Source organism: Lepidochelys kempii, chromosome 11, assembly GCF_965140265.1.
Source record: "Lepidochelys kempii isolate rLepKem1 chromosome 11, rLepKem1.hap2, whole genome shotgun sequence".
NCBI classification, from domain to species: domain Eukaryota; kingdom Metazoa; phylum Chordata; order Testudines; family Cheloniidae; genus Lepidochelys; species Lepidochelys kempii.
In genome coordinates this window covers 79,533,054-79,820,405 of record NC_133266.1, presented here as the reverse complement: position 1 = coordinate 79,820,405, position 287,352 = coordinate 79,533,054, and the positions used below count along the sequence as shown (strand labels likewise).

Here is a 287,352-nt window from a genome sequence, read left to right as displayed (position 1 = left end):
GGTTTCTTTTCTTTTCTACTCTTCCTCTCCCCTTGCCCACCTTTCCTGTCAGTGACGGGCGACAGGCCTCATTTTGCATTTAACCCCCCAAGAAGGAATGACTCAGCTCTGGTACGGTTCCCAGCTGTGACCTGCTGAGACCACGGGAGCATTTTCCTGATGAAAGGGACCCGATCCAGTGTTAGGATATAGATATTCAGGCCTGTCTGTAAAGGCCTAGACTCTAAGAATTTAGGTGTATTCTTATCGCTTGGCTAGTTCTAGAGGTATAAAAGAAAGAAATCACTGTCTGCCGGTGTAAGGGCCTTCTCTTACTGTGACAGTTTGTGGCCCTGTGCTTAGGTTCATGCCTTTGGCTAAGCAGCAGAGGCAGCCATAAGCTGGGAAGCGACCGGTCACATCCTCACATTCCAACCTAGTCACATTGAAATAAGGTACTATTGGGCTGTTAGGCACTATCAGGACAGGATTGTATTCCTATCACCTCCAGAGAAAGATAATCTAGGCATGGCCCAATATCTAAACAAATACTTTGCCTCAGTCTTTAATAAGACTAAAGAGGATCTTAGGGATAATGGTAGCATGATAAATGGGAATGAGGATATGGAGGTAGACATCACCATATCTGAGGTAGAAGCGAAACTCAAACAGCTTAATGGGACTAAATCGGGGGGCCCAGATAATCTTCATCCAAGAATATTAAAAGAATTGGCACAAGAAATTGCAAGCCCATTAGCAAGAATTTTTAATGAATCTGTAAACTCAGGGGTTGTACCGTATGATTGGAGAATTGCTAACATAGTTCCTATTTTTAAGAAAGGGAAAAAAAGTGATCCAAGTAATTATAGGCCTGTTAATTTGACATCTGTAGTATGCAAGGTCTTGGAAAAAATTTTGAAGGAGAAGGTAGTTAAGGACATTGAAGTCAATGGTAAATGGGACAAAATACAACATGGTTTTACAAAAGGTAGATCGTGCCAAACCAACCTGATCTCCTTCTTTGAGAGAGTAACAGATTTTTTAGATAAAGGAAACGCAGTGGATCTAATTTACTTAGATTTTAGTAAGGCGTTTGATACTGTGCCACATGGGGAATTATTAGTTAAATTGGATAAGATGGGCATCAATAGGAAAATTGAAAGGTGGATAGGGAATTGGTTAAAGGGGAGACTACAACGGGTCCTACTGAAAGGTGAACTGTCAAGTTGGAGGGAGGTTACCAGTGGAGTTCCTCAAGGATCAGTTTTGGGACCAATCTTATTTAATCTTTTTATTACTGACCTGGGCACAAAAAGTGGGAGTGTGCTAATAAAGTTTGCAGATGATACAAAGCTGGGAGGTATTGCTAATTTAGAGAAGGACCGGGATATCCTACAGGAGGATCTGGATGACCTTGTAAACTGGAGTAATAGGAATAGGATGAAATTTAATAGTGAGAAGTGTAAGGTCATGCATTTAGGGATTAATAACAAGAATTTTAGTTATAAGCTAGGGACGCATCAACTAGAAGTAACGGAGGAGGAAAAGGACCTTGGAGTATTGGTTGATCATAGGATGACTATGAGCTGCCAATGTGATATGGCTGTGAAAAAAGCTAATGTCGTCTTGGGATGCATCAGGAGAGGTATTTCCAGTAGGGATAAGGAGGTTTTAGTACCGTTATATAAGGCACTGGTGAGACCTCACCTGGAATACTGTGTGCAGTTCTGGTCTCCCATGTTTAAGAAGGATGAATTCAAACTGGAACAGGTACAGAGAAGGGCTACTAGGATGATCCGAGGAATGGAAAACTTGTCTTATGAAAGGAGACTCAGGGAGCTTGGCTTGTTTAGCCTAACTAAAAGAAGGTTGAGGGGAGATATGACTGCTCTCTATAAATATATCAGAAGGATAAATACCAGAGAGGGAGAGGAATTATTTAAACTCAGTACCAATGTGGACACAAGAACAAATGGATATAAACTGGCCACTAGGAAATTTAGATTAGAAATTAGACGAAGGTTTCTAACCATCAGAGGAGTGAAGTTTTGGAATAGCCTTCCGAGGGAAGTAGTGGGGGCAAAAGATCTATCTTGCTTTAAGATTAAACTCGATAAGTTTATGGAGGAGATGGTATGATGGGATAACATGGTTTTGGTAATTAAATATTCATGGTAAATAGGCCCAATGGCCTGTGATGGGTTTTTAGATGGGGTAAGATCCAAGTTACCCGGGAAAGAATTTTCTGTAGTATCTGGCTGATGAATCTTGCCCATATGCTCAGGGTTTAGCTGATCGCCATATTTGGGGTCAGGAAGGAATTTTCCTCCAGGGCAGATTGGAAGGCCCTGGAGGTTTTTCGCCTTCCTCTGTAGCATGGGGCACGGGTCACTTGCTGGAGGATTCTCTGCTCCTTGAGGTCTTCAAACTACAATTTGAGGACTTCAATAGCATAGATATAGGTGTGAGGTCTTTTTTAGGAGTGGTGGGTGAAATTCTGTGGCCTGCATTGTGCAGGAGGTCAGACTAGATGATCATAATGGTCCCTTCTGACCTAAATATCTATGAATCTATGAAAGGGAAGTGCCTAGAAAATGTAAAAGGAAACTTAGTTTGATAGCATCCTGTCTGGCAAGAACTCACTTATCAATAGCTGGGATGTGAAATCTTCACTTCTGTATTGTTTTGTCATTATACTTCCCACTTTGCTATTGTTTGTCTGTATAATCTCTCTGGTTCTGTGATTGTTCCTGTCTGCTGTATAATTAATTTTGCTGGGTGTAAACTAATTAAGGTGGTGGGATATAATTGGTTACATAATCATGTTACAATATGTTAGGATTGGTTAGTTAAATTTCAGGAAAATGATTGGTTAAGGTATAGCTAAGCAGAACTCAAGTTTTACTATATAATCTGTAGTCAATGAGGAAGTGAGGGGGTGTGGGTGTGGGTGGGGGTGGGCATGTGGGTGTGGGAGATGGGAACAGGGAATGGGGGTAAGAAAATTGGAATCATGTTTTGCTAAAGGGGGAGATGGGAAAAGGGAATGGGGGTAAGAAAATTGGAATCAAGTTTTGCTAAAGGGGGAAATGGGAACAGGGAATGGGAGTAAGGAAGTGGGAATCATGTTTGGCTAAGGGTAGGAATGGGAACAGGGACACAGGTGTAAGGCTCTGTGGTGTCAGAGTTGGGAAGGAGGATACTTAGGAAGGAAACTGGAATCATGCTTGCTGGAAGTTCACCCCAATAAACATCGAATTGTTTCCACCTTTGGACTTCGGGTATTGTTGCTCTCTGTTCATGTGAGAAGGACCAGGGAAGTAAGTGGGTGAAGGAATGAGCCCCCTAACATCCAGGAGAAAAGAAATGATTTCCTCCAACATCCAGCCTCTCTGTTCCCTTTACAGCCTGGAGTAATGTTAGTACTCCCCACCCCACAGTGCCAGAATCCAAGAGGGGGTGACCTGACATTGTCAGCTCTCCCCACCTCAGCGATGGACCTCTGCCACCCTCTCCAAGAGGATCCGGCACTAAATGGATTCCAGAGTCTGTGGTACCCATCACTGTCCCATGAGACGGCCCTGATGTGGAAGTGTAAGGGGACTATTGGCCCCTTACTCAAACTCAGTGGGGTTTTTGGTTGGCTAGGTCCCAGTCCCAAAAGGAAGGGGAAGGGTGGATGGGAAACCAGGACTCTGATACTGACAGTCCTCAGGGGCCATGGGGAGAGGCCAGTGCTCCAGGTCAGCCTGATTGACAGGGCGGGCAGGATAATGACGGAGTCAGGGGGTCAGAAAGGTCCCCGTCCTCCGCGTGAGCTGGAATTGCCTGGCTCAGGCAGCGTGGGGCCGAGCTAAGGAGAGAGCAGGGGCCCGAGCTGAGCTGGGGAGCAGAGGCGGGCCAGCCAGCAGGGCAGAGAGACAGCCCAGGGAGAGCAGACCCTGGGCTGGGAGCAGGGCTGCAGCCACAGAGCCAGCGGGGCCGGAGAAGCAGCCCCGGGGGCTGGAGGCAGAGCAGCAGCATCCGTGCTGAGGCAGGGTGGAGCCGGAGCTCGAACAGTGGGGCTGGGGCTGGAGCAGTCTGGAGCTGGGTGCGGAGAGCAACGGGGGCCAGCCAAGGGGGGACCCTGGCAAAGGGCCCAGCGCAGAGAGACACCCCCAGCCGAGGGTCCTTGCAGGCCAGACTGGGAGGGGGATCTGAACCCGGGGGGAAGGAGGGACCCACTCCCCAAAGCCCGGAGGGGTGTGGTCACCACCAGAGCAAGTGTCCAACCCGCTGCATCCCTGCAGCACAGCCAGGGCCGGAGAAGGGGCCTGGGACTTACAAGGAACCAACTGTGAACGGCCCTGACGTTCCAGAGACATGATTTGTGACGTTCCCTGCCACAGAGCGGGGTGATGTGTTTTCTTTCATCTTTCCCATTTTTCCTTATTCTTTTTTAAATTAATTGCTGATTAAATAAACTGTATTTGCTTTAAATCGTATGTAATGATCAGTGGGTCAGGGAAGCGCCCAGTGCAGAGAGAGCACCTCGGAGTCGGGACACCCTAGCCCCTGTCCTGGGTGGCCACAGCAAGGTTGGGGGTCGAGCCCCCCAGGAATCCTGGGCCCAGCCTTGTTGAGGACTCTGCCAGACAGAGTGGAAGGGGAGTCCTCCAGGGCAGGGAGGCCTCTGGGGAAAGGAAGTGGGAGCGAGGACTCAGATCCTTCCTCTAGCCCATTTCACCGGAGAAGTGCAGAAGCCAGGAAAGTTCCCCACAATAGCGGGACCGTTCCCCCGCTTCCATAAGGCTTGTAGACTGACTGGTGAGAGTATTCCTCACATGCTCCTTGCTAACCATGTGATTTGTATCCTCACCTGTAAGATCCAGTTCAACTTGGTCTTGCTTCTCCTGCAGCTTCTCCTCCTCTGACTCCACCTGGTTCTTGGCTGCTTTCTTCTTCTTCTTCTCCTTCTTCAGGGAAAAGCACGTCCACCTTCTTGGAGAGGAAACTGTTCTCTCCTCATCGCTATCTGCCATCGAGTTGTCAGACTGGCTACAGACACAGAGTCTCTTCATGCCTGATAGGATCTTCCACGAGCATTTGCTTCTCGTGGGCTTCTCTGGCAAGGCCTGTTCTTGCTGGCTGATGGCAGAGCATGCCTCCATGGCTGCCGGTTGGACGACCACCGTGTGCACATGGCTCTCTCTGTGCTCCCGAGAGGTGAGTCTTTGAAAAAAGGAACGAAGCCTGGAATAGAAAGACGGAGGAAATGGGTTTTTCTGTCCTACTCTAAAGGAAGGGAATTAGTCTGCCCAGGATTCCCAGATCCAAGAGAGTGGTCTTTTGAAGCCATCTGCTCCTCTAATAGCCAGGAGTGGTTCATACAACCAAGAACATAAGCAACAAAAGACTGGCCACACTGGGTCAAACGAAAGGTCCATCTAGCCCTGTATCCTGTCTTCCGACAGTGGCCAGTGCCAGATGCCCCAGAGGGAATGAACAGAGAATCATCAAGTGATCCATTCCTGTTGCTCACTCCTGGCTTCTGGCAAACAGAGGCTAGGGACACCATCCCTTCCCATCTTGGCTAACAGCGATTGATGGACCGATCCTCCATGAATTTATCTAGTTCATTTTTGAATCCTTTTTTGTTTGAAATTTGCTACTTATTAACACAGGCTTCAATGGGGGCACTTCGATTTGAACCAAGGACCACTTAATGTGCAGTCGAACACTCTATCACTGAGCTCTACCCCCATGACTAGACCCAGCCCCAGGTGAAGACATTTGAGACCATGGTGAAAGAGGAATTCTTCTGGGGAAGTTCCAGGTCCCGTGTTATGCAGGAGGTCAGACTTGATGATCAGGCCTGGCCTTAGAGCCTTTGAAACTGTGAATTTATGAACCTAAAGTTGCCTTTAACGGCGAGTATGAAAATTGCTGCTCCTGTCCAAGAGGAAATGCTTTGAGGTTTCCTTGGGGAGAGGCACCAGGATCCCCGTTCCACCTTTGTCACAGTCTTTCTTGGACACAGCACATCACAGCTTCTCCCCTTTTGCTCTATAACAACAAACCTCCACGCACCAGATCCGTAATCCCATCCTAGCCCAGTCACTGGCTCCAGTTCCTAGTCTGACTCTCACCCCATGGAGCTCACGCCTCCTCTGCCAATGGACAGACATGGAAACAGCCAAGGTCAATTTCTGTTTTCTTTGCTCATTGCCGGGGCCTAGTTGCAAAAATGCTTCATTATTAACCCCACTCCTTTGCGCACAGAATGTTGGGACTCTGGGAACAGACAGGGCCAAGCCAAAAACCAAGACACCTCTGTTCCCAGAGAAGCCAGGAAAAGGAACAAAGGATTGTCACCTAGAAGGCTTGAGGGTCTGGGAGGATGGATTAGCAACTGCAAATATGTTGACTTATTCTCAACTATTCCAAAATCTGGACTGTATTAGCCGGGGGAAAATAACCAGTAAACTTTAAGTGAAGAATTTCCCATACTATTTATAACGTCCAATCAGAACAATAGGCCACCCAAACAATGACAAAGAAATCACAGCGAGACCCATGACAAATTTAGGCTGCAGTTTATTTAAACCCCTTTCCTGGAAAGGAATTGCAGGGGGGATTTGACACGTCTATTTTATGTAGCCCAATGGGGGAATAGTAGAATTTGTAGAGAGTTTTGAAGTCTCTCTCCATGAGATTATTTCTGAGAGAACTACCAAGATGGCAGCCAGGGGATGGGAGTGGAGCTGGGTCACTTTCAATAGCTTCAGATTTATTTCTTCAGCATATTTGAGCTCATTTATGTGTCTTTCAATCATGTAAATTCTGAGACCGATCTTGTCTCAATACACATACATTAGACAATCATGACATGAGACAGATGGTTTCTATTCACTACTTGAAGGCAAGGAGTGCATTAGGGGCAACTCCGAGGGAAATACTATTGATGGAGCTATCAGTCTAAATTCTACACCAGTTTTTTATCTTCCCTTTAGGTTATAGCCATGGAAATTCACCCATGCTAGTCTGCTGAAAGATAAAAGCATCGAAATCTGCCTCCAAAGACCGTGACAGGCTGAAGCAGACGGAGAAGGGAGAGATGCCCACATTCAAATCAAAACGGAACGCTGAGACCTGACTGTTGCAACGCTGGCCCCCACCCGTCCCTGCACCGGGGAGGGGGGGCCAAGCTGAGCTGAGAAGAGCCAGAATTGACCAATGAACATTGCCAAAGAGCCCCAGTAACACGCCAGCAGCCCCCCATCCACCACCCCCTCCAGCCCCCTGCATCTCCCGCCCAGCGGCAGCCTCGCCCGTCAGCGCCTCCGCCTCCCTCCCCACTCCTCCCGCCCGCCGCAATCGGCTGTTCTGCGGTGCGCAGGAGGCTCTGGTGGGGAAGGGGCAGGAGCGAGGGCATGGCAGGCTCGGGGGAAGGGGCAGGGGCCTTGGGGGAAGGGGTGGAGAGGTGGCAGGACCTGGGGCAGAGCAGGGGGTTGAGCAGTGAGCACCCCACAGTGTATTGGAAAGTTGGCATCTGTAGCTCCATTCTCGGAGTCAGCGCTGTGCAAGGAGCCGCGTATTAACCTCTGACGAGCCGCATGCGGCCCCGGAGCCCCAGGTCGGCCACCCCTGCCCGAGGGGAAGGAGGCACCAACCTGTCATGTGCGATCGAAGGAGCAGGAAAAGAATCTGGGAATTACCTTCTGTAAAAACTCATCTTTTGTCGAAAACCTGTGGAAAAAGCTGATGCAAGAAGTTGTTGACAGAGGGATAGTCCGCGTCTCTCAGCAGCTCCTTGGGTCACCAGCCGTTGTCAACCAAGGCAGTTGGCAGACTGAAGGCAGGGCAAGAATGCTGAGGCCAAACAGTCTTTGCTGTTGGCATCCGTGACCTCACAATCAACTTAAGCATCAACACACACAGACCCCCCACCCAGAGAGACACGCACACACAGAAGCTGGTAACATTTACAACATGGAGAGATGCACCCAAAATCTTGAGGACTTTTGATTTGGGGGAGGGCATCATCGGCGCTGACTGCATGGGTGCCCCGAGGCTGGAGCACCCATGGGGAAAAATTAGTGGGTGCTTAGCACTCACCAGCAGCCAAGCTCTGCCCTCCCCCAGAGCATCTCCCACTGACCAACTCCTCCCCCACCCTGCCAGGGCCCAATATTCCCATTGCTCTGACTGCTTGCTGTGTGCGCCATGATCTCTGTGAGAGTAAGGGGGAGACGTTTATGGCGGGCTGGGAAGTTGAGGCAAATCGCCTGGCCGCTGGTTACGCGCAGCCAGGCACCAGGGCGGTTCGAAGAGCACAGCGGGGCGCGCTGCGCATCAGACAAGCTTTGAAAACCCAGTTTCATGGCTGGCCAGGCTACGGGGTGACAGTTCTGTTTGTTTCTCCTTGATGAAAACCTGCCCCCTTGGTTCTCTCTACGTCCCTGTAAGCCAACCGCCCTCCCCTCCCCACTTCGATCACCGCTGGCAGAGGCAAGAAAGTCATTGTTTCAAATTCATGCATCTTTATTCATTCGTCACACAAATAGAGGGAGAACTGCCAAGGTAGCCCGGGTGGGGTGCGGGAGGAGGGAAGGACCAGGCCACACTGCACTTCAAAACTTCTTGAATGCCAGCCGTCTGTTGCTTGAGCAAACCTCTGGGGTGGAGTGGCTGGGTGCCCGGAGCCCTGCCCCCCGCGCTCTTGGGCGTCTGGGTGAGGAGGCTATGGGGCTTGGGGGGAGGGCGGTTGGTTACACGGGGGCTGCAGTGGCAGTCTGTGCCTTTCCTGCGCCTCAACCATACGCCGGAGCATCTCAGTTTGATCCGCCAGTCGCCTCAGCATTGCATCCTGCCTCCTCCCATCATGCTGCGGCCACCTTTCCTCTTGAGCCCGCCAGCTCTCCTGTTGCTCCCGGCACCTGTCCTCTCGCGCGTCCCTCCTGTCCTCGCGTTCATTCTGTGCTTTCTGGGCTCTGCCACTGTCTGCCTCCACGCATTGGGCTGGGCTCTTTCAGGCTGGGTGGACGGCACGAGCCCAGAGAACGGTTCATCGCGAGTGTGTTTTTTTCCCCTTCTTATCTGTGCCAGCCCCTGGGATGGAGATGCGAGTGGCAGCCTTGAAACATTTGCAGCTGCCGGAGGGAAAAAAGGGAGAGTAAAACTGAAAGAGACACACTGGCCATTTCAAAGGAGGGGCTGATGTTTTCGGGTTAATGCGCAGCACAAACCCAACTAACCGCCCCCCCAACACACGCCCCCCCCTCCAATTCTCTGGCATGATCGCTTCTCCCCTCCCACCACCGCGTGGCTAACAGGCAGGATGATTTCTTTTCAGCCACAGGCAAACAGCCCAGTAGGAACAGCCACCTCTGAATGTCCCCTTAATAAAATTCCCCGATTTCAACCAGGTGACCGTGAATGATGTCACTCTCCTGAGGATAACACAGAGAGAGAAAGAACGGATGTTGCTTGAATGCCAGCAAACACCGGGACCACACGCTGCCATGCTTTCTTATGCAATGATTCCAGACTACGTGCTACCAGCCTGCCGTGGGAAACTGTCCTACCATGGAGGACGCGATAAGGCTGCCCTCCCCAGAAACCTTTTGGAACGGCTTTGGGAGTACCTCCAGGACAGCTTCATTGAGATGTCCCTGGAGGATTTCCCCTCCATCCCCGGACACGTGAACAGACTTTTCCTATAGCTGTACTGGCCGCAAATGCATCCCAAGTCTTCAGGGCAAATTAATCATTAAACACGCTTGCTTTTAAACCGTGTATTATATTTACAAAGGTACACTCACCAGAGCTGCCTTCTCCGCCTTCAAGGTCCTGGAGCCCGGGTTGGGAGGGTACCGTCTCCAGGGCGATCAACAGTTCCTGGCTGTCAGGGAGAACGGTTTCTCCACTTGCCTGGTGTGTGCTATCTTCAACCTCCCCCTCTTCATCATCTTCCTCGTCCCCCAAATCCTCATCCCTGTGTCGTGAGATGCCCTTGCAGGAGTCCACGTACAGGGGTGGGTAGTTATAGGGGCACCCCGAGAACTGCATGCAGCTCAACATAGAAGCGGCATGTCTGGGGCTCTGACCCCGAGTGGGCGTTTGCCTCTTGGGTTTTTTGGTAGACTTGCCTGAGCTCCTTAAGATTCACATGGCACTGCTGCGGGTCCCTGTGAGAGCCTCTGTCCTTGGAGATTTTTTCAAATATTTTGGCATTCTGTCGTTAAGAACGAAGTTCTGATAGCACGGATTCGTCTCCCCATACAGCAATCAGATCCAGTGCCTCCCATTCGGGCCATGCTGGAGCTCTTTTGCGATTGTGGGACTCCATGGTCACCTCTGCTGATGGGATCTGCACGGTCACCTGTGCGGATCAGCCTGCCACGCTGGCCAAACAGGAAATGAAATTCAAAAGTTCGCGGGGCTTTTGCTGTCTACCTGGCCAATGCATCCGAGCTGAGAGTGCTGTCCACAGCGGTCACAATGGAGCACTGTGGGATAGCTCCCGGAGGCCAATACGGTCGAATTGCCTCCACACTAACCCAAATTCAACCCGGTGATGTTGATTTCAGTGCTAATCCCCTCGTCGGGGAGGAGTACAGAAATCGATTTTCAGAGCCCATTAAGTCGACAAAAATGGCTTCTTTGTGTGGACGGGTGCAGGGTTAAGTCGATCTAACGCTGCTAAATTCGACCTCAGCTCGTAGTGTAGACCAGGGCTAAGGGCTTGTCTCCACTTCAAACACCACTGTAGCACAGCTGTGTGCCTCCATGGAGACACCCCCGTGCCAACGGAACGCCATCGCCGGCTGCGGAGAGCTGGGGGACGGACGAATTCTCTCCTGGACCGAGCACTGTCTCCGGGTCGGGGCGCGGGGGGAGGAGGGACGTCTGTTGGCTCTGCTAGGCTGCGCAGGGGTCTGGATTTCACCCTTGAATGATGTCATTCTATTGACCTCATTTTCTAGTGTAGCCAGGCCTAAGTAAGACACCTCCTCTTCCAGCCTCTCTTTTCCCTTCCGTATTGCTTTTTCTTTCTCCTATCCCTCTCCTTCTGCTTCTGTTCAATCAACATTTGACTCAGCCGGCCAAGACTGCATGTTTTGCAACACTGCCGTAAGCCTGTGAGCAGAGCGACAGCTAAATGCCATGCCCCAAGCAGCCTGAGCTGAAACAAGTTTGCTCAGTCTCAGAGTGGCTGGAAGGCCTTGTGCAAGGCTTGTGTTTCTCTGGCAGTGAAGCTGCAAGAGAAGGTCAACACCAGAGCCAGAAGCTGCATCTTCTATCTTTGCTGTTCCTTTCTTTCCCCATTTGGGTGTGTGTTTGCCTTATCTTGCCACCTAGGAAATGGGATTGGACTTTTACAAGAAAGACCACAACAATGACAGCTCCAGCCCATCTCAGCTAACCTCTTCTATTTCCCCAGAAGGACAGCTCTTACCATCTTAAATACCATCTAAGAGACTGTCACATAAGGAAAATATTGCTCGGGCATGTAGGAATAAAATCAGGAGGGCCAAATCGCACCTGGAGCTGCAGCTAGCGAGAGATGTTAAGAGTAACAAGAAGGGTCTCTTCAGGTATGTTGGCAACAAGAAGAAAACCAAGGAAAGTGTGGGCCCCTTACTGAATGAGGGAGGCAACCTAGTGACAGAGGATGTGGAAAAAGCTAATGTACTCAATGCTTTTTCTGCCTCTGTCTTCACGAACAAGGTCAGCTCCCAGACTGCTGCACTGGGCATCACAGCATGGGGAGTAGATGGCCAGCCCTCTGTGGAGACAGAGGTGGTTAGGGACTATTTAGAAAAGCTGGACGTGCACAAGTCCATGGGGCCGGACGTGTTGGATCCAAGAGTGCTAAAGGAATTGGCGGCTGTGATTGCAGAGCCACTGGCCATTATCTTTGAAAACTCGTGGCCAACGGGGGAAGTCCCGGATGACTGGAAAAAGGCTAATGTAGTGCCAATCTTTAAAAAAGGGAAGAAGGAGGATCCTGGGAACTATAGGCCAGTCAGCCTCACCTCAGTCCCCGGAAAAATCATGGAGCAGGTCCTCAAGGAATCAATCCTGAAGCACTTACATGAGAGGAAAGTGATCAGGAACAGTCAGCATGGATTCACCAAGGGAAGGTCATGCCTGACTAATCTCATCGCCTTCTATGATGAGATTACTGGTTCTGTGGATGAAGGGAAAGCAGTGGATGTATTGTTTCTTGACTTTAGCAAAGCTTTTGACACGGTCTCCCGCAGTATTCTTGTCAGCAAGTTAAAGAAGTATGGGCTGGATGAATGCACTATAAGGTGGGTAGAAAGTTGGCTAGATTGTCGGGCTCAACGGGTAGTGATCAATGGCTCCATGTCTAGTTGGCAGCCGGTGTCAAGTGGAGTGCCCCAGAGGTCGGTCCTGGGGCTGGTTTTGTTCAATATCTTCATAAATGATCTGGAGGATGGTGTGGATTGCACTCTCAGCAAATTTGCGGATGATACTAAACTAGGAGGAGTGGTAGATACCCTGGAGGGTAGGGATAGGATACAGAGGGACGTAGACAAATTGGAGGATTGGGCCAAAAGAAATCTGATGAGGTTCAATAAGGATAAGTGAAGGCTCCTGCACTTAGGATGGAAGAACCTAATGCACCGCTACAGACTAGGGACCGAATGGCTAGGCAGCAGTTCTGCGGAAAAGGACCTAGGGGTGACAGTGGACGAGAAGCTGGATATGAGTCAGCAGTGTGCCCTTGTTGCCAAGAAGGCCAATGGCATTTTGGGATGTATAAGTAGGGGCATAGCGAACAGATCGAGTGACGTGATCGTCCCCCTCTATTCGACATTGGTGAGGCCTCATCTGGAGTACTGTGTCCAGTTTTGGGCCCCACACTACAAGAAGGATGTGGATAAATTGGGGAGAGTCCAGCGAAGGGCAACAAAAATTATTAGGGGTCTGGAACACATGACTTATGAGGAGAGGCTGAGGGAACTGGGATTGTTTAGTCTGCAGAAGAGAAGAATGAGGGGGGATTTGATAGCTGCTTTCAACTACCTGAGAGGTGGTTCCAGAGAGGATGGCTCTAGATTGTTCTCAGTGGTGGAAGAGGAAAGGACAAGGAATAGTGGTCTCAAGTTGCAGTGAGGGAGGTTTAGGTTGGATATTAGGAAAAACTTTTTCACTAGGAGGGTGGTGAAACACTGGAATGCGTTCCCTAGGAAGGTGGTAGAATCTCCTTCCTTAGAAGTTTTTAAGGTCAGGCTTGACAAAGCCCTGGCTGGGATGATTTAATTGGGGAATGGTCCTGCTTTGAGCAGGGGGTTGGACGAGATGACCTCCTGAGGTCCCTTCCAACCCTGATATTCTATGATTCTAACTTTCCTTCTAAAAACTCTCCCAGCTAAAGAGAAAGGGCACAAGGGACGCTGTAAAAAGAAAAGTCTTATTGAATATTTTACATTTCTATTGCTTTAGCTCTTTCTCTTTTTTCCTCTGTATTTTAATAAAACACTAACAAGGATTTTAGAGGGGTGTTTGCCTTGGGACTAAGCAGGCTGAAGTTTCTAAATACCAAACTGCAAGCCTTGTTTTACCTGTTTAATGTTGGACAGTGACAGGGTCATGTTAACACCTTTGTCTCTCTTTGAGCCCCTTGATTCTCTTTAAATTACCACCAAAGTTCCCACCCCCTGTGTGAGTGGCATGGGGGACTGAGTGTCTTTTCTCCTTTCTCCCCTCTAGGATGTCAGAAGCACCATAGACAGGTGCCTGGCTCCTTCCCCTTCACACCTCATTATTCTGGCCACAGGCTGAGACAAAACAACTATCCCAGGGCACAACTGCAAAGTGGGGAAGGTGACTCGTGGGGTCGGAATCTCCTTTGGTTTTATTACAAACCTGGGGTTCCTGCATTTCCTACAAAACTAAAGCGGTTTTCTTAATCACCTCTCTGCTAAGGCTGCGTCTACACTCCCCCTTGTGTCGGTAGAACGTATGTGGCTTGGGGTGTGAATAAGCCACCCCCCGAGTGACACAAGTTACACGGACCTAAGCGCCGGTGTGGACAGTGCTATGGTGCTGGGAGAGCTTCTCCTGCCAACCTGGCTACGGCTGCTCGTTGAGGGTGGAGAGCTCCCTACCGTCGGCTTCCAGCGGCTCCACTCGAGACTGCCACTGTAAACTCCCCAGTGCAGCCACAGCCTTAGGGCAGGGATGATGCCCCGGGACTCCAGGGACACAGTCCGGGCCTGTCACTTCCAGGGCACTGGGGTTCTCTTTTGCCCAGGGCAGGAGTGAGCAAACGTCTGTAGGACGTGATGACCGTTCAGAAACCAGTGAGGAATGAACTGGTTTGAGGGGAGTTGATCTCGGCCCAGTTGCAGGTGGGCAGATGTCCACAGAACAAAGACCAGCAGGAACATTGGAATCTATTGGTCACTGAAGGATGGAGGCCGAATAGTGAATTGCCCACGGGGACTGAACTCCCATCCTGTCCCCAGAGCTGGTCTCAGTCAATCAGGGCTGAAGCACATTGATGGGACACCTCGGGGAAGCTTGCCCAGCCATTGCTGGGGCTGTAGCTATTCTGTGGCTGGCTACACAGAGATTCATTCTCCAGGCCCCTCAATTCAGCATTTTGCAGTGGCAAGAAATTCATAGTAAAATACAAAAATAAAATAAATCATGATTATTTGGGGAAAAAACCTGTTTCTTTCTTGATGTGAAAAAGGAAAGTTCCAGCAGCTGGAGGACACGTCTCCTGACCTGGAAATCAGACCTGGTTATTGGTGCCAACAAACCAGTGATCTGAAGGAGACTGTGAGGAAAATCAAAGGTACCGAGAAGGGAGCTAGGTGGGGAAACTGAGGCACGCGTCTGGGACTTTCGAAAGTGACAGGTTCTGACCAATTAGTTGCAAGAGACGCGAACATAAAAATGAAACAAATCAGAGTGAACCAATAAACCATAATTTCTGACTTAGGGGAAGAGGCTGGGGTGGGGGGGCTGGTGGGGGGGAGAGCAGTTTTCCAAGGCAACAAAAATAGCAAACGGTTGGTAATCTGTAGTCATTTGAATGTGATTCATTTTTCCACTGAGAAGTTTCTCTGAAGGAATGAGAAATCCAGGGTCCAGGTGAAGGGAGCCGTGTCCCATTCTCCCGGCTGACAGTCCAGTCATGGCTTAGTCCTGTTTATAAAGAGAGACAAGAGACAATAAAAACAGGGGAATCGAGCAAGACAGTCAGGACAGGGGAGGATAAAGCAGGGAGGGGCAGAGCTGGGCTCTAACTCCCTGCGTGACCTTGGCCAGGTCAGTGAACCTCTCCCTGTCTCCCTTTACAGTGGGGATAGCAACAATTACAGGCCCCACAGGAGGGGGTTGGTTTGATGTTTAACCACATGGCTAAGCAATGAGAACCCCAAATCCCCTTGTGCTTTGGGAGCCAGGATTCCTGTTTGAATTCTGTGTTTCTGATGACTTCAGGCCTGGGCACTGTGATTATTTACCAGTTTCTCGGGCCTTAGGGGGTCACGTCACTCACAGCTGTGAGGGCCGAGCGGTTAAGGCGTTGGACTCGAAATCCGACCGGGTTTCCCTGCGCAGGTTCAAATCCTGCTCACTGTGTTTTAGCCACACTTGCTCACCAGGGCAATACATCTCCACCGGCCCTGGGACGCTCTCCATACACTCCCCACCCCAGGTAAACCCTGTTCTGCTCCTTTCATGGGGATGCCTGGGATGGTGCCTCACGCTGTATCCCTGCGGTCTCAGCTCCCGAGGCCTCTGCCCCTCACCCAGCGCCTCCCGGCTCAGCCCCACCCCTGGGTGCTGCTCCTCTCCTGAGAGTGGAAGGAGCTGAGCACGGGCAGCCCGTATAAAAGGCCACGGGAGGCTGAGCCTCCCCCAAAAGGCCGTCCATGCGGGGGGGAAACGCTGGGGATGTGGGGCGGGTCTCCCCTCCGGAGGCCCGTGGGCCCGTGGTCATCTTTCGAGCGCTGGAAGCGAAGCTCCAGAGAAGTGGGGGCCCCGCCTGCACCCCGCTCCCCTCTGCCTCTTAGCCCGATGCCCTGCTCTTGCTCTGCCTCTTCCCATCCCCCCTCCGCCTCTTCCCCCAAAACCTGCACCCCACCCCCCCTCGGCCTTTTCCCCCGCGGCCCCGTCTTCTCGTGCCTCTTCCTGTCCTGCTCCACCTCCTTCCCCAAGGACCCCCCTGCCCCCCGCTCACCGAAGACAGAGAAAAGGGACGGGTGCCTGGCCCCATGGCCCCCCGGTAGCCCCCCTTCGGGGAAAGGGGCAGAGAGGAGCAAGCAGGGGGTGAGTGGAGTCCTGGGGGAAGAGGCGGAGAGGAGCGAGGGGCAGGTAGGGGGACCTCGGGGGCCAGAGGAGTGAACAGTGGGGGGGCGGGGCCTCGGGGGAAGAGGATGACCGGGGGCGGGGCCTCTGTGGCAGGGCCATGCTCTAGGCCCCGGTGGCCCCCCAACTTCTCGGGGTCATCTGAAACCCAGGATGAAGGTGACACAGGGCCTGGTTCTTCTTTGGGCTAAGATTCCGTAACACCGCTCCCTTCCTGGCAGTGTGAAGGGGCTGGACAGGGGCATAAAGCCCTCCAGACACGGCCGGAGACAGGGAAAGGGCCGTCAATGCGGAAGAGGATCAGGCCCAGAGTTAGACAAGGGGTGCAGAGAATATTCTGGATTCAGGTCATTGCACTTCGCCCTTGCTCGAAATGCTTCCTGTATTTTCTCCATTTCACTCCCTGACTCTCGGTCTCTGCCCCTTTCCCCGTTTTGTCCTCAGAATTAGCACGTTCAGCCAGTTAATCACAGCAATCCCACCGTAAGACGGCAGCCTGAAATCTCAGCTCTCCCCCGCCCCTCGCACGAGACCTGCTGCCAGCTGAACTGGAGAAAGAATGGGGAACGTCTCTGGCAGAGGGTGTGAAACAGACACCCGGAAAAGGTGAGTTTTCACAGGGATTTCCTCAAAGTAGGAGAAACTTGGGGTGCCAGTTAGTGTCCAGAAAACCCTTCAGGGATCAAACAAACCAAGGCCCAGCCCACCCCGATCTGGGCTCCACGTGGGAGTGAGCAGGGGGCTGCTGAGACACACACAGACTGCTGGGCACGCACGGACTGTGGCTGGGGAGGGGGCTGCCAGACCTCCCTCGGGTGACTAGACAGCAAGTGTGAAAAATCGGGACGGGGGTGGGAGGTAATCGGAGCCTATATAAGAAAAAGACCCAAAAATCGGGACTGTCCCTCTAAAATCAGGACACCTGGCCACTCTAGACCTCCCCCACAGACTGCCACTGAGTGAGTGGGGGGCAGTTGCACAGACCTGCAGTGACCACACGGATTGTGAGGTTTGCTCCCCTCCTGTCTCCAGTGGGGCTGAGGTTTCTCCCTGAGCCTGCTGAGCCCTGTGGCCCTTCCCAGCCATGCCCGTGGGAGCAGAAAACACCGAGAGACCAGGCCGGGGAGGTCATATGGTTTATTGGACCCGCTTCTGTTGAGGAGAGAGACCAGGGCCTGAGGACAAGCTTTGTGGAGCTCAAAGGCTTGTCTCTCCCCAGCAGAAGTTGGAGAATGAAAGAGATCCCCTCCCCGCCTTGTCTCTCTAATCTCCTGGCACCGACCTTGCAAACAGAGAACTCTGAGGCAGTTCAGTGCTTCCGACCGAGCCCCAGGAGCCCGTATGTAACACGGACGTTGCACTCATTCAAACAGTGCCTAGCGCAGCTGGGGGACGGGCTTCAAGCTGTTGCCAGCCACAGCCCCTTCTGTGCCCCAAACCGGGGGCGACTGCGCCTACCGGCCAGACCCCTCTGTTCCAGAACGGAGGTGCCCTTTGGTCTCTCAGCCCGGCGCTCTCACACAACCACAGCAGCTCCAGTCACCAGGTCCCCTCTTGGCGCAGTGGGAGGGGGCAGCAGGACAGAGCAGGCAGGCCTCCGAGGGGGAACTGTACTCCGGGAAGCCGTGACTCTGTCAAGGATTTAGGTGTCATACCGGGCAAGCCGCTCAACATCCGCTCCCGGTGCGATGCTGTGGGGAACAGGGCCAAAGCCATCGGTGATGACGGGGGGATTTTCTTGGTTTTTCAATGGTTTGCATGCCTCAGTTTCCATGGGTGCTGTTTGTTTAACGAGGTGGGAGAGGTAGTTTGTTGTTACAGAGGACCAGCGGTGATCTCTCCTGTCAGTTGGGCCCTCAGGCAAAGGCCTGGAGAACGGATACCCCAGCGACTGGTGAGCGGGAGGCCCAGCTTGGAAGTCACAGCCAGGTCGGGCCAGTAGTAGGACAATGGGCTGAGGAGAGAAGACCCGGTGACTGCTTCCAGCCAGGGGGAAAGAAAAGAGGGAGGAGAGGAGAGGCTGAGATAGAGGAGACCCAGGCAGCCTGTTCACCTGGGACAGAAGACAAAGGACACAGGCTTGTGGGAAGGTGATATCGGACGCTTAGCTGGAAGGAGGGGGCTTCTGGACTGGGGAGAGAAAACAGCCAGAGCCCACACGGGTGCAGGAGAGACCTAGATGGACTGTGCAGAGGGAGATTAGGCCTGAGGCCCTGAGAGTTTCCTGTGCTGTGTTCAGATGCTCAATAAACCCCTCTCTTTTACGCTGGCTGAGAGTCACGGCAGTCTCGAGATCAGGGTTGCTTTCTTCCCTCTGGGAGTAGAGGCCCCAGGGGTCCAGAGTGAGGGGACTCCCTGAGGGGGCCCACGGCAGACAGGCATGCTCAAGGCTCAGAGAAGAGGGGTTCCAGGAGGCGGAAGGGCCTATGGCTTAACCCTCGAGAGAGTGGATCTCCAAGAAGGGCTGTCACACGGAAGGGGGTTCCTCCCAAGGACTGTACGAGGCTGAGAGAGAGCACAAGTCCTGTGAGTCCGTGACGCCATCCATGGATAGATAAAGAGAGGATGGAAAGGGAGCTGATTCAGCAGTGGGGAGACTGACACTGGAATATTGCATCCCGTTCTGGTGTCCACATTTCAAAAATAACGTTAAAAAAAACTGGAGAGGGTGCAAAAAAGAGCCATATTTGAGGGATGGAGAAGACTTATAAGGAGGGATAGAAAGACTCAGTCTGTTTAGTTTTTAAAAAGATGGAGAGGTGAGCTGATGGCAGCCTGCAAGTGCCTTCGCTGAGAGAAAACACCAAGTATTTAAAGGGCTCTTTAGTCTTGCAAAGAAAGGCAGAACAAGAACCAATGGCTGGAAGCAGAAATCAGAAAAATTCTCCTGAGAACAAGGCAGAGATTTGTAAGAGGGAGGGCGACTCATCACTGGAACAAACTGGCAAGAGAAGTGATGGATTCTCCATCTCTTGATGTCTTCCAGTGAAGACTAGATGCCCTTCGGGAAGGTGCTTTAGTGCAAAAGCAGCTCTTGTGACACACAGGAGGGCTGGGAGATGCAGGGCGTCATCTTAGATGCTCCAATGGTCCCTTCTGGCCTTAAGTCGACGAATTTATGAAAAACTGGTGGTTTATTGTATAGCCGGCTCCATCCCCCGACTCACCAGTCATTGAGTGCGGAGATCCGGGGGCAACAACTCCAAGCTCCAAGAGGCTGGGCAGGGGCAGGACATCAGCTGGGAGGGGAGGGGTGGGGGGGCAGTGACATCACAAAGGCCTTTTGCAGGACCTCAGCCCATTGGGCAAAGGTGGTGGGGAGGGGGTGACCTCACAGAGAGACCCCGACATCAGCGGGGCAGGGCCGAGGGGCAGGGCCAGGGCAGTCGCTGAGACCCCCCCGGCTTTGCTGCCGCACGTCTCCTTCTCCCGGTCTCCCCTCGAGGACGGGGAGAGAATTAGGATTCACGTCGTAGCATGAGGAGGAGCCTCTGTGGAGTTTTCTCCTTTCCTACCCCTGGTTGTGCCAGAAAACGAACGTCCCTTGGACAAGGTCGGAGGCTGCGAGAGGTTTGGAACCTGTTGGGTCTGATGCACCTGCTGCAGGCAGGATTCTCGGCACAGAAAACACTGGCTTAAGGGGGCAGAATGTGATTTCCTACCGAGCGCTTTGACGCTTGGAATCACTGGGGACCTTGGGGTTTATCCTTTTTGGTTTCCCTTTTCCTCTTTCCTCCCTCCTTTCTCCTCTTCTCTTGCTTCTTTTTTCCCTGTTTCCCTCTCTCTCCCAAGGAGGAGGGTGGGCAAGGGGGGGTTGCTCTCATCGCGGGAGGTCCTCACAAAGAGGTGGGTCTGGATCTGAGAGCAATCCGCTCTGATGGTGACCTGGCCGTCCTGTGGGACCTCTGGTGAGACCTCTCAGCCGCCCGCCCCTCAGAGTCTCAGGGCTGGTTGGCCGAGCGGGGGGCTATCGACAGCGAGGAGACTCAGGTCCTTTTGGTCTCGTTTCAAATCAGGCAAATAAGTCACAATCAATGCAACGTATGGGATTAATCTTGCTGCTTCAGGGGCGGAAGGAGGCAGGGTCTTGGGGGAAGGGGTGGAGCGGGGGGGGGTCTGGGGAGGAGTGGGGGTTGCCCCGAGCCCGCACCCCCCTCGGGACGGCCTTGGCAGCAGTATTGGTCCCACCCCGCGGCAGGGCCGGGCTGGAACCAGGTACGGCTGGGGCAGGGCAGGGCAGGGGGTGGGGGAAAGCTGGGCGGGCGGGAGCCGGGGGAGGTACCTCTCTCCAAGCCAGACCTCGTAACCTGAGATCCAGAGAGGCAGGGGGGGCTCAGGACACACCCCTCCATCGGCCTTTCCCGTTGGTTGGCGTCGGTGTGGAGATGTCTCGCACACTGGGTTTTGTGGGTCCTACTTTCAGGCACCTCCTTCTTCCTGTAAGCGGGGGAATAGTCCCGCTCTTGTAGGGAACTGTCCTGGCTTCTGCATGACCCCGGTGAAGTGGGCTAGCGAAAGGATCTGAGTCCTCGCTCCCACTCCCTTTACCCAGTGGCCTCCCTGCCCTGGAGGACTCCCCTTCCACTCTCCTGTCTGGCAGAGTCCTCATAACCCTGACAAGGCTGGACCCAGGATTCTTGGGGGGCTCGACCCCCAACCCTGCGGTGGTCAGCTAGGACAGGGGCTAGGGTGTCCCCACTCCGGGGTACTCTCTGCGCTGGGCACTTCTCTGACCCACTGACCATTCCATACAATTTAAAGCAAATACAAGTTATTTAATCAACAATTAATTTAAAAAAGAATAAGGGAAAATGGGAAAGGTGAAAGGAAACACATCACCCCGCTCTGTGGCAGGGAACATCACAAACAGGGTCTCTGGAACGTCAGGGCAGTTCACAGTCTGCTCCTTGTGAGTCCCAGGCCCCTTCTCCGGCCCTGGCCGTGCTGCGGGGATGCTGCGGGTCGGACACTCGCTCTGGTGGTGGCCACACGCTCTCAGGCTCGAAGTGGCAGGACCCTTCTTCCCAGTGTGGCCCCCGCCCTGTTGGGGTTACGATCCAAGCCTGGCCTGCAGAGCCCCTTGGCTGAGGCGTCTCCCTGTGCGGGGCCCGCTGCCCAGGGTCCCCCTCGCTCTCCCCAGCTGCTCACCGCACCCAGCTCCGGACTGCTCCAGCCCCAGCCCCACCACTCGGTCTCTGCACGGCTGCTGCTCTGCCCCCGCTCCCTGGGCTGCTTCTCTGGCCCCTCTGGCTCTGGTTGCTCCCACGACAGGTCTGCTCTCTCTGGGCTGCTTTACTGGTCCCTCTGGATCGGCACAGCTCCGCTCCCCAGCTCAGCTCGGGCCCCTGCTTTCTCCTTAGCTCGGCCCCACTCTGTCCGTCTGACCCAGGCAAATCCAGCTCTCACAGAGGACGGGACCCCCCTGGCCTCCTGACTCCCTGACATTTAGGCTGTAGCTGGTGGGGGGGGGGGGGGGTTTGAGGATCGGCGGCATCTCAGTGTCAGATTTAGGGAGCTAAAGTGAAAGTAGCAGCCAAGCCCAGCTCAGTATTTTTGTGGAGCTAGCCCCTGGTGCCTAACCTGTTTTGAACAGCCCACTAGGCCCCCATCTGTGTGGTCAGGTGCCCGATCCCAGACCTACATTATTTTAAACAGATGCTTTTGAAAAACGTACCAAAAGTCTAACGGGCTCTAAAAATCAGCTGAATGCATTCCGGGCCTACAAGCGCTAAAATACTTTCATCAAAACAGTGTATTGTGCTTTGAACGGTATCACGACATGGCAGGGGCTGACAGTCAGTGCTAAATGTGTGAAGACCCATTTTTAATGATTCTTGCTAAAGCCAGTCAGCAAATGTCGTCTAGGAGTAACTGCTGTAATTATGGGGAAGAAAAATCTGCATTTTTCACACGTAACAGAATGGAATAACTGCATTCAAAAATAAAACGATGGAAAACTTGAAAGGCCACAAGCCCTCTCAGTCCTACTGCTTGTTCAGCCAATCGCTCAGACAAACAGGGGTTTGTTGACATTTGCAGGAGCTAATGTTGCCCACTTCTCGTTGACGTGTCACCTAAAAGGGAGACCAGGCATTCACAGGGCACTGTTGTAGCTGGCATCGCAGGATATTGACAGGCCAGATGTGCTGAAGAATCATACGTCCCTTCGCGTTTCAGGCACCGTTCCAGAGGTCATGCGTCCATGTTGAGGACAGATTGAGATGTCACCAGCGGAAGGTTCATTTCCTTGTTCGGTGGTTGGGATCTTGTCGTTTCCACATTGGCGTGTTGCTCTTTTCAGACTTCTGAAACCACGCGCCACGCCTCATCCCGCTCAAATTTTGGAGTCCAATTTCAGACTCTTAACTCTTGGGTCAAGTCCTGTGGCTATCTCTAGAAATCTCACATTGGTCCTTCTTCGCCTTTTGTCAGATCTGCAGTGAAAGTGTTCTTAAAACGAACACCACGTGTTGGGTCATCCTCCGAGATGGCTAGGAGATGAAATCTGTGGCAGAGTGCAGGTAAAAGAGAGCAGGAGAAGACAATTCTCCCCCAAGGAGCTGAGTCACCGATTTAATTCACACATTACTTTTTTTTAACGAGTATCGTCAGCATGGAAGCATGTCCTCTGGACTGGTGGCAAAAGCATGCAGGGGCATACGAATGTTTAGCATGCCTGGCACATAACTACCATGCAATGCTGGCTACAAAAGTGCCATGCGAACGCCTCTTCTCAACGTCCGGTGGCCTTGTAGGCGCGAAACGTTGACACTGTTTTCCTTTTGGGTGCAGTTCTGGAACAAAACAAAAAATCTACATTTGTAAGTTGCATTTCACGGCGAAGAGCTTGCACTGCTGCACTTTTATGAGGGGAACTGAAAAATGCTCTTTCTTTTATTACTTTGACAGTGTAAATATTTGTAAACCATCATCCTAGAAAGTGAGCCCTGTATTCTGTGTTTTCATGGACATCAGTATATTTGAAAAAACTAGAAAAACACCCCAAAATCTTTACTAAATTTCAATTGGTATTCAATGTTTAACAGTGTGACCAATCATAACTAAAAAAATCACAATTAAAAAATGAATCATGATTAATTGCAGTTTTAATTTTTTTAATTGCGATTAATTTTTTTGAGTTAATTGCATGAGTTAATTGCGGTTCTCCCTGCCCCAGCCCAGAGCCTGCACCCCCACCCTCTTCCCACACCCCCTCTCCTGCACCCAAACTCCCTCCTACACCCCCACCCCTTCCCCCAGCCCAGAGCCTACAACCAAACTCCATTCCAGAGCCTGCAGCCCCTCCCTCCGCAGCCCCTCCCATCCCCAAACTCCCTTCCAGAGCCTGCACCCCTCCACCCATCCTGCACCCCCACCCTGTGCCCCAGCCTGGAGCTTGCACCCAGCACCCAAACTCCATCCCAGAGCCTGCATCCCAGACTCCATCCTAGAGTGGTGAACAGGACAGATTACTAACTCATCACGGTGGGTTTCAGCCCCCTAGGATCACCTGTCAGGATTTTTCCTTCCTTTAAAGAGGGCAGAACCCAAACCCCATTCAGAAGATGCGGGGAATCTTACAGTAAAGTCTTCCCACATAGTCCCCTCTGTAATCCCATCTGTCAGAGCTTGCCTTAGCACACGAAAATAAGGCCACAGAGTGGTAACCACACAAACAAGACTTTATTTACGATGGGGGAAAGGACTAGGATAGGCTAGAGAAGGGGTGGAGTAACAAAACTTTAACTCTGGAAATGCTCCACTCTCACAAACAATTACACCCACGAGGAAATGTTGATGTGCTTTCTACCTTCTCTTGCAGGGAGAGCGATGGACGGCTTCTGCTCTCTTGACATTGGACGTCAGGGACAGACTTCGATGATGGACACAGGACCGGGTGAGTAGACCTAACTAAAAACCCTCCCTATCCCTCTTTGCGTCGTCTCTGCCTGGATGTTAGACCCTATCTACGCGGATTCAATCCGTGCGTGGGAGTGTGCTTCCCAACCCAAATGAATATAGCCAATGGCAAAAGGTCACCAGATTCTTTTGCCAAGTCCAAGATGGCCACCTTATAGATAACACAAAACGTACATGCCTTTCTTCCCTTCTTTTACGAAAATTTGGCAGGGGCAAACACCATTTTACACACCCAGAGAATGCATTTGACCAATCAGGGGACGTTGCGGGGCAGGGTGACCCATCCAGAAGGGGGTTGTGTCTCCCCTCTGAGAACTCCTCCCTCTGTCCTCTACAACTGAAGTGGACGTCAGCTCTGTAGGACCACCCCGAGAGGGGATTTGACCAAATAGGGGAAGTGCCATAGTGGAGTGAGCTGCCCGCAACAGGATCCTGTGGTCCCTAAAAAGTCCTCACACCGCCCTTTACCAATTGGCGAGGGTTTCTCTCCCACCTTAGGCCATCTCAGAAGGTAAACGTGTACCAATCCAGAACAGGTTTAGCCCGAAGGCCTAGGCCACGATTTCTGCAAAAGACATCCTTGGAACGAGACGGGCTCTTCCACGCAGTGTTGTGTTGCGACTTCCAGGAGGATGCTGCCAGCCTCGCAAACATGGAGCTCCAGAGATCGGCGGCTTCTGGCCTAGACCTTCGGGCACTGCCTATTCTGATCGGTACGTTACCCTTCTGGGATGGCCTATGGGGTGTGTGAAACCCTGACCGATTAGTAGAGGACAGTGGGGGGATTTCATGGAGCAGTGATGGGCCCCTCTTGCGGGCAGGTCACCCCACCACAGCACTTACCCGATTTGGTGAAATCCCCTCTCTGGCTGGTCCTAAGGGGCTGAGGCTCACCCCAACTGGGAGGAGTTCTCGGAGGGGTCACGTGACCCACTTCCGGATGGGTCACTCTGCCCCAGAACTTTCCCCCATTGGTCAAATCCATTCCTGAGGCACATGGATGGAGATAAAACACCCCCAGATTGGTAGAGGAGTGGCAGGAGCTCTTAGAGGGGTCACATGCTACTCCTTGCTTCTACTCAGATTTGCATCCTGATCCCGAAAGTCTTATATCATGGTGTGGGTCTTATGGTGACAGATGGGCGATGCCTTAGGGGTAAAGGGGCGAGGTCCCATGGGTGAAACTAAATAACTGTCCTTAGCCTCAGGGTGGTTTGGCCTTATGGCCAGAGCCAAAATGGCTGCCCTCCCACTCAGGGCTGTGTGGCCCAACGCCCAGAGTCCGTGCGGCCGCCCGCTCCGTCGGGGCTGTGTGGCCCAACGACCAGAGTCCGTGCGGCCGCCCTCTCATCTGGGGCTGTGTGGCCCAACGGCCAGAGTCCGTGCGGCCATACTCTCCGTCGGGGCTGTGTGGCCCAACGACCAGAGTCCGTGCGGCCGCCCTCTCCGTCGGGGCTGTGTGGCCCAACGACCAGAGTCCGTGCGGCCGCCCTCTCCGTCGGGGCTGTGTGGCCCAACGACCAGAGTCCGTGCGGCCGCCCTCTCATCTGGGGCTGTGTGGCCCAACGGCCAGAGTCCGTGCGGCCATACTCTCCGTCGGGGCTGTGTGGCCCAACGACCAGAGTCCGTGCGGCCGCCCTCTCCGTCGGGGCTGTGTGGCCCAACGACCAGAGTCCGTGCGGCCGCCCTCTCCGACCAGGGCTGTGTGGCCCAACGGCCAGAGTCCGTGCGGCCGCCCTCTCCGACCAGGGCTGTGTGGCCCAACGGCCAGAGTCCGTGCGGCCGCCCTCTCCGACCAGGGCTGTGTGGCCCAACGGCCAGAGTCCGTGTGGCCGCCCTCTCCGTCGGGGCTGTGTGGCCCAACGACCAGAGTCCGTGCGGCCGCCCTCTCATCTGGGGCTGTGTGGTCCAATGGCCAGAGTCCGTGCGGCTGTCCTCTCCATCCAGGGCTGTGTGGCCCAACGGCCAGAGTCCGTGCGGCCGCCCTCTCCGTCGGGGCTGTGTGGCCCAATGCCCAGAGTCCGTGCGGCCGCCCTCTCCGTCGGGGCTGTGTGGCCCAACGACCAGAGTCCGTGCGGCCGCCCTCTCCATCGGGGCTGTGTGGCCCAACGACCAGAGTCCGTGCGGCCGCCCTCTCATCTGGGGCTGTGTGGTCCAATGGCCAGAGTCCGTGCGGCCATACTCTCCGTCGGGGCTGTGTGGCCCAACGACCAGAGTCCGTGCGGCTGTCCTCTCCGTCGGGGCTGTGTGGCCCAACGACCAGAGTTCGTGCGGCCGCCCTCTCCGTCGGGGCTGTGTGGCCCAACGACCAGAGTCCATGCGGCCATCCTCTCCGTCGGGGCTGTGTGGCCCAACGACCAGAGTCAACAGCTGTGCAGTCTAGTGGCGCAATGGGGACGTGGGCAGCCACCCGAGGATGAATGGCAGCCAGGGCAGGGGGACCCAGACTCTCCTTACTCCCCCTTGCCCTAGCCCAGGGCCTTGTCCGTGGCCAATGTGTTTGCCGTTGAGTCAGTGGGGATCCAACCAGAACATGCTGACGTCACTCAGCATGACAATGGCTCGTTCACCCAGGTTACTTCAGAGGAGAAGTCTCTAGGCCACGGGCTGGGGGTCTCTGGGCTCCCGGCGTGGGAAACTCCCAGACACTCCGATCTCCCTTGCACGTCTGCAGGCACCCGGGGGTGCGGCTGGGTCTCGGCGCCTCGGGGCTTCAGCTGCTTCTGGACTGGAGCCTCCAAGGTGCATCCTCCATTTTTAGCGCTCTGCCTAGCGTGAGCTGAGCTGCTCCCTTTCACACTGGTGCTCCAGTTGTAGCGTGTCCGGCAGGGCTGGGGAGGGGCTTGGCTTCCTCCGCCTAGACTGTGGGGTTACGTGGGGCTGGTACACCCCGGCACACGCTGCTCGGCCTCTTCTGTCTCCTCCTTCCCGTGCAACAGCTGCTTTGCCATCTCACAAGAGATGGGATCAGTGGTGGGCTCAGTTGGCTCCTGTTGGCCTCTAGATGTCTGGAAGAGGGAGAAAGGGCAGGAGCACAAATTAGAAAAACAAAACCTTCAAGCAGGGTGGTTTTCCACAGCACAAAACCACCCCACTTTGCTAATGTTCATTTGCAACTTCCCGGAGAGCTGGCATTTCTTAAAGAGAGCACCCAACCCCCGGCAACCTCCGCGACCCTGGGGGCTGGCAATGGTGAAAGGGAGTCTGGGAGAATTTCTCCTCTCTCCGTCTGGCTCTGATGAGTGAGGGAACCACATGCGAGAAGCTGTGTGAATGTCGGGCTCTGTGCGGTGGGGTGAGATGTCCTACATGGTGCCCAAAGGTGGGGTTGTGCTGACTCTGCAGTGACTTCATTCTAGTGAGAGAGATGTCAGAGATCAGCTCCAGGGTTCTGCCCTGTAACAGAGGGTGGGAATGGGGCAGAAGTGGGGCAATGGTGCACTCAGGAAAGGAGCAGGGCTAAGGGGGGCCCGAGCTGCAGCCCCTAAAGCCCCTGTGTGCTGCGTTCCAGCCGGGCCGGCTCTACCTGGCTGGGGTGGGGGCGAGGCGGCTCCGCGCGCTGCTCTTCCTGTCCCCCCGCAGCCACGTCGCCGCGATGAGCACTGCACCGGGAACCTCTGTCCCGGGGGCTGCTCTTGCCTGTCGGCTCTGCCCTCCCCCCGCACGTTCCCCCGCAGCTCCCATAGGCCGGGAATTGTTAATCCGGCCCTGGCCCTACTCCCCAGCCTGTTCCAATCCTGCTCTTGACTCCTGACTCCAACTCCAACCCTTGGCTCCCCTCGGCTCGACCTCCACCACTCTGAGCACGCGGCCCCAGCGCCTCTGCTCCAACCACTGGGCCCAACCAGCCGTGCTTTGGCTTCTGACCCCAGTGATATGGAGGAGTCGTTCACCGCACTGCTTTCCATGTGTATGGCCCTGCCCTGGTCAGCGCTGGTTTTCATCTGCCATGGTGCTGCCCAGTCACATGGCTTGAGTACATCCCTTTGAACTTCTTCAATGTCTTCTCTAGGCTGATTAATCTGCATAATCTTGTGTCATCTGCCAATATCCACCTCGTTGTTCAGCCCCGGTTCCAAACATAAGAACATGAGAAAGGCCAGACTGGGTCAGAGCAAAGGTCCATCTAGCCCAGTATCCTGTCTTCCGACAGTGGCCACTGCCAGGTGCCCCAGAGGGAGTGAACAGACAGGAATCATCCAGTGCTCTATGCCCTGTCACCCATTCCTAGCTGCTGGCAAACAGAGGCTAGGGACACCAAAATGTTGATAAGCGTCTGCTGTACGTACCATAGCAGGACAAAGAGCTCTTCTGTGTCGGTCCCGGTTCCCTAGTCAAATGCAGAACCCGACACGAGATTTACAAGCTTCTGCAACCATTTATAATGTCTGTTGAGGATGTACCACGTGGTCCTGTCAGATTTCAAAGGCACTTCCTGAAAAGCTGAAACCAAGAGGAAACGGGTTGAAAAGCCTCTGGTGCTGATGTGCCTGGTGCCTAGGAAATCTCCACTCCCGATGGCCATCGCCCCCTGCTATTAGCTCCCCAAGAGTCTAAGGGCACAAGAACAACAACTCCGCTCCTCCCAAAATAGCCCTGCACAGAGAGGAGACCCCATTCTTGTCACTTCCCCCTCCGCTGGCCTACACCCGTACACACACCCCTACACACAGATGGTTGGGGGCACTTGTTCTTTCGATGGAACAGGAAAGTGACAGCCGCAGCGACATTAAACCATCCAACATTTAGGCCGAGATCCACAAAGGGATTTAGGCTCCTAATGTCTACTGAAATCTTTTGTGGCCCTGTGCCTTCATTCCTCAAGAGGTCACAGGGAGAAGTGTTTCCCATGTGCCCTCATGGGATTTCCTATGAGCTGATGACCAATCTCGGAGGGAATCTCCCTGGCCTGCAATCACTCCATTACAGGGAGGGCAGGTGATGAGGGTAATTGTCATCATCATCATCATCCTTAATAACTACGGCTCTTTTCAATACTGTCAGGCCTTCCATTACAGACTTTCAGACCTTTATGAAGACACTTTCCCCACACAGCTTTAAGGTTACGTCTATACTAGGAGCTAGAGATGGAATTCCCCTGCTCCCATACACATATTGTGGTACCTCGATGATGCTCGCATGACCATCCTTCTTCCTTAAACGCTGTCCTTAGACAGAGAGGGACCTGTGTCCACATTCAAACCTGTGTTCGGGCCCTGTCTGCACCCCTGTATTTCCCACAGAGGCACAAACACACAGAGGTATTTCCTTACCTTCATACAGGCGGGAGATGCCATCTTCATTCACTGTTTCAGACAACAAATCACAGTAATGGTGGATAGTATTTCCTAGACATACAATGAATACAATGGATCTCATTACTTTTCAAATCCTTCGCTGAAAACTGCTGAAGATGCAGCCATTTCCCCAAGACAGCCCTTCGGAAAATTAAATACATTCCTTACATCTCTTCACAAAGCACATTAGATAAAGCATCAGATGCCCAGCAGTTACTGAGAAGCTGATTTCTAAAGGAGACTGAATTCACATCAAACCAGCATGATGTGAATTCAATCTCCCCTAGGCGCAGCCAAAGAGCTGTTGTGGGCAGGGGAAGTTGGTGCAGTCGATACAGCTAAGTTGCTCCCTTCATCTTGGAATACATGTTAATTCTCTCTCTCTCACACACACACACACCCCGTTTTAGGATTCTGGTGCTGTCGGAGGGAACAGAGCAGCTGTCTAGAAAAGGGCTTTGAAGGAAACATTTAAAAAAGATGAAGTGAATTTGCTCTGCTTACCAATGAACAAGGCTGCAGAATGTCGTATTGTTGTCTGTGAGCTTTCCAGGTACTCTAGGGCCTGGAACAGGAATTTGGGGATGTGGCTCTTGTTGTTCTGCATCTGGAAAGAAAGAAGGAAGAAATGCACAATATACAAATGACATGTTCTCCCCACAGCGAATAGTCCAAGAAAGGCAAAGCATATAGCCAGGCCATGGCAACCGCCAATACGAACCCATACACCAGAGCAGCACCTCTCTGAAGTCACTGTTGTGTTCTCCAGAACCTCCGCTTTCATTTGAAAAGACAAAAGTTTGGAGGTCTGACAGTTGTGGAGAAAAATGTCAACAATGGGAACGGATTGTAAATCCTGTAGAAATGAACCAGCAGAGAGCCTGGAACAGAGTCTTGCAACCCGACCGAAGTGGATGGGTCCTCAGGCTGTGGGGTTAGAAAGGTCTCTCTCAAGTCCCCATTCACCCCTCTCAAGGCACAAGGAATTCACCTACCACGCACTTCCCGACACTCTTCAAGAGCTGTGAGGAGCCATCCCAGGCCATGCTGCGGAACAGCCTCTTCAAATGAGCCCAGCCGAGAAACACTGCGCAGCGGAAGAGCGTCAGTTTACATCGCTGCAAGAGAAGGGGAGACCAAGAGGGTTCTCACTGAGAGAGGGATAGTGTGGGGGACACTGGACCTTCTCCACCCCTTGTGCTGTGTGCTGTGAGGATGGATGAGGCATGAGGCTCCAGCATGGAGTGAAGCCGGGAGGAGAAGACTCTGCTTGGGCAAGGGGCTCTGGTGATGACTGGAGTGGGGGCCCCAGGGGATTCTGGCTCTTTGCTCTGAAGGAAATAATGACCGTGGCACTTACCAGTGTCACACTCTCCTCCTGGTCTGCAAGATGCAGCAGCAGCGGGAGCAAGCAGTGGATGATTTCCTGCTGCACGAGGGCTTTGTCCGGGTCCTGCACCCTGCTCACCACGTTGCCAAGCAGTGAAATGGCAGCTGAGCGCACACTGCCCCTCTCCTGGCAATGACACACAGGGGGTGGGGACGCCCGGTTAAAGCCAGGCAGTATCAGAGCAGAACGCGACAGAGTCATAATCCGCCCGCTGCTCCGGTTCCCCCGTGTGAACTGACTTGGGTGGGGGGAGCAGGGCGGACACCAGGCCAGCGCCATAGACATCTTGTGCAGGCCTGAGACCCTGGGCAGGACAGCGCAGCCCCAGGGTGTCCCAGAGGCAGTTTCTGTCTGGAGAACCCAGAATCCCAGAACCCGAGAAGATTTGGGGAGAGGCAGGGAAGTCTGCTGGAGACTGGTCTGGGGAAGGGGAGAAGCCGCTGCTGGAGCCTTGCAGGGATTAGCTGCTACAAAACACAGCATTTCTTTTGCTCTTCGGTGCCCCCGAGAGCCGGGCCATTCCTGACCCACCTCTTTCCTGCTGAGAATCTCCACCTCTTTGGGGGCCTGTGTTCTCCAGACAGCTGGTCATCTGCCCAGGGCCAGGCCCCCTCTCCCCCAGGCCAGGCTGCAGCAGGGGCTGGGAGCATGGCGCTGAGGCTGAGCTTTGGCGAGAAGAGCTCTGACAGGGAGGTGGCTCAGCAGGAGATTCCCCACCCATGGCGGGGGCGCTCCTTGGAGGCTCCATGGCAGGCCTGAGGGGCGGGAGCCAAGGAGATGGGGAGAGAGAGACAAGGGCATCAGAGACAGCTGGAGGGGGGGAACGGGCTTCTCCTGGGGTTCCAAGCCTTACGTCATCAATGAAGGGGCGAAGGCTGACTGCAATGTCCTGGGAGATGGAGCCAAGCCCCTCCCTCTTGAGGAGGTAGATGATGTCTTGAGCTTTGTGCATGGCCTCCTTGACACACCCTCCATCCCGGTCACAAAACCTGGCAACGGTTCCTGGCAGCTGGGCCTGTAACCATCTCACCTGCAGGAATGAAGAAGGCAACTCATTACTTTCCGGGGTGACAGCCTGGAGCACATGCTGGACCACTCCCGCCTAGGAGAAACCACGGATGGCAGAGCCCCCCAACGGGGCAGAAAGTCATTCTCCTGTCACTCTGTGCCAGCTGCTCACTGTAACCTTTGTTGTTGCTCACCCCACCTCCCCCATTGCATCCCATCTGCAATCAGGGCTCCGCTCATGGGAGCAGGGAGCATGTCATGCCTTGATTTGCTCAGGAAAGCACCTCCACCATTTGAGGGCTGTGTGTTAAACAACAAGGGTTATGTGGGGATCTGGCTCTCGTTTCCGAGCTATCTGAGAGACATCGGCGTCCTTGGTCCCCTGGGCAATCCACGCCTCTTACCTTTTCTGGCTGGAACACAATACTGCCAAGGCCTCGCAGACTGAGCTTACATATGACGGGATTTGTGTCCTTGGTCCATTCCATGAGCTGCGCCCGGAGCTCTGATTTTGTCAGTACTGTCTCAATGGAAGGACTCTGGAGAAACTGGAAAGAGCCAAATCAACATCAGGTTGAGGAGCAGAGGTCTTCCTGGGGGGTCTGTTCCCTGGACAGTCGTCTTTACCAAAGGGCCACTTACTCCCACCCAAAGTCTCTGGTGCGTAGGGAGCCAGTTGCTGCCGTTTCAGTTGGTTCATTCCCAAAAGTTAGACTCATGCACAGCTCACAAATCAGCCCCCAGGGAAAGGGGCGTCTCCAGGCCTCATTGAGCGCCATACAGAGACCCCTGGGACAGAAGAAAAGCAGAACCTCAGGAAAAGGTGAGGAGAGAAGCATGGTCTTGGGGCACTGGAGAAACCTCTCCTCTTGTCCCATAATCCCATCGAGGCACATCCAGCCAGGAGCAATCTCACCCTGTCTCTCCCTCCCTCTCTTTGCCATGCCCCACAACCATCCTTGTGCAGAGAGGAGCTAGCTGGCGGTAAGGCTGCTGAGCTGCTGACAATGTGCCCCAGAGCTTACTGGCCTGAGCTGCTCTCCAGAAAGCCCCCTTGTGCCTGTCAACTAATGAATCTCACCTCAATACAGAAAGCCATGGCGATCGTTCTCTGCTCCTCCTCCCTCTCTCTCTGGACGATGGTGATTGCCTCTGTGAAAACTGCAGGGAGCTGAGGGTTCTCACACTCGATCATGGCTCTGGAACATGGAACAGAAAGTCCCTTGAAAATCACATAGAGTTCCTCTGGGAGAGAGAGTTCCTCTCCAGTTGCTGGGCTGAGCTGGCAGCCTGGAACAGAGGAATATTTCACACGGCAATCCCATTCCCAAGAGAGACCCAGCGAGGAGGAAACTTTGGGCTCCTACCTTGCAATCAGGCCAACACCCTGTGAATAGTAATATCGGGAGGCTATCGTGTCCCAACCCTGCTGAAACTGGATGATGGCAAATTCCTTCCAGTAGCCGGGCATGGAGAAAAGAGTCTTCACAGCCTCCACTGACGTGCTAAAGAGAAAAAATTACCAGTGTCAGGCAACGAGATCAGCCCCAGGCATGGCAAATCTGCACAAGCCCTGGGACACACAGCATGGTCAGCAGTAGCTAGCCTCCCCGAGGATAGATCCAGAGTGATATCATGATGCTTCCCTGCCCAATGGGCCCTGTCTACACTGCCGTTTCACTGAGTTTCTAACCATTAGTGACAATGTAGCTTCTTAAGATGATTGGTGTCATCATTCCCTATGGCTGAATACTTGACTCTTTACTGTGACAGGTAACAGGACTCAAGCGGGCATGTGGGGTCGGGTCCTTAGTTGGTGTAAGCGAGCAAAGCGATGTCAGTTTATACCACCTGAGGTGTCTTCCGGCGCTCTGGTTTTCCCGTGTAGATGGAAGCCCCTCACTGTGCCCACAGAGCCAGTTGAACTGGTCCCTCTTCCTCCTGCCTGCCTGTGAGGCTGAGATCCTGCAGGGCCTGGCCCCATGTGCTCCCGGTGTGGCTCTGTCTGCGTTCGGGGACGGAGGCCCCCAGATTTGCTCAGCAGACAGTGATGAAAGCACTGACCCTTTGGCGGGTGGCACAGGTGGATGGATGCACAAACTTGACTGCTGCCTGAGTGTGTGGGGAAAGCAGCTGGCCTGTGGACGGCGTCAGATGAGCGAGTGTGACTCACAAGAACACACGGTTCTCAACCCTTTTCCCTCAAGAGAGACCTGCACCCAACTAAGCCTGGGCCAACGACAGCACCCGAACCACCGATGGCCATGAACGGACCCCAGGTGTTTAGCAGAACAAATCTGTTCTTCCTTTTCCTTTCAGTCATTACCTTAAGGGGCTGAGGCAGCTGGATCCCTCCTCGGGGCTGGATGTCTCGCTGGCCATGTAGGTCCCTGGCAAGTGCAGATCCATCACATACTGCACTTGCCTGACGCAGAGGATGAGCAGCTGGGGATACATTTCCAGGATGGCTTCTCGGTATCCCCATAGGAAAAGGACCTCGAAAATGGTCTTCATGGCCTGGAGGGGAGAAAGCATTTCACTCAACTATCCCAATCTGTCCTCTGCCCCCATTGCCATTCGCGACTGTCCTTTTGTCATGTCTCATTTCCTCTCCAGCGTGTTACAAAAGAGGATTGGCTCCTGAGAGGGGAGGAGACATTTGGAAGCTCCTGAACCTTCCCCCATTCCTGGAACAGAAGCAGGATGGAACCCTATGGAAAGATCAGAAGAGTCTGGGTGACGTTATTCCCCGTTATTTCTCTTAATGGTGCAGACCCTGGGCTTTGGCTTTCCAGCCATGACTGGACGGGCTGAAATCATCCTGAGGAGATGCGTTCTCATAGGCCCAGTGTTTCTGGCCCAGTCAAACGTACTGGACATCTCAAGATCCCATGCTGGGAAGGTTTCTAGCCACAGTTTACAAAGCCAGAAACCTGGATACTTCCAAGAGACGCCCGAACTGCACCTGCTCACTAAAGGGCCATCTAAAGCAGAAGACGACTGAGCCAGGGTACCAGCAGAGAAACCACTTAAGATCTGTAACTTTTATCTGGGGGAAACTTTATTTACACCTCTTTGGTTTGATTGGAGGTGGCCAGGACACACGAAGGCCTGGTCTACACGACAGAGTTAGGTCAACACAAGGCCACTCACCCAGCATCACCCTAACTATGGAATTTCCTTCCCATTGGCAGAACTGCAGTTCAGTCGATGCAGTGTCAGCATGGACACCGTGTCGTTTATGTCAACTGACCCTCAGGAGCCTTCCCGCAATGCCCCACCCTGACCGAGGAATCGCGACAAGCGCTTCTGGTGAGGACGTGCGCTGCTGGCACCAGGGCTGGCTCCAGCTTTTTGGCGGCCCCAAGCGGAGAAGGGAAAGAAAAGAAAAACCCGATTGAGCTGCCCCCGAAGTGGCGCTGAAGAGGAAGAGAGGGAATGAAGGACCCGCTGCCGAATTACCGCCAAAGACCCAGACGTGCCGCCCCAACTTTCTATTGGCTGCCCCAGGCCCCGGCTTCCTTTGCTGGCCCACGGAGCCGGCCCTGGCTGACACAAGCAGCAAAGTGCAGCCCCACCCAAGGGATGGGCTTGCTGTGGCGGCTGTGAGCCGAGGGAGGTTAGGTCAGCTGAGCTGTGTAGTGGAGCTGTGGCCTGAAGCTCAGAAGGGGCGAAGCTCACACACAGACACACACACACACAAAGATGCACCATCCTCCCTGCGGTGGTGCGTTCGCAAAGTGACATCTCAAATCTCACTTACAGCCAGGGACACATGGCCGCTCTTCTCCTCCCGGCGTCTCTGCTGGAGCTTGTCCAGCAGCTGCCGCAGCACCTCCCTGGTGAGCTGGGGTTCTTCACCCAAGGCCTTCCACAGCTCAAGGGCACATCTGCAGAGTCCGAAACAGAAGTCAGACCTTCCCTGCCTGGCCACCTCTCGCCCTCCCCAGGGAGAGGCTTGCAATGTAGGCAGGAAAGGCGTCTCTCAGTGGAGACACCGATCAGTGTGGGGAGGCTGAGGCTGGGCAAGTCCCTTCAGAGAACGTTGTATTTATTCCTTTCCCCTCATGGGTTATTGTTCCTGAAGCCAGCACCGCTGCTTCCAAACAGTGACCATGAACTGACCACAGAGTGACCAACACACTGCAGACTGCAAAATTCGGCTCTCTTCCGCTAGGGTCAGTGCGGAGGAACTTGCCTGACCTCATTGGAGTTACTCTGGCTATTTGGGGGTGTAACTGAGACCCAGCGTTTGGCCAAGTGTCTCAAAGCACCTCAATCCTACTGCAGTGTGGTGGATGGGATCAGACACTGAATGAGAACATGCCCTGATAGGAGAGGATTCAGGAGCTTGGAAGGGGAGATTGTACTGCCCAGCGTGACAGAGATGGAAGGAAACTAGCATTGAAATCCCTCTCCTCTCTTCTCTCCATTCTTGCTGATCTAAGTCCTGCTGGTGCCCGCAGGCATCTGCAGAGGAAGACTGCAGACGGATCCAAAAGACTTCCAGTCATTTGACTTCCAAGTTTGGTGAGGAAGCTCGGACATGGTGGTCAAGCCCTGGGGACACTGAGAGCTAGGTTGGACAAATCAAGAGCAAATGGCCTGGAAGCAAGGTCTTCAGGAAGCTTGACTGAAATTCTGTGCCGTGGCTGCCGAGTTTCTACAGCTTGTGAGCACAGCCCCTGGAAAGCACTGTGGCTGTTCCAAGGAATTCAAACCTGAAAGGTTTACAAATCAAACACTCAAAGAAATATGAAAACCAACACTGTATTCCTCTGGTAACTGAATTGGGCAAGAAATTCAATTTCTTTCATGCTGCTCTTCAATTTGCTCTCCCATGTGACACAGATTTGTCTCTGGGCAGTGCAGAACAGCATTGCAGAAGATGCCGAGGAAAGCCGGAGTTGTGACCTCTGGCTAGGGTCCAAGTTGGGTTTCACGGCCCCTAGGGACATGGGGATTGTGTTCTAAACACCTCAGATGGATGACTCTGCAAAGTGACCAGCAATAACCAGCAGGACTCAGAGTTTACAACATATTGAGATGAAAAGAGGCACTCGCCCCTCTCAGAGCTATTACTGCTGGCTGTCTGCAGACTGAGGCAGGCTGCACTGCATTTACGCTCTGGTCATGTGTGGGTGATTTTTTGTCTTTTTTGCAACAATAAGCCCTGGAAATTTCTGTCTTCAGAGATTTACCTCTGCTGCACAGCTCCAGAAGAATGAGTGTATTTTTTCACCAATTCCTCAGCCACGGAATAACTAGGGATCTGACGACAGGTAACAATCCTGCCCTGGTCTGCAGAGGATAGACAGATGGGGCTCATGGGCCATTTCCGTCTCTGCCTTCTCTCATGCACTAAGGAGCAGCCAGACCTCATGAGCGAGGGATGTTGAGTGAGCCCCAAAGTCATTTATTGGCCCTGTACTGGATCTGAGAGGAAGTGGGTGACCCATAGAAATCAGGACAATGCTGGAATTCTCCAGAAAACTGGCACGTCTCCATCCCGGGGAGTGCAGGAGGAGGGGTTGGCTCCTCAGCGGCTGGGTTTGGCCATCTCCTCTTAGTAAGCATGGACAGCTCTCTGCACAGCAGGAAACTTGCAGGAGAACCTCTGTGCTGTGGGATTGTAAAACCTGCCGTAACAAATCTTAAAGCCGGCTCTCTACCCTCGGGCTCAGGCTCTGGCACCTAGAACAGCAGTGTAGACATGGTGACTTGGGCTGGAGCCCAGGCTCTGAAGCTCCCCTCCTCCCTGGGCTTCAGAGATCAAGGTCCAGCCCAAGCCCAGAAGAGTCTGCATTCCTCTTTTGGCCCCACAGTGCCAGCCCTGGGAGCCCAAGTCCATAGGGCCAGGAGGCTTTCAGGCTCCTGCTGCAGAGTTTGCAGCACAGGCTAGACAGACCCTAAAGGGACAAGCCCCCCCCCGAGGGCTCTTCCATGAGGAATTGGTCATGGCTCTTGCCTCTCTCGAACAAGGAGCAGGAGTTACAGCCCTGGGTGGAGGATTCTGGTGACCTGTTCTGCTAGCGGGGTGGGAAACGGGATCAGAGCTTGGGAGAGACAGAGAGAGACGTGCAAAGCCAAATTCTTCCTGATCCTTCAGCTGGAAAACAAGGCCCTGCAGCATGTCTGAGGAAACCATGTCTGCTCCTGGAGCCTAATGTGGAGGCTCGTCAGCAGACTAGGTGAGTGCTGCCTTGCCAGGGCTGGGGGTGTCACACACCTTCAGTGTGGCTGGGCGTCCTCAGGGAAGTGTCAGAGCTCCTTCGGGCAGAGAACACTTCAAAACCTGACGCCGCGGATCCCCGCGGCCAAGCGCTGAATGGCAAGGGGCTGAGCCAACCTTCAAAGCACCATGCCAGTGTGTCCCAGGAACGGTTTCCTAGGAGAGGCGATTCTCCCGTCCCCCTCTCTGCCCAGCATCCCCCTGCCCCACTGCGGGCGTCTCTTACTCTCTCCATCTTGTCTCCGTGGAGAGATACGATGGCCCTCAGCTCTTCCTCTGCGGCTCTAAATCTCTGCAGGGTGGGTGTTGTCAGACCCTGCATGGCCGTCATCAGCAGGGCGTGGAGCGGGTCTGAGGAAGGGTGCTCCCTGAGGGTCTGCAATGAACAGGGACAAAGCCTGTGGGGACTGAGTTTTTCCCTCGGGCAGCTGCCCTGGAACAGTCTGTCCCCGGGGGAGGCTGCCAGCGCCGAGGGAGCCTGGAGACTCCGGCTGAGCCCGTTTCTTAAAAAGCCTCCCCAGGTGCCAAGGTTTCCTCAGCCTTTCGTCCGCTCTCTGGCCCCCTCTCCTGAGAAGAGACGGGAGCCTCTCGGGCAGTGCAGGGAACCCAAGGGCCACCCCATTTCCTCCCTCTCTAGCCCCTCCTCCCAGGACGCCCAGCTTTTGCTGAGAAAGCCTCAATGTCCTGCAAAGCCCATTCCAGTTGCTCCTTGAGTGTCGCCGAGGGGTCACCGGAGAACCTGCCTCATGTCCCATCCCACCCCATAGGGCCCAAAGGGAAACGCCCTCTTCCTTCCCCACCCCGCAGCGTGAGGCGCTGCCAGAAAACAGGCAGGAATCGCCGGCAGGAGAGAAAGTAGCTGAGACTGAAGGAGCGAGTCTGCCTGGCTGAGGAGAACCCCAAACCGTGGGCCTCCGGGGCCAGGCTCCTGTGGGTCAGAACTCACTGGGCACAATGTTACTCCTGGGGGCCCGGTTCCAGGGTCACCTCAACCCAGGGCCTGGGGTGCTGGAGGCCTTTGCCCTGGTGTCTCAGGGCAGCCCCGGGGGATTGCTGCGGCTGGCCTGCGTGGCGCTGGATTAGCACCGTCTGTCCTGGATGCCCGCAGCTGAGGACGCAGCAGAGCACACCGGAGTGGCCGACTCGCCTCCACACTCCAGCCCCCCGGCACCTCAGGAGCTCCCAGAATTGCAGACTTTTGTACGTGCTGCAGGGTGCTCTGTCCCTGACAGCAAGAGTCACAAGGGCGTCAAGGTGCCTTTGTGACTCGGACGGAGCCAGATGTCGGCAGGCGGGATCGAACCTGGGACCTCAATGCAGGAGCCCCTGCCACAGGAGCTAAAACCCATGCGGCTGTTAGCTCAGGCTGGAGAGCAGACTCATCGGTTCTGTCTCGAAGTGGTCCTGGTGCCACGAGATGGGCCAGAACCCCACAGCCAGGAGATATGCGGGTCACCCCGACAAGGGCAGGGATGGGCCTGGTCTGACTTTCAGCCGTGCCTGTGGGCCATGGGAAGTGCCTCAGAATCAGGCACCTGAGCCAGGCACGTCTGCCAATCCCACGAAGCACCCCTGGGCTTCTTGAGGTGCCTAAACCCCCTTGTCAAACTGGGCCTCCTTCGACAACCCAGAGAAACTCGTAAAGACTGGCTGGAGTTGATCACACTTCAAGAGTGTTCCTTTTCAGTCCCCTGAGCAAGGGGCAGGTCGTTCTCCTGTCAGAGATCCCAGCTCCGGGAGATATGAACACACACAGCAAGGGGTGCTTTCCATGAGCACAGCCACACAGCGTCATTACCATCGTCCTAGGGGAGATGCTCGTTAATGAGGAGACGGGAGCGCGCTCTTCTTCCTGCTCTTCTGGGCTCCCTTTTTCCCACTTCTCCTTCGTCTCCGACGGCTCCTTCTTCGTCCCTGCAGCAGAAAGAAACATTCTTAACGTTTTGCTTTTCCATGTCTTCTCCCTGGTTTCCAGAGGGTGGAAGCTGGGCACAGAGCCCTGAAGCGAATTGCCCCGGCTCAGACTGAAGGTTGTTGGCAGAGCTGAGCAGAGAACTCCGATCTCCTGACTCTTAGCCGGGGGCTTTTACCACACGAGGGTTCCTCTTACCTCGGGGCCGGTTTCTTTTCTTTTCTACTCTTCCTCTCCCCTTGCCCACCTTTCCCGTCAGTGACGGGCAACAGGCCTCATTTTGTATTTAACCCCCCAAGAAGCAATGACTCAGCTCTGGTACGGTTCCCAGCTGTGACCTGCTGAGACCTCAGGAGCATTTTCCTGATGAAAGGGACCCGATCCAGGAGAAAAGAAATGATTTCCTATAGCGTCCAGCCTCTCTGTTCCCCTTACAGCCTGGAGTAATATTTGTACTCCCCACCCCACAGGGCCAGACCCCCAGAGGGGGGTGACCTGACATTGTCAGCTCTCCCCACCTCAGCGATGGACCTCTGCCACCCTCTCCAAGAGGATCCGGCACTAAATGGATTCCAGAGTCTGAGGTACCCATCACTGTCCCATGAGACGGCCCTGATGTGGAAGTGTAAGGGGACTGTTGGCCCCTTACTCAAACTCAGTGGGGTTTTTGGTTGGCTAGGTCCCAGTCCCAAAAGGAAGGGGAAGGGTGGATGGGAAACCAGGACTCTGATACTGACAGTCCTCAGGGGCCATGGGGCGAGGCCAACGCTCCAGGTCAGCCTGATGGACAGGGCGGGCAGGCTAATGACGGAGTCAGGGGGTCAGAAAGGTCCCCGTCCTCCGCGTGAGCTGGAATTGCCTGGCTCAGGCAGCGTGGGGCCGAGCTAAGGAGAGAGCAGGGGCCCGAGCTGAGCTGGGGAGCAGAGGCGGGCCAGCCAGCGGGGCAGAGAGACAGCCCAGGGAGAGCAGACCCTGGGCTGGGAGCAGGGCTGCAGCCACAGAGCCAGCGGGGCCGGAGAAGCAGCCCCGGGGGCTGGAGGCAGAGCAGCAGCATCCGTGCTGAGGCAGGGTGGAGCCGGAGCTCGAACAGTGGGGCTGGGGCTGGGGCTGGGGCTGGAGCTGGGTGCGGAGAGCAACGGGGGCCAGCCAAGGGGGGACCCTGGCAAAGGGCCCAGCGCAGAGAGACACCCCCAGCCGAGGGTCCTTGCAGGCCAGACTGGGAGGGGGATCTGAACCCGGGGGGAAGGAGGGACCCACTCCCCAAAGCCCGGAGGGGTGTGGTCACCACCAGAGCAAGTGTCCGACCCGCTGCATCCCTGCGGCACAGCCAGGGCCGGAGAAGGGGCCTGGGACCTACAAGGAACCAACTGTGAACGGCCCTGACGTTCCAGAGACATGGTTTGTGACGTTCCCTGCCACAGAGCGGGGTGATGTGTTTTCCTTTCATCTTTCCCATTTTTCCTTATTCTTTTTTAAATTAATTGCTGATTAAATAAACTGTATTTGCTTTAAATCGTATGTAATGATCAGTGGGTCAGGGAAGCGCCCAGTGCAGAGAGAGCACCCCGGAGTCGGGACTCCCGAGCCCCTGTCCTAGGTGGCCACAGCAAGGTTGGGGGTCGAGCCCCCCAGGAATCCTGGGCCCAGCCTTGTTGGGGTTACGAGGACTCTGCCAGACAGGAGAGTGGAAGGGGAGTCCTCCAGGGCAGGGAGGCCTCTGGGGAAAGGAAGTGGGAGCGAGGACTCAGATCCTTCCTCTAGCCCATTTCACCGGAGAAGTGCAGAAGCCAGGAAAGTTCCCCACAATAGCGGGACCGTTCCCCCGCTTCCATAAGGCTTGTAGACTGACTGGTGAGAGTATTCCTCACATGCTCCTTGCTAACCATGTGATTTGTATCCTCACCTGTGAGATCCAGTTCAACTTGGTCTTGCTTCTCCTGCAGCTTCTCCTCCTCTGACGCCACCTGGTTCTTGGCTGCTTTCTTCTTCTTCTTCTTCTTCTTCTTCTTCTCCTTCTTCAGGGAAAAGCACGTCCACCTTCTTGGAGAGGAAACTGTTCTCTCCTCATCGCTATCTGCCATCGAGTTGTCAGACTGGCTACAGACACAGAGTCTTTTCATGCCTGATAGGATCTTCCACGAGCATTTGCTTCTCGTGGGCTTCTCTGGCAAGGCCTGTTCTTGCTGGCTGATGGCAGAGCATGCCTCCATGGCTGCCGGTTGGACGAACACCGTGTGCACATGGCTCTCTCTATGCTCCCGAGAGGTGAGTCTTTGAAAAAAGGAACAAAGCCTGGAATAGAAAGACGGAGGAAATGGGTTTTTCTGTCCTACTCTAAAGGAAGGGAATTAGTCTGCCCAGGATTCCCAGATCCAAGAGAGTGGTCTTTTGAAGCCATCTGCTCCTCTAATAGTCAGGACTGGTTCATACAACAAAAGAATATAAACAACAAAAGACTGGCCACACTGGCTCAAACGAAAGGTCCATCTAGCCCTGTATCCTGTCTTCCGACAGTGGCCAGTGCCAGGTGCCCCAGAGGGAATGAACAGAGAATCATCAAGTGATCCATTCCTGTTGCTCACTCCTGGCTTCTGGCAAACAGAGGCTAGGGACACCATCCCTTCCCATCTTGGCTAACAGCGATTGATGGACCGATCCTCCATGAATTTATCTAGTTCATTTTTGAATCCTTTGTTTCTTTGAAATTTGCTCCCCCTTATTAACAAAGGCTTCAATGGGGGCACTTTGATTTGAACCAAGGACCACTTAATGTGCAGTCAAACACTCTATCACTGAGCTCTACCCCCATGACTAGACCCAGCCCCAGGTGAAGACACTTGGGACCATGGTGAAAGAGGAATTCTTCTGGGAAAGTTCCAGGGCCCGTGTTATGCAGGAGGTCAGACTAGATGATCAGGCCTGGCCTTAGAGCCGCTGAAACTGAATTTATGAACCTCAAGTTGCCTTTAACGGCTAGGATGAAAATTGCTGCTCCTGTCCAAGAGAAGATGCTTTGAGGTTTCCTTGGGGAGAGGCACCAGGATCCCCGTTCCACCTTTGTCACAGCCTTTCTTGGACACAGCACATCACAGCTTCTCCCCTTTTGTTCTATAACAAGAAACCTCCACGCACCAGATCTGTAATCCCGTCCTAGCCCAGTCACTGGCTCCAGTTCCTAGCCTGACTCTCACCCCATGGAGCTCACGCCTCCTCTGCCAATGGACAGACATGGAAACAGCCAAGGTCAATTTCTGTTTTCTTTGCTCATTGCCTGGGCCTAGTTGCAAAAATGCTTCATTATTAACCCCACTCCTTTGCACACAGAATGTTGGGACTCTGGGAACAGACAGGGCCAAGCCAAAAACCAAGACACCTCTGTTCCCAGAGAAGCCAGGAAAAGGAACAAAGGATTGTCGTCTAGAAGGCTTGAGGGTCTGGAAGGATGGATTAGCAGCCGCAAATAAGTTGACTTATTCTCAACTATTCCAAAATCTGGACTGTATTAGCAGGGGGAAAATAACCAGTAAACTTTAAGTGAAGAATTTCCCATACTATTTATAACGTCCAATGAGAACAATAGGCCACCCAAACAATGACAAAGAAATCACAGCGAGACCCATGACAAATTTAGGCTGCAGTTTATTTAAACCCCTTTTCTGGAAAGGGATTGCAGGGGGGATTTAACACGTCTGTTTTATGTAGCCCAATGGGGGAATAGTAGAATTTGTAGAGAGTTTTGAAGTCTCTCTCCATGAGATTATTTCTGAGAGAACTACCAAGATGGCAGCCAGGGGATGGGAGTGGAGCTGGGTCACTTTCAATAGCTTCAGATTTATTTCTTCAGCATATTTGAGCTCATTTATGTGCCTTTCAATCATGTAAATTCTGAGACCGATCTTGTCTCAATACACATACATTAGACAATCATGACATGAGACAGACGGTTTCTATTCACTACTTGAAGGCAAGGAATGCATTAGGGGCAACTCCGAGGGAAATACTATTGATGGAGCTATCAGTCTAAATTCTACACCAGTTTTTTATCTTCCCTTTAGGTTATAGCCATGGAAATTCACCCATGCTAGTCTGCTGAAAGATAAAAGCATCGAAATCTGCCTCCAAAGACCGTGACCGGCTGAAGCAGACGGAGAAGGGAGAGATGCCCACATTCAAATCAAAACGGAACGCTGAGACCTGACTGTTGCAACGCTGGCCCCCACCCGTCCCTGCACCGGGGGGGGGGGGGCCAAGCTGAGCCTGAGAAGAGCCAGAATTGACCAATGAACATTGCCAAAGAGCCCCAGTAACACGCCAGCAGCCCCCCATCCACCACCCCTTCCAGCCCCCAGCACCTCCCGCCCAGCGGCAGCCTCGCCCGTCAGCGCCTCCCCCTCCCTGCCCACTCCTCCCGCCCGCCGCAATCGGCTGTTCTGCAGTGCGCAGGAGGCTCTGGTGGGGAAGGGGCAGGAGCGAGGGCATGGCAGGCTCGGGGGAAGGGGCAGGGGCCTTGGGGGAAGGGGTGGAGAGGTGGCAGGACCTGGGGCAGAGCAGGGGGTTGAGCAGTGAGCACCCCACAGCGTATTGGAAAGTTGGCATCTGTATCTCCAGCCTCGGAGTCAGCGCTGTGCAAGGAGCCGCGTATTAACCTCTGACGAGCCGCATGCGGCCCCGGAGCCCCAGGTCGGCCACCCCTGCCCGAGGGGAAGGAGGCACCAACCTGTCATGTGCGATCGAAGGAGCAGGAAAAGAATCTGGGAATTACCTTCTGTAAAAACTCATCTTTTGTCGAAAACCTGTGGAAAAAGCTGATGCAAGAAGTTGTTGACAGAGGGATAGTCCGCGTCTCTCAGCAGCTCCTTGGGTCACCAGCCGTTGTCAACCAAGGCAGTTGGCAGACTGAAGGCAGGGCAAGAATGCTGAGGCCAAACAGTCTTTGCTGTTGGCATCCGTGACCTCACAATCAACTTAAGCATCAACACACACAGACCCCCCACCCAGAGAGACACACACACACAGGAGCTGGTAACATTTACAACATGGAGAGATGCACCCAAAATCTCGAGGACTTTTGATTTGGGGGAGGGCATCATCGGCGCTGACTGCATGGGTGCCCCGAGGCTGGAGCACCCATGGGGAAAAATTAGTGGGTGCTTTGCACCCACCGGCAGCCAAGCTCTGCCGTCCCCCAGAGCATCTCCCACTGACCAACTCCTCCCCCACCCTTCCAGGGCCTTCTGCCCACCACAAAACAGCTGTTTGGCTGCATTCAGGATGCTCCCATTTGGTGGGGGAGGAGCAAAGCCATAACTCACCCAGAGATGTGATTGTATTAAATGGTTCAGAGGCTCAGAAACACGTAGAAAATGTTCCAAGGCCCTGAGCTAGTGAAAGTGCCAATCACCCAGAGAGCAGTGGGAGCGGGTCCAAGATGTAGCAAAGAGGGTTTCCTGCAGGGAGAAGGGAAGCAGGGAGATTGCAGCTCTTTGGGACAGAGACTGTCTGTTTGTTCTGTATGTATGCAGCACCTGGCACAATGGGGCCTGATACCTGAGTAGGGCCTGGACACAGTGCTAATAAAGCAAGGGCATTTGTTGAATTACTGAAGTGCCCTGAGTCCCCTGAGTGGAAAGGTGGCAGGTGAAGCGGGGCAAACCCTAGACAGATGGGATCTGCCCAGCCTGGGGCAGCATGTGCGGGAAGGGGGAGGGGAAAGGCCATTGGGAGTGTTTCCACAGAAGGCAAGAAATCAGGGCACCAGCCCTAGCATGGCTGAGTGAGGCTGTTTCCTGGGATAGATCTCCACAGACAGCATTCGTGGGCAGGCTGGGAGGGATGGCCTGGATTCACTTTGGAGTGGATCCAGTGTAAATGAGACTAGACTTGTCCCAGAAGGGCCCAGATACAACAGTGACAGACAGACACTGTGGGTGGAGCCTGTGAATAAATAAATGAGGTGCATTATAAAACAGTAGTAAAATAATCCCCCTGCTCTGTGACCCCAAGTCTGACCTTGTACCTGTCAATGGGGCATCATCACTGAATGGGGGAGCTGTTAATGAGGCCCCACAGGGATTGGCTGTAGCCCCCTCACGTCTCAACTTTTTAGTTAACGATCTGGAAGGAAGTATAAAATCACTGTGGCTAACACAGCTTGGAGGAGTGGTAAATAATGCTAATGATGGGGCCGTTGTATGGAGCAGCCTGGAGAGTTTGGTAAACTGGGATTAGTAAAACAAATGCAGCCAAAAGCAAGGCCCTATAGCTGGGAATGGAGACGGGTGGCCGCACCTAGAGCCTCGGGAACGGTAGCCTGGAAAGCAGTGACTAGGAGAAGGATTTACGTGTCACAGAGGACAAAGAGCTGAACACTGACTCCCATTGCTAATGTGATCCTGGGACGTAGAAACAGGGGAGCAGCGTTGGCTTCTTTGTGTATGTAATTAAATCACCTCTTCATTTCTTTAAGTAGCTCGTTGCTTGTTTGGGGGCTTTTCTGGGGGCGCGGCTTCTGCTTTGGTTTTGGTTTTGTTTAAATTTCCCGCTGGTGAGGGCGATTGGCTCCTGGTTGTGCAATCGACTCAAAAAAAAGATTTCAAGGGCTGCTGGCTACTTCCTCTGCTCAGGAAAGTGCGGCCGGACCATGGCTGCCGGGGACCTGGCCAAGAGCTTCCAGGACAAAGTGACTTGCTCCATCTGCCTGGAGTATTTCACAGACCCGGTGACCATTGAGTGTGGGCAGAACTTCTGCCGGGCCTGCCTCAGCCAGTGCTGGGGGGAGCTGGAGCCAAACTTCTCCTGCCCCCAGTGCAGAGAAAGCGCCCTGCAGAGAGACCTGCGTCCCCACGGGCAGCTGGGGAACCTGGCGGAGCTAGTGAAATGCCTGAGGCTGCAGGCGGGGCCAGAGCCCGAGGGGCAGAGAGTGGGTGACAGGCACCAGGAGGCTCTGAAACTCTCCTGCGAGGAGGATCAGCCCCCCCTTTGCTTGGTGTGTGACCGATCCTGGGCGCACCGCACTCGCACGGTGGTTCCCATGGAGGAGGCTGCCCAGGAGCACAGGGTAGGGAACAGTTATCTGCATGGTTGGAGTTACAGGGGCAGCTTCTCTGCAGCTACAGAGCCCCCCCGTGTGTCTGACCAGCCCTGGGTTAGAGCCAGGGAGCTGCGTAATAATGGGATTGTTGTGCAGTGGGAATTTTTCATAATAGTTTGGATGAATATTGTGTGTGCCTCAGTGTCCCCTATGTGGTGCATGTTTAACACCCACAGACCCCCGTTGTCGTCAGCTGGGATCAAAGAGGGGGACCTGTGGAGCTTAATGGATGAGCCTCTACTGCGTGAGCTAAAAGACCTGTTCTCCTCTCCAAGACTGTAGGAGGTTCACACATCTTTAGTTGGTCTAGGTGCTGCTGAAGGGGGACAGAGTGCCACACCAAGCAGGCATGGGTTACACATGGTTAAGGCTATGAGTTTTTCACAGAGGTTGCAGAAGTCACGGAATCCGTGACTTCCAGAGACCTCTGTGACTTCAGCTCGTAGCTCCAAGCGAGCCCCCACAGCTGCCCAGCCACTGTGAGAGGTGTGGGGACCCCGCAGCTGAACTCCCCGTGGACAGGTCACGGGCTTCTGTGAATTTTTCTTTATTGCCCGTGACCTGCCGTGACTTTTACTAAAAATATCCCTGACAAAATCTTAGCCTTACCCATGGTTAGGTAGGTGAGAGGAGGGCGGAAAGGTGTTACTTGTAGAGACCCAGAGATACAGGCATGAGGGACAGCTGGCTGCCTGGGGCCCCATGCCCATGGAGTGTCCCAGAAGACAATGGCCATTCCAATTGTCTGGACATTTGGCACCAAACAATAAATGACCATGGACGGCCCACCCTCCATGGGAAGCCAGCCAAGTGTGCCCAGCTGGAGGACAAAGGACTAGGCTGGGGTTCTACGTGTGGGCTGCTGGAGGCAGGAGAGGAGCTTGTGGGCTCGGACGACAGAGGGGACAGAGGGCTCTGGGACTGACCCAGATGGACCTTTCCATTCTCTGTCTTCACTAAGCACTGTCTGCGTTGTGTTCCAGACATGTCAAAAAACAGGGAGAGTCAATTATTTTTTATAAAGGTCCAAATTTCTTGGTCAAGGCATAGTCAAGGTCCAGACTTCAGAGAAAATAATAAAAAATAATAACAATCATAATCATAATAAAATAATAAAAAAGATTTCAGGATCTGCTCAAAAGCATCTGGTGGTCCAGATTTGGCCAGCGGTCTGCCTGTTGATTGCCCCTGTAATAATCCCCCCTGCTTTTACAATGCTAGCTGAGAGTCACTCCAGGGTAAGGAAGTGGGGTACATGGCTCCCTTGGGGCCTACAAGTTTCCCTTGGGTGTCCAACTCAGGTGGACTTGCTGATTTGAAGCAGGGGTGCTAAAGGCTCTGAGATTCAGAGTCAGGAGGCGGTGAAGCCAAGTGACTTTCCTCATTGGAAAAAGTGTGACCTTAAGGGGGTTGCCACACTAAAGAGCTCCTCCCAGGGACTGTTCAAGAGCACCAGACCTATGGCAGGGAAACAGCCTGGAGATGATGGTGCTGGGCCGGAGCGGGCCAGGCCCAGCAGCTCTGCCGGGGAGATACCTTGGAGCTGAGGTCACTTTTTCAGAGGGTTGGAGAAGGGGGACCTGCTCCCACAGCCTCACTCTGCTCAGTGATGATGTTATCGCTGGACACAAACCAGTGACCCCAAACCAGCCCCCAGAGCCATTGTTTGTTTGCAGGAGCAAATCCTGACCCGCCTGGAGCATCTGTGGGAGGAGACAGAAGAGCTCCTGGGCCTGAAATCCGACTGGGACAAGGAGAGGGAGAGGCTCCTGGTAGGTGCCCTGCCCTGCCCGGCCGCTTTGCACAGGGGTGTCAGCAACAGCAGCAGGGGGTCTCTGCGCTGCTTGGGGTCTGGGTCATTCAGAAGGTTAAAGGGTTTCCAGGGTCGCTACAGGGAGACAGGTCAGGGCCATTTTAACCAGTGCAGCGCAGACTCTGCTCTCAGGTACCTGGTGTACACCAGGAGTGAGCCCACCGAAGTCAGTGGGGTCAGGTCAGACTCCTCTGGGACCCTGCTGTTAGTTCCCACTGGGGTCAATGGGTTTACACCAGGGTAGCTGGGAGCAGCCTCTGGCTCTGTCTCTCTCGCGCTGGGAGAGGGGGCGGAGGGAGAGGCCAGTAAAACACTGAATAGGCACAGATGTGGCAGGGGTCGGGCGGAGCAGGGGGAGACTTTTGCTGATCCCAGGGTTCGAGTGTCAGACGTCCCAGTGATGCCATTGGGCAGTTTGGGAAGCACCATTTGCCACGGCCTGGTCTGCACTTCACTCTGGTGCTGGGACAGTGGTGGGGACGGGCTGGGGGCTGGTGATTTTGGGTCACGTTTTTATACTAGCAAAAGCTCTCGTGTAGCCACGGTTACTCTGGCAAAGAGATGGAATGAAACGCTCTGGGGAGCCCGGACAAGGCTTTGTACCATTTCCCAAGACACCCGCTCTCCCCATGTCCCTGCCCTGCCCCTGTGTCTCTCTGTGCACCCAGAGCCCAGTGCAGGGAGGGGACGGCCCCTGAGTCACTCGGGCTGACAGGGTAACTCAGTGCAGGGAGCACGGCCCGGGGCGTCTGCAGGGCCAGGGGCCCAGGGCTGCAGAGAGACAGGAGTTTGGGCTGTCGGGGAGGTGGGGGAGGCTGGTGAAAGGCTGTTCCAGCCCTGGGCTCAGCACAGAGGACCCGGCCGTCCCGTCCCTGCGGAACATCTGGTGTGAACGGGGCTCTGCTCCCTCTAGCACAGCCCTTCAGAGTCTCCACCCCACTGGGGGAGCAGCCTGTGGGGCCGGGCTGGGGGAGCAGAGTGACCCGTCTGGGGCAGGGGGCCGGCTGGGCCATGGCCACTGACTCTCTGCTCTGTCTCTCCTTCCCCTCTGGGGTGTCAGAAGTGCTGTGAGCAGATACACCCGGGCTCCGTCTGCCCCCACAGTCAGGGTATGTCTACACTATGGAATTAGGTCGAATTTATAGAAGCGGTGTTTTGGAAATCGGTTTTATATAGTCGAGTGTGTGCGTCCCCACAGAAAATGCTCTAAGGGCATTAAGTGCATTCACTCGGCGGAGCGCTTCCACAGGACCGAGGCAAGCGTCGACTTCCGGAGCGTTGCACTGTGGGTAGCTACCCCACAGTTCCCGCAGTCTCCGCTGCCCATTGGAATTCTGGGTTGAGATCCCAATGCCTGATGGGGCTAAAACATTGTCGCGGGTGGTTCTGGGCACATATCGTCAGGACTCCGTTCCCTCTCTCCCTCCCTCCGTGAAAGGAAGGGCAGACAATGGTTTTGCGCCTTTTTTCCTGAGTTACCTGTGCAGATGCCATACCACGGCAAGCATGGAGCCGCTCAGCTCACCGTCACCCTATGTCTCCTGGGTGCTGGCAGACGCGGTACGGCATTGCTACACAGCAGCAGCAACCCATTGCCTTGTGGCAGCAGACGGTGCAATAGGACTGGTAGCCGTCATCGTCATGTCCGAGGTGCTCCTGGTCGCCTGTGTGAGGTCGATCAGGAGCGCCTGGGCAGACATGGGCACAGGGACTAAATTTGGAGTGACTTGATCAAGTCATTCTCTTTAGTCCTGCAGTCAGTCCTATTGAACCGTCTTATGGTGAGCAGGCAGGTGATACGGACTGCTAGCAGTCCTACTGTACCATCTTCTGCCGGGCAGGCAAGCGATGAGGATGGCTAGCAGTCCTATTGTACCATCTTCTGCCGAGCAGCCATGAGATGTGGATGGCATGCAGTCCTTCTGCACTGTCTGCTGCCAGCCAAAGATGTAAAAGATAGATGGAGTGGATCAAATAGACCAGATTTGTTTTGTACTCATTTGCAAACACACACACACACACCCCGTCTAGGGGACTCATTCCTCTAGGTCACACTGCAGTCACTCACAGAGAAGGTGCAGCAAGGTAAATCTAGCCATGTATCAATCAGAGGCCAGACTAACCTCCTTGTTCCAATAAGAATGATAACTTAGGTGCACCATTTCTTATTGGAACCCTCCGTGAAGTCCTGCCTGAAATACTCCTTGATGTAAAGCCACCCCCTTTGTTGATTTTAGCTCCCTGAAGCCAACCCTGTAAGCCATGTCCTCAGTCGCCCCTCCCTACGTCAGAGCAACGGCAAACAATCGTGCATCTGAGTTGAGAGTGCTGTCCAGAGCAGTCACAATGGAGCACTCTGGGATAGCTCCCGGAGGCCAATACCGTCGAATTGTGTCCACAGTACCCCAAATTCAACCCAGCAAGGCTGATTTAAGCGCTAATCCACTTGTCAGGGGTGGAGTAAGGAAATCAATTTTAAGAGCCCTTTAAGTCGAAATAAAGGGCTTCATCGTGTGGACAGGTGCAGGTTTACATCGATTTAAAGCTGCTAAATTCGACCTAAAGTCCTAGTGTTGACCAGGGCTCAGAGCCCAGGAAGCAGACCCAGCATCCCGACCGTGGGACGGTCTCACCCTCTGGATCCAGCCCCCCTCCATCCCCATAGCCCTGGGGCTGCTGCCGCTGTGTCTGTGTGACCCACCCTGGGAAGGGGAGTGCCCCACAGCTCTGGGCTGGAGAACCCTCCCTGGGACCAGGCTGGCTTGGGGGATCATTAATGGGGCTGAGAGCCTGTCACCCCGAGGGCCCAGCTGGGACCTGGCCCCAGCTCTGTCATGGCCCAAAGCCTGTCCCGTGTGAGGGGGGCCCAAGGGCCTGTGGGGAAAGAGCTGAGTGTCCCAGCCCCGGCCCTCGTAGGGCAGTGTCTCGGTCCCAGAACCCCCACCCCACGGGGAGTGACCAGGCCCCTTGGAGGCTGAGAGGAGAAGCTGAGGAGAAGCTGGGCCTGGAGAATGAGCCCCTCGCTCATCCCTGGGAGAAGCCCCTCCAGGCCCTTGTGGGGAACGTGGGGCTGGGCCAGGTGTGAGGGGAGCTGGCCCTGCCTGGGCTGGGTTTTCTCTCTGGATGGAGAGAGGCCCCCAGTCTCCAGGCCGCCCCCCCCCCCCCCCGGCAGATCGTGCAGGCAGTGAATTCCCTGGGCAGCAGAGGTCACGGCCCCGTTAGCCCTGCCTGTGGCCCAGCTCCCACCCACTCCCCATCTGGCTCTGGGGGGCAGGAACTAAGAGCAAAGGAGGGGGAGGAATAAACACGCTCGTGTCTCTGCAGGGATGAGAAGGCCATGTCTCCGCATCCGGTGCCTGAGTCCCGAGCTGGAAAAGAGAATCCGGGATTTCCCTCGAGAGAACAATCTCCAGGAGGCTGTGACGGGATTCCTGGGTAAGGGGCGCTGCTTGTCGTGAATTCTCCATCACTGACAATTTAACTTGAGATTGGATGTTTTTCTGAAATATATATGCTAAGAATTATTTTGGGGAAGTTCTATAGCATGTGTTATATAGGATGTCAGATGAGATAATCACAGCGCTCCCTTCTAGCCTTTGAATCTGTGAGTCTAGAACAGTCATATTGCAACTCCAGCTATAAACATAAATCATCTTTCTTTCAGGTCTTTCTGGATTTTTCCCATTGCATCCTATGACAATCACAAATGCAGAAAGATTAAGGAAGAGAAGAGCCTTGAAAAGCCATAACAGCTTCTGAGGAAGAAACTCCAGGTGACTGATAACATCTAACTGAACTGAATTACTCAAAAGATTACTGTACAGACAACGATCAGAACAGTGTGCCAACTAAAAAGGACAATATATTTACTACAGGCAAAGAAATGATAGTGGATGTGAATTATTTCATAAGAACATTATAGTATTTTGAGGCTTTAGGAGTCCTCAGACAAGGATTCTGATTGTCCTCATTTGTTAATTACTTCTTATTTTTCACAAATTATTAATCTTTCATGTTTGTCAAACTGCAGTTACTTAGGCCCAGATCCACAAAGGTAAAATTTAGGCTCCTAAATTCCACTGAAATCCAATGGAAGTCAAGAACCAAAATACCTTTGTGGATCTGGGCCTTCCAGATTACAGCATTCATACAAACTGAATACAAACTCCCGTTTTCTAAATAGCTCTATTGTGGAGGTAGAGAGAGCGTTACTGACTGTCGTAAGAGTCTAATGTATAGGAAGTTGTGCTGGATCAACGAACAGGTGAGGATGCACCTGGAGGCTTCCTTCTAAACGTCACCTTACCATTACTTAAGACAAGCCACAGTTGGTTTTTAATTTTACAGGGACACTCAGACCTGGCCACTGTTGCTTCTTTATTTTCACCCAATGAAGCTGCAAATAGTGTAAGCAGCAGAAAATCCTTTTTTCGGTGCAGGAGTGCAGCACAGAATGTGACACGAATTACTTAACCACACTACTGTTCTTCCAGAAGGTATCCCACAGAACATGACCGCTCTAAACATAGCAAATACTTGGATGGTTTTATACCTTTCTCCCTGAACAGTATTTGATCAAACATTATACATGCATCCCGCTAAAACAATAATTTAAAAATCCAGGAATTACTACATGATGTTCACAGATGATCAGCCACCCATAGCAGCCATTCATATTCCAGCGTGTTAAGCACAATAAGAATTGAGCTATGTTCAGAGGCAGACGGCTATCCCTGTTACTTGGAGGAACTCGCACATCATTCATTCTAGAGTCTTCCATCCACATTCTAACTCGCTTAAATGTCTTAGGTAAGGCTTGTACCATCCCCGAAGATCACCAACCTCAGACTCTGGTAGACCAAACAAAGCCACTGAGTTTGAGTCATAGAACCATCACCCCAAAAGCCTTAATGCCAATCAGTGCAAATCTCAGAATTGATGATGGGGAGCACATGAGATCTTTCTCAGCCCACACAGTGCAGCGCATCACCCCTTTTAAAGCACTCGACGTAACAAAGCTGAGACACGCTCACTGGACGATCACAGTATCCTGCTTATTTAAGAAGAGCACAATACAATAGACCACTCTAGTGCTGACAGAAAAGTCGCCTTCCTCAGCTGTTGCTCCAAGATGGCAATCTGCTGCTGTTCCTGCATGTGAGGAAGTTGGTGGGGCTCAAAAGGAGGGCAGCTCACAGCAAGAGAAATGGCTGAGAAGAGCTAGGCAAGTTAGAGGCACTTGAGATTCATTGCAGGCCTGTGTGTTGCTCCCTTGGCAGCACACCCATAAGGGTGCGGGGAGAACCATGGAAACTCAGCCAGCTCTCACTTGCCAGGCAGCTGGGAATTGGTTACATTTTTAATGGAGTCGTAAAATCTGAGCAAATGTATACATGGAACCAAAGAAAAATAAGATCTTTTGGGTGATACCTGAAGTCCTGCCTGAAAAGGTTCAGGCAGACATGGCTGGTTTGGATTTTGCCTATTAGTACATTTAAACCAGGGGTTCTCAGAACACATTTTTTGGTGGCCTCGGACTGTGACCACCGATTCTTGCTGGTGGCCGCACTGACACTTTTCCCTAAAATACTTAACTGTAGGAAAAACAAATAAATATGCACATACGCGTGTCCAAATCCTTGTAATTTATTTATGTAGGGTTTTTTCAGACTCACAAATAATATGAAAAATTATATTTGTATGTTGAATATTGCTTTTTGCAGCACACTCAGTAGCTAGCTGGGCGTTTGTGAAAAGTGATATTAACAAACATACAAATATCACTTTTCACAGCCTCCCCGGTAGCTAGTCAGTGTGCTGTGAAGAGTGATACTTGCATGTTTCTTTGTTTCGCTTTTCTCAGCAAGCCCCAGGTTTGGAGAGGGAGGCAGCAGGGGTCTGGGGCAATGGGGGGGATAGAGGTGGAACCAGGGAAGGCAGTGGGGGCTGGGGGCGATAAATGGGGGTTCGGGGAGGCGTCGGGGAGAACGGTGAGCCCTGCTGCCATATGGCTGGAGCTGGGAGGCAGCACCCCCAGGGTCCAGAGCGAGCGGCTGGAGTCCAGGGTTGGTGGCGGCTGCTGCTGAGCAGCTGGAGGTGTGGATCAACACCCACCACCCTGGGGCTGGGGCTGGGGTTAGGGAGCGGGGTGAGGGCTGGGGGTCGGTGCCAGAGCCCGGAGCCAGCACTTGCTGCTGCACAGACGGGGGTTAGCGCCCAGGGCCAAGGTCACGTGGCCGGAGCCTGGGTCAGAGCCCGGGGCTCAAGCCGTGCAGCTGAAGCCCTGCGGCCAGGTTCTCACCCAGGGCTGAAGCCCAAGCCCCAACGTGCCCTGCCCACCTCACAGGTGAGTCAAGAACTCACCTGGCTCCTGCAGCATGGTGCCCCACCTGTCTCCAGAGGCGGTGCATGGTGGCTCATGCAGGAGCACCAGGGAGGGAAGGGGAGAGGCTGATGCTTTGGCCTCTCCACCACTGCCCAGGAGGCTGTTAGGCCTGCACAAAAAGCCCCTGGTGGCCGCATGCGAGAAATGCTGAGTTAAACTCACTTCCATGCTCTCAAAACCTTTGCCATTGTACCTCCTAACTGCTGGTTGCTCAGGTCAGAGTGTACTTAAGGGTTAAGTGAAGTGCTGCTGTAAGAATAAGCTTCGTGTCCTTTAAAGGAAACCAAGACAGAAAAAAATACTGATGATTTTTAATATTTTTTCTTTATCTACAACAATTAATGAAACGATATAGAAAATTCTATTAAACACACCTTTTGCATTTTACAGATTTGTAGTATGCAAAGTTTGATTTTATGTAATGCCCATCCCCATATATATTCCAGATTAGTATAAACAAGACATGATTTCCCTGGTAACTGGGACCAGTTTTTATTCTGTCTCCTCAAATTTAAAAGTTCATTTGTATGTAGGCTTTGGGAAGAGTTCCTTTCTCATTTCTAAACACACAACACGGTTTTCTTTTCTGGATTTCTCAGCCTCAAATACAAGGAGGTGGGTCTGCAGGGTTGCTTCTGGACCAGTCTGAATGAGGGATGGTTTATTCTCCTGTTTAAAAAACAAAATTATTTCTAGTGTTACAGGAATAAAAGACAGAGAAGTCTGGTTTATAAAGCTGGATCTCTGCATCCCTCTCCCAAAAGGACTGCATGATCAGGCTCAAGGGAGTATTCAGAAATAAATTGTTTATCATCCCTTTAATCGAGTTATACCAAAGCAAGAGTTAGACAGTGGTTGGGCAATCACCATACAGTTAAATGGAGTAAATATTAATTAGAATGTTACTGCCAACAGGGCAGGTGAGTGGCAGGGCTCGGGGTGTGGAGGGGGGATGAGGCGTGAGTCAGCCCTGTGAGGGGGAAGATGGGGGGTTTTGTGGAGTGGTTTGGGCCAGCCCTGCAAGGGGGAGGGGAGAGGGCCAACTCTGTACAGGGGGAGAGGGGCTCGGGGGAGCTCAGTGCCACATGGGGGGGGGAAGGGATGGAAGAGGGGCTCAGAGCACCTCCATGCAGGGGAGAGGAGCAGGAAAGGTAGAGGGTCTTGGGTGCGCGCCATGCCGCACAGTGGTGGAGGAAGGAGAGGGGCTTGCTCCAGTCCCACACAGGGAGCCCCTTGCTCCAGCGCCAGGTGGGGGGCTAGGGCCAGCTCAGCATGGGGCTTGGGCGAGCAGCACTCAGCCAGCTCTGTCTGAGGCGGGGGGATTCCTCACCACCTCCAGGCTTTTCTGGCTGGCCTGAGGTGGGGCCTCCGGGGGAAGAGGAGCCGGAGGGGGAGAGAGAAGGAGCAGGGGCCACAGCTAGATTTCCAGCTGCACCTGTGGGGCCCCCCAGTTGGTCGGGGCCTCTGGGCACGCCCCTGTTGGCCCATACTGGCTGTGTACTGAGCCCTATTACTTTAAAGACAGTATCAGCTACACAGTACTCAATACCAAACATAACCCAGGGTGACAAAGTGCACTTCTCTGTCCCCCCTCGATTGACTGGGCCGCATAGATGTTTATTTGTCTGCTACAGCCTTTTAGCTCAGGCAATAAATAGAGGCTTGTAGTTTTAGATCCAGAGGTCCAAGTTCAATCCCGGCTGCTGACCCTCATGTACACAAACGCTACTGGAACATAGAGTCATATCATTGCATGTCTATGTTCATAATGTTATACAACACAACGAATTAACAGCTTATAATTCACATTGTGCATTGCTGTTTCAGTTAGCATGTTGGTGTGGCTTCAGAGTCCAAGGTCAGAAGAGACCACTGTCATCATTTAGTCTGACCTCCTGCATAACACAGGCCATAGAGTTTACCCAGAAATTCCTGCATCCGGTCCAACAATTTGTCTTTGAACTAAATTGTATAGGTTAGAAAAGCATCAAAGCCTTGTTTTAAAGACAAAGTGTGGTAATTTAACCACTGGAACAGATTATCAAGAACTGTGGTAATTACCTTCCCTGATAGAACTGGTGGCATCTTACTGCAAGTTTCAACTTTGCTGACTTCAACTTCAAGCCAGTGGATCTTCTAACACCTCTGTCTGCTAGATTAAAAAGAGTCCCCTAGTATCAGATATCTGCTCCCTATGTAGATCACTATAGGACCATCATCAACTCACCTCTTAACCTTCTCTGAGGTAAACTAAATGGATTGAGCCAAAGTTTCTCTTTGCGGGGTATGCTGTCAGACCACACATCATTCTTGTAGCTTTAACTCTCTCCAATTTCTCAGCATTCTTTTTGAAGTGGTTGAGTAGCATTATGGTAGTAACCTAATGCTTGAGAATGAATGTTCCTTTAACTTACGTGTTTCGCGCTTTCTAATGTTTGTGTTTTTGTGAAGACATGCACTTGTGCAACCCTAATTCACAGGGGGTTTTTACATAGGATTGTCATTGTTTTAAAAAATAAAAACAGAAGTAAATGTGAGGGCTGAGGCCCGAAGGCTGTATTAGATCTCTTTTACTTAAAACTTTGCATCTTCAGAAGACAAACCTGAGCTGATGTTCCAGCTTCCTCTGACGCTCAAAGTTTTAACATTTGAAGGAAGAGCCATTTTATAAACCACATTTTATTCACAATTAGGAGATAAGGGACAGCCAACAATACAAAAATATTGTCATTTTAAGTTGTAAACGCATTCCAAATCCACACTTAAGATGTAATTATCCCCTCATCACCCAGAAATCTGACTATAGTCGAGAGAAGTTTCTCACAAGGGGCTTGTAGAATGAGGGAGGAGATGTCTAAATAATGGGACTTCTGCTACCACTGCTGCTTTTATTGAATGTCTGTTATTGTGGAAATCCCTACCCTTGTGGCAGGGTTGACAAAGAGAACTTACAGTTAAAGCTGAAATAAAGCTGTCCATCAGATAGTAGTCAGCTCCATCGTGACCCATTAAATGGCTTGGAATGAACGTGGATTTGTTTGTTGGATAAGAAGTTTTCTCTCTTGTGCAAAAGTCAAAAACTTGCACTGGTCCCCCACCATCACAGAATAGTTCTCCCTAGAAGTCCAAAGTAAAGAACAAAACACACCTTACTAAAAACGTCACTCCGAATTTTTGACAGTGTTTCTAGTGTGTCTAAAGCATGTCTACATTGCCCACGGCGTGGCCTCGCTTCAACATGGGCAGTGTAGACGCACCCTAAATGTAATGTCCACAATGAGTTTGTATCACAATAAAAATGTATATAAAAATCTCTAAATAAGATATTAAGACCACTCCTAGAAAAGTTACGTTGTATGTTTTTAATATCTTCGCTATGGACAGCATCTACGTGGTATTAAAAGAATGGCTAGCTTAATCAGCAGGAGGATCAAAAATGCATGACAGAGCTATTGCACTTGTTTATTTGCTGGCCACTGACCTCCAGTTTGACAAAGGCCTCATATGGTCACAGGCCTTTAAAATGGGTCTCAAAAGTCAACATAAAACAGCAGGAAATATTATATGGTAAAATAGTCTTGGAGAGGCAGTTAGCATACATAGCACTGAATTACTAGACCATCGTGGTTTGCGTAACAGAGGTGTCCAATAAACCAGTGCAGCAACAGAGATGAAAAACAGTTGCACTCAGCAAGACGTTTCCCCATAACGACACTTTGTTAGCAGTTACACACATAGTATGCTGAAGGGTTAGTGTTTATAGCAAGATATTAATTCAAAAATCGCTAAGGCCCATAATCCAGGCATCATCTTTGATTTGGCCCTCTTTTGACTCACACACGTTCAAGCCTTGCTGCTTCTCCTCACATAATGCCGACTGTTCTACATTCCTACCTTTCCAAACTACCATCGCTTTTGCTTAGAATCTCTCATACTTTGAATCCAGGCCCTCAGTGTCTCTGTCTCTCTGGCCTTTAATGGGAATGAGGTAGTGTCCCCATAAGTAAGGTCCTCAGAAAATAACAGACTTTTTTTTTTTCTTTTCTTTTTTAAATTCACGGTAGCGTCCCAGGTAAAAGTTTGCATTTCATGGGACAGGCATGGCTGCTATCACCCCTGAACTGCTGTGATTTTTCCAACAGTGCCAAGGCAGAAGCACAGTTAGCGGGTCAGTCCCATCCCAGAGTGTGGTAGGAGGTGGAGGGCTGGTCCTATCGCAGGCAGTGTTGGTGTCTTACCACACGATGCTGGCCAGTCCAACCCAGCCAAACCCAGGTCAGGGATTGGGGCCCAGCTAGCTCCATGCTCAGCTCCAGCAACTGCTGCTGTTTCCTGTCTGTCCAGTGGGGAGAAGGGGGCAGCCCTGACAACACCACGATTCGATGCCCCAGCCTGGCCCGCCCCATTGTGACCCCCGGCAGCCTGGGAGGAGACAACACAACACCAGCTGGCGGGGAGCTGAGGCCAGGATCCCTCCCCTCAGCCTGATCCTCACACTCTGATCGCCCTGCAGGGAAGAGGGCTACCTCAAGCCCCGATCTCTCCATCGGGGTAGGGCCTCCTCACGCAGCTGCTCATATTCCAAGTGGCTGCAGTGCTGGCCGTTGTCGTTGTGTTGGCTACGGTGGGGGATGGATCCTGGTCTCAGCTCCTGTGCTGTCTCCCCCAAGGCTGCCAGGGGCTGCTCTGGGATGGGCCACTCCTAATCGCTGCATTATCAGGGCTGCCTCTCTCTGCCTGCTGGCCAGACAGGAATCAGCAGTGGCAGCCTAAGCTGGATCTCAGTGCGGAGTGAGCTAGGCCCTGATTCCTGCCCCAGACCATCTAGTGCCATGCGGTCAGACGCTCCCCTCACCACGCCCTGGGATAGGACCAGCTCACCATCCTCCTGCCCCCCTCCTGAATGGGACCAGCCTGCTAACCCCCGCAATGAGCAACCTCAGTGGGGACGCGGGAGCAGTGATGCCCACTTCCACCTCCCTGCTGTTGGAAAGGGCTAATTCCATGATTTCCATGCAGTCCATGAACGTGTGATTTACAAAGGGCCTTACCCATAATATCCTTATAATAGGCCTTATCCACAACTCTCATTGATTTCAGTGGGAACAAGATTATGCTCAGTAAATAGAAATGGTGAGGTACTGAACAGTGGGGCAATCTCCCGTTCATTTACCTTGGTCCCATAGATGGTGGTTTTCCTTCTACACAGCTGCTCCGTAAAGGCCATCATGGTAAAAGCAGCTGTTGCTCCTCCTTCAAACTCCATGTTAACAACCTGCAGAGAGTAGAGAAGTTAAGAAACATACGGCCCCTCTAAAAGTGCCGAGGGGAATCTGGCAGGAGCGGGTGAAGGTGTATTTCCTGTCATCTATCAGATAACTAGGAGTTACAAAGTAGACAGCACAAACAGCTGAAAGATGAAATTAACAGAAGTTACATCTCTAGCACAAGAGGCAAGCTGTAAAATCCATGAGTTGTGTGTTGTGAACATTTCTACTAGAGCAGCACAGAGTTCAAGTGTTGTACAGGCTTTATTTGTCACAGAGTTTTACTTGGTTTTATCTTGTGCTGCGCACAGTATGCTTTTCAACAGGCGACTTTTTCCAGCGGGTTCACGCTGTATCGGAGTGGTGCTACTAGACCTATGCTTGTGGAAGCATGTCCAAAAGACTAGAGCTTATACACCAACGTTTTCTCAAGGGCCAATCTTTCCTTACAAAATCTCAAACAGGGAAAACTTTAACCAAATAAAACAGCTTAACTGATTTATTTGAAGACATACTGGTTTCATACTCAGGACTCATCTCTACAATTTTTTAACGTAAGTAAATAAATAAAATTTTACATACACTACTTAGATGAACAAAAAAATATCATACCTGGTTACTGACAACATCATTGTCACATTCATAAACGCATCTTCCGTATGGACCGCTGCGTAGGCCCTCTGTCACAGATTCTATGTCACAAACTCCACTGTTGCACACAACAGACACTGGCCAATTAAAATAACCCTACAAAAATAACAACAATGTTACTTATGCAAGACATACTGTATTCTTATCTCATCTAAAAAGGCAAGAAACTTGCCTCTTCTTATCTTGGACCAAATTCTCATTTATATGTACAGAAATCAGAACCATTTGCTGCAGCTGGGGCGCAAACCTGTTCCTGTCAGTAAACAACGTGAACTCACAGCATGATGCTGTGGCAAGAGAGGTAGCATGATCCACTGAGGTATAAACAGGGGAGCATCGAGTAGGAGCCCAGAGGTGGTATGATCTCTGTGTACACCGGGTCCACTTCTGGTGTCCACACTTTAAAAATTATGTTAACAAATTGGAAAGAGCTCAGAAGAGAGCTACAGGAGTGACTCTAGGTCAATAGGCAACTTGATTAGTCTAATTTCCTACATGAAGAGAAGATTTCTGATAGTTGGGGGGTTTCTAGGCAACAAAGGCATAAAAAGATCCACTCTCTGGGTGCAGAAGCCAAACAAATTAAGATGGGAAATAAAATTTTTTTTTTTTTTAACTAAAAGGGTAATTAGCTATTGGAACAACTTACCTAGGTAGCTGGTGGATTCACCTTGAAATCTTTAAATCAAAATTGGAATTCTTTCTAAAAGATACGCTATAGCTAAGGCTCCGGGTCTGTCTGTCCGTGTCCGACTTCTACAGCGGCCAGTATGGCTGAGCCTAGGGCTCCCTCCCTGCAGCTGGTGCTGTGGGCCCCCCAGGGCTCCCTCCCTGCCCCCTCAAGATTCAATCAGGGTTATTTGTGGTATAAGTCATGGACAGGTCACAGGCCATGATTTTTTGTTTCTTGCCTGTGACCTGGTTCATGACTTCTACTAAAAATACCCGTGATTAAATCGCAGCCTTAGCTATAGCTCAACTGAGGAAGGTGAAATTCCATGGGCTGTGTTATGAGAAAGATCAGTCTAGATGATCATAATGGTCCTTTCCAGCCTTGAAAAGTCTTATGAATACTTGCTATCTTTGGGATTCTCCACTCACCTCCTCAGGTCACCCCTGAATCACAACAAGAAAAGATGAGAAGACCCTGAATGATGCAATGCATACTTTGGAAACTGGTATTTTGTGTGAGGGTTGGAATGATATACTTCAGCCATTCAGCAAGTGCAGTCTAAGCTTGCAAAGTGCTCAAATTGACCTTTCCAGTGCTGTAAACCTAATGAGGAGCCTTGGAACTGTTCTTCAACAAATGTGGGATAGTTTTAATGCCTATGAAATTCAGGGGGCTGCAAGGCCTGCTAACTATGAGTAGAAGTCTGCCAAATGCTGCAAAAGACAGAAGACATGCAACGATGCAACTGCCCACTCATTCAGTGACAAGGAGGCCTTCACAGTTAATACCTTCATCACAATCATCGACAAACTGAAGAGTGCATTAGAACATCGGATTGAGGCTTATGAAAATATTGACAAAACCTTTAGAGTACTGACAAATTTTTTGCCTAACATTTCAAGTTCCAAAGTCAGTGAAGGTATCAAATGTCTGTGTCAGAAGTACCCAAACGATCTTCCAGTAGATTTTACTAAAGAATTTGTTCAATTTGTTGAATTTGCATCACACTCTCAGATATAGAGAGAAAAGATGACAAAAGCAAATCTATTTGGATGTACCAAGTTATCACTGAATCCAGTGACAGAAAGTTTCCCAAATGTTGAAACTGCATTATGGCTGTATTTGTCACTAATGATCACTAACTGTAGTGGAGAATGTTTCTTCTCTCTTCTAACAAGGGTCTAAAAGGTCCTCCAATCCACCATGACTCAAGAGCATCTCAGTGCTTTGTTCCTCTTGAGCATTGAGAATTAAATCATCAGGGTTTTGAATTATGATGACATCATTCATGACTTTGCCAAAGCTAAAGCTAGGAAAAAAATGTGTTTGAAGAACTGAGTGTCATGAGAGCAGAATAACCTTGTTAATTTTACATAAATAAATAATATGTAAATATGTAAGTAGAAAAATGTTTGATGACTTCATAATTTTTTTTGCAATATGTAATTCATACTTAGACCCCTCCCTCCATTAGCCTTAGGCTCCTCATAATCTTAATCCAGCCCTAGGTGGCACCCCGAGAGGGGGGACAACCCATCACACCAATTCCTCACTTTCATACTTGTGTCCTTGTAAAGAGATGTGCCTCTTAGATAAACTCAGCCATCCCCCTACATTACTACAGGAATGTATTGAGATATTCAGCATCTGCAACTCCCACTCAGTTCAATGGAAATTGGGTTTGCACAGCACTTCTGAAAAAAAATTAGGCCATTTCTATTCATATGCTTCTAAATTTACATTTAGCATCTTAAAAGGGTTCTGGTGGATTCTCCATCACTAGAAAATTTTAATCAAGATTGGATGTTTTAATAAAGGATATACTCTAGTTCAACAACAGCTACTGGACTTGAAGCAGAAATTAATTCAGGCAAGTCCTATGCCCCATGTTATGAGTCAGACGAGATGATCACAGTGGTCCATCTGGCCTTAAAATCTATTACTGAAGCTCCCTCCTAACATTTCTTTGATCCCATTTATTTATAAAACCTTTAAAATTCACTTTTATACAAAGTTGGAGTCAGAAAGAAATCATCCCCTTCCCATGGCAAACACTCAGCAAACAGCTTGGATACATTTTGGCCTTCTTGTTTCTTCCAAAACGTCAAGTGTTGGCTATCGGAAGCAAAATATTATCCTTGATGACACAATGGTCTGATGTTATACAGTAATTCTTATGTTCCAAGATCTTAGGAAAACCAAAAGATGAGTTCCTTTTGCTTGGAAACTGAACACATTTTGAGATCAATGTAGTCAATATTTGGAAGATATATTGCTTGAAAACAGTACTATACTCACCTTCTCTGCACGTTGTAGATAAATCTTCTTGGCTGAATATGGACAGGTTTGTTCAACTGAACAGTCTAAGCACCGACTGGCAGCTCCTTTGGGCTAAAGCAAATTTACAGTGGTTCATTATTTATTAATTTTACTCATGTATTTTCATCCACAGAAAGACACTTATTGCAATATTAGGAAGATTTAGCCCCTGGGCCAGCACCAGCCACTGCAGAAGTCACGGAGGACATGGAAAGTCACGGAATCCATGACTTCCGTGACCTTCATGACAGACTTGCAGCCTTATTCATCATCTCCCAAGAAAAAGTGGTTTACAACCATCCAGTTGAGCCTCCAGTCCAAGGTGCTGCAACTAGCCCTCTGTCACCAGGGAGCTAGATAAGTATATGCTAACAGTACTAAATAACATGCTCATGCAGCAAGTACTGTAATTGGTAGTTAAAGTTGGAAAACTATTTTCATTTTACCCCATTTTCACGTGTTCACAATCTTCCAAGAATTCACCTTTGGGGCTGAAACCTTTGATCTCTGCCCAAAAATTATATTTTTTTAAAAGTCTGAGCAAATCTTCTCCCTCGTTTTAAGTTATGGGATAGCAGAAAATATTATGCAAAATATTCATTGTAAAAAATTAAATCTACACATTCCTCAAGATACAGCAGAAGCGGCCAGGGACTAAAACTTTGCAGTTAAAACAGACATAAACACTGTGTTTGGTTTGAGGGCAAAAAGGAAGTTAAAATTATTTCTGAATTAGCTTCATTGGCATTTGGTGCCTAAAGCACTTAGACTCTTGAAAATCCCAGCATAAGGCTACGTAAAACTATTTCCCCATGTTTAGTTTCCCCCCTACTGTTCCTCACACATTCTTGTGAACTGCTGGAAATGGCCCATCTTGATTATCACTACAAAAGGTTTTTGGTTTTTTTGTTCTGTTTTTTCTCTCTCTCTCTCCTGCTGGTAATAGCTCACCTTAACTGATCACTCTCATTATAGTGTGTATGATAACACCCATTGCTTCATGTTCTCTGTGTATATAGATGTAAGCAGAGTCAGGATGAGCTCTACCCTGACATCTGGTGGGGAGTCATGGTGGGCTGTGGAAAAGAACTTTAGGGGCTGATCTCATTTGCATAGGCACACCCACCCTGCCTAGATGGTCACTTTGGCTGCTGTAGGAGCCCCAGTTTCTCTGTTATTGGGGCAAGAATAAACTGTTATTATCCTGATTATGTGAATCAAGGACAGTGGAACTGTACTCGGCCTTTTGTTATGATGGAGGGACTCACCATCAACTAAGCAGCACTTGCTAGGCAAGGGTCATGGGTTCCAAAAACCCAGTGAAGGGAGTGAGGCTGGGGACAGGTATTAATACTTGGTGGTATGGGCTCCCTGGTGAGGGCTTTACATGCTAATTGTACTTCCTCCTCTCTCCACTGTGGAATATCAGAGCTAATTTTGATTCTATTAGGAGTCTGGTTACAGGCTGCTGAGCTCAATTCACTTTGGGCTAATGGTGCACCAGCACTGAGGCTCCCCTACTACAAGCTGAAATCACAAAACAGCTAAACTTACTAAGAGCTGAAATCACTGAGTGTTGTGTTAAGTATAGAATCATAGAATATCAGGGTTGGAAGGGACCTCAGGAGGTCATCTAGTCCAACCCCCTGCTCGAAGCAGGACCAATTCCCAGTTAAATCATCCCAGCCAGGGCTTTGTCAAGCCTGACCTTAAAAACCTCTAAGGAAGGAGATTCTACCACCTCCCTAGGTAAAGCATTCCAGTGTTTCACCACCCTCTTAGTGAAAAAGTTTTTCCTAATATCCAACCTAAACCTCCCCCACTGCAACTTGAGACCATTACTCCTCGTTCTGTCATCTGCTACCATTGAGAACAGTCCAGATCCATCCTCTTTGGAACCCCCTTTCAGGTAGTTGAAAGCAGCTATCAAATCCCCCCTCATTCTTCTCTTCTGCAGGCTAAACAATCCCAGCTCCCTCAGCCTCTCCTCATAACTCATGTGTTCCAGACCCCTAATCATTTTTGTTGCCCTTCGCTGGACTCTCTCCAATTTATCCACAATTTATCAAGTAGTGGGGAGCCTGAAAATATATGGCGGAGCAGTTTGCAGGACGGTGAGCAGAGCAGGGTTTGTGGAGCAGAGCAGTTTGCGGGACGGCTGGCAGAGCAGAGCACTGCAGTTTGCGGGACGGCTGGCAGAGCAGAGCACTTCAGTTTGCGGGACGGCGAGCAGAGCGGCTGGTGGAGCAGAGCAGTTTGTTGGATGCCTGGAGCAGCTCACGGGGCAGCTGGCAGAGCGGAGCCCCATGGAGAGGTGGGGCCATCAGCTTTGGACCACGTAAGGTGCCCCTTAACCACCACCCGCCCCCCCATCTCCACCCAGGTTGGGAGGTAAAACTTTGCAGATAAACTTTCGAACTCTGGGGCTGCCCTGACCAGGGACAGAGACTTTTGGGTCATTGGACTTTTGGGACTTTGGGTGATTTTGGGTTGCTGGGCTCAAGAACCAAAGGGAAAGGACACACCCCAATTTGCTTGGGGGGGTTTTTTTGCTCATAGGTTGTGTTATGAATCCTGTTGGTGGTGTTTCCCCAACATAATGCCACATTGTTTCTCTCTGTCATTAAAAGGCTTTTTGCTACACTCAGACTATGTGCTTGCCAGAGGGGAAGTATTGCCTCTTGGAGGCACCACAGTATATATTTGTCCCAGGTCACTGGGTGGGGGCTCGAGCCGGTTTTGCATTGTGTTATTGGAATGGAACCCCTAGATACTGAACCTGGCCCTTGTTGCTGCCAACTCTGACGGGCAGAAGGGTTACATATATACATATATCTTCCTACTGTATTTTCCACTGCATGCATCGGATGAAGTGGGTTTTAGCCCACGAAAGCTTATGCTCAAATAAATTTGTTAGTTTCTAAGGGGCCACATGTCCTCCTACTATAAATACAGGCATTTTCCCCATCCTGCTCTTGGAAAAGAAAGCAAGTGCCAGTGGCTAAGTTAATGAAATGCTGAGGTTGCACAATTACAAAAAGTCAAGATCTGGAAAATGCGAAGGGCTCCAGCAGCCACAATAATTCAGCCTCATTGCTCATATACTAATATCTATTCCTACTCATCTGGTTAAACGTGTAACTCAACAATGGTGTTTAGATACCCACAACTACAGGTACCTTAGAAATGCCCAATGTTGATATTATCCACACCTGAGATTCACATTACAGTTTAGATAACAATATGTATACTACAAGACACAGAATTTACAAGATGGCTAAATTAATGTTGATGATGGATCCTTAAATTACTTTACTGCTTATTATTTGTATTGTGGTAGTGCCCAAAATCTGCTAAGACACATTTCAAGCCCCAAAGAGCTTATACTTCGCAAACAAACCAAATATATGCAGGACAGGGGAAATGGATACATTACACAAGAAAAGTGATCTCGATGATGGCAGGCACATCTTGTTAGCTTCATAGTGGGTTTAGGGTGGTTTTTTTCGGTTGGTTGATTTTTATGTAAGTGTATTCATATTTTGTAGGCAAAGCTGCAACAGTGGTTTTTACGTTCTGTGTTTCCTTTTTGGTGAATCCAAACAGACAACCAGACAGTTACATTTACATGGCCTTTGCATTTTTATAAACTGATCATGACATGAAACATGATTGTGAGGAATGAACACCTAAGCAGACAAACTCTTTTGTCCTGACTTTTTTTAAAAACAAATTCAGATTATTTAGCTGAATATTTATTCTCTTAAAAGTTAGCTTACAATTAATAGATGCTTTAAATCAACATTAGAAAGTCAATAGTTTTTCCATTAAAAAAAATCCAAGGTCCCAAACTGTGAATCCAAATATTCTATGAACTGTGGGCCCAATCTAGTAAAATTTATGCACATGAGTAATTTTACTCATGTGAGTAGTCCTATTGACACAAATTAAAATCCAAATCTAAAGTAGAGTTAGATACTGAAAGTGGTGTGGAACAATTTTATAGCATGGAAGGTGCTAAAGAGAATGGAAGGCATAATGGGAAAGCCAGGATGAACTAGCTTGGTGCGTCTTTAGACGTAATGCATACTATACTGAGATTAAATATATATTTTTTTAAATGGCATAAGCAGTTTCTGCTTGGGCTATGTCATTTTAGGCTCTCTACACTCCTGAGTTATTTCATTAGGGCTTCAGGAGCTTGGCTACTGTAAGATTAGGCTTCTGTTAACACAAAAGAAGGAATTTCCTGCAATGTTTATGTCATTTTCACTATATTTCAAAATGCACATTTTTAGCAGAAAAAACACTGATAACTACAGGTATGTTTAAGATGGTCACATACTTCCTGGAAATAAAATAAAATGGAGAGTAAATGATAAGTTAGACCCCAAGGTAGCAAAGAAGTATGAACTTAATTTACAGCACGTGCTTAAGTGGTCTGTTGAATCGAGATAGACTTAAGCACATGCTTAAATGCTTTGCTGAAATAAGGCTAGAGACTTTGAGTATTCCTTTATATAGTAGTATTTATACAAACCTTATGCTCATTAGTAAAATGAGAGAGACTGCCAAAAGATGACACCTTTAAGCACCTGAAATAAAACAGATATTTTCATAAATAAACAAACCTGTCAGTATAAAAAAGTGTAGAAATTGTCATTTTCTTAACTGTTCATTTTGGGCCTGATCCAACACACACCGAAGTCAACAGAAAGGCTTTCACTAATTTCAATCTAACCTAGATCAGGCTTTTAGATATTCAAAGTCCTTCAACACCAATTAATTGTTGGTTTTCTGTTACACTAGTGGGGCAACTGTTTTCACTAAGATTTTTTTCTGATGACATGTCTTAGTATTGGAAATAATTTTATTACTCAGTGTGACGGGGCAAGGCCAGATGGCTATGGAAAAGTAGTGGGAGATAGATATATTAGCTCCAGGCTAAACAAATCCCTGGTACCAGGTTAAGTGAAATGGAAGCTGCTCCAGGTCAATTAAGACACCTGGGGCCAATTAAAAACTTTCCAGAAGGCAGGGAGAATGCTATGTTGATAGGGACACCTGAAGTCAATCAGGGGCTGGCTGAAACTAGTTAAAAGCCTCCCAGTCAGTCAGGTGCGGGTGCATGTCAGGAGCTGTGGGAGGAAGTTGAGCTGTTGGAGAGGCTGAGTAGTACACACCATATCAGGCACAAGGAAGGAGGCCCTGAGGGAAGGGTGAAGTGGAGCTTAAGGAAGTGAGGGCTGCTGTGGGGGAAGTAGCCCAGGGAATTGTATATGTCATGTTTCTAAAAGGTCAGCTACCATAGGTGATACTAGTAGGGTCCCTGGGCTGGAACCCGAAGTAGATGGTGGGCCCAGGCTTCCCCCCCTCCCCACCTTTGCCCCTTGATTAATCACTAAGGCTGGGAGACAACAGAGACTGTGCAAGGAAGAATAACTTCTCCTCACCTCCCTCACTGGCTTATGATGAAAATGGCTCAGTAGACTGTGACCCTTGTCTCTAGAGAAAGAAGGGTTACGTGGAAGATCACAGTGAGCCTCTGAGGCTAGCTAAATCCGCCAGGAAACATGGGACCCACGGAGGCAAGGACAGAGCTTTGTCACATCAGGAAATCTCTAACTGAGCAGGGTCCCAGTCAACGGAATGATGTCAGAAGAACTCAGATTTTTTTCTCTTGTCTCCAGTTTGTTATAAGAATTTACAAACAATAACTGGGCTGCCTTCAAGGAACTGGAAAAAAATATGTCTTTAGTTCTATACTAAAAAAATTCTGAGACTAAAATGGGTCTGAGAATACAAAATACAACATCTCTATGTTTATATTTTTAAGTCAAGGATCACAATTTCTTTATGACCTCTAGTCCAGGATAAGTGCTGCATAATATTTACTGGCCCTGAAGGTGTTTGCATTGGTCCCACTGGATGTTCTGAGAGGTGAGGAGCTATCAAACCGTAAAAATCACATCATTCTGATTCTCATCTTCTTTTCCTCCCTCACCCACTTCAACTCTGGCACGATTTTTAGAAACTGATACTTCACAGACTGTTCAAGATTATGGACCAGTGAAGACAAATGACTTCAACAGGAGCTGCACAACAGTAACTGAGACTATCTGAACAGTTAGAAGATGTAATCCAACCTGGCTAATTCTAGTGGTTTTAGAGATAATGTTACAGAAATTAAGTATTTTACAAAAATAAAAGGGGGATAATAAAAATAAGATATTATGGTCTGATATCTCAATCTCTCAGGATAGAAAAATAATGTATGTCATTGAGAAATGGAAATGCTTGGTTTTCCACAAGCTGACCTTCCAAGGAATATTTCTAGCCTTGAAAATTAGTAAAATTATCACACCTTGAAAATGTCTCTGTGGCATTCAACAAAGCACTTAAGCAGGTCCTTAAGTCCCATTTAAGCATATGTTTGTGTTCTTTGCTGAACTGGGGCCCTTATGCACTGGTTCACAAGTAGACACAGCGAGTCCCAGACTCAGGGCCATTGTCATTCCAATTCCTCCATTTTTGAGGATTCCATCCTTTTCTGATAAATACAAGTTTTACATTCAACTTGCAACTAAATTTTCCAGTGAAGCTATAATAGTTTAGTTAGTTAATTTGGCTAGGTTGGTGATTTTGGACAGCCTGGAGATGCAATTTAAAAAAGAAATTAGACCGTGCTTGGAATACTAAGTTTCAGGAGAGAAAGAATGACCTGTGGCTAAGGTACTAGTGTTGGACTCCGGAGGTTTGGGCTGAGCTCCCAGCTCTGTCACAGACTCACTGTGTGGCCCTGGAAAAGTCACAGACTTTGCCTCAGTTCTCAATCTATAAAATGGATATAAAACCCCCTACCTCACAAGGGAGTTGTACGGATAAATTCATTAATATTTGCAGTGCATTCAGATACTACAGTGATGGAGACATGCATGTCCCTAGATAGATACTTTCCGCCACAGTCTGATTACCGCCTTTGGTTTATTCTTCCTGCCAGGACGTAATAACAACTACGAGCATTTTCCTTTAACTAACGTGAACGCCAATATTTAAATCAATGTAATTTAATCGATCATTTTTTGTATCACTGCAGGAGATCTACATTTAGAAGAAGGTTCAGGCTTCTTGTTCTCTAGGAGGGTGACGGTCAATTACACTCAGCGGGGAAAAGAGCTAACTGGGGCTAGGTTTACACGACAAAGTTTTGTCGGCACAGCTATGTCGGCAAACCTCCAATGTACTGACAGCGGAGTTCTTCTGACGACATAAGTAATGTTGTTTGGAGGAGTGGTGCTACTGTGCCGACAGGAGAAACTCCTTCTCTCATCATAAGCTGCATCTACACTGTAACTAGACTGGCAAAACATCTGTAGCATAGACACAGCCTTAGTCTCTCGGAAGGGGAAAGTTACATAAAACGTGTGTAACTATAACACACCATATTTGTGTTTGCACATGTTTATTCTTAGAACAAATATGATAAAAAAGATGCTGTAAACCTTTTATCACCCATCCAAAAATGAATGAGGTCGATGTCATGGCAGGATTTGGCTAACAAAGAAAATGTACTTTCTGCTTCATTCCTCCAATTTCCTCTCACAAACGAGTGGGCAAAATGCCAGAATCCAACCTATGCTTACAAGAAATAAACAGTAATTAATGAAGTGAATAGATACAAGTAATTTATAGTTTAAAATAATTAATAATCCCAAATCTTAAAGGCGGGGGGCTTGACAGCTAAGAAGTTGCTAGATTGACAGGCTCACTGAGGTCTTATAATAAGGATCAGGTACAGCAAGAGAAGCAGCAGTGCAGGCTTACCTCACCCTATGCCCTACAAGTGTTTCTGACTCTTGACCTGAAAGGACAAACTTTAGGGACTCAAGTGTCCATGGCTTTCAATCCCTGGATTCCTTATGAGACTATCAAAGTTACCAATTAGTGCTAACCATGGTTGTCTTCTATATTGTGGACCCCTGTCTACTAGAAACTTGAATGAAGACACCAAATTCATTTCAGCTAGAAAAACATCACCTTGGTGCATACTCCAAAAACATGTTTGAAATTTGTATATTGCATATTCTTAACATACAGAAAACACAGTTAAAGACCACTGATCCTGTAAATGATGCAGATTTCAACCACTTATATATATATATATATATATTATATATATATATATATATATATATAATATATATATATATATATATATATATATATATATATATATATATATATATATATATATATATATCAGATAAAATTAAAAATAATATTATTTTCAATTTTTTCTTAGTGAAAAGGTTGTGGTAAAATGGAACATTTAGCAAAATACATTACATTGTGTCAACAGTATTTCCATCTGAAATGTCGCACACATTTCACGAACTTCTTCAGTATACTTCTGTGACAAAAGTGGGCTGTGTTTATCAAATGAACTCCATTTTGTACTATGCACTGAAGATATATCTAAACTTTCCCAAAGCAAGTAGGTAAGTATAGCCGTCAGTACGTTTCCTGTATAGGGTGGTGTTTATGTGGCCATCGCTTATTAGCACTGTAATGTCTAGGAAGTGGATCTCTTGTGTGGACTGGTCCAGGCTGAGGTTGATGGTGAGATGGAAATTGTTGAAATCATGGTGGAATTCCTCAAGGGCCAGGATGGTGTTTTCTGGAAGATCACCATCCTGGCCACTATGGATGTAGAAGCCATTTACACACAAAGATGGACTACAAGCCATCAGGAACAGTATCTCTGATAATGTCACAGCAAACCTGGTGGCTGAACTTTGTGACTTTGTCCTCATCCATAAGTATTTCACATTTGGGGACAATGTATACCTTCAAATCAGCGGCACTGCTATGGGTACCCGCATGGCCCCACAGTATGCCAACATTTTTATGGTTGACTTAGAACCACACTTCCTCAGCTCTCATCCCCTAACGCCTGTACTCTACTTACCCTAGGTTGATGACATCTTCATCATCTGGACCCATGGATAAGAAGCCCCTGAGGAATTCCACCATGATTTCAACAATTTCCATCCCACCATCAACCTCAGCCTGGACCAGTCCACACAAGAGATCCACTTCCTGGACACTATGGTGCTAATAAGCGATGGTCACAAAACCACCACCCTGTACCGGAAACCTAATGACTGTTATACTTACCTACATGCCTCCAGCTTTCATCCAGACCACATCACAAGATCCATTGTCTACAGCAAAGCTCTACGATACAACCGCGTTTGCTCCAACCCCTCAGACAGAGACAAACACCTACAAGATCTCTACCAAGCATTCTTAAAACTATAATACCCACCTGTGGAAATGAAGAAACAGATTGACAGAGCCAGAAGAGTACCCAGAAGTCACCTACTACCGGACAGGTCTAACAAAGAAAGTAACAGAATGCCACTAGCCATCACCTTCAGCCCCCAACTAAAACCTCTCCAACGCATCATCAAGGATCTACAACCTATCCTGAAGGATGATCCATCACTCTCACAGATCTTGGGAGACAGGCCCGTCCTCGCTTACATACAGCCTCCCATCCTGAAGCAAATACTCACCAGCAACCACACACCACACAACAAAAACATTATCCCAGGAACCTATCCTTGCAACAAAGCCCGTTGCCAACTCTGTCCACCTATCTATTCAAGGGACACCATCATAGGACCTAATCATATCAGCCACACAATCAGAGGCTCGTTCACCTGCACATCTACCAATGTGGTATATGCCATCATGTGCCAACAATGCCCCTCTGCCATGTACATTGGCCAAACCGGACAATCTCTACGCAAAAGAATAAATGGACACAAACCAGACATCAAGAATTATAACATTCAAAAACCAGTCAGAGAACACTTCAACCTCCCTGGTCCCTCAATTTCAGACCTAAAAGTGGCAATTCTCCAACAAAAAAACTTCAAAAAAAGACTCCAACGAGAAACTGCAGAATTGGAATTAATTTGCAAACTGGACAGCATTAAATTAGGCTTGAATAAAGACTGGGAGTGGATGGGTCATTACACAAAGTAAAAACTATTTCCCCATGCTAATTCCCCCACACACACTGTTACTCACACCTTCTTGTCAACTGTTTGAAATGGGCCATCCTGATTATCACTACAAAAGATTTTTTTTCTCCTGCTGATAATAGCCCACCTTAATTAATTGGTCTTGTTGCAATTGGTATGGCAAAACCCATTGTTTCATGTTCTCTGGTATGGCAACACCCACTGTTTCATATATATCTTCCTACTGTATTTTCCACTGCATGCATCTGATGAAGTGGGTTTTAGCCCATGAAAGCTTATGCCCAAATGAATTTGTTAGTCTCTAGGTGCCACAAGTACTCCTTGATTTTTTTGCTGATACAGACTAACACAGCTACCCCTTTGAAACCTTTGCTAAACCTGTGTTCCTTGCTTTCCTTTGTCCCCACAGGGCTTAAACTAGAAGCCCAGAGCATCCATAGCCTTAGTGGAGCTCCGCAGGAACATGAGTAAGCAACTGTGAGGCTCAGGAGGTCTCAGACACAGATTTCAAGGTCTAGGGCAGGAATGTCCTATGTCCCAAGGAAAGGCACAAAGAGGTCTAAGTCTTGGAGAGTGTCCTAAGGACCCAGACCCGGAAATGGTGATGAGATGCTATCCAGACCCAACTGGCTTGGAAGCACATGAGAGCCAGTATACATATTCACTCAGACTGGTGTCCATATAAAGGGGTATTGGGCCAGACGGTAACAACTTATACTTCCTATAAACTCCAAAAACGGAGTTCCAGGAAGCAAAACAAAAATCACAGTCCCTCCCAATCTACTTAAGTATAAACAAATAATTTGCCATCTTCTTTGTGAATGATCCAATCCAGATTTGTTTGCCTAAGTGTCACAGCAGAATTTGCTGAATATCTAAAATCCTTTTCACTAAAAAAAGGAAGCTAATTTCCTGAGTGTTAGTAATGTAAAAAGGTCATAGGAAAATTCTGCTTTTCTAAACACCTGATTTCTGCCAGTTTATTAAAAATGCTTACGCTGGGGACACAATTTATGTGACTTTAATTTTGCTCGAGGTAAAGCGTGCAAAAGTAGATAGTATCATTTAACCACTGTACTTGGAAACTGAAGTATTCCTCCTAAAACAGAATAGTGAACAAAGACAATGTTTGTCTGCTTGGAATTTGTAAGCTACATTAGTTTCTGACATACTAAACCACAAATGAAATGGTAGGGGAAAAACATTATTGACATTTAAATAAAATTTAATTTCAGTGCTTGAATTTTTAAATTTTCACTAACTTTAAACAGTGATGATCTAACAGTAAATTTCTTCTGACTTATATCAACTTTAGAAATAAAAATCCAACATTTTACTGAGAAATTAAAAAAATTCATTGGTAAGGCCCACACAAAATAATGCTCTCAGCACCTTTTTGTAGCTCTGATTAGAAGTTACCACAAACTATTTCCAGATATCGCACATTCCTGCTGATTCAATAGATGCTGTTGGTATACAAACAAGGATATACATGAGAAGGAGCTAGATTCATATGGGGGTAGAGTGTGGGAGAAGAGAATCAAATCTGCCAAATAAGATGGGACAAAATATGAGAGATTCTCCCTCGCCCACACACAAATACTTTTAAAAATGGATTACACAGTCAGCAGAAAGTTCAAAACAAAAAATTTGTTTAGGGATGCTTCTCGTTACAAGGGTCATGGAAGTGAAGTCAGCAGTTCTCCAGTGATTTACCCCCGAGTTTTGGCAACAAGAGGATTAAGCCATTTGTTTTCTAAAGCATTTAAAAAGGAATATTTCTAGTTGTTTTATGTTCACAATAGATGATTAATAAAGAATATAAAAAATACACAAGACTTAAAAATAGTAAAATAAAAAAGTCTGTTGTCTCAAATCCTATTTAACTAATTAAATTTTGTAACTAAGAAGGAAAAGGAACAATAGTATTCAGCACTTAATTAGTTGCTTCTAGCACACTTGAGAATATGCTGAATAGCATATATGCTAACTGTTATGTACGCTAAGTACCATTGTGTTCTGCACGGGCTGAAATTGTGGAAAAGCAGCATCACTTGCCCCATAACCTCAGCCGTGCAGAACACAACATCCACAGCCTCAGGAACAACTCTGATATCATAATCAAAAAGGCTGACAAAGGAGGTGCTGTCGTCATCATGAATAAGTCGGAATATGAACAAGAGGCTGCTCGGCAGCTCTCCAACACCACTTTCTACAAGCCATTACCCTCTGATCCCACTGAGGGTTACCAAAAGAAACAACACCATCTGCTCAAGAAACTCCCTGAAAAAGCACAAGAACAAATCCGCACAGACACACCCCTGGAACCCCGACCAGGGGTATTCTATCTACTACCCAAGATCCATAAACCTGGAAATCCTGAACGCCCCATCATCTCAGGCATTGGCACCCTGACAGCAGGATTGTCTGGCTATGTAGACTCCCTCCTCAGGCCCTACGCTACCAGCACTCCCAGCTATCTTCGAGACACCGCTGACTTCCTGAGGAAACTTCAATCCATCGGTGATCTTCCTGATAACACCATCCTGGCCACTATGGATGTAGAAGCCCTCTACACCAACATTCCACTAATACTGATACTAAATACTAATACTGATACTAAACTGGGAGGAGTGGTAGATACGCTGGAGGGGAGGGATAGGATACAGAAGGACCTAGACCAATTGGAAGATTGGGCCAAAAGGAATCTGATGAGGTTCAATAAGGATAAGTGCAGGGTCCTGCACTTAGGACGGAAGAACCCAATGCACAGCTACAGACTAGGGACCGAATGGCTAGGCAGCAGTTCTGCAGAAAAGGACCTAGGGGTGACAGTGGACGAGAAGCTGGATATGAGTCAGCAGTGTGCCCTTGTTGCCAAGAAGGCCAATGGCATTTTGGGATGTATAAGTAGGGGCATAGCGAGCAGATCGAGGGACGTGATCGTTCCCCTCTATTCGACATTGGTGAGGCCTCATCTGGAGTACTGTGTCCAGTTTTGGGCCCCACACTTCAAGAAGGATGTGGATAAATTGGAGAGAGTCCAGCGAAGGGCAACAAAAATGATTAGGGGACTGGAACACATGAGTTATGAGGAGAGGCTGAGGGAGCTGGGATTGTTTAGCCTGCAGAAGAGAAGAATGAGGGGGGATTTGATAGCTGCTTTCAACTACCTGAAAGGGGGTTCCAAAGAGGATGGCTCTAGACTGTTCTCAATGGTAGCAGATGACAGAACGAGGAGTAATGGTCTCAAGTTGCAGTGGGGGAGGTTTAGATTGGATATTAGGAAAAACTTTTTCACTAAGAGGGTGGTGAAACACTGGAATGCGTTACCTAGGGAGGTGGTAGAATCTCCTTCCTTAGAGGTTTTTAAGGTCAGGCTTGACAAAGCCCTGGCTGGGATGATTTAACTGGGAATTGGTCCTGCTTTGAGCAGGGGGTTGGACTAGATGACCTTCTGGGGTCCCTTCCAACCCTGATATTCTATGATTCTATGATTCCACACAAAGATGGACTACAAGCCATCAGGAACAGTATCTCTGATAATGTCACAGCAAACCTGGTGGCTGAACTTTGTGACTTTGTCCTCATCCATAAGTATTTCACATTTGGGGACAATGTATACCTTCAAATCAGCAGCACTGCTATGGGTACCCGCATGGCCTCACAGTATGCCAACATTTTTGTGGCTGATTTAGAACAATGCTTCCTCAGCTCTTGTCCCCTAAAACCCCTACTCTACTTGCGCTATACTGATGACACCTTTATCATCTGGACCCATGGAAAAGAAGCCCTTGAGGAATTCCACCATGATTACAAAAATTTCCATCCCACCATCAACCTCAGCCTGGACCAGTCCACACAAGAGATCCACTTCCTGGACACTATGGTGCTAATAAGCGATGGTCACAAAACCACCACTCTATACCGGAAACCTAGTGACCGCTATGCCTACCTACATGCCACCAGCTTTCATCCAGACCACAGCACACGATCCATTGTCTACAGCCAAGCTCTACGATACAACCGCATTTGCTCCAACCCCTCTGACAGAGACAAACACCTACAAGATCTCTGTCAAGCTTTCTTACAACTACAATACCCACCTGCTGAAGTGAAGAAACAGATTGACAGAGCCAGAAGAGTACCCAGAAGTTACCTACTACAGGACAGGCCCAACAAAGAAAACAACAGAACGCCACTAGCCGTCACCTTCAGCCCCCAACTAAAACCTCTCCAACGCATCATCAAGGATCTACAACCTATCCTGAAGGACGACCCATTACTCTCACAGATCTTGGGAGACAGGCCAGTCCTTGCTTACAGACAGCTCCCCATCCTGAAGCAAATACTCACCAGCAACCACACACCACACAACAAAAACACTAACCCAGGAACCTATCCTTGCAACAAAGCCCGTTGCCAACTCTGTCCACATATCTATTCAGGGGACACCATCACAGGGCCTAATCACATCAGCCACACTATCAGAGGCTCGTTCACCTGCACATCTACCAATGTGATATATGCCATCATGTGCCAGCAATGCCCCTCTGCCATGTACATTGGCCAAACTGGACAGTCTCTACGCAAAAGAATAAATGGACACAAATCAGACGTCAAGAATTATAACATTCAAAAACCAGTCGGAGAATACTTCAATCTCTCTGGTCACGCGATTACAGACCTAAAAGTGGCAATTCTTCAGCAAAAAAACTTCAAAAACAGACTCCAATGAGAGACTGCTGAATTGGAATTAATTTGCAAACTGGATACAACTAACTTAGGCTTGAATAAAGGCTGGGAGTGGATGTATCGTTACACAAAATAAAACTATTTCCCCATGTTTATTCTCCCCCTCCCCCCGCCCCCTGTTCCTCACACGTTCTTGTCAACTGCTGGAAATGGCCCACCTTGATCATCACTACAAAAGGTTCCCCCTCCCTGCCTGTCTCCCCCCCGCCCCCGCTCTCCTGCTGGTAATAGCTCACCTTACCTGATCACTCTTGTTACAGTGTGTACGGTAACACCCATTGTTTCATGTTCTCTGTGTGTATAAAATCTCCCCACTGTATTTTTCACTACATGCATCCGATGAAGTGAGCTGTAGCTCACGAAAGCTTATGCTGAGATAAATTGGTTAGTCTCTAAGGTGCCACAAGTCCTCCTTTTCTTTTTGCGGATACAGACTAACACGGCTGCTACTCTGAAACCAACCCTTTACTACCAAGGCACTGATTAATAGGAATAACTAAGCTCAGACAATACCATGACACACACACTTACGGGCTCCAGATGCTGTATGTGGCAGATGTCTCCAATTGCTCCAGCATCTAGTAGCTCCTATATAAACAGACAGCGAGGAAACATAACTCAGTTTGCTCTGCCTACTCAGGGACACAAAGCCTCTTTCTGATACCACAAATAGACATGGCAACTCTTGCGAATTTATCGCGAGTCACAATTTCTGAGTCAAATTAAGTCTCACTCACGATCTAGCGATAGAACTCTCGAATGTCAGGATTTTTTTTGAGCTGCAGCACATTCTGAAAATGGGTTTCTGGTCAAACAGGAGTTACCTCCCACAAACAAAGGAATGTGGTTTCTCCAGTAGACAGTTACTTCCAAAGTACTTTGAAAGACATTGAGAATTTCATTTACATATCAGATAAACCAAGCTATCAAGCTGGGGGGAAGGGGGGAAGAGGGAGAGACACCATGGCTACACCCCAGCAGGGAAGAGAAACTTCATCTGAGGTATAAAGAAGGGGGAGAGCCAAACCTCAAATAAGCAATTGAATCAACTGGGAAAAAAAGAACGTACTCACCTTGTGCGGTAAAGATGGTTCTTCGAGATGTGTGTCCCTGCGGGTGTTCTACTGTAGGAGTACATGCGCCCCCCTGCGCTGCTGATCAGAGAACTTCAGTAGCCGTGTCTGTTGGGCTCGCAGAGTCATGGCGAGAACTCCGAAGCAGAGGGGAGGAGGGTGGGTAGTGGAGCACCCGCAGGGACACACATCTCGAAGAATCATTGTTACTGCACAAGGTAACTTCTTTGAGTAGTGTCCCTATGGGTGTTCCACTGTAGGTGACTCCCAAGCAGTACCCCCCTTGGAGGGCTGGGACTTCGGAGTTAGGTTAGTCACAGATGAAAGTACTGTGGAGCCAAAGATGGCATCAGAGGCAGAGTCCCCGATGATTGCATAATGTTCTGCGAAGGTGTAGACTGATGCATCCATCAACCCTTAACCAGGGGGCAGGTCTAGTCAGGGAGACCAGGGGTTTAAAAAGCCTGCTCCTAAGTGACCAGAGGAGATAGCAAAAAGAAGCAGCTAACAGGGGAGTTTTGCGAAGGAGTTCTCCAGGTGAAGGAGGAGCCTTAGGGTGCACTGAGGATACCTCTTGCACTGAGAATACCTCTCCAGGGGAGAAAACTCCAGTTATTAGGAAGAGACAGGTAATAGTAATAGGGAATTTGATCATTAGAAACAGATAGCTGGGTTTGAAATGACTGGGAGAACTGCATGGTGACTTGCCTTCCAAGTGGGAAGGTTGCAGATCTCTCAAGACATGGGGAGGAGCCTGTGGTCCTGGTACATGGAGGTATCAATAACAAAGGGAAGGATAGGAGAAAGGTCCTGGAGGCCAAATTTAGGCTCATGGTATAACTCATTTGCCTCTCTCCAGTGTCACTATTCTGTAGTATCAAATGTATTTATAGCTAAATATCAATTTAAGTCAAACTTAACAGCATCTCTTTTAACTTGTCAAGATCGTTGTGACCCCGGAAGCCTCTCACTGCCAGCCAGCAGAGGATGCAACATATCGTAACTCATACAAGACCTGACACACTCATTGCCCCACCTCACTATAGTCATAATCTGTATCTAAAAGGTGTCTTGTAAGGTATCCTATATAAACTGGTGACATGCTGGTCATTCATATTATTGTGGGGTGTATGAAGAATTATAAATATGTGCCGGAAATACATTCTCAAAATGTGTTTGGCAGGCAGTGTTTAAGTCATCCTGTTCTGGACAAAGAAACATGGTTCCTCTTGCTTGGATGTTTCTCCAATGTAAACTGAACAAGAGAGACAATTAAATTACTTTTACATGCAAGACAGACAAAGCCATTAGGCAAACCAGTGTGGGGGGTGGCCACTTAATTCTCTCAGTGCGGGATGGACGCTGCAGCTCCAGGAAACCTTCCCACATCCTGAAGCAATATCATTGAACTTTGGAAAATATAAACAAGGACAAAGAGCCATCTTGGGTATCCATTACTGAGCAGATGCAAAATGTCAGAGCTCCTGTACATCTCAGAAAAGTGGAACCTTTTAACAAAGAGGGTTGGAAGTCTCTGAAAACTGAACATAAGTGAGAAACTTGATTAGACCAAGACTGTAGCTTGCTGAAGTTAAATTTAATCACTAGAAAGCATATTTTGGTTGTAACTTTTCATCTCTTTCCCTCTTACTAGACCTCACTTAAATCCTATGGTCTTTGCTAACCAACTTATTTTTAGTTTTACTACAAACCAGCTCAATGCTATACATTTCAAACGAGTGTGGGCTTTCAACTAAACTAGCAGGTTGGTGTTTGTTCTGTGTCTTTGGAGGCAGTGAACTTACTATCTTCTGTGAGGGTCCACTGAGAAGGACTGGATACTGCAGGGGAGCCAGTCTGGGAGGAATTCGGGGCTGGAGGGGCTGTTGGGGTCACCCTTCCAGGCTGGTGGAAGCCAGGGTGAGACCATTGTGCTGTGAGCATGATACTAGTATCAGGGCTCTGAGCCAAGGCCACACCACGGAACCAAGGGTGCAAGGCAGGTGGTGCCAGAACTCCTTACTGGCCCGGGTTGAAACCCAAAGCATCACACTGAGATCTTACACAAAAGTGTACCATTATGGATTTTTTTGGGAAATAAAGACTTGGTATCTTTCCACAAAGTGGGAATTAACTGTTCCAACTCCATACCCCCTTTACCCTTCCAGATAATATGATACTTTTGTAATCCTATATTTTAACTGCCATGCATTTCTAGACAACGTGTGCCCATTTGATAATCTTTCATAATACACATTTCCACAGCTCAAATCTGTCATTAAATCTGATTGTCAACTAAAGCTTTACAAATACAGGTTTCATCTAATTACAACCACTGACAAGGCCCCCACATACTCAATTAAGTACAAAATCAAGCATCCACAAGACTCAAATAGTTGGCAAGGAAGGCAGGGACTCCAGAGTCACACAGGCAGCCATCTCAAAGGAACCACTCTTCATGCACTGGTTGAGACCAGGTCTCCATCCGCCGTTCTTTTTCTGGGTTAAGAAATAGTGAGAATAAACACTGTTCCCTATGTGTTATGATGGTAGTGGTCCCATGGCACCCAAATGTAGGAGGTGGTTTACTTCTTCCCGTAGAGGATGTTTATGAGAGGGGTCACTGAAGAGAGACAGGAAGGGAGAGTGGGTAGGGGGGATGGAGATGAATGGTATTGAATAATCTGTGCTGAGTATTTCTAGAACCCATTTGTCCATGGTGATGGCCTTCCATGCTGAGTAGAAAGGGGTCAAATAGTGTCCAAAATAGGGGTCAATAATGGTTTCAGCACTGAGGAATGGGGGAGGTGTCTCAGGCCCTCGAACAAACCCTCAAAATTATTGTTTTGCAGAGGGTTGCTGGGACACTGATGATTGAGCAGGGAGTGGTCGACACCTTGGAGATCTGTCTGCGTTTTTGTGTATCATATTGTCTCTGTTCCCGGGCGTAGGGGGCAGCTCTTGCAAGCTGGGTTGAATAGTATTTCCCCTGTTTTTTCCTCTGCAGATGTGTATATCCTGAGGGAATGAAGAGTTGCCCTAGATGCCTTCAAGGTGTGAAGGGACTCATCGGTCATCATGGCAAACAACTTCAGACCATTAAAAGGGGGATCCTCCACAGTCGATGTACTTTCCTTGAGAAGCCGGATAAGTGAAGCAATGAAGCCTGACGCATGACTATGGTGGTAGCTTTGGAACGTGCCCCCATATCTGCCACATCTAGAGACGTCTGTAAAGCAATTCTGACTAGGCAATGGCCCTCTGCAATCATCACTTTGAATTGTTCTTTTTTGTCCTCTGGTATATATTCAATAAAGTCTGACATTTTGGAGTACAGTGATTCCTTGCTTAACGTTGTAATCATGTTCCTGAAAAATGCTACTGTAAGCAAAAAGATGTTAAGTTAATCCAATTTCCCCATAAGAATTAAAGTAAATAGAGGGGTTAGGTTCCAGGGAAAAAAATTTCACCAGACAAAAGACATTGCATACAGGATAAGTTTTAAATGATTTTAAACAAACGATGTAATACTGTACTCACCAATGATGATTGTGAAGCTTGGCTGAGGCAGGGGCATAGCGGGGTCGGGGCGTGGGGGCTTGCCTGTTCCCTGGCTGGAATGCCAGGAGGGCAAAATGGGGTGAGTCCCTGCGCCCTGACCCCACTCCCTGGTAGGAGCGTTGGGCGGGCGGAGCAGAGCAAGCCCCCGAACCCTGACCCCGCTCCCCGACTGGAACGCCAGGCAGGTGGGTGGACCAGGGAAAGCCAAACAACCTTATAACGGAACACTGCACGACTTTAAACGAGCATGTTCTCTAATAGATCAGCAACCTAATAACAAAACAATGTTAACTGGGACAAATTTAAGTGAGGCGTTACTGTAATTTGTATGGTCATATTTTTCCATCAGTGCAGCATAGTTAGCAGTTGAAATTGGAAAGTGGCCGATGAACAGGCCTTGCGGTCAAAGCAGTCTAACCGTTTCCATACTTTGTCATAGGGAGTGGATCTGCAGTGGTGTGGGGTGAGAGAACAAAAAGTCCATCCCCTTTGAGTGGACATAATATTTTTTTATCTGCTCTTTTGTAAGTGGGCGGGATAGTTGCCAGGGTCTGCCATATATTTCTTGCTGGTTCCATAAGTGCTTCATTTACTGGAAGTGCAATCTTTGATGATGTTTGCAGAATGTCTAGTAATTTATGTTGGGACACTGGAACCTCCTCTAGAGACTCTAAGGAATCGGTAGTTCTTCTGAACAGCTCTTGAAAGTATCTGAAATCATTGGCTGTTATGGGTGATGGAGGCATCATGGCCTCATCGAAGGAAGAAGAGAAAATGTTGGTTGTTGGGGTAGTTTCTTGTACCAGGGTTTCTTCCTGTTATTCAAAAATTTCACTGAGAGTGGTGGAGGAGATCTAGTCCTCTCTATAGAGTTCGGGAGTCTAGGGTATTGTCTCCTGTATGTCCCCCGGGGTCCCCGTAGGGCCATTATGTAGGGAATGGCATAGATGATGGCATCCATGGGTGCCCATATTGTATCTAGGTGTCAGCTCAGTGGTGATATTTGGGCTGTACAGGTGGACCTAATACCATACTAGTTTGAATGGGAGAGGAATGGCATGATGAGTAAGTGCCCTCTTCTTCATCCTCCCTGGAAAATGGAGGGGCCAGAGGTGAGGTGGGTTGGCATGGGTACCATGTGCACCAGAGTAACATCTGTGCTGAGGAGTGGTGAGTCCGGTGTTGACCAGATGAGTCAGTCCTTGTGGTGAAGGAATTAGTGCAGTACCGATGGTTTCGGTACCGAGACGGTCCAGATGCACTGTGCCATTGCAGCTGGAGACATCTGTGCGGACGTCAGAGCACGCTGCGCCATGGGAGCTGAAGGTGGCGCCGTAGCCTGTGGAGAACCTGTCAGTGTCACACGTTTGGACAGCTCTGTCGGTACTGTGGTGGAGGAGGCAGGCATCTCTTTGCCTCCTGACTGAGCCTGCCCGCTTGTGGTCGCTGGCTTTTTTAGTATGCTACTGGAGCATAGGCACCGACTCCACGGGTGCTCTGGGGCTGCAGCACCCACAGGGAAAAATTGGTGGGTGCTCTGCACCCAACGGCAGCTCCCCGCCCCCCCGCCTTAGCTCACCTCTGCCTCCGCCCCGAGCACGCCGCCACGTCCTGCTTCTCCCCCCTCACTCCCAGCGCTTGCACCGCGAAACAGCTGTTTTGCACGGCAAGCCTGGGGGGAGGGGGGAGGAGGCAGGGCCGGGGCAGGGATTTGGGGAGGGGTCCAATAGGGGCAGGGAGGGGCGGAGTTAGGGCGGGGACTTTGGGGCAGGGGTGGAGTAGGGGTGGGGCCGGGGGCGCGAGCACCCACTGGTACCGAAAAAGGTTGGCGCCTGTGTACTGGAGGACCCTGGTGCTTTGTACGTACTCAGCCATGGTACGACTGGTACTGAGGACTGAGAACAAGCCGGAGACCGTTTCTTTTTCAGTGGCTCTTTAAGAGGGGAAGTTGGTCCTTGTTTTCTTGCCATCTTTTTAGAGGAGTGATCTTTCCTCTGTGACACAGGTGAAGTCTGTGTGTCAGAAGTGGTTGTTGGACAACGGCATCCAGAGGGAATCTGCTGACTGGGGTCGGATGCCGAGCGTAGTGACTTCTCCATTAGAATAAGTTTAAGTTTTAAATCTATTGTTTTCCTGGGGCGAGCTTTTAAGTTGTGGCAGCGAGAGCATTCTTGTGGGATGTGTGTCTCAACAAGGCACCAGATGCACTGAGTGTCCATCGGAGATTTGGAATCGCCTCCCACAAAAAAGGCACCTCTTGAAACCCAGTGAACCAGGCATGGCTCCAACCGTAGCGAGTCTGCCATAAGGGTGAAAATGCACTACCCTAGGGGGTAATCAAACTTAAATAACGAGGAAAAAAATTGAGAGAGAAAAAAAAGAAGAAATGGGGATAACGGGGTTAGTGAAATCTAACTAGAGTTCTAAATAGGCCATTCTGATGCTAAAGCTAAGTATCAAGTGTTACGCTTCCGAGAGCTGTGTCAGGCCGAGGGCAAATGAGAAGGAACCGGGGGGGTCTGGTTGCACAGCACTAGATAGGCATCAACAACAGTGCAAATTGGTGAGGGCACATGTGCGACCCAGACAGTCAATGCTGCTGAAATTCTCCAATCAAAGGTGCAGGGACGCTCATTCACCTGAAGTGGAGCACTGACAGGGACACTCCTCGAAGGAGAATCCTAAATTTCAGCTGACATGCATTTCTAGACAATATGTGTGCCAATTTGATAATCCTCCATAATACACATTTCCACAGCTCAAATCTGTCATTAAATCTAGTTGTCAATTAAAATTTTAGCTCTAAAACTTTACGAATACATTTTTCATCTATTTACAACCACTGACAAGGCCCACATATACTCAATTCAGTACAAAATCAAACATCCACAAGACTCTGAAATAGCGGGCAAGGAAAGCAGGGAGTCTGGAGCCACCCAGGTAATCATCTCAAAGTAACCCCTCTTTATGCACTCAAGTCTTAGTCCCCAGAACCAAAGAAGTTACATAGAGGAGTCTCAGTTCCCTCCAGGTAGCAGTGTTGCATTTCCCACTGATACAGCACACTCTAACAGCTCCAAAGTAGCCTTGTAGAAAGATTTCTAAAAGACGTTTAACGCTTGCTGGTCCTGGAATGCCAGCTAATTTATAGCCTAATCCATTTGGGCAATCTCTTAATGGAATTTCATTTACAGCCTTATTTTCTCAGTTAACTGAACACCTAAAGTCCTGGCCTAAACTTTCACAGCTGCTTCTTGTAATTCTAAATGATTATTTTTCATGCGCTGACAACCAATCACAGTAGTACTAGGAGTGTGACACATAGCAGTACAGGAATTTATTGACCCTACTCCCATGACCAATGTCAAGCTCACGAAAGTTAGTACCCGTGTCACATAGCAGGAATGAACATTTACTGACTCCACTGGTTACTGTCCGAGCAATGAGTATACCTTTATCTTCAGCGAGGCTGGGCAGTACCGTAGGACATGGCACACTGCAAGCATGACATTGTTAGCTTTACATACAGACACAATGTCTTTGCAGTCCTCAGGTGTTACCTTATAAACCAGAGAAAACAACCCAGTCAGTTATTTCTATTCTGTCTGCATTATGTACCACAGTTACTGCATGAATCCGCTAACTGTCACAACACTTGCAATTTGAAAAATACGTTTTATTAAATATCTTTGTAGGCACTTATGTGCTAAATTGAAATTTTATCTGCAACTGTATGAAAATGGCACTCACCAATAATTCTCTAGTTATGTATACGTTTGCACTATCAATAGAAACTACATTTAACTAGACCAAAGCACTCTCCTGCAGGGTGAAACTTGTCATCCAAGATTTCAGCACATATTTTGATGTTTGGAAGGACCTACCATACTGGATATCAAAGTATCTGACATTAGAGGAAGGGTGGTTTTAAGGCACTACCCTTGGGACTCCTTGATTTTACGACATTCGACTTACGACGAATGGCACTTATGGCGTTTCTGAATCGACCCCCGATTCGACTGATAACAATTGGTTTTGACTTTACGACACTTGTTCCCGCAATGGAGTGCATTGCAGTTCCAAGTTATGACGTTTTGACTTACGATGCAATTTTTCAGGAACCAACTGTGTCATAAGTCCGAGGACTGCCTGTATTGGGATCAACTCCTAGGCTCTGCCAGACTCTGTTACCATGAGTATGTTGCTTCTCTGTGCCTCAATTTCCATCTATAAAATGAAGATAATATTCCTTCTTTTTCCCACACTGTGTCTATCTTGTCTATACTCTGAGGGGAAAGATGGTCTCTTCCTACATTTATGTATAACACTGAAAGCACACTAATACAAATATAAACAATAATAAAAGATATGTTATTTATATAGCACCCCAAAACTGGTGAAGATTTAATCCATCTGTAAAGCAACTTCAATAGTACAAACTTGGAAGTGCAAAAACATTTATGTAGAAAGACAGGTAGATTGCAGGAACTGGTGTTCCTCCGACTCTCAGAATTAGCTCCCGTGCCCACTGAAGTCAATGGCAAGGCTCCCACCGACATCAGAGGTGCAGGTTCAGGGTACCTTATTGCAGATAGCAGGACAGTATTAAACCAAACATTTCATTTCTTCTTCTTCTAGATTCTGCAATGAAGTCAAAATCCGGTGCCTAACGTTATGGTCTATTGCCAGAGAAATTACATGATATCATAAATTTAACATGACCACCTTACTGCAAGATCCCAAAGCCAGAGATGTGCTGTAAGGAAGCAAACCTTACACTATAGTTACAGACAGGCAGAATATTATTTATTACATTAACACCGACATGTGCTAGGGCTGTACAAACACACACACACTTTAAGGGAGTTTCTACCCTAAGGAGTTTATATTCTAAGTGAAATGAAAATAGGAAGGATCAGGGCAAGGAAGACTATGTACAATTTTTTTTCCATTTTTTGTTTGTTAAATATAAAAGAATATGGATCAGGGCTTTCATAATTAGCAAATGTAGCAGAAAAGATACTAAGACAAATTGATTGAAGATTTTACCCTGATGTTTGAAAATTATCCCCACTGTTTAAACTTTAACATTATGATCTTGCTTAACTTACTGCCATGGGCTTTTCCAACAAAATGTGGTAGCCTTTGTTAGCAAAAGCTATCGCTGGACCCTAGGAAAAGAGAGAAACCAAAGAGACAAGTTACAAGAAACTAAATGTTTCTCCCTATCATTGTTTACTCACAATTAGAAATAAACAACATTTTTCAGACGAACAGTTTATTCAACAAAATATGCAGTTTCGGGCCACCAAAACTACGTGAGAATTTCACACAACTTCACTAGATAGTTTTGGCCCATAACATTTTCTGGGCTAGATTTGCAAGGGACGTTAGATGTCATTCACAAAACCAAAGGAAGCGGAAATGCCTCCCCCACTCCATAGACCCATGGTACAGGACTTACCTAGGGCCCCGTGTACCCTGGCAAGTTTGCGTGCAGTAAAGCAGCTGTGAGCTCTGTAGCTCCCGAGGTGCACAGACGGCCAAGGAACCGAGTGTGCAGAAACTGTGCAGATGCAGCGCTCTAAGATAACCACCCCGAGGAGGGGCGTAGAGCTTTCTGTGCTGGGGCTTACAGCACTCTGGTGCCAGTGTAGTCGCCGGGGTGATGACACTGCTGCGATTGGCCTCCAGGAGGTGTCCCACAATATCTGTTCTTACCTCTCTGCCCATCGGTTTGAACTCGACTGCCCTGCCCTCAGGTGACCCACTGTCAGCCCCACCCCGGACATTCCTGTGCAAATTTGAAAGTCCCCTTCCTGTTTGCTCGGTGGTACGTGCAGTGGTCTCAGCGCATCTTTCCAGGTGGCCACGCCTGCTCCACGCACCAGGCGGTCCCCTGCTTGGAGCAATGTCAAGCTGCTGGACCTCATCGGGATTTGGGGAGAGGAGGCTGTGCAGTCCCAGCTGCGCTCCAGCCGTTGGAATGATGATACCTACAGACAGATTTCTAGATGCTTGACAGAAAAAGGCCATGACCGGGACACACGGCAGTGCGGGGTCAAAGGGAAGGAGCTGCGGAACGCCTACTGCAAGGCATGGGAGGCAAACTGCCACTCCGGTGCTGCACCCACCAGCTGCCGGTTCTACAAAGAGCTGGAAGCGATACTCGGTGGTGAGCCCACCTCCACTGCAAAGTCCCCTGTGGATACTTCATTGGCTTGCGTGCCAGCTGAGAGTGCACTGAGCCGGGAGGAGGCAATCTTAGATGAAGGAGGGAGGGGAACCCAGAGGCAGAGGATGACTTGGAGGCCAGAGATGCATGCAGTCAGGAGCTCTTTTCTACCCTGGAGGAGCCTAGCCAGTCACAGCGGTTGGATCTTGCCGAAGCACAGACAAGAGAGGAGGCCCCTGGTAAGTGGATCTGAGTTTGGGAATTGCTGATGTGAGATGCTGGGGGCAGGAGGGTTGCAGGAAGCAGGCTTGTCTCCCACCGCATGCCTAGTTTGAGCAGCGGAACAGGCTGTTGATACACTCCCTCACTTCACGGAAATCTCCCTCAGAGATCTCCAGGAAACTCTCGTGGAGACACTGGGCAATCCACTGCCGCAGGTTCCTTGACAGAGCTGCTTTGTTTCTTGCCCTATTAACCATAAATTTCCTGCAGCACTGTGCCATTATGGGTGGGGTGAGGGGACACCATTGCTGCACAGAGGCTAGCTGCATAGGGGCCAGGGCGGAAGCCACAGGCCTGGAGAAAACCCTCCCTTGATTCCCTGCTCACCCTCAGCAGCGAGATATCTTCCATAATGACCACCTCCTGTGGAATGTGTGAGGAGAGGAATGATTATCCGGCCCCCCCTACGGTGCTCACTGTCCCCAAGTGCCCAAGAGCCATGTGCCCAGTGTACAACAGGGTCCGGGAACAATGATTTACCCTGCCCCTGCAGCTACTCACCATTTTGGGAGTCTTGTGGCTTGTGTGTGCTTGCCTGGGGTCAGCCAATTAGTATCAGGTGTGAGAGTACTGGCTGTGTTTTAAAGCATTGAAACAGTGTTGTCTATGTTGCAAACAATACTGTTTCTGTAAAATGTTGCATTTAAACTTCACAGAGAGGACCTTGGGAGGCCAGCCTCCCTTATGGGCGGCAGAACGGTTGTGAAGAATTAGGAAGCGTCCAAGAAGAACTAAGGAGGACTTTATGCGTGAGGTTATGATGCACTCCGCCGCTGAGAAAAAGGAATTGAAGGAGTGGCAGGACAGCGAGAAGAGGGAACGAAAGGAGAATGCGGCACACCAGAAAGAACCACCGAGCAGCTCGTAATAGTTCTGGAGCGCCAAGCAGACACACTCCAGGTGATACTAGCTGTTCAAACTGAGCAGCTCTGCGCCCGCCCTCCTCTGCAGCCGCTGTCGCAAAACTCTTTCCCATGCGCCCCCCAGACACACACACACACCCCGCCAACACACTCCTATCAACCTCCTGGCTCCACTGTCTACCCGCAGCATTCCACTCCTCCCTCCTCACAGTCCAGCAGTGTGGATTCCCACTACGTACTGCACTCAACACCCATCCCTCTGCAGTTTGGCCCTGCTGACGTACAGCACCCGCTGCATCGTACTCCAAAGGAGAAGGTTGGGTGTGATCCCTGGGCATACACAAATCTGTAGCCATCCCGGGACCCCTCCTCCTCTTGAGACCTTCCGTTCCCCCATCCCCCTCCCTGCTGATGAACTTTTTCATTTGACTCTCTCCTCTGGTTGCTGTCTTTCAATAAAAGAATTGTTTGTTTGAAACCAATCTTTTTTCTATTAAGTGAAAGCAAAATGAGCACTACAAAGCAACATACAATTATGTTAAGGCCCCTTCTTGCATCATGTGCACCATCCACCTCTTAGCATTACAAGCACCGCAATCCCGAGCATAGCAACAAATATTAGTGGCTTTCAGCTTCAGATTTCTGCCTCAAAGCATCCCTGATCCTTGTGGCCCCGTGTTGCGCCCCTCTAATAGCCGTGGTCTCTGGCTGTTCAAACTCAGCCTCCAGGCGCTGAGCCTCTGCGGTGCAACCCTGAGTGAAGCTTTCATTCTTCCCTTCACAAATACTATGGCGCGTACAGCACACGGCTATAAGCATAGGAATATTGTCATCGGCCATGCCCAGCTTCCCATACAGGCATCACCAGTGGGCTTTTAAATGTCCGAATGCACACTCCACAGTCATTCTGCACTTGCTCAGCCTGTTGTTGAACCTCTCCTTGCTGCTGTCAAGTTGCCCCGTGTAGGGTTTCATGAGCCACAGCATTAAGGGGTAGATGGGGTCTCCCAGGATCACAATGGGCATTTCAACTTCCCCTACGGTGATCTTCTGGTCCGGGAAGAAAGTCCCTGCTTGCAGCTTCTTGAACAGGCTAGTGTTCCAAAAGATGCATACGTCCGGCACCTTTCTGGACCAGCCTGCGTTAATGTCTGTGAAACGCCCACGGTGATCCACAAGTGCCTGGAGAACCACTGAGAAATACCCCTTCCAATTAACGTACTCGGTGGCTAGGTGATCTGGTACCAGAATTGGAATGTGTGTGCTATCTATCACCCCTCCGCAGCTGGGAAGCCCATTTGTGCAAAGCCATCCATAATCTCACACACGTTGCCCAGAGTTACGGTCTTTCGGAGCAGGATGCGATTGATGGCCCTGCACACTTCCATCAACACGACTCCAATGGTCGACTTTCCCACTCCAAACTGGTTAGCAACCGATCGGTAGCAGTCTGGAGTAGCCAGCTTCCACAGCGCAATTGCCACGCACCTCTCCAGCGACAGGACAGCTCTCATTCTCGTGTCCTTGCTCCGTAGGGCTGGGGTGAGCTCATCACACAGTCCCATGAATGTGGCTTTCCTCAAGCAAAAGTTCTGTACCCACTGCTCATCATCCCAGACATGCATCACGATGTGACTCCATCACTCAGTGCTTGTTTCCTGAGCCCAAAAGCAGCGTTCCACTGTGGTCAGCACCTGCGTGAATGCCACAAGCATGTCTCATGTCACAGCTACTACGTGTGGCGAGATCGATGTCACACTCCTCTTGCCTTTGTAGTTTAAGGAATAACTCCACTGCCACTCGTGACATGTTGGTCAGTGTGAACAATATTCTGGTCAACAGCTCGGGATCCATTCCTGCACCCAGAAAGAGGCAGGGCAGGGCGTGCAGTACACAAACCGTTGAAAGATGGCCCCAAATGCGGACGAAAACACAGGGATCGCTGGGATGCGAAGCAATGCATCATGGGGAATTGAGACAAGACCCAGGATGTCCCGCTACCCCTTCTACCTTCCCACAAGTCTTAGTGGCAAAAGAGAAAGAGGTGCCCTGTGGGATAGCTGCCCAGAGTGCACCGCTCCGAATAGTGCCGCAAGTGTGAACACGCTATTGCGCAGGCAGCTGTCAGTGTGAACACACAACAGCAGTTTTCCTTCGGCACTCTCTGAGCAGCACTGTAACTGCCGGTGCTGTAACTTTGCCAGTGTAGACGTGCCGTAGGATGTCTGAGGCCCAGGTTCAAGTCCCCATTCCATCTCATTCAGAGGAGGGATTTGAACTAGGGACTCCCACTTCCAGCAGAATAGTCCAGTGGTTATGGTACTGAGTATTCTGGGATAGCATCAACTCAGTCACTCCTATGGAAGCTGTTACACTTGGTATAAAATACTTAAATAGTCACTGGGGTAGAGACAGAGAATGACACTACAGCCTGCTGGTTAGGAGACTGTCTGGAAGGAGACACCTGCATTCCACTCCCTCCTCCAATAAATTATTAAGCTGTGAGAGACTAAAGTTCAAATCCCTGCTGTAAACCAGGCAGAGTTGAGACATAAGCCCAGGTGTCCCCCACCTCAGGGAAGTGCTCTAACCAAAAGGCTATAGGATATACGGGGGAGGGGGAGGGAAGGGTTGGTTGTCTGAATGGTGTTTTTGTATTTCCTTTGCTCTTCATAAAAAGCTGGCTAAAATCAAAACAAAGTGTTGAATTCAACCCAAATATTTTTCCTTCAGATATTTGTTTCTCTAAGAAAAGTGAAAAAAAAATTCATTTTGGGTTGATCCAAAACAATTTTTATTTTTCAGTATTGACTGTGTTAATGTCATGCCTTTTGCATGCAGCCACTTAAGGTTTGTCTTCTGATTTACATTCTTAATTTGCCTTCCTCTTCCTGCTTCATATAACAACTTCCTGAAGACCTTCTGGGTCTGTAGAACATTCAGACTACCAAGCAGTCTTCCCTTCGTTTGTTTAATTGGATACTGCAGTGTATTGTACTGTTTTATTGCCTTTTCGGCTTGGCATCAGTGGGCTTTGAATGAGATCCTTCAGCTGTAAGCTCTTTGGCACAGTCACTCTTTATATAACCTGTTCTATAAATACATAATCTCAAAAAGTGATTTTCTAGATTTTTTTCTGTTAAAAGGTGATATTCATATCTTCTCTAAGGGGTTATAAATGCTAAGTATGATTATTATTACTAATAGAATATTCCATGTTTTAGTTCACTGACAATACTGCCAAAGTCCTTATGATGTTATAACTTCAATAATACTAGAGTTGATTTTCTAAGGGAAATTTACAGATTGATTTTTTCAGGGGAGGGGGTATTCCTTCTTTGAGCAAGTTAGTGTGGACAGGGGCGAGAAGCTGTAGATGTGATATGTCTTGATTTTAGTCAGGCGTTGGTCATAGTCCCACATGACATTCTCATAAGAAAACTAGGGAAATGTGGTCTACGTGAAATTACTATATGGTGGTTGCACAACTGGTTGAGAGATTGTACTTAAAGAGTAGTTATCATGGTTTGCTGTCAAATTGGGATCGCAGGTCAACTGGGATCCCACAGGGTCAGTTCTGGATCCAATGCTATTCAATAATTTTCATTAATGATTTGGATAATGGAGTTGTGAGCAATGTTCCTTCTAATTTTTTCCATCCGTGTGCGGAATAAATTTTGTTATGTGCACCGAGGTAATGTGCGGCTGTGCACCACCAGTAGAAACAAAAAACCTAGATATAATATATATTTTTAAAAAGTTACCACAGGGATAATTACTCCAGCCAGGACAGGTTAGGTATTTTAGAACTCACTACTCAAAGAATTAAATTAAAGTGTAAGAGAGAAATAAAAATTATGAAATGCGTAGACCAGACAAAAAACTAAAATAACAGCACTTTGAAAGAATAAAATTACAGAGAATATCTGTGCATTGCAGGAAGTACCAAGAAGTAACAACAACAACAACACAAGTATGTGTTGGGGGGTGAGTGTGACAGAGAGAGAGAGAGGGAGAAAGACACATACACACACACAGACCCAGAGTGTTTGCTGGCTGCTGGGGAAGTTTCTGAGAGATACCGTGCGCTGTCTCTTCAAGGCACTCTCACTGAAAGCTCTCCTGCTCCTGAGCCCTGTCCCCCACTCCCCTGCTCTGTGGAGATGGGGTACATAGGCAGGGGGGAGGGGGACAGAGTGTGTGTGTGAGAGACAGAAAGAGAGAGAGAGAGAGATTGTGTGTGCTGGCTGGTGGGGAAGTCTCTGAGAGACCGTGCGCTGTCTCTTTAAGGCTCTTACTGCCCAGAAGGTTCGTTCAGACCTCAGAAGCTCTCCTGCTTAGAGTCCTGAGCCCTGTCCTCTGCTCTGCGGAGATGGGGTATAGGGGCAGGGCACACCCTCACATCAGCATCCCCTCCACTCCCTGGCTCTGCACAGCCAGCAGGAGGGTCCCTGGAGCAACTGGCCAGGGGCTCCAAGGCAGAGGGCAGGAGCAACGTGGCTGCAAAGCAGGGGGGGCAGGGGCACCTGAACACACCCTGCTGGATGTGATAATCAACTGTGCAGCACTTGAATCACTCCTGGGCGGCTGCCCGACCACGCAGCTTAGAGGGATCACAGGTTGCAAGTACACTTATAAAATTTGTGGATGACACCAAGCTGAAAGGGGTTGCAAGCACTGTGGAGGACAGGATTAGAATTCAGAACAACAAACTGGAGAATTGGTCTGAAATCAACAAGATGAAATTCAATAACGACAATTGCAAAGTACTACACATGGGAAAGACAAATCAAATGCACAACTATAAAGCAGGGACTAATTGGTTAGGCAGCAGAATGGCAGAAGAGGATCTGGGGATTATAGCAGGTCACAGACTGCATTTGGGCTAACAATGCAGGGCAGCTGCAAAGAAAGGCTACTAGTCTGGAGCACACTGACAGGAGTTTTCGGAGCCCAGTTCAGAAGCCAGGCTTCAGGCTTGCTCCTTCATCAAGAGCTTGAACATTATTTCCTTGTTTTTACGAGATCTGCTCTTGAACAAGGAGCAGACAATACACTTAGCCTGTATATAGGTGTCTCCCAAACAGACACGAGAGTGTCCACCACTTACTGGGACAGCCTGCCAGCAGAAAAGACAATGTTTAAAGCCTGGAGATCTCCTCGTTAATTAAAATCCAAAACCAACCCTAAAATGGGGAACCGGCAAAGGGGGAACAGCAAACTCCAAACTCAACTCACTGCACTAAGTAAAAGTAAAGCAGACATGCTTGTGGCTCCATCTCAGGCCAAAGGTGGCTGAGAAGGAACAGAGGGCAGTTTTCCCGCACAGCCCTACGTATCCCATATGGGTCATCAGGATGTGGGGGGCACATGTGTGGGTAAAATGGGCACTGCTACCAAAATTCTCCAATCAAAGGCATGGGGGCGGATACTCACAAGAAGACCAGTTGTCCTACCTTCACTGGACATGGAGAACAAGGGACAGGCTTAAACTGCAGTAAGGGAGATTTAGGTTAGGTATTAGGAAAAACTTTCTAGCTATAAGGGTAGTTAAGCACTGGAATAGTTTCTCAAGAGAGATTGTAGAAGAGGGGTGGGCAAACATTTTGGCCCGAGGGCCACATCTGGGTATGGAAATTGTATGGAGGGCCATAAATGTTCACAAAATTGGAGTTGGGGTGCGGGAGGGGGTGAGGGCTCTGGCTGGGCGTGCGGGCTCCTGGGTGGGGCCAGAAATGAGGAGTTCAGGTGCAGGAGGGGGCTCTGGGCTGGGGCGGGGGGATGGAGTGCATGGTAAGGGATCCGGCTGAGGGTGCAGGCTCTGGAGTGGGGCTGGGGATGAGGGGTTTGGGGTGTAGGAGGGTGCTCCAGGCTGGGATCGAGGGGTTCAGAGGGTGGGACGGGGATCAGGGCTGGGGCAGGAGGTTGGGGCGCAGGGGGTTGCTCAGGAATGCAGGCTCGGGGCAGCGCTTACTTCAAGCGGCTCCCAGAAGCGTGGCCAAGTGGCTCTGCTTCGCGCTGCCCCATCTGCAGGCGCTGCCCTGCAGCTCCCATTGGCCGTCGTTCCTGGGAAATGGGAGCTGCGGGGGCGGCCCTTGGGGCAGAGGCAGAGTGTGGAGTGGACACCCTGGCTGCCCCTACGCATAGAAGCTGAAGTGGGGACATGCCACTGCTTCCAGAAGCCACACAGAGTGGCCCCTGACCCTGCTCCCTGGCTGGAGCACCTGAGCGGGACAAGCCCCATACCTCGCTCCCCAGCAGGAGCTCGAGGGCTGTATTAAAACGGCTGGTGGGCCAGATGCGGCCCACGGGCCATAGTTTGCCCACCCCTGTTGTAGAATCGCCATCATTGGAGATTTTTTAAGAACAGGCTGGACAAACAGCTGTCAGGGGCAGTCTATGTTTACTTGATCCTGATGCACCACTGCGGGTGGGCCTTGATTACTTCTCAAGTTCCCTTGCAGCCCTACACTTCTACAATTCTATGTGTAAAATTTTAAAACTCTCATTTAAATTCCTGACCTTTTGATTCTGCTAAAAACCAGATGGTGCCAGTGATATCTTCTCCCCAGTGTGGTGACTTCAGGGAGCCTGTACAACTTATACGTTCTGCTTGATATTATAAAACTGCTGTATCATGTAAGGCCTCTGTGCCTCTGGCCATGCCTACGCTACAGAGCCTATGGCAGCAGAGGAATGCCAGCACAGCCCCCTAGCATAGACACACTCTACAATGACATATTTTATTCTGGCATATGATCACCACTTTCCTGAATGACATTTGCTACATCAACAGAAGCACTCTTCTGTTGACACAGTTGCATCTATATTGTCAGCACAGCTATGTTGGTGAGGGGTGCATTTTTTTTCACACCCCCTGACATAGATATGCCAGCGTAACTTCTAAGTGAGAACAAAATCTGTGTATCCACCATAGCCAACAAGTATTTTCCTCATCTGGGAGGTACAATGGTGGAACTCAGTGACCATCTATTCGGGATGAAGCACCTCGGGACAATGGGCTTGCTCAAGCTGCTCGTGTCTGAAGTGATGGGGGAAGTGGGGTGAGGTGGGGGTGGAGGGGAAGAAATGGTAGAAGAGAGAGAAGTGACCAAGCAAGAGGTTGCAAAAGCATTAACTGGAGGAAGGCTCCAGGAAATGCACAGGAAGTTTTGGGCAAGAAAGGGGAAGGAGAAAACCAGTCAAGGGGAGGTAGTAAACTGAGCAAGACACTCCAGCTTTCAGAATCCAAGCCGTGCAACGGCCCCGGATACCATGACCCCAGCCCAGAGAACATTCCAGTGTGGTGAGGAAACTGAAAAGGTAAATGCATGAAGGGTTTATTATTTCAATATAGATTATTAGCATGAGAAATACATGAAAAAAGAGCAAAAGCATCGGAGAACCCTGCGCAAAGCGTCTATGAGTTTATAAATCACACCCACCCCGCGGCCCCTTCAGGTGGGGATCTGACAGAGGGTGTGTTCAAGCTGCGGGAGGAGGAGTCTGAGGGCTGGTTCTAGGGGCTGGGCCAGGGAACGCGGGACAGAAGATTGGCTGCTTGAGAATGAGGCCGGAGGCCCTAAGACAGCGGCTCTGGCAAAGCTCTGTTAAGGCTCTAGGGGTTTAAGACACCTGGGGATTCAGCAGCTGGCCCCATCACGGCAAGCTGGTGAGCCGGGGGGGCCCAACTGGACATCAGGAAAGGCTGTCATCATTTAATGGGTTAGGTGTTAAGTTCCGGATTTTAATTTTTCTAACTAAGAGGCTATTGGTAGAGAATGACTTAAGTCCTGGCATTGAATGTTCATGCATGTTCATATTTTCCAAGTGCATATCAAACCTGCAGTGAGAAAGAATGGATCAAAGTCGTGAACAAACCAAGGTTGGAAAGACAGAGCTAGGTGAACGATGTACACTTTACAATCTGGGGCTCTCCTTTGTTATTCCAGTTATGATTTTTGTGTAATGCTCAAGAAGTCCATAGTACCTTATGCAGTCTATCGGGTGTTGCTATTATAACAGCATCCGCAAACCTCTCTCTCTCCATGGCTACTTTCCAGTCTGAAGAAAAAGAGATTTAAAATAGTGAATCAACTAATGTCTGTAGCTGAGACAGCCTTTATGTTACAAAAGTGAGCAAGTATAAAAAAAGGAAAAATATTATTTCACATTAAAAAGAATAGAACAAACTATTTGTTACTACAGTGCAAGTTTTATATACACCTCTTGAATTAATTCTAGGCTCAATTCCAAGTAGTCTGTTACACTAAAACTGATTCTGTAATTAAGGCTGAGACAGTATTTTAATGCCCCCTCTGCATTCACTGAAGTCAATTAAAATAGAATGAGCCTAAGATCCTGTTTCAGATACTTAACTTTCTGAAACAATTAACATGACACATTAAGGGACAAAAGGTTACAGCCCAAAGGAAATTTTTAGAAAGCCTGAATAAATGCTCTGAGCTCTTTTTAAAAATGTTTCACCACATTTCTAAAATGTTTCATTGTGACTTTCTAAAAGTCACAAAATAAAGGACAATTATATTAACGTGGAAAAACAATTATTTTATCAATCAAAACAAAGATTAATATATTTAAATATACACAAAGCCGCTACATGCATGGCTTACTTAATTGCACAGTATCATGTCATACAGGATTACTCTGACATTGCTCTTTAAAGCAAGTGTATTAGACTGAAAAGCCAGTGATAGAATTAGTAACTGTAGGTAGTGGAAATATTCTTTTGCCTATCACTTTTGGAAGCAGATATTTCATTTATGGTATTTTTGTAACACAAATCCACCTCACTTCAGTGTTAGTTTTAGAGGGTTGTGATGATCTACAGTGACTTTTTCCATCTTTTGCACAAACTACTCCTTGCAGTTGATCTATGGAGTACTTGCCCCAGAACGAAATCTGTCCGGCAGTATTCCTGTTATTAGATCTTCCCAGGAAGTTCAAAACCTGATACCTATACTACCTAAATTCATAGATGGCAACTCTTAATAGGGATGCAGAAAATAAAAGATGCGTATTAGCTAGTTTCTCCCTTATTTTTGCCAACCGTAGCTTTAATACCTTTATATTTTTGTATGTATTGACCCACTGGGCACCCCCAAAAATAGTATACTTTTGATAAGCAATTCAAAGTGTTCATTGTAGGCCTGTACTTAAATAAAATGGATTTTTAAGACGTGTTTAGATGCTTCTTTTCTACTTAACTTAAAACAACTTCACTTTAGAACTTAAAATTTGGCTTGTATGCAGCTCTTACTGAGAAATACCTATACGTAATTTGCTATATTTGAAGACATTGCTAAACAGAATCAGATGCAGTGAACGTCACATAATGTGGATTCACACAGACTGCATGCACTCTTCCAGATGCACACTGAAATAGGCACAGTTGTGTTATTTCAAAGATCCAACCATCAAAAAAGTTTTTCCCCCTTATACTCCTAACTTCTGTCAGACATACTGAAATGCAGAAAGCCACAATAATCATTACTATGAAGTTTCCACCACTGCAGGTTTGCTTAAATCAAATTCCATCATTTTATCAAGATCTGAAGATTCCCTCACTAAGCAGATCCCAGCCTAAACTCACATACTTTCCTTCAAAACAATAGTTCACTATTTTTATTCAGTACAGTGGAACCCCAATTATCCAATCTTATCCAGATCAGATAACCAAAAATCCAGGTAAACCAGATAATGGCCACCAGGTGCTGACAGCCTGAGCCCCAGCCACTCGGGGGGCTGACAGTGGTTGAGTTAATGAGAGCCAGAAAATGGAGTACTCCTGGGGGAATTCTGTGCCACTGCACACACACAGAATTAATGTCCCCTGCAGATTTTTTTGCTTCCCTGCAGAAAAATTATTTCTGACAGGGAAGTAAATGGATGCCACAAGAGAGGTCATGCGCCCCTCCCTGGCAGCATAGGCACATCTTTCAGGCACCCGGAGCAGCTTGCAGAGACGGAAATCACCACTGGGTGTGTGTGTGTGTACAGGGCTTGGCAGGCATGCATGAAGGAGGAGACATCAATCAATGCCGGGGAGGGTTAGGGGGGCTGGGCGTGTCAGTGAACGAGACTCTGTCCCTCTCGCTCGCTACTGCGGCACACCCGGTACGGGAGGCAGGGCTTTGGGGATATTTCTGAGGCGGTAAGCATGAGGCAGGCACTGTCAGAGCAGAATATAGCAGCCTGCCTGCTTAGTGAATTCCCCCAGGAATATAAAACAGGTGTAAAAGATTTAAAGGTCCTTAACATTGCCAGAGTGGTGTAAAGGAGCTTTTATTGTAAACGACAGTATAGCCTTATAAATGCTTTAGTCAATATAAATGGTATAAATTTTTGAACTGAAAAACGTTCTTATCAAAATGTGCTCCATGAACTGTTTACTATTGACCTTTTTGGCAATGGTGAGTAGCCAATATAAATTTTGATTCTAAAGCCCTCACTTGCACTTCAGTTGCCTATGATATAATTCTGAGCATATGGCTGCATATATTTATTGACTAATAACTAGGAACAAAACTAGCTACATTACTATTAGACAAAGGCAATTTGGAGATTTCCTCCAGTGCTCTCCACTCCTATTCTCCATCCATCGTATTGTAGTTTAAAAAAATTACCAAAATAATTGAAACTCGCGTGATTATATTGCATTATTTTGACAAATAAAATATGCAGAATTTTAAAATGTGTGCAGAATTTTTAATTTTTTGGTGCAGAATTTTCCCAGGAGTAAATGGAGACTCAGTGAAGCAGGGGTCTACTGTATTTAAAAGGGTTTAGATGTCAGTGGTAGACATCACATTATGGGTTTTATTATTGTTCTCACAGCAAAAACATTTAGCTATTACTGTAGAATAAAATGTCACAAAAGGAAGACTTGAGCAGATTACCTAAATATGGCAATAGTGGTTGTTTCTATGATCCACTATAAGTAATTTTGCTCTAACATGTACAGTCACCAAGGGAACATCATCCTTCTGAAGATGAGAAGTTATAGTTTTTTTAAACTATGTCAAGACTGCTCAAAGCCCTGAATGGGCATTTTTTGATTTTTTTTTAAAAATACAAAATAAAATTATATTCCATAAATACAAACCCCAGATGTATGTCCTAAAAGGCTCCCCAATATAAACTAATATTAGTGTTTGGATATATAGAAATATATTTCATTAATTTAGTCTTTCATAATATGGCTTATAGAACAAGACAGTGAGGCAAATATTACCATTAAATACATTTTTCTTGTCAATGCAGTGAATCTTCTGAAGGTCATTTCTAGCAAAAGCATGAGGATCTGCAACTCCAACTACCTAAAAAAAGAAGAACATTGTTATGTTCTGCAAAGGACTGTGGGAGTGTCAATACCAGAAAAATGTTAACAAAAGAATTCAGAGAACAGCAACAAAGTGATTAGGCAGATGAAGACATTGACTAAGGTGAAAATATTCCAGGAACTAAGTACAACCTGGTTTAACAGCTATATGGGAAGAGGATAATCATTTACAAGTAAAATAGGGTTTACACATAAAGGAGGAAGACGAATTATTTAGGACAGCATAATTAAGATTACATACAAAAAGCCAAGTTCGTGGTTATAAAGTTAAACACCCAAAAGTTAGTAAATGCCAGATTTACAGTCACCCATGAAACCTTAATTTGGCTCCCCTATGCATCTATCTTGTGCAATGGTTACTCCTGGGGGAATTCTGTGCCAAAAATTTAAAAATTATGTACATAATATTTGAAAATTCTGCAAAAGTCTGCATATCTTATTTGTGAAAATAACACAATATAATCATGCCAGTTTCAATTATTTTGGTAATTTATTTCTAAATATCTGTCAGCAAGTATGTCTGTAACAATACAGACCCCCCCTCCCCCCCAAAAAAAAGATTTTGGTAATTTTTTTTTTTTTAACAAATAGATTCCTTTCTAGACATATTAATACAGAACTTTGTGTAATTCATTTAAATTACAATACAGAACTGTATTTCCTGCACCTGTCAGAAGCAGTGAAAAGGCTTGGGGGAGTCAGAGGGAGGAGCAGAGGGAGGGGGAAGGAGCCTAGGAGTGAACCTAGCGGGTGTTGGGTGTGATGGGTTTTTGGGGGGATGGAGGCTGGGATTGTTGGGGAGTTGGGAAGTCTCCCCCATGCAGATCCTGGCTGACCTCAAGCCTCTCCCATTCAGTCAGCCACGTCTGCCCTTGTCCCTGCACCCCCATCGGTCTCAGCAGCCCTCCCCGCCCCATCCCCAGGCTCAATGCTGTCAGCCCACTAGCTCCTGAGCCCATTCCCCAGTCTGTTCCCCCCCCCAGCTATTCCAAACCCCAGTCTGTGACCCCCCAGCAGTCCTGTGTTCCCCACTCTGCCCTAACCTGGTTCTGCAGGCAGGGTGCTGTGAACAACTTCTACTCCTGAAGGAATTCTGCACCATTGAGCATAGAATTTTGTATTTTCCTGCATAAAATATATTTTGCCTAAGAAGTGCTGCAGTCCTGCCTTTTGCCCACCAGAAGCTGCTCTGGCACCAGACCAGCCGGCATGAATGCAGCCAACTGTTCGGCTCCACAATGGCTTCTGGTGGGCAAAAGCCAAAACTGCAGCACTTCTGAGGTAAAATGTACTTTATGCAGGAAAATACACAATTATATGAGACAGAGGAATTCTGCATGTCCACTGATGCGCAGAATTCCCTCAGGAGTAAGTGATGGAGACAGGTATCCTACGATAATAGCGTGCTATCATCGTAAAGATCAGAATGCATACACACAAGGGGGACAAATGAAGGTTGCCGAGGCAGCCATAGGCCTGGGATTTTTTTAACATCTGAGCGCATAACTTGGCAACCTAAAGAGTTCCCTCCTTCCCTGTATGTAAATACATAAGGTATTTTTAAAAGGTAAAAACAAATTATGTTATGTACAACTGCATAATCATCAATAGGATTTGAACCCTGAACCTTAGCCAGTCCTGTAGCACAAGCTTTGCCTAGGTTAGCTGGCAGCAAGAGAAGACTGCTAGCTTCAGGGTTATGGGCCATTGGGGACATGTGCTGAACTGGGAGGGGTGTGGTCAGGGGAACCCACCTTAGGCCCACCCTTTCCCCACTTCCAGCCACTACAGCTGCTCCCAGGCATTCCCAGGGAAGTATGTGCGAGGGCTTCTGTTGTGATGGTGTGGGCCAGGCTCGTTAGAGTTCTCATTGACTGGTAAGTATTAAAACATGTTGATTTACAACTAAGTATCACCTTTGCATTAAGTCTGGTATTTCTTTTTGCTAACCAGGAGGATACATCATATCAATTTATTTAAGCAATTATATAATTTAACTTTACATTTATTCAGATTCATAATTTGTACTTTTTTACTATGTCAGAAAACGGTGAATGATGCATTTCTTATTTACTAGGTGATTAGTTGTTTACTTGTATGCAGTGTTGTTGTAGCCATGTTAGTCCCAGGATAGTAGAGAGACAAGGTGGGGTATAACTCTGTAAGTGTCTACACTAAAATGTTACTCCCACTGCAGTACCTCACCCACTATACCAGGGGTGGACAAATTTTTTGGCCCGAGGGCCACATCAGGGCTGCAAAACGGTATGGAGGGCTGGGTAGGGAACGGTGTGCCTCCCCAAACAGCCTGGCCCCTGCCCGCTATCTGACCCCTCCCACTCCCCACTCCCTGACTGCCTCCCTGAGAATCATAGAATATCAGGGTTGGAAGGGACCCCAGAAGGTCATCTAGTCCAACCCCCTGCTCGAAGCAGGACCAATTCCCAGTTAAATCATCCCAGCCAGGGCTTTGTCAAGCCTGACCTTAAAAACCTCTAAGGAAGGAGATTCTACCACCTCCCTAGGTAATGCATTCCAGTGCTTCACCACCCTCTTAGTGAAAAAGTTTTTCCTAATATCCAATCTAAACCTCCCCCACTGCAACTTGAGACCATTACTCCTCGTTCTGTCATCTGCTACCATTGAGAACAGTCTAGAGCCATCCTCTTTGGAACCCCCTTTCAGGTAGTTGAAAGCAGCTATCAAATCCCCCCTCATTCTTCTCTTCTGCAGGCTAAACAATCCCAGCTCCCTCAGCCTCTCCTCATAACTCATGTGTTCTAGACCCCTAATCATTTTTGTTGCCCTTCGCTGGACTCTCTCCAATTTATCCACATCCTTCTTGAAGTGTGGGGCCCAAAACTGGACACAGTACTCCAGATGAGGCCTCACCAATGTCGAATAGAGGGGAACGATCACGTCCCTCGATCTGCTCGCTATGCCCCTACTTATACAGCCCAAAATGCCATTGGCCTTCTTGGCAACAAGGGCACACTGCTGACTCATATCCAGCTTCTCGTCCACTGTCACCCCTAGGTCCTTTTCCGCAGAACTGCTGCCTAGCCATTCGGTCCCTAGTCTGTAGCTGTGCATTGGGTTCTTCCGTCCCAAGTGCAGGACCCTGCACTTCTCCTTATTGAACCTCATCAGATTTCTTTTGGCCCAATCCTCCAATTTGTCTAGGTCCTTCTGTATCCTATCCCTCCCCTCCAGCGTATCTACCACTCCTCCCAGTTTAGTATCATCCGCAAATTTGCTGAGAGTGCAATCCACACCATCCTCCAGATCATTTATGAAGATATTGAACAAAACTGGCCCCAGGACCGACCCTTGGGGCACTCCACTTGATACCCACTGCCAACTAGACATGGAGCCATTGATCACTACCCGTTGAGCCCGACAATCTAGCCAGCTTTCTACCCACCTTATAGTGCATTCATCCAGCCCATACTTCCTTAACTTGCTGACAAGAATACTGTGGGAGACCGTGTCAAAAGCTTTGCTAAAGTCAAGAAACAATACATCCACTGCTTTCCCTTCATCCACAGAACCAGTAATCTCATCATAGAAGGCAATTAGATTAGTAAGGCATGACCTTCCCTTGGTGAATCCATGCTGACGGTTCCTGATCACTTTCCTCTCATGCAAGTGCTTCAGGATTGATTCTTTGAGGACCTGCTCCATGATTTTTCCAGGGACTGAGGTGAGGCTGACTGGCCTGTAGTTCCCAGGATCTTCCTTCTTCCCTTTTTTAAAGATTGGCACTACATTAGCCTTTTTCCAGTCATCCGGGACTTCCCCGGTTCGCCACGAGTTTTCCAAGATAATGGCCAATGGCTCTGCAATCACAGCCGCCAATTCCTTTAGCACTCTCGGATGCAACTCGTCCGGCCCCATGGACTTGTGCACGTCCAGCTTTTCTAAATAGTCCCTAACCACCTCTATCTCCACAGAGGGCTGGCCATCTCTTCCCCATTTTGTGATGCCCAGCGCAGCAGTCTGGGAGCTGACCTTGAGAACCCCCAACCCATCCAACCCCCTCTGCTTCTTGTCCCCTAACCGCCCCTTCCCAGGACCCCCTGCCCCTAACCACCACCCAGGACCCCACCCCTTATCCAACCCCCCTGCTCCCAGTTCCCCGACCCCTATCCACACCCCTGCCCCCTGACAGGCCCTAACCCATCCAACCCCCCCCCACTCCTTGTCCCCTGACTGCCCCCTCCCAGGACCCCAGTCCCTAACTGCCTCCCCAGGACCCCACCCCCTATCCAACCCACCCTGCTCCCTGTTGCCCACCCAGGGACCCCACCCCCTATCCAACCCCCCCGCTCCTTGTCTCCTGACCGCTCCCCCTGAACCTCCGCCCCATCCAACCGCCGCCTGTCCTCTGACTGCCCCCCGGGGCCGCCTGCCCCTTATCCAACCCCCTTCCCCTCCCGCCCCCTTACCAGACCACTCAGAGCAGCAGGACAGGCTTATTGGAAAGCCTGGGAGATGGGGGGGGGGGGGCGCACCGTGCTGCCCGCACAGTGGCATAACTACAGGGGACGGGGGACAGTGGGGGAGGGGCTGGGGGCTAGCCTCCCTGGCCGGGAGCTCAGGGGCTCGGCAGGACGGTACCATGGGTCGGATGTGGTCTGCAGGCCGTAGTTTGCCCACTTCTGAACTACACCAACTTAATAATTCCACCTCCCTGAGAGGCATAGCGCTTAGGTTGACGTAGTCAAGTTGATGCAGTGTCAGTATAGACTCTGCATTACTTAGTAAACTTTACTAGCCTCCAGGAGGTGTCCCACAGTTCCCTACCATGACCGCTCTGGTCACCGTTTTGAACCACACTGTCCTCTGGCCAGATACATACGAGCCTGCCCTTCCTCTTTTAAAGGCCTGTGAATTTTTGACATTCTCTTTCCTGTTTGCTCAGTCTGGAGAGCTCAGGCTGCCCAGCTGATCATGCTGGTTCCACACTGCAGACGTACTCATGCCTGGAGTACACAGGAAGTGGTGGAGCTCCTGGGTCTGTGGGGAGAAGAGGCTATGCAGGCACACCTCTGATCCAGCCGTAGAAATGTTGGTATCGATGAGCAGATTGCTCAGGGCATGGGCAAGAAGGGCTGGTGATGCTCTGTACCTCAAGGGAACACCCAGCACCCCCATGTTCATCCTTGTAAAATGATTGTGTGGTATGCAATGCAAAGTTTGTCATGTCGGGTGCCTTCGGAAGGCTCATGATGCACTGAGCATTGTAGTTATAGTGATGTTATAGTAACTGTTACAGTAATGTTATAGGCTTTAATTTTATGTATATCGTTATGAGGCTGAAAATGTATCTGCATAGCTTAAAATAAGCCCAGGCAAAAACTCTCCAAGAGCAGAGAGGCAGTTCACACCTCATCAGGGCAGGGCTGGGACAAACCCAGCCCAGCCTCACAGGAACAAAGGACCCTGGCCTGGGCAGCAACAAAAGAATCTGTTGGACCAGGGGTGGCCAAGCTGTGGCTCAAGAGCCACATGCGGCTCTTCAGAAGTTAACGTGCGCTCCTCGTATAGGTACCGACTCTGGGGCTGGAGCTACGGGCGCCAACTTTCCAATCTGCCAGGGGGTGCTCTCTGCTCAACCCGTGACTTTGCCACAGGCCCTGCCCCCACTCCACTCCACCCCTTCCCGCCCCTCCCCTGAGCCTGCCCTGCTCTCGCTCTTCCCCCAGAGCCTCCTGCACATCACGAAACAGCTACGTCTACAGACACCACACCAAGCGACTGAAGCGCTGATCAAAGGGGAGAGCCTGCCTGAAGAGCAACCAGCCAGCCTGTCGTGAGAAACATCTACGTTTGCAAGGGCACTGAACGTGTTAAGATCAGCTTAGAATGTGTTCTGTTTTTATTTCAATTGACCAAATCTGACTTGATATGCTTTGACTTATAATCGCTTAAAATCTATCTTTATAGTTAATAAATCTGTTTGCTTATTCTACCTGAAGCAGTGCGTTTGGTTTGAAGCATGTCAGAAACTCCCCTTGGGATAACAAGCCTGGTACCTATCAATTTCTTTCTTAAATTAACAAACTCATATAAGCTTATAGGGTCCAGTGGGCATAACTGGATGCTGCAAGACGAAGGCTCCAAGGGTTGTGTCTGGGACCAAAGATATTGGCTAGTGTCATTTGGTTGCACAATCCAAGGAGTGGCTGACATGCCCGAGGCTGTGCGTGAACAGCCCAGGAGTGGGGGTTCTCACAGCAGAGCAGGGTAAGACTGGCTCCCATGGTCAAGGATTGGAGTGACCTAGCGGATCACTGGTCCAGACAACACAGGGAACATCACAGGGCTACATGAGGGACCCGCAGCAGTGCTGCGTGAAAGTCGAGGAGCTGCAGCAGGCATCTCTGAATGCAAGGGAGGCTAACAGTCACTCTGGTGCAGAGCTGCAAACATGGTGCCGTTACAACGAGCTGCACGCCATCCTCTGCAGCAACCCTCCCCCCACAAGGATCCCGTGGATACTTTGGAGGAGTCAGAATCATATGAAGCAAGTCTAAGGGGAAAAACAATTGAAGACAGTTGGCAATTTTTCAAAGAGACATTAGTAAGGGCACAAGAGCAAACTATGCCATGGCATAGGAAAGACAGGAAGTCTGGCAAGAGACCATCCTGGCTTAACCAGAAGATCTTCAATGATCTAAAAATGAAAGAAGAGTCCTACAAAAAGTGGAAACTAGGTCAAATTACAAAGGAAGAATATAAACAAATAACACAAGTATGTAGGGACAAAATTAGAAAGGCCACAGCACAAAACAAGATCGAACTAGCTAGAGACATAAAGGGTAACAAGAAAACATTCTACAAATACATTAGAAGCAAGAGGAAGACCCAGAACAGGGTAGGTCCATTTCTCAATGAGGGGGGAAATAATAACAGAAAATGTGGAACTGGCAGAGGTGCTTAATGACTTCTTTGTTCTGGTTTTCACCAAGAAGGCTGGTGGTGATTGGACGTCTAATATAGGGAATGCCAGTGAAAATGAGGTAGGATCAGAAGAGGCTAAAATAGGGAAAGAACAAGTTAACAATTACTTGGACAAATTAGGTGTCTTCAAGTCACCAGGGCCTGATGAAATGCATCCTAGAATACTCAAGAAGCTGACTGAGGAGATATCTAAGCCATTAGCGATTATCTTTGAAAAGTCATGGAAGACGGGAGAGATTCCGGAAGACTGGAAAAGGGCAAATCTAGTGCCCAGCTATAAAAAGGGAAATAAGGACAACCCAGGGAATTACAGACCAGTCAGCTTAACTTCTGTACCCAGAAAGATAATGGAGCAAGAAATCAGTTTGCAAACATCTAGAAGATAATAAGGTGATAAGTAACAGTCAGCATGGATTTGTCAAAAACAAATTGTGTCACACCAAACTGATACCTTTCTTTGACAGGGTAACAAGCCTTGTGGATGGGGTGAAGCGATAGATGTGGTATATCTTGACTTTAGTAAAGCTTTTGATACTGTCTTGCATGACCTTCTCATAAACAAACTAGGGAAATGCAACCTAGATGGAGCTACTATACAGTGGGTGTAAACTGGTTGGAAAACCATTCCCAAAGAGTAGTTATCAGTGGTTCAGAGTCATGCTGCAAGGGCATGAGTGGGGTCCCGCAGGGAATCAGTTCTGGGTCCAGTTCTGTTCAATATCTTCATCAATGATTTAGATAATGGTGTACAGAGTACACTTAAAAAGAAAAGGAGTACTTGTGGCACCTTAGAGACTAACCAATTTATTTGAGCATAAGCTTTCGTGAGCTACAGCTCACTTCATCGGATGCATACTGTGGAAACTGCAGAAGACATTATATACACAGAGACCATGAAACAATACCTCCTCCCACCCCACTCTCCTGCTTGGAGAGTCTCTAAGGTGCCACAAGTACTCCTTTTCTTTTTGCGAATACAGACTAACACGGCTGTTACTCTGAAACCTGACAGAGTACACTTATAAACTTTGCAGATGATACCAAGCTGGGAGGGGTTGCAAGTGCTTTGGAGGATAGGATTAAATTTCAAAATGATCTGGACAAACTGGAGAAATGGTCTGAAGTAAATAGGATGAAATTCAATAAGGATAAATGCAAAGTACTCCATTTCAGAGGGAACAATCAGTTGCACACATACAAAATGGGAAATGACTCCCTAGGGAGGAGTACCGCGGAAAGGGATCTGGGGCTCACAGTGGACCACAAGCTAAATATGAGTCAACAATGTGACACTGTTACAAAAAAAGCAAACATCTTTCTGGCATGTAATAGCAGGAGTGTAATTCTTCTGCTCTACTCCATGCTGATTAGGCCTCAACTGGAGTATTGTGTCCACTTCTAGGCACCACATTTCAGGAAGGATGTGGACAAACTGGAGAGAGCCCAGAGAAGTGGAACAAAAATGATTAAAGGTCTAGAAAACATGACCTATGAGGGAAGTTTGAAAAAATTGGGCTTGTTTATTCTGGAAAAGACAAGACTGAGAGGGGACATGGTAACAGTCTTCAAGTATGTAAAAGCTTGTTACAAGGAGGAGGAAGAAAATTTGTTTTTCTTAACCTCTGATGATAGGACAAGAAACAATGGGCTTAAATTGCAGCAAGGGAGGTTAGGTTGGACATTAGGAAACACTTCCTGTCAGGGTGGTTAAGCACTGGAATAAATTGTCTAGGGAGATTGTTGAATCTCCATCATTGGAGATTTTTAAGAGCAGGTGTCAAGGTTCCTTCCCCACTCTGAACTCTAGGGTACAGATGTGGGGACCTGCATGAAAACCTCCTAAGCTTACTTTTACCAGCTTAGGTTAAAACTTCCTCAAGGTACAAACTATTTTACCTTTTGTCCTTGGACTTTCGCTGCCACTACCAAACGTCTAACCAGTTTTATTTTATTAGGAAAGAGCCATTTTGAAACGTCTTTCCCCCCAAAATCCTCACCAAAACCTTGCACCCCCCTTCCTAGGGAAGGTTTGATAAAAATCCTCACCAATTTGCCTAGGTGACCACAGACCCAAACCCTTGGATCTTAAGAACAATGAAAAAAGCATTCAGTTTCTTAAAAAAAGAATTTTAATCGAAGAAAAAGTAAAAAGAATCACCTCTGTAAAATCAGGATGGTAAATACCTTACATGAGGTATGAGGGGAAAGCAGCGGACGTGTTGTTCCTTGACTTTAGCAAAGCTTTTGACATGTCTCCCACAGTATTCTTGCCAGCAACCTAAAGAAGTATGGGCTGGATGAATGGACTATAAGGTGGATAGAAAGTGGGCTAGATTGTCGGGCTCAACGGGTAGTGATCAATGGCTCCATGTCTAGTTGGCAGCTGGTGTCAAGTGGAGTGCCCCAAGGGTCGGTCCTCTGGCCGGTTTTGTTCAACATCTTCATTAATGATCTGGAGGATGGTGTGGATTGCACCCTCAGCAAGTTTGCAGATGACACTAAATTGGGAGGAGAGGTAGATATGCTGGAGGGTAGGGATAGGATATAGAGGGCCCTAGACAAATGAGAGGATTGGGCCAAAAGAAATCTGATGAGGTTCAACAAGGACAAGTGCAGAGTCCTGCACTTAGGATGGAAGAATCCCATGCACCTCTACAGACTAGGGACCGAATGGCTCGGCAGCAGTTCTGCGGAAAAGGACCTAGGGGTTACAGTGGACGAGAAGCTGGACAGAAGTCAACAGTGTGCCCTTGTTGCCAAGACGGCCAATGGCATTTTGGGATGTATAAGTAGGGGCATTGCCAGCAGATCGAGGGACGAGATCGTTCCCCTCTGTTCGGCATTGGTGAGGCCTCATCTGGAGTACTGTGTCCAGTTTTGGGTCCCACACTACAAGAAGGATATGGAAAAATTGGAAAGAGTCCAGCAGAGGGCAACGAAAATGATTAGGGGACTGGAACACATGATTTATGAGGAGAGACTGAGGGAACTGGGGATGTTTAGTCTGCAGAAGAGAAGAATGAGGGGGGATTTGATAGCTGCTTTCAACTACCTGAAAGGGAGTTTAAAGAGGATGGATCTAGACTGTTCTTAGTGGTAGCTGATGACAGAACAAGGAGTAATGGTCTCAAGTTGCAGTGGGGAGGTTTAGGTTGGATATTAGGAAAAACTTTTTCACTAGGAGGGTGGTGAAATACTGGAATGCGTTACCTAGGGAGGTGGTGGAATCTCCTTCCTTAGATATTTTTAAGGTCAGGCTTGACAAAGCCCTGGCTGGGATGATTTAGTTGGGGATTGGTCCTGCTTTGAGCAGGGGGTTGGACTAGATGACCTCCTGAGGTCCCTTCCAACCCTGATATTCTATGATTCTACAGGGTAATTAGATTCAAAACATAGAGAATCCCTCTAGGCAAAACCTTAAGTTACAAAAAGACACAAAAACAGGACTATACATTCCATTCAGCACAGCTTATTTTCTCAGCCCTTTAAAGAAATCAGACTCTAACGCATATCTAGCTAGATTACTTACTAAGTTCTAAGACTCCATTCCTGTTCTGTCCCCAGCAAAAGCATCACACAGACAGACTCAGACCCTTTGTTTCTCCCCCACTCCAGCTTTGAAAGTATCTTGTCTCTTCATTGGTCATTTTGGTCAGGTGCCAGCGAGGTTATCCTAGCTTCTTAACCCTTTACAGGTGAAAGGGCTTTTCCTCTGGCCAGGAGGGATTTTAAAGGTGTTTACCCTTCCCTTTTTATTTATGACAGCAGGTTAGACAAACACCTGTCAGGAATAGTCTAGATAATACTTAGTCCTGCCACGAGTGCAGGGAACTAGATGACCTCTTAAGGTCCTTTCCAGTTCTATGATTCGATGGGCCACCGGAGTGAACCCTGAGAACGAGGTGTTGGAGGAGGAAGTAGTAGGAGGAGAATGGAATACAGGCAACCGGGGGATCCAGTGTCGCAGTGAGCCAGGACCTCTTTTTGACTCCAGAGCATTTGAGCCAGTCCATACAGTCCAGCACAAGTAAGCCTGAGGCAGGGAAAGGAACAGCTGGTAAGTGTGCCATTTGCTTTGATATTGCAGGGACACATCTGTTCATTTACTCTCTTTCAATCGTGTTAAAAGAGGTAGTGAAATAACCAATTGAGGTAGAGTCTTGATCTGCTTCTCACTTCCCTGTATAGCTAGGCACGAGGTGTGATGCTGTATGGGATCTGGGGGACACTTTAGGATATTATTCATACCAATATTATAAAATTGCAATGAGTTATGCCAGATATGCCATGTAAAATATCTGCAAAAATGTTATAATTTGCCAGATATGAGAATCTCATTTATGTGTTTGTATCACCTTTGTATTTTGGGTTACAGATACGTATGTATGTCTGTATTACAAAACTTGTGCTATGCTTCTGGGTGATAGCCTCAGGCAGTTTGGCAGCAGCACTGCCTAGCTTGCTTGATAGCCCATTAAGGACCATCAGTTTATACAACTGACCCATTGAGAGAAGGCAGATACCCTTATGACTCAGCAAGGCATGCAGGGACCTGCTGATGGACAGAACTCTAAGGCTTTCAAGCCACGTGCTAGGCAGCTTGTGTTTAAAACAAAGGAAGCACAGGCCGCATGGCAAAAGACTATAAAAGGCAGCTGCATCTTCTCCATTTTGTCTTTGTTCCTGCTTCTTACCTCTTCTACAAACTGAAGCTCTGAACAAAGAACTGAATGACCCATCCAAGTTGTGGATGTGTTCCAGAGGGACTTTCAAGCCAGCAAACTCACCAATACTGCTAGGAACCTGACACAAAGCCTTCAAAGTGCATGTATGTATGTGACTGTTTTACCATTTAACAACTCTCTTCTTGTTCTTTTTTCTTTATAATAAACCTTTAGTTTTAGACACTAAAGGATTGGTTGGCAGCGTAGTATTTTGAGTAAGCTCCAAACCTATACTGACCTGGTAACGTGTCTGACCCTTTGGGGTCAGAAGAACATTTTGTATATGTGTACAGAGTTTAAAATAACTTCTCGCTGTACTGGACCTAGGTGCTGACTTGGAGCCAGAAAACTGGAATGCAATAAAGGGGTGTCAAGGTTCCTTCCCCCACTCTGAACTCTAGCGTACAGATATGGGGACCTGCATGAAAACCCCCTAAGCTTATTTTTACCAGCTTAGGTTAAAACTTCCCCAAGGTACAAACTATTTTACCTTTTGCCCTTGGACTTTATTGCTGCCACCACCAAGCATTTAACAAATATATAACAGGGAAAGAGCCCGCTGGGAAACGTCTTTCCCCCCCAAAATCCTCCCCAAACCCTACACCCCCTTTCTTGGGGAAGGCTTCATAAAAATCCTCACCAATTTGCATAAGTGAACACAGACCCAAAACCCTTAGATCTTAAGAACAATGAAAAAGCAATCAGGTTCTTAAAAGAAGAATTTTAATAGAAGAAAAAGTAAAAAGAATCACCCCTGTAAAATCAGGATGGTAAATACCTTACAGGATAATTAGATTCAACACACAGAGAATCCCTCTAGGCAAAACCTTAAGTTACAAAAAGACACAAAAACAGGAATATACATTCCATTCAGCACAGCTTATTTTCTCAGCCATTTAAAGAAATCAGAATCTAACACATACCTAGCTAGATTACTTACTAAGGTCTAAGACTCCATTCCTTTTCTGTTCCCGGCAAAAGCATCACACAGAGAGAATCTTTGTTTCTCCCCCCCTCCAGCTTTGAAAATATCTCGTCTCTTCATTGGTCATTTTGGTCAGGTGCCAGCGAGGTTATCCTAACTTCTTAACCCTTTACAGGTGAAAGGGTTTTTCCTCTGGCCAGGAGGGATTTTAAAGGTGTTTACCCTTCCCTTTATATTTATGACAAGGGCGCTGTGTGGTTTCTTTTTTGCTGCTTGATAACCAGTGTGAGGGATCGGAAGCACAGTTTGTGTGACTGGTTGGGAAGTTTAACTTCAGTGTTACCCACCAGTCTTGGGAGTATCTGCTCTCCCTTTTGCAGCCTGCCCTAACCTTAGCATTTCCAGTGAGGGCTACCCCAGGCCACAGAGAGATCCCTGTGGAACAGTTTGTATGTGCACTCGGATGTCCCATGAATCCTCCATAGAGATCTCGAGGAAACTTTCCCAGAGGTAGTCTGCAATCCTCTGCCAAAGGTTCCTGGGGAGAGCAGCCTTATTTGTTCCGCAGTGGTAGGACACTTTCCCAAGCCACTCAGCAATTAATTCAGCAGGGATCATTGCAGCACACAGACTAGCAGCATATGGACTTGGTCTGCAGCCACACGGTGCAGGAGCTGTTCCGTTTCAGCTTCCGTGCCCTTAAGAGTGAGATACCAGCTAAAGTCACCACTGCCTGTGGGAAATGGTGCCAGTATTCAATGCAATTGCCCTTTCCACATATACTCATGCCTGTGATTTCCCCCCTTATTGTGCCATCTTGCCCCCTACCCTCTGGGCCGTACTCACCAGGGCTGGGACTGCCGCTGTGCTCTATGAATCCTAAGCAGAAGAGAATGTAGTGCTTGTAAATCTTGTGGCTCAAGGAGAGTGAATACACTCACAACAGTACTTCTGTGTATTGTAGCTAGGGCTGTCAATTAATCACAGTTAACTCACGCAATTAACTCAAAAAATTAATCGCAATTAACCGCACTTATAGCAACAGGATACCAATTGCAATTTATTATATATTTTTTGATACATTTTCAATACTGATTTCAATTACAACACAGAATACAAAGTGCAGAGTGCTCACTTTATACTATTATTTTTTATTACAAATATTTGCACTGTAAAAATGATAAAAGAATTGTATTTTTCAATTCACCGCAGACAAGTACTGAACTGCAATCTCTTAACCAACCATGGAAGACATTCTTCTAGTACACAAAGAGTTGTCATTGCTGTCTGAGTGTATGTCTATGTTGCAATTAAACACCCATAGCTGGCCCATGTCATCTGACTCACGCTCAGGCTGCAGGGCTTTTTAACTGCGGTGTAGATGTTCAGTCTCAGTCTGGAGTCCGGGCTCTGAGACCCCGCAAGGTGCGGAGGCAAAAGCCATAGTCACAAACTCTTGCTGATCCTCCTGAGGCTTACATTTGCACTGGTTATTCCACTGGAGCAAACCAAGTCATCACAGGACTAACAGGATCCTCCAGCTTATTTTAGTAATACACAAAAGGCCAAGCATCTTATCCATTACCAGAATACAGGTGGCAATTGTCTTATTAGCAACTGACTGTACGTTAAACAGCTTGTGTCGAAGGTTAGGGTCTCTGCATGCCATTGCCCCCTCCCAAACAAGTGATTAGCAAGATCAGTGGGACATTCTAAGTAAGATTAGCAAGCGCCACACCTTGAAAATAGCCACAGTCCTGGCAGGAAGAGCGAACAACTACAAGCATCTTGCTGCACAGGAGAATCCTGTGCCATGGTCACTCCACCGCCACTCACTGCTGTCAGCACTGATCAGAAGTGGACAGCACAGCAAAAACTAAGTGCAGGAAATCTCATTCTCATAGTACCATGACAGAGGGGGGCAGTTTGGCATTTGTATAACAAAGTTTGGTTTACTGACACAGTTAAACTGAAGAGGGTACGATGGCAGAGTAGGCTCCTGATGTGTCTCACAAGGAGCTGGGATTAGAACTCTGCTCCTCAATGTCCTTGATTATCACAACCTCTATTGCTACTTTAAAGGGATATGAGGATAATTACACCACTGCTAGCTGTTGGAAAGGGTGCTCTCAGATCCACCGGCCAAAACCCGCATGTCCTATATCACGGACTAATGCGGTGCTGTGGGCACAGCCCAGACTTTGGCCTTTAAGTCTTAAATTTGCTGTTGACTTAGTCAAGAGCTTCTTTAGACTGTGCTCAATGTAATTTAATAGTTGGAGAATATGATGTCAAGCATTTTTCTAGTAGTGCAACTGAACACCAGCTCTGTGTCCCTTGTTCTTTTTCTCCTTCACTAATTGCTCACTTGCAGTCGGACCTATAACTGCTGCAGGTAAGTACAAATGCCCAAAGGGGACTTGTTTTTTTAGCAAGTGTGATCTAAATCAAACCACCTCTCTCATGTAGGATAGTGAAAGAGGAGGGAAGAGAGTCCAGCTTCAAAAGAGAGTTTTGTCAGATTGCTCGTAAATGCTCCAGCTTAACCTTCTCTAAAAAGAGGCTACGGTTCCCCAGCAGCGCATGCATGCACAGGTGCTCTACCTGCAATTCTGAACTTTAAACTGAAGGAAAAAACAACGAAGTGCTCACACTCAATACAGCACTTTCAGAAGCTAAATACAGTAGTTGAAAACCATCACTTTTCTAGCACAATGCATTGCGAATGCTCTGTTTGAAATTTAAAATTCCTGCTGTTATGAGTCATGAATCAATAAAACAGTAAGATATCAGGAAAAGATCTGTTTTCTCATTAACAACTTTCAAACACTTAAAGTAATTTACCTCATGTTTTATATGGTGATTGCTGCAATTCAAGAACTCTGCTCAAATTAACAACCATAAAACACATGACCCCTTGAAAAATGTTGACAGCATAGGACATCTTTACCTTCATTCGATTGGGAAAATGCACAGCAAAATAAGAGTAGTGTTTTCCCCGGCATCCAGCTCCAATGATCAGAACAGTTACACAAGGAGCCATCTCTGCTCAGTCATCTACCTGGAACCAGAAATAAGACAATGTTTTAGAATCATCTAGGTTAAAAATCCCACCAATATTAGGCGTACTTATTTTTATTATGATTAAGTAAGGCTGATGTCAGTACTATCCGATATAAACCTATAGAGCATGAATTCTCAGAAACGCCCTCCCCACCGCCCCACAGATGCTTCCTTTTCCCTCCCTCTCTCACCGCACATTTTGTTTCCTTCTTCCTCAGGCAAGCTGAAGTTTAAGGTCACAAAGTTATACACTCAAAAGTTAGGAAGTACAAGAATTGAAGTTACGCATGGAACCTACATTCCATTGCTTGGCATGAAAAAATACCTCCCCCCACCCCACTTTCCTGCTGAGATTTGACAATGAGACGTAAGTCCTTAAATTAGCTAGGAATTGCAATGCTGAGCACACCCACTCCGAAATACCACGACATGTCTGAGCCTAAATGCCTCAACCAAGTCACACTGGAAGTCTGTGTGAGAGCAGAGAACAGAACCCCGATCTCCTAAGCCCGAGGCCAACACCTACCCGGGAGGGGGGCGGGGGGGGGCCGGAGACCCGCCCCCCGGGGCCGGCAGCCCCGTGAGGGGGGCGGGGGGGGGGGCCGGAGACCCGCCCCCCGGGCCGGCAGCCCCGTGAGGGGGGGGGGCCCGGAGACCCTCCCCCCGGGGCCGGCAGCCCCGTGAGGGGGGGGAGGCGGGGGGGGGGGGCCCGGAGACCCGCCCCCCGGGCCGGCAGCCCCGTGAGGGGGGGGAGACGGGGGGGGCCCGGAGACCCTCCCCCCGGGGCCGGCAGCCCCGTGAGGGGGGGGAGGCGGGGGGGGGGCCCGGAGACCCGCCCCCCGGGCCGGCAGCCCCGTGAGGGGAGGGGGGGGCGGAGCGGAGACCCGCCCCCCGGGCCGGCAGCCCCGTGAGGGGAGGGGGGGGCGGAGCGGAGACCCGCCCCCCGGGCCGGCAGCCCCGTGAGGGGAGGGGGGGGCGGAGCGGAGACCCGCCCCCCGGGCCGGCAGCCCCGTGAGGGGGGGGAGGCGGGGGGGTCGGAGACCCGCCCCCCGGGCCGGCAGCCCCGTGAGGGGAGGGGGGGGCGGAGCGGAGACCCGCCCCCCGGGCCGGCAGCCCCGTGAGGGGAGGGGGGGGCGGAGCGGAGACCCGCCCCCCGGGCCGGCAGCCCCGTGAGGGGGGGGAGACGGGGGGGGGCCGGAGACCCGCCCCCCGGGCCGGCAGCCCCGTGAGGGGGGGGAGGCGGGGGGGTCGGAGACCCGCCCCCCGGGCCGCAGCCGAGCCGAGCCGGGCCGGGCCGCGCTCTCCGGGCGGGCTCACGGGACTCACCCACCGACGGCAGCGCGCGCAGCCGGAGGCACCGGCCGAGAGGAAGCCCCAGCGCCCGAGAGACCGGGCGGTCGGCAGCTCGCGCAGCGCCGGCAGCCAATCAGGGCGGCCGTCACAGCATGCACGGGAGCCCATTGGCTGCCGATGAGCCAACGTGGCGGGGCGGGGCCGCGCTGCGGTGGCCGGCTCGGGGCATTACGGGCGGCCACGGCCCGGCCGGTGCCTGCTGGGCCGAGGGGGGTGGGGCCGAGGGGGCGGGGCTGTGACGGGGGGCGGGGCCGAGGGGGCGGGGCTGTGACGGGGGAGGGGCAGAACCGAGGGGGCGGGGCGGGGGGCGGGGCTGGGGCGGGGGAGGGGCGGAGCCGAGGGGCGGGGCTGTGACGGGGGAGGGGCAGAACCGAGGGGGCGGGGCTGTGACGGGGGAGGGGCGGGGCTGCGGTGGGGGGCGGAGCCGAGGGGGCGGGGCGAGGGCATTATCCTGCAGGCGCTCAGTGCCGGTCCAGGGGACCCTGACCTGCAGAGTTGTGCAGGAGGCAGGGATGGGTCGTGCTCTGGGCGACTCGGACCCAGGCCTTTGGCCAGACTTTGTTTCTGGGCCTGCTGGGAGAGAGAAGGGGCGCGTCCCCCTCAGAGCTGTGCGCCTCGCCCTCGCACCCTGGGACGGCGCGGCCCGCCACGCTTTCACACGCTGTCAGGATGGGACGCGAGCGGAAGGCTGGCTGGGAAAGACCCAGCGCTCTCACCGGCAGGCTCTTGCTTCAGCTGCAGGAGACTCTCCTCCCGCCCGCCCTCCGCGGGGGTGGAACAGCTGAGACCCTCACTGCTGAGGTCATGAACACGCCGGAGACAGGCCTAGGCCTAGGCCGGGTTTGCCACTGGAAGGCCAAGACTACAGCGCTTTCAGAATTCCTTTGGGGGGCGTTTCCCAGCAGGCGGAGACCGACTGCCACCAGCCAGGGGTGCATTTATACCAGCTAGCAAGAGGGCAAATGAAGACCCCATCATTTTGTGGGGATTCTGCTTTCCAAGGTGCATTGCTTTGCATTTATTAACCCGGAACGTCCTCTGCCATTTTGTTGCCCAGTCACCCAGTTTTGTGAGATCCCTTTGCAGCTCTTTGCACCCTGCTTTGGACTTAACTACCTTGAGCAATTTTGTATAGTCTGTACATTTAGCCCCCTCACTGTTTACCCCCTTTCCCAGATCATTTATGAATATATTGAACAGGACTGGTCCAAGTACAGACTCCTGGTTATCCTGCTCTCTGACATGATCTGATGGTCTGTAGTAGACGCCAACTGGTACCCCATCTTGTGCTTTATCGGTTAGGACATTGATGCATCAGCATTCTAGATCATTTTCTTCTGAGTTATCAGTGACATGGGAAAAGGTTAAGTCATTTTTGACAGTGTGCCACTCGCCCTCCCCTTCTGCCCCCTCAATCCTTCCTAAATAGGTTATACCCATTGATTTTAACATTCCAGTCATGGGAATCATCCCACCGAGTCTCAGTAATACCAAGTTTCAGAGGAACAGCCGTGTTAGTCTGTATTCGCAAAAAGAAAAGGAGTACTTGTGGCACCTTAGAGACTAACCAATTTATTTGAGCATGAGCTTTCGTGAGCTACAGCTCACTTCATCAGATTGTTTCATGATTTCTGTGTGTATATAAAGTCTGCTGCAGTTTCCACGGTAAACATCTGATGAAGTGAGCTGTAGCTCACGAAAGCTCATGCTCAAATAAATTGGTTAGTCTCTAAGGTGCCACAAGTACTCCTTTTCTTTTTCAGTAATACCAAGTAGATCAAATTTATGCTCATAAATGGGCAATTCAAATTCCTGTTTGTTACCCAGGCTCCTAGCATTGGTGTATAAGCAAATAAGTAATTTTTTCTCTTCATGTCCTTCAGTTTCTTGATTTTGGGTTGAGTGCTCAAACCTTCCCCCTCTTTACTCTGCACTCATTACTCATGTCCCTTCAGTTTATCCTCTCCAGCTGTGTACGGTGCTTCTCAGGGCTGAGGCGCTCAGTGTGCTCCAACCAGAGCTGGAGAGAATGGGGGATAGTTTCTAGGCTGGGTGTTCTTGCACCTGTCCTCCTTGCACACAGCCCCTCCTTCCAGAGCCGCATCAGCCTCCTTTAATGACTCTGCACCCAGACTGCACATGCCATTGGGAAACATTCACTGCAGTGATTTCCAACTATCAGCAGGATCTAAGAGGTCTGTCACGCTGGCAAATAAGCATTGCTTGGCCAGTTCCCATAGCCAGAGGTGCTGGCATTGTACCAGTATATGATGAACAAGTACAACCAGTGCATAATGCAAACTTGTTCCAAGTAGATACATTCACAATGATGGTGGCAACACCCAGGAAGGCTTTATACATGGACTCAGTCTCACAAGAGCGGCAGAGTGCGTGGGGAGCCATGTTTGTCTCCCAGAGCATTCCATCCAAAATGACACGGTTTCAAAACTAAGGTTTTCATAACTGCCAGCTAGCCATGACTTGGGTTCTGGGAGTCAAGTCGGGCTCGCTTCTTCCCCTTTGTTGTCATCAGTAAGCAAGGTAATGGAGGACAAATCAGGCGCTGAGATGAAACCCCACTGACTCCAAATTACAGTAATGATCATGGTTTACACAGACAACTGATTTGAGCTTAGTAAGCAACTGTGCATCAGCAGCACACAGCAGAAGAGAATCCAGCTCACTCTTTCTGAACTGCGTTGACTCCGCGGCACTAACAAAAGCTAATAGATGTGATCATGGCTAGTCACTATATTAGAAGAGACGTGACTGCCTACGCAGGGACAGAACTGAGAGTATGAACGTAGCAGTTACAGAGATGCTTTTCACATCAGGAGTCACACTGGAAGAGTCAGCTGACCATTCACACTCCCCTGGACTCAGGTGAGGATTAGGAATCCTGAAAACATCACCAGTTGAGACAAACTTAACTGACAGTATTTGGGAAACAATTCAGGCTAAGCCAGGAGCTCTGTCGTGCCAGAGGAATTCAGCTGACATAGGACCGGGGTGGAAGGGAAGGCTTTCTGACAAGTCCTAGGATATTTTTTATTTAAATATCAATTATCAAAATTGATAGAGCTGGTCCCAGCTTTCCCTTTTACTTCCCAACACAGCAACACAAACATTTGCAGCATATATTTTAAGATACTTATTTGCTTTATCATCTCTCAGCAATTAGGCATAGTCAACGCACGTAAAACTCTAGGGTATCTTTTTCAAAGGTCTAGTCTATACTGCAAAGTTAAGTCGGCTTCGCAACGTTACTCAGGACTGTGAAAAATTCCACACCCAGTGAAACGTAGTAAAGCCAACCTAAGCCTTGGTGTAGACACTGCTAGGTCGTTTTCCGTAGATCTAACTACTGCCTCTCAGAGAGATGGATTCATAACAGTGAAGGAAGAACCCTTTCTGTTGTGTTTACACGACAACGGCACAGCTGCAGCACTGCAATTGTGTCACTGTAGCATTTCTAGTGCAGACATGGCAAGTCTTCAATGCAAAGTAAATGCAGAGTAAGCAGCATTTTTGTGTAGTGATAAATGTTGACAATACAATTTAAGCCACTCAAAATTTATTATATACATGGGAAGGTTACATTGGTACATAGTTGAAAGCATGATCTCAAAAACAGTGCCAAGGTTTCTTGATTCCATTTTACAGTCTTACAACACTAACTGCAAATGCAGAGCAGATCAACCACAGCATTACCAGCGAGCCATTGCTGAGAGCACAAGGCATGTGGACTGGTTAATTTCATTTCAGTCTGTTTCAAAAATAATCCCAAAGGAGCTCCATGGTCTGCAGGAAGAGTTTACCAGCAAGAACAGCCTTCGCGCATACCCTCCCTTTCCTTTTTTTAAAACCCACATTTTCCAGTTTTTATCAGCAGATCCTTAACTTAAAAGATAAACCCAAATTTACTACTGGTATTTTAAGGAGAAATGAAAAGCTTTACTTTAAAAAGAGAGACTGGGAAATATGTGGGGACTTGGGAGCAGGGGGGTGAATGTGTGGGGAGCAGGGAGAATTTTAAATACAAACATTTAAATAGGCAACTCCTTTCCGATGGGTGGGCAAGAAGGAGAAGCTGCTCATTGCTAAACCTGTCGGTAACCATGTTTCAGAATATCTGATCAATCTAAGACTGAAACAATCTGGCTTTCTTACATGAACAAACCCTTCCATTAGAATTCTCTCATTAAACACACTCTCCCATGAGTTCACTGCAGATAATACTTTTATGTTAAAATAAAAATGATGCAACTTTCCAAACAAGAACCTCATGAGAAGCTGAGAAACAGCAGCTGCTAAAGAATTCCTCAATGCCCCTGTGCTACTGAAAAACAAAATCGCATGTGCTCGGTTCTCAGCAGTACACTATTCCACACAAGAGGGAAACCGCTCTTTCAGGACATAGCTGCCATAAACAGTCAACATAACGAAACTTAAGTCACAAAGTACAGAATCCCCTTGCATGGAGCATTATTCAGAGACAACAGTCCAGGAATCTTATGGATTCTTGAGAACAAGAACAATGCTCCAAATGTTTCTTAAACAGGGAGGAGATATTCGTGGGCAGCTAGGAGGCTCAAAAGGCAACTGAACCGTGAATAAAAAACAAGCACACTAGAACAGAACAATTTCCATAAACTACAAACTGCTCAGCCTGTGACTTCTAGCTATATTCTGTGTTTAGATTAGAGTCGCATTGTTCCCTTCTACCTCAGGATCCTCACTGACTTAGGACTAACCAACCTTATGACATTCTTTTAGTGAAACCAAATTGAGCTGCAAGATTCCAGCAGAATGGCTCTTCTTCCTGTACACCCACTGGCAGGATTTTATTGTTCTCGTTTCAGCAAAGACCAAAATCCAATCCCAGGCTAAAGTGTTAACTCTGCCAGCCTGGTGGCCTACAGTTTACTCAGCAGCCTTACTCTATTACAAGAGGGAGCCCACCCAAGAGGCTGGCCAGGCAGGGAGGTTGGCAGTCAAAGAAGGGGGCGGGCTGCTTGGTTTCCCTCACAGCTGTGAAGATGAGCAGATACTGAGCGTCTGGATGGCGGTCAGTCTACCCCTCTCTGCTGGGGCAGTCATGGGACGCAAGCGAGGGGAGTTCATAGAAAGGGAACATTAATGTACAGATTGAGCCTGAAGCACTGCTTGTCATGAGGCAACCAGTTCCCCACCTCTGGCACAGGGCAGCTGGTGTGAAGGAATCATGGCGCTGGAGGACCCCAGACAAAACCCAGACGTGGGCTCACAAGAAATGCAGAGCTGGGCAGACGAGGGGCTGTGAGCAGACACACACCCCCTCTGCTGGGCGAGGGATTGGTGCACAAGATCCATCCCTGTCCAGTGGTATGTTGCCACGATTCCTCCCCGGAGGAGAGGCATAGTTTCTAGCATAGGCCCCTGCTGTGGGAACATTTATTGTCTGACCCCACATCCTGGACAATCATTCATCGTGAGATCTCTTGCTCCACATGCTGGCTTAGTTAAACATGGTTAAACATCCACCATGTCCCGCAGGGCAGAGAGATGAAGCTCACAGGCGATCTCCTCTTCCTTGTTAGCTCTAATCAGCCGTTTTAAGCGTTTCAGTCTGTCCGACAGAGAGGTTCCTGTCTCCTTCACCAGATGCCCATGTTCCACACGACTTCCAGCCTGTCCAGAAGGAAAGATGCATGACTGTCAAAGAATCACTTGTCCGACAGGAACAAGGGAAAGTTAGCCCTGGAGGGATGTGCCTGTTAAATCCCTCTGCTACCTCTGGAGACAGCCTGGCCTCTGAACCAGCAATCTCCTAGCGGTGCAGGCCAAGCACTTCCCTTCCCAGGAGGGTGGGGCATAGCCAGCACTTTCACAACCCATCTCCCACCTTTAACTCGGTGGAGCGGAGTGTTGGCTGGCTGATTCTCTTGCGCCACATCTCAGCTCACAGTTACTATGCACAATAGTAAAGGGGACAGCGACAATGCGATGGGCTGATCAGAAGGACTCATGTTTAAAATCACATATAAACACAAGGCTAACCCTGTGTTTCTGGGAAATATGCTCACAGCAGCCCACTTATCCAGGACAGCTGGAGCCCATCTCCCAGGCAGGCAGAAATTCTCTCTCTCGAGAAATTCACAGACTTGGAATTCTACCATGAAAACCATCTGTTACTCCCATGGCAAGTTCAGGACATCAATCTGTTCAGCGTTTGCTCAGTGCTCTGCAGAGGTAAAGCTCTAATTTCTTGCCAATACATCCATCTCTTTTTACCTGTGCCTGTGGGGACATGGGCGTTCCACTCAGTGGATGGGTAACCTGAGGTGTACAGACCAGGCTCTGAGGGAGGTAGAGGGGAAGAGACACAGAGCATGGGAGCTGCTCAGAGTCTTCTGCTAACCACTGGTGTAGCTGCTCCTCAAACCTAGAAAGAAACAAGGTCATAGGCACAAGTCAAACGGCAGCTCGGCTTTATACACCTTGTGCTTTTCTGCCGAAGCATGCACATTCTCTGGGCTGATGTAACCACAGAGGGAAATCAGGTCTGACCAGCAGCCCGAGCACCCCAGGGACAGTGCACAAGTCAGAAGTCCTGGGAGAACAGCATGGCTCAGGAAAGGGGTAACCGCACCACTTCTCTCTCTACATTGCCAGGGCAGGGATGAGCCCCTCAGTTGCCATGAGCCGAGGCAGTTTCTTCAAGGGAGGTTTAAATCGAACAGATCGCTCCTGAAAATGGCACCTTGCAGAAGGAAAATCAATAGCTTGTTGGATTCCAAACGAAATGACCATTTCCCCGAATTAACCAGTGAGACTCGTCCAGGCCTGAGTGCAGTGAGCGAGTTCATTCTTAGCAATCCATACGGTGTTTGATTTGGGATTCTCCGCACGTCTCCATTCGAAGGTTTGCAGTCTAAGTTACAGAGACCCATTCAATGCAGTCCTGTTGATGAAGTTCAGAGAGAAGTCGCTGACCCCTTAGTTTACAGACAGTGATGGAAATACAGATGGAGAAAAATGAGAGAACTTCCCCTTAAAATGATCCAGGAGGCAGGGATGAAAGCAGAGCTAACAGCACAAGGAGGGTGGTGTAGCAGGGCAGTTGCCCCACTCCTATCAAAGGCTAGGCTGACTGGGGAAGCAGCCACAGCTGGGGCCACGCCCCAATCAGGCCACAGCTGGCCCTATAAAAGGGCTGTGAGTAGGGTGACCAGATGTCTCGATTTTATAGGGACAGTCCCGTTTTTTGGGTCTTTTTCTTAAATAGGCTCCTATTACCCCCTACCCCCATCCCGATTTTTCACATTTGCTGTCTGGTCAACCTAGCTGTGAGCCAGGAGTTGAGTCAGTCTCTCTCTAGCTCTGGAGAGAGAAGGACCTAGCTGCCTGCGAGAGAAGGGTATCTGAGGCAGAACAGTGCTGGGGAAAGGCAAGGGGAGCTGGGGAGCTCCAGCCTGGTAACTCCCAGGCTGCAGGCCTTGTGCAAGGCCTAAGGAAGGTACTGAGCCTGCCGAGGTACAGTCCGGGGTTAGGAAGAGGCAGCTGGTCCAAACCCCCCTTGCCAGTGATGAGAGGCCATTACAGACTGCAGTCTGCCCCAGTGAGCAGGGGCTAGATGACAACCGGCAGTAGCCACTGAGGCAAGATGGAGTTTAGAGAGTTGGGGATTCCCCTGGGAGGGGAGACCCAGGCTGTGGGTTACTGCTGGGGCAGAACCCCGAAGTAAGAGGCACCGGGGTCCGGGAGGGACTCGGGGGCCAGCAGCAGGTGAGCCACCGGCAGGCAGAGGGCGCTCCGGGCTGGAATCGAGCTAATTCCCAGGATCACCAGCAGGAGGCGCCACACCGGTGAGTCATCTCATCACTACAGGTGGGTTCTGCTTGTAATCAATCATTCCATCCATCATGTTCTGAACTCACACAGTGTGGCTCAATTCAAGCAAAGCGCACTGCAGAAAAAGCTGCAAGGAAAAAATCCCCTGTAAAACGGCTAATCTGAAAATCACGCCCCTTCTTCCCACTCACCCTGAGAAAAGGCATCAATCCAATCAGGACTCCAACAGCCGAGCAGGGGTAGGCAGCACACCCCAGAGACACTGACTGTCCACGCCAGCATAGGTAGATAAGAGGGGAAGGGAGAACACCTGATGCTAGAACAGATGCTCATACAGCAGCTTTGATACCAATAGATCCTAAACTGCATACAGTAACACCTCACTTGGCAAACCTTAGCAAATGACACATGACAACCATCAGTTTAGCTGGGTAGAGTCACTCCGGAAGAACAAAAAAAGCAGTGCTCAGAATCAGGATTAGCAATGCCCCTGGAGGAATCCACATTCTTGGGGTATTACTTAGCCATCAGATCAGAGTTCAAGTTATTGGCTTCCTCAAAGCAATGAAAGATGCCAAACCCTGGGAACTTTTAGAGAAATGGATCCCTTCAGTTAAGCAAGGGAAACAGCCCAATGTACTATCTAACCTGTTCCAGGATCCCGGACAGAAAAGGTCAGTGAGAGAGAACAGGGACATACATTCACCTTCTCCTGATCTCACAGACAAGGAACTGCACATGGCAAGGTGAAGTGACAGGGGCAATGTACAGAGCACTCTGCCTTTACCCTAGAAATCCCTTCCAACTGACTGACGTGCAGCATGGAGCACTCCCACTGGTCAAACAACCCTTCCCTGTGTCTGGCACAGCAGCGCTAGTGCTTCACCCACTAAGACAAGACATGTCATTGTGGAGGGCCTTGCTTTGGGATCCAGCCTCAGATGTCACACAGTCCCCATAGCTACAGAGGAGGGCTGGAAGGACAGCTGAAGGCCTGGCCTGATGACTGGCACAACGGCATGCAATAGCATGAGGGCTCGTGCTGAGATTTGGTTGGTAGGATCACACCTTTCAAAGAATCCTGGGTTAAGCTTTGTGATTTCACTCCTCGTACCCTCCGGGCTCATGGAAATTCCGGCTCTTCTGTTGCACTCAGCCTCGCTATAGTACTGATGGTCTGACTGTTGGTGGCAGCCATTGGCTGGATCTCAAACCCCACAGTGCCCACATTATGATGTTTCTGAACCCCAGGAATGGCCCTAGCTGTTTTGCTGGCCAGGGCAGAAAACATTTTTGGCACCCACCTCCCAAGCAGTTGAAGGGAGAAAACAGCTGAGCACCCGCAAGGAATGGGTGCCCATGGTCTGCTTGCCTGCCCTCTAGAACCAGCCCTGTTTCTGATAGCCGAGGAGAGGAGTGGGAGAGGGAAGGAGGACACAGCAGCTTTATGCAAAGGAGAGACTGTCAGCAATAATCTGGGTTCCTCCATGAAACCACTAAACCTCAGCTCCATACAACAGAGAAGCCAAAACTCTGTTCATGAACCCCAGCACCCTGCAAAGCCATCAATGAGTCTGCTAGGAAAAGGGTCTGTGCAGCTGTTCCTGTCACTTACCTCCTGTGCTCTCTCTTCTCCAGCTCCAGATTAGCAGCCAGGCGCTCTGGGAGGCGCTCCTGGGCCGAGGCCACGTGTGTTAGATCTGCTGCACTAGGAATCCTCGTTTCTTGATCCCCCAGCCCGACGACATGCTCAGTTTGAGGCGGCAAAATGGGATAATGTTTTGCAAATGACTGAGGAGAGCATACCCTTGACCTGGAAAAGGAAAGTATTTTAGAGGGAGGGAGGAAAGCCAAAGCCAGTATGCTCCTGGCTGCCTAGAATTCAGAAATAGCAGAACTAAGGAAATAATCACATTTGCTGGGGATGAAATCCCCCTGTATGGAGGGTTCAGCACGAGGCCTCTGCATCACCTACATGCCACTTAGGCCCTGAAAATAAAGCGTACATGGGAATTGAGTGGGGCAAGGAGTTTCTGGGCCCCAACACAGGAGTGGGTTTCATTTAAGGAAAGATACCCCTGAGGCAGCGCATGCTACTTCGACTCTAAGGCCATGTCTACACTACAAACGCATGTTAGAATCATAGAATATCAGGGTTGGAAGGGACCTCAGGAGGTCATCTAGTCCCACCCCCTGCTCAAAGCAGGACCAATCCCCAACTAAATCATCCCAGCCAGGGCTTTGTCAAGCCTGACCTTAAAAATATCTAAGGAAGGAGATTGTTGACTCAAGCTACGTGGGCATACAGCCACCACGATTAGTACAGCGCTAGTGTGGGTGCGAACTTGGTGCCATCTGTCAACGGCGCACGTACTTGTCAGGAGTGCTTGTGTCGATGCAGACTGCAGGGCACCATGGGTAGGTACCTCAGTGTGCAACTCACCACCGGTCAGTGCCATGTCTTTGGGGAAGTTTTGGCAATGCATGGTGGGGCTAAACGAGTCACGCAGGGGTCTGCTTCCCAGTTTGCAACAGTCTCTGTTCCATAATATTGTCCATTTCCCATAATTTTTGCACCTTTTTTCAAAATGCCACAAACCCGTGTGGCCTCTCTCACTGTCTGTCATCTCTGACAGACGCATGGAGCCCGCACAGCTCTGCACTACTGTCATGAGCATCGCGAGCACACGACGCACGATCCCGGAGTATTTGCAGAGCTGCAAGAACCATGGAACCAGTGGAGAACATGACAGTTCCTTGGAGGACAGATGGCTGTGGGACATAGCGCAAACTAATTCAAGGCTGTTGGTGGCATTCATGGAGCCACTTCACCTGCATCAGGCTCACCCATGCTCGACTGGCTGGACTCAGTGGAGTCAAAAACAGGTCCTGGCTCACTCCACGGCTGGATCCTCTGGTCACCTGTCCCGCACACTCCTCCTCTTCCTTACCAACCACCACCTCCTCCTCGCTGTTCACTGCAGGGGCCTATGACTTGGGCTCCTCGGAGGTATCCACGATGCTGTGAGGTGACGGTGGTTGGGTCTCTGCCAAGTATGACATGCAACTCTTTGTAAAAGTGGCAGGTCTGCAGCTCCACACCGGATCGACTGTTGACCTCCTTGGCCTTAGGTAGGCCTGCTGCAGCTTCTTGGCTTTCTCACAGCACTCCTGCTGGTCCCTGTCATACCCCTTCTCCTGCATCCCCAAAGCAATCTGCTTGTAGATGTCTGAACGTTTCTTCACCCGGTTCAGAGCTGGGTCAGCACAGCCTCTTCTCCTGACAGGTGCAGGAGAGCCAATATCTCCTGACTACTCCAGGCAGGAGCAAGTCTGGAGCATGTAGCCAGCATGGTCAGCTGGTCAGTTGAACTCAATAATGGAGGGCTATTCAGTGTGCTCGCTAAGCCAGACAATCAGCAAAAGGAATTTCAAAAATCGGTGGGGCTTTAAATGGTGTCGGGGAAGGGGAGGTTCCAGTCTCCGTGACCCCTGGGCAGTGGAGTTCACAATGGTGACCAGAGCAGTCAGTGTGGCGCATTGTGGGATAGCTGCTGGGGGACAGTTAAGGTTGATGTAAGTAACAGTGTCTGCACTCACCCCGTGTTGACTAAAGTACATTGACCGTGCCTCTATGCCGCTCAGGGAGGTGGTGTTACTCTGTCAGCATAAGGGGGTGCTTACATTGGTGGGAGACAAATTTAAGCATAGACACACGCACAACTGCCATACATGGATCTCACTTTGTAGTGTAGACCACACACCTGAGGGCAGCCAGTGCTCTGATGAGAAACACTAGCCACTGGCTTCATCCTATGCCTTCTGGAGACAGCAAGACAGTGGTGAGTAAGTTGCTAGGGGCTCGCTCCTCTAGAGGGATACTACCCGCCCCAGACACCAGCTCTGTGCCCCTGACACACTTGCTCCTACAAGCAGCTCCTCTGGCTCTTTGCTTACCAAAGGGCCCTTTCCCACTCCATCCTGCAAGCCAGGGACAGAGCCTCCTCTGGAGCGCAACTGCTGGGAAATACAGTTACAATAAGGGATGTGAATAAAAAGCAGCTTTTGATCCAGGCTGACAACAGCACAATGGGACCCTGCCTTCCCACATTTCATTAAAGGCATTCACTCTTCTGAATAGGCCAAAGAGCCCTGGTGCTGCAAGACACAACTTGTAATTAATTTTGATGGAGAAGACAGCACAGACGGTTCCTTTACGCCCAGCACAGCCTCTAACAGACATGTGACAGACACTGACACTGGACAGAATGGTGACATACCATTAGCACGCGATCAAGGCTTTTACCATCGTGGTATAGAAGGTCACCAGACCCCCAGTTAACATTCTCTTCCTCCAATTTTGTGCAGCCAGAAGCAAATCATTTCATGTTTAGCAAGAGTTAAAATGCTTTCATATATTTCATCGTAAGACATGAGAGAAGCTTTGGAAAACCCTAACAAGTCTGCACTGTGATCTCTGGATAGGGCTGTAATATAGTGTGTCTCTCCAAAGAAAGTATCCCTTTTTCATTATAGAAATATGAAGAGCATTGGGAAAATAAAAAACCCACCCTATGCAATCATGAAGACGCTGTGCAATTTCCCAGTATGTACAGAGCCTACTCAACTAGTGACATCAGTGCAATTTATGAAGATATAGTCATGCTATTTATCATGACAAATTTAAAAAATCATCTTGCCTTGTGTGTCCCTTCTGGATCTCCTTCTGCGTTTGCAGTCTGGCCCGCTCCCATGAAAAAGGAAGAGTGAAGGTTTTTAAATGTTCCTCAAAGAAATAGACATATATCTGGCCATCTTCACTCACTGCTTCTACACACCAACAAACATGAAAAATCTAGTCAGGATCAATACAGGCTTTCAGCTTCAAGAGAAATACAACATTAAAACATAGCTCATGGAAATTGTGCATTACGTTTTGAAGATTTCAAGGAATTAGATCTGTTGAATAGACAGAACTTGCAGTAGTGTGCCTTTTGGGCCTGATTCAATATCCAGGAAATTCCAGATCGGATTGTCGGGGATTACTGTAAAATATTGCTTTATCTTCACTTTTAACACCCCAGTGCACCCAACCCCACAATGTGCAAGGCATGAACGTTCAATTCAGCAACAGATATTTTTACACTGAAATGAAGACTGGTGTTTCTCATGCAGAAAACACCTTTTACATTGAATCCATCTGCAATTTCTCTGGAAGGAGTTCGGCCCAAGGAGATTTGTGCCTCAACTCCTCTCACCAGTAATGCTTATTCATAGCAACAGGTTTTACTGGTTTATGTAAAACTAACAAGTCGCCAGAGTTTACCCACCTGCTTTAAACCTTCAGCTGAGATGTGTCGGCCGAGTACTCTCAGACACCCTGAAAAGTAATCATCAGCCCTCTCAAGCCTGCTCTATTTGCAACAGTCTGCACATCTTTCAGGGAGGATATTTACCTCTAGGCACCACAGTACACCCATGAGTTCAGTCTTTCTGCATTTAGCTTAACACGTTGAACAACCATCCACATTTTGTCCTTATTTCTGTTTGCTGGAATATGGCAAAACGGTGATACTACTAATCCTAAGGGTGTGCTAATATTATTAGATATCCATCATCAATTCTCAGAGCACATCCTCAATGCCTGAACCCAGGAGTCAGATTTCAGGGATGCATGATAGATGAATGGTCACTGGCAACATGTCTGAGCGAGAGCTGAACAATGTCACTGGGCAAAACAATGCCTGGCAATTTCAACGTTGGGGCCAAATTCTGACCCCGGATAGGTGCATGAAGCCTCTAGTAATTTGAATGGATCTAAGTGTATGAGGCCAACACTGGCTTATACATTAATCGGATTTGCACTAGACTTGAGAGGTTCTGAACATATTCTTCCATGCAAGCATGAGGAGCAATGCTGGGCAGAGTTCTAGCTTGCCATGGGCTCAGGAAGAGAAAGTCCCATGGCTGGCCAACGGATGTGCAGCAAATGCAAATGCACCCACAATCATCCCACTGCTAAGAGCAGCGGGAATGATGGGGAGCCAGCCCTCCCAGAGAACATGCCATGCTAATGCTATACACTGCCTCTGGAGACCATGGGGATGGGCCCGCAAGCTATGCTGTGTTAAATGTAACAGAACAAGAGAGCAGTATGTAACAAAGCACAGACCAGCCCACCCCAGAACACTGAATACCTGGTATGACAGGCAGCCGGGGGGGTTTCCAGTCTCTCAGTTTATGATCAATGCACAGCACAAAGATCTCATCCCAGGGGATTTCGTCAACAGCAGGTCCATCATCTCCTGAGCTGGCAAACAGCCTGCCCCGCCATTTGCAATAGGTTCTGCTCAGCAGGTTCTCCACTTGAGACTGGAGTATCGGCTGGGTCTGGGGAGAGCTGGCGATCTGGGACACGTACTGGAAAATCATGGAGCAGACAGGACGCCAGGGAGCTGGACAAAAACAGCATACGCAACTGGTTAGCATAATCTCCACTGAGTAACTGTTTGCACTGGGAACTACAGTCAGGGAGGAGCAGCAATGGCCAATCCACCGCACTGCGGGGAAGGCTTCCCCAAACTCAGCTCTGCTGATACACCTCAGTCTGAACCTGCTGCAATCTCCTCCCTCCAGGGCTGGGCCTACTCTGAGCAAAGATCAGGATCACGCTAATGTGCATAATGCATGAGACACATGCACTCAGGCTACAGAACAATCATGAGATTTATGGCTCGATTTTGATACAAAAAGACTGAAACACACTTTAAATGTAAGGGGAGAGACATTTGTTGGCAAAGGGACAGACTTTGTATCCTGACACTAAAACGTCTTGAGATGCAGCTTTCTGCCCAGTGCAAACTACATACCCCCTTGAGGAGGAAGGTCCATGTGCGGGATCTGGAAGGACAGCACGGCCTTCCTCAGCCAGCCCAGGTGATCCAGTGTGTTCCACTGGAGGTGAGGAAGCAGCCGATTGCCGCCAGGCTCCACGAACTCAGTGACAGGCCAGGACTGGTCACAGAGCTGTTCTGAGGAAACCACCCCAGACAGGAACTGCAGGACGCTGTTGTACAGCTCAATGATAGCACTGGGCTCTTGGGAGGGCAGGCCAGCCAAACGCCTCTGCCTCTGGTCATGGTAGAAGCGCCCGCTGAACTCACGGCTAAGCCCATCCTCGATGAATTGCTGGAGGGTCTGGCAGCCGAGCTCTGGGGAGCTGGGGCACTGGGAAAGCAGCCATCGCACTGCCTCGGAGAGCTATGGCACAAACATTGACAGAACAAACCAGTCAGCCAGGCCGCTTTAGAAGCTCTGCTCAATATTAACTAGTGACACTACGGACTCAATCCTGCAGCCCCATTGGTTTCGTAGTCCATGGTACAATGCGAACAAATCCCACAGCAACAACCGTGACATTCACAGCAGCAATTGCTAAATTTTGCGGCACCATTGATTTACTCTACCTCCATGAAACAACCTTAATTCCCACCCCACACAAGCACACCATGATCAGAGCTGAAAACAGATGTTGGCACAGAATCCATTGATAACTGTTCCCAACTGATGATTTCCAGATTGGGGTTTGGCATTCTGCTTTCCAGGCACCTTGGCTCCACTCCCTGAGCCTCGGCCCTGGTGACCGGATTAGTCTGCAGTTCCCCATACAGGAAGAAGTTCTCTGATAGCAAAGGGCTCTGGAAGACAAAAGTATTATGAGACCCAGTGGCTGAAAGTTGAACTCAGCCAAGGTGATAATGGAAATAAAGGTGCAGATGTAAAGAAAAGATAATTTAGCCACTGGGACAGATCAGCACTTGGCAGCACGTCAGTCTCATAATCTGAAGGTCCTGAGTTCAAGCCTCAGAGAGGGCAATTGTTTTAGGGGGGAGGGATAACTCAGTGGTTTGAGCATTGGCCTGCTAAACCCTGGTTTCAATCCTTGAGGGGGCCATTTAGGGATCTGGGGCAAAAATTGGGGATTGAGCAGGGGCTTGGACTAGATGATCTCCTGAGGTCCCTTCCAACCCTGATATTCTATGATTCTATGATCAAAGTTTGTGGCAGATTCTCTGTCACTTGGAGTCTGTAAATCCAGAAGGAGTGTCTTTCTTAAAGACAGACTCTATCTTAACCTAAGCTCCTGGGCTTCATATAGGAACCATTGGGTGACTTCCTCTGGCTTGTGTTACAGAGAAGGATAGACTAGATGTCCTAACGGTCCTTCTAGACTCAGAGTGTATTATTCTGTGTAAAATGCAGACTGGAAGAACAGGAAATGTACTGGGTACATTCTGACCCCTTTAGGCTCTGTTATGGAAGTGGCCAGACAAAGACCTAACACCACACTAGTTCCCCTTCCTCTGTGTGGGGGGAAGGACCAAAGCACCCCTCCCATTTAATGTAGAGGGTACTGGGAGGTGAACAGAGTATGCAGAACAACCAGCTGAGTACAACCTGCACAGGGCCCTTTCCAGCTCAAGACCCAAGTCCTAAGGAACACTGACACTTTCCGAGTACACACAAGGTCGTTACAAGGAGGAGGGAGAAGAATTGTTCTCCTGAACCTCTGAGGACAAGACAAGAAGGAAGGGGCTTAAATTGCAGCAAGGGCGGTTTAGGTTGGACATTAGGAAAAACTTCCTAACTGTCAGGGTGGTTAAGCACTGGAATAAATTGCCCAGGGAGGTTGTGGAATCTCCACCATTGGAGGTTTTAAAGAGCACGTTAGATAAACACCAGTTAGGGATGGTCCAGATTATAGTTAGTCCTGCCATGAGGGCAGGGTCTAGACAGGATGACCTCTCAAAGTCCTTTCCACTCCTACAATTCTATGATACAAAGGTTTGCCCGTAATCCAACATAACATTGTTTGGTTAAACAGCAGACACACCCCCGTTAGCCAATATAAGGTGGAGACAGCTGTGGATTATATTATCCTGCCACTGAAGACCATAGTGCTATAGCTCAAATACTAGACAGGGCAGACACCAGTTTTGTGCAATTAATTGTGTGGGTCTCCAGACCATACGTAGAGGAAAGGCAGGAATACTGGTGGATGGACAAAATGCAGGGGCAGAGTTAAGTTAGGGCTGGAGCCTTAGTTGAAAATGTGTGTGTTATTTTACTAATATTTTAAAGAACAATATCTTCTGAAACATAACTCTAGCCAAGTCCTGCTCTGGCCAAAGGTTGGTTCAGTAGGACCTAAGTTTTCTGTGCACAGACTATGATAAAGCTCAGTCTTAGCAATGGGAAAAACAACCCACAAAATAAAAGGTTTGTAGCTTAAAACGCAGAGTTATTTAGAATGTGGAGAACATTCCCCACCAGATGTGAACAATTAAGGTAGTAGAGACCTTAGTGATAAGCTTTTGAATATTTAATTTTGGAATTACTGTTCCTACCCTGTTGGTGCCTTGCAAGTCACTGACAGAATCCGGAATCTCAACAATAATGTAGTCTGAAATAAGCTGAGCTGAAATCAAATCCTGCAGCATCAAACCTTTAAAGGAAAAGCAATTGCTGAAATAGCAGGCATTTTTCATTATTCATACACAGACAACAGAAAAAAAATGAAATTCTCCTATTCAGCCTATTCCCATTGACAGCGGAGATTTACTACATCTCTGACTGCCCCATTCTTTTCCCACACTGTAGCAACAAATTACATGCAAAGTAAAACTGAAATCCTTGAAAAAAACCCCTAATATTTGGTTTTCCTTTTCAGTTTACAGTCTCTTTCCTAAGGCTCTCTGGATTCGTGTTCGAGATCAGAGGATTCTTCCATCTCACATCTATAGCTCTTAGCCAAATGCTGCATTTGGAGGGACACATTTATCGCTCATTCTCTGCCTTGGGCATAATCCTAAATATTAATAGTTATTTCAAGGTACAGAAAATCACACACCCTCTTCTACTTCCTTCTCTGTGGCCTCTTCTCCCCGCGTAGGGACTAGAACCACCAGAGGTACTATTGGATGGAAAGGCTTCGCCTGAAGGAGCTGTTTCAACTGCAGCAAAGCTGCAAGCCAGTAGACATCCTCCTCAGCCACATCATCACTCCTCGCTCTAGGGGGCAGCAGGAGAACAAGACCACTCGTTCCAAGCAGATCTTTTTCTGCCTCCGCCACGTCAAGCTGCGTGTCACTGAGGGTTCCATGGGCCACCTGTGCAAGCACAGAGAAGACAATTCAGTTACAGCAAACAAGAGGGGCTCAAAACACACTGAATGCTGTAGATCAAGCTAGCAATAGCATTTCGGACAGGAGGCTCCTTCCTGGAACTTTATGGGAGGGGGGGGGGAAAAAAGCTCGTGGGGGAGGCGAGAGAAAAATGAGTGAGACATTGAATACGGGCGCATCATACACATGCACATAAAAACTTCATAACAGGAATTTTATTTAGATTGCCAAGTCAAGCACTCAAAAGCTAGGAAACACCAGGATTAAAGCTGCCCGTGAAACCTTAATTTGGCACCCTCATTATCCAATCACATAGTAGTTTTCATTTATTGAAAAGGACTGAAAAAAAAGAAAAGAAAAAAAGAGGAAAAGGAAAGGAAAAAATAGGGAACTCAAAAATTAAAAAATTTCCATTTCAAACCATTTTTCACAAAAAATACAGATTTTTATCGGTAAATGTCTATAAAGATCGATTTTGCTGATAAGCACACAAACCAATGGGAAAATATTTCCAGTGATAATCAAAATTTACAGACAAGAAAGAAAAACGCTGCTTGAGAACCTACTAGAGTTTGATTTAAGGCGAACATTTTGAAATAGTATGCTGACAATTTGCACTTTAACGATTACAAAGTTTTAAGTCTCAATGTTCAATTTAAATAATTATTGTTGTCCACCCCCACTGCTTGAACCCCCATATTTTACCACAACTGTGAAGATTTAAATAGATGAAAAGTTTTTTAAAAGCTTAAAATAAACATTGATATTACCCATCAAAATTACAAATTACAAAAGAATAAAAACTGAATTTTGCTAAACTGGACAATAAAGCTTTGAATAGGGTTAAAATAATGAAATATTGAGACTCCCTGACTGGTACGACTTCGTAAATGGTGATGAGCTTGCAGATGACACCACACACTCATAGCCTTGGCAAAGCATTTCTTAGCATCAGAGAGGTGATGGGCCCAGGGAGCAGCACACAGCTTACAGACTGCTCTAACGTACCTTTACACACAAGTTGACACAAACAGCCTGATCTCCTTGCATACCAAGAGAGTTAAACAACGCAAGTGTCTGGACTCTCTCCTCTGTGTTGCAGATCATATCCTTGGATCTTTTATCTCCCATAAATTTGGCTTTCAACCAATCCGCTAGTACCCTGTGAACAAAAACACAAACCATCTTTTTCATTTGATGTGATAGGTGGCGCTGGCAGCAAAGTCTATAGTTAAGCGACCACTCTCCATTATAAACCCCACTTTTAAGTTGCTTAGAACTTTGTCAAAGTTTAATTATTTGGGCTAAAACTTTCCATGCCAGGTGTCTGCCTCACGTTCGTTTGTTCAAGCAAAATGGCTCAACTGTTTCTCTGAATGAAGTTAGGGGAAAATAGGTAGCTTTGCCAACTTGAAATTTAGCAGGGAGATAGTCCTACAGGTCCCCAGGAAAATCCATCCAGATTTATCTCAGTTACAAGCCTCTGAAAACTGCCATTTGCAAACGATCAGCTGAACTTTTTGGAAGCTTGCTACTAAAATCTCCAAACCTTCCTTTCATAACGAGCATGTTCCAACCCCGAGCTTCTACGCCCCAGATTCTATGACAACCCTCATAGACCCCACTCATCCTCCCAAATGGGAGGCGCAGAGCTAGTGCTCAAGCAGGGACACAAGCTCAGCAGCAGTGCTCCCCACCACCTGAGACCTAGAGAAAAGTGTGCTGGGCTGAGTGTCAGGAGCCTTCCCTGGCTGATGATAATTCTGTGTACTTTACTGCTCCGACTGAGGAAACCTCTCACCTGCACCTTACTAAGAGTTGGCAAGTATCATTCCTCCCATTTTACAGATGATACCTGAGAGGTGGCACAAGGTCATCCCTGGCAGAGCCGGAAATAGAACTCTGTCTGTAATGCTAGACCCAAGTGTCATCCACTTGGCCATACTCTCTTTCAGAATGAAGATGCCAAAGCTGTTGTCTAACGATTAGACAACACTCCCTCAGAGCTAGGAAATGAACATGGGAATCCTGATTCAAAACAGTGGTCTGCTGTGTAGCAAAAAGAGCTGTACAAGCCACTGACAAAGTATGTTTTGCATGCTGTGATGTTCTGGTGTTCACCCAGGCCCATAAGGGATTTGCTCACCATCTGCCTTGCAATCTTGGGTGTTTTCTGGTTGTGCAACTTTGGTCCAGAGCTCTGATCCCAACAGCCTGCCAGCACCCACAAGCCTCACCCTGAACATTGCCCAACTTGGTTACTCCTGGCAGGCTGATCTCAGTACCCTTCTATCCCCGAATTCACCCTCAAATTGTCCTACCGCAGGGATCAGTCCCTCTCACCGAACAGTCCCAGAGAAAGTGTGAAATTTGCTGCCTCTTCAAAGACAGTGAAACACTCCGACCTGTCAGTTTTCCAAAGCACACACTTCACTGAACTTTCCCAACACTGATGGTTTGTAATGAAAGGAAAATATTTTAACAACCAACGAACATGGATTAAGTGATAAGTAAAAGGGCTAAAGGTAGAAATGGTTACAAGCAAACACGCATCTAAAAGACTAAAATTTAATCTGGAAAGATAGTCTTTGTTCAAGATGGTTTCTCTCACGCAGTCCCCTTTCCAGCTTTTATTGGCCAACATCCCATAGCAAGATCAGAGAGATCAAATTGCTGGGTTTGTCGTCTCCTAAGGTGAAGGGTGAAGACAGAGTCTCTCTCTGTTGCTTACATTCCCAAAGGGACTGGCTTTGTTTTACAAGTCAGGAAGGCCTCCTGCAGATTCTCTCTCTCTCTCAGATGCAGGAACTATGCTAACTCTCTAGTCTCTAAGGTGCCACAAGTACTCCTGATCTCTGTCTCCTGAGTTCAGGATCAGGATAACCCCCTGCTGGATTCATTTACTGATACTGTAATATGTAAACTGAGGTAAACCTACATTTCTCTGTCTAGGACAGATCTGTTAATCACCTTCACCTAGACTAGACAATCTGGTCTTGAACATGTTCTAGTATCATCATGCAGAGGGAATTCATAACTTCACATATAGAACATTGACACATGCATTTTACAATTATACTGATCACCAGCCTTCAGACGATACCTTAACACAATCCCTTTTGGATAAGTATCATGGCAGCAGAGTGTTGGCTGCAGTGAGTTGGCTGGCCTGCTGAGAGTCAGCGCACCGTATGCCTCGGTAGTAAGGGCTCTTAGAGTCATACATCTCCTGCTAGAGGTTGATTCATATAGGGGATAACAGACTATTACTGCTACCATTTATTAGTCCATGCTGTGAATCCAACCGTCCTGCTTACAACCTTGTTGATGACCATGGCAGGGGTCAATATGGGATTGCTTTGTCCCACATGATGGAATTTCTGTTTTTACAGTTAGCTTTTTTAAAAAGGTAGGAAATTACATATGCATTTTAGAAAGGTGCAATTTTATTTTTTTAAAACAGGGATGGCAATCAACCAATAGAACAGCTTACCAAGGGGCCCAGTGGATTCTCCATCATTTTAAAGCTTTGAAATCAAGATTGGCAGTCTTTCTAAAAGATACGTTCCAGGTTCCACCACAAGTTACTGGGCATGATGCCGGAACAGTTGGGTGAAATTCTATGGCCTGTATTGCATAGGTGGTTAGATAAGATTATCATAACGGCTCCTTCTGGCCTTCGAATCAATGAATCAACAGAAAATATCACAGAAAACTACAATGAAAGAACATTAATGTTGTAAAGTTAAACACTCCAAGTTAGGAAATGTCAAAATGAAGGTTTCTCATGCCACCTTAATTCATCCCCCTTGTGCATATGCATTATGATACAGTCTTAACAACAATCCCAGGTTTGTTCCATAGACCGCTGCCTCATTCTGTGCACAGGGTAGACCATGAATGAGGCAGAGAGTTGTGAGAAGAGAGAGAAGATTCTGTTGGGCTGAAGGGACTGGAGTGGACCCAAGAAAGTTGGGTTCTACTCTCTCTCTCTCTGCCACAGACTTTCTATGTGAAGCTGGTCAAGACTGCGTCAAAACCCATACACACCTGGAGCAGGATTAAAGTTGCCCCGGCCACCTCAATTCTCACATTTCCTGGATTTCGAGTGCTTGACTTTGCATGTTAATGTCCTTTTAATGTATGGGGTATGCAACAACAGTCTTAGGGCATGGAGATATTTATTTATGACAGGATGTGAGGGGTGAGAAAGGGAATGTGGCTCCATCTCTAGCAAAGCGCAAGGAATTTCCCCTCTCTGCAGCAAAGCTATTAACTTTAGAAAGGTGCTAGAACACACTGAAGATTTAGCTAAATAAACAGGGAACATTCTACTGACCAGTATTTCACCCCTTTGTCCTGTCATTCATTTCCCTTCTTTCTACTCAGGACATGGGGAGCTACATTTCAATGACAGTACAAACCCATCCCCTCCTCCATTCTGTCTCCATGACATGCAAGGGAATGCCGGTTGGCTCCTCTGCTTACTGGCTGGGATCCTCTGCTGGACATCCTTCGTAACTCGGCAACACCAAGAGCACCTTCCAAAAGATCTGTTCTCGCTGAACTGGAATATGTTCAAGGATCAGTGAAGGCAGATCCAGGGGTGTCCATGCAGCATCACTTAAAGACAGTGAAAAGTATATGAAAAATAACTAAATATCTTGAATTTTTTAATGACTCTTCCTTTTCGCCCTAAACTAGATTTAGAAAAAAAGGTGATTTTTGCCCTATTCTGTTCATTCCCTTGGAAGCACCTGGCATTGGCCACTGTTGGAAAACAGGGTATTGGGCTAGATGGACCATCAGCTGATCTCATGGTCTTGAAAGGTCAGTGTGGCTGTTTGGGCAGCTGCGTGCTAAGGTAACCAACATTTTGAAGCTGTGAACATTGAATCAATGAATGCAGTTATAGTCTGATAAAATTAAGAGCTAATGTAAATGCTTTCTTTAAACGTTTTGCTTTCCACAAAGGAGTTACAAAGAGTTAAATGGGCATTCAAAGCAAGGAAGTCAAAAATTAGACCTACGGGACTAGGTATTCAGCCAATGTGTATTGCCATAGCTCAGCTGATTTCAAGGGTTACACTGATTTACACTGGCTGAGAATCTGGCCCATAAAATTTGTCTTGGTTTGTTGGATCACATGCACATCCCCACTCTCCCCTCACTGTGCCTGACTACTTTGATGTTGTAAATAGGCCAGGGATTGAAGTTCATAAGAAGCCTACACAGGCAAGTGCCTGTGGGTTTAGAGAATACAATGAATGAGTAGGTTCTTTTGGCATCCTGTCAAACAACACTGAGAAAACTAGCTATTAGTTTATGGCATTTTCCCAGGAACCAGTAAAGCAGCCTTTAAACTCATTGATCCAACTTTCCATCATCCTATCAAAGTTCTATATTTATCATTTTTCACCCCCGTAATCATTTCAGATTTCACCACATGTTAAATTGTCTGAAATTTTATGAGTGATCTGGTTGCAGAAGAGACATTTTTTAGTAAGTTTTGGGGCGAACTGGACCAACATCTTGGGACTGTTCAAAACGTCATTTACTAATCTGGAAAAGTTTCCTAGCTTTTTTGCCATGTCTCAGGAAGCAGTCTGCTTCCAAACTCCAACTAGATTTATTCTGACAGGTTTCAGAGTAACAGCCGTGTTAGTCTGTATTCGCAAAAAGAAAAGGAGTACTTGTGGCACCTTAGAGACTAACCAATTTATTAGAGCATAAGCTTTTGTGAGCTACAGCTCACTTCATCAGATGCATATCGTGGAAACTGCAGCAGACTTTATATATACACAGAGAATATGAAACAATACCTCCTCCCACCCCACTGTCCTGCTGGTAATAGCTTATCTAAAGTGATCATCAGATGGGCCATTTCCAGCACAAATCCAGGTTTTCTCACCCTCCACCCCCCCACACAAATTCACTCTCCTGCTGGTGATAGCCCATCCAAAGTGACAACTCTTTACACAATGTGCATGACAATCAAGTTGGGCTATTTCCTGCACAAATCCAGGTTTTCTCACATCCCCCCCACCCCCATACACACACAAACTCACTCTCCTGCTGGTAATAGCTCATCCAAACTGACCACTCTTCAAGTTTAAATCCAAGTTAAACCAGAACATCTGGGGGGGGGGGGGGGGGGGAGGAAAAAACAAGAGGAAACAGGCTACCTTGCATAATGACTTAGCCACTCCCAGTCTCTATTTAAGCCTAAATTAATAGTATCCAATTTGCAAATGAATTCCAATTCAGCAGTTTCTCGCTGGAGTCTGGATTTGAAGTTTTTTTGTTGTAAGATAGCGACCTTCATGTCTGTGATTGCGTGACCAGAGAGATTGAAGTGTTCTCTGACTGGTTTATGAATGTTATAATTCTTGACATCTGATTTGTGTCCATTTATTCTTTTACGTAGAGACTGTCCAGTTTGACCAATGTACATGGCAGAGGGGCATTGCTGGCACATGATGGCATAGATCACATTGGTGGATGTGCAGGTGAACGAGCCTCTGATAGTGTGGCTGATGTTATTAGGCCCTGTGATGGTGTCCCCTGAATAGATATGTGGGCACAATTGGCAACGGGCTTTGTTGCAAGGATAAGTTCCTGGGTTAGTGGTTCTGTTGTGTGGTATGTGGTTGTTGGTGAGTATTTGCTTCAGGTTGCGGGGCTGTCTTTGGATGGGCTATCACCAGCAGGAGAGTGAATTTGTGTGGGGGGGGTGGAGGGTGAGAAAACCTGGATTTGTGCTGGAAATGGCCCACCTGATGATCACTTTAGATAAGCTATTACCAGCAGGACAGTGGGGTGGGAGGAGGTATTGTTTCATATTCTCTGTGTATATATAAAGTCTGCTGCAGTTTCCACGATATGCATCTGATGAAATGAGCTGTAGCTCACGAAAGCTTATGCTCTAATAAATTGGTTAGTCTCTAAGGTGCCACAAGTACTCCTTTTCTTTAGATTTATTCTGTTCTCCTCAACAAGGATGGACTTTGTTGAGTTAGTTTGGGAGTTACTGAATTCTCTTTTGTCCACCGGAGGGGAACATCACAGAGTTCACGAATTCCACCTTGTATGTGCTAAGTTACAGATGTCTGCAGCTGCATGTTAATGACTTCTTAAAATATCCACAGGGACCGGCAGATTCTGGTTTTAGACTTGTAAGTGTTCTCTCTCCTTGGTTTATCTCTGCTCTGAGCAGTGCTGTCTCCAGCTACAGCAGGTTTCTAGACACCAAAGTCATAAAGAAGTGGCCTCCTAAAACTAAGGAAATTCTGCCCACCTCCTCCATAACCATCATTACCTATCTGACCTTCAGCTATGGGCTTCAGATCACTATTCTCTCACCGAGAGGTCTATAGCACTTACCAACATTTAAACTACAATTCCAGCCCACTGAAGACGAAGATCTGATGGTCCTTATGTTACAGAGACCACATCTCACTTATTGCTCTCTGCATATGAGCCATACTAGACTCTGCCCCATCTGCCACTCCACACACTCTCCCAGTATCAGGCAGACACTGCACTCTACAGGTTTAGGCACAAGAAAAGGGTTCTGATATTTTGAAGGATCCACCCTTCACCCACCTTCAGTTACATATATCCATAGGGGCTAGTCTGAAAAGTCCGCTAGAGCCCGATTCACCACTCTGCACCAACGTTTTCAGGGCACACAGCAGCTTTGTGCTAATGTAGCTCCAATGAAGCTCCAACTTACCATAGCAACTGCTGGTAAAAGTACTGAACTTTCATTTGGTGCTTTGTCCTGTTTCTCAGCCATCTTAACCTGGAAACAAAGAGGAAGTCTGGTCAGGATGCATCAAAGGTGTTGAGTCCCCTGTACAACACGTATAGGTCTGCAAGAGCTAAGAGTGCTCATCTGTGCACCAAGCAAGCCGGAACACTTAGGAGACTTACTACCATGGAAGAAGATCAGAGAGAAATTCTCTCTGGGTTTTCAGTTTGTTTCTTGTATGTGTCTGACTGCAATGTATACAGCCAGTGTCTTTTTCATGAGGGTCCTTCACAGGACAAGGGATATAAGAAGATGTGCTTGTAAAACAAAATTTATATTATCAGGAACCTGTGCTCATGTGAAATTATTTTAACTTATCTTTTGAAACTGACTAGATTTCAGGTTAGCTGTGCAAGTGCTCTTACCTGGTGCAGGAGATTCCCAGATTTCCTGCATGTCCCAGGTTTACAATTCTCTTAATTAGGTTCTCCTCAGCAATAGGACACTCTGCACTGGGGGATAATGCTTTCAGTTTGTTTTTTGGATCCACACAACAGGGAGCTGCTGGGAATGCCCTCATTTGATGCTTCAGCTTCTTCCGCGCTGCAACAACTTCCCTCCATCTTTAAAAGAGAAAATACATATATGCTGTACTAATGAATGATGCTTATAAATAAATAAATAAATCTCAAATTGTTTTCACAGATTTTCTGTTCAGAGTTATTCTTCACTATTAACTTTCTGGAGCTACTTTGGCACCTTAGGTTTATTAGCAGTTCAAAGTAGAAAAGGAGAGATCACTTACCTCACAGTAATTTGAGTTCTTTAAGATGTTTTGTCCCTATGGGCACTCCACTGTAGCATGTGGATGTGCCTGTGTGCTCTTGGCTGTAGTCTGCAAAGTAACGTTTGTGGGCCCACGCAGACCAGCGCCTTATGCTGTGAGCGAGGGCATTTAGAGAGGTGTGAGTTCACCACCACTCAGTTAGTTCCTTCTCCACTGTGCAAGACTCCCAAGCAGGAATTCAGTGAGATGGGTGCTACGGAGGTAAGTCCAGGACAGTTTGAAGGACTGTACCACCAAAGGTGGAAGCAGGTAAGATGGTATAGTGTTTGGCTAAGATATGGCTAGAAGACCAAGTAGCAGACCTACAGATTTTTCAGTCAAGCTATGGACATGGACTGAGCTCTAGCAGAATGTGCTGTCACTTCCTGAGGGGGGGGCATGTAACCCTGCATTCCCATAACAAGCCCTGATGCAACCCAAAACTCGCTTAGACAGTCCGTGTCTGGAAACTGGTTGGCCCTTCATCCAATCCAAAAATCAACACGAATAGCCTAGCAGAGGTGCAGCATGGTTTAACCCTTTTCAGGTAGAAGGAAAGGGCCCTCATTACATCCAAAGAATGAAGGCCTGATTCTTCTCTGGAGACCCCACCCCGCCTCTTCCCCTTCCCTCCCCCGCACCCCTCCAGTGCCTCCAGCCTGAAACAGCTGATCGGCAGTAGGTGCTTTGTCAGCAAAGTCCTCCAATTCACCATAGTTAAGGAAATCGTACTTGGCCAATGAGACCTGGTAGTTTGAAATTTGGAACTGGAGGCTTCCAGAAGAAAAGACCCTCCGGCCCAGAAGGTCTAAGTTTTTGCTTTCTTTATCCATCAGGGTGGACTGAAAATTTTGCTGTCTGAAGCGCTCTGCTGCTACCTGCACCAAGATGGAATTGGGCGGAGGGTGTGAAGAAAGAAACTCCGACCCCATGGCTGGTACCTAGCCTCTCTTTTCGTCCTCCTTGGTGGTAGGCATGCAAGTAGCCAGGGTACACCAAACCATTCAAGCTGGATGAAGACTGGCATAGTTGATCTATAGGGCAACTCTGCCCACTACCGAGGAGTGAAGAATGAATATACAGCTCATCCAGCTCCCTTTGCAGGAGCTCCTGAAACTGGAAGAAGTCGTTAGGAGGTGAGGGAGAGGCTGAAGTGACTGCAACATCCAGAGAGGAGGAAGGAAAACGCTCCTTCTCTGACAGTGCCCTCAGAACTGGACTGAGCAGCTCATCCTCCATAACATGTACAGAGCATCTGCTCGAGGATGCCCTATGCGTGGACAGGAGCAAAGCCTCCCTGGTGGAAGAGAGGGATAATCACGTTGTGTAGTAACTGCGGTTCTTCGAGATGGTTGTCCCTGTGAGTGCTTCACTTTAGGTGGTGTCTTGATGCCCTGCGCTTATAATCAGAGATTTGTGGTAGCAGTGCTCAGTTGGGCCGCGCACAAGCCATAGCCATCTTGCGCCCCTCTGAGCGGTTACATGGCGGTGCACAGCCAACCGGCCCCCTGTTCCTTCTCTACCTCAGAGAATCGGCCTTCGCCTCCGAAGTAGACGGGAGGAGGGAGGGTAGTGGAGCACCCACAGGAACAATCATCTCGTAGAACCTCACTTGCTACATAGTGGGTTGTGGTGGGGGCATTATGGTTTCCTCCAGTGACGAAGATGAGAATATAAGAACGGCCGTACTGGGTCAGACCAAAGGTCCATCTAGACCAGTATCCTGTCTTCTGACAGTGGCCAGTGCCCGGTGACCCAGAGGGAATGAACACAACAGGTAGTCATCAAATGATCCATCCTGTTGCCCATTCCCAGCTTCTGGCAAACAGAGGCTAGGGACACCATCCCTGCCCATCCTGGCTAATAGCCATTGATGGACCTATCCTCCATGAATTTATCTAGCTCTTTTTTGAATCTTGTTAGCATCTTGGCCTTCACAAAATCCTCTGGCAAGTAGTTACACAGGTTGACTGTGTGTGGTGTAAAGAAATACTTCCTTTTGTTTTAAACCTGCTGCCTATTAATTTAATTGGTGACCCCTAGTTCTTGTGTTATGAGGAGGAGTAAATAACACTTCCTTATTTACTTTCTCCACACCAGTCATGATTTTATAGACCTCAATCATATCCCCCCTTAGTTGTCGCTTTTCCAAGCTGAAAAGTCCCAGTCTTATCAATCTCTCCTCAAACAGAAGCAGTTCCATACCCCTAATAATTTTTGTTGCCCTTTTCTGAACCTTTTCCAATTCCAATATATCTTTTTTGAGATGGGGCGACCACATCTGCATGCAGTATTCAAGATGTGGGTGTACCATGGATTTATATAGAGGCAATATGATATTTTCTGTCTTACAATCTATCCCTTTCTTAATGATGCCCAACATTCTGTTCGCTTTTTTGACTGCCGCTGCACAAGGAGTGGATGATTTCAGAGAACTATCCACAATGACTCCAAGATCTCTTTCTTGAGTGGTAACAGCTAATTTAGAAAGCTGGGATTATGTTTTCCAATGTGCATTACTTCGCATTTATCAACACTGTATTTCATCTGCCATTTTGTTGTCCAGTCACCCAGTTTTCAGAGATCCTTTTGTAGCAATTTGCAGTCTGTCTGGGACTTAACTATCTGGAGTAGTTTTGTATCATCTGCAAATTTTGCCACCTCACGGTTTACCCCTTTTCCCAGATCATTTATGAATATGTTGAATAGGACTCGTTCCATTACAGACCCCCTGGGGAACACCACACTGTACCTCTCTCCATTCTGAAAACTGATAATTTATTCCTACCCTTTGTTTCCTATCTTTTAACCAGTTGCCAATCCATGAAAGGACCTTTCCTCTTATCTCATGACATCTTACTTTGCTTAAGAGCCTTTGGTGAGGGACCTTGTCAAAGACTTTCTGAATATCTTAGTACACTATATCCACTGGATCCCCCTTGTCCACATGCTTGTTGGCCCCCTTAAAGAATTCTAGTAGATTGGTGAGGTATGATTTCCCTTTACTAAAACCATCTTGACTCTTCCCCAACAAATTATGTTCATCTATGTGTCTGACAATTTTGTTCTTTACTATAGTTTCAACCAGTTTGCCTGATACTGAAGTCAGGTTTACTGGCCCATAATTGCTGGGATCACGTCTGGAGCCCTTTAAAAAAATCTGCATCACATTAGCTATCCTCCAGTCATCTGGTACAGAAGCTGATTTAAAGGATAGGTTACAGATGACAGTTAGTAGTTCTGCAATTCCACATCTGAGTTCCTTCAGAACTCTTGGGTGAATACCATCTGATCCTGGTGACTTATTATTGTGTAGTTTATCAATTTGGTCCAAAACCTCCTCTGATGACACCTCAATCTGGGACAGTTCCTCAAATCTGTCACCTAAAAAGAATGGCTCAGGTTTCGGAATCTCCGTCACATCCTCAGCCGTGAAGACTGATGCAAAGAATTCATTTAGTTTCTCCGCAACGGCCTTATCATCCTTGAGTGCTCCTTTAGCATCTCGATCGTCCAGTGGCCCCACTGGTTGTTTAGCAGGCTTCCTGCTTCTGATGTACTTAAAAAAAATTTTGCTATTATTTTTTGAGTCTTTGGCTAGCTGTTCTTCAAATTCTTTTTTTGGCCTTCCTAATTATATTTTTACACTTCGTTTGCCAGAGTTTATGCTCCTTTCTATTTTCCTCACTAGGATTTAACTTCCACTTTTTGAAGCATACCTTTTGGCCTCTCACTGCTTCTTTTACATTGTTTAGCCGTGGTGGCCCTTTTATGGTTCTCTTACTATGTTTTTTAATTTGATGTTTTTTACTATCTATGTTTCTAAATTTGTTTTTTTTTTTTAAACGAGAGGTGAGTAGGCAGCAATGTGTCATATTTGGCTGTGTCATCAGGTTTCTCGGTGTCTCCCTCTTGTGTTTCTGAGGGTGCCGGGACAATTGGTGAAGGGGACCGGGCTGTTCTGGACCTAGGCGGGCTAGGGGGCCTGTGGTTTTGGGCCCTGTACATCGCCCATGGATCCCAGTATGACCAGTTCTCATTGCACACACACAAATCCCCTGTGATCACATCATCACTCTGGGGTCTCAGAGTATGGAGAGAGGAGTCTGTATACTGAGTAAAGAGCCCTTGAAATGGAAGGTCTTCCACTGTGTTTTCAACTTCTCTTGGAAGTCCTGAGGATTGGAGCCAGGATGCTCTTCTCATGACCACCTCTGTAGCCATGGACCTGACAGCTGTATCAGAAGCATCTAATGCAGCCTGCAGAGAAGTTTCGATGACCAACTCTCCTTCAGTGATAATAGACTGAAATTCAGCTTTCTGGTCTTGTGCCAAATGCTCATTAAAATGTGTATACTTGGAGTACGTATTGAAGTCATATTTTGCCATTAAGGCCTGGTAGTTGGCAATGTGAAATTGGAGAGTGGCTGATGAATAGCTCTTCCTTCCCAGGAAGTCCGGCCTTTTTGATTCCTTACCTGGTGGAGAGGGCCTACACTGAATTTGACAGTTCCTTTCATTGGCAGCCTCCACCACAAGGGAGTTGAGGTTAGGGTAGGAGAAGTAGCACTCTGTTCCTTCAGGTGGGATGTAGTATTTCTTATCTGTCTGCTTACAGGGCAGTGGAATTGTGGGAGGTATTTACCACAGGTTATACGCATGAGATACAGTGCCTCATTGATAGGTAAGGCAACCTTTCCCTGAGGACTGGTGTTCAGGATGTCCACCAGGGAATGTTTGGACTCTTGCACCTCCTCTAGTGGAATACTGAAGGGAGTTCTCTAGCCTTTTCATGAGTTCCTGGAATCTCTTGAAATCACCTGCATAGGAGGGAGGTGGTGGCATCACCACGTCATCTGGATATGAAGATGACTTTCCAGACTGAGGAGAGATCTCCTCTCTCTGAGGCTCCTGTTCCTCTTGTACATCTTTTGATAATGGAGAGCAGCATGGTACCAAATGGGCACTGTACTAGAGGACGTTCTGTAGAAGCTGGTAGTTGGTATGGTACCGATGGGTACCAGCGCTTTTTCCTAGACATTATATTAAGTTGCTCACCATAGTGACCCCTTAGGTACCAGTAGTCCATCTGGGGAGAGGGATAAGGTAAGGTATGCCAATGATAATCATAACCTCTGGGCCTATGATGTTCTGGTAGGTTCCCCAGGCCCATCTTCATGCAAGGGGCTCATGGAGGTAGGGTAGTATGGTACCCGAATGAATCCCTGTACTGAGATCGCTGACAAAGCAGCAACAGAGGCTGTCTGTGACATAGAGGCCAATGTATGAGGAGGGAAGCAGACCCTTTGGGAGCTAACACATGCTCCATTAGCATGAGCTTCAGTCTAGCCTCCTTGACCCTCTTGGATCTGGTCTTAAAACCTAGACAGACCATGCATTTGGCAGGGTTGTAGGACTCCCCCAAAGACCACAGGCAGCTGGAATGTCCATCGCTGCTGAGAAATGACCTCTGGTAAGTCTCACAGGCCTTAAACCCTGGGATCTTGGGCATAACAACTATATTCCAACACAAAATCAAAGAAAATGAAACGGAAGGGATGGACTAACACAAAATAAAGTGAAGTAAAGTGAAATAAAGGTATATGGAAACAGAATAATTCAAAGAAAGAATGATCAAACAAAGAAGTAAAAGAATAATGCACAAGTGAAGGCGGGAAGCCAAATACAACAGTCAGTAGACTCCATCTCAAGTTGCAGGTGGTAGAGAAAGAACTGAGTGATGGCAAGACTGTGCATCCCAATATGCCCTCACTCAGAGCACGGAGGCGCCAACTTCTGCTGGTGGGTGCTCAACCCGCCTCTGCGCCCAGCCCCGCCCCCATTCCAACCCTTCCCCAAAGTCCCTGCCCCAACTCCACCCCCTCCCTGCCCCTATTCCAACCCCTTCCCCAAATCCCCGCCCTGGCCCGCCTCCTCCCCTGAGCACGCTGCGTTCCCACTCCTCCCGTCTCCCTCTCGGAGCTTGTTAAGCCGTGAAACAGTTGTTTGGTGGTGGCAAGCACTGGGAGGTAGGCAGAGAAGCGGGGACGCGGCGCGCTCAGGGGAGGTGGCGGAGGCCAGGTGAGGGGAGGTGAGGGGAGCTCGGCTGCCGGTGGGTGAAGAGCACCCATTAATTTTTCCCCGTGGGTGCTCCAGCCCCGGAGCACCCACAGAGTCGGCACCTATGCACAGAGGTGCCATTCTACACAGGCACAGACCTGCAAATACTGCTTTCCAGACGCCAGTCAAGAGTGCACGGGTGCGTGACATCCTATGGTGGGGCACCTATAAGGATGTGTACTTGAAGAACTAATGTTGTCCCACAACATACGTTGGTTATGCCAGCATGACAGCAGTTAAGTCACCCACTACCAAAAACCTGGACAGGGTGGCACACACTGACAATTAGGGGGCCTGGTTTTTGCTCTGACTTGCTACCACTAACATCAACGGGTAAAAGTCACAAGAGCTATGGTGTTATGGCAGTCGCACATTAAGGAGCTGAGACCCAGAAGTGAGAATTCTATTCAGAATGCATCTTGAGATAAATATTCTTCTTAATTTCAGTGTTTACTCTGTGCTTGTACAGCATGTATATTTGGTGTATAATCCATTTAATTGCTTTCCCCTGGATTATTAAACAGCTTCCCTCTTGCTGAAAATACCCTTATAAACATTACCAGGGGAGCAGAAAATCTTAAATAATTTTTTTAAGCAATTATAAAAACCTGTAGGGCATGCTACCTGAAAGATGATTTATCAGAAGTTAGAGACTATCTGCATATTAAGATTCCAGGATTGCTATTCTGTAAACTAGAACATCTATGTGCAGTGATGGAAATAGCTACAAGCATAGTTGAGAGCTCTTTTTGTTCAGAATAGCACCAGGCTCAATCATCACTGGAATCTGGGGTCTGTTCCTGTCCAATTCTTAAATTTTCAGCCACTAGGGGCTTTTTACACATTAGAAATTACACCTGTGTGACAGCACGGGCTTTCGTCTCGTCTGTTACATTAAATCAGTTTCAAAACATTTGAGCTGACAATAGAGAAATAATTTTTTTTTATTTACACCCTCAGTCCGTAACAAGGAGTACTGACCCTTCCCTAGTAATCTTCTTTCACACAATCCACTGAGAACGTATTTCAGATCCAGCGGCTGGAGACGGGACACTAGATAGGGAGGGCTTTGGGTTACCACACAGAGAATTCTTTCCCAGGTGTCTGGCTGGTGGGTCTCGCCCACATGCTCAGGGTCTAACAGATGGCCATATTTGGGGGTCGGGAAGGAATTTTCTCCCAAGTCAGATTGGCAGAGAGGGGATTTTCCCCTTCCTCTGCAGCAGGGGGCACTGGTCACTTGCACACTTAGACTAGTGTGTCAATGCTGGATTCTCTGTAACTTCAAGTCTTTAAATCATGGATTTGAAGACTTCAGTAACTAAGCCAGAGGTTAAGTGTCTATTACAGCAGTAGGTGGGCAAGGTTCTGTGGCCTGCAATGTGCAGGAGGTCAGACTAGATGATTGTGATGGTCCCTTCTGGCCTTAAAGTCTATGAGATCTTTACAGTCTCCCTCACATGCAGGGAAACAGATGAGCCTTGCAGCGTGCCCTGAAGGGTCAATACCCCAGGGCTATTTTAGACCGGGGTGAGGGAATTCCAAAACTCCACAAAGAAGGCCCTGCCACCCCCCTGTGACCCTAAGAGTCTCTTTATGCCAACCGGCAAAGGGCGCATTCACACTGTTGTCAGAATATTTAGCTAAACAGCATCTTGTAAGGTATCATATGTAAACTGGTGACACGCTGGTCATGAATATCATCATATGATGTATGTATGGGTTGTGTATTCAGAGTTATATGTGTGGTGTGGAGGCAGCTAATAAACAAGCCTGCTGTAGACTAAGGAATCTGGGTTTACCCGTCTACATGTATCTTGCTAAGGGGCAGATGAGAAGACAGCATGGGTTGATTACAAGCAAAGGACAATGAAAGGACATTTGACTCCAAGGTAAACAAAGTGATAGACACAATGGAGAAAGCAAGTTGGCCAGAGGATGAAGAATGGGTTTGGTGCCTGCTCTCCAAAGAACACACAGCAGGGGAGAGGAACTTTGTCCAGGTTTACTTTTCAAAGAATACATTTCAAAGGTTTTCAGGGAAGGAAGAGGACTCCTCATTTGTTATCCAACATTGATGGAACAAAGGGATCAGTGCCCCCTGATTCTGTGAACAGCTAATCCTCCTGCTTGTGGGGCTGGAGCTGCTGAGAGCTTGATGCAATTGAGAAAGCTGCTTATGTAAAGATTCGCAAAAAGAAAAGGAGGACTTGTGGCACCTTAGAGACTAACCAATTTGAGCATAATCTTTCGTGAGCTGTAGCTCACGAAAGCTTATGCTCAAATAAATTGGTTAGTCTTTAAGGTGCCACAAGTCCTCCTTTTCTTTTTGTGAATACAGACTAACACGGCTGTTACTCTGAAACCTATGTAAAGATTGGAGCTTGCTAAAGTCACGTTTTAGATAGTAGAAAGGTCCCATTGTTGTTTTGTTTTAACCACGTTTTTCTCTTGCTTAGTATCACTAAAATCTAAGTTCTTTATTAATAAAGTTATGCTTGGTTTTATAAGCCATCTCAGTGCAGTGTATTAAAGTGTGGGTCCTCAGCTAGACCGCTAGGCTGGTGGGTGCATTCTCTTTGGAGGCAGCAGACTTGGTAATTTCTGTGAGAGTATCCAGCAATAGGGAGTGGATTCTACAGAGGACCGCTCTTCCTGGAGGTTTGGGAACTGGGGTTCACCAAATGTTACCCGCGAGGCAAGGCTAAGACTGGCAGACTCCCAAGGAGTTTTCTGGGGAATAGGACAAATTGATGTGGCAGGGAGCTGACACACAGTTTAACCTCCAGCAAAACTCTCCCTTGTTGGGGTAACACATGGCTTATGGTTCTGGGTGGCCCTAGATAGCGTCTCCCTCTCTCCCCGCCCCTTGTCTGAGTGAGGGTCCAAGCCAAGCACCCCACTGATCTGGCAATATGGCAGAGGGAAAGAGACACCTTTTGGATAAGTAGATCCTGGGCTATTTAGGGCTTTATAACCCCTCACACCCCCACCCCTCCCCCCAAAAAATCTTAAAATACTAATCAGTGCTTAATAATTAGCCAATGTAAATAAAAAAACACTGGTATCATGTGCTCCTGCCAGGATATACAATGTAAAACATGAGCTACTAAATTCTGTACCAGCATGAGTTTCCAGATAGATTTAAACTGTAGTCCCCGTAGAGCTTGTTAAATAGTTTAATCTAACTTCTTGTTTCCCCTTCCCCCAACCTCTGTTCACTTGTTTGTCTCTCCTTAGATTGGGAGCTCCTCAGGCAGGGACTGTTCCCTCTTCTCTGTCTGGAAAGCACCTAGTAGGGACTATCAGAAACAGCATACTAGGATTAGCAAATGCTACTACTGATCCTGTTGGAGACCACTTGACGGTCTCCTCAAGAACAGTGTCTGTGGTACGGTTTGACAACTCACCGCTGCAGATATTTGCAGAAACACTGGAGCTCCTGGAGTGTCTCCTTAGCACTCTGGAAAATCTCCTCTTCCAGAAACAGCTGCATTACATCAGCACAGACTTCCTCTGAGCAACGGGCAATGCGGGCTTTTTGGTCTCTTTCCAAAGCATACCTGGTGCAGAATGAAACAAAATAAGATTCCAAGGCAGAAATGCCCACTAAGCAGCACTCACGACAGTAAATGCTAAAAAGAGCTGTAAGGCAAAAGGCAGGCATTTCCAGCACAGATAAGTAGTCATTTTAAATCATTTCCCTTTCTGGAAGCCACTAGACTTCTGTAAGTTTCACCTTTGAAAAGGAAAAGCATAGGCCTTTCTTATCTAGGGGGACAGAAGTTGTGCACACCCTGGGGGGGCGGGGGATTCGAGGCCTTTACACTGGAAAGAATGCAAGTAGTAGTCTTCAAAGGGGTTTGCAGTCCCTGTTCAAGGACACATACACAAACACCACACACACATTCCCAAGTACCCATCCAGAATACTAATCATCCCCTCACACTTCCTCCACTTCTAACTCATCCTATTCTACTCCTGGCCACTGTCTTTCCAGTCAGTGATGATTTGTGGAAGAAGAGCATGGGAGATCTTCAATACACACCGTGTTCATAAAAGCATCTCTCTCTGTACTGTGGTGAGGCTTGTTCTATAGAACACTTATTCTATAGTGTTCCTGCTAGAGCTCTCCACATACGTACAGGCAAGGACTAAGTTAATTGTTGGTGCTTAATGGACAATGCACCAATTGCACTCCTGGAAATTGACCTCTAATCCCCTGGTGAGATGCATAATGGTACCAAACTCAGAAGCCCGTGCTAGCCCACTGGGGAGCCTAAGCGGGAATATTTTTTGCCTGCCCATAATAACAACAAAAAACAAATAGAGGGCCCCCTTGAGCTGCTCCGGGCCCTAAGCAATTTCTTAGTCTGCTTATGCCTAATGCCAGCACCGACCAGGCTGAACAGGGTCAGGGGTTCCAGGACAGACAAAGGAACTCTGACATGGGTAAACTCAGAGCAGGGGACAGGGTAAGGCAGAGACTGCACGCTCTCTCTCCTAGCCCCGAGCCTGGAACAAGTGGGACCTAAGAACAGACATGCCAACTCTCTCAAATTGAGGCAACAGTTGTGATTTCTGAGTAGAATTAAGCCTCACTCATGATCTTGCTATAGAACTCTCAAATGTCAGGATTTTTTTCACCCGCAACACATTCTTAAAATAGGTTTCCAGTCAAACAGGAAAAACAACAAGTAGTTCTTGTGGCACCTGAGAAGATTAACAAATTTATCTGGGCATAAGCTTTCGTGGGCTAAAACCCACTTCATCAGATGCATGGAGTAGAAAATACAGTAGAGAGGTATAAAAACACAGCATATGAAAAGATGGGAGTTGCCTTACCAAGTGCCTTACCAAGTACTAACGAGCCAATTCAATTAAGGTGGAAGTGGGCTATTCTCAACAGTTGACAAAAAGGGAGGAAAAATCACTTTAGTAGTGCTAATGAGTTCAATGTAATCTAGGTGGTCCATTTCAAACAGTTGACAAGAAGGTGTGAGCAACAGCAGGGGGAAAAGTTAGTTTTTGTAGTGACCCATCCACTGCCAATCTTTATTCAGACCTAATTTGATGGTGTCCAGTTTGCAAATTAATTTCAGTTCTGCAGTTTCTCGTTGGAGTCTGTTTTTGAAGTTTTTCTGTTGAAGAATGGCCACTTTTAAGTCTGTTATTGAGTGTCCAGGGAGATTGAAGTGTTCTCCTACTGGGTGTTGAATGTTATAATTCTTGATGTCAGATTTGTGTTCGTTTATTCTTTTGCGTAGAGGTTGTCCAGTTTGGCCAATGTACATGGCAGAGGGGCATTGCTGGCACATGATGGCATCTATCACATTGGTAGATGTGCAGGTGAACGAGCCCCTGATGGTGTGGCTGATGTGGTTAGGTCCTATGATAGTGTCCCTTGAATAGATATACAGACAGAGTTGGCAACGGGCTTTGTTGCAAGGATAGGTTCCTGGGTTAGTGTTTTTGTTGTGTGGTGTGTGGTTGCTGGTGAGTATTTGCTTCAGGTTGGGGGGCTGTCTGTAAGCGAGGACTGGCCTGTCTCCCAAGGTCTGTGAGAGTGAGGGATCTTCCTTCAGGATAGGTTGCAGATCCTTGATGATGCGTTGGAGAGGTTTTAGTTGGGGGCTGAACGTGACAGCTAGTGGCATTCTGTTACTTTCTTTGTTAGGCCTGTCCCGTAGTAGGTGACTTCTGGGTACCCTTCTGGCTCTGTCAATCTGTTTCTTCACTTCACCAGGTGAATATTGTAGTTGTAAGAATGCTTGATAGAGATCTTGTAGGTGTTTGTCCCTGTCTGAGGGGTTGGAGCAAATGCGGTTGTATCTTAGAGCTTGGTTATAGACAATGGATCATTTGACGTGATCTGCATGAAAGCTGGAGGCATGTAGGTTAGTTTAGCGGTCAGCAGGGTTCAGGTATAGGGTGGTGTTTATGTGACCATCGCTTATTTGCACTGTAATGTCTAGGAAGTGGATCTCTTGTGTGTACTGTTCCAGGCTGAGGTTGATGGTGGGGTGGAAATTGTTGAAATCCTGATGGAATTCCTCAAGGGCCTCCTTCCCATGGGTCCAGATGATGAAGACATCATCAGCCTAGTGTAAGTAGAGTAGGGGCGTTAGGGGACAAGAGCTGAGGAAGCATTGTTCTAAGTCAGCTATAAAATGTTGGCATACTGTGGGGCCATGCAGGTACCCATAGCAGCCCTGCTGACTTGAAGATACAAATTGTCCCCAGATCTGAAATAGTTGTGGGTGAGGACAAAGTCACAAAGGGCAGCCACCAGGTTTGCTGTGACATTATCGGGGATTCTGTTCCTGACGGCTTGTAGTCCATCTTTGTGTGGAATGTTGGTGTAGAGGGCTTCTACATCCAGAGTGGCCAGGATGGTGTTTTCTGGAAGATCACCAATAGATTGTAGTTTCCTCAGGAAGTCAGTAGTGTCTCGAAGATAGCTGGGAGTGCTGGTACCGTAGGGCCTGAGGAGACAGTCCACGTAGCCAGACAATCCTGCTGTCAGGGTGCCAATGCCTGAGATAATGGGGCTCCCAGGATTTCCAGGTTTATGGATCTTGGGTAGCAGATAGAATACCCCTGGTCAGGGTTCTAGGGGTGTGTCTGTGTGGATTTGTTCTTGTGCTGCTTCAGGGAGTTTCTTGAACAGATGGTGTAGTTTCTTTTGGCAATCCTCAGTGGGATCAAAGGGTAATGGCATATAGAATGTGGTGTCAGAGAGCTGCCTAGTAGCCTCTCGTTCATATTCCGACCTATTCATGATGACGATAGCACCTCCTTTGTCAGCCTTTTTGATTATGATGTCAGAGTTGTTTCTGAGGCTGTGGATGTTGTTGTGTTCTGCACAGCTGAGGTTATGGGGCAAGTGATGCTGCTTTTCCACAATTTCAGCCCGTGCACAGCGGCGGAAGCACTCTATGTAGAAGTCCAGTCTGTTGTTTCGACCGTCAGGAGGAGTCCACCCAGAATCCTTCTTTTTGTAGCATTAGTAGGAAGGTTTCTGTGGGTTAGTGTGCCGTTCAGTGCTGTGTTGGAAATATTTCTTGAGTCAGAGACGTTGAAAGTAGAATTCTAGGTCACTGCAGAACTGTACCATGTTCGTGGGGGTAGAGGGGCAGAAGGAGAGGAGTAATTTAGATATTTTAGAGTCCTTTTTCCTCTGTAGAGAAGCCACGTGTGTGTTGTAAATGGCTTGTCTAGTTTTTGTAAAGTCCAGCCATGAGGAAGTTTGTGTGGAAGGTTGTTTTTTTGTGGGCGTTTCCAGTTTTGAGAGCTCATTCTTGATCTTCCCCTGTTTGCTGTATAGGATGTTGATCAGGTGGTTCTGCAGTTTCTTTGAGAGCGTGGGGCACAATCTCTCACCATAGTCTGTGTGGTATGTGGATTGTAATGGATTTTTTACCTTCAGTCCTTTTGGTATGATGTCCATCTGTTTGCATTTGGAAAGGAAGATGATGTCCGTCTGTATCTGCACTTTTCATGAGGCTGATGGACTTCCACTTAGTTACCCCCCCCACAAACAAAGGAATGTAGTTTCTCTACTGGCAGTTAATCCCAAAGTACTTTGAAAGACAATGAAAATTCATTTACATATCAGAAAGCTCATGCTCAAATAAATTGGTTAGTCTCTAAGGTGCCACAAGTACTCCTTTTCTTTTTGCGAAGACAGACTAACACGGCTGTTACTCTGAAAGCTATCAAGCTAACAAGTGAAGGTGTGGGGAGAGACAGTGTAACTACACCCCAGCAGGGAAGAGAAACTTCATCTGAGGCATAAAGAAGGGGGCGGGGAGCCAAACCTCAAATAAGCAACTGAATTAATTGGAAAAAAAAATCCCCACGTTTGAGAATTCTAAAAATGAGGCTTAATCTTACATAGGGCTTGTCTACACTACACAGCTTTTAGCAACAAGACTGTGTCGACAAAAGACAAAACTTTTGTTGACAACGTTGCAGTGTAGACAAGCCCTTAGAAATCCTGTTAGCCGCCAGGGGCGTGGCTGGGGCTACGGCTGTCAGCCCTGGGCGACTGCTCCCCTGCCAGCCTTGGAAGTGGGAGACGGGACCCCACAGCAGCTCCCCCAGGCCTGGGAAGGGTGAAGAACCCTAAGGTGCAGAAGAGAGGCTGGGAGGGCTAAACTATGGCATGGCAGCTGCAGCAGGGCTGAAGTGAGGAGGGCGAGGGCTGAATTAATGGTAGGTTCTGGACAGATGGGGTGAGTGCTGGGAGGGTGAACTGATGGGGTGGTGATGACAGGGTTGGGTGACTGAACTGAGGATGGGGCTGAACTGAGAGGGGTGGAGTGGGGGGACAGGATTAATTGCTAGGCAGGAGTTGGGCAGATGTGGGAGTGAAAGCTCTTGCAGCAGGGCCAGACTCACCTTACCCAGTACGTGTGGGAGAGTGGTTAACACGACTGTTACATGCACACACCCTGGGGACGGGCAGGGGGAGTTCAAAAATCAAGAAACACAGTATGCTCTTTCTTTACAATGTCATGATTTTGGGGGGCCCAACTCATGATTTTTGATCTCTTGAAGTTGACAACACTAACTACATGTGGGGGAAATGCTAGGGTTTAGGTAAGACTTTCTGTGGAGACAGTAAATAAGGAAGTGTTATTTACTCTCTCTCATAACACAAGAACTAGAGGTCACCAATGAAATTAACAGGCAGCAGGTTTAAAACAAATAAAAGGAAGTATTTCTTCACACAACGCACAGTCAACCTGTGGAACTCCTTGCCAGAGGATGTTGTGAAAGCCAAGACACCAACAGGATTCAAAAAAGAACTAGATAAATTCATGGAGGATAGGTCCAACAAATGGCTAGTAGCCAGGATGGGCAGGGATCATGTCCCTAACCTCTGCTTGTCAGAAGCTGGGAATGGGCGACGGGATGGATCACTTGATGACTACCTGTTGTGTTCATCCCCCCGAGGCACTGGGCATTGGCCACTGTCAGAAGATGGGATACTCGTCTAGATGGACCTTTGGTCTGACCCCATGTTGCCGTTCTTATGTTCTTAAGACAACATGCGGCCTTTTGTTGTTTTAACTCTCTTGTCTCAGCTTGCGATGGTCCTTTGGATAAATAAATACTTTGTTTTGAAGAAGCTGTTTGATGTCCCTGCACTTTCTTTCTGATCACAGGGTTCCAAAGGGAAGTCTACAGCAGGGGCCAAAACCTAGATGGTTGGTAAACAGGGGTACTGTGACCTGGGGAGCTGGTCTAAGGGGTGGGACAAATTGTGGAATTCCATCCTGAGACAAGTACACAGGGCTATCCTTTGGAAGGGATGTGCAGGGAGAGACAGAGCAACGGACCAAAGGTACAGCTTGCCCTGAATCATGACCGAGTTTCATGGTGTAACAGTTAGATCTAGCCAAAGCTACTGCTTCTTTAAAGGACAGAGGGACTGCTGTTGACAGATATGAGACATTCCAAATTTACTAGATGCTGAACGTGCTTTTTCCTCTGGTGCATGGCCATCCTTTGTCTCCCTGTGCCCTCACCCCACTCTTCCCTCTACAGAGGTTTAACTTCAGGTGTAATTATATACATCACAAAAATGCAGACCAGAAGCAACAGTACAGCTTTGCACATGGGTTCGCTTTGAGACTGCTACTGAACAATCTAGTTGCCTTCTATGATGAGATAACTGGCTCTGTGGATGAGGGGAAAGCAGTGGACGTGTTCCTTGACTTTAGTAAAGCTTTTGACACGGTCTCCCACAGTATTCTTGCCAGCAAGTTAAAGAAGTATGGGCTCGATGAATGGACTATAAGGTGGATAGAAAGCTGGCTAGATCATCAGGCTCAACAGACAGTGATCAATGGCTTCATGTCTAGTTGGCAGCCGGTATCAAGTGGAGTGCCCCAAGGGTCGGTCCTCTGGCCGGTTTTGTTCAACATCTTCATTAATGATCTGGAGGATGGTGTGGATTGCACCCTCAGCAAGTTTGCAGATGACACTAAACTGGGAGGAGAGGTAGATACGCAGGAGGGTAGGGATAGGATACAGAGGGCCCTAGACAAATTAGAGGATTGGGCCAAAAGAAATCTGATGAGGTTCAACAAGGACAAGTGCAGAGTCCTGCACTTAGGACGGAAGAATCCAACGCACCGCTACAGACTAGGGACCGAATGGCTAGGCAGCAGTTCTGCAGAAAAGGACCTAGGGGTCACAGTGGACGACAAGCTGGATAGGAGTCAACAGTGTGCCCTTGTTGCCAAGAAGGCCAATGGCATTTTGGGATGTATACGTAGGGGCATTGCCAGCAGATCGAGGGACGTGATCGTTCCCCTCTATTCGACATTGGTGAGGCCTCATCTGGAGAACTGTGTCCAGTTTTGGGCCCCACACTACAAGAAGGATGTGGAAAAATTGGAAAACATCCAGCGGAGGGCAACAAAAATGATTAGGGGGCTGGAACACATGATTTATGAGGAGAGGCTGAGGGAACTGAGATTGTTTAGTCTGTGGAAGAGAAGAATGAGGGGGGATTTGATAGCTGTTTTCAACTATCTGAAAGGGGGTTCCAAAGAGGATGGCTCTAGACTGTTCTCAGTGGGAGCTGATGACAGAACAAGGAGTAATCGTCTCAAGTTGCAGTGGGAGAGGTTTAGGTTGGATATTAGGAAAAACTTATTCACGAGGAGGGTGGTGAAACACTGGAATGCGTTACCTAGGGAGGTGGTGGAATCTCCTTCCTTATAAGTTTTTAAGGTCAGGCTTGACAAGGCCCTGGCTGGGATGATTTAGTTGGGGATTGGTCCTGCTTTGAGCAGGGGGCTGGACTAGATGACCTCCTGAGGTCCCTTCCAACCCTGATATTCTATGATCTTCTATGAACCACAAGGGGAAGCAAGAAGCAAAGCTCCTTGAGGAGCTAGTCCACTAGTGAAGAAGAGAGGGTCAGTGCAGCAGCAGCAAGGGGCAGAACACCTATGAGGGTAGCGCCTACCTTTGCAGATCTAAGAGGCTCCCTCTTCCTGGATCAATTAACACTCTGGAGAAAGGAAATCCATATAAAAGATTTGACGTCCTACCCCAAAGTTAAAGGTTTGAAAGTTAACAATATACAATACTAAAAAAATATTCCGGCCTTCCTTATACATCATTAAATAGTAAAAAAAAAAAGGGATGAGTCCATGTTTTCCTTACTCCTTTGCAGGTAATGTTTCGTACAATAGATTTTTTTGCCTGGTTTTTCAAAACCTACTGATGAAAATGTAGAAAGTAAATTGTGCATAGTGAATTGTTTGAAAATTTAACCAAATGATGTTCTTTGCAATGGTTCCATTCACCCTGTACTGGTCCAACAAAAGGAGCAGTGAGACGTCCACCACTGCTTGCCAGAGTCTTACTTTCCCAGGAAAGTAGTTTACAATGCAGGCATTGTGTTATAGAACATACTGTACACCCTACATAGCTAATGTTGCACTTACTTTAATTCACTAGCTGAAGTCTCTTGAACACCTTCCTTTATTACTTCTTCTGTCAGCTCCGCACCCAGTGAATGGCTCAACTGTTTTATCAACCTTTCTCTTTCCTGCTTCTGCCTAAAGGATGGAAACAAATTACACACAAATAAGGACTGGCAAAACCTGTCTGATGATCTGTAACACATACATGCCATATCAACACCACAGATAATTTTGAGACAGAATAATTAACCTCCATATTGGGCTAGTCTAATTTTTCATGTTTCTCTTTCTAAAAGTAGCAGAGGCAAATGTTTTGCAGCACGACCAGCTTTGCAGGGGGTGGAGGCCCGTCCCCCGCACCAACTGATCAAGGGACTGCTTCTTACAATACTCAAATGGGAGATAACTCCTAAGCCACTGCCAGGGCAGCTGGCACTGTGAGAGATGAGGGGTTGCCACCCTTTTCACCCCCTAGAAGCCAGAAGGGAGGAGGAAGTGGCAGGACTAGAGCCCAGTTTCACACTCAGAAGTTTTGGGGTGCAGTGGTATGTGGGGGCACATGAGAACTCCCGCTGCATATCCACTTAGTGTGATCTATAAGCAGGAGACGTATGGTACATGGAACAAGGAGAAACTCCTCTGTAATGTTTTATGAATGCTGTGTGTTGGTTTCTTTATGGGGAACACTTATACAAATGTATGAAACAAAATCATTGAGAGAGAACTGTAGATACATTATCCAGAAAAGGAGTGCCAAAACATCCCTAGGTACTTGGCAAAACCTTTGCTCTGTTATTTGTTCCAAGGGTGGAAAGATAGCCTGAGAGTGGTTGTATCTGCTACATGGCAGACAATAAGCTAACTCAATCCTGTGAAGTTTTACACATCTCCAGAAAGGAAGACTGTTGCCAGTGTTTAACAGACAAGACAGTGAATCTGTTGCTGGAAGTCTATCTGCAACCTCCTCCCTCAGCAAGATGCCCAGGGGTCGCAGGTCAAATAAAGGGACTTTGAAATAGATAAAAGACTGCCTGCAAATTCAGAGGGAGACACTGACTGAGGCTCAGGTTGAGAGGCGGAAACTGCAGGAGTGCGTTGCTCTGTCCTGCCTCAAGGCTGGGAGGGGAGGGACGGGGGTGTGTATACGTCTGGGACAAGTGGGACCACCTAAACTTCCAAGGAAGGTTTAGGTAAGATAATATAAAGATAGGCCTTTTGTTCTTTTAACCCCGTCCTCTGTTTATTTAATTCCTATGGATAAATATTACGTTTAAAAAAAAAAAAGGCTATTCTCTGTCACTGCATTTTCATAGCGGTCACAGGCTCCCACCGGAAAGTCAACAGCAGGTGCCAAACACAGCTGGACCTGCTGAGGGAACACAGCTGGTGAGCAGGGGTGCTGTGACCTGTGGACCCAGTCTAAGATTAGGGTGAAGTGCAGAGTTCCCTGCTTAGCTCTGTCACTTGGAAGGGCTGTGCATGGAATGAACAAGTGAGAGGGCAAAGGTACAGCTCACCCTGTGCCATAGCAGCCATATTCTTAACACAGGTGTCATTATTAAGTATTGCTCTGATTTAATCAATTTTCAAAAGAGACACAATAAAACAATATTTTTAAAAGATCATTTTACAATTTACAGCTAAAATATATTAGAGAATAGTTAAATAAAGAAGAGAAAAAACACACTCCTAGGTAAATTTAGACCTTTTAACAGAAAGAAGCCATCTGACCGACGACTATCCTGGGGCTTGATTAATGCTGACAACCTCAAAGTAAGGGTGAGTTCTAGGGATGTAAAAGGTTAACCAGTAAGCATTAGGCTTACCAGTTAACCAAAGTTAACCGTTAATCCCAGCGGCCCCACGTTGGGCCAGAGGGAGGGACCCCAGCCCCAACCGTGCCAGCAGGACCCCAGCCCCGGCCACGCCAAACCGGACCCCAGCCCCGGCCACACAGAGCTGGACCCCAGCTGCTGTCATGCCAGCCCACCTCCCCCAGCTACCTCAGTTACGGTTAACCCGTTAAAAGAAATAATTGGAATCGTTTAACCAGTTAACTTTTTTAACCAATATTTACATCCCTAGTGAGTACACCCATTACCAGTTCATTGAACCATCCAGTCCCTCAAGTTTTCACCTGCTGATCTTACATTTACTACATCTATAAGAAACGAGACTACTCACTTCTCTTCTTCTGCTCTGCGTTTTTCCTCTTTGACTCGCTCTCTTTCTGCGCTGACTACATCTGTTGCAACTTGCCTGAGAATCTCCATCATTACTTCGGTCAAGAGTTCCTCTCCGGTGGCATCAGAGGTACTGCATGAAGAAAGGCAGCGGTTTTGTGTTTTTCTTTTCCTTTAACGACACACTCCAGCTCAGACCCATTTTTGTTTCCTAACTCTATTTAAATCAGACATATCAAACACTGATTTGATAGCAAAGACTACCCACTCAATAGGAAGGATGAATGGGTTGACTGCCCATCCAGGACTACTGAGGCAACTCACTGATCAAAATTCTTGGCACTCAAACAGCTTGCCAGATACATTCCTGGCTACTCCATATCAGCTCCAATTTATAACTTGCCAGCCCACAATAACAAGGGTGGGAAGAAGTAAGAACTAGTGGATTTTCTGTAATAAGATGACCATTTATCGTAAGAAAATGTCTCTCTTTCACCCTTACGGATCTCATTATAGTGGAGCTGAGGCTCTGCTTTAATTAAGGTTGAGTGACTGTTTAAAAGACAACACTGTTGTAAGTGCTCTAAAACCCACATGCTTGTCTTGGATTATGTTGTGCCTCATTAAAATACAGGGTAGAGTTAGTGGTCCAAAGTTTGGAATCATTTGAGCAAGGGATTCCTGTGATACAGCTATGACCCTAAGAGTACCCTAACGAGAGACGACATACTATTGTCATGATATTTAACCAACAGGTGGCATTGTAATATATCACTGGAAACTAATAACTCACAGGTCATTAATATTCTTGAATGATGTATGTGCAGTTAACCCACACAGAACTTCACAGATGTGCTGGAAATGTGACTAAAATGTGTTTAAACCAGTCACGTGAGGGGGAATTGAGATAAGTTTTCTCCAGACAAAGGAAAGAGGCCAACATCTCAAGTGAGATATGGCTGCAGAAAAAGATCATTTTCAAAAACTCCCCACAGGGGAGGAACTAGCCTGCAGCCTACTCCACACAGCAAAGCATCTACACCCAGCAGGGAAAAGGAACTTTACCCAGGGAGACCTTTCAGAATAATACATTTCAGAGGTTTACTGGTCTATAAAAAGAGAGGAAGAGAACCCCTAAGTTATTTTTCACCTCAGGAGACAAAGGAACTGAGCACTTTGAGCTCTGTGAAGGGTCCTGGCTAAAAAACTGATCAGTCATGCTGGAAGAAAGGAGTGGTGAGAGGGAATGTCTTTGAACAAAGGACTCTAATTTGTTAAGTTATAGAGAAGTCTTAGAAGTGTATTCTTATTTTTGTTTATTTGTAACCATTTCTATCTTTATTCCCTCTACCTGATAGAATTTAAACTGTCCTGCTATTAATAAACTTACTTTACTTCTACTATAAACCAGCTCAGTGCTTTGACTGAAACAGCATGTTTGTTCACTCCAGTTAAGGTAATAGGCTGCTTGGCACAGTCTCTTTAAAGGAGCAGCAACCCTGATAAGGTTTTGTGGGTGCTACAATAAGAGGGGTTGAGCACTACAGAAAGACGTCTCTGAGGAACTCAAAGAATTGGGCTTCACTGATGGCTACCTGCTAGGCATGGTCTGGATTGGCAGAGTGCTGAAGAGTTGGCTGGCAAGCAGAGAGGCTGGTGTGTCAGGGAGCTGACACATCGCTCAGCAGAAGCAAAGCTCTCACTTACTGAGGCTGAGAGGGGTGATCCAGTGGCTCACAGTTCTGAGAACCCCAGCAGATTGTCACAACAGCCTCTCTAAAAAGGCACATGTTTACAAAATCACCTGCTTCTGCTAACTTTTTTGCCCACACCTGGTGATCAAACTGTCACTCCGACCCTCCCCAAGCTGATCTCACCCACTCAGAACTGATAGCAGCTCGTGCACGGTACCTGCTGCCCTTTGGGAGAGCAATACGGAAACCCTATCAAAGTTCACTGTCCCAGCATGGACTGACCCGGACAGACAAACCAAAAGGTGAAATGGGCACGTGCAACAAGACGACTAGTGCTCTGCTTGCAGGCTGGCTGGTGACCCAGTAAGCGGGTGGTTAAAGCTGACACGCTATGGCCTTTGAACCTGAGCTCTGGCCCAGTCACTGAGGGGACAGCCCTTTCCTAGGTAATGACACTGAGTAGCGTCAGAGATCATTCAAACACTGTTTTTGAAAACCTAGCTTGATTAATAGAACTTTGATGAAGACCTGGGTTTCCAAAAAGTGCAGTTCTTCTGTGATTCCTCAACAAATAAGGGCTCATCAAAGGGACCTTTGCTCGCTGGGAAGCACTGACAGAACAGAATTGTAAGGGGGATGGGGGAAGCTGGGCATCTTCCCTGCCAACAACATATTTTGGGGGGAGAGTAGTGGGCAACATAGTTCCCCTTCAGCCAGACCGCGGCCACAGGGGTGAGTGCTGGTGCCTGTTAAATTACTGATTTGCCTTGGGGTTGCAGCTTGGACCCTTCCAAATGTCTTTCCCTACTTCCCATGGTTCTCAGCAGTAGAAAGGAGGACAAGAAGAGAAAGAAGGGAAGGAATGCTGACGAATTCGCCAAGGTCCACAGCATTCACTATCAGATCAAAGCAGAACCAGCACATTGAGCTACTTCTGAGGCCATAGAAAGAGCAGACTGGAGCTGAAACCTAGTAGCCTGGACTATGTAGGAAAGTTGTTTGGCAACCAAGAGTTTTGATCAATGAGATGCCTCTGTTGCCCTGGATGGATGGAGTTAACTCAATAGTCCTTTCCAGACTAGTGGACTGACTGCATATGGTTTTCACCCAGCCTAATCACTTGGACCTTAGAACTACCACAGTCTACTGTCTGGAAGGACTATAAAGGTGCTTTTTTATTTTTAAATATATACACAAGATACATTTCAGGACAGAAAGTGTCATTTTAAGCATGGGGAGGGAACCAATGCTGGCCCTATCAATCCTGACATTGTCACTTTAAATAAAAATAAAACGAAAATATCCTGCCACTTGGACACCTCGCCCTCCCCAATATAAATGACAGTTTGCTGTCTTCACACTAATTGCTAGAAAGGCAAAGTGACACCTAGATAGTGACAGGCCCCTGAAATGTCAACAATAGTAATAATAATTGCCTTTACCACATAGCCGCAGTCACGTAAGCTGCTCCTGTCTTGCCGATTTCTCTGCACTCTCCTTTGAGAACTTCATGCACCAGGCCCTCCAACACTTCTGTAATGTCCTAAAAAGATACATCCAGGAGGAAATAGTGAGAATGAGTGTTTAACATGTATATAGGATTGCACAAAGGTGTCATTTGGGGGAAGGAATCTTTAGAACTGGTGAATTATGTGGCTGGAAGTTAGAAAACCTATCGTTTTACTGGTAAACAGAGCAAACAATCTGGAAGTCGAAACAATATGGAACCCCACTATGCCATTTTCTTCAGTTACTATCAAAATAATAGAAGTGTAAAACATTAACCCCACCAAAAAAGAAAAGCAACTCCTGAATTAAACCTGCAAAAAAGAAAGTATAAAACATAAGGAATGGATTTTTCTTAATATTTCAAATGTTTAATATTTTCATGTATGACAAATTTTTCTCCAAGGGGTACAGTTTCAATGGCAAATATTAATAAAATGAATCTAATTTAATTAAATAGTTACTTTCATTTCAATGGACTCATCTTACCCTTCACTGAAATGCAGCCACCTCTGAGGTGGAACACAGCAGCAACAGGACTATACCAAGCAGCTTTACACAACAGTTTAGGATACACATTGAAGAATGCCACCAAATCCAATTAAAACTACAGGAGGAAGTGAGGGCAAATAGCACAGAATCACCCAAACTGGTATGTGTCCATGACTCAAAGTCAACACCGCTACTCTTGTGAAAAGGACCTCTGTTTTAGGTCTCATTTAAAAGATGACACACTGCTATTCTGGGGGCTGGTTTAGTACTTGACTCACTAAAAGAAAGTGCCACCCGCTGAATCTCAGTAAGTAGTTTTTTCACCATCGTAAGTTTTCATTGGAGGTCTCCCATCTAAACACTGACCATGCGAAATCTTGCTTAGCCAGAGAGATTTGTCAAGGTCATAGTAGCAGGTGACATTTTCAGCATGTCTCATCAGACATTCAGCTCCCATTAATAACTGGAGCCAAGTTTTCCCAAATGCCACAATGAAACTGTACCCAAGTTTCTCTTGGTTTGGGATAACAATTATCTGGAGCAGCTGACTTTCTCTGGTCTCTATTATCTTAACACCAAGATTCAGAAACAGGAAAGGAATTGTCTAACTCCAGTACTGACTATTCTGTAACAAAAGGGCAACTGAAATAATCTTCAATATGCATTTCCGCAGCGCTCGCGACTCCCAGGAGCCGGGTCTCTTACCGTGTCTGTGTACGGAGGCTGAGGTTTCGAAGGTGAAAGCTCAGGCTGCACGATCGGCTGAAAGGGGGACTGTGCTGCAGGAGGCACTGGTGGATGAGGTAACAGCGAAGGCAATGGCTGAGCTGGAGGCTGGACTTGTACCACTGTCCCTTCGGACTCCACGCCTCTCTCTTCTAGCCTTCCTTCTGCAGGAAAACATCCAGCCATTCACAGGAAGTAAAACAGCAGCCGTCTGCATAACTTTTAACCGAGCGAAGTAATTCTTTTCAAAAGTTGGCTTGTTTGATGAATTGCAGTGTCATAAAAATGAGCTCCTATGAAGGCTCAATGCACTGTAATTAACAGTAGACATTCTCGTTTGCATCAGATTACACACTAAATTAACGGGGAATTTATTTATGATACAAAGACTATTTTAAGGACTAGGGAGGAATGAGCGTGGCACTTACACGAGCACCCTTCCTTCTCCTACACACACTAAACACACAGCCTGTTTTAAGTAGTTATGGTTTATCAGTGTGATATTTTTGTATTTTGTCTGTCTGATACAGCAAAAGCGTAAACCCAAAATATTTATTCACTTTAGAACTGGGCAAATAATTGTAAAATTTATTCAACAAACTGGGCCTCATTTTCTATTTGCAACTTGTCTGCAAGGAGTTCATTACATTCTTGAACCAATTCTCAGTTTATCAATCATTCACAAGCATTTAGCTGCACGTGCTCAGGATTCAAGGTTCTACTTTTGCTGGTTAGTTTCTGACTGGCAACAAGGTGTGGTTTCTACTCCCTGACTGGCTGAGTGAAACATTTTAGAATCAGGTTTCACTACAAACACTCATGGTGGGGAGCTCAAAATTTGATTTCCATTAATACATTTGCTGCTTTGATGACACTCTTGCCACAAAGCTTGTTTGCTAGAATACACCGGGAAAGCAGCCACTGAAGCAAGTTGTGGTTTCTATTTCATTGAATATCCATGCAAAGTTCACACAGCTCGACGACAAGTAAATTGGGAAAAACCAACAAAACAAGATTTGACGAGACCGGAGGTCTCTGAGCAGCAGTTCAGATGTTGGCTATGTCCACCTGCTCCTACCTGTCACATTTACACTGGCGTTCTGGATGCTGCCGGCTGGCTCCCCAGCAGCGCTCCCTGCTGTGTACTTGTTCTGCCCATTGAAGCTACATACAGGTACATGGCGAGTTACTGGGGGTAATGCTCCTCCATTTACAATTTCTCCAATGGATGCGGTTAGCTTCTGCTTAACAAACAATGACTTTCTTGGTTTGGGCAATCCTTCAGACTCCAGGAAAGCTAAGCGATTCAACTCCACATAACTAGTGAAAAAACCAAACAAGCAGACAATCAGTGTTGTGACAGCTGGAGCCTGGACAAATCCTGGAGGACACAGGGAATGAGGTAAAACATTCAGATTTATTATTGTATTTTTCTTCACCCACCTGATTTTATAATTGTTAAAAAAATACAACTAACTTCAGTGAAGATTATTTCTGTTTTGTTTCACTAAAAAAAGCTTAAAATATGACAGTGGATGATAAACATAAAACAACAAGTGGTTTTAATGAAAGCCTTCCACCCTCTCAGTACACCTGGGGGGATTCTGCGCGTGTGCAGAATTCACATCCCCTGCAGATTTCTTTGCTTCCCCGCAGAAAAATAACTTTCTGACAGGGAAGCAAAAAGCAGTCACACACCACTCCCTAGCAGTGCAGGTACATTGTTTCAGGCACCCGAAGCAGCCGTCAGAGAGGTAAATCACTGCGAGGCTGAAGACACCACAGCCCGTGGCTCCTACCCTGAGCCAGTCCCAGTTGGGCTGAAGGCAGGAGAGGATGGGACTTCCTCTTCCCCTGCAAGGAGTGGCTGGGGTGGTCAGACCCACGCCCAGAAACCTCTCCCAGCTGCAGGAAGCTCAGCATCCTCGCCTGCTTCCTGACCCCATCACTCCTCAGCTGTGGGGGGAGGGGTAATTGTAACTCCTCCATCCACTCAACCCCCGTGCATCCGGACCTCCCATACCCAGACACCCCTGACAAGCCTCACCCGGTACATCCAGAATCCCCCTAGCCCTCCAAACCTGGACCCCACTTCACTGAACCTCAACCCCTGCATCTGGAGCCACCCTGCACCCAGACCCCCTGCCTCTGGACCGCCACCCCTGCTCCCCCACTGAGGTCCCTGCACTCAAACCCCCACCCTCTGCACCCCCACCCTCTGCACCACCCTAAGCCCCCACATCCAGACCCCCAAGGAGCTGCACCCAGACCCCGAACCCACCAAGCCCCACTCCACCAGGACCCAGACCCCCACCCCCCACGGAGACTCCCCTACACCCAGACCCCTCTGCTGAGCCCCAACCACCTTCACCTGGAAGCCCCTGCAGCGAGCCTCTGTGCATTCAGATCCCCCCACACCTGGACCCCTCACTGAGCTGCCTACACCCAGACTGTCCCACACAGAATCCTCTCACCCCACACCTGGATCCCCCCTCACTGAGCCCCTCCACACTTGGATCCTGCCTGCTCGAGCCTGCCTGCCCCACACCTGGTGTGCCTGGTGTCTCTACAGGGCCCCAGGGTGTTTGAGGGGCAGGCCCAGGCCTTGTGCTGTCAGGGTAGGGTGCAGCCTCACCGTTGAGTGTGTGTCCCGGGGCTGGAAGAGCTGCAGGATGATCTCCCACCTTTGTGCAGCCAGTGGCCTGTGTTCCCCACCACCATGCTGGAGCCTCCTTATTTATTTATTGATAAATAAAACTTGCAGAATTTTGTAGAATTTTAAAATATTGTGCACAGAATTTTTAATATTTTGGTGCAGAATGCCCTCAGGAGTAATCTCAAAACAAAGAAGCACTTTTTGCAGTTATTAATTATGGACTGCAACTTCACTTCTCCCGTTGGACAAGTCCTAGCCTCAGAAAAGACTAAAAAAGAAAAGGCAACTTTTCTATGGGGCTGCATACTTCCTATAACTTGCCCTACCGCAGTGCGTTTCATTGCACTACATGCCATGCGGCATGCCCTTTCCCTACCACATCCCCAAGATGTCTTTACAATGAGAAAAGCATATACAGTACCGTGTACACTTTCCAAGCACTAGCTCAGTGAAACCAGGGCTCAGACAAGGCAGGGTGGCACCGGGTTGGCAACCCAGAACCCCCTCCCCCCACCTTTTTTTTTTTTTTTTTTTTTGGAGATTGCCATCTTACTTGCCAGAATCTCGGCTTACTTTAAAAAACAAAACCCTAGTTCTCATGGTCTTGTCTATACTACAAAAGTTGCATTAGTGTAACTAAATCAATTTTAAATTGATCTAGTTAAACTGGTACAAACCTGCAATGTAGATGTGCTTAAAGCTTACCTCAGTAATTTACTGAAGAAGCTAAACCACATTAAAACACTAATTTAGATCCTTCTATTTTTGCTATACAACCTCCAGATTCAAGGCAGAACTCTCTCCCACCTTGCCCAACTCACAATAGACAAGCCACTACAGCAGAGATGGGCAAACCACGGCCCGCAGGACCATCCTGCCCAGCCCTTGAGCTCCCCACCAGGGAGGCTAACCCCCGGCCCCTCCCCCACTGTCTCCCCTCCCTCGCAGTCACGCCACCGTGCAGGCAGTGCTCTGGGCAGCAGGGCCGTGCGCTCCTGCAGGGCAGTGCATCTGGCTCCAGCCAGGCAGCCCGGCTGCCAGACATGCCGCTCTGAGCAGTAAGGGGGCCAGGGCTGGCAGGTCCCGGGGGGACAGTCAGGGGACAAGGAGCAGTTGGATAGGTGTGGGAGTCCCCGAGGGGCCTGTCGGGGTGGTTGGATGGGGTGGAGGTTCTGGGAAGGTGGTCAGAGAACAGGGGGGGGTGTGCGGGGGAGTTGGAAAGGCGTGGGAGTCACAGGGAGCCTATCAGGGGGTCGGGGTGTGGATAGGGGGCGGGGCAGTCAGGGGATGGGAAGTGGGAGGGGGTGGATAGGGGGTGGGGGCCAGGCTGTTTGGGGAGCACAGCCTTCCCTACCCAGCCCTCCATACAGTTTTGCAACCTCAATGTGCCCCTCGGGCCAAAAAGTTTGCCCACCCCTCCACTAGTTACTGAACTGCAGTGAAAGGTGCTCCCTCGCAAAGGCTAAGCATGCTGCCTTCACATCACTCGTAGCACAAGGTGCTACAAAAGATGAACTTCAGATACATACATTTATAGAAACAAATGCACTCTAGGATTATGTAGTTAATGCCCCAATGTCCCAATATGAATGGTGGAATTTCCCAAAGTGCTCAGCGTTGGCTTAACTCATTTTCCATTTACATCAATGGTAAAACTCCCCGACTTCAATGGCAGCATCAGGGCCAACATTAATCACTCTTGAAAGTCCCACCTTACATCCTAGCCTGTTTTCTGAAGGTTTCTAATGACACAAATAGTGTGTTCTGGTTATTAGGAACATCAAGCACAGAATTCAACAGTGACTGGATAGTTATTTCATTTAGAGCTGCAAGTCACCTTCAATTCATGCAGCTGAAGTTTTGAGACAATCTTCTGCATATTTTACTAACCATTGCTGGTAGCAATGTGGCAATGTAGTCTGCCTGTTAGCTCTAGCATCGCTGGAAGGGACAGATTTCACGGCCAGAAGGGACTACACTGTGATCAGCTTGTCTGATCTCTTGTATAACAAAGGCTACAGAACTTCCCCAAAAATAATTTCTTTTGAAATAGAACAGATTTTTTTTAAAAATCCAGTCTTAATTTAACTCATGTCTCTTTCCTGTTGCCAAGCTGCAGCTCTCATCTTGGATCAAAGATGTGTTTGTACAGCAGCGAGCACAACAGGACCCTGAGCGAGGTTTTTGGGCACTAACAAAAATACAGACTCTCCTTGGTCTTACCCATCGGACACACTCAAGCCATAATAACTTATAAAATCAGTGGCTTCTTCGCAGTCTCTAAACAGTAGCATGCGAACCAAATTATCCAGAGGAAAGACAGTGGATCTCTGAGTGTTCACAGTGTAGGCAATATTGAGCGACTTGAGAGCATCTCTGCGTATCTGGAAAAAGGAAAAAAAAAAAAAAAAAAAAAGCCAAATAGCTATTAAACTTCTGGAAGACCTCATAAAATATGTATTAGACAGAGCTGTTCTTTACAACTAGAAAATTAAGAGGGCACTGTCAATAGGAAAATCGGTTTTGAAAAATTATACATTACCACCACCTTCTACCATCCAAGGAACTGTTTATATTTAATTTTCTTTTCACTTTTTGCATTGTTTGCTTTTTAGCTTTTACTCATTGTGGACAGCGACTCAAGCCTGGCCCCTCACGAGCGTTTTCTTTTGTTTCTCATGCACTAGCACAAATGCCTAAGGGTTTCCAACACCGGAGCACTGACGTTTCCCAAAACGAGTCAAGAATGTCTCTTTGTTCTCTGGTAACATTGCACCTAGCACAATGGGGGTCCATGAGATGGACTTCTAGGCACGATGACAGTACAAATCATAGGAATAAATGAGACCCCAAAATAAAAAAAAAACATCCTGAAAATGTGTTCCATATTTTGTGGGATGTAAGAATATCAAATTTTAAAATGGTTATGCACTCACTCTGAAAGCAAATCCTATATTTTACATGTTTTTCTATGTTGCATTGTGGTGGAAAGGCATTTTGGTTGCTTCCTTTGTAAATCTGAGGTTTTTCTTAAAGAATACAGCAGGCAGAACTATTAGGGTTTAATAGATATGCACTGGGTTTGGCGCTCTTTGAATCAACCCTGGCCCACACTGTATTATTAGACACTGGTACACAACACACACACTCCTTTTTCTTACCTGGTTGAAGTAACAGTGTAAGAGACAGGCATTCAGATAGGAAGCTGCTCGCACCAACTTGAAAAACCTTACAAAGTTATTGCTGTTTAATGCAGCAAAGGCTTGAACTGCAAATCTGACCTCAGCTGAGTTTCGGACAGCAGGTTGAAACTGTTGCACTTCTCTGTTGAGACAAGAAAGATGGGAGTTTTATCATCTAAACATTAATGACCATAGCTCAACAGTGATGTCTGTGAATGTATTTTTAAAAATGGCCACTTTTAAAACACTCACACAATTAAAGATCGTCTTGATGCCTTGATAGCAAAACTCTAATGCATGTAAATTGAATTAGTAGCAGTATCCTTTCATCATTTATGCTCTTATGTAATAGTTCAATTAGCATTAGCATAATGGTATATTGTCATGGCTGACGAAGTTAATTCATTTTAAAATGTATGTATTTAAACACTTTCTGAAAAAAGAATCCCCTGTGACTAAAGTTTTGCGCTTTTCTCAGCCCAAAAGGTGAGTTTTGAGTTACTTACACATGGTGAAAAATGGAAGGTAGTATTGAAGCACTTAAAGAAATTTAATGTTTTTCTGATGCATTTAAAACAGGGCTGTTTATTTCAGTAATCAGATATTCCAAAAGACGTTTATTCAAATGTTTATATTCAAAGGTTGGGTTTTTTCTGGGTGAGGAAGAAGATTTTAGTAAATTCCATTCACCCAGTTTGGGATTGGTAAAAAAAATTAGTTTTTCTTTTTACTAAAATAAGATAACACTTTACGACATACGGCAGGAAAAATGGCTGTAGTTTGAAATATGTCCCATAAATAGTCCTTAATAACAGGAAGTGAAAGTTTGAGAGGGTTGGGGTGAAAATGAATACGTTTTAGGCAAATGAAAAATAAGTTCTGAGCATCTTCACTGAGCATCTGAAGAGTAAAGAAGCCTTGTCCCTTTTATGACATCACTGCAAATTTCCCCACTCCACCCTGCACGGCTGTTGTCAGGATGCATGAGGCTTGCATTAGCACACACACAGGAAAATCTCTCTCTACACCTTACCCACAACCAGCGCCTTAAAACCAGCAAAAAAGCAGATTACAAAACTTGCAGAGAGGCAGCAGTTTTAGGGTTTCTCCATAATGTTTGTTCCATTCTGTGATATCAGCAAATTCTAAACTTACACGTAAAAATCTATAGTTTTCATTGGCAATGATACAGCCATCACAATGTAAATCAATGGGATGCTGCCCTGCTAACCCAGACATACAGAAAGCTGCCTCCAGTCCAACTGGTCCCAACAAATGTGTGAATGTGACCAACGTTCCCTCTAGTTTTTTCTGTCCATGTGCAGAATTAATTTTATGAGCAGCAATACCGAGGTAATGTGAGGCTGTGCACCACCAGTAGAAACAAAAAACCTAGATATAAAAAAAAAATGTTTAAGTTCCCATGGGGATAATTACTCCAGCCAGGACAAGTTAGGCATTTTTGAACTCACTGTCAAAAAATTAAATGTAAGCGTAAGAGAGAAATAAAATTATGAAATGCAAAGACCAGTCAAAATACTAAAACAACAGCACTTTGAAAAAATAAAATTACCGAGAATGTACGTGCATTGCAGCAAGTACCAACAAGCAGCTGGCCAGAGGCTCCAAGGCAGAGGGCAGGAGCAGCACGGCAGCAGAGGGAAGGGGCACTTGAACACAAGTTGCCAGATGTGCACGGCACTTGATTGACTCTTGTGCAGGCGCGCAGCTTAGAGGAAACCCTGAAAGCGACCCTCACCCACTACATTTGCCTCAGTGAAAGGAAAAGCAAAAACCTAATGGGAATTATTCAAATGCTAAAAAGATTAGAGCATAAACAGTTTCTTTCTTCTCCGCTCTCTCAAAAGTAAGTTACAGGAAATGCAATGCAAAACCTGAATATATAATCATGAAACATCTCCATGATGACAATTTGTATTTTTTAAAATGTAACAGTAAAGCCTTCACCTAAGAGCTTCTAAATATGAATTCTATATTATACAAATGTTCCAGAGGCAAAAGATGAGGCAAGTGTGACAAGCTGACAATTCACCTGAGAATATCCCCCTTGTTGAGATTCAGCAGCACATTGTAGCCTCTGAACTCTGCTTCACTCTTGCAGTAAATACCCTTATTAGCCAGGTCCTGGTACATCTCCTTCAGGCTCTGCAAACATTTAGTCATGTTCTCATTGTTGATCTTGGCATCAAAGGAGGACATGGGCTCCTCGCACAAGTGGTGGGCACAATGAATATGAAAGCGAGTGCACTTCTCAATCAAGGATACTGTTAGAGGGTCACAAAGATGTTGCTGGGTTATATCCTGACCAAAAAGAAAAGCAACACATTTGTAAATTTAGAAATAGTTACAAACATAGCCAAATAGATAAGTCATTGTGAATTCCAGCTGGAATTCATATTTTATATTTTTCACACAAGCATTCTACAGAAAACTTTGTCGAAAAGATGAGTCTTTTTTTTTTTTACTTTTTGTTTAATTTTTGAACTGCTACAGGTGTATTTTGGATTCTAACTGTCAAGTGGGTCCAAGTGCCAAGGGTTACCTTTCTTATTCCACGTGTCCTATTCCATACAAAGTCATACCACTCTCGGTAATTCCCTTCCCCTTGGTCCATGATTTGGGTAACTAAATAGTCCATGGTCATGCGCAACACCTCTGAAGGTCTCAGTTCATGGGGCAAAGGCTCCTCCTGGTCTGCCGAAGACCTGCTGTATTCCTTTATTGCAGCTGCATGGTTTACCTGAGAGAGCAATCAAAGAAACACGGAGTGTATATTAAAATCCTGAGTATTAAGTTGACTGTGTTAACATAACCATTGCCAAATATCTACTTTCAGAAAAGAGTAGGCTATTGAAAAAGAGTTTGACATTGTCCACACTTGTGACCAACCCTTGCTGTGGAGAACAACATCTTTTACATAAGAATGGCCATATTGGGTCAGAACAATGGTCCATCTAGCCCAGTATCCTGTCTCAGATAGTGAACGGTGCCAGATGCCCCAGAAGAAATGATCAGAACAGGGCAATTTTGAGTGATCCATCCTGTCATCCAGTCCCAGCTTCTAGCAGTCAGAGGTTTAGGGACACACAGAGCATGGGGCTGTGTCCCTGACGATCTTGGCTAATAGCCATTGATAGACCTAATCTCCATGAATGTATCTAATTCTTTTTTGAACCCAGTTGTTCTTTTGGCCTTCACAACATCCTCTGGCAATGAGTTCACAGGCTGACTGTACATTGTGAGTAGTAGTACTTCCCCTTTTGTTTGTTTTAAACCTGCTGCCTATTAATTTCATTGTGTGACCCCTTGTTAGCCAACGGCCAAGGATGTTTGGTGAGGTGCCACCTATGCCCGTTTATACCATCCGTGACTTTAACCGCTAGGACGCACTGTCCCTTCGCGGCAGGCAGCCCGGGCTAGGCTGACGGATGCCCCAAGGTCCTAACCACCCGTGACTTTAACTGCTAGAGCTCAGAGCTCCTTCGCAGCGGGCAGCCAGGATTGACTGACAGGTGCCCCAAGAGTTTGCCCCGTGGAGGCGGCACAACTCAACGCTAGGCTCTTAGTACTCTCACCTAATGGCCAGGCTTTAGAGCCAAAACGGCTGAGGTTCTTTAATTGTGCTGGCTGTTTTACAGTAAACCAGAGAAAAACAAGTCAGGCTTATGCACAAATGGTTACCAAAATTTATTAAGCTAGATTCTAATCATGTGGTTACAAATTGTTAGTGCCTACTTATTTAAATGTAGAGATGTTACACACACAAACAAGTTACAAAACTGAAGCCACAATCCCAAAGAAAGAAAACAAAGTATAGAGCTCTATTTCAAAATATGCGTACACTAAAGATAGGAGATCAGGTGTGGGTGCTTCTTACCCTCCTTGCATCTCTCGATTCCAGCGGTGCCAAGCCAGGATCGGTCACTCAGTTCCGCGGAAAGACGAATAAGGGACAAGGCGTAGGGACCCTCTTAGCTGCAGAAGCCTTGGGAGGCTGTCACTTATCTGACCAGCAGATAGATAGTGAAAAGCACTCAAAAATCATGGTGCTGTAGGTCCCCTACTTATACCTCTGTACTCCTTTATTCTCTTTCTCCTTTCTTATGCCAAATTGAGGCTGGTCTGTCGGGGTGACGCCAGCTTTCGCAAGAGTAGTTTACACTTGCAAGGGAGAGAAACAATAAGTGTCGACTACTGGACATTTCTTTTATCAGGGTAAATATTTTCCCACCTAGGATGTTGGTGTGTGTGCATCACGCTATTTAGTAGGGGCTAAGAGCCATGTCTGTCACAGGGCCTCTGCCTGCTGTGAGCTTAATCCTTGTATCTGTTCCCAGAGGCACATTGTAGCAGCACACCTGTGCTTTCACAGCTTCAAAGGCTGTGCTGGAATATATGTTAAGTGCCCTGTTCCGGCTTCCTCCTGTGTTTCCAGCAATGCTGGTCTGGGGGGGGGGGGGACGGGGGGGGACGGGACTGGCTGTCTGGCTACAGCCCTAGTTCTTTGAAGGGATAAGTAAACACTTCCCCATTCACTTTCTCATACCATTCATGATTTTAAGAGACCTCTATTATATGCCCCTCCCGTTGTCTCTTTTCTAAGCTGAACAGTCCAAGTCTTTTTGAACTCTCTTCCCATGGAAGCCGTTCCATACCCCTCATAATTTTTGTTGTCCTTCTCTGCACCCTTTCCAATTCCAATATATCCTTTTTGAGATCAGGTAACCAGAACTGCAGAGAGTATTCCAGGTGTGGGTGTTGCATAGATTTATATAGCGGTATTAGGATATTTTCTGTTGCATTATCTATCCCTTTCCTAATGGTTCCTAACATTTGGTTAGCTTTTTTGACTGCCGCTAAACACTGAGTGGATGTTTTCAGAGAACTAGCCGTAATGACTCCAAGATCTCTTTCTTGAGTGGCAACAGCTAATTTAGACCCGATTGTTTTGTATGCATAGTCGGGATTATGTTTCCCAAACTGCATTACTTTGAATTTATCAATATTGAATTTCATCTAGCAGTTTGGGGCCCAGTCTCCCAGTTGAGTGAAATCCCTTTGTAACTCCATGCAGTCTGCTTTGGACTTAACTGTCTTGGGTAATTTTGTATTATCTGCTAATTTTGCCACCTCAACGTACATCCCCTTTTCTAGACCATTTCAGAATATGTTGAACAGCACAGATCCCAATACAGATTCTTGAGGGACACCACTATTTACCTCTTTCCATTGTGAAATCTGACCGTTCGTTCCTACCCTTTGTTTCCTATCTTTTATCCTGTTACTGATCCATGAGAGGACTTTACCTCTTATCCCAGGACTGCTTACAAGCCTTAGTGAGGGACCCTGTCAAAGGCTTTCTGAAAGTCTAAGTACACTATACCCACTGGATCCCCCTTGTTCACAGGCTTGTTGACCCCATCAAAGAATTCTAATAGATTGGTGAGGCAGGATTTCCCTTTACAGAAGCCATGTTGGCTCTTCCCCCACAAATCATGTCCATCTGTTTCAACCCATTTGCTGGTACTGAAGTTGGGCTTGTTGGCCTGTAACTGCCAGGATCACCTCTGGAGCTTTTTTTAAAAATGGGTGTCACATTAGTTACCTTCCAGTCATCTGGTACAGAGGCTGATTTAAGCGATAGGTTACATACCACAGTTAGTTCTGAAATTTCACACTTGGGTCCTGGGGACTTCTTATTGTTTATCAATTAGTTCCAAAATCTCTTTTATTAACACCTCAATCTGGGGCAGTTCCTCAGATCTGTCCCTTAAAAAGAATGGCTTGGGTGTGGGGATCTCCCCAAAGTTCTCTGCAGTGAAGACAGATGCAAAGATTGCATTTAGTTTCTCCGCAACAGCCTGGTCTTCCTGGAGTGCTCCATTAGCACCTTGATCATCCAGTAACCCAAACGACTGTGTGACAGGCTTCCTGATTCTGATGTACTTAAAAATATTTTTCTGTTAGTTTCTGTGTCCTTAGCTAGTTCTTTTCTGGCCTACTTTATAATTATTTTACACTTGTCTTGCCAGAGTTTATGCTTCTGTTTTCTTTACTAGGATTTTTAAAGGATATCTTTTTGCCTCTGCCTCTATTACTCTCTTGTTTAGCCAGGGTTTCATTTTTTTTGATCCTCTTACTTTTTTTTTTTATTTAGGTATACATGTAGTTTGAGCCTCTATTACGGTGTTTTAAAATAGTCTCCCTGAAGTTTTCAGGCATTTTACCCTTGCCAATGTTCCTTTTCGTTGCTATTTAACTCATTTTTGTGTAGGCTCCATTTTGGAAATAAAATGCCACTGTGGTAGGCGTATTTCACATTTCCCCCCTTAAAAAGATGTTAAATTTAATTACATTATGCTCACTATTATTGAGCTGTTCAGCTATATTCACCCCCTAGACCAGATCCGGTGCTCCACTTAGGACAAAAGCAAGAATTGCCTCTCCCTTTGTGGGTTTCAGGACAAGCTGCTCCAAGAAACTGTCAGTTATGGTGTCAAAAAATGTTCTCTCTGTATTCCTTCCTGAGGTGACATATACCCAGTCAATAAGAGGATACTTGAAATCTCCCATCTTATTGCATTTTCTGTGTTTGCAGCCTCTCTAGCCTCCCACAGCATTTCACAATCACAGGTCAGGTGGCCACAATCATCCAGGTCAGGAGGTTGGTAGTGTATTCCTACTGCGATACTCCTATTGTTCAAACATGGAATTTCTATCCATCGAGATTCTATATACAGTTTGATTCATTTACAATATTTACTTTATCTGAATCTATGCTTTCTTTCAAGGACAATAAGGCCATTGCGGAGAAACTAAATTAATTCTTTGCATTGGTCTTCACAGTTGAGATGTGAGGGAGATTCCAAAACCTGAGACATTCTTTTTAGGTGACAGATCTGAGGAACTGTCCCAGATTGAGGTGTCATTAGAGGTGGTTTTGGAACACACTGATAAATTAAACAGTAATAAGTCACCAGGAGCAGATGGTATTCACCCAAGAGTTCTGATGGAACTCAAATGTGAAATTGCAGAACTACTAACGGTTATCTGTAACCTATCGTTTAAATCAGCTTCTGAACCAGATGACTGGAGGATAGCCAATGTGACGCCAATTTTTAAAAAGGGCTCCAGAGGTGATTCCTGCAATTACAGGCCTCAGAGGCCTGACAGACATATTGTCAGACATATAGATGAACATAATTTGAGGAAGAGTCAAGATGGTTTTAGTAAAGGGAAAACATGCCTCACCAATCTACTAGAATTCTTTGAGGGGGTCAACAAGCATGTGGATATAGTGTATTTAGATTTTCAGAAAGCCTTTGACAAGATCCCCCACCAAAGGCTCTTAAGCAAAGTAAACTGCCATGGGATAAGATGGAAGGTGTTCTCATGGATTGGTAACTGGTTAAAAGATAGGAAACAAAGGGTAGGAATAAATGGTCAGTTTTCAGAATGGAGAGAGGTAGATAGTGGTGTCCCCCAGGGGTCTGATCTGGGCCGAGTCCTATTCCACATATTCATCAATGATCTGGAAAAAGGGGTAAACTGTGAGGTGGCAAAATTTGCAGATGATACAAAATTACTAAAGATCGTTAAGACCCAGGCAGACTGCGAAGAGGTACAAATGGATCTCTCAAAACTGGGTGACTGGGCAACAAATGGCAGATGAAATTTAAAGTTGATAAATGCAAAATAATGCACATTGGAAAGCATAATCCCAGCTATACATATAAAATGCTAGGGTCTAAATTAGCTGTTACCGCTCAAGAAAGAGATCTTGGAGTCAGTGTGGATAGTTCTCTGAAAACATCCACTCACTGTGCAGCAGCAGTCAAAAAAGCGAACAGAATGTTGGGTATCATCAAGAAAGGAATCAATAAGACAGAAAATATCATGTTGCCTCTATATAAATCTACGGTACACCCACACCTTCAATACCGCGTGCAAATGTGGTCGCCCCATCTCAAAAAAGATATACTGGAATTGGAAAAGGTTCAGAAAAGGGCAACAAAATGATTAGGGGTATGGAACAGCTTCCATATGGGGAGAGAGTAATAAAACCGGGACTTTTCAGCCTGAAAAAGAGACAGCTAAGGAGAGATATGACTGAGATCTATAAAATCATGACTGATGTAGAGAAAATAGGTAAGGAAGTGCTGTTTACTACTTCTCATAACACAAGAACTAAGGGTCACCAAATGAAATTAATATGCAGCACGTTTAAAACAAATAAAAGAAAGTATTTCTTCACACAATGCACAGTCAACCTGTGGAACTCCTTGCCAGAGTATGTTGTGAAGGCCAAGACACTAACAGGGTTCAAAAAAGAACTAGATAAATTCATGGAGGATAGGTCCATCAATGGCTATTAGTCAGGATTGGCAGGAATGGTGTCCCTAGCCTCTGTTTGCCAAAAGCTGGGAATGAGTGATGGGGAGGATCACTTGATGATTCCTATCTGTTCATTCCCTCTGGGGCACCCGGCACTGGCCACTATCAGAAGACAGGATACTGGGCTAGATGGACCTTTGGTATGACCCAGTCTGGCCATTCTTATGTTCTTATATAGTGCCACTCCTCTACTAGCCTGACTTACTGTGTCAGTCCTATATATTTTGTACTCTGGTATTACCATGTCCCCTTGATTAGCCTCATTCCACCAAGTTTGCGTAATGCCTATTAAATCAATACCTTCATTTAATGCTGGGCACTCCAGTTCACCTATTTCAGTATTTAAACTTCTAGTATTTGTATATTATACCAGTTGTCCCCCATCTGTCATTTCTGCAGGCAGGGCCATAACTACTGACTTGATGGTATTTAATTTATTCACATAAAGGCTTTTGTATGGTCCCCACCACTATAGTATTTGAGCACTTTGCAAATGATAATGGATAATTCTCACAGCACCCCTGTGAGGCTGGGCGGTGCTATTATACCTCTGTTTTAATGGTGGGGAACAGAGGCACAGAGAAACTGAGTGACCCATCCAAGGTCATACGAGGAGTCTGTGGCAGAACCAGAACAGAATTCTGATCTCGAGTCCCAGTCTAGTGCTTGCACCACAAACCATCATTCCTCCCAAAATATCCAGAGTGGCTTCAGTCACAGCTGCAGCACTTCTCTTTGCTGCCTGAAGAGGAGGCTGCAGTGCTCACAGGGTGAGGAATAACTGTTTTGAGAAGGGAGAAATTCATCCCAAAATCAGCAGGGTGTCTTGTCAAGTACATCAGGAAAAAGTAGCATTCATCCCCGAATGAAACAGTGTATAAAAGCCCAGGCTCTCCTCCTTTGGGAGACAGACACACACACAGACAGGTCTTGGTCAGATTCAGTGGGATGAATGAGCCCTTGCTTACACCACAGACAAGACAAAGCTGCTGTATTTGGACTACAGGTATAAAAGCGGATCAAGATATATTATAACCAAATGCTCAAATACAAAATAGGGGATAACTGGCTTGGCCGTAGCACTGCTGAGAAGAATCTGGGAGTTGTGGGTCAGCAGTGTGATGCTATTGCAAAAAAAGCAAATGTAATTCAAGGTTGCATTAACAGAGGCATAGCATGCAAGTCACGGGAGGTGACAGCATAGCTCTACGCAGTGCTGGTTAGGCCTCAGCTGGGGAACTGTGTCTAATTTTGGTCACCAATGTATAGAAAGGATGTAGAGAAGCTGGAAAGGATCCAAAGAAGATCAAAGGTACAAAATGCAAGCCACCTGAGCAAAGTCTGAAGAAACACGTGAAAAGATAGGAGTTGCCTTACCAAGTGGAGGGTAAGTGCTAATGAGGCCAAGTCAATCAGGGTGGATGTGGCCTAATCCCAACAGTTGACAAGAAGGGGTGAATATCAGCAGAGGGAAAATTACTTTTTGTAGTGACCCAGCCCCTCCCAGTCTTTATTCAAGCCTAATTTGATGGTGTCCAGTTTGCAAATTAATTCCAGTACTGCAGTTTCTCCTTGAAGTCTGTTTTTGAAGTTTTTTTCGTTGAAGAATGGCCACTTTTAAGTCTGTTATTGAGTGTCCAGGGAGACTGAAGTGCTCTCCTACTGGTTTTTGAATGTTACAATTAGCACTCACCCCCCACTTGGTAAGGCAACTCCCATCTTTTCATGTGTTGTATATTTATACCTGTCTACTGTATTTTCCACTCCATACATCTGATGAAGTGGGTTTTAGCCCACAAAAGCTTACGCCTAAATAAATGTGTTAGTCTCTAAGGTGCCACAAGGACTCCTCGTTGTTTTTGCTGATACAGACTAACACAGCTACCTCTCTGAAACCTGAAGGAACATGGTATGTTTAGTTTGGAAAAGAGGATATTAACAGAGGACATTAGAGCGGTCTTCAGATACCTGAAAGGCTGGCATAAAAAAGATGGAGAAAACTTGTTCTCTCTTGCCACAGAGGGCAGGACAAGAGGCAATAGGTTCAAACCACAGCATAGCATATTTAGATTAAATCTCAGGGAAAAGTTTCTAACTAAGAACAGTAGGACAATGGAACAGACTGCCTAGAGAGGTTGTGGAAGCTCCTTCCCTGGAGTTTGCAAAGGGAGGCTGGATGGCCATCTGTCTTGGATGGTTTAGACACAACAAATCCTGCATCTTGGCAGGGGGTTAGGCTAGATGATCCTTGCAGTCCCTTCTAACCTTTTTGTGACACTATGCCCCATATTCTTCATAGAGATATAGTTATGTTTTATGCAAGATGGGTCATGTAAGATATTTTTGGAAAGGTTATGATGTACTGACTATGATTATCCTATTTGTATGGATGTATCATTTCTGTATCTGAAGTTAGGAATATTGACTATGTAACAATTATAACTGTGTTTGCACCTGGGGAACGCCCAGCAGACAAAATGCAGTCAGTCTGCCTGGTTAATCAATGGGCCATTACAGAGAACAATAGGACTTTGAAGATGCTAATCTCCCACCTTCCTGAGAAGCTTCCTGGGATGCTGCTTTGAGGTTGCAACATCATGTGATCATGTCACCTGGTACTAGATTCCATCTTGGACTACTAGCATTTTTCCACAGAGGCGGGAAATCACACAGAGACAAAGGATTCCGGTCATATTTAAATCCTATTTAAGGCAGGGAAGTGAGGTAATCAGGGTCGGTTCTTCACTGAATCCCTGCCCAAGACGACTGCTGGAAACACCCAAGACTGATCTGGGGAAGGGAAGAATGGACCCAGGCTAGAAGGTGTCTGGCCCGTGAAAGGAATATCTGGAGTTCTAAGCTGCAAGCAAAAGAAGTTGTTCTTCAAGAATCTTTGCAACCTGCTTAAAACAACATTAGGGTGAGAAATTATTACTTGTAGCCAGTTTCTTTAGTGTATTAAGCTTAGTTGGTGTGTTTGCTTTATTTTCTCAAGTAATCTACTTTGATCTGCTTGCTATCCCTTATAATCACTTAAAATCTGTTCTTTGTAGTTAATAAACTTGTTTTTGTTTCCTATAAACCAGTTTGCGCAATTCATAACTGGAGGGCAAAAAGCTGTGCACATCTTCCTCCACATTGAGGGAGGGGGTGATTTTCATGAGCTTACGCTGGTACAGATTTGGGTGCAGCACAAGACAATACAATTTTGGGTTTACACTCCTGGAGCGGGTGTGCACTTGAGTGCTGGGCAATCCCTGAACTGAATTTTCCCACACAGAGCTGATCTGAGCTTCTGTGTTCTTTTACAGCTGGGTGTTGCCTTACCTATGTGTGTGCCAGAGGAGGCTTGAGGGCCTGGCACAGCAAGACAGAGTGAGCAAGCCCAGGCTGGAGGAACGGAAGGGCTCAGTGGATCCCCAGTACATCAGGGGGCACGCCGGGGGAGAGGGAGCAACCTGTCACACCTATGAGTCTATAATTGTTACAATAGCCTATTATCAATTTAAAAGAGAGCTTTTCCCCTGTAATGGGGAATTTTATATACCCGTACTGCAGCCTTGGAAAGGGTTTTACTATCTGTGCATCTACAAACAAACAAGGGATTTCTTTGTAAAAAACCCAGTTCATATTTAAGTTCTGGGACCTAGAGTCATTGGTCCCTAGAAATTTTCATCAGAATTAAACCAGAAATATATTGCACAGTGTTGACAGCTTAACTGACAATTCAATGACAGCAAATAAACAATCACAACAGCAGCAGTCAGTACATAGAGGCTGGTACCTTGTCAGATCCTGGGACCACTTCAAAGATACTGAGCTGGTTCCTTGTCTCCCTCATATAGCGTTCTTTTTCAGGACACATGTCTGGGCACGTTCCAACAAATGTTTTAGCTTTGCCTAGATCGGTCCTTTTTACTCGAGCTAAACAAGTGTTAAACAAAAACAACGGTTAAGTGTCCTGCTCCTTCATTTCCAACTGATATACATCACCCAGATATAATCAAATCAGATTACAGCCCTAGGTATGCCATGTTTCAGCAGGAACCCAAACATCCACTCTTTATTATTTACTAGAGTGCTGACAGTACACTGTACTGAACAAATGTAGAGGGTAACTAAGATCATTCAGGCACTAACAGTGGGTCACCTGACAGTGGATTCCTCTTCTTCAGTGACTTTGCATCTATCACTCTGTCTAGCCCAGTGGTGGGCAACCTACAGCCCAACAGGGTAATCTGATTGCGGACCGTGAGACATTTTGCTGACGTTGACCATTTGCAGGCACGGCCCCCCGCAGCCCCTGGGAGGGCCAGACTGGGACACTTGGGGGAAAAAGGGGTAGGGGTACTCTGGACGAGTAGTTCTCAACCTTTCCATACTACTGTACTCATTTCAGGAGTCTGATTTGTCTTGCATACCGCAAGTTACACATCACTTAAAAACTGCCTGCTTACAAAAATCAGACATAAGTGTCACAGCACGCTATTACTGAAAAAGTAATTACTTTCTCATTTTTACCATGTAATTATAAAATAAATCGATTGGAATACAAATATTGTACTTGTATTGCAGTGTAAAGTATATAGAGAAGTAAAACCAGGTCATTGGATGATATTTTAGTTTGTCCTGACTTTGCTAGTGCTTTTTACATAGCCTGCTGTAAAACTAGAGAAGTATCTGGATGAGTTGAAGTACGCCCTGAAAGACCTCTGCGTACCCGCAGGGATACACATATCCTTGATTGAGACCCACTGCTCTAGACAAAATCCAAGGGCAGATAGATGTTTTTGATATGATGAGCTGAGTAATAGGTCATATTCAAATAATCATTAGGCTGCAGAGCTGACACAACAGAGAGATAAATGGCAGTTCACATGACTCTTAAGACTAAATTATGCATCTTCCCCCATGCAAAGCCAGGTTATAGAAAGGATGAGGGAAAAGGCATCTACATGCATAAGAAATTGGTGACTAGTCACTCTGCCTCAGGGAAGCCTGTAATTTAGGGCCAAGCATGTAGTACTTGATCCATTGTCTTGCTCCCCATTCCTGTAATCTTGCTATGCCAACATACCCCTTTTCCTTGCAGAGTCCACTTGAACAACATACCCTTTTACTCAGCAGTTTTACTGCATTTAAACACTTCAGCAACACAGACATTTTTCGCTGTCTGCACTCAGTACTGTAACAATCCACTTTCAAAAGGATATCTTCGTCACTAAAAACATGCAGGTTGTTTTTTCTTTAAATGTGCAGGTCTTTCAGAAACTAATGGCGCCACCAGAAAGATGCTGGTATGCATAGCACCATGAAGCAGCTCAATCCATATGAGGTAAACATTCCATGGCTCCAAATTAATTTTAGAGTCATGCCCCTATAAACCCATGTGCTGACTATTTATTGCTTACCAATGTAAGATTTCCAGATCAAACACACACACAAAAACTAGTGTCTATTTGCTAAGACTTTTGCTCCAATAACATTACACAAATACAGTAGTAAAACAAGTTTAATATGAAACTACTAACATGGCATCTAGATAGTTCCCTAGGGAATCCACTGATCCCTTCTCACATATAAAAGACAGGTTTTTAAGAATGGACTCTCTTACAATTTCTGATCTGTGTAATACGTATCTTTACTCCTTCAATGCACTTTAGCCTTGTAGCTGCACTCAAAAGTTAGCTCCCATACAATTCCATGTTTTGAGAAATGTTTAAAATATCCTAAACTAATGCCTCTTTTATACAGTACATGCCAATAAAGTATGCATAAACATTCTTTTGACAGGGATACGATCTGATACTTACTCGTCAGAACAGATATCCATGTGCAATAAAGAAACATGGAATGTTGTAAGGACTATGAGAAACAAGTCTACCTAAACAGAGCAGTCCCTCTGACAGGAGGAGAAAACCATGCTATTTTATAGGCTGTTCTATGCAGATTCTTACAGCACAACCATCCACCATGGTAACTGAGAATCCAGAGTCTAACCTCTTTGGTTTCATACGCAGACATTGTACTCATTTACCTCACTCGAGAGTCCCTTTCCAGCAGAAAAAAAGATTTTAAATAATGTAAGTAGATTTCATAATACTTCATTGCCTAGTTTCTCTCCCTAGTAAATGATAGAGAGATTGTGTTGATCTCATCAGACAAGCCTAATAAGGATCTAGCTAATACAAATGTCCTAATGGTAAAAACTCTACAAAATTATAAAATAACATTCTTACGTCTCAGAAGCAATGTGTCATTTTTATCATAAACCAGTTTTATTAAATACAACAAAATAAATGAAAAATAAAGGTAAAAGTTTACCCTCTTGGGATCTGAGCTCAGGTATTTTATTGTCACTTGAGTAGTCGAGCTGCCCCCCCTGAGGATGCAGCTTTATAGATGTTGAACTTCTAGATTTGTAGTGTCCAAGTTTAAAATAAGACTCTCAAGAGTGACAAGTAGGATACGAGATTTGCTAGGGCAGATCAAACCATTGGTCCATCAGGTCCTACCTCTACTAGTGGCCAATGCTGGATGCCACAGAAAAAGGCCATATTTTGACAGAGAAAGAATTCCTTCCTAGTTCCTACAACAATCAGCATTACATTTGATTATCCTCATCTACACACGCACAATTACCAATGTTACCTTGACGCATTATTTTATCCCTTTGGTCCAGAAGGCGATATTTGTCTTCAGAGGTCTCGGCCACTGAGCCTATCAGGTTACTGACAGAGGATGCTGATACAGCCAAACTCTCAGAGTTCTGCCCTTCAGTCCCAGAATCAAAAGGGTCTGCCTCAAATTGCAGCGACTTTGTAAGAGCAGATTTCTTAGCTGGAGAACTAGAAAAAAAAAACAGATTTGATCAGTGATACTCTACTGGACACTGTGAAAATAAGAGGGACTGCAAGCCAAAGAGAATATACATTTGCCTGGATTTCTACTCTTAACATACATCTCACATTATTGTCTAAAACCATTCTGGAAATGTGATCTTGTCAGCAATGTTCTACTTCTGTACATTACAGTTATGATGGTCAGTGCAGTCTTGAGCATTTAGACAACTCATTTACATAAACGCGTAATTAATTTAAGTGGAAGTTATGTATCTAAATCCCCTAGACAGATCTGAAAAAAGTCTCAAATTTGGACAGCCATGGGACATACTGCATGCAGCAGTTCAAGATCAGCACACAATATGGTAGTTTGATTCTGTTCCTGACTGCAACAAACTTTTTCGTATAATACTAAAGAACTAGAGTGTTTGGCTAGTAAAATCGCTTGACAGACTATTCAGTCTTGAATAGATGGTATCTTACATGTTGGAATGCTATCCAGAAACACAACAGGTTATTCCATTAGGACCATATTCCATACCGACACAAATATATCCAGAGACTATGAAAGGCCCAATCCCGCAGGCATTTTATAACAGCTGATTAACCAACAATTGATTTTTATAACAAATTAGCAAAAAGAAAAGGAATACTTGTGGCACCTTAGAGACTAACCGATTTATTTGAGCATGAGCTTTCATGAGCTACAGCTCACTTCATCGGATGCATACTGTGGAAATTGTTGAAGATTTCCACACTTTCCACAGTATGCATCCGATGAACTGAGCTGTAGCTCACGAAAGCTTATGCTCAAATAAACTGGTTAGTCTCTAAGGTGCCACAAGTATTCCTTTTCTTTTTGTGAATACAGACTAACACGGCTGTTACTCTGAAACATAACAAATTAGGACAGTATTTACAACTGAGATTTATTTGCATGGTGAGCTTCAAGTTTTAAAATGCAGATGAGCAAAATGAGCTGCCACAATAATTTAATGTACAACATTTTATTTTTCTCACACCACAAAACAAAAGTGGCTGAAGGGATTTTGCTCAAATAGCTAAACAAAATTCACCTTTGGGAAGAGAACAAGCTTGGAAAACTTCAGCAAGCTAAGAACATCTGAAAACACAAGTTATAATGGTTTGAAATCTTAACTATAGTGGTTATTATCTAAGCCTATTACAATGAAAAGAACAGAAGAGCAGTTGCTTTATGGTCTTGTAGCCAAAACAGTGTGAGGCCCCATTGGGAAAAAAAGCCACCGATATATAACTTAACAGGCAAATTAAGAATAAATAAGGCATCTTAAGATCCAAATCATGCATGAAATCAGAAGCATTACTGCACATATAGGAAAAAATTATCTGTTCAACATATGCCTCAACCTTCAAATTTTAACAAGACCAAGAGGCTCCTAAGAACACTCACATTCCAACTGGAATGAACAACAGAGAAGGTAAACAATAAATATACAATACAATTAAAGGAACTTATCAGAAACTGCAAACAAAACTGCCATGACTAAATGGGAACTTTGTTTTTTTTTTCTTGTTTACTCAATACAAAATGATTGTGGTTACTAGACATACATTCTGATAGGAAATTCCTGTCATGGAAAAGGTCTCTATCAGCCAGACTGCTAGAGAAATGAACATACCTTTTACTAGACAGGTTGCTACTGGTGGAGGGTCTTATTAAAGATTTGCGAAGAGGGGAATGCTGATAGTTTTGCTCTTCTTTGCTTTGTCTCCCTTCATCTTCATCTGCCTTCTTCTCCTTAGATGAAAATTCTCCCTTACCAAGACCTGAATAATATACCAAGTGAGGTCAGATACTTGCCAAATCATGCAACTGAAATTTTTAAATTTACTTCTTGAAAAAATGTGTTCTAATTTGTTTTAATTGTATTTCCTTATGGTTTTAGAAGTCACAGACATGTGAATTTAAACAGCATTTGCAAGCTATTTTGCATTAGAGGATGTGTCATGCACCAGTTCAATTCCACAGTGCAGGACTATGAAACTTATTGGTTCTGTTGCAGACTGATAGAATGAGACACTACAATCCATACAGTTATGTAGTTCAATATGAACCGACAAAAGGTTTATTGAGCAATAACTGTAGTTGTTTGGCAGATTGTCAACAAATGTAAAGCCTGATTATCTGAACTTTGGATTTCCCAGTTTTGGATGTCTCCCAAATCAGAAATTTGTACAGATATGAATTTTATCAGAAATTGTGATTTATCCAAGTGTTCTGAATGTCTCCCAAGACATTTGGATAATCATTGTACAGACTCATTCTCGGATGCACGTGTCCTCAGAACTTAAATCTGAACTCTGTGGAGAGCTGGGGCCATGCGTATGCCTTTGGCAGCCGCAGCACACATCTGGTATGTTGGCTAGGTTGTTCTGCTAAAATGATCAAAAGTGAAATAATTTAAGATGAAGCTATTTTCACAATCAGGCTCCAAAGTTAATGTCATAATGAGAGGAGCATGGGCAAGTAAGCACTCTCAGAGCTTCAGGAGGACAACACTGCAGCAGTTTGCATTCGTTTTTTGTGGGGAAGTTAGGGCTGTGGAATTATGAGGCAATACTTTTGGTACTGGTATTTGTCCAAGCATTTCTCAAAGGCGGCCACCAGGGGCTTTTCTTGCGGCCACAGCCTCCTGGGCCGTGGTTTGGGAGAGCAGAGGGCAAAGTATCAGCCCAGGGGCCACTAGCAGTGGTTGGGCCCGCCTCCCCCTGGAGGAGCAGGCAGTTAGTGAGTTCCCCACCTTCCTGGGAGTGGTGGAGTTGGGCTTCAGCCCCGGGGTGGTGGGTGGCAGGCTCCAACCACGGGGCTTCAGGCTCTGTCCCCAGGCCCTGTCCCAGGTGTGTGGCTTTGGGCTCCGTTCCCTGGCTGTGTGGTGGCAGGCTCTATCCCCGAGCTTCCCCTGCCCCCATCACCTCTGGCTCCCATTGCCTCCCCCAGTGCCGCATTGCCTGCTGCCTCTGTACCCACCTCCCCTCCAGGGCTTAATTTGTCCCCGGAGGTGAGTAAGTCTGCCATGAAAAGTGATATTAACAAACATACATATATCACTTTTCACAGCAGACTTACTTATAGCTAGCAAGTCTCAAAAAAAAAAAAAAAAAAACCCACAACCCAAAAAAGCAAAAGAAACAACAAGAAAAAAGACAAGATTGTTCAAAGCACCTTATTTGTGTTTCTATTCTGTTTTGGTCTAGTAAAGAATAGAGACAACTATACATTATTTGTATTATTGAGTCTTCAAAAAACAAATAAACAAACCCTACATATATAAATTATAATGGTCTGGACATGTATATGTGTATATTTATTTGTTTTTCCTAAAGTATTTTAGGAAAAATTGTCAGAACGGCCACCAGCAAGAATTGGTGGCCACACTCTGAGGCCACCAAAAAATTTGTTGTGAGAACCCCTGTGCAGAGTACCACGTAGTGATACTTCGATCCTAGGAGTATGTTTACAATAAGGTTAACTAGAGTGTTTTGTTCCAAAGGAAAGTTAACATGGGACGTATACTTCCAAGCTGGACCACCGTCTGCGGGAGCTGTTCATAACAACTCATGTCTGACAGACCCATACAAATTATTACATTTAAACACTTATTTTAACACAATACACTAAAAGGGAAAGACATAACTAAGTAGCCAAAACATGAGGAAAAGAGGAACAGGAAAGAAACTGAAGACATCAGCACCATGTAACCTTACATCAAACATTTAATTCAGCAAGGGAGAGTATATCTGCCCCAGAAGTCAGCTTTCCAGATGGTTCCTAGTTTGCAAGAATACTAGAAGGAGAAAACACCATCTCTTTTATTATGCAAATAGTTCTCACATTAAAATTTTACCCAACAATCTAAAAAGTTTATTTGGCAGCATGAGGGTCTTGCTACTCATAAAACCACAATGTTAGGAACGTTCACAACAGCTAGTGCCTAATCGGCTGGTTATCCATGGGTGCTTTATAAAGGCATTATAGCTTTTAAGTAGGACAGTTAAATTCAAGACCTACATTTAATCCTTAAGGCCAAAAACAAAAAGTGAAGTAGGAGAATAGCAGATTAGATATATAACAGGTAAGGCTACGTCATGGGTATTTTTAGTAAAAGTCATGGACAGGTCATGGGCAGTAAACAAAAATTCACGGCCAGTGACCTGTCCATGACTTTTACTATATACCCCTGACTAAAACTGGGGGGGGAGAGGGGAGGGCATGGCCCTGGGGCACTGCGGGTGCTTGGGAGGAGGCGCAGGTACTGCTGTGGGTGCTGGGGCGGAGGGGTTGGCAGGGCTGGGGCAGGTTCCCCTCCCTCAGCTCCTGGGAAGCAGAGACCTTCAGCTCCTAACTTCAGGGCTGCCTCCGCTGCATCCCAAACCCCTGTTCTGCAGCTCCCATTGGCTGGGAACTGCAGCCAATGGGAGCTGCAGGGGGCGATGCCTACGGACAGAGGCAGCACATGGAGCTAAGAGCTGATGGAGGGGAGTTCCTGTTGCCCTTCCGGAGAGACCCCCCCAGGTAAGCACCCCAATGCCCAGCCCTGAATCCCCTCACATCCAAATTCCTGCTGCTGCATGGCAGGGGACCTGAGACTGCCCCAGCAACAACTGGTGCGAATGGCCCACGGGCTGCCCAAGCTGCTCAGGTGGCTCCCGGGCCAGCTGCATGGGCCGCTGCAGAAGTCACGGAGGTCATGGAAAGTCACAGAATCCATGACTTCCATGACCTTCGTGACAAACATGGAGTCTTAATAATAGGTCGTTGGAAGAAAACCACTCTCACTTAATCAACATCGTCTTATGAACAATATTTGACTTTAAAAAGCTGAGGGTTAGCAGACACTACCAAGAATTGCTTTATTTTTGAATTTTTACTCCAAGTACATTCGTCTTATTTTCTTACAGACTGTACAAATCAGATACTGTACATAAGCACAGCCTTTGCATTTGGTGCCCATCACAAAGGGAGAAACCACCACAGAAACAGTGTTTTACTTCTGGAGCCAAATTCCAACCTGGTGCAAACAGGTGCCACTCCACTGAAATCAACTGATTGTCACCCTCTTATATCATGCCTAGAAGAAATACAGACAATAAAAGCTTACTTGTTTTCTTCTTATGCCAAAATGTTACTATGTCTTTATGTAACCCTTTTGCCTTCTTCCTTGCCTGAGCAGCAGCAGCCTGAAAAACAGCATGCAATACCAGGGACAATTAGCATCGGAACAAGATGTAAAGAAGTCTATACAGCATGTACAAAGATATGTTTGTTCCACGGGGAGTTCGGAGATCTCCCTAGATGTCACTAAAAGCCAAATGCCGTATGTGGCAAGGAGACTGCCCCAGCAGAAGATTGCCTTGTGTGGAGGTCACATAAAGCTGAATTCTATGGTACCCTAATCAGTACTGTATCAGGCTGATAGCTCAAGACTGAAGGCCTCTTTTTAACTACAGAACAGGTACAGCACCTGTTAACAACATAGGCTTCCCCATGCTGTTCCATCAATATACCCCAATCCTGATCTGATGGGATCACCTTTAGTGATTAGAATATAGTCTGGTCTCCAGATGTTGATTGGTTAGAGCAGAAATCCATTAACTCCACCACAGTGAATGGCTGTACACATCCCAAACAAACATTTAGATACTACACATCTATTTTTAAATTTACATTAAATACTCACATGATCATAAAAGTGAATAATAGCCAGCTTTTTGCTGCGCCTGGTAAAGATGCGCCGGACTTTCATCCGTCCAAAATGCTTCTCGAGCACATTCGTGTCATTAAGGTAGTCAGGGATATTTTTGCACTGGATTGCTGTGAGTTCACTTGGCGACAAGCCACCAAGACTGTCCACACTCTCGCTGCTTCGATTTCGACGTGAAGGGGTCACAATAGCAGAATCTGACAGGAAGTGTTGAAAGAGTCCCGAAATCAGGCTCTAGAATTGCCTGTGGTTTCTTATTTTGGATCTCAAGAACTTAGATGTTAAATCAGAAATTTGCAATAAGCAGGGGGTACATATTTTTATTAGTAGATTAGTTAATGAAAACACTACAATAATTCAGTGTTAAGGTTGAAATTTCGAATTAGCAAAGCAAGGAAATTCAAAGTTCTCTTTAACGAACCCCTGTATTGAAGAGTCCTTCATTACTACTGGCAAAGTGTGCAATTATGTATTTTAAGAATATTGTTCAGCTTTGTGGAGGCATGAAAATGGACTATGCAACACACAATCACATATAGTTGGTTATGAAGTGAGAGTAAATAAATTAAGATGTAAACAGTTAGGTTCTCTTGTTCATATGTAAAGTCACAAAACTAACTAAATGAAATGTTGTAGCCAGACAGCCAGCCCCCGCCCCCTCAGACCAGCATTGCTGGAAACACAGGAGGAAGCAGGAACAGGGCACTTAACATATATTCCAGCACAGCCTTTGAAGCTGTGAAAGCACAGGTGTGCTGCTACAATGTGCCTCTGGGAAGAGATACGACAATTAAGCTCACAGCAGGCAGAGGCCCTGTGACAGACATGGCTCTTAGCCCCAACTAAATAGCGTGATGCACACACACCAACATCCTAGGTGGGAAAATATTTACCCTGATAAAAGAAATGTCCAGTAGTCGAAACTTATTGTTTCTCTCCTTTGCAAGTGTAAACTACTCTTGTGAAAGCTGGCGTCACCCCAACAGACCAGCCTCAATTTGGCATAAGAAAGGAGAAAGAGAATAAAGGAGTACAGAGGTATAAGTAGGGGACCTACAGCACCATGATTTTTGAGTGCTTTTCACTATCTATCTGCTGGTCAGATAAGTGACAGCCTCCCAAGGCTTCTGCAGCTAAGAGGGTCCCTACGCCTTGTCCCTTATTCGTCTTTCCGCGGAACTGAGTGACCGATCCTGGCTTGGCACCGCTGGAATCGAGAGATGCAAGGAGGGTAAGAAGCACCCACACCTGATCTCCTATCTTTAGTGTACACATATTTTGAAATAGAGCTCTATATTTTGTTTTCTTTCTTTGGGATTGTGGCTTCAGTTTTGTAACTTGTTTGTGTGTGTAACATCTCTACATTTAAATAAGTAGGCACTAGCAATTTTGTAACCACATGATTAGAATCTAGCTTAATAAATTTTGGTAACCATTTATGCATAAGCCTGACTTGTTTTCTCTGGTTTACTGTAAAGCAGCCAACACAATTAAAGAACCTCAGCCGTTTTGGCTCTAAAGCCTGGCCATTAGGTGAGAGTACTAAGAGCCTAGCATTGAGTTGTGCCGCCTCCACGGGGCAAACTCTTGGGGCACCTGTCAGTCAATCCTGGCTGCCCGCTGCGAAGGAGCTCTGAGCTCTAGCAGTTAAAGTCACGGGTGTGGAGAGGCTCTTAGTGCTGCCATTGGGGCACCTGTCAGTCAGTATTGACTGCCCGCTGCGAAGGAGCTCTGAGCTCTAGCAGTTAAAGTCACGGGTGGTTAGGACCTTGGGGCATCCGTCAGCCTAGCCCGGGCTGCCCGCCGCGAAGGGACAGTGCGTCCTAGCGGTTAAAGTCACGGATGGTATAAACGGGCATAGCTGGCACCTCACCAAACATCCTTGGCCGTCGGCTAACAGAAATTGGCGTCACGAACAGGATTGTGATATAGGCTGCACTACAGTAACACAATGAAACCAGTCATGATAAACACCACAGAATTCCCTGAGCTAGAGAAAAGTTTGACCCAAGAGGGATGGGGAAATCCTCTGTGGAGCGAAGAACTGCTGGAGAAATATTGGGGAAAACCAGCAGAGATCTGGCAGCATTTCTGTAACTGGAGAACTGCCTGCAAGATGAAGAAAGGGAAAGGAAAAGGTGCTTGTATATGGCTGCTTACTAACATTTGGCAAGCTGCCTGTAAGGATTATCATAGTCTGGCAATAGAATTTAATAGGCTGCAACAGGAAAGGGACACACTGCGCCAGGAATGCCAGAATTTAGATACCAGAGTAAGAACACTGAATAGGGATATGAAACATCTTCAGAAAAGATTACTTCCCTTAATTGAGAAAGAAGGGATAGAACGAAGGGAAAAGCTGGAGACAAACACGCAGAATCAACCGGGCTAAAGTTGAGACTGCTCTCTGGCTAGACCCTGAGGAATGGGATGGAGACATTTGGGATTCAGCAAATGAGTCCCCCTCCTCTGAGGAGAAAGGTCCCTCTGTAAAATTAAGACCAGCTATCACACATCACAAATCAGAAGAACATGAGGAAAATTTGAGTGGGGCAGAGCTGGATGAAGAAGGGGATGACTATTATCCATCCACCTCTTCAAAAACAAAGAAGGGAGGTAAAAAGGGAAAAGGGAGTAAAGCTCCAACACACTTTACCAAAATTACCACCCGCCAATATACTCCCATGGAGTTAAAAACAATCCAGGGAGATTTTGCTAAAAAGCCTGAGGAAGGTATAATAGAGTGGCTGGTCCGCCTCTGGGACACTGGGGGTGGATATATACGCCTGACAGCCCAAGAAACTGAGCGCCTTAACTTAGGTGCAGGAATATTCCTGGAACACTCAGAGGGGAACACCCCTAAAACACTTTGGTCTCTGGCTTGTCGATGGGCAAGAGGAATTTACCCAGCAGATCGAGATGAACCCACAGTAATGCACGGGACCAACATAGATGAGGTAAAAACAGCTCTATTAACTGTGGCTGTCATTAGCATGCTTGGCCAAAACCCTCAAGAGTTAGCCTATGAAAGCCCATGGGAGGGTCAGGTAGATGTAGATGATCTTAGACCCCTGCTTAAGGGAGTTCCGAGTAACCACAGGGCTATGGCACTGTCCCTTAGATCAGAAGCTGCAGCACGTAACAGTACCTTTCGGGCAGTGCTAAACCTTCTGGTGTCATACTTTAGAGAATTCGGAGACATCAGAGCACTGACAGGCAAAGCTAAGATGCGTTCCCTTCAGGGAAACAAGGGGGCACCATCTAAAGGACATAAAAACAAGCGAGAGCCAACCCAGGAGGAAAAGGAGCTTAGAGCCAAGTTGTGGAGACAATGTCTGGCTTTAGGTTATCCCAGAGATGTGATAAATGGACTGCCCACAGAGCAGCTAAAATTATTCACCACCTTTAAAAGAGCTGACTGGGAGACAACTCATGCGACTCCCAGTGCACCTCTGCAGCTCTCTCCTCTTTCCCCACCTGCAGACACCCGGTATACTCCATTGCTGCAGCAACTGCAAGAGTTACCAGAGCAGGGAAACTAGCTTGCGGGGGTCAATCTCCTCTCCTAATAAACCAGCTTGAATCCAAAGAGGAGAAAACAACAGCAAAAGACCCCCGGATACATGTAACTGTAAATGACAAACACATTATTCCTTTCTTAATGGACACAGGGGCTCAAAGGTCCATGATTAAGCGAGAAAGTTTTCAGGGCTCGCCACCTACTGGCGGAAAGCAGGTACTTGTTACAGGGGTAAATGGCAGTACCATAACTTACCCATTAGTTAAGATAAAACTGGATATCCCCTTGCAACCCCACCATCAGCCCCGAAAATATGAGGTGATTTTGGGCAATGCCAACCTACTGGGCATGGACGTTTTAAGAGGAAAGAAGGGAAGGATTAATGGGGAAAGATGGGCTTTTGGAGTCAGTTCTGTTCCTCATGCCACCCACCTGGAAAAGGAAAGCCCTCCCCACTATTCTGTAAACTTACTTAGCAGCACGCCTGCTCTCCCGCCCTCAACAGTAACAAACATAAAGCAGTATAATGTCCCAGCTGAGGCCATAAGCCCTGTTACTGACCTGATCAAAGATTTGGAACAGCGAGGAATTTTACTTCGTACCCACTCTCGCTTTAATTCTCCTGTGTGGCCCATCAAGAAACCAAATGGAGACTCACTATAGACTATAGGAAGCTAAACAGTAACACTGGACCATTAACTGCAGCAGTCCCTAGCATAACAGATATTGTAAACACCATACAAACCTGGGATAAACCCTGGCTAGCAGTATTAGATGTAAAGGACATGTTCTTCATGGTCCCTTTGCAACCAGCTGACCAGGAAAGATTTGCTTTTACTTGGAAAGGTGTACAATACACTTTTACCCGAATGCCACAAGGGTTTAAACACTCACCCACTATTTGCCATGGGGCACTGGCAAAGGTCCTAGATGACCTTATCCTGCCACCCAATGTACAAACTGTGCAATACATTGATGACATCTTAATAGGTGGGAAAACCTCAGAAGAGGTACAGGAGGCTATGAATCAAATCAAAGGAGCACTAGAAGCCCTTAATTTAGAGTTACCAGCTGAGAAATGCCAAGGTCCCTCCCAAGAGATAAAATTCTTAGGTACTGTATGGATGGGAGGTAGGAGGTCTGTGCCTAATGACACTGTGCAAGAGCTAAATCAGGCACCCTCCCCTGAAAGTAAAGATCAATTGAGACAGATTTTGGGAACCTTGGGGTTTTGGAGAAAACATGTACCTGGCTTTGCCATTATAGCCAGACCATTGTACAATTTGTTAAAGAAAAGTGCTGCCTGGGAATGGGCTCCTGCCCATGAGGAAGCCCTCAGGCAACTGATAGGGGAGATACACACCTATCAGGCTCTGGGTCCCATACATCCTGAAGCCCCATTCCATTTGTACCTAACTGTGGGAGCCACTGGAATGTCTTATGCTCTCTGGCAAGACAGTAACACTGCTCCCAGACGACCAATTCAGTTTGGTTCCAAGTCATGGCAAGGGTCACAGGCTAACTACACGCCTTATGAGAAGGTGCTTCTGGCAGCTTATACAGCCTTGAGAGAAACTGAGGAATTAACTCAGGATAAGGACATCACAATTCACACTCCTCTTCCAATCATTAAACCTATATTGGAAGGGAAAGAGTTACCACCTGGTGTAGCACAAAAGATGACTATCCAAAGATGGGCACTTTACATACACCACAGGGTAGGGAGTGCAGACACTGCACAAAACCCCACTATGATTCAGGAATCCCTATGGAAAGTAGGAATGCCTGATGAATACCGCCTACCTCCACAGCAGTCTCCCATTAAGGATGCTGCCCCATTTGATCCTTCTAAGCCTGAGGGAGTATGGTTCACTGATGGCAGTGCCAGGCTAGTAAAAGGAAAATGGAAGGGAAAAGCTGCAGCAGTGCCTGCAGACACCTCTGCAGCACCCCTAACTGCTGAAATTGATGGGTCAGCACAACTTGCAGAATTAGCTGCAATTAAACTGGCCTGTGAAGCAGGAGCCACCGCAGTATATACGGACTCCTATGCGGTATGGGCAGGTGCCACTCAGTGGATCACTAACTGGAAAAATAACCACTGGGAAATAGGAGGTAAACCAGTCTGGGGACTGGAATACTGGAAGTGGTTATATCAGCATGGCCTGCAACAACCCCTGTCTATAGGACATGTCTCAGCTCATCAGAGGAATAATACCCCAGCTGCACAGTTAAACGATTTAGCCGATGCAGCTGCCCAGCTCTTTACCACACAAGTAGAATGGGAACGCTTATATTCATGGTTACATGATAATTTAGGACACACAGGAAGTGATGAGTTAGTGCGGCAAGCACATATCAGGGGGTGGCCTATCACCCACAGACAGGCTAGAGACCTGGTGCAAGCCTGCACTATTTGTGCTGAGACTAGAAAACATATAGCAGAAGGACAAAGGTTTGCCAGGCTAAGAGATGGAAAAACACTATGGGCAACCTGGCAGGTCGACTATGTCGTACCACTGCCCACTACAAGGCAGAGGTGGAAATACATCTTGACTGGAGTAGAAATTGTTTCAGGGATTGGTTTTGCATATCCAACCCGATTGGCAACAGGGTTGTCCACAGTTATGGGACTAAACCGCTTAACAGCAATTGTCCCAATGCCTCAAGAAATCCAATCAGATAATGGTTAGCATTTTAAGAATAAACTTGTAAGGGAATGGACCCTTAACCATGGAGTCCAATGGACCTTCCACCTTCCATATCGACCTCAATCTAATGGCATGGTCGAGCGCTGGAATGGGTTGCTAAAGAATCACTTGAAGCCTACTGATGGCACATGGGGAGACAGACTGGACGAAGTGGTGCAGAGGTTAAACAACAGACAGACTCCTACAGGAAGTCCAATCAGCAGGGGATTCTTCCCTACAGGGAAAGCTATCTCCTCTGCCAGAACACCACTGCACAGTTCCAAGTATGCTCCCGGAGATACTGTTGTGATTAAACACCCAGCCCTGGGAACCTTTACCTGCGTTTTGCACGCCTATAAAGAGAAAGGTGTATGGAGTGCCTTAAATGCTGATAAAAGGCTAATAACCATTACAGAGGCTTGGATCGCATCCAAGACCGGCTGACCATGTGATTTATTGCAGGAATGGTCCCATGGTTCCGAGCAACCTGCCAGCTAACCTGTCAGCAAAATGGATCATGCAGCAGACCTGTTTGATCACTAGAGACTACTGTGGACTGTTGATATATTTGCCTTTACTTATAATAGCAGGTGTAATTTTTGCTTTTGGTTTTAAAATAAGTTTTTTAGCTAGAACACGACCCACCAGAGATATGTTCCTGCAAGCCCTCATGATCCTTCTGTTGGCTCCAGTCACCTTGGCAATACCAGAACATCCTCTTCGGGGAGCAATCCAAACCATCGCCTCAGCTGCTGGTGCTACAAATTGCTGGATGTGCACCTTGCTGGATTCAACCAATGCACTGGGAATTGAATTTTTACCACTACATGCAGTGGCTGAGAATGGACAAACCTCATGGATGCAATGGTTAGCTCAACACTTGGGATTCTCCCTCTCCCCGTTTTACATTCGGTTGTGAAAACTGTTTTAACCATTTTAATTATTGTAATTGTTTTTTGTGTAACTTTATGTATTATGAAGCGTTTGATTCAAACTGCTCTTTCCTCCACACAAATCAGATACCTAGAGCTAAAAAGGGATCCTACCCAATTCCGCGAACCCTCATCCTCTAATTTGGTTGTTGGGTATTTCTAGATTTCCCCAAGGAGGGCAAGAGGTGCTGGCATCACCGCCACCTTGCAATCTGGGATGTAGTGTGGTGCATCAGGGGGTGGAATGTAGCCAGACAGCCAGCCCCCCCCCCCCCCCAGACCAGCATTGCTGGAAACACAGGAGGAAGCCGGAACAGGGCACTTAACATATATTCCAGCACAGCCTTTGAAGCTGTGAAAGCACAGGTGTGCTGCTACAATGTGCCTCTGGGAAGAGATACGATGATTAAGCTCACAGCAGGCAGAGGCCCTGTGACAGACATGGCTCTTAGCCCCTACTAAATAGCGTGATGCACTCACACCAACATCCTAGGTGGGAAAATATTTACCCTGATAAAAGAAATGTCCAGTAGTCGAAACTTATTGTTTCTCTCCTTTGCAAGTGTAAACTACTCTTGTGAAAGCTGGCGTCACCCCAACAGACCAGCCTCAATTTGGCATAAGAAAGGAGAAAGAGAATAAAGGAGTACAGAGGTATAAGTAGGGGACCTACAGCACCATGATTTTTGAGTGCTTTTCACTATCTATCTGCTGGTCAGATAAGTGACAGCCTCCCAAGGCTTCTGCAGCTAAGAGGGTCCCTACGCCTTGTCCCTTATTCGTCTTTCCGCGGAACTGAGTGACCGATCCTGGCTTGGCACCGCTGGAATCGAGAGATGCAAGGAGGGTAAGAAGCACCCACACCTGATCTCCTATCTTTAGTGTACACATATTTTGAAATAGAGCTCTATATTTTGTTTTCTTTCTTTGGGATTGTGGCTTCAGTTTTGTAACTTGTTTGTGTGTGTGTAACATCTCTACATTTAAATAAGTAGGCACTAGCAATTTTGTAACCACATGATTAGAATCTAGCTTAATAAATTTTGGTAACCATTTATGCATAAGCCTGACTTGTTTTCTCTGGTTTACTGTAAAGCAGCCAACACAATTAAAGAACCTCAGCCGTTTTGGCTCTAAAGACTGGCCATTAGGTGAGAGTACTAAGAGCCTAGCGTTGAGTTGTGCCGCCTCCACGGGGCAAACTCTTGGGGCACCTGTCAGTCAATCCTGGCTGCCCGCTGCGAAGGAGCTCTGAGCTCTAGCAGTTAAAGTCACGGGTGTGGAGAGGCTCTTGGTGCTGCCATTGGGGCACCTGTCAGTCAGTATTGACTGCCCGCTGCGAAGGAGCTCTGAGCTCTAGCAGTTAAAGTCACGGGTGGTTAGGACCTTGGGGCATCCGTCAGCCTAGCCCGGGCTGCCCGCCGCGAAGGGACAGTGCGTCCTAGCGGTTAAAGTCACGGATGGTATAAACGGGCATAGCTGGCACCTCACCAAACATCCTTGGCCGTCGGCTAACAAATGTATATTTCATAAAATAGCTACAAGGGATAGCTCAATGGTTTGAGCATTGGCCTGCTAAACCCAGGGTTGTGAGTTCAATCCTTGAGGGGGCCATTTAGGGATCTGGGGCAAAAATTGGGGGGATTAGTCCTGCTTTGAACAGGGGGTTGGACTAGATGACCTCCTGAGGTACCTTCCAACCCTGATATTCTATGGTTCTATGAACATTAAGACAGCAGAGTGAAGCACTCAAAATTCAGGAAATGCTAGGCAGCCTTAAATCCCACTGTGAGTATACATTATGATGTAGTCCTCTTTACAAAAAGGCACACTACTGAAGAAGGCAGTGGAGGAGAAGAAAGCGGGGAAGGGAAGAAGAGAGACAGAATAAGGAAAGAGATGGGGAGGTTTGCAAAGGAGGAATCAAGACTTCTCTGAATTTCCAGGGAAGCTTTGGGGTGTCAGGGTGGGAGGGGATGGAAAGGCTTCACAGAATTACTGTATAAATATTTAGAAAGTGCCCATTATCACATTATCAGGTGCCAGTGCAAAGGTTAAGATAGGGGTTCTCAAACAGGCATCTAGGGCCCCCTGCGGGGCTGTGAGCAGGTTTCAGGGAGTCCACCAAGCAGGGCTGGCATTAGACTTGCTCGGACCCAGGGCAGAAAGCTGAAGCCCGACCACATGGGACTGCAGCCTGGGGCCCCCTAGCCCCGTGTCATAAATATAAAGGGAAGGGTAAACCCCTTTGAAATCCCTCCTGGCCAGGGGAAAGCTCCTCTCACCTGTAAAGGGTTAAGAAGCTAAAGGTAACCTCGCTGGCACCTGACCAAAATGACCAATGAGGAGACAAGATACTTTCAAAAGCTGGGAGGAGGGAGAGAAACAAAGGGTTTGTGTGTCTGTCTGTAGTCGTCTTGGCCGGGGACAGAACAGGAATGGAGTCTTATAACTTTTAGTAAGTAATCTAGCTAGGTATGTGTTAGATTATGATTTCTTTAAATGGCTGAGAAAAGAATTGTGCTGAATAGAATAACTATTTCTGTCTGTGTATCTTTTTTGTAACTTAAGGTTTTGCCTAGAGGGGTTCTCTATGTTTTTGAATCTAATTACCCTGTAAGATATATACCATCCTGATTTTACAGGGGGGATTTCTTTATTTCTATTTACTTCTATTTTTTATTAAAAGTCTTCTTGTAAAACACTGAATGCTTTTTCATTGTTCTCAGATCCAAGGGTTTGGGTTTGTGGTCACCTATGCAAATTGGTGAGGCTTTTTATCCAACATTTCCCAGGAAAGGGGGGGGTGCAAGTGTTGGGAGGATTGTTCATTGTTCTTAAGATCCAAGGGTCTGGGTCTGTAGTCACCTAGGCAAATTGGTGAGGCTTTTTACCAAACCTTGTCCAGGAAGTGGGGTGCAAGGTTTTGGGAAGTATTTTGGGGGGAAGGACGCGTCCAAACAGCTCTTCCCCAGTAACCAGTATTAGTTTGGTGGTGGTAGCAGCCATTCCAAGGATAACGGGGGTAATATTTTGTACGTTGGGGAAGTTTTGACCTAAGCTGGTAAAGATAAGCTTAGGAGGTTTTTCATGCAGGTCCCCACATCTGTACCCTAGAGTTCAGAGTGGGGGAGGAACCTTGACACTCCCCACAGATCCCCTGCCCTGCCCGTGTCTCCCCCACCTCAGCTGGGGTCTCAGCTCCCATTGTGCTCAGCGCTGCCCTTGCTGTCCCAGTGGGGGTAGGCAGCGAGCTCTCTGCTTTCCTCACTGCATCAGAGCCAGCGTGAGCCCCCTCTCTGGTGTGCAAGGGGGGTGGGGAGCCCCAGGGGTCTGGTTACAGGCAGGCAGGTATCCTGAGCTTAGCAGCTCCTCCCCGCTGCCAGCCAGGTCATCTGCATTTTCACTGACCATTTCCCTGTCCACCGATTGGATCCCTGGATTCAAATTCAAACCCTCAGCAGTTACAGGAGCAGGGCCTGGATCCTGTCCCAAAAAGACACCATCACCCCATAACAGGGTCTCGCAGCTGGTATCCTGGAGAACCCCAACGACCAGCCAGCCCCACCCCTCCTGGATCTGCACAGGGATCTGGGCCATAGGCAGGGCGAGGGGCTTCATCCCTGGGACCCTCACCCAGCTCACACAGCCGGGCATCTGAGGCTGCACCACCCAGGGCCTGACACCAGTTCTCTCTGTCCCAGGAACTCGCCACCCCAGGAAAGTCTCCCCATTGACCATCACCTTCCGCTCCCACTGGGGGTCCGAGGGGCCCGACCCCAGGAGACTCTACACAGACCTATAGGTCGGGGTCAGGAGTGGGGCAGGGGATCTGTGGGGAGTGTCAAGGTTCCTCCCCCACTCTGAACTCTAGGGTACAGATGTGGGGACCTGCATGAAAAACCTCCTAAGCTTATCTTTACCAGCTTAGGTCAAAACTTCCCCAACGTACAAAATATTACCCCCGTTATCCTTGGAATGGCCGCTACCACCACCAAACTAATACTGGTTACTGGGGAAGAGCTGTTTGGACGCGTCCTTCCCCCCAAAATACTTCCCAAAACCTTGCACCCCACTTCCTGGACAAGGTTTGGTAAAAAGCCTCACCAATTTGCCTAGGTGACTACAGACCCAGACCCTTGGATCTTAAGAACAATGAACAATCCTCCCAACACTTGCACCCCCCCCTTTCCTGGGAAATGTTGGATAAAAAGCCTCACCAATTTGCATAGGTGACCACAAACCCAAACCCTTGGATCTGAGAACAATGAAAAAGCATTCAGTGTTTTACAAGAAGACTTTTAATAAAAAATAGAAGTAAATAGAAATAAAGAAATCCCCCCTGTAAAATCAGGATGGTATATATCTTACAGGGTAATTAGATTCAAAAACATAGAGAACCCCTCTAGGCAAAACCTTAAGTTACAAAAAAGATACACAGACAGAAATAGTTATTCTATTCAGCACAATTCTTTTCTCAGCCATTTAAAGAAATCATAATCTAACACATACCTAGCTAGATTACTTACTAAAAGTTATAAGACTCCATTCCTGTTCTGTCCCCGGCCAAGACGACTACAGACAGACACACAAACCCTTTGTTTCTCTCCCTCCTCCCAGCTTTTGAAAGTATCTTGTCTCCTCATTGGTCATTTTGGTCAGGTGCCAGCGAGGTTACCTTTAGCTTCTTAACCCTTTACAGGTGAGAGGAGCTTTCCCCTGGCCAGGAGGGATTTCAAAGGGGTTTACCCTTCCCTTTATATTTATGACACCCCGGCACTCAGGCATGAAGCCGAAGCCTGAGCAATTTAGCTTTGCGGTGCCCCCTGTGGCGTGGGGCCCTGGGCAACTGCCCTGCTTGCTCCCCGCTAACGCCAGCACTGGCTGTTATATGCAGAAAACCGGTTGTTGTGGCACAGCTGGGCCGTGGAGTTTTTACAGCATGTTGTGGGGGCCTCAGAAATTAAAGGTTGAGAACCCCTGGGTTAAGTAGTATGTATTGATGAACTTGCAAGAGTTCAGTTTTCTTTCTCCTGAAACCCCAGAATGAGGGAACAGCATGTACGGAACCATGATGAATGCACTATAAGGTGGGTAGAAAGTTGGCTAGATTGTCGGGCTCAACGGGTAGTGATCAATGGCTCCATGTCTAGTTGGCAGCCGGTGTCAAGTGGAGTGGCCCCAGGGGTCGGTCCTGGGGTAGGTTTTGTTCAATATCTTCATAAATGATCTGGAGGATGGTGTGGATTGCACTCTCAGCAAATTTGCGGATGATACTAAACTGGGAGGAGTGGTAGATACGCTGGAGGGCAGGGATCGGATACAGAGGGACCTAGACAAATTGGAGGATTGGGCCAAAAGAAATCTGATGAGGTTCAATAAGGATAAGTGCAGGGTCCTGCACTTAGGACGGAAGAACCCAATGCACAGCTACAGACTAGGGACCGAATGGCTAGGCAGCAGTTCTGTGGAAAAGGACCTAGGGATGACAGTGGACGAGAAGCTGGATATGAGTCAGCAGTGTGCCCTTGTTGCCAAGAAGGCCAATGGCATTTTGGGATGTATAAGTAGGGGCATAGCGAGCAGATCGAGGGACATGATCGTTCCCCTCTATTCGACATCGGTGAGGCCTCATCTGGAGTACTGTGTCCAGTTTTGGGCCCCACACTACAAGAAGGATGTGGATAAATTGGAGAGAGTCCAGCGAAGGGCAACAAAAATGATTAGGGGTCTGGAACACATGAGTTATGAGGAGAGGCTGAGGGAACTGGGATTGTTTAGTCTGCAGAAGAGAAGAATGAGGGGGGATTTGATAGCTGCTTTCAACTACCTGAGAGGTGGTTCCAGAGAGGATGGTTCTAGACTATTCTCAGTGGTAGAGGAGGACAGGACAAGGAGTAATGGTCTCAAGTTGCAGTGGGGGAGGTTTAGGTTGGATATTAGGAAAATCTTTTTCACTAGAAGGGTGGTGAAACCTAGGAATGTGTTACCTAGGGAGGTGGTAGAATCTCCTTCCTTAGAAGTTTTTAAGGTCAGGCTTGACAAAGCCCTGGCTGGGATGATTTAATTGGGGATTGGTCCTGCTTTAAGCAGGGGGTTGGACTAGATGACCTCCTGAGGTCCCTTCCAACCCTGATATTCTATGATTCTATGAGAGGGGTGGAAGGTAAAGGAATAAGGTAATTAGGGAATGGAAAAGGGAGGAGGGAAGAAAGCAAAAGAGAGATACCAAACAAAAAGAGAAAACTGGATGGAAGAACCTTATGAATTTGACGTGGAGTGGGAACACGAGGGAGAAGAAGAAGAAGGTGAGATAAAAGTACACAAAGGAGAATGGGAGACAAGAGCGAGAAATACAAGAAGGAACTCTGAAAAACAATCAACCCTGCAAAACAAAAATCAAACACCAAGTACATTATACAGAAATTCCTGCCTAAAGAGCAGCACAACTATGCATCAGCTGAAATAAACTAAGCATAGCAAAATATATGCCTGGATTGGCTTAAATACACTAGCAACCACAAAAGGAGTTGAGAGAAGAGATGTGTGCCCTAGACACTTCTCAATGCCATTTTCTAACCTGTAGCTCATGTTGTCTTTACTGACCCACAACCTCTACTAAATGTCAGTCAATTTCGACCCCTGAGAAGAGTAATTAACTTAATTAAGTAATGCCACAGAGGTGAGCCTCCACTACACTGATATTTGACTAACCAAAGGAAGAAGTATCTGTCTTCACAATGACCACCCCAGATAATTTAGAAGCAACACTGACGTATTTGAAAGCATGCGCTGTTCAATCCACCTTAATCACAACAGTAACAATCACAGTTGGGAGCAACAATTGCAAAGGGCACCTCCAGGGTAGGATGTAAAATTAAATCATTAAGTCTCCAAAAAGGAAAACGAGGAATCCCTTGGAAAAGCAAAACTTTAAAGAGAGCAAGCCATCCTGTTAACTTCCACTGCCAGTAGCATTCATTTCCACTCCCTGATTTATTGAATAGTGCTGATTCCTAACCCTTACCTTCCTTAGTTTTCTCTTCAGTTTTCTCTTTAGCATCTCCCTCTTTTAATGGTGCCGAGAGCCGTGGTGCTGGAAACACAGACTGGCTTGCTCCCAACATCTGTTCATTTTCTCCAGATTCTCCAGATACTCTTTCCTTTTTTGACTCTTTCTTAACACGTCCACTATCTTTATTGCTTTTTAGCATATCCTGCAATGTTCGGCTAAACAAGCCAGCTGCTCCACGTGGCCGGTTTAACCGAACAGGCCGCTTATCTGGAGGATAACCACTCCTAGATACAATCTCTGACTCCTCTGCAACATCATAATCCCGCCCTCTTGGGGAACGATCTCGTTCTTCTTTTCTTTTTATTCCTTTTACAAGGTTGGCAAGTGGCTCACTCTGAGCTTCATCATGTTCTGATTTAGGCGCTATACTGACTTGGAAGTTTCCTCCTAAATCCAAGGACCCAGATGAGCTAGAAAAAGTAGTGAAACTGCTGCTAGGGCTTCCAAAGAGCGGCTTTGTTCCCTTTTTGTCATCCTCTACTGTTTTGCTTGGTACAGAAGAGGCAAAGGAAGACGGCAAATTACTGCTGCTAGCTGGTTTTGAAAAGCTGAAGTTTGAACTGGTACTAGAGCTACTGGTCTCTTGAGAAAGGCCAAAAGGGGCCAGTAATCCAGGCCCACTACTAACTGGATGGGAAAACGTGAAAGATGTTGGGATGATCTGGCTTTGTGTTTTCTCTGGCTCGGAACCAGCACCAAAGATTGGTTTAAATATTGCATTTTCTGGTGTTTTAAAGCTGAATTCTGATCCCACAAAGCCACTGCTTGAAACTTCTCCAGATATAACTCCAAAGTTAGAAGCATTCTGAAAAGTTCCAAGGTTAGTAGGTGGCTTAAAACTGAATCCTTGGTTTCCAACAATAGAGGAGCTAGTTGGTGCAGAAGACGCCACAAAAGGGGTAGGTTGTCCAAGACCATAAGACTGTGTAAACCCAGAGGGTGGCCCAAATACCAAGGTTTGCCCTGAAGCTGGATGGCTTAATCCCGAAGGCTGAGTAAAGCTGGATGGCTGGGCAAACCCCAGGTTCTGTCCAGATCCTCCACTGCTCTGTCCAAACATAGAGGGCTGACCAAATCGAAATGGTGTTTGAGCCTGAAACATTCCTACAGAACTATTAGAAGGTGCTTGGAAAACAGCAGGCTGTTGTCCACGAAAAGGACTGTTAGGGTTCATCTTCAAAAGTAGGAGTTAGTGAGTATCTGCCAAAGAGAGCTCACACCTCGAACATCTGTTAACTTTCAGTTTCCAGTCAGTCATTCTAGTAATCTGAAAAACAAATGTACAATTACATTTTCTAATTGGTTTCCATTTATAATAGGGAAGTTCAGCCAAGATGATTAGTCAGTTTTCTTAATAGTCTTGTGAGGGACTATTTGAAAGTCCTAATCTACCAGTTCTTCTTTATCCATTATTTTGCTGATAACCTCAAACAATTTGAATATATTGGAAAGAGAGAGAACTTCCCTTTACAGAAGACATACCATTTCATCTCTATTGTGTCATATTCATGGGTGTGTTAAAATTGTCTGTAATTGCTTTTCAACCATTTAACCTGGCATCATAGTAAGGTTCACTAGGATTGCTTCTATTGCTTTTTTCAAACATAGGTATTACTCTCCAGTCCTGTGACACAGTAGCGGAATGTGATAATAGATTGCATAGTTTTGTTAGCAACTCAGTCACTTCATTCTTAACTTCCTTCAGAACTCATGGATGTACCATCCAGTCCTGATGACTTGATGCTATTTAATCAGTTTGTTTCAGCACCTCTTCTTTTGACAGCTCAGTCTCTGACAAGGCTTCATTCTTTATTACCTGAAGAGAGTAGGTCAGGATAGATATGTCCCTAACATTCTTTGTGATGAAGACTGAAATTATTTAGCTTCTCTGCAATGTCGTTTTCATCTTTAATTGTTCCCTTTATTCCCTGGTAGTCTAGTTGCACCACCGATTTCTTTACAGGATTCCTATTTCTGATATACCTGAACAATTCTGTTTATTTTGCTCGTTTTCAATTACTTTCTAAATACCTCAGCCTTCTTAAACCATAAGGTGGAATTTATCTACTATACATGTGACCATTATGGTATAATTAAGGCCCTGATCCTGCACTTACATCTTTGCAGGCACTTTTACCCATGAGGAGGTTCTCAGTGGGCAGATCCATACATATCCAGACGCATGATCAGGCCTTAATTTGTTTTCATCAGTGCTGACTCAAAGGATTTTTTGTTTTCACTTTGGGCTGTAAAAGCTTTGTGACTATCTGCCTTAAAATATATATATAGTGTTATCTTTAGGTACTACCCCTTCCCTGAAAAATCTTACACTTAATTTTATTGCACTACTGATACTGAACAGATTAACTACTTTTTGAACCATTTCCTTTGCACTACTTTTAAGAGACTGCTGCACAAGAAAAAGGAAGGAAGTCCGAGCAAAACGCTATTCCCAGAATAATATACCGTAGCTACTCCCTCCAAGGAGCAACCAGGCTACAGCTGGGCCAGAACTAATACCCTAGCTCTGAAACTCATCTTTCCATAAGGGACAGAGCCAGACCTAGTAGTGTGGACAAACCTGAATTTGGGGGCTTAAAATCATTTTCCATAAGTTCCTGGCATCCGGATTGAACCTACTACAGAAGCCATAAATTCAAACTGCAAAGCTGCATCTGTAGTCCTCTGCCCACGCAGCCTAAGCTGCATTTTCATTTCAGCGCTGCCCCCCACGCCCCAGCTCAATGGGAACTGCCTATTCAGAGACAGCAGGTGTAAAGAGAACAAAGAATAGCAATAATTCACACGTAGCCATACGAGAGGCTCCAGACCCAGACTGTGGCACAGCAACTCAGGGCAGGGGAACAGGGACTGCGCTTGGACACGGAGGAAAGGAGTCTGGGGGGCAGGGGTGGGGGGCAGGGGCAGTGCCCAGGGACAAGGCCTGGGCAGGGGAATGGGGGCCGGGGTTGGTGGGCAGGGGCCACGGGGACAGGGTTTGGGGGGGTCGGTGCCCGGGCAAGGGAATGGAGAGGGGGCTGTGCCTGCAGACAGGGAAAGGGGGCAGTGGGCAGGAGCCGGGGAATGAGGGCAGGGGAGGGGTGATGCCCATAGACAAGGGCTGGGGACAGGTGGGTCAGTGCCCAGGCAGGTGGCATTGGAAGGGGGGGGCCGCGGCGGTGCCACAGGCGGGGGGCCAGGGAAGGGGGGGGGCCGGGTGGTGCCCACAGGCGGGGGGCCAGGGGATAAGGAACAGAGACTGGAGGTGCCCAGAGGCGGGGGGCAGAGGAACGGGGGGGGCAGGGGCCGGTGCCCAGAGGCGGGGGGCAGAGGAACGGGGGGGGCAGGGCCGGTGCCCAGAGGCGGGGGGCCGAAGAACGGGGGGGGCAGGGGCCAGTGCCCAGAGGCGGGGGGCCGAGGAACGGGGGGCGGCGGGGGGGCGGTGCCCAGAGGCGGGGGGCCGGGGAACGGGGGGCGGCGGGGAGCGGTGCCCAGAGGCGGGGGGCCGAGGAACGGGGGGCGGCGGGGGCGGTGCCCAGAGGCGGGGGCCGAGGAACGGGGGGCGGCGGGGGGCGGTGCCCAGAGGCGGGGGGCCGAGGAACGGGGGTCGCGGGGGGCGGTGCCCAGAGGCGGGGGGCCGAGGAACGGGGGGCGGCGGGGGGCGGTGCCCAGAGGCGGGGGCCGAGGAACGGGGGGGGGCGGGGGCCCGGTGCCCAGAGGCGGGGGGCCGGGAACGGGGGGCGGCGGGGGGCGGTGCCCAGAGGCGGGGGCGGGGAACGGGGGGCGGCGGGGGGCGGTGCCCAGAGGCGGGGGCCGGGGAACGGGGGGCGGCGGGGGGCGGTGCCCAGAGGCGGGGGGCCGGGGAATGGGGGGCGCGGGGGGCGGTGCCCAGAGGCGGGGGGCCGGGGAACGGGGGGCAGGGGGCGGTGCCCAGAGGCGGGGGGCCGGGAATGGGGGGCGGCGGGGGGCGGTGCCCAGAGGCGGGGGCCGGGGAACGGGGGCAGGGGGCGGTGCCCAGAGGCGGGGGCCGGGGAATGGGGGGCAGGGGGCAGTGCCCAGAGGCGGGGGGCCGGGGAATGGGGGGCAGGGGCGGTGCCCAGAGGCGGGGGGCCGGGGAATGGGGGGCAGGGGGCGGTGCCCAGAGGCGGGGGGCCGGGGAATGGGGGGCAGGGGGCGGTGCCCAGAGGCGGGGGGCAGAGGAACGGGGGGCGGCAGGGGGCGGTGCCCAGAGGCGGGGGGCCGGGGAATGGGGGGCAGGGGGCGGTGCCCAGAGGCGGGGGCAGAGGAACGGGGGGCGGCAGGGGGCGGTGCCAGAGGCGGGGGGCCGGGGAATGGGGGGCAGGGGGCGGTGCCCAGAGGCGGGGGGCCGGGGAATGGGGGGCAGGGGGCGGTGCCCAGAGGCGGGGGGCAGAGGAACGGGGGGCGGCAGGGGGCGGTGCCCAGAGGCGGGGGCCGGGGAATGGGGGGCAGGGGGCGGTGCCCAGAGGCGGGGGGCCGGGGAATGGGGGCAGGGGGCGGTGCCCAGAGGCGGGGGGCCGGGGAATGGGGGGCAGGGGGCGGTGCCCAGAGGCGGGGGGCCGAGGAACGGGGGGCAGGGGGCGGTGCCCAGAGGCGGGGGCCGGGGAACGGGGGGCAGGGGGCGGTGCCCAGAGGCGGGGGGCCGGGGAATGGGGGGCAGGGGGCGGTGCCCAGAGGCGGGGGGCCGGGGAACGGGGGGCAGGGGGCGGTGCCCAGAGGCGGGGGGCCGGGAATGGGGGGCAGGGGGCGGTGCCCAGAGGCGGGGGGCAGAGGAACGGGGGGCGGCAGGGGGCGGTGCCCAGAGGCGGGGGGCCGGGAATGGGGGGCAGGGGGCGGTGCCCAGAGGCGGGGGGCCGGGGAATGGGGGGGCAGGGGGCGGTGCCCAGAGGCGGGGGCAGAGGAACGGGGGGCGGCGGGGGGCGGTGCCCAGAGGCGGGGGGCCGAGGAACGGGGGGCAGGGGGCGGTGCCCAGAGGCGGGGGCCGGGGAATGGGGGGCAGGGGGCGGTGCCCAGAGGCGGGGGGCCGAGGAACGGGGGGCAGGGGCGGTGCCCAGAGGCGGGGGCCGGGGAATGGGGGGCAGGGGGCGGTGCCCAGAGGCGGGGGGCCGGGGAACGGGGGGCAGGGGGCGGTGCCCAGAGGCGGGGGGCCGGGGAATGGGGGCGGCAGGGGGCGGTGCCCAGAGGCGGGGGGCCGGGAATGGGGGGCAGGGGGCGGTGCCCAGAGGCGGGGGGCCGGGGAATGGGGGCAGGGGGCGGTGCCCAGAGGCGGGGGGCCGGGGAACGGGGGGCAGGGGGCGGTGCCCAGAGGCGGGGGGCCGGGGAATGGGGGGCAGGGGGCGGTGCCCAGAGGCGGGGGGCCGGGGAATGGGGGGCAGGGGGCGGTGCCCAGAGGCGGGGGGCCGGGGAATGGGGGCAGGGGCGGTGCCCAGAGGCGGGGGGCCGGGGGAACGGGGGGCAGGGGGCGGTGCCCAGAGGCGGGGGGCCGGGGAATGGGGGGCAGGGGGCGGTGCCCAGAGGCGGGGGGCCGGGGAATGGGGGGCAGGGGGCGGTGCCCAGAGGCGGGGGGCAGAGGAACGGGGGGCGGCAGGGGGCGGTGCCCAGAGGCGGGGGCCGGGGAATGGGGGGCAGGGGGCGGTGCCCAGAGGCGGGGGGCAGAGGAACGGGGGGCGGCAGGGGGCGGTGCCAGAGGCGGGGGGCCGGGGAATGGGGGGCAGGGGGCGGTGCCCAGAGGCGGGGGGCCGGGGAATGGGGGGCAGGGGGCGGTGCCCAGAGGCGGGGGGCCGGGGAATGGGGGGCAGGGGGCGGTGCCCAGAGGCGGGGGGCAGAGGAACGGGGGGCGGCGGGGGGCGGTGCCCAGAGGCGGGGGGCCGAGGAACGGGGGGCAGGGGGCGGTGCCCAGAGGCGGGGGGCCGGGGAATGGGGGGCAGGGGGCGGTGCCCAGAGGCGGGGGCCGAGGAACGGGGGGCAGGGGGCGGTGCCCAGAGGCGGGGGCCGGGGAATGGGGGGCAGGGGCGGTGCCCAGAGGCGGGGGGCCGGGGGGCAGGGGGCGGTGCCCAGAGGCGGGGGGCCGGGGAATGGGGGGCGGCAGGGGGCGGTGCCCAGAGGCGGGGGGCCGGGGAATGGGGGGCAGGGGGCGGTGCCCAGAGGCGGGGGGCCGGGGAATGGGGGGCAGGGGGCGGTGCCCAGAGGCGGGGGGCCGGGGAACGGGGGGCAGGGGGCGGTGCCCAGAGGCGGGGGGGCCGGGGAATGGGGGGCAGGGGGCGGTGCCCAGAGGCGGGGGGCCGGGGAATGGGGGGCAGGGGGCGGTGCCCAGAGGCGGGGGGCCGGGGAATGGGGGGCAGGGGGCGGTGCCCAGAGGCGGGGGGCCGGGGAACGGGGGGCAGGGGGCGGTGCCCAGAGGCGGGGGGCCGGGGAACGGGGGGCAGGGGCGGTGCCCAGAGGCGGGGGGCCGGGGAATGGGGGGCAGGGGGCGGTGCCCAGAGGCGGGGGGCCGGGGAATGGGGGGCAGGGGGCGGTGCCCAGAGGCGGGGGGCAGAGGAACGGGGGGCGGCAGGGGGCGGTGCCCAGAGGCGGGGGGCCGGGGAATGGGGGGCAGGGGGCGGTGCCCAGAGGCGGGGGGCAGAGGAACGGGGGGCGGCAGGGGGCGGTGCCCAGAGGCGGGGGGCAGAGGAACGGGGGGCGGCAGGGGGCGGTGCCCAGAGGCGGGGGGCCGGGGAATGGGGGGCAGGGGGCGGTGCCCAGAGGCGGGGGGCCGGGGAATGGGGGGCAGGGGGCGGTGCCCAGAGGCGGGGGGCCGGGGAATGGGGGGCCGGGGAACGGGGGTCGCGGGGGGCCGGGTCGGGCGCTGAGGGGGTCGCCGGGCCGCTCCCCCCCGCCCCCATCTCACCAGAGCGGGTCACCGGCAGAGCCGCCGCCGCCATCGCCGTGCGGGGGGGGGACGGGACGTCTCCTCCGCGCATGCGCACCAGCCGGGCGGGGCCGGGACGCGCCCGTTTCCGGTTCGTGCCGCTCGGTTCCGGCCCGGTGAGCGCGAGCGGCGGGGGGGGTTTGGCGCCTCTTTTCCCGGCCCGGGGCCGCGCCGTGCAGGGAGCGGGCGGGGAAGGGGCGGCCCCGGGCGGGTGTCTGCGACCCCCCCGCACCCCGCGGAGCGTCCCAGAGCGCGGGGCGGCCCCGCCTCGCTCCCCGCGTCAGCCCCCGGCCAGCGCCCCCCCGACAGCGCCCCCCCGACACTGCTCCCCCCCTGGCCAGCGCCCCCCCCGACCAGCGCCCCCCGACACTGCTCCCCCCCTGGCCAGCGCCCCCCCGACACTGCCCCCCCCGACAGCGCCCCCCGACACACCCCCTCTAGACAGCGCCCCCCAGACACTGCCCCCCCAGACACTGCCCCCCCTGGCCAGCGCCCCCCCGACAGTGCCCCCCTGGCCAGCACCCCCCCGACACTGCTCCCCCCGACAGTGCCCCCCCGACAGCGCCCCCCGACACACCCCCTCTAGACAGCGCCCCCCAGACACTGCCCCCCCCCGGCCAGCGCCCCCCGACACACCCCCTCTAGACAGCGCCCCCCAGACACTGCCCCCCGGCGAGTGCCCCCCGACACACCCCCTCTAGACAGCGCGCCCCCCAGACAATCCCAGACAGCGCCCCCCAGACAGCGCGCCCCCACAGACAGTGTGCCCCCCAGACAATCCCAGACAGCATGCCCCCCCAGACAGCGCGCCCCCACAGACAGCGTGCCCCCCAGACAATCCCAGACAGCGCGCCCCCCCAGACAGCGCGCCCCCCCAGACAGCGCGCCCCCACAGACAATCCCAGACATTGCCCCCCCAGACATTGCCCCCCCAGACAGTGTGCCCCACACACACTCCTAGACAGCGCCCCCCCAGACAGCGCCCCACAGACAGTGCCCCCCCAGACAGCACCCCACACACAGCGCCCCACAGGAGGCCTCGCTCTGTCCCGCGGACCTGGGGGCCCCGTGGGTGAGAGCCGTGTAACCCTGCACAGGTTATGCAGGTCAAGCCCGGCCTGAAGGGCCCACCTCTAAGGTGAGAGGGTTGTTTCAGCCTCCAGGCATATGCGCCAGCATATTTGCTGAGATTGCCAACCTGCGGTGACTCTGCCTGCTAGCTTTAACTTATCTAATGCAGGCAATGGAACAGACGCAGGCTGGCTATTGATAGGACTGATTTGTTCTAGATTTGAAATGGTAAGGGGATTGGATGGTTCAGAGGATTGACAATAGGCTATATAGGCTGTTTTTTTGGTCTAAATCAAAGCAGCTGGCTTCTAAAATTATCTGTTTTACCCTCCACCATATCTTTGTCTACACTTTCCCAGATTCTAAAGCAACAATAGTGTCTCATAGCTGCTACTGGATTATTAGTTTCTACCACTGCCTAATATTCATTTTTTAAAATTAATTTGCAGGGCCCCCTTGAATAGTTTCTAATGAGATGAGTTTAGTCATTCGAAATCTGCAGAAAGTCATCCCCCTCAGGCGAATCCCACTTCGCAGAAGAATAGAAATCCTTCAGAAGATTTTGCACGTGCAGCAGTTCGACCTGGGCATTATCTGCGTTAGTAACAGAAACATTCAACTTCTCAATAGCACCTACAGGCAACAAAATGTCCCCACCGATGTGCTTTCCTTCCCTTTTCATGAGGTAAAATTGTTTTTTTGGTTTTTTTTTTTCCTTTCTTCTGCTTTCCACAGCGACTTTCTTGGTCTGCCAGACACAACTGACTTCTTTGCAAGCCATTAGAGAAAACACCGTAACCCTTATTAAATAAATCCTAAAGTAATTTGATATCCTATTTCATTGCAGTGGCTCTCTGTGATGATACACTAGGACATAGTGGTGCTTCAGGGGATCCCAGACATTTTGTGGAACTTGATGGTGATTTGGGACCTGTTTCAGGGCTCTCAGAGGGTATTGTCTTTGAGAACATCTTCAGCAATCCTCATTAGCTGTTTTATATGTTCTTCCTTGCATGGCACCATAAATGCATGAAAACAGAGCCATGAGTAAAGTTATACATACGTATAGGGCCTGTTCCCCAGCATTTCAGGAATTCTACTACCACAAGGCAGCTGGCAGCAGTTAACGTGCCACTGCTGGGAAGCTGAGAGTGGACAACGGGATGGTTCACTTAATGAGTACCTGTTCTGTTTACTCCCTCTGAAGCACTTGGCACTGGCCACTTTTGGCAGACAGGATGCTGTGTCAGATGGACCATTGGTCTGACCCAGTAGGGCCATTCTTATGTTCCTGCTTTTTTCCCTTTTTTTGGTCAGTGTTGTTTAAATCTTCAAAGTAACCAGTAGGGAGTTTGATTATTTAAATTAGGTAACTTGTTGATAATATCTAAATGTCTTTCTGTTGCTCTCTTATGGAAGGAAGGCAGTCAAGATTTAAAAGAAAAAATGTACAGGCTCACACATTCGGCTACCATCAGGTACGAGGTATAGGAAGAGAAGGCATTGGAAATATAACTTTTCCATCAAATGTACATGTTTAAACACTTTGGGATCCCATTTGATTTCTGCTGACATGAGAACAGTATAATTGCTCACCTAGGTTCATAGGAGTGGCCAAAATATTTCCTAGGTAAACAATAATTAGCTAAGTTTCAGAGTAACAGCCGTGTTAGTCTGTCTTCGCAAAAAGAAAAGGAGGACTTGTGGCGCCTTAGAGACTAACCCATTTATTTGAGCATGAGCTTTCGTGAGCTACAGCTCACTTCATCGGATGCATACCGTGGAAACTGCAGAAGACATTATATACACAGAGACCATGAAACAATACCTCCTCCCACCCCACTCTCCTGCTGGTAATAGCTTATCTAAAGTGATCATCAAGTTGGGCCATTTCCAGCACAAATCCAGGTTTTCTCACCCTCCAGCCCCCCACACACAAACTCACTCTCCTGCTGGTAATAGCCCATCCAAAGTGACCACTCTCTTTAAAATGTGTATGATAATCAAGGTGGACCATTTCCAGCACAAATCCAGGTTTTCTCACCCCCCCCCACCCCCCTCCAAAAACCACACACACAAACTCACTCTCCTGCTGGTAATAGCTTATCCAGAGTGACCACTCTCCTCGCAATGTGTATGAAAATCAAGGTGGGCCATTTCCAGCACAAATACAGGTTTTCTCACAACCTGGATTTGTGCTGGAAATGGCCCACCTTGATTATCATGCACATTGTAGGGAGAGTGGTCGCTTTGGATAGGCTATTACCAGCAGGAGAGTGAGTTTTTGTGTGTGTGTTTTTTTTTTAAAAAAAGCAGGTGGGGGAGGGGTGAGAAAACCTGGGTTTGTGCTGGAAATGGCCCACCTTGATTTTCATACACATTGTGAGGAGAGTGGTCACTTTGGATAAGCTATTACCAGCAGGAGAGTGAGTTTGTGTGTGTGGTTTTTGGAGGGGGGTGGGGGGGTGAGAAAACCTGGATTTGTGCTGGAAATGGCCCACCTTGATTATCATGCACATTTTAAAGAGAGTGGTCACTTTGGATGGGCTATTACCAGCAGGAGAGTGAGTTGGGGGAGGGGGAGGCGGAGGGTGAGAAAACTTGGATTTGTGCTGGAAATGGCCCAACTTGATGATCACTTTAGATAAGCTATTACCAGCAGGTGAGTGGGGTGGGAGGAGGTATTGTTTCATGGTCTCTGTGTATATAATGTCTTCTGCAGTTTCCACGGTATGCATCCGATGAAGTGAGCTGTAGCTCACGAAAGCTCATGCTCAAATAAATGGGTTAGTCTCTAAGGCGCCACAAGTCCTCCTTTTCTTTTTGCGAAGACAGACTAACACGGCTGCTACTCTGAAACCCAGGAGTAGAGTTCATCACAACACACTGCCTGTAGATCCAGGTTAGGACAGAGTGGGGCACACAGGATGGCTGGGGTCACAGGCGGGGCTTCAGAATGGCTAGCGGTGGGGACAGACTGAAGCATGGGCTCAGGAGCTAGTGAGGTGACGGGACCCACACAGAAATGAGGAGGTTGGTTAAACAAAAATTGAAAGGTCCAGCACCAAAAGTAAAATCCCTGCAAACTGCACAGAAACTTAAAGACACCAGAATAGAGGCTCAACTTAAATGTATACCCCAAATTAAAAAACATAGTAAGAGAACCAAAAAAGAGCCACCGTGGCTAAGCAACAAAGTAAAAGAAGCAGTGAGAGGCAAAAAAGGCATCCTTTAAAAAGTGGAAGTTAAATTCTAGTGAGGAAAATAGAAAGGAGCAGAAACTCTGGCAAATGAAGTGTAAAAATATAATTAGGAAAGCCAACAAAGAATTTGAAGTACAGCCAGCCAAAGACTCAGAAAGTAATAGCAAAAAAAAATTTAAGTATATCAAAAGCAGGAGGCCTGCTAAACAACCAGTGTGGCTGCGGTTGAGGAAGTAAGGGAGATTCCAAAACCTGAGCCATTCTTTTTAGGTGACAGATCTGAGGAACTGTCCCAGATTGAGGTGTCATTAGAGGAGGTTTTGGAACAAATTGATAAACTAAACAGTAATAAGTCACCAGGAGCAGATGGTATTCACCCAAGAGTTCTAAAGGAACTCAAATGTGAAATTGCAGAACTACTAACTGTCATCTGTAACCTATCATTTAAATCAGCTTCTGAACCAGATGACTGGAGGATAACTAATGTGACGCCAATTTTTAAAAAGGTCTCCAGAGGTGATCCCTGCAATTACAGGCCTCAGAGGCCTGTAAGCCTGACTTCAGTACCAGGCAAACTGGTTGAAACTGTAATAAAGAACAATGTTGTCAGACATATAGATGAACATAATTTGAGGAAGAGTCAACATGGTTTTAGTAAAGGGAAAACATGCCTCACCAATCTGCTAAAATTCTTTGAGGGGGTCAACAAGCATGTGGAATAAGGAGATCCAGTGGATATAGTGTATTTAGATTTTCAGAAAGCCTTTGACAAGATCCCTCACCAAAGGCTCTTAAGCAAAGTAAGCTGCTACGGGATAAGAGGGAAGGTGCTCTCATGGATTGGTAACTGGTTAAAAGAAAGGAAACAAAGGGCAGGAATAAATGGTCAGTTTTCAGAATGGAGAGAGGTAAATAGTGGTGTCCCCCAGAGTCAGTACTGGGCCCAGTCCTATTCAACATATTCATAAGTGAACTGGAAAAAGGGGTAAACAGTGAGGTGGCAAAATTTGCAGATGATACAAAATGACTAAAGATAGTTAAGTATAAAGCAGACTTCAAAGAGCTACAAAGGATCTCTCAAAACTAGGTGATTGGGCAACAAAATGCCAGATGGAATTCAATGTTGATAAATGCAAAATAATGTACATTGGAAAGCATAATCCCAACTATACATATAAAATGATGGGGTCTAAATTTGCTGTTACCACTCAAGAAAGAGATCTTGGAGTCATTGTGGATAGTTCTCTGAAAACATCCACTCAATGTGCAGCGGCAGTCAAAATAGTGAACAGAATGTTGGGCATCATTAAGAAAGGGATAGATAATAAGACAGAAAATATCATATTGCTTCTATATAAATCCATGGTACACCCACATCTTGAATACTGTGTGCAGATATGGTCACCCCATCTCAAAAAAGATATATTGGAATTGGAAAAGGTTCAGAAAAGGGCAACAAAAATGATTAGGGGTATGGAACGGCTTTCATATGGGGAGAGATTAATAAAACTGGGACTTTTCAGCTTGGAAAAGAGACAACTAAGGGGGATATGATAGAGATCTATAAAATCATGACTGGTGTAGAGGAAGTAAATAAGGAAGTGTTATTTACTCCTCATAACACAAGAACTAGGGGTCACCAATTAAATTAATAGGCAGCAGGTTTAAAACAAAAGGAAGTATTTCTTTACACCACACACAGTCAACCTGTGTAACTACTTGCCAGAGGATGTTGTGAAGGCCAAGATGCTAACAAGATTCAAAAAAGAGCTAGATAAATTCATGGAGGATAGGTCACTCAATGGCTATTAGCCAGGATGGGCAGGGATGGTGTCCCTAGCCTCTGTTTGCCAGAAGCTGGGAATGGATCACTTGATGATTACCTGTTCTGTTCATTTCCTCTGGGGCACCTGGCATTGGCCACTATTGGAAGACAAGATACTGGGCTAGATGGACCTTTGGTCTGACCCAGTATGGCTGTTCTTATGTTTGACACATAAAATATGCAGAATTTTGAAATATTGTGTGCAGAATTTTTAATTTTTTGGTGCAGAATTCCCCCGGGAGTAACACCGCTATTTTATTAGCGTGCTATTGCAAGTCCCACTAGTCCAAGTCTGTCAACCTGGGCTAGGAGGCTTGGTGCCACGGGCTGTGTCAGCCTACCCTAAGCAAGTCCAGGACATGTGTAAATTTTACACTAGGTGCTGGACCTATACATGTTGCCTGACACTGCACATAGCAAATCTTTCACAGCTAGTGATTCATCCTTTGGATCATACAGTCAAATCCAAGTCCCTTTCTGTCATTTTCCAGTTACTGTCCTAATGGAAGTTAAAGAGCCCCTAGCTAATTTCCTCTGTCAGTAAAAAGCCTTTAGTGTCTAAGGTTCCATTTGCATGAACCACCATTGCTGTATCAGTGCCTAGCTCATTACTTTGTAACAACTTTGGGAAGCCTTGAGGATGAAAAGTACTCTGTATAACCAGATTCTCACCTATGTTAACTTTTGGAAGGGCTTCTGTATTTCAGAATCTGAAAGCAGGTGAGCTGCCTCGGCCGAGTCTTCGAGACGAATACAATCTTGGTGATGTTTTCCTAGGAGTAGAGTATATCTATCAGCAGTGCCAAGAAAATGGGGAGGATTACTACAGCATTCTTACAGTAAGTGTTTGCTTACTAATACAGATTTCTCCTCACAGACTCGATTTAGGAACCACGGCTGAAACAATACTAATATTCACTGTTGGGGGGGATTTTTTGCCAGTTTATGGACATTGCAAAGATTCATCTACAGAAAAATATTCTGAATCCCAAACCTATAATGTAAAGGAATTTAAATTTATGTTCTCCATGTAAGCATGAAGTCATGCTAAAACACATTTCCAATTGCAGTCTTTTCTTAAATGTGGCTAGGATGTCTCTGGTAACTGTGTTCAGTGCTGTTACAACTTTGGAGGAAAGACTGAGTGGTAGAATAATACTTTTGTGAATAACCAAAGGATCAGTTGAACTTAAGTCAAGAAAACTTACAAGTGATGAATAAAATCAGGAGAATGTCACCTCGGCTACCTTGAGGGCTGGGAATTAATCTGCAGTGAGGGGTAGTTGTGGGGAATTAAGACAGTTTAGGAGCTATACTCTATAGATTCACTGTAGAGGCTAAGCAGCAAGCAGGTCTCATCAACTGTCTAACAGCAGAAACTGCTCACACGAAGGAGCAGAAGCAACGCAGCTGCCATAACTTACCTAGGAGCGGTTGCTTCTCTGTCTGAGCTGAATTAAAGTAACTTCCATCAACAGCAGAGGTTCTGCTTTACTTAATGTGGTTCTCTTTGTCCATATAAGGGTTATTTTTAAATACAATAGAACAAGAAAACATAACTCTGAAAAACTAGGAAAGTAATGGGAGCTAAGCATCTCTAGATATTAGCTGTGGAATAAGATGGGCTCAGAGGTGACTTGACCTCTTAGTCTGGTCTGGATCACTTGGCAAACTGGGCACAGACAAACAATATGTGTTGTATAAAGCTAAACGTAAATATATATATCAAGGAACAAAGAATGTAGGTTACACTTATGCAGTGGAGGACTCTATCTTGGGAAGCAGTGACTCTGAAAAAGATAGGGGGTTTGAGTGGATAATCATCTGAACATGAGCTCCCAGTGTGCCACTGGCAAAAAGGACTAATGTAATCCTTGGACACATAAATAAAGGTATCTCGAGTAGGAGTCAAGAAGTTATTTTACCTGTCTATTTGGTACTTGTGCAATCGCTGCTGGAACATTCTGTCCAGTTCTGGTGTTCACAATTCAAGGAAGATGTTGGTAAATTGGAGAAGACTGAGAAAAGAGCCACAAGAATGATTAAAGATCAGAAAACCTGCCTTATAGAGATGGACTCAAGGAGCTCAATCCGTTTATCTTAACAAAGTGAAGAGAAATTTTGTTAGTAGAGAGCTCTATAATCTAATGGACAAAAGCATAACAAGATCCAGCGACTGGAAGCTGAAACTAGAGAAATGCCAGCTGGAAAAAAGGTGCATATTTGGCTTACAGCAACTTAACATTAGATATAGTGCATCACTTGACATTCAGTCTTGATTTAGAGTTGTGTTTAAAGAGATGCTGTACCTCAACCAAAAACTTATGGACTTGGTTTGGGAATTATTGGGTGAAATTCTATAGCCTATTATACAGGTCAGACTAGGTGATCTTAATGGTAACTTCTGGCAATAAAATCATGGATATGGAATTCAGGGACTTAGCAAGATACTTTTAAAAATAAGTTTGATCCACCTTTTAAACATAAGTTTCAGAGTAGCAACCGTGTTAGTCTGTATTCACAAAAAGAAAAGGAGTACATGTGGCACCTTAGAGACTAATAAATTTATTTGAGCATAAGCTTTCGTGAGCTACAGCTCACTTTATCAGATGCATGGAAATCCGATGAAGTGAGCTGTAGCTCACGAAAGCTTATGCTCAAATAAATTTGTTAGTCTCTAAGATGCCACAAATCCTCCTTTTCTTTTAAACATAGAGTGTCATGGCTTTCAGTCCCTGCTGCGGGTCCCCATGTTGGTCTTGCGGTCTAAGGCCTTGTCTACACTGCAGAGTTTTGTCAGCAAAAGGCAGCTTTTAGAGGCAAAACAGTGGAGGTGTACATACTGCAATGCCATTTTTGATGACAAAGCTGCCCCTTTTTAGCGACAAAATAAAACCACCTCAATGAGAGGCATAAAGTTTTTTGCGGCAAACTTAAAGCGACAAAGTATCAGTGTAGACCGGTGGTGGGCAACCTGCAGCCCGTCAGGGTAATCCTCTGGCGGGTCACAAGACAATTTGTTTATGTTGACCATCTGCAGCTCCCAGTGGCCGCGGTTCGCCGTTCCCGCCAGTGGAATCTGTGGGAAGCAGTGGCCAGCACGTCACGTGCCCTGCCACTGCCACTCATTAAATTGCCATAACTAGCCTCTCCCAGTATCTCACAATGCCTACCGTGACCACTCTGCTCACTGTTTTGAACTCTGCTACCCTGCATTGCTGATACACAGGCATGTGCCTCTAACCCTTTTCAAAGCTCTGGGAAGTTCCAGTTTTGTTCAACATCTTTAATAATGACCTGGATGATGGGATGGATTGCACCCTCAGCAACTTGGCAGATGACACTAAGCTGGGGGGAGAGGTAGATACGATGGAGGGTAGGGATAGGGTCCAGAGAGACCTAGACAAATTGGAGAATTAGGCCAAAAGAAATCTGATGAGGTTCCACAAGGACAAGTGCAGAGTCCTGCACTTAAGACGGAAGAATCCCATGCCCTACTACAGGCTGGGGACCGACTGGCCAAGCAGCAGTTCTGCAGAAAAAGACCTAGGGGTTACAGTGGATGAGAAGCTGGATATGAGTTGACAGTGTGCCCTTGTTGCCAAGAAAGCTAATGGCATTTTGGGCTGTATTAGTAGGGGCATTGCTAGCAGATCAAGGGACATGATCATTCACCTCTATTCGGCACTGGTGAGGCTTCATCTGGAGTATTGTGTCCAGTTTTGGTCCCCACACTACAAGAAGGATGTGGAAAAATTGGAAAACATCCAGCGGAGGGCAACAAAAATGATTAGGGGACTGGAACACATGACTTATGAGGAGAGGCTGAGGGAACTGGGATTGTTTAGTCTGCAGAAGAGAAGAGTGAGGGGGGGATTTGATTGCAGCCTTCAATTACCTGAAGGGGGGTTCCAAAGAGGATGGAGCTCGGCTGTTCTCAGAGGTGGCAGGTGACAGAACAAGGAGCAATGGTCTCAAGTTGCAGTGGGGGAGGTCTAGGTTGGATATTAGGGAATACTATTTCACTAAGAGGGTGGTGAAGCACTGGAATGGGTTACCTAGGGAGGTGGTGGAATCTCCATCCTTAGAGGTTTTTAAGGCCCGGCTGAAAAAGCCCTGACTGGGATGATTTAGTTGGTGTTGGTCCTGCCATGAGCAGGGGGTTGATCTAGATGATCTCCTGAGGTCTCTTCCAAACCTAATATTCTATGCCACTCAGCTCAGGCAGCAAAGACAGCAAAGAGCAAATCATTAACATGGAATGCTGTTCTCTTCCACACTATGAACACAGAGACAGGCAGGGGTGGGTGGGGGTGTGGGTGTCCCTCCCTCCCTCTCTCGCCCCCCCGCCCCCCGCCTTGGTTGCTTCTGGCGGCTGCCTGAACTTAGAGACAGCAAGCCGGCACACTCACTCTCCCCCAACACACACACTCTGTTTCCCTCACACACTTCAGTTGAAAAGCTGCTGGCAATCTCAGAGGGTGCCCACAGAACGATGGGATTGAGAAACCTGCATCATGTGACGCTGTACCTGCCCCATGAGGAATTGCAAACCCTTCCCAAAGAACCCTGTGGTCAGTTGCATAGTGGGATAGCTACCCACAATGCACAGCTCTCTGTCTATGCAAGAGCTGCTAATGTGGATGCACTCTGCCAACACAAGGAGCATAGTGTGGACATGAAATAGCGGTTTAATTAAAACAGCATTACTTTTGCCAACAAAACTCTGTAGTGTAGACATAAGCCTTAAACTTTCTGATCTCTTCAAAATTGTTTTTTATTTACTGTTTCATCTCTGTTTTGGGGAGAGAAAAAGGGTGAGCTTTGCCCCAAAGAGGAAAGGGATGCTGAAGGCAAGAATGCTTCTTCATTGAAACCTATTCTTATGTACCTTCATGCAGCTCCTACCAGGGAACCTAAATTTGATTTACTGAAGTCCTAGAACAATTCCCTCCCTTGTCCCCAAGGTTCTGAGTGCCCACAGTTCTAATCGAGGTGAGTGGGAGCTGTATTATTCAGTGCCTCTGAAAATTACCACAGATCCACTGGTGCCATAAGGGGCATAGTTCCATTTGAAATTAGTGGAGTTGCTGAGACTGATAACTTTTGAAGATTAGAGCAGGAGATGGGGTTGTGTTCCCAGTGACCCATCGGGTTATTTTGATTAGCAGCAGATGTATTTTCTTGGACATGACCATAGATAAAGATATTTTACCATTTGAAAATGTCCTTTTTGGGGACAAGAGGTTGAAGATAAACTTGTGGCTGACTTGTCAGAGGAGGCTATTATTACAAACACTTTCCTCTGGAATTTCTGTTTTCTTTTGGTTGGTGACTTTAGATATTACCTGTTCTTGTACTTTTTGGAGTATTAACTGGTTTTCCTCTGAAGGTTTCCCAAAAGCAATAGAATATATACAGCTGACAACATGTGAGAAAGCTAGACTATATTCATACGATTAAAGTTAGTCATTCTTGCTGTTTTTCTGCTCTTGCCCCCTCTTCCCATCTCAGTCCAAGGTATGCAAGGACCATGTGCATTAGACTATTGATCTTCATGTACTGTCTAGTAAAAGTAGTTAAAAGTGCCACAAGTACTCCTTAACTCTATTATTGTCACTTTCTTTGTGAAGAACTGTGCTAAATATTGCAAGACCGCACCTACATACTACAGTGATGCACACATGAATAAATGTTTAGAGATCTGTAAAATACTAAAACCATTTTTGTTTCCTTGGACAGGTGACTGCAGCTCATGGGCTGTGCCATTTGCTGGGATACCGGCACAACACAGAAGCGGAGTGGGAGCAGGTAAAAGGATGTCCTTACCTAAGCTGAGATAGATGTATTAAGAATGCCCGAAGTACACTAGTGATGGTACATCAAATTCAAAACCTTATTGTAAATGCAGAGACATTTTCCTGACTCTTCACACATATTGTAGTATAACCTTCTAATCCTGATGCTCTCAGGGGCACTTTGCAACCAGTCATTCATACATACATTCAAACCATGAAAGTAACAATGCAAAGTTCTAATAGTGCCTTTCATCTTAGAGAATCCTCAAGAACTACATCTGTGTTTAAAAGGGTAGTGGGTTCAAAAACAGGGCTTAGTATGGACACTTTCAACTTTAACTGTGGAGACACAACTGTGCCTCTATGGGGCAGGAATCTGCACAGCAGCCATATAACACTGCAAGGCTACAATACTTTAGAAAAAGAAGTGGTTTAAAAAAATATCTAATTGACACTGTAGTGGGAATTTTAGGAAATAATGCTGTGCAATTATGTTTAGCCGTCCATCAGAGCATCTCAAAAGTGTTATCCTAATTTTACAGATGTAAAAACAGACAAAGAGTTTTAACTATTTGTGCAAGTTCACACAGAAGACTACTTAGAATAGAGAACAGAACCTAGTATGACAAAGTTAGTGGGGGGAGGGATAGCTCAGTGGTTTGAGCATTGGCCTGCTAAACCCAAGGTTGTGAGTTCAATCCTTGAGGGGGCCATTTAGGGATCTGGGGCAAAAACTGGGGACTGGGCCTGCTTTGAGCAGGGGGTTGGACTAGATGACCGCCTGAGGTCCCTTCCAACCCTGATATTCTATGAAAGTCAGGCCAGATGGCTGCAAGAGGGTGTGGGAAGGCAGATATGTAAGCTCTAGAATGTTAAAAGTCCTCTGCCCTATCAGCTGAGAAGGAGTTACCTCAGGTCATTTAGGAACACCTGAATCCAATTAAGGGCTGCCTGAAACCTTTTAAAGCCACTCCCCTGTTGAGAGAAAGCAGGAGGACACATGCTGGCAGGCAGTTACTAAGCTAGTGACAGCAAGGAAATGAGCATCTCCAGGAGCAGAGACTGTGCTCCTTCCCATACAGAAAAGACAAGCCTGAGCACCTGCCAGGGAAGGACTGATTCCCCAGGGCAAACCACAGGATGATACCCCACCCCAACAAGGAGATGGGGGAAAGTATCTCCCTTTGTATTAGTGTCTAGTGAAATAGTTCCTTCTGTTTGTTGGAGGAACACCCCTTAGACCTCCCTGAGGCCTACCCAGAAAATACGGCCGAAGGAACACAGAAGGGGGAAGACAAAGACTGCCCCCAGTGTGGCAGATGGGTTGATTTACCCCATGCCCCTCTCGCCAAAAGGAGAAGTGCTGGGGCTGGTGAGACGAAGGTGCCTTGCCACACGAGGTATGCCAGGTTTCCTGTTCTGTTAACTGGAATATGTATAGTACCTCCCATAAGCAGGTGTAATAAATCACATTGGAATCTTGCCAGAACATCAGGATTAACACCTTTTTCTTGTGGAAAAAGCCTTATGAGCTGTTTAATAACCCATCTAATCAGGGCCTGCTTTTTCCATCTTTTTTGAAAATTGGGACCTCCAACAGCCCAATGCCCTAACTCCAGTTTGGGGGATTAGTTGGATACTTACTCAGAGGGAAGAATCGTCTCTTGCAGCAGAAATAGCCACCATTGCCTGGATTTCCTTTGGTTTCAAATAAGATGACTGACCAGGCTCAACCTAGCTTAGTTTGTGAGAGATGACAAGATCATAGGCAGAAGTTGCATGCCTGCAGGCATATCTCCAGTTTTCTTAATGAACCATAGGTAAATGTGACTGCAATCAGTGGGAACTAAGGACAGTCAGCATCTCACAAGGGTACTGTGTATCTGGAAGGACTGAGCACTAAAAGTGCTTTGAAATCCTTGCATGAAAGGGTCTGTGTAAGAGCCCAGTCCTGTAAATGCTTATCCATGTGAATCTCTGTGTGCTCATGTGCGATGTCTTATTGAGTTCATAGGTAACATTTCTCATGTAAGCAAGTATTTAAAAGGAAAGGCATGATGCAGTTTTAGTGCCCATTCTTGTAAAGTGCAGTTCTGGTCAGAAATGTGACTGTAAATACGGTATAGTGGGTTCTGGATTTATGATGTCTCACTGATTCTGTATCAAATGTGTGGGTGGATGTCCGGCAAAGACATGGTTTCCTGACTGCCAGCTCTGCAGACTCAGATTGGGCTCTTTTCTTCTCACTTGGTCATCACAGTACTTATTTGCTGCTGGTGAAATTGTCCAACGTGACACCTGTGCAACTCAGTTGCATGAAGAGAATCCCGCTGACTTCATCTTAACTGTATTGGCTCAGCGGTTACTTTTGTCCATAACTCGTCTGTTATGACTTTGAATTCACACACGGCCAGATCTGTTGAGTAAGAAGTTGCCATTTTTACATCGTTTATTTTGTGGATTAGAACAGCATTTTAAAGTCTATTGCTTAAAATTATAAAGAATGTACATGAAGGGAAAATGAGCATTCTTATTGAGTTTTTTCCCCACCCTTATAGATGTATCAGAAGGAAAAACAAATTCTTGAGGAGCTAAATGGAATCACTGGTGCAAACCTCCAGCCACTGACTAAAAACCATTTCTGATCACGTCACAAGAAAAAGAAAGAGGACCCAGAAAAATAAATCCTCATTCTACTGAGAAGAAACCAAGTAGCATGGATACAACTAACTTAAATGAATCACTGTTAATACTTAACAGGCATCTATGTTAACTTCATATAGTGTCAACAGAATATCTTGCATTGTAGTGTGTAATAAAATTCAGCCAAACAGTTTCTCTCAAGCAGAGTGCAGTTGTATATGTAACTTGTAACCAGTAATAGATTCCAATATCAAACAATACAAACGTATGTTGAAGTATCTACTGGAGACCCATAGAAGCAGTTGAAAACTACAGTGACTTACTCCTTTATACTGCTGTCCTATCTTTAGTGGGAAAGAGGGTAGAAAAGTGGAATCAGAGTTTCAATTAATTAAATTGTTCAAATATAGTCCTGTGTCCAATATCTGAAGTTGGCTTTGAAAAAGACTTAAGATGAGAAAGATGCTACCCAGAGAGTCTTCCTTTGAGGTTGGTGTATCCATATAAAAGTAGCAGTGATTTAAATCATTTCGTGCATGAGTTGCTGTAGAGCGCCACAAAAAATTTTTCTTCTTGACCTCAGGTAAGTGTGTTAACTCAGTTAGGGCCAAAATCTTATCTTATTCAAAGTAAAAAGCACCTAGCATCTGTATCTGTAAGTAGTCCCACGGCCTTCAATAGGACTATTTATGAAATAATGTCCTCGTTAACAGGACTAAGGTGTCACCGTCTGGTCCTAATTTTGCGGGAAGTAGTACTGTAGTACTGTTCATCCACTCCTTTTGAATATTTATTTTTCACAGTTATAAAATTTCTCCTACTAACTTGCACCTGGGAATGTGTCTCTATCTGCATGTATCAAATCTTAGCTCTGGACACTTTCAAAGTGTACTCATGGACCCTCCTATGGAATAATGTGTTGCCCATCTGGACCCTGTTTAGAATAATATAACTGTCTTACACACAATGGGAAATGTTTAAAAAAATATGGTGTACGTAACACACATGCTTAAGCATGCCATGAGGGGACTGTTACATCTGTGTCCAACCATTGTCTTGATTGTACCCTGAAGGGGGTTGTGTGTAATCTCTGCTGAAGCTAAGAACTAGCTGATTGTCATAGTTATTGTGAGATGTTTGTACGGGTAAAAGTTTGAGAGCTATGGAACGTACAGAATATTATGTTCCAAATCTGTTTGGAGTGAAACCAATCACCTGAGCTGACACAATCAACATAAGAACACTGAGCATCCCTAGAGCCAGCCTACATTTAGTGTCTGGGGAAGATGCAACCTTGAGCATACTCAAGGAAAAATGAACCCCAGGAGAGTTCTGAGAAGAGGGGGCCTCTTAGGCTATTGTCCCTTAGTCCATGACTGTATCAGAGCAGAAGAAATGGCCCAAGTGGCTATCTATTACAGGAGGGAATGCTCTGTCAGCAGGGATGTGTCTCTCATGAACAGTAGACCTCAGCTTTCTGGGCTGGACAAGCATGAGAAGGATTAACCATTGGGTGATAAATACTTTATTGGCCTGGACAGTAACTTATTAAGTACAGGCTCTAGTTTGCATCTTAAAGGTTTTTTTTTTTTTCCGGTAACCTTATGTTTCCAAATCCTCTTACTTGCCTTTATTTTGAATCTTAATCTTAAACACAGACACGAAATTAAAGTTTTAACAGAGTGCCTTGTGCTAAGGAGAATGTTGAACTGAGATAAAAGTGGTGAACTGGGGTACACTATGTCCATGGAGGTAAGGGATTGGGGAGCATTGCAGGTGTCCAGAAGATAGGTGTAACACAGCAGGGTGTGTAAATTTTCTATCCAGAGGGGAAGAGGAGAGCTCGGGGAGCCTGGAGCAGCTATGTTGCCCGTCAACAGTGGTTGGGGAGAGTTTCCTCTGCTGGACCACAGACAGGGCTCTCTCCTGCTGTGAGGTAGTGATTCACCCCAGCCAGCTCGGGTAGCCCTGAAAACTGTCAGTGTACATTTCTAAAATAAAAGCCACTTGAAGTGACCTTCCTTTACTGTTGGGCACTGAAAAACAGTTGCTCTCTGTAGGCTGTAGCTTCAAAAATATTCCACACACCCCCTTCCCCCCGAGGAAACTAAAATTTCTTCTAGTGCTGTTGTTTATTCTGGGGTAAGCATGTGGAAGCCTCATTCAGGATTGGGCTCCTACTGTGCTAGGGGCTGGAGAAACACAGATGGCATGGACCCTGCCCTAAAGAGCTTACAGAGAGCTCTGTGCAGGCACTGCAGTCTGCATGTACATGAGCAACTGGCAGGATCAGCATCTAAGGAGCAGTCTACACTAACCTTTGTATTGTTAACTTCCTTACAGCAAGAACCATGTTCAAACACACTTCATTAGAAAGCTACTAATGCTGTTTCTGATCCATGGAGAGAGACTCTCAGGCCAAACTGCAAGTTGTTCCACCTGGGCAAAACTCAGTGCCCGTGTAGATTTCAATAGGCACAAGAGTCCTTGTGCATAGAACATCTTGCAGAATCAGTGCCTTTCCAAATAGTTTTTTTAGGCTTTTTATTTATCCTACTTCATCAGTATTGAATTCATCTGAATTAACAGTATTTCACAATCAGTTGTCTTTTCCTCTTTATACAGGAGGTAAGAAAAGTGTATACCTGCCCTTTGTTTCCTATCTTTCAACCAGTTACCAGTCCATGAGAGCACCTTCCCTCTTATCCAGTGGCAGCTTACGTTGCGTAAGAACCTTTGGTGAGGGACTTTGTCAAAGGCTTTCTGAAAATCTAAGTACACTATATCTACTAGATCCCCCTTGTCCATATGCTTGTTGACCCTCTCAAAGAATTCTAGTAGATTGGTGAGGCATGTCTTCCCTTTACAAAAACACTGTTGACTCTTCCCCAACTAATTATGTTAATCTATTTGTCTGACAATTTTGTTCTTTACTATAGTTTCAACCAGTTTGCCTGGTACTGAAGTCAGGCTTACCGGCCTGTAATTGCCAGGGTCACCTCTGGAGCCCTTTTTTAAAAGGGCGTCACATTAGCTATCCTCCAGTCACTTGGTACAGAAGCTGATTTAAATAATAGGTTACAAACTACACATAGTTGGTTTGCAATTCCACATCTGAGTTCCTTCAGAACTCTTGGGTGAATATCATCTGGTCCTGGTGACTTATTACTGTTTATCAATTTGTTCCAAAACCTCCTCTAATGACACCTCAATCTGGGACAGTTCCTCAGATTTGTCCCCTAAAAAGAATGGCTCAGGTTTGGGAATCTCCCTCACATCCTTAGCAGTGAAGACCGAGGGAAAGAATTCATTTAGTTTTTTCCACAATGGCCTTATTGTCCTTCAGCATCTCCATCGTCCAGGGGCCCCACTGGTTGTTTAGTAGGCTTTCTGCTTCTGATATATTTAAAAAATTTTTTTGCTATTACTTTTTGAGTCTTTGGCTAGCTTTTCTTCAAATTGTTTTTTGGCCTTCCTAACTATATTTTTACACTTCATTTAACAGAGTTTCTGCTCCTTTCTATTTTCCTCACTAGGATTTAACTTCCACTTTTTAAAGGATGCCTTTTTGCCTTTGTCTTTTACTTTGTTGTTTAGCCACGGTGGCACATATTTTGTTCTCTTAAAACGTTTGTTAATTTGGGGTAAACATTTAAGTTGAGCCTCTATTATGGTGTCTTTTAAAAGTTTCCATGCAGCTTGCAAGGATTTCACTTTTGGTACTGTACCTTTTAATTTCTGTTTAGCTAACTTCCTCATTTTTGTGTAGTCCCCCTTTCTGAAATTAAATGCTATCATGCTGGGCTGCTGTGGAGTTTTCCCTGCCACAGGGATGTTAAATTTAATTATATTATGGTCACTATTACCAAGTGGTCCAGCTATATTTACCTCTTGGACCAGATCCTGTGCTCCACTTAGGACTAAATCTGGGGTTCTCTGGGGTTGGGACCCCTCAAGGGGTTGCGAGGTGATTACATGGGGGGGTCGTGAGCTATCAGCCTCCACCCCAAACCCCAGTTTGCTTCCAGCATTTATAATGGTGTTAAATATATTAAAAAGTGCTTTTAATTTATAAGGGGGGGGGTCACACTCAGGGGCTTGCTATGTGAAAGGGGTCACCAGTACAAAAGTTTGAGAACCACTGGACTAAATCAAGAATTGCCTCTCCTTTTGTGGGTTCTAGGACTAGCTGCTCCAAGAAGTAGTTATTTAAGGTGCCAAGAAACTTTGTCTCTGCATCCCGTCCTGAGGTGACATGCACCCAGTCAATATGGGGAAGTTGAAATCCCCCATTATTATTGAATTTTGTATTTTTATAGCCTCTGTAATCTCCCTGAGCATTTCATTGTCACTATCACCATCCTGGTCAGGTGGTCAGTAGTATACCCCTACTACTATATTATTATTCGAGCATGGAATCACTATCCATAGAGATTCTATGATACAGTTTGGTTCATTTAAGATTTTTACTTCATTTGATTCTACGCTTTCTTTCACATATAGTGCATGACGTGTTCTGTCCTTCAGATATATTCTGTGCCCTGGTGTTACTATGTGCTATTGATTATCCTCATTCCACCAAGTTTCTGTGATGTCTATTATATCAATATCCTCATTTAATATGAGGCACTCTAGTTCAGCCACATTATTTAGACTTCTAGCATTTGTGTATAAGCACTTGAAAATCTGTCTCTTTGTAGGTGTCTGACATTACATCATGTAATTGAATGGGACTCTTTTTCATTTGACTGTTTCTCATCTATCATACCCGTATTTTATTATCTTCCATTCTGTCCGATTTATAAGGATATAGAGAATCTCCATTAATAGATCCTCCCCTAAGGGATGTCTCTGTCCGAACCACGTGCTCCTCTGCACCTATTGGCTTTCCCTCAGCCCTTAGTTTAAAAACTGCTCTACGACCTTTTTAGTGTTAAGTGCCAGCAATCTGGTTCCATTTTGGTTTAGGTGGAGCCCATCCTTCCTGTATAGGCTCCTCCTTTCCCAAAAGTTTCCCCAGTTCCTAATAAATCTAAACCCCTCCTGCCTACATCATTGTCTCATCCACGCATTGAGACCCTGTGGTTCTGCCTATCTAGCTGGCCCTGCACGTGGAACTGGAAGCATTTCAGAGAATGAGACCATGGAGGTCCTGGACTTCAATCTCTTACCTAACAGCCCAAATTTGGCCACTAGGACCTCTCTCCTATCCTTCCCTATGTCACTGGTACCTACATGTACCACGACCACCCATTCCTCCCCAGCACTACACATAAGTCTGTCTAGATGTCTCGAGAGATCCGCAACCTTCGCACCAGGCAGGCAAGTCACCATGCAGTTCGCCTGGTCATCGCAAACCCAGCGATCTCTTTCTAATGATCGAATCCCCCATAACTATTACCTGTCTCTTCCTAATAACTGGAGTTCCCTCCCCCAGAGAGGTATGGAACTCTTGCCATAGTAACTTTCTTTTCTTTTAAAATAAATCTTAGATTTAGTTAATAAGAATTGACTATAAGTGTGTTTTGGGGTAAGTTCGGAAATATTCATTGCTCTAGTTGGTAATGTGTTTGATCTCTTGGGGCTGGTAAAACTTTATATATGGTGAGTAGATTTTAAGTAACCTTCACTATATAGACTTGGCTGTCTGGGTGGGGGCCAAAGGCTGGATTGCTTGAAGGGAACCATATTTTGGCTTCTTGGTAACCAGTAACTTATTGGAAAATCTGTTTTGTAACTGGCTTGGTGAATCTAATTATGAGAAACATACTTTAAAAACAAACAAAAGGAAGTATTTCTTCACACAACGCACAGTCAACCTGTGGAACTCCTTGCCAGAGGATGTTATGAAAGCCAAGACCATAATAGGGTTCAAAAAAGAACTAGATGCATTCATGGAGGATAGGTCCTATTAGCCAGGATGAGCAGGGATGGTGGCCCTAGCCTCTGTCTGCCAGAAGCCGGGAATGGGCGACAGGGGACGGATCACTTGAGGATTCCCTGTTCTGTTCATTCCCTCTGGGGCACCTGGCCCTGGCAGAAGACAGGATACTGGGCTAGATGGAGGCTTGGTCTGACCCCGTAGGGCCCTTCTTAATATACCACCGGTCTGGGGAGTGTGGGCCCTGGTTGGCATTCTCCGTATAGCCCCTCCAAGGAGCCAGGTCCCGCAGTACCCAGCATTCTACATAATACTTGCCCGCCGCTGTCCTTTCCAGGCCTATGGTGTAGGCCGGGGCCAGCAAACCTGCTCCCTTTTATTACCCCGGCCCGGCCCGGCCCGGCCCGGCCTGGCGGCGAAGGCTGGACAGGAAGGCTCCCCGGGGGCTGATCCCCTTGCCCCGGGGCGGCGGGGACCGGGCCGTTTTAACCACAAGGGACCAGGCGCCGCGGGCAGGTGCTTTGGGGGGCTGGAGCCCTGCCGGGGGGCGGCAAACAGGACCCGCCGCCCCCGCCCATCGCGCCCCCAAGCGCCCCGCGGCCTCCGGGGCTCTTCCCTAGGGAGCAGAACCCGCCCGCCGCCCCCGGTACTCCGGGCAGGCCCAGCGAGGGGGGCAGGCCCCGGTCTCCCCGGCGGAAGGGCAGGGGGCGGGGGCCGCTCAGCGCCGGGCAAGCGGCCCCGGCCCGGCCAGCTCCCCGCGGGGCCCGGAGCCCGCCCCTCCGAGCGAGCCGCGGATCTCGGCCCGGAGATGGCGGCTGGGCGCCCCGGCCGCCTCCTGCTCCTGCTGGGCCTGGCCGCCGCGCTCTGCCCCCCGCGGGCCGCCCAGCCGCCCCCCGCCGCCTTCCGGGCCGGGCACGGCGCCGCCTCGCTCCCCGCCGCCGCCGCCGCCGCCCGCCGCCGGTGAGGAGCGTGTGGGGCGCGGCCTGGCTGGAGCCCCGGGGCCTGGCTGGAGCCCCGGGGCCTGGCTGGGCCCCGCCGCCGCCGCTGCGGGGAGGACCCGGGGGGCCGGGCCGGGCCGCTGACCCCGAGCCGCTGCGGGCGCCTCAGCCGCGAAGGCCGCGCCCGCAGGTGCCGGGTTCGGAGGCCGGCGGCGGGTTGGCGGCGGCCGCGTTGGGGCTGCGAGAGGCGGCCGGGGCCGGGCCGGGCCGGGGCCGGGCCGGGTTCTGTGGCCCGAGCCAGGCCGGGGCCGCCGTGCGCGGGGCCGGGATGCCGGCGGCTGTGGCGGGGGAGACCCGACGCCTGGCCGCCCCCCGTTTCAGCCGCCCTGTCACCGGCCCGCCTGGGGCCGCAGAGCCGGCTCCGGGCTCTTTGCTGCACAGAGCCTCGCGGCAAATGCCCCCGTGAATATTTTCCTCCGCGTTTGGGCGCTTGCCTTGCTCGTGGCCCAGCGCCGTGCTGTCCAGCTCTGATCCAGCTTAGTTAACGGCCCCAGGTTCCTTGCTGCCTTCCTGAAGTGACCTGATGACATTTTGACCTTGTTTCAGCGTATTGCAGCCCTCCTACCCCGTTTTTTGCCCTCCCGTAAGGAGTCATAAGAGAGACATTGGGAGCCTAGTAAAGTGATTCCAAATTAGCGACAGATAAATTCTCTCTGTAAATGCTCGAAGCCTCCCAAAAGTGATTCTAGTTTCTCACTTTCTCCAGGTATCTTTTGTATGATGTAAATCCTCCTGAAGGGTTCAATCTACGCAGAGATGTCTATATTCGTGTTGCCTCTCTTCTAAAGACCTTGCTGAAAAGTGAAGCTTGGGTATTGGTCCTGCCTCCTTGGGGACGTCTTTATCACTGGCAGAGTCCTGACATTCATCAGGTCCGAATCCCTTGGTCTGAGTTCTTTGATCTTCCAAGCCTCAATAAAAACATCCCTGTTATTGAGTATGAGCAGTTTCTTGCAGGTAAAGTACATTTATTCTGTCACCTGTGAGGGGTTAATAAATCTTTGATGTGTTTCCTTCACAGGTTTTTCTGTTTATGATATGCATTAGAACAAGGTGTGTAGGGTGGTACTTTTTGTGCTACTCTAAAGAGGAGTTTTGAAGTCTGCTCAATGATTGACCCTGTCCGATGCTTATATTTTACAGTAGGAAAACTTACTTCTAACAAGTTACCATGTGTCATTGCAAAGAAAGATCTCTTTCTGACCCAGCGAGCACTCTTAGTGTGACTGCACTTCTATCAGTTTAGTATCCTCAAGCTAGCCACTATGAAACTAATCTGAGAAATGAGAAGCAAATTTGAATTAAACAAGAGCACCTGTGTTATATAGAGTATAGGGCCAAGGAAGGCCGGAGGGAAGAAAACGGACACTCTCGTTATCATCTCATTCAGAAGTGGTGACTTTCAAGAGCCACCATATGTTCCGAACCTGATTTTCCTCTCTAAAGTGTAACTACAGAGAAGCTCGTATGACCAAAACAGGTCATTGTGTGTGTGTGTTCTGATTTACACTGGGGACCAGAACAATGGCTAGGTAGGTGGTTCGGGTTGAAGCGAGCGCAAAGGGGTGCTGTGTGCTCCTGCCCGAGGTATTTGTAAAACATGAAAATATCTTGTGCTTTCATTCACTTTAAGTGAAATTGACTCCATCTGCCTAAATCCCAGGTGATCCTGTTCTGTGTGGAGGGGTTGGTGCAATTCACGCTCTCTTCCCTACTCAGGTTCAGTGCGTTATGCTGCTGTACAAGCCCTCCATTCCCCAAGGGGGAATTTCACCCTTGAAGCTGAAGGGTCTTGGTCTTTCCAAGTGGCATAGAAGAGTTTTGTTTGTTTTGTTCCGATCACCATTGTTATTAAGGATGGCTTTCTAAGGTATACTGGAACAAGCATATTTTCATTTCAGTCCACTAGATGTGCTTTGGTTGACAGTGATGGGAAGTGTTAGAGCTTGAGCATTGATTGTTGTAAGGTCAGAGTGTACCCGATAGATGTAGTTAGGGGTGATGACACCGAGGCAAAAGTGTAATAACTTTATGCTATAATGAAACTGATTGGACTCTTACTTCATGTAGGCATTACCTGAATAAAACCTCTCAGGTGGTTTTCTCCACCGTGGCACAAAGTGTACAATAGATCCTCAGTCCCACCACATAACTTGCCTTTGAATTTTTGTGCTATTTTCTAGACACTAGTGTTGTTTTAATGTGATTTCAGTAAAAGTCACAGTGTTCATGGGTTTTAACTTTTGTGTTTTACCTCCATTGCTCGCAATTTTTTTTTTCTTTTGGTTGCGTCTTTCGAAGTGTCTTTCCCTACTGTTGCTATCTTTATACAGTTGAGAGAAAAAAGGTATGCTCTTTCTTGCTCAAAACAAGTCAACTCTATCCGTGTCGTGACACTCATAGGCATTGAGTCTTGTTTTGTGCTCACTCGGCTGCCTTTTCAGTAAAGCTACATAAAGTATAGCAGTAAATCATTGTAAGTAGATATGAAAATGCCCTATTAGATCTAGTCTTTGCCTTTGCAAGGGCAGAAGACAGTTGTCTGTCCCCTTTTGGATTCTAAATGTCTATATAATTAACAAACCCACCGCAAGTGCTGATGAATTACCTTTTGGCTGAGTTCAGTCTTACTGATGATCTACTCTCCATCAAGTTATGACAGTTTCAAGGAAGGTCAAATTTCAGGCCTTAACAAGATTGAGTGTCTTATTAAAATATTTGACTTAATTACTGTAAGTACGTGAAGAGACGTTGATGAACATATATAAGGTATGAAATAGGATCCTTAACCTCAGTGCACAAGCCTAACTAGTTCTAAATATTTTTTTAAAATGCTGTAGTAAAAGCAATTACAGACTTACTTTATCACATTGGTTTGAAAAAACAAGACCACTCTTCAATTGTAAAAGCCCAGAAGACATCTGAAAAATTAAACTTTCATGGTTTTACACTCCTAATTAAAACGTAGCCAAATTTCTCTCAAAGTAATAGCCCTTAGGACTTTAAACACGTGAAAATGGCAGGGTTGGCAATTTTCTTATATTTAAAGAGTGATCAGGACTCAGACTCTAGACTCTGGCATGAGAAGACAAGGGTTGTGGGGAGTGGGGTGGAGGAGGAGAGAGAAAAATATTAAAGGTAAAAGCAAAGGGATGGAAGAGGCCAACTCTGAAAATGTTCGTATTTTATAATAAAGCTGTAGGAAAAAGTAATCCTGTTTACCTGGTCACAGCTGTACTTACTCATAGTACAGTAACAGAGCCCATCCAGTGCCGGTGGAAGCTAAAGAAGAGATTCTTATTGACTTCAAGGAGAGTAGAACAAGGCCCCTTCTGAGAAAACTCCCCGAGCATGGCCAGCCTGCGCTCAGTTCTCACATGCTTGCTCTGAAGACCATCTCTCAGGTGAATGACATGCCAGTCTTCTGAGAGTCCCATTGTGCTTGTTTTTTTAAAAAAAAATTATGGATGCACAGAAGAGACTTTGGGGCCAGTTCATCCCTACAGTAAATCCATTTTTCTCTGTGGAGTTACAACAAAGATGAATTTGGCCCTCCATAGTCAAGGTTGTATGGAGACTGCCAGTGTAAGCTACATTTTCTACCCACACTCCTAAATTTTTGATGGGTACGGGCAATTTGTGTGAAAGCTTGTGTGGCTAAGGTAATTAGGAAGATGACTTTTTGCCTGAGAACTTGGAAACTGTAGGTTAAAGTTTCCTTCATTAAGTGGTATTTAGTGCCATCACCTGTGTATTAAAGTCTACAACAGTATCTCAGAATCTTTCAGCCACTTTCTCTCAGCAGAGGAGATATTTAAGTTTAATGTATGAATATAGGTCTATAACTGGGCTGTTGGCCCACACCTTGGGCATGTCTCCTCTTCTTTTAAGAAGAGCGAAAACAAGACAGGAAAAATACAAGGGGGATAAAAGGTAGAGAGCCCTGACCCTTCAAGGTTCAGTCGTCCCCTTTCTTGGCGGAAGCTCTGCTTGTTCCAAGGGGTAGCTCCCCATCTCATTGACAGCCTCAAATTCTTAAGTCATCTTTTGTCAGGAGGCACAGTTGTTGGTTCCACCGGCCAATTGCTTAAAAGGGTTACCACTGTCAGCTCCTTTCTCCAGGTCTGAAATCCCAGGCAGTCCCTACAGGCAGGGCTTAGTATCCTCCACTGGTACCTTCTGGTTACAAATTTGACACCACCCAAGCAATGTTCCCTCTAATATTTTATATCCATGTGCGGAATGAATTTTGTTAAGTGCACCAGTATGGAGGTGATGTGTGGCGGGGGTGGGGCCAAGGGATTTGGAGTGTGGGAGGGGGCTCAGGGCTGGGGCAGAGGGTTGGTGTGGGGTGGGGGGGTGAGGGGTTCAGGGTGCGGGGGGTGAGGGCTCTGGGGTGGGGCCGGGGATGAGGGATGTGACACATAGCCAGAAAGGGTTAAGCAGCTTGCAGGCTGATTGACCAAGAGTCAACCATTAGAGAGATGTGAGAACAATATGTATAATTAAGGCCATTCCTTGCTCGATAGGTTAGAACTTTGAAATGTATAGCAGATCACCTGAGAATGATGGAAAGCGGGCAATTGCCTTACGTTAATCTGTGTGGGTAATTACCGGCGATGTTTAGGAAATGGATCTACTTCAAAAGTCCCCATAAATTGCCTATTGTTCACTGAATGACTCCAGGCTGTTATGAGAAGGCCTGAAAACTGTATAAAAGATCCTTGGGTCCTGATCCTGTCATCTCAGATCTGCTTAAGCTTCATCGGTGAAGTTTGAGTTGCAAGATTGAGAATCCCAGTCCTAAACTGGAACACCCTGAGTATGATATTGGACATTGGACTATAACCTATGGACTAAATTCTAAAAAAACCTCTTTACAACTATAAAGCTCACCATCTCTGCTATGAATCTGAATTTCAAGAACTGTACTCGTGTCTGTATGTATACTAATCTTTTAACCAATACTCTCTCTTTTTTCTTTTTTAATAAATTGTAGTTTAGTTGTTAATAATTGGCTGTAAGCGTGTATTTGGGTAAAATCTGGAATATTCATTACCCTGGGAGGTAATGTGTCCGATCTTTTGGGGTTGGTAGAACTTTTTTATATGATGAATAAGATTTTCAGTAATCTGAAAAAAAGAAAAATAAGATTTTCACATTTGACTTCGGTGTCTGAGTGGAGGCCTGAGGCTGGGTTACTTTAAGAGAACTGTGTTGTTGGCTTCTGGGTAACCAGTGAGGTGGTATAGAAGCTGTTTTGTGCTGGCTTGGTAAATCTAAGAATTGGAATATCCACCAGCTTTGGGGATTGCCTGCCCCATTCTTTGCAGTTCACCCTAATTGAGTGACCTCAGTTGGTTCCCCTGGGACCCTGGTCACAAGGGGTTTGGGGTGCAGGCTGCCTCGGGGCTGCAGCGGGGAGAGAGGACTCCTCCCAGCCCTCTCTAGCTGCAGCAGCCATGGACAGGGGGGAGAGGCGCCTCTCCTTGCCTATGCGGCCGCACAGCTTAGAGGGAACTTAGCACCCGCCTTACATCTTGGGGGGTTTTGTTTTGTTTTTTCTTTCTCTCATTTTGATGACTTTTCTTTCATTGTGTCTCCTTCACTCTGATGAGGTGAGGCTCTTTTGGGCACCGCACCTTCCTACAGAAGCCAAGTATTTCCTAGAGTTGACATTTTTCCTCTTAGCCAAGTAAAGCCCCGTCATGTAGTCTCTTCTGAAAAATAAACTCAAACATTCTTAAAAAGCAGTTTTAACAGGAAAAGTTAGTTCAAAGGAAATGCACTGAATGACGAAAAAAGATTCATCAAGATAATGTGTAAAAGGAAAGGGGGACATTCAAAGGTGATACAAGGTGGGTTGTTTTTTTTTTGTTGTTGTTTTTTGATAAAATGTTTGGTTTACCCAGCATTCTGAATCTTGGGTTTTGTGTGTTAGATATATCCAAACCAAACACCTTTTGTTTGAGGTGGGTAATGAATAATCCCCAGACTCCTCTGGTTTCTATAGATCACCTTATCATTTTTTTGGTAAGTTGACTAGAACTGTATAGAATATGTTGGAAATTATGGCAGCTTCTTATCTAAAACAGGGCAAGCAATGCTGCTGTATACGTAAATCAAGTACTCTTACATGCTGATAGTTACTTCTCTTTGCTTCCTATTCAGAGTCAGGTGGACCCTTTATAGACCAGGTATATGTCCTACAAAGCTATGCAGAAGGATGGAAAGAAGGAACTTGGGAAGAGAAAATAGATGAGAGGCAATGCATTGATCAGCTCATGTACTCAAAAGACAAACATGAATACTACAGGTAATATTTTACAGGATATGTGACTCCTTCATTTTCCCATTTAGTTCAGTCAGTGAGACATTTGCCTTCCTTCCACATGCAGTCTGGTTTGTTTATTGAACTTGCTCATGAGTATTTGGGTGCTTGAGGCTGATTTTGCTACATTTTTAAAGCGCACTGAAGCTGTCGTGTTGGTTAGGGGAAGGGATGGTAGGAGGCAGCATAAAGTAGTACAATAGTGGAAGCAGGATGGAAATTTATATTTCCTACAGGTTTTGTAAGGACACCTAGGAAAATCAATACAGCAGTCTTCTTATTGCTGCCATATTAGTTGATTGTGGTTTTTCTTTCTTCTGCTTTTTGTGGGGAAAACACTTTGAACAGGTGAGGCTGACCCTGGAAAAGGCACTTTGGAAATATATTTTTCTAGCACAGTTCTTGATTGAAAGCAATGCATCATTGCTCTGGACATCCTCTAGTAGAATCTCAAGGGGTAAGGCCTGTGCTCTGTTGTTTTAATTCTGTTTTCGGGGGTTTTTTTGTACAAGCATTTGCATTCTGCAAAACCAGACATCCGTTCTGAGAACTAAAGAATATGGAAAACTTGAAAAATCACTGAGTGAGCTGCTCTTAAAGTTAGAAATAAGGATTTCTCAAAACAAAAAGTAGCCCTTAATCGAGGATTAATACAGACTAACTTTGAAAACGGTTCCAAATAAAATCTTATAGGCAGTGAGATGAACGTCTGAATTTCTACACGATCACTATAAAATTTTGTTTGCACTTTGAGATTAAACTACTTGGTTCTTTACTAATGGAAGAATAATGGCTTTATAGCAGCCTCTGGCTATTCAGCTATCCTAAATTGTCCCAGGCGTGTTCTGTCACTTATACTAGGAAAGAAGACTGTTCATTTTGTTTGATATGTGGGCTTCCCCATGGTTACCTAGGCCTTTGTTCACTCAATACTGGTTTGCTGCGCGGTGCTCAGCATGGCCCTACACCATCTAACCCATTTGTAAATCCTGATCATTCAGAAACCATTACCAGCTCCTCCGTGCTCAAGGGGATCAACAATCCTGTAGTAACTACAAACTAAAGGTTTATTAATATTAAAAAAGAGAGTTATTAAGAGGTTAAAATGAATCATTTACATTACTGTTGATTTCAGAGTTTGTAGACCAGGATAATAGCAGTGATGTTAAATCTGCTAGCTTGCAATAAGTCTCTTTGGATCATCACAAATATTGGGGTCCTCAGTCCATTGTTCAAAGCTCTTCTTTTGCTGGAAATCATGGTCTAGAGATGTGGAGCAGGAAAGAGGCAAGAAGGTGATGTCAGCCTGGGGGGATATAACCTTGAGACTATGTGCATGGAAAGTTACTGTCTCAAACATGGAGACAGCAAACACATGTTCTTCGTGCCCTGCTGAGTCGCTGGGCCTCCATTGTCCGTATGCTCTCTGAGGCCTCCTCTGCAGCGGCCCGTTGGAAGAGCTGATTCTCCTTAAATGGCCCATCACCTATGGCTGTAAATCTGTCTTGTGGCTGTTACCCCGGAACAGAACATGTTTGAGATACAAACACACAGCAACGATTCATAACTTCATATACAATGATAATACACGCATATAAACAGAGTAACAATACTTAGCAGACTATAACATTTCCATTGATACCTTAAAAATCTTTGTATCATACTTTGTACAAGATCTATTTCAATTGTAGAACAGTGATAACATCAGTGGTATAAATGGTCACCTTTCTTTTTATACAGTGTCACACAAAGGCCTTATAACTGAGTTTAGTGTAACCATGATAGCAATGCAGCTCTGAGCTCGTATCTCACCTAGTGTTGGGTACCATTATATTTCTAGCACTTCTTTTATCAATTGATGCAAACATTCTGAGACACCAGTCAGTTTTTAAAGACTTGGAATATATTTTATATCAATGGTATTTCAGTTTTGAACCATGCCCACAGGGTATTGTGTCTGCTGGCTATTTGGACTCCAAAAGAGAAGTTACCTTTACTTATGATTAGGGCTTACAAGCGATTAAAAATATTAATTGCAATTAAAAAAATTAATCACAATTAATTGTGCTGTTAAACAACAATAGAATAACATTTAAATAAATATTTTTGGATGTCTACATTTTCAAGTATATTAATTTCCATTAAAACACAGAATACAAAGTGCACAGTGCTCACTTTATATTTATTTATGGTTACAAATATTTGCACTGTAAAAAACAAAAGAAATAGTATTTTTTAATTCTCCTAATACAAGTACTGTAGTGCAATCTCTTTATCATGAAAGTTGAACTTACAAATGTAGAATTATGTACAGAAAAAAACTGCATTCAAAAATAAAACTATTTAAAACTTTAGCGCCTACATGTCCACTCAGTCCTACTTCATCCTATCACTCAGACAAATAAGTTGGTTACAATTTTGCAGGAGATAATGCTTGCCTGTTTCTTGTTTACCGTGTCACCTGAAAGTGAGATCAGGCATTTGCATGGTACTGTTGTAGCTGGTGTCGCAAGATATTATGTGCCAGATGCGCTGAAGATTCATATGTCCCTTCAGAAAGAAAAGGAGGACTTGTGGCACCTTAGAGACTAACAAATTTATTTGAGCATAAGCTTTCCTGAGCTACAGCTCACTTCATCTGATGCGAAATAAATTTGTTAGTCTCTAAGGTGCCACTAGTACTCCTTTTCTTTTTGCGGATACAGACTAACACGGCTGCTACTCTGAAATATGTCCCTTCAGGTTTCAACTACCATTCCAGAGGACATACGTCCATGCTGATGACTTGTTCCACTCAACAGCGATCCAAGGCAGAGCAGACATGTTCTTTTTTATCATCTGAGTCAGATGCCAAGAGCAGGGGGTTGATTTTATTTTTCGGTGGTTCAGGTTTTGTAATTTGCACATCAGAGTGGTGCTCTTTTAAGACTTTTGAAAGCATGCTCGACACCTTGTCCCTCAGATTTTTAAACCTTGAGTTGAGTGCTGTAGCTATTTTTAGAAATCTCACATTGGTACCTTCTTTGCGTTTTGTCAAATCTGCTGTGACAGTGTTTTTAAAATGAACGTGCTAGGTCATCATCCAAGACTGCTATAACATGAAATACATGGCAGAACGCAAGTAAAACAGAACAGGAGATGTACAATTGTCTCCCAAGGAGTTCAGTCACAAATTTAATTAATACATTTTTTTTTCATGAGCTTCATCAGCATGGAAGCATGTCCTCTGGAATGGTGGCCGAAGCATGAAGGGGCATATGCATCTTTAGCATATCTGGCACATAAATACCATGCAATGCTGGCTACAAAAGTGCCATGCGAATGCCTATTCTCACTTTCTGGTGCCGTAAATAAGAAGCAGGCAGCAGTATCTCCCACAAATGTAAACAAACCTGTTTGTTTTAGCGATTGGCTGAACAAGAAGTAGGATTGAGTAGACTTCTGGGCTCTAAAGTTTTATAGTGTTTTGTTTTTGAGTACAGTTATGTAACAAAAAATTTACATTTGTAAGTTGCACTTTCACGACAAAGATTGCACTAAAGTACTTGTATGAGGTGAATTAAAAATACTTTCTTTTATCATTTTTACAGTGCAAATATTTATAGTCAAAAATAATATAAAATGAACACTGGACACGTATTTTGTGTTGTAATAGAAATCAATGTATTTGAAAATGTAGAAAAACATAAAATATGTCATTTCAATTGATATTTTATTGTTTAACAGTGTGATTAAGTGTGATTACTTTTTTTGAGTTAATCGCGTGAGTTAACTGCAAATAATTGACAGCTCTACTATGATATAGGCTACTGACATGCATTACCACTATTTGTCATATTTTCAGTATGAGCTATTTATCCCTCTGGCTTATATCAAGCGAATATTGTGACATCTGTATATGACAAACAGTACTTTCGATTACAAACACCAAGCAAGACGGGATCTCTACGTTTCTGTCAAATTCTGTAAAAAGTTCTAGTTTTGCAATTCCTGGATTGTTTTCCTGTCCTATAGTCCAGATATCATTAATTGAGGCTCTGTTTTTATTGTTAAACCTGATTTCTACTTATAACAAGTAAAATCCTGGAAGGTTCTCATTGTCCTGAAGCGTCACTATGACACCACTTGTCATCAGCCTAGATGCTCCTGGAGAAGTTAAGATTCAGGAGTTAAGAGAGAACACCGTATCCCCTTTGGGAGTCTAGTCGCGGGGAAAGGTAGCTGTGTACTTACTAATAAAGGACCTTGCAGATAAAAGGCGATCTAGGTTGTCAGGAGGAAAGCCTCTCCATTTCCCCAGAAAACACAGGAAGTCTACTAGGACAGATCTGAAATCAAGCCCTTTACTGCACACTCGTTTTCTTGTGTATACTCTGCCTGTTATGTGAGTAGCGGTTATCCAGCCCTGCGGCCTAGCGATAAGCATCTGAGTCTGTTTTCCTTTGGTTCTGTGTGATATATAATAATCTGCAAGTGTCTCTTCCAGTGGCAGCAGAGGTGCCTTGGGTGGTTTGTGTGGGGGTGCTAGGGCTGTGACCTGAACTGGGTGCTTCCCCAACTCCTTGTTACAAAACTAGATTGAAACCTGAAAAAAATTAGTTATGGAAACTTCCACCTGTTAGCTCTCTTGGTGGCTTTTTGAGATGCTGAGTCACTGGTCATTAGGAAGAGCTCCGCTCTGTACTGACTGTCAGCCGACTCGCAAACAAAAGGCCTTGTGCCAGTCATTGAGCATCCTCTGCCACTGCCATAGTCACAGAAGAACCGCTGCACGTGACTATTGTTTAGAAATCCGTCTAGACTGTTAGCAGAGGAACGGGATGGAATGCAACTGAGTTCAGTCCAAAGCAGAATGTGAAGAGTTACAAAGTGATCTCACAGGCAGATGAAATTCAGTGCTGATAAATGCAAAGCAATACACATTGGAAAACATAATCCCAACTCTACATACAAAATGATGGTGTCTAAATTAGCTGTTACCACTCAAGAAAGAGATCTTCCATATTTGAAGAGAAGGTTAAAGGACTAGAGACCCAAGTATCAACCCTGCATTGCATCAGAGAAAATGAAGATTTTTCTGGATAGAAGTCAGTGCTTGGCACTGCAGGTACAGCATGCTGAAGAATCCAAGGGCAGTGCAGAACGGGGAAGAAAATAGGCAGTATGTGACCTCTAGAAGAAGAAAGGGGAGAACCCATGTACCCCCAATGCAGATTGAGGTAAGAAACTGTTTTCAGGCTCTCTGTACAGGTACTATGTTGGAGAATGGTTTGGAAGAGTCATCTGAGGGAAAGGATCTGAGGGAGACCCCATCGACCGGAAGGCATGGGCTGCATTGTCCTAAGGATGGGGGTTCCACGACCACTACTCCCAAGAGGAGGAGACGGGTGGTGGTGGTCAGGGACACACTCCTAAGGGAGACAGAGTCATCCATCTGCCGTCCAGACCGGGAAACTCGAAAAGTGTGCTACTTGCCTGGAGCTAGAATTCAGGATGTGACTGAGTGTCTGCTGAGACTGATCAAGCCCCCGCAACACTACCCCTTCCTACTTCTCCAAATGGGCACCAGTGATACTGCCAAGAATGACCTTGAGCAGGTCACCACACAATACCTGGCTCTGGGAAGAAGGATAAAGGAGTTTGAGGCACAAGTCATGTTCTTGTCCATCCTCTCTGTTGAAGGAAAAGGCCGAGGTAGGGACCATCGAATTGTGGTATCGGAGAGAGTGCTTCGACCGTGGGATGTTGTTCCAGGAGGAAAGATTGCTAGGAAGAGATGGAATCCACCTAACAAAGAGAGGGAAGAGCATCTTCACAGGCAGGCTTGCTAACCTAGTGAGGAGGGCTTTAGACTAGGTTCGCGGGGTATGGCGACCTAAGCCCAGAGGTAAGTGGGGAAGTGGGAACACCCTGACATCTGCTGGGAGAGCAATACAACAGTGCACAGACAATCCAGGAAGTTTTTGGAGAGTGTTGAGGACAACTTCCTGGTGCAAGTGCTGGAGGAACCAACTAGGGACCATGCTCCTTTTGACCTGCTGCTCACAAACAGGGAAGAATTGGTAAGGGAAGTAGAAGCGGCTGGCAACCTGAGCAGCAGTGACCATGAGATGGTCGAGTTCAGGATCCTGACAGAAGGAAGGAAGGAGAGCAGCAGAATACGGACCCTGGACTTCAGAAAAGCAGAACTGATGGGCGGGATCTCCTGGGAGGCTAATATGAAGGGGAAAGGAGTCCAGGCGAGCTGGCTGTATTTTAAAGAAGCCTTATTGAGGGTGCAGGAACAAACCATCCCGAGGTGCAGAAAGAATAGCAAATATGGCAGGCGACCAAGCTTGGCTTAACAGAGAAATCTTCGAGGGTTGTGGGGACTATAGCCACCCCAACATTTGCTTCAGTCCCCCTGTAGCAGCCACCACTTTCTGGCTGTCCACCTCTGAAGGCAGAGCGGAGAGAGCAGCAGCTGCTGGCCGGGCTTCCAGCTCTGAAGGTGGCAGTTCCAGGAACAGTATAGGGGTACGGCCAGGCAGGGGACCGGGGGGCCTGAGAACGGTGCCTGGCCTGTGTCTCTGCCAGCACACGAGAACCATGAAATTAATAGGCAGCAGGTTTAAAACAAACAAAATTAATTACTTCTTCACACAACGCACAGTCAACCCATGGAATGTGTCGCCAGAGGATGTTGTGAAGGGCAAAACTATAACTGGGCTCAAAAAAGAGTTAGATAAGTTCATGGAGAATAGGTCCATCATTGGCTATTAGCCAAAATGGTCAGGGGTGCAACCCCATGCTCTGCGTGCCCGTAAGCCTCTGACTGCTGGATGCTAGGACTGAACAACAGGGAATAGATCACTATAATTTCTGTGGTCTGTTCATTCCCTTTGAAGCATCTGACACTGGCCACTGATGGAAGAGATGGACCACTTGTCTGACCCAGTATGGCTGTTCTTAGGTTCTAATGACTTTGAGATACTTTTGTTTAGTTGGCTGGAGAAATTACCAGCTTACTTTCATATAAAACCTGGTAACTTTAGCTCTACAAATAGTTACTTTTGATCAGGGAAAAAGTTGTTCCATTTTTTCACTTGATTTTTTTTAACCCCAATAATAAAAAAATATACTCTGAAAATCAAGAGAGCTAAATCCATCGTGATTGCATACAGTGATATCAAAAAGATATTTTCTTTTTTAAGGAGTATGTGTACATTTTTGTTGAGACCAAGGACTATTTTTTCTCTAGGATGTGCTGCTAACTAATCTTACTATGCACAGCAAATTCATCTTAAAATGGTGATCTATTAATTGGAGACTTTTTTTACTATCTTACAGGGGATGGTTCTGGGGTTATGAGGAAACACGGGGCCTAAATGTCTCTTGTCTATCTGTCCAAGGATCAGCATCTATCATAGCTCCTGTTCTTTTGAAAAACACTTCAGCACGGTGAGTTGCCTCTATTATTTTTTGTGTGTGTTCAAAAACCTATCTTCACAGCTAGGAGAAAGGTGGCAAAAGCTTCCGGCATGTTACACCATGATGGTATCTCCTCACTGGAGAAGTATAGTTCATTAGAAGTGTTATAAAATGTCTGGCATCAGACAGGAGGATGAGGTAGAGACGAGGCTTTCTTCAGACAATTAACAGAAGTTTCCAGATCACAGGCCCTGGTTCTCATGGAGGACTTCAATCACCCTGACATCTGTTGTAATATCACAACAAAAAACTTCAAATCCAGACTCCAGCGAGAAACTGTTGAATTGGAATTCATTTGCAAATTGGATACAATTAACTTAGCCACTCCCAGTCTCTATTCAAGCCTAAGTCAGTATGCAAGGTAACCTATTTCCCCTTGTTTTTTCCTACCCCCACCCCCTCCTCAGACGTTCTTGTTAAACCCTGGATTTGTGCTGGAAATGGCCCACCTTGATTATCATACGCATTGTAAGGAGAGTGATCACTTTAGATAAGCTATTACCAGCAGGAGAGTGGGGTGGGAGGAGGTATTTTTTCATGCTTTGTGTGTATATAAAAAGATCTTCTACACTTTCCACAGTATGCATCCGATGAAGTGAGCTGTAGCTCGCGAAAGCTTATGCTTAAATACATTGGTTAGTCTCTAAGGTGCCACAAGTCCTCCTTTTCTTTTTGCGAATACAGACTAACATGGCTGTTACTCTGAAACCTTTTATTTATAGGCCTTTCTGGAGCCACCATCATCCAGTATTTGAGTACTTAGTAAATAATGAATTTATCCCTGTAGCAACCCTAGGAGTTAAGAAATGTAACTATCGCCATTTTTACTGACCAACAGTTGAGCAGTGAGTGAGATCAACATTTTCACAAATGAATGCTAATTTTCAGATGCCTGACTTCAGTTGCTTTGGGCCTGATTTTCAGAGGTGTAGCACGCCTGCTGTTCCTGTCCATATCAGTTGGAACTGCAGAGGTGTCCAGCACCTTTGGAAAGCAGGTTCAAAGTTAGCACCAAGAATCACTGGCCACTTTTGGAAAAAGTCACTGCACGAGTTGCCCAAGAGGATCTGTGGCAGAGCTGGGAATGGAGCCCAGGTCTTCCAGGCACTTCCTGGATCAACATGCACAAGAAGGTTACTAATAACCCTTAAATATAACCGGGCAATATTAGAACGTAAATGATCCTGCATAGAGAGATCTCTGATTGGGTTTGCTGTTGAGGTAACAATAGTTGTAGAATTTGTACAATGAGATTAATACACACAGGACGAGTTTACTTCAATACCATAGTTAAACACATGCAGTTCATAAAAGGACACACTAATGTAATGATAAATATGGTAAGGCTCAAGGCCTTTCTCAATGTTCATCTTCACATCATCCTTCTGTGCATAGATAAATACGTACAGTTCCCCCAGACTGTGATGGGAGTTGCATAGAAGTATTAAAGGACAGAACTGGTTCTATGTGTATTAATGTTGGCTTTAACAACATAATTAGCAATCCAAAATATTCCCTAAGTGCTATGTGAATCAGTAGCACAAGCAGAGCTTTAACTCTTGTGTTTTCTCTCTTGAGGGTGTTTACAATTTTAACCTCAATATTATATTAACACATTTCACTTTTTTCTTTGAAAATGGTAAGACTAAAACTAAACTCTTCACTGGTTTTACTATGAGAATCTACGGTTCTGTATTTGAAATCTTATGCATCTGTGGTTTCACAACAAAGTAACATCACAAAACCATACCTATGTAACTAATGAATGTTGATATGATGCATGTTGTTATGTAGTGTTGTAAATAATAACTTGAAATTGTCACCTATGTGTCTAACATCTTTTTAGTTTTATACAACTTTGTTTCAAACTATCTGGGAGACTAATCCTAAGTGAGGACTAGTCAGCCACAAAATTTAAACTTGCAAAAGTCAGCTGCCATGTAATGTTCAAAAGTCTTACATTTGTTTATAGCAGAAAATAGGGGGAGGTTGTGGTTGGTTTGGTTTTGTTGCTCTTTCATAACTCATGCATTTTTTTGTTCCAGTTTATTTTAAATCACCTTTGGGCTTCTACAAAACATGGTCAATTTAAGCTAAAACAGAACCTTACCATAAGTTTATGAACAGGTTAAAATATATATAATTGTGGCCCGTGTGTTTCTTGGATGGATTTTGGATTTTGTCACAGACACTACCACTTTGCCACAGAATTGTATCCCAGAATCTCAACTTTTGTTTAAAAACTGAAATTTAGATATCTGCCTCTTATGGTTCAGGAGATACACTTTCAAATGTAAGCCAAGCATAAATGATGCTGTGTTATCTTCCCGAGTTTGTAGAAGGCCTAAAACGAAGACTGTCTCGGATATGAACTGCTCAACTGGATTTTAACTTTGATACCTAATGGCTCAAATTTAAATGTTAAGATAAACAATTTACCTGCTTATCATTTTAGTAGAAAAAAATCCCACTCAGTGGAAAAACTTCTGTGGGAGTTGGATCAGACTTAGAGTGCTCATTGCACAGACCTAAACTACTTCCTATATATTTCTGGCTGCCCCAAACTCTAATCTTGATTTTAAAATGATCAGTGATGGAGAATCCCCACACCCCTCAATAAGTTGTTCCAGTGGTTAATTGTTCTCACTGTTAAATATTTACACCTTATTTCCAGTTTAAATTTGTCCCGTTATTTAGTGGTAGTTTACTCAGTGTCCCTTTAAAATGTACGAGAGTGGCCAGATCCTCTCTGCATTGGAGACGTTCTCTTGTTTGCTTCCTGAGGGCTGGTTCTGTCACACAAGGGGCTCACAAATGTTTTCAGAGTATGGACTGTACCTTAACAGAGAGCTGTGTCGTGGCTCACTCCCTACTATGTCCACAGATGTAGACCCCCTATCCTCCCACAGAGGTGCAGAATTAGCACTTGTAGTGGCTGCCAAAGGGCTAAGAGGGGACCACACATAGTACTTCTGACAGAATTCTGCGCCCCTGTGGGGACGCAGAATTCATATGGCCCGCATATTTCTGTGCCCTCAGAGATGTAAAGCACTGGAGTTGGAGAGGGAGCTTGGCATATGTGCCTGCGGGGGAGATGTTGATCACCGTCAGAGGGCGGGGCTGGGCGTGCATGCCTGCCAGCCAATGAGAGAGAGAGACTGTCCCTCTTGCTTTCTACTGCGGCTCGCCGGGGATGTGGAGGGGAAGGTCTTTTTATTATGCAGGAGGAAGGCTCTGTCCGGGGGGCAGAAATGTAGCAGCCTGCCTGTTTGTTAATTGATCTCATTCTCTGAGGCAGAAATGTAGTAGTCTGCCTGCTTAGTAACATTGGTAATGTTCCTACTGTTAGTTAACTGTTGCCATACTCCATCAATTCCCCCAGCAGCATAAAAGCTGTACAAGTTTTAAGGCCGCTACGTTGCCAGAGTGAGGGAATCAGCTGGGAAGATCTATGCGCTGTCTCCCTTTTTTCCTGTGCCAAAGTGGCACAATGGGGTTAGTTTACAGCTCAGGATTTATTTTACTTACCCATTAAAAAAAAAAAAAGACTTTGACAGCAAATAAAACATTGACCAAGCAGTCAATAAAATGTCGGGACAGTCAGAAGCAAGCACTTCCCAAAGTACCCAGCCAGGTCCAGGACAATATGACTTTCATGTGTGAAAGTCTGAGCAATTTAAAATGACATTCTACTCTCTCCCCACCCCCCACCCCGCCCCCAGTTTGGTGTTCTGTAATGTAATTTAAATGAAAATCCAGGGTTATAACTGGAATGCAGGGTATTAGCTACCAAGTATTTGTAACTTAACGTTCATGTATTTAGTAAATGCTGAATAGTTATTGTGGAGTTTTTTCTGTACTGTAATTTAAATAAATTACCAAAACAGTTGAAACTGATGTGATTATATTGCATTATTTTGACAAATAGAATATGCAGAATTTTTAATTTTTTGGCACAGAATCCCCCCAAGAGTAAAGTGCCTAGATGGGAAGTAATATTAGGAGAGTTTTTATTTATATTTAATTACCTTAATTAATTTTAGCAGCCAGTAATGAGGAGAGCCAGCACTGTGTGATAAGACAGCACTGCATGGATCCCTAGTGGTCCCTGGGCCACAATTTGGAAATGCCTTCCTTATACCAAACTGGCTAAAGGTCCTGTTGCTGTAAATACAGCATGCTGAGGAAAGTGTTTCATTCTCAATGTTTACTATACACATAGAGGGCAGTCTTTGCTTCCCTTGCTACTGAACATAGTAATGTAAAGTATATTTCTAAGGGAATTGCACTCAACTTTACCATTTTTAACAGGTCAGTGATGTTAGACAGAGCTGAAAACCTTCTTCATGACCACTACGGAGGGAGAGATTATTGGAATGTGAGTATTTTCTAATTAGCGTCTCCAGATTTTCTATTTGATATTAATAAAAACCTAGTATTGACTGGTTTTTGCTGTGAGGTCCGAGAAGCAGCCAGTCTCATAGATGATCTGTTCGTTGTATGTTGCCACCTGTTGGAGCAGGAAGTGTCGTTGCTGTATCAGACCTAGAATGTTCACGTGCTCCTGCAGGGAGCAATCCGTGGGTGGACCTCTGCTCCTGTTTGGAGCGCAGTTGAAGTCAGTAGGGCGCTGATAACAGACCTCCTCACAGGTACAGGCCTGAGACTATAAACATTTCAGGTGGGATTTTCCAAAATGCTTAACAATGGCCTAATTCCTGACTTCATTGGGAGTAGAGTTAGGTCAACTCCGAGTGTTTCAGAAATTCCAAACCATAGCCTTTTAATTGGAGGCATCAAGGTTGGGAGTTTAAGGTTTTCATCACTGATTCAGTGGTTCCGCCATAAGAAAATAGCGTGTGGTGTGATGTAATGTACTGAATGTTCTCTGCTTCCCTGTTTCTTGTGAAGCTGATCTAGATTTATGTACGCAATTCAGAGAGTGAGCTGGTATGGCTGCATGAATTTCTTAGAGCTTGAAGATGAGTTAGAGTTAAAAAAAAAAAAATCTAGCCAGGTTGGGTTTACAGATGATTACAGTTGCTGTCTAATTTTCAAGAGGAGGTCAGCTTGCTGGAGAGAGTAAATAAATTGTAATCCTAGGCCTCGATCCCGCAAACACACAGGCGCTCGATTTAAACCCGAGTAGTCCTATCATCTCAGTTAACAAATTATTTTCTTGGGTAATTCAGAAAAAATAAACCATGAATTACTTGTGAGGGAAAACTTCCCCCCTAATAAAGAGATGTGGATGGATCATAATTTCTAAGACTGAATACTAATCTGTAAAAATAGGACATAAAACCCATTTATGTCATAATGTATCTTCTCTGATAGAGGCACTATGGACTTTTAAGGCCTAAATTTGCTTGATCAAAATTCATAATCTAAGAATGTTCTTATTTTAAGCAGGTTTTTTAACAGCCGTAATTTTAGTTAGAGATATGTTTAGCATGCGAATTTCCTTATTCTTCCAGAGTGGTGGTTCTATCTGTGTTCATTCCAGTTTATATCCTAGACAGAGCTGTATAGACACAGAATTTGTGAAGATTATCTTAGGCAGCAAAATACTGTACGACAATATTTGCAATATATAATACAATCAGTAACAAAGATGTTTTCAGTATTAAAATGCAAATAATAAAAATACTAAATTTAAATGTTAAAAATTTTAAAAGGCTTGTCCTATCATGGCTGCGAGGTTGTTTGAATAAATTGCTTTATAATTTTTTTATGACAATATCTGTTCTTGTGAGCTAGACTCACTTGTGATAAAAAGTCTGACTTGATGCTGTTTCTTCATTTGATCACAGTAGCAAAATTTAGAAGAGGTGTAAAATGATCCCAGTGCCTGAGATTTGCACTTGTGTGTGAGTTACAGCGCAGATATCCAGGCCCTGTAAGTGGGACAGCAGCCGAAGTGTTAGCACTCGTACCGTGCCAATAGCTAAGAGCCTCATCCAAAGAGAGTTGTGAATTTTATTTTATTTTTTGTCACCAGCAGAATCCAACTGACGACCATGTTTGCAAGTTTTATGCAATGAACACAAACCTTGTATTATGTGATTCCCATCATCAGCTGCTTTATTTCTCACACACAAAAAGCTGTACATGTTGGCCAAAGCGAAGAGCCCGCAACCCTACTTAAAGAGCACATTCCAAGGTTCCCGTATCTGCGAACTGACTAGGCTTCTGCCCCTGGGTTGTGTGTCGCTTTCTTTTTCCCTGCACCTACTATATTCTGTCACCAAGTGTTGACCTCGCTAAGTGCTAAACCCTGCATGATAAGTTGTGTGCCGCGTAGGCAAGCATGCAGGTCTTCTAAGAGTTTCCTGTGATTTTACTCACAGTTTTCCACCATTTTGAAGCAACAAACTTGTGAGAGACAAACATCTTTGCTAACGTAGTTTCTAGGTAGAAATCTGGACCTCCACTTTTAAATGCTGGAAGAAAAGGAAACTAGCGATTACATCCCATCAGCACTTTTCCAGCATCCTCATCCTGTTTTGGGCTCCTCCTGTCACCTTTTTATTTAGGATCAGTTGCACCCGCTAAAGAATGGAAAGGTTACACAGCGTCTCTGAATTGCCTTTTGATTTTACCCTTGTGTGATTCCAATTAATCAAGGCAGAATTGCATGGCAACGGTGACAATGGTGTCAGCAGCTTGTTCAAACCTCCTTCCGTTTCTTTTGTAAGTGTGGTGCTCTCTGTTGTGTAAAATGTGTGCTGTGTTTTGATGGAAGACCTCCTTCTGCTAGTCTCATATTTCAACTTATTAGTTGAATGCAAATACAGATGCACAGTCTTCCTGAGAGTTCCCCCCTAGTGTCACTGAGAACTGGGGCATCAATCCTTTTTTCAGTCATCCATCCATGAGGCTGATGATGGTTTCAGAAGAACATTGAAGAGCTGCTGGAATACCAGGATCAGGGACATAAATAATTGTGGTTACATTTTAACGATGATGGCAGTATTGTAAATGTCTCACTTGCAGAATCATCAGTGTTGTGCTCTTCCACTTCAATAGCCAAGATTTCATTAAGTGATGCATCTGGTCACGATGGATCCAAAGAAATGAGTTTACTGCAGTTTCCTTGCAGAGTGACGTCTCTTGACAATGTTTCCATTTTGAAGAATTACTTAGAAAAATTGTCTATTTTCGTTACTTCAGTCATCCAATCGCTTCCTTCATCTTCTGGCATGTTGAGTCAGATAAATGAATTCATTGATATGAAGATCCCTAAACACTAATCACCCATTTGCAGTATTGATCAGCAGCTTTCACGTTGGCTATAGTTGAAATGAGACACTACTATGAAATAAATTCAACTCCATGAAGACTGGAAAGTAAGATGACTCGCCCACTCTGTATAGCAGCCATGTTAACAGTTGCCCTACCCACCTTCTAGATGTTTCTAGATTGTAACAGATCAGGCCCCCAGGCCCTCCAGGCTGCTGCCCTGTGGTGGTGGTGTGAGAGGAGCACACACATGAAAAATCCCCCGGTAGTGCTGTTTCATCCTGCTCCCTTAGAAGCACTAGCAGGCTGCTCACCTAGTGGTTACTCACCTGATTCTCCACACTGCGAGGACGGGGTATGGAGGGGACGGAGCCCTGGCTCTGCTCTCTCTACTGCGGCTGGAGTTCAGGGCAGTCAGCTGTAACAGGAAAAGAGAGGCAGTACCAGCCCCCCTCACTGCTAGAGCAAGGGGAAAAGAGAACCTGAGCAATTGTTCCTCAGAATGCCAGGTCATTCTTGCTCTGCTCCTGGGGTAGGTAGGGCAGCTATCCACAGTCCCTTACTCAGGGCAGACTATGGGGTTAGACTAGCCCTATCTGAATTTCACCATTCTGGTGAGAGAAGAGAAGCTTTTGTGCCAAGTGCAAATGGATCTTTGTCTTGAAAATAAATTCAAAAATCCTCAGTGCATCTTCATACAGTGTTCATTGCTCAATGGGGAAAAAAGCATTTTGCTTGTAAATCAAGAATTTGACCAAACTTCTGATTATTGTGTTTAACTGAAGTCAGTAACAGAGAATTTCCTTAGTACTGTACGCTTGTACTAACAAGGATGGTTCTGCTTTGCCTCGATTCCAGATGGTAACTGTGTCACAAAACACATTTGAAATTATTAATACCCTCAGGTATGGGGAATAGCTTCATTTTTGCCAGTTTCCCTTTTACTGTGATTGGGGCTTTTGGTGGCTAGAGGCATGTTTCTTAGAGCATGTTTAATTCCAGTAGTAATTTTGTAAGTTAACAAGTCTTTCCACATTTTTCTTTCCAAAAGATGAGCTGCACTACTTCTGTACTTGATCTGGTACAGAAATGCCTTCTTCACTTAACAGGGCAGCCATATGGTGCGGTGGCTAGAGTGAGGGAGAGCTACATATGTTCTGTGGTCTAATGCCATCTAAACCACTGTATGACCCTGCACAAATCACTCGTGACCTCAGGGTATTTACCTTAACCAGCTTTTCAGCTGGATTTAATGAACAGGAACCTCACTGAAAACTATTTCTAAATTGAGCTCTCCTAGTTTAATGACCCCATGTGTTAACACTTAGATCTTTCTGCTACCATGGGGAATGGCTGACAGACCCTGTGCTGGCACAAGGAACATAAGCATTGTGGACACTTGTGTAACAGAGGCACTAGCCATTGGCTGGGTGCTGATAACACATTTGTTAGTAAAATAAATACTATCCTTGCTCTGTTTTGAAATGTGTTATACAAAAGTTAAAAATTACTAAATTTAAACTACAAGGTAGATGAATCTCGACTCTTTTCCCAGTTTGTAGGTCTAGCTATTAAAAGGCACTTTTGAAACACTCCTGCAGTGACGAGTTGTGTATATGGGATGTAAGTGCAGTTACCCACAGGTTGGTAGAAAGTACCCTTAAATGCTGGAAATGGTTACCTTGCAGCGTTGTAGGAATGTGTTAAAAGTAACCCCATTCCTGGAGCTCTAAATGGAAGCAGGTTCTCACATGCATGTGTTTATAGCTATCTCCCTACTCCCAGACAGTCACTCAGCAGCTCCTCTCATCCTGACAGACCCGTCGAAGTATGGTGTTTGCTAAACACCTGCGTGTGGTGGGGGATGAGTTTAGGAGGAAATACCTTCACTCCACTGATGAGGCAGACAGGACAGACTACAATGAGGACTGGACACAGATGAAGGTAAAGTAGTTTGTAATCTGTTTTTTCTGTAACAGATGTATCCAATATATTTGTTTAGTATTTTGACTGCACTGTGAGAGGGATTGGGAAGTAACTATGAATGTGATGATTCTAGTACACAGCATTTCTAGTCTCTCTGCCCTTCCAAGATTTTTCCTCCTCTGGAACGAAGTTTTCCCAGTCAGTTCAGATCTTGTTGACTGAACTGTTTGCTAGAGAGCAGCACGGCAAGTCTCACTGTGATGGGTTTCCTGGGGTGCAACCTGGAACTGGCTTACCGCTGAGCCCTCTGGCTTACCAACCTGGGCTCCCTCTCTCACTGTGATATTGTGGCAAGCTGCAAACCTTTCCAGGTACTGCACTTACACAGACAACCAAGGGCAGGGACACACCCAGCTGAGTTATATGAATGCTTCTCCTAGCTACTCATGAACTAATAATAGAGAGGCTCCAGCCAGTTCCCCCAGCTCCCCAGCCGAGGACCCAGGGCTATACCGACCTGCTCTGGTCAGAAGCCTGACCAGTATAGGTTTATAACCCAGTCCACCCCTCTCTCAATGTGGAGAGGACATGCACCAGCTCTTGTTCCTGAGCAGATTTCCCAAGCACTTCAACCAAAATGCACTGTTCTTGGTAAAATGTAAAACAGATTTATTAACTACAGAAAGATAGATTTTAAGTAGTAAGTGTACAGATCAAAGTTGGTTACCTAAGAAATAAAAGTAAAAATCACAGTCTGTGTTCTATAAACTAGACAGGATTTGAATCGGTCAGTCTCACCCTGATAGATCATACAAGCAGGTTACAGATCTTCCATACACAGGCTGGAACTCTCCTTCAGCCTGGGACCACCTCCCCAGTTCAGTCTTTCAGACATGTTTCCAGGTGTTGAGTTGGGGGGCAATGAGGTCAAGTGATGATGTCACTTCCCCTCTTTTATAGTTTCTTCCAGCTTGCTGGAAAGATCCTTTGCTATGATGTGAGTGAAGCAGTCTCCATTGTCTATGTGCTATCTCTGAGAAGTCTCCGTTGTATACGGTTCCTGGGATAGTCCTTGGGAGTGTGGAGTCCTTTAATGGGCTATCAGCAGCGTCTGGCTCCTCCATTGTTGCACCTGAAAGGCTGGTTGTGGATGTTCCCAGCCTCACAACGTATTTCAGTAACGCACACATAGCAAAACTTCATAACTTCCACAGTGACAGCATATACAATCCAACCGGGTATTAATGTTCAACAGATCAATACTTTTAAAATGATACCTCACAAGGCATACATTGTACAAAACACATCATAATTCTATGATAGTGGTGAATATGGGGATTCCAGGGTGCGGCTTTGAGCATAGCATGTCACACCCAGTTCCAAGAAGGACAACTTTGTTCTGCATCTTGTTGGATGGAGCAATGTGCTGTTCAGAACTGTCAGTCGCTTTAGTTTAATGAGGCCACTCTTTGATGATAAATTTGAGATCTTTATAAACAGCTCTCTCCATCTTGCATGGTTTATTTATTCATTGCTGCCAGATATCAAAACACAGTAATCAGCTGTAAGTGCTACAAAATATTGTCAACACACACCTTACAATGGCTCGCTTTCGTTGAATTAACACAGTGCTGTACCTACTTCAGCGCAAGTGTTCATGTACCCAAGACCCTTTTCATTCTGCGTTGATACTAGTGTATTTTGATTACACCATGTGCTGATTGTTCTCTGAAGGTAAAGCTGGGCACTGCTGTAGGCGGGCCATACCTTGGGGTTCACCTCAGAAGAAAAGACTTCATCTGGGGTCACAGAGAAGATGTGCCAAGCCTTCATGGAGCAGTGAAGAAAATCCGCAGCCTCATGGAGAGGCATAAACTTAAGAGAGTTTTCATAGCCACTGATGCCATTGTGGAGGGTATGCACACCTGTTTAATCCTGGGTCTTACTTCACAATAGAGATTGGTCAATGTGGCAACAGTTGTCACTTCATATTCATGGATTATTGAATATTGATAGCCTTCCTGGGAGACTGATCAGCTCAGGAAATTAAAAGAGGGACTGGAGCCTTTCATCTCCATGCTGACCATTCAAATCCAGCCCAAATAGGTAGTGCCTAGAAAGTAGTCACTGGGTGTTTCACACAGGCTGTTTGGCCATCTGCATGAAACAAGCGTGATGCCCTGGTCCAGTTCCCAGGAGCAGATGTCCACATAGCACAAACTATCATCATGACTAGCTGTAACCGGCAGCTTTGGGAGATCAGAGTATATGGGTGAGGAGATTGAACTTGCCTCAGCCATAGTGTTGGCCTCTCATGGGTAGGGATGAGGCCCATTGATAAAGGAGGGAGGTTCCGGCCATGCTGTACCTGTTCTGGGAAAGAATAAGACTTTTTTTCCAGACCAGTCAAAGTAGCACCTTTCATATGCATTAAATTCACAGGAAAACATCTTGCATTGTTTTTAATAGTCTCTCCTAATAAGGGGTAGGTATTTTTGTCTTTTCTTCCTCTTCTTTCCCATTTCCACTGCACCTTTTCTTTATATGATTCCACGGGTGTCATTAAAAAAGCATTGAGAGGGGAGGCCATTGTGGCATATACCCTAGAGGTGCAATCATTGTCTGTTGCTTCTGTAGGATTAGAAAGTGAGACTAGTGGTACCACCTGTTTCCCGGGCCCGTCAATTCCAGGCCCCCTCAGTCCATCAGCATTTGCTATCTCATCCGTGCAAAGTGTGTCTAACACTCCTTCACTGGCACCTGTCCCCCAAAACTTCCCCAGTCATGTAGCAAGACGTGTTTTACACATCCTAGGTCAAATTTGAGCTTCCTCTGCTTTGCAACCTTTCCACCAGTTTGGTCCAGCTCTTCAGTGAAATGTAGGTATAGGGCAATATTATCGTTTTCTCTAATGGTCCTGTGCCGGGCGGCTTATGGCATTTTTTTTCTTTCAGAGACTGAAGAGCTCAAGAAATTACTGCCTGAGATGGTGAGGTTTGAACCCACTTGGGAGGAGCTAGAAGTCTACAAGGATGGAGGAATAGCAATCGTTGACCAGTGGATCTGTGCACATGCTCGGTAGCTAGTTTGATTTTTGTACGTGTCTGTTCAGTTTGTATGTGAAGGCAGATTTTAAAATGATTGAATCTTGCAAACCTAAATAATGCGACTGAATGAGATGCAGTAATGTCTGTGTTTCTGATTACAGATAACTCATTATAAACAGATTAGACATTGATAAGGCCCTTATTTGTACCTTAAAAACAAAACCTTCTCCAATAACCAGTTTTATTTTCCTTCACAGGTATTTTACAGGCACCTCAGTTTCTACATTTTCCTTCCGGATTCACGAGGAAAGGGAGATCCTGGGATTTGACCCCCAGACAACTTACAACCGATTTTGTGGTGAGAAAGAGAGAAACTGTGAACAGCCAACCCACTGGAAAATTGTTTATTAATAAAACCACTCCAAAGGACTGCAGTAAGTGGTGAGCTCACCAAACCAAGAGAAAACTCACAGGAAACATCTCTTTCTAGCTAAGCTACTACTTTCTCCTCCTCTTCCTGGTGTTTGCTCTGAGTCTGGGTTTTAAGCACAACTGGGTAGCAATACCATGGTCATTCTCCTGACCAGGCCCTGATATAACTGGTCAAAATGAAGTGAGGTAAGGGTTCAGTTTTTGGTGTAGCTGGTAGGCCAGGACAGTATACTCACTCTCTAAACGTTTACTTTAGATTTCAGAGGCCAAGCATTGTTTTAGAAGGCAGCAAAATGTTTTCACTCAAAAACCTTGAAACAATTTTTTGTTTGTTTGTTTTTTATGTACTGTAACTATAACATAGCTATAGACTGTACCACATTCCTGTGTTCAGCGGGTTATTTTCTTTTCAGCTTTATTTGAGTCACTGTAGTATTATCTGTTTACAAGGAGGACGTTTAGGTTTTGTAACCTGCACTTTGTGAGAGCTGCAGATTGTGCACAGAATTTGCAGTTCTGGAGGGAAAATCCAATAGTAATTTTTGAACATTTCAAACTGGTACAAAAATGCATTTCATATTCGTAAGAAGGAAGGATAGGTGGTATTTTTACCAGACCCCAGACCAGTGTCACAGCTAGCACCTTTAACAGCAATTCTTGGCAGAGAGGTCAGTGGCTAAAATACATAAAGACTGAAATACATTGGCAACCCCAAAGCTGGTTGGGTTCTGTTTAGTAGGGCTGCGAGGGAAAGTGTGTACCGCCTGTCATGTACATGTTCTCCCTGAACGGGAGCCTTCATTTTATAGAGCTGTCATTCATCACCTTTCTCCCATGTTAAATTCACTCAAATCAAGGCAAATATAAACAGCATTTAGGGAGTTTCCTGCTTTGCAAGAAGAACTCTTCAAAGCGTGGAGCTGCTTGTTTAGGCTTGAGGGTGTTTTGCAGCTGCATAGGGGGAGCAGGGTGGAGTATTCTTTCTTTCCCCCTCCACGCCTAGCCTGCTGCACATTGGAAGCGTTCCAGGGCATGGCTTCATCCCTGGATTCAGACATGCCAGAACTGACCAGCCATTATAAAGGTCATGGGACTCTTTGCTCTTCCCCTTAATTCTGCGTACCCATCAGATCTCCCAGGTGAATGCTGTGCAGCTGCATGCAGGTGACACTCTCCCTTGGGACTGAAATGTCACACGCAGCAAGGGCACATGGAAGCAGTGTAGTGGAGTACCCCCTTCGGTGAGCCATCATGGCATGGGGAGCTGTTGCTTTAACCACAGTGTGGGCAGAAGAGAGTGCAATGGCCGTCTGAGAAAACACTTCACGAATATGACGCCTGTAACATCTTTGACACCCGCTGTTCAGAGTTGGCTACGTGCAATCAGGTAGACTTCTGTCTTGCCGTTTTAATCTGGCTCATGGTTCTGCGACATCTCCGATTGGTCTGCTTAAGAAAAAGGGGAGCCGTAATTTTCAGAGTTCAGCGGTATGTTTTTCCTCTAAATGTGAACAGAACACGGAGCAGTTAATGGGTTCATCCTCATGTTGTCAAGTGTACTCTTACTGTGCCCTTCACCCACCCCCCACCTCTTTCTTTCTTTCAGCAGCATTCTTCTTAGCTCCATCCTGTGTCCCATTGGGCTTCTTCTCATGTCCACCGCCTACCCGCTTGGGCTCAGTAATATACCCCTCCTGTGCTCTCCATGGGAACCTTACTGTATCCTCCCAGACAGCCAAGCAGGCTTGTCCTGTGCTTTGTGCGGGAAAACTTGTACAGTCTCCTCATAAAGTGAGTAATTTCAGGCCTCCTGTGTTGTTACCAGCTATTTGTTTGTATCTCTGTACAGCAAGGGTTCCTTTCCAGTGACAAAATGAGGCTTGTGGGAGCCTTGTATTCTCCAAGCAGTGCCTTTTCCAACTGAGTTGGACACTGGTGTCATGTAGCCTGCGTGCTGTGCAAAGTATACCTATAACTGTATACCTCAATTTCTTATGAAAAATAAAATGCTTTGTAGTATCTTATGTGAATTTTCCATGTTTCTTACTGCTCTTGGTTCCCTCATGTGACGTACCCAGCTCTGTCATGTCAGATCGATGGATTCTAATGGCAGAAGGGGCCATTATGATCTAGTCTGACCACCTAATAGAAGGCTCTTCAACCTAGCAGACAAAAGCAGAGCAAGATCCAATGGAAGGAAGCTGAAGCTAGACAATTTAGACTGAATTAAGGTGAAAACTTTTGACCAGGGAATTAATCATTGGAACAACTTACTTAGAGATGTGGTAGATTTTCTGTCACTTGCAGTTTTTACATTGAGATCAGATATGTCTTTTTAAAAATATGCTCTAGCTCAACTAGAAGTTATTAGACTCACTGCAGGATTGACTGGGTGAATTTCTCTGCCCTGGATTAGGAAAGAGGTTAGTTCAAAATGATGGTTATAACAGTCCCTTCCTGGCCTTAAAATCTATCCGTCACATGCTCTCATGCAGAGCCAATCCACTTAGAAGCACTGATGAGCTGTTGCACCATACAAAGGTGGCAGAGGCATGACTGCCTGGTGCCTTGTGCTGCCGTTACCCCCTTCTGACTTGCTGCCATTTATGGTCCCTTGGCACGCTGCACAGGTGAATGGCTGGGCAGTGAGGAAGGAGCCTTCTGCAAATGCGGAGTGTAGATAATGATGATCTGGCCGTGTTCTATGAACTAACCTATCAGAGCAGGTGTCTTCACTCCCTGCCCCTCCCACGGCACATGGAGGTGGAACACACCTAGCCAGCGCTCCCGATGGAGCACATCGTTGCACAGTTGTCATGGGAAGCATTCAACACAAGATGAAAGCTGCATGCAGGGCTAAAGTAGTCCATGTGGTCCCAGAGCCACAGGATGTGTGTGGCTGCTATAATGGATATGTTCTGCCACAGTAGCTAATTTCAGTACACAAACGGGGTGATTTTCAGCTGTGATCCAAATATGTTTACATTGATGTGTCTGTGTAGCAGGCTGCACCATATTTCCACCTCTGAGGTGCTTTGCCTCTCTGCCCTCTGGCTGCTCAGTTGGCTTCAAAAACGTTTGCAAAACAGATAGGTTTTGATTGTCCCTTTAAACAAGACAACTTAGTCCCAAAACTCAGCTGTGCTCCTTGCAGTCCGAACCATCTCCTCCTCTGTGATGGATAGGAAAATGTCAGCTCAAGGGTTAATTCATTCTCTGCATTTCACTCAGGGAAAAATGGAAGTAGGAATTTTCATTGCTGAAAATATAAAAGGGAAGAGAGGTGCACAAAAATATCCACCACCAAGTTTAAAACAGTGAAAATTCCACCACTGAGAAAGCTGTGGAATAAGTCTGTATGCCTGTGCTTGTTCCCAAGGTAGGGATGTAAATAACGTTTTAAAAAAGTAAATGTTGAAACTATTAACATTTTAGCACTTAAATGTTTAACCGTTAGGCTCTGCTGCCTCCCCACAAGACCGGGGTCCCAGCTGCCACCCCCACGCCTGGAGACTCAGCTCGCTGCTGGCCACAGGCCCTGGCTGCCTCCCCGTGAGCCCAGGACTCTGCTGCTGCCACCATGAGTCATAGAATCAAAGAAGATCATGGGTGGAAGAGCCCTCAGGAGGTCATCTAGTCCAACCCGCTGCTCAAAGCAGGACCAATCCCCAACTAAATCATCCCAGCCGGGGGTTGGTCAAGCCTGACCTTAAAAACTTCTAAGGATGGAGGTTCCACCACCTCCCTAGGTAACCCATTCCCGTGCTTCACACCCTTCTAGTGAAATAGTGTTTCCTAATATCCAACCTAGACCTCCCCCACTGCAACTTGCGACCATTACTCCTCGTTCTGTCATCTGCTACCACTGAGACCAGCCGAGCTCCATCCTCTTTGGAACCCCCCCCCCCCCCCCCACACGCCCAGGGCTCTGCTGCTGCCCCACACACAGCCCAGGTGCGAGGCCGGCAGCCGGGACCCTGGGGGTGGGGTGGCAGTGGAGTCCTGAAGCCAGAGTTTAAATGTTAACAGGAATACCTTACTGATAAGACTGAAGCTTATTGGCTAATCAGTTAACCGGTTTAACATTTTGCATCCCTATCCCAAGGGAGTTACTCCAGAGGAAGATACAAAAATGGAAAGGAACCCTAATCTAATCTGTGATCCTTCACGATAAAAGGACTAGTAATCCCATAAAAGCCTTGAGGAAAACCTACCAGACCGGGGCCAGTGGAATATCGCTCCCCTAGAAATGATTTGATGTGCAATGGGCTCTGTGTGGTTGCTTTGTTTAGACCAATGAATGGCCACACAGTCTTTTTGCCACAGGGTGGTGACAGCAGACAGTCAGATCAAGCTGCCTTCGAGCTGTGTCTGCACACAGAGCAGTAGCAACTGCTTGCGTTTCATCCAGCACCTCAGATAGGGATGATGGCGCAGCGTAAAACCTTAAGGGTGGTGTTTTAATGATGCTGGTGTAATTAGTACATGCCAATGACTTTAATCAGACTTAAATCTCGTATCCTGCTCAGTTTAGGCATAAGAAGCAGAACGTGTCAGCATGGTGATTTTGAGGTCCCATCTGTACTAGAGCATAATAAGCCTTCATTGTTACAGCAGATGTGTGTGTGATGCTGTTAGAAGAACATCCTGTGAAGAAAGCACACACCACGTTCACACCTGCAATGTATGAGAGTGCACGAATGTCCCTGACTGGACTTTGCCCCACCTCATGGGCATTGACTTAATTGTTCTTTGCCAGGGCATGTACCCCTCTGTATTGTAGGGTTTTTTTGATGGTTGTTGAATAGAATCATCTTCAGTGTTTAAGGGTAGGTGGATGGATTTGTTACAACATTGTTATTTATAAATTGGCTTCATTCTCATCAGTTGGAGGATCTAACAACACTCAATGCAGCTAATTGGCAGAGCTGGAACTCAGCTGCTACAGTCTCCTACAGCATGACCCCATGTTGCAGATAACCCTCTCCTGAGCAGGGAGTGCCAGTCAGTGATGCTGTGGTATGGAAAGCAGGGACTGGGGTGGGACCGTTAGATTCCTTATAGCTCACAAACCACTGACGCAGTTTACCACAGACCTCCGGGATGTTGAAGGATTATATCCAAGCCAGTGCAACCCATCTCAACACACACTTTTTACTCGTGAGTAGTCAATTTCAATGTCCTGTACAGGATCACACCAGGCATCTCTGGGGGCACCTTGAAGACAGCGTGGGTGCTTTGCCTCTTCTGCATAAAATCCTTCTGTTCGGCTGCTCTGGCCTGCAGTGTAAACCTGAAACCTCAAAGCTGCTGGAACTGGATTGTCTGTTGATGCACTATTTGATCAAATTTATCTAGAAACCGTACAGGGACTAGTATAGACTCCGCTGATCATAAGAACTGAACATATAACACTCCACACTCCCATCTGAGATGTCGCTAACATGTTTCTGTAACTTCTTTAGCAGTGCCAAGAAGTCAGCATCCAGTGAGCAAGAAATAATTAAGTGGCATTGTTGAGAACTATCATAGTTCCTAGTGGAGTTGCCATGTAGTTTCCAATCTCTGTGCTAACTTGTGCTTCGGAGTATACAGTCCTGGGTTACAAATGGACCTTGCCTGTGTGCATTTAGAGCAGCTGCTGTGGATCCTGGCATGTGAACTCTCCAGGTCTATAATTTGGCTTATGGAGAGGGGGATTGGATCTGAAGACCTCAGCTGTTACCAGTAGCCAAGATTTTAAAAATGTTAGTGATTTTGGGTGTCTCCATTTTTGATGCCCACCTGGAGAGACACTTTTAGAGGGGCCTGATTTTCAGAGGGATGAGGCAGCTGAAAATATTGCCTAGAGTGTTTGGACTCACTGGAATGCATTGATGATCAAAAGAGTGAGACAGTTACTCTATGATTACATCACCACAGGAATAGCACTGGAGCTGTCAGACATGTAAGCAGGATGCCAAAGGCATGACGAGACTGATGTCCTGCAATTACAATACTTCACAAATTGTTGGAACAAGCATGGACTGGCTGAACCCCAGCATGACGGTGGCCATTTCCATGGTGTACTATTGGAGAATCGGCAGACACACATGGCCAACACACAGAGCTATGTAGGCAGGAGAGGGGAGGGTGCTTGTAGCTATCTTGCTCCAGCTGTTCAGAATCTCAGAGCAGCCGTAGTGCCAGATTGAAGCAAGAAAGCTGCTCTGGGGGCTCCAGAAACAATCTGCGAGCGCTCCATTGCTCGGGCTGGGCCATGTGTTGAAGCGTTAACTTGGGCAGCAGTAGTCTGGATTGCAGAGAGCTCATCCACCCCTTTGAGGGAGGTATGTGTCCTTTGCAGCGCCTGTCCCTCTGACTCCTCCCCTGCCCTCTTGGCCATACCCGCTTTTAGCCTGCATGGCTCTGGCACCTGTTCTCGGGGTGGGCCTGGTTGCGGCTAGGAGACAGCATGCTCTAACCCTACAGTTTCCTTCTCCTCCGGTTGCCTTTCCCTGGCCCTTTTGGACGTAGCCCCTCTCCCCACAACACAAATGACACCCACAGATCACAGTAAGTCGGGAGGAGTGGTGCCTCAGTACAGACAGAAGAGAATACGCAGAGAGCTGGGACTTTGGATGCAGGCTGAAAAGAAGAGTTAGATTCAGCTGGGGAAAGTGCAGGGACACCTGGGGAAAACAAACCTAAGACCACATCTCCTGAGATCGAGAGAGCTGGGAACTAGTGGTGCTAAGAGAGTTTGCCAGGAGACACACTTCATGTCACAGCACGGGAGGATACAGCCGCTTTCTGTGCAGCTTTACTACTACCCCGCTGGGCTGCTGCAAACGTGTTAAGGGGGCTTCAGGGAGAGGGCAAGGCAGGGAGCGGGCTGGGAGGACTCGGGGAAGAGCATTGGGGTGGGGGTGGCGGTGTGTAAGTGGGCTGTGAAGGGACAGAGCCTGAAAGGAGTTATGTTCTTGAGCGGGACCCATCACCACTCCCTCTCCTGTTCCTTTGGGATGCCCCGGAGCTGCTGTCTCTTCCGGAGGAGAGTCCTGCATAGATGGGACAGTTAGAGCAGGGGAAATTACTGAGCTGTAATTCTGCTTCTCTGCGGCCATGAGGTGGCAGGCCACTCCCTCCCTCTGGTGCAGTGCTTTCCTCCCAGCCTGGTTGCCCAGTGCTCTCCGGCACGGCTTGGAGTCTGGTGCTAGAGCTGGCTGAATAAGCATGCCGGGGGGGAGGTTGTTGTGGAAACTTTTGGATGAAAATCAAAAGAAAATGGTTTTCATGGAAATTTTTCCTCAACGTTTTTGGTTAAAACTGGAATTTTTATTTTTATTTTTTGCTCAAAACCTGAAAAATTTCAAGGAAAACAGACATTTTCCACACAAAATTTCCTGTTTACAAGAACAGTCATTTTTTGCCAAAAAAATACCCTTTCAGATGAAAAAATGGCGGCCAGCCCAGAGCTGGCTTTTCTTTCTGAGGTCTTTGCTTCCCACACAGGTGGCCTGCGACAGCCAGAGGGGAAGGGCCTGATTGGTATTGGAGCAAAAAGCTGGTAGACTTTGGCCTGTCCTGCTAGACTGCGGGATGCTGTCGTGGTCTGAGTCGGACGTCTGATGTTTTTTGCAGTAATACTATGGAATTAGCCGAAGCAGTGGTGTCCGACTGATGGCATTTACGCTGTAATTGTACAGAGCCGGCTTGCATGATTAGATCTGTGACTGATGTTTTTTGTGCTGTAATGGTACAGCAGTTGCCTGCGTGATTGTATTTATGGCTGACATTTTAATATTACAGTTTTTCAGTGATCCTTGGAAAAGTGCATTTTAGTGTTTACATCAATGGATTTCTGACCCTGGTCAGATAAAAACCAAATAACACAAGAGGCTGAAGCAGCAGTCCTCAAGTTCCTTCCCATGTGACATGCAGAACATTACTCCTTTTAAGTGGTGAACTGGAATAGCAATGAACTTAGAGATGTGCGGGGTTTTTGGGGGGTTTTTTGGCTCATCAGTTTGGAAGTGCTGCTCATTCAGAGAAGATGCTATGATACATTTTCCACAGATGGAGGCTGAATAAACCTCAAATGTGCCTGATCAGTTTACAGGACATTTGTCTTCAGCTTTTTCTCCCCACCTCCACCCCAACAGTATTTTGGGCATTTGTTTAGATTCCTCATTGCATTAAGGAGCTAAAAAACTAACTAGATGGAATATGCCATTGACAGTTTTTGTTACTGCCTGCAAGAGTAAGGTCTTGCCCACTTGCTCGGGGTCTAACTGACTGCCCTGTTTGGGGTTGGGAAGGAATTTTCCCCAGGTCAGATTGGCAGAGACCACGGGGTATTTTCACCTTCCTCTGCAGCATGGGGCACAGGCGACCTGCAGGTTTAAACTAGTTTAAATGGTGAATTCTCAGTAACTTGAAGCCTTTAAAACATTATTTGAGGACTTCAGTAACTCAGCTAGAGGTTGGGGTCTATTACAGGAGTGGGTGGGTGAAATTCTGTGGCCTGCAAGGTGCAGGAGGTAGGACTAGATGATCACGATGGTCCCTTCTGGCCTTATAGTCTGAGTCTATACGAGGCAGAAAGGGAACAGCACAACTGGGAAATAATAATAATCAGCCCAGCAGAAAAAAAAAAAACATGAGTTCTGCTTCTTCTGCAGCAGTAAGGTCTTTTCCTTAGCAGCAGTAGAGCAGAAACCTTCCCCAGGAATAGTTAGGGAGAATGCTACTTACCAAACTTATTTTGACAGGTGGTGGTGTCCCTAGACCCTCCTATAAAAACATAAGAACGACCGGTCTGGGTCAGATCCAAGGTCCATCCAGTCCAGTATCCTGTCTGCTGACAGTGGCCAATGCCAGGTGCCCCAGAGGGAATGAACAGAACAGGGAATCCTCAAGTGATCCTTTTCCTGTCGCTCGTTCCCAGCTTCTGGCAAACAGAGGCTATGGACACCATCCCTGCCCGTCCTGGCTAATAGCCAGTGATGGACCTGTCCGGGGGTGTGGATAGGGGTCAGGGCAGTCAGAGGGCGTGGAACAGGGGCGTTGAATGGGGGCATGGGTCCCGGGGGGGGCTGTCAGGAATGAGAGGAGGGGTTGGATGGGGCAGTGGGGGGCAGTCAGGGAACAGAGGGGGTTGGATGGGGCAGGAGTCCCGGGGGGGCCCATCAGGGGGCGAGAAGCAGGGGGGGTCAGATAGGGGTCGGGCGCCAGGCCACGCCTGGCTGTTTGGGGAGGCACAGCCTCCCCTACCCCGCCCTCCATACAATTTCAGAAACTCAGTGTGGCCCTCAGGCCAAAAAGTTTGCCCACCCCTTACCGCGCTGCCTGGAGCGCTGGTGGCTGGGGGCGCTTCAGCCGTGCCGTCCAGGGCACCAGGACAGGCAGCCACGCCGCCCGGCTGGAGCCAGCCACGCCACCGGGCAGCACAGAGCACCGGGTCAGGCCACAGCTCTGCAGCTGCGCTGCCCAGCCAGAGCTCGCAGCCCCTCTGCCCGAGGGTGCAGTGAGCTGAGGCTGCGGGGCAGAGGGAACAGCGGGGGAGGGGCTGGGGGCGAGCCTCCCGGGCCAGGAGCTCAGGGGCCGGGCAGGAGGGTCCCAGGGGCCGGATGTGGCCCACGGGCCGTAGTTTCCCCACCTCTGTCCTAGATAGTGTTCGAGTCTGATGGGCTCTCATGGATTGATCACCAGTTGAGGGATGGTTCCTGCTGGAGTTTCCATAGGGAGCTCCATTTTCCTAATCTGGGCACCCTCTTATTATGTGATTCTGACTATACCTCATTAGATTTCTGCATATTGTTCACCCTGTGTTAGGGCATGTGTTAGGAAAAGGTGATTACCGGTTACCTTGTAAGCAAAAAATTATTTTCCTGTTAATTTTTCGCAATATCACCCATTGGTGCATCTTTTCCCTTAATCTTGTGGCATAGGATCATTCTGTGGTCACTTAATTATGTCAGCGTTTCTCATCTTCAAGGCCTAAAATAGCAAAGCTAAAATCTTGCAGGCCTCCGCCTACAGGTGTTGCGTTTCAGCCCTTCTTACTTAGACACCTAATACATAATTATCCCTTCTCACTGTTAATCAATCTGAACCTTCTATAATTCTACAATGTAACTCTATTTAACATGCAATGCTTATATATGACATAACATGTTAGTTAGTCATAACCACACAATAAATGAACAATAAACTAAAATAATTGGCTACAAGTCTGTCCTAAGACCCACCATCACAACCATTTCTAAGAGGACTCATGCCTCCCCTGGCCCCAGATGGGTTCTGTTCATTGTTTCTGGTTGTGACTCAGGCTTACACATGCACAAAATAGGACGTTTTCTGTTGCTGATTGTATAGAAAGTCAGTCACGTCTGATCCACAGACAGATCCTGTTGCTTTTACTGATCAGCTTATCAGTGGGGAGGCTTATCTTTGAACATATGATCCCAAATAATTAGCAGGAGAGATGTATAGACGTTGTTATGTTGTTATATGTTAAGGCAAGGCTAGAGTGGGGCACCCAAACCATTTGCAAACACTTATAGACATCTGTTCATAGATTATTTGCAAAGAGATGGATAAATAGCAGCTAAATACTGCACATTTACAGCTCATCCAGTCTGAGCCCAGTGCCTCTGTCAGACAGTGAGAGAGCACTAAGTTCATCCCCAAGCAGTTCCCCAGAGAAGTTCTGCTCTGATTGGGGATCATATCCCTTGGCATGGGCACCTTAAACACATGGGACATTTTCAAACCTGTCCAACCCCCAATCATGAGCATTTTGCAAGGAAAAGACAGTAACATAGGTTACCCCAAGCACATCAAATACGTTCTCCGTTCCCTGCACTGACTTCCCATAGAATACCAAATCAAGTTCAAGGGCTTGGCCCTTATCTTTCAGGGGAGCTCCATGGCCTGGGCCCAGGGTATCTAAAAGAACTTAAAACTCTGGGATGAAACCGGTGCTGGGCAATTCTGCTCCTCTTTCACCAAGGCACGCACAATCATAGAAGCACAGGCTTAAAAGGGACCACAAGGGTCATCTTGTCCACCTTCCTGCCAAATGTAGGATTTGTTGCGTCTTAACCATTGAAAACCTCCAGTGAAGGAGCTTCCATGACTTCCCTTGGCAGTTTGTTCCATTGCCAGGGGATGTTGTCAAGGCCAAAATACAACAGGGTTCAAAAAGAACTAGTTACGTTCATGGAGGATGGGTCCATCAATGGCTATTAGCCAGAATAGTCGGGGATCCAACCCCATGCTGTGGGTGTCCCTAAACCTCTGTTTGCCAGAAGCTGAAAGTGGGCAGCAGGGGATGAATCACTTGATAATTGCCTGTTCTGATCATTCCCTCTGAAGCACCTGGCACTGGCCACTGTCGGAAGACAGGATACTGGGTTAGACGGACCTTTGGTCTGACCCATTATGGCTGTTCTTATATGTCGTACTGTTCTTGCAGTTAGGAAGTTTTTCCTGAGATTTAATCTAAATCTGCTATGCCCTAGTTGAATCCATTATCTCCTGTCCTGCCCTCTGTGGCAAGAGAGAGCAATTTTTCTCCATCTTTTTGGCCGCCTTTCAAGTATTTGAAGACCATGATCATGTCTCCCCTTAATCTCCTCTTTTCCAAACTAAACATACCCAGTTCCTTCAGCCTTTGCCCAGATGGCTTGCATTCCATCCCTTTGATCATCTTTGTCACTCACCTCTGAATTCTTTCCACTTTCTCTACATCCCCCCAGGAACCAAGGACGAGCACAAACCTCCCCACCTTCCACTCCAAGGGCCAGACCCGTTTCCTAGACTTTGCCTTCTCTAACATAAACATAAAGCAACATGTTACGAGATATTCCACTGCCCACACGCTTCCCCGAGGGGAGAGGATGAGAGAACAAACACGGGACAAATATTACTCACATCATGCTCTGCTGGAAGGTGTTCCGATACTACAGCGATGATCACAGTGTTAGAACCGATAAAGAATCATAGAATCTCCAGGTTGGAAGGGACCTCAGGAGGTCATCTAGTCCAACCCCCTGCTCAAAGCAGGACCAATCCACAACTAAATCATCCCACCACCCCCATGGCCACGATTCTGGGAGCCGCGATTCTGGGAGCTGTCCCCCCCCGTCCCCCCCAGCAGGCAGGGCCACCCGGAATGCAGGGACTTTAGGGGCCCCGGGGCCCTGGCCTGCAGCTCTGAAGCCCCGTTCGGAATGCGGCCCTGCGAGCAGGGGCCGGAGGAGTCGGGAGGAGCAGGGGCAGCCGCGCAGCCAGCGGCCGGAGAGAAGCGGCGCCTTCCCCTTCAAAGCACCGCTTCTCTCCGGCCGGCTTTGAAGGGGAAAGCGCCATGTCTTTCCGGCCGCAGGCTGCGCGGCTGCCCCTGCTCCTCCACTGATCGGAGGGCTCAGGGCCGCCCCCCCACCTTTTTTTCCCCTCCGGCGGTGCTCCCCCAATCGATCGTCCTGCGCGCACCCCACTTTGGAGACCACATAAATCCAGCCAAACTTTAGAGTCTAGTCCAATGGTCCTCATCTGCCAGACAGCACCTCTGACAGTGCCATGAGCCCTCCCCACGTCCTCCAGCATCAACAATAAAGGGTCAGCTTCTAACGTTAGACGTGAGCCCACAGTGACCCAGAGGTGATGGTGCCATGCCCTGAGCCGCAATGACATAGGCATCCAAATACCTGGGCTTTCACAAGGCACGTATCCTCCTCTGAAAGGGCACCGCTGCTGCTCGAACACACCCAGTCAGCGGGTTTGAGCTAGCGCAGACGGATTGCGTGGCAACCATCACGTTCTGTCTACAGCTTCAAGAGAACACAATGTCTTACAGTGCAGCCGCGTCCTACTGAAAGCTCGGCAGGGGTTGTGTTCTATTTAGGTGCTCCAAGCTGTCCCTCTCAGCTTTGTGGAGACCACAGCATCCTTAATTGGACACGTCAGCCTCTGATCTGATATTTTGACTTTTTTACCTGTCAAGAGCTGACTCCACGTTTGGGGCGAGGATACAATGATCTGTCACCAAATCAAAACCAGGAGAAAAGCTCCAGATGCCCCCATACATAGAGGGTTCTTTCCTTGGGCTCTTCCTCCTTTTTAAAAAAAAATCTTCCTATTCATGTTGACAAGGTCAGGGCAGTGAACCGAGACTCCCGTCATCCAGATTGCTGTCAGCACATCAGACATCTCTTCCAATTACATCCAGGTCAGCATGAAGGAGAAGCAGGGAGAGGCGCTGAGCGCTGCTCTTCAGAATGTGCTGTACAAAAGCATTTTGTTTCAACTCTGTCAAACAACATGTTATAGCTTTTGCCACCCGATAACACACAGGACCTGGGGTGAGAGACAGGAATTGGCTGCTGCACGGAACCAGAGATGGCTCACTATGCAGTGATGATCTTCCACTTCTGGGGGCCTGACTCTCATTACAGAGCCTCATGCTGGACAAAGAGTGGGCCTCTTTAGTATGGGCTCCCAATGGCACTGAGCTAGGACCACTGCACCAAGAAGACAATAACCATTTTATGTTACCCCCTCCATTTCAGGAGGGGAGGGAAAGAGAAGCTAGTAACAGGGACATTGAAAGATTTTTCTTTTCCTTTCTCCATTGGAGTTAAACTCCTACTGGCTCTGGCTAAGTTTTTCAAAAGTGACTGGTGATTTGGGGGCGGCCTTAGTTTTGGGGTTGCCTGCTTGAGAGGCCTCAAAGGGGGCTGATTTTCAAAATGTTTTGAGCAGCCACCTTCTGAATATCAGGTACCTTTAAGATTTCTGCAGTTGGACACCCAAAATCACCGGTCATATTTTAAACTCTTGGCCCTAAACCACAACAGTTACCAGAGTTTCAATGTGAGTTATAGATTCCTACCTGTTATGGCCAGAAGGGAACATTATGATCATAGACTATAAGGCCAGAAGGGACCATCGTGATCATCTAGTCCTACCTCCTGCACCTTGCAGGCCACAGAACCTCGCCCACCCACTCCTGTAATAGACCCCTAACCTCTGGCTGAGTTACTGAAGTCCTCAAATTATGGTTAAAGACTTCAAGTAGCAGAGAATCCACCATTTACACTAGTTTAAACCTGCAAGTGACCCATGCCCCACGCTGCAGAGGAAGGGGAAAAAAATCCAGGGTCTCAGCCCATCTGACCTGGGGGAAAATTCCTTCCTGACCCCAAATAGGGCCATCATTTAGATCCTGAGCATGTGGGCAAGACACAGCAGCCAGATAGCAGAGAGAGAATTCTCTGTAGTAACTCAGAGCCCTCCCCATCTCGTGTTTCATCTCCAGCTCTAACAGTCGCAGAGGGGCTCGTAGGCCGCCTCATCATACCTCCCCCTCCACAAACTTATCAAACTTTAGTTTTTAAACCCCAATGCTTCCCTTGGAAGATTTTTCCAGAACTTCACTGTTGTGATGGTTAGAAACCATCATCTAATTTCAAGGATAATGTTGCTGGTGGCCAGTTTATATTCATTTGTTCTTGTGTCCACATTTGCACTTAACTTAATTCCTCTCCCACCCTGGTGTTTATCCCTCTGATGTATTTACAGAGAGCAATCATATCTCCCCTCAGCCTTCTTCTGGTTAGGCTAAACAAGCCATGCTCTTTGAGTCTCCTCTCATAAATTAGTCTCTCCATTACTCTGATCATCCTAGTAGCTCTTCTCTGTACCTGTTTGAATTCATTCTTCTCTGTACCAGTTTGAATTCATTGTTCTTAAACATGGGAGACCAGGATTGCACTCGGTATTTAAGATGAGGTCTCACCAGTGCCTTGTATAATGGTACTAACACTTCCCTGTCTCTACTGGAAATACCTCGCCTGATGCATCCTAGGATTGCTTAGCCTTTTCATGGCAACATCACATTTCCAGCTCATAGTCTTCCTGTGATCAGCCAATACACCCAAGTGTTTCTCCTCCCCTGTCGCTTCCAACTCACACATCCCAAGCTTCCAGCAAAAATTCTTTCCAAATCTTCTTGTATAATATTCTGGTCCTCCTCAGTATTGACAATACCTCCCAAATGTGTCATCTGCAAATTGTATTACCACACTCCCACTTTTTGTGCCAAGGTCATGAATGAAAACGTTAAATAAGATTGGTCACAAGATTGATCCCTGAGGAACTCCACTAGTAACCTCCCGCAGCCTGACAGTTCACTTTTCAGTATGACCCGTTGTAGTCTCCCCTTTAACCAATCCCGTATCTGCCTTTCAAGTCTCATATTAATCCCCATCTTCTCCAGTTTAATAAGTTCCCCTGTGGAACTGTATCAAATGTCTGATTGAAATCCAGGTAGATGAGCTCTTCTGCATCTCCTTTGTGTAAAAAAATCATCTATCTTCTCAAAGACAGAGATCCGGTTGGTCTAGCACAATCTACTTTTTCTAAAACCGTGTTGCATTTTATCCCAATTACTATTTTTCTCTATCTTTAACCATGTTCTTTCAAAATTTGCTCCACGACCTTGCATAAAGTTGAGGTCAAACTAACAGGCCCTGCCGTTTCCTGGTCACTTTTTTCCCATTCTTAAAAATAGCTACTTGTTATGTTGTCTGGAGTGTCTCACAATTGTGAGTGGCTACCTCGGGGTAGACGGTCAAAAACAGGGCAGACACCCTAAACTGGTGGTATGTTCTATAATTTGATTTCCCCAAGCCAGTAAGGGAACTCCTGGATCGCTATACCAGTCTTCCCATGGAATCACACGCACTCCTCTCAGACTCTCCAGTCTATCTTGCCACCCAGGGAAACTGGACTCAGTGATGAATGGTCACTTAGACCAAAAATCAAACCATATTATAGTATGGGGGGGGGGGCTGGAAGGTGAGAAAACCTGGATTTGTGCTGGAAATCACTTTAGATAAGCTATTACCAGCAGGACAGTGGGGTGGGAATAGGTATTGTTTCATATTCTCTGTGTATATATAAAGCCTGCTGCAGTTTCCACGATATGCATCTGAGGAAGTGAGCTGTAGCTCACGAAAGCTTATGCTCTAATAAATTGGTTAGTCTCTAAGGTGCCACAAGTCCTCCTTTTCTTTTTGCGAATACAGACTAACACGGCTGTTACTCTGAAACCATATTATAGTTGCTTCCAGTCCCAAGAAACTAGTAACTTACCCTGAATCAATTGGTGTGCTAGATCTTACACCAAAGACAACAGCTGTAGCCAATCCTGTAATAAACTATTTAAAGGTTAATTAACTAGGAAAAAGAAATGAGAGTTATTTACAGGACAAAGCAAGCAAACATACACACACAAATGAGTTACCATCTAAATCCTAAGAGTGACAAAGTTGTAGAGATCTGTCAATGAGATAACTCCTGGGGATCTCTGCCTTCAGTTTGGTTTCTCTGGCCCCATGAGAGTTCAAACACAAAGAGATGACAAATCTTCATGTCGACTGTTTTTATTTCCCTCTTCCAGCATTCAAAGCAATGGGACAAGGACTCCTTCATACACTTCTCCAGGGGTGGATGGGACAATTAACAAACCTTTTGTCTTATAATGGCCCACTTAAATGTTGATAGACCTCCTGGATGGGTGGGCGGGGGTTGATTCCCATGCCCGGGTTCTCAAGTTCAGCGCAAACATTTTTAAAGTTATAAAGCAAAACTTACGTTATTTTCTTATAGCCTGGAATACAGATAATACCCGTGAGATTAGTGCCCGCAGCCACTTACAAGCATTTCACAGTGTCTAGACACTAATACATTCTTATAAAACTAATAGCGATTCTGAGAAAAGCTAACATACAGGTGAACTAGTTTGGTGTCTAGCTATGAATCTGTCAGTTCTTAGCTAATGGCTGCAGTCTTGGCAAGCGCTGGCTCCTGGTCTGCCGGCATCACAGACTATACTGGCAATTCTTCAGTCACAGGGTCTGACCTCCAAGTTTACAGATTCATTAAAAATCCTTGCTGTTGGGCTTGCAATTTAATGTGCCAGTTCCTTTAATATTCTTGGATGCAGATTATCCGGGGGGCCCTGATTTGGTCCCATGAAGATATTTGAGTTTGATTTCCACCTCGGGTGTGGTAATTTCTGCTTCCATATCCTCATTTCCATTAGCTACCCTGTCGCTGTCCCCAAGATCCCCATTACCCTTACTAAAAACTGAGACAAAGTATTCGTTTTGGTGTTGGGCCATGCCTAGATTATCTTTAATCTCCCCGCATCCTCAGTTTGTAGGGGTCCCACTTCTTCTGTCCTTATTTTCCTTTATTTATACAGCTTTAGAATCTTTTACTATTGGTTTCAATCTCCTTTGCAAAGTCCAACTCTGCTTGGCTTTCGGCAGGTCTCACTCTTCCCCTATACTTTCTGACTGCCAAGAGGTAGCTTTCCTTGCTGATTCTTCCCACCTTCCATCACTTTTAAGTTTTCTGCTTTCTCTTAAGCACCTGTTTTAAGATGCTTGCTCACCAGTTTGGTCTGCAACCCTTCCCTATGAATTTTCCCCCTTGCTTGGGATGCAGGCTTCAGATCATTTCTGCAACTTTGACTTAAAGTAATTCCAAGCCTCCTCACCATTCAGATCCTTGAGTTCTTCAGCCCAGTCCGCATCCCTGGCTCCTTAAATTGGTTAACATTTGCCCTTTTGAAATCAGGGACCCTCGTTGCAGACCTATTTTTCTTTCTCCTTCCACTCAATTTAATCGGAATTAGCTCATGATCACTTGAACCAAGGTTGTCCTATACAACCAGTTCTTCTTTGAGGCCCTCCCTACTTACCAATACTAAATCTAAAACGGCATCACCTCTTGTTGGTTTCGCAAAAAGAAAAGGAGTACTTGTGGCACCTTAGAGACTAACCAATTTATTTGAGCATGAGCTTTCGTGAGCTACAGCTCACTTCATCAGATGTTTACCGTGGAAACTGCAGCAGACTTTATATACACACAGAAATCATGAAACAATACCTCCTCCCACCCCACTGTCCTGCTGGTAATAGCTTATCTAAAGTGATCAACAGGTGGGACATTTCCAGCACAAATCCAGGTTTTCTCACCCTCCACCCCCCCACACAAATTCACTCTCCTGCTGGTGCTAGCCCATCCAAAGTGACAACTCTTTACATAATCAAGTCGGGCTATTTCCTGCATAGATCAAGGTTTTCTCACATCCCCCCCACCCCCATACACACACAAACTCACTCTCCTGCTGGTAATAGCTCATCTAAACTGACCATTCTCCAGGTTTAAATCCAAGTTAAACCAGAACATCTGGGGGGGGGGGGGGTAGGAAAAAACAAGAGGAAACAGGCTACCTTGCATAATGACTTAGCCACTCCCAGTCTCTATTTAAGCCTAAATTAATAGTATCCAATTTGCAAATGAATTCCAATTCAGCAGTTTCTCGCTGGAGTCTGGATTTGAAGTTTTTTTGTTTTAAGATAGCGACCTTCATGTCTGTGATTGCGTGACCAGAGAGATTGAAGTGTTCTCCGACTGGTTTATGAATGTTATAATTCTTGACATCTGATTTGTGTCCATTTATTCTTTTACGTAGAGACTGTCCAGTTTGACCAATGTACATGGCAGAGGGGCATTGCTGGCACATGATGGCATAGATCACATTGGTGGATGTGCAGGTGAACGAGCCTCTGATAGTGTGGCTGATGTTATTAGGCCCTGTGATGGTGTCCCCTGAATAGATATGTGGGCACAATTGGCAACGGGCTTTGTTGCAAGGATAAGTTCCTGGGTTAGTGGTTCTGTTGTGTGGTATGTGGTTGTTGGTGAGTATTTGCTTCAGGTTGCGGGGCTGTCTGTAGGCAAGGACTGGCCTGTCTCCCAAGACTTGTGAGAGTGTTGGGTCATCCTTTAGGATAGGTTGTAGATCCTTAATAATGCGTTGGAGGGGTTTTAGTTGGGGGCTGAAGGTGACGGCTAGTGGCGTTCTGTTATTTTCTTTGTTAGGCCTGTCCTGTAGTAGGTAACTTCTGGGAACTCTTCTGGCTCTATCAATCTGTTTCTTTACTTCTGCAGGTGGGTATTGTAGTTGTAAGAAAGCTTGACAGAGATCTTGTAGGTGTTTGTCTCTGTCTGAGGGGTTGGAGCAAATGCGGTTGTATCGCAGAGCTTGGCTGTAGACGATGGATCGTGTGGTGTGGTCAGGGTGAAAGCTGGAGGCATGCAGGTAGGAATAGCGGTCAGTAGGTTTACGGTATAGGTATATAAAGTCTGCTGCAGTTTCCACGGTAAACATCTGATGAAGTGAGCTGTAGCTCACGAAAGCTCATGCTCAAATAAATTGGTTAGTCTCTAAGGTGCCACAAGTACTCCTTTTCTTTTTGCGAATACAGACTAACACGGCTGTTCCTCTGAATCTTGTTGGTTTGGTGACTATTTGGTGAAGAAATCTGTCAGCTAACACATCCAGGGAATATCTGGGCCCGGCCAGCAGTAGTAGCCCTTGTTCTCCAGTCGATATCTGGGAAATTCAAGCTCCCAGAATCACATGATTCCCAGTAGCTTTTTATTTAATTAAAAATATTAAAGAGATCCCTATCCATATCCGAGTCAGATCCTGTCATAGACTCTAAGCACTATCCCAGTGTGTGATGGGGTGTACTCCACACACTGGCCCTGAGAGAGCATAGCACAGGACAGAGAACTGCACCCCATAGTTTCTCATCAAATCCATAACTTGTGATTGAACTTGAGCATATCTTTTAGAAAGGCCACCAGTCTTGATCTCAAGACTCCAGGTGATGGAGAATCCACTAAGTCCTTAGGTAAACTGTTCCAGTGGTTAATCACCCTTCCTGTTTAAAACAGAGACCTTGTTTCTTCTCTGAATTGGACCTGGGGCAGAGCGAGGGTTGAGCACCCCCCAGGAACTGAGGAAGTCGGTGCCTCTGCACCGGATACCTTTTCCCTTTGCTCTCCAGCTTGGGGCCTTGCTCTGCTTCCCTGCAGAGAGCTGGGGGGGAAATCTCCTTCCTCTTGTCTCTGTCGCTAGATACCAGTGTCCCGGCCGTGCGGGTTTCCATTGTCCATTCCTGATCCTCCCTTCACAGGGGAGACTTTATTCAGTTTGCTGCTGGCTCAGGTCTCGAGCCAGGCTGCTACGTGGATCAGACACCTCGTCCTTTCCCTTTTCACCCAGTGCACAGCGATGCAAAGCAAGGAGGGTGCACAGGAATTATAAAAACGTTCCCAAGGTTCCCACATTTATCAGAGCAGGCATGAAGCAAAGGGGACAAGATGGCCTCTTGTGTGGCTTGCAAATACTTGTCTGAATGCTAAAACTCGGCACCACTGTCACACCCCTCTACCCTAGAGTCTGAATACTGAAATTAATAAGAAGTAACCCTTTGCTATGGGAAAACCACTGCCATTTTTTTGTAACCAGGTTCTGGGTTTAGTCCCTCTCCAAGCAGCCTCACAGCCAGGTCTAGAAGAGAGTCGAAGGCACAGAGCACTTCAGGGCCCTACAGGAGAAAAGAGCTGTGATTTTGAAATACGTGCCATTAGGCAGCTAACGTGTGCATTCAATTAATGACATTGTGGAAACCACCATTTCAATGAATGGCTGCCCATGTCTTGGTAGGCAAGAATACACACTTGGCAGGTGGAATTGGAGAGATTGCGTATATAAAAGAATTTGTGCCTAGAGTTTTGAAAACATTTTTCAGAATAAGCCTGGTTGTTCCTGTAACTGAAGGACAGAAAACCTGGAGGAGAGACAAAGGGTGAAGAGAGAGTGTAGGCTCAATTCATGCTGGAACAACCAGGTGCAGCTGCAGTGAAGTCGCTTGATTTGCAGCCGGTTCTCCCAGCGGTGAGTTTGGCCTAGTGTGTATGAAGGTGAAGGAGGACAGGGAGAGAACAAGAAGAAGGATCCTGGAACCAGAAAGAGAGAGAGAGAGAGAGGCGAGCGAGGCATTCTCATCTCACTTCTCTTCCCTGTGCTCCGGGGTTCATATAGTCAGTACATCCCCATCTTTCTGATTCGTGCCCTCCTTAGCCGGGTGCCTGAGCACTTGGAGAGCAGCGCGCTCCCTAGGTGAGCATCCGTATCTGCATCACTTGACTGCTACCAGCAGAAAGCGCATGCATTGTGCTAATAGGCGCGGGTCCGGTTGAGGGTCACTGTTTTCATTTCAACAGTAATTTTTCTGTAGTGTTCTGGGGAACAACGAAACCAAGAGGAGGGCTCTGAACTGGAGCTACAAACACGGGGATGGGGATGGGGTGTATTAAGCAGCTGCAAGCTGCACTGACGTGCCAACAGGGCAGAAGTTTTGTATAATTTTTGGTGGTGCCCACAACGGGTCCAAG

At 47.3% G+C, this 287,352-nt stretch overlaps 4 protein-coding genes and 2 long non-coding RNA genes across 18 annotated transcripts; 3 read left to right on the top strand and 3 right to left on the bottom strand.

The window, feature by feature from the left end:
- Positions 1-52,258: 52,258 nt before the first annotated feature.
- Positions 52,259-52,863, top strand: LOC140895348 (uncharacterized). Its single transcript, XR_012154177.1, has 2 exons — positions 52,259-52,414; positions 52,644-52,863. It is a non-coding gene; the product is annotated as an uncharacterized lncRNA (long non-coding RNA).
- A 2,797-nt stretch (positions 52,864-55,660) lies between these two features.
- On the bottom strand, positions 55,661-119,636 carry LOC140895978 (2,7-anhydro-N-acetylneuraminate hydratase-like). 6 transcript variants are annotated; one of them, XM_073306994.1, is made up of 14 exons: positions 119,402-119,636; positions 117,963-118,073; positions 102,290-102,374; positions 99,026-99,099; positions 88,827-88,886; positions 87,168-87,275; positions 79,613-79,669; positions 71,777-71,907; positions 68,815-68,869; positions 64,254-64,346; positions 61,244-61,378; positions 60,538-60,639; positions 58,317-58,481; positions 55,661-56,033 (listed from the first exon to the last, which is right to left on the bottom strand). In XM_073306994.1, the coding sequence occupies exons 2-14, from the start codon at positions 118,053-118,055 to the stop codon at positions 55,884-55,886; spliced, it is 1,308 nt and encodes a 435-aa protein (XP_073163095.1). In that variant the 5' UTR covers positions 118,056-118,073; positions 119,402-119,636; the 3' UTR covers positions 55,661-55,883. The 6 variants fall into 6 exon arrangements, with proteins under 6 accessions (XP_073163095.1, XP_073163096.1, XP_073163098.1 ...); XM_073306995.1 differs by having other exon boundaries at positions 119,406-119,636; XM_073306997.1 differs by lacking the exon at positions 119,402-119,636 and adding an exon at positions 118,602-118,620.
- A 3,349-nt stretch (positions 119,637-122,985) lies between these two features.
- MCM3AP (minichromosome maintenance complex component 3 associated protein) lies at positions 122,986-225,095 on the bottom strand. Of its 4 annotated transcripts, none has more exons than XM_073306988.1 (29): positions 224,948-225,095; positions 211,204-212,518; positions 197,011-197,231; positions 196,432-196,510; positions 192,952-193,099; positions 191,100-191,296; positions 188,233-188,372; positions 178,597-178,794; positions 178,087-178,355; positions 176,013-176,175; positions 175,075-175,235; positions 171,274-171,515; positions 170,175-170,359; positions 168,914-169,014; positions 165,779-165,910; positions 163,616-163,729; positions 155,555-155,707; positions 145,624-145,821; positions 145,181-145,249; positions 141,934-142,068; positions 138,454-138,607; positions 137,172-137,430; positions 136,669-136,766; positions 134,131-134,521; positions 133,459-133,716; positions 131,962-132,091; positions 128,877-129,074; positions 125,702-125,852; positions 122,986-125,098 (listed from the first exon to the last, which is right to left on the bottom strand). In XM_073306988.1, exons 2-29 carry the CDS (start codon positions 212,423-212,425, stop codon positions 124,940-124,942), a joined length of 5,925 nt encoding a protein of 1,974 aa, XP_073163089.1. In that variant the 5' UTR covers positions 212,426-212,518; positions 224,948-225,095; the 3' UTR covers positions 122,986-124,939. The 4 variants fall into 4 exon arrangements, with proteins under 4 accessions (XP_073163089.1, XP_073163088.1, XP_073163091.1 ...); XM_073306987.1 differs by lacking the exon at positions 224,948-225,095 and adding an exon at positions 218,156-218,221; XM_073306990.1 differs by lacking the exons at positions 211,204-212,518; positions 224,948-225,095 and adding an exon at positions 203,890-204,470.
- Positions 218,211-233,125, top strand: YBEY (ybeY metalloendoribonuclease). 3 transcript variants are annotated; one of them, XR_012154405.1, is made up of 6 exons: positions 218,211-218,292; positions 219,697-219,932; positions 224,983-225,114; positions 229,177-229,270; positions 230,018-230,086; positions 232,632-232,646. XR_012154405.1 is itself a non-coding variant. In XM_073307001.1 (5 exons), exons 2-5 carry the CDS (start codon positions 219,723-219,725, stop codon positions 232,716-232,718), a joined length of 498 nt encoding a protein of 165 aa, XP_073163102.1. In that variant the 5' UTR covers positions 218,212-218,292; positions 219,697-219,722; the 3' UTR covers positions 232,719-233,125. The 3 variants fall into 3 exon arrangements, 2 of the variants coding, with proteins under 2 accessions (XP_073163102.1, XP_073163103.1); XM_073307001.1 differs by lacking the exon at positions 229,177-229,270 and having other exon boundaries at positions 218,212-218,292; positions 232,632-233,125; XM_073307002.1 differs by lacking the exons at positions 218,211-218,292; positions 229,177-229,270 and adding an exon at positions 219,135-219,314 and having other exon boundaries at positions 232,632-233,125.
- On the bottom strand, positions 226,179-240,421 carry LOC140895980 (uncharacterized). Its single transcript, XR_012154406.1, has 3 exons — positions 240,030-240,421; positions 231,718-232,489; positions 226,179-226,293 (listed from the first exon to the last, which is right to left on the bottom strand). It is a non-coding gene; the product is annotated as an uncharacterized lncRNA (long non-coding RNA).
- On the top strand, positions 239,335-268,067 carry POFUT2 (protein O-fucosyltransferase 2). 3 transcript variants are annotated; one of them, XM_073306991.1, is made up of 10 exons: positions 239,335-239,557; positions 240,302-240,552; positions 245,767-245,911; positions 253,256-253,366; positions 257,708-257,774; positions 262,457-262,582; positions 264,299-264,479; positions 265,519-265,642; positions 265,869-265,969; positions 267,653-268,067. In XM_073306991.1, the coding sequence occupies exons 1-10, from the start codon at positions 239,406-239,408 to the stop codon at positions 267,910-267,912; spliced, it is 1,518 nt and encodes a 505-aa protein (XP_073163092.1). In that variant the 5' UTR covers positions 239,335-239,405; the 3' UTR covers positions 267,913-268,067. The 3 variants fall into 3 exon arrangements, with proteins under 3 accessions (XP_073163092.1, XP_073163094.1, XP_073163093.1); XM_073306993.1 differs by lacking the exon at positions 267,653-268,067 and having other exon boundaries at positions 239,337-239,557; positions 265,519-265,660; positions 265,869-265,958; XM_073306992.1 differs by having other exon boundaries at positions 239,338-239,557; positions 265,869-267,740.
- Positions 268,068-287,352: the final 19,285 nt, after the last annotated feature.

Excerpts from the sequence above, each read along its gene's own strand:
- LOC140895978 (XM_073306994.1), bottom strand. The coding sequence starts at position 118,055 with ATGGCTCCTTGTGTAACTGTTCTGATCATTGGAGCTGGATGCCGGGGA. Across the intron at positions 102,375-117,962 it reads ATTTTCCCAATCGAATGAAG|GTAGTTGGAGTTGCAGATCC; the intron begins GTAAAGATGTCC and ends TTCTTTTTTTAG. Across the intron at positions 61,379-64,253 it reads ATCTACAACGTGCAGAGAAG|GGTTATTTTAATTGGCCAGT; the intron begins GTGAGTATAGTA and ends TTATTTTTGTAG.
- MCM3AP (XM_073306988.1), bottom strand. The coding sequence starts at position 212,425 with ATGAACCCTAACAGTCCTTTTCGTGGACAACAGCCTGCTGTTTTCCAA. Across the intron at positions 178,356-178,596 it reads GGACACGTGGAATAAGAAAG|GATATAACCCAGCAACATCT; the intron begins GTAACCCTTGGC and ends CTTTTTGGTCAG. Across the intron at positions 145,250-145,623 it reads CTGGGAATCTCCTGCACCAG|GTTAAGATGGCTGAGAAACA; the intron begins GTAAGAGCACTT and ends CTTTGTTTCCAG.
- YBEY (XM_073307001.1), top strand. The coding sequence starts at position 219,723 with ATGAGTTTAGTCATTCGAAATCTGCAGAAAGTCATCCCCCTCAGGCGA. Across the intron at positions 219,933-224,982 it reads TTTCCTTCCCTTTTCATGAG|AATCTGAAAGCAGGTGAGCT; the intron begins GTAAAATTGTTT and ends TCTGTATTTCAG. Across the intron at positions 225,115-230,017 it reads ATTACTACAGCATTCTTACA|GTGACTGCAGCTCATGGGCT; the intron begins GTAAGTGTTTGC and ends TTCCTTGGACAG.
- POFUT2 (XM_073306991.1), top strand. The coding sequence starts at position 239,406 with ATGGCGGCTGGGCGCCCCGGCCGCCTCCTGCTCCTGCTGGGCCTGGCC. Across the intron at positions 239,558-240,301 it reads GCCGCCGCCGCCCGCCGCCG|GTATCTTTTGTATGATGTAA; the intron begins GTGAGGAGCGTG and ends CACTTTCTCCAG. Across the intron at positions 257,775-262,456 it reads GAGGGAGAGATTATTGGAAT|ACCCGTCGAAGTATGGTGTT; the intron begins GTGAGTATTTTC and ends TCATCCTGACAG.